General features: G+C 38.1%; 3 protein-coding genes and 2 long non-coding RNA genes across 15 annotated transcripts; 1 reads left to right on the plus strand and 4 right to left on the minus strand.

Annotated features, from left to right (window-relative positions):
• Positions 1-20,197: 20,197 nt before the first annotated feature.
• Positions 20,198-87,559, minus strand: ABCA9 (ATP binding cassette subfamily A member 9). Of its 5 annotated transcripts, none has more exons than XM_032321798.1 (39): positions 87,084-87,552; positions 81,805-81,906; positions 79,858-80,040; positions 77,670-77,834; positions 76,752-76,855; positions 75,931-76,157; positions 67,053-67,194; positions 66,615-66,800; positions 65,223-65,370; positions 64,650-64,818; positions 62,994-63,055; positions 61,894-62,004; positions 61,296-61,471; positions 60,944-61,063; positions 60,185-60,323; positions 59,448-59,538; positions 57,083-57,222; positions 54,001-54,120; positions 52,701-52,899; positions 50,694-50,860; positions 49,916-50,049; positions 47,305-47,442; positions 43,889-43,996; positions 40,920-41,093; positions 40,414-40,527; positions 37,432-37,551; positions 34,888-34,956; positions 34,345-34,436; positions 32,953-33,068; positions 32,258-32,377; positions 31,474-31,565; positions 29,035-29,195; positions 28,557-28,632; positions 28,390-28,484; positions 27,413-27,532; positions 27,069-27,209; positions 26,030-26,109; positions 23,039-23,094; positions 20,198-22,907 (listed from the first exon to the last, which is right to left on the minus strand). In XM_032321798.1, exons 1-39 carry the CDS (start codon positions 87,136-87,138, stop codon positions 22,809-22,811), a joined length of 4,911 nt encoding a protein of 1,636 aa, XP_032177689.1. In that variant the 5' UTR covers positions 87,139-87,552; the 3' UTR covers positions 20,198-22,808. The 5 variants fall into 5 exon arrangements, 4 of the variants coding, with proteins under 4 accessions (XP_032177689.1, XP_032177690.1, XP_032177691.1 ...); XM_032321799.1 differs by having other exon boundaries at positions 79,858-80,065; XM_032321800.1 differs by lacking the exon at positions 43,889-43,996 and having other exon boundaries at positions 87,084-87,553.
• A 13,607-nt stretch (positions 87,560-101,166) lies between these two features.
• Positions 101,167-176,325, minus strand: ABCA6 (ATP binding cassette subfamily A member 6). 6 transcript variants are annotated; one of them, XM_032321809.1, is made up of 40 exons: positions 176,248-176,325; positions 175,463-175,543; positions 159,969-160,069; positions 158,240-158,438; positions 157,026-157,187; positions 155,450-155,556; positions 154,653-154,879; positions 150,945-151,086; positions 149,779-149,964; positions 145,556-145,703; positions 143,257-143,419; positions 141,152-141,210; positions 137,347-137,457; positions 136,785-136,960; positions 136,462-136,581; positions 136,083-136,221; positions 135,215-135,305; positions 133,969-134,108; positions 130,612-130,728; positions 129,190-129,370; positions 128,657-128,823; positions 126,013-126,146; positions 123,974-124,111; positions 120,296-120,403; positions 119,259-119,432; positions 118,704-118,817; positions 115,997-116,113; positions 114,013-114,090; positions 112,414-112,505; positions 111,372-111,492; positions 109,693-109,810; positions 108,595-108,686; positions 107,948-108,126; positions 107,409-107,484; positions 107,241-107,335; positions 106,091-106,210; positions 105,756-105,896; positions 104,296-104,375; positions 102,308-102,363; positions 101,167-102,176 (listed from the first exon to the last, which is right to left on the minus strand). In XM_032321809.1, exons 3-40 carry the CDS (start codon positions 160,062-160,064, stop codon positions 102,075-102,077), a joined length of 4,866 nt encoding a protein of 1,621 aa, XP_032177700.1. In that variant the 5' UTR covers positions 160,065-160,069; positions 175,463-175,543; positions 176,248-176,325; the 3' UTR covers positions 101,167-102,074. The 6 variants fall into 6 exon arrangements, 5 of the variants coding, with proteins under 5 accessions (XP_032177700.1, XP_032177701.1, XP_032177703.1 ...); XM_032321810.1 differs by lacking the exons at positions 175,463-175,543; positions 176,248-176,325 and adding an exon at positions 161,149-161,379; XM_032321812.1 differs by lacking the exons at positions 120,296-120,403; positions 176,248-176,325 and having other exon boundaries at positions 175,463-175,582.
• A 2,940-nt stretch (positions 176,326-179,265) lies between these two features.
• On the minus strand, positions 179,266-195,272 carry LOC116577996 (ATP-binding cassette sub-family A member 10-like). The gene is made up of 4 exons (XM_032321815.1): positions 195,202-195,272; positions 181,771-181,891; positions 179,917-180,034; positions 179,266-179,535 (listed from the first exon to the last, which is right to left on the minus strand). The coding sequence occupies exons 1-4, from the start codon at positions 195,243-195,245 to the stop codon at positions 179,486-179,488; spliced, it is 333 nt and encodes a 110-aa protein (XP_032177706.1). The 5' UTR covers positions 195,246-195,272; the 3' UTR covers positions 179,266-179,485.
• Positions 195,273-197,328: 2,056 nt separating this feature from the next.
• LOC116577998 lies at positions 197,329-212,903 on the plus strand. The gene is made up of 3 exons (XR_004280692.1): positions 197,329-197,382; positions 211,629-211,638; positions 212,893-212,903. It is a non-coding gene; the product is annotated as an uncharacterized LOC116577998 (long non-coding RNA).
• Positions 201,096-235,202, minus strand: LOC116577997. Of its 2 annotated transcripts, none has more exons than XR_004280690.1 (7): positions 234,794-235,202; positions 230,638-230,793; positions 217,557-217,705; positions 205,061-205,171; positions 203,597-203,771; positions 202,696-202,831; positions 201,096-201,151 (listed from the first exon to the last, which is right to left on the minus strand). It is a non-coding gene; the product is annotated as an uncharacterized LOC116577997 (long non-coding RNA). The 2 variants fall into 2 exon arrangements; XR_004280691.1 differs by lacking the exon at positions 201,096-201,151 and adding an exon at positions 202,363-202,398.
• Positions 235,203-248,552: the final 13,350 nt, after the last annotated feature.

Genomic DNA, 248,552 nt, shown 5'->3' on the forward strand with positions numbered 1-248,552 from the left:
GTGTCTGATAGCCATTTGTATGTCTTCATTGGAGAAGGCAGAGGCTTTAACCCACTGAGCCACCCAGGTGCCCCGCCTTTTTTTTCTTTTTTTTTTTGGCAGAGTGAGAGAGCACAAGCAGGGCAGACAGTGGGAAGAGAGAGTGAGAAACAGAGTCCCTGATGAGCAAGGAGCCCGATGCAGGGCTCGATCCCTGGACCCTGGGATCATGACCTGAGCCGAAGGCAGACGCCTAACCATCTGAGCCACCCAGGCACCCCTGTTTGTTTAAATCCAATCTGATTACACATGTCTTTTTCACTGGTGTGTGTAGACCAGTTACATTTAACCTAACTACTGATATTTCAGGATTCAGGTCTGCCACATTGTTATGTGTTTTCTCTGCTTTTCATTCTTCTGTTTCTCATTTCTGCCTTCTTTTGTCTTATCTGAAAGTTTTAAGTATTCCAATTTACCCGCTGTGATGTTAGACCGTATATATTTGTGTAGTAATTTTAGCGATTGCTCTAGGGATTACAAGAGACACACTTAATGTTACACAGTCTACTTAGAAGCATGTTGGGTCCTGAGCTTGTTGGGTAAGAAGTCTCACATAATGGGGAAGGGAAAGTGGACACTTCAGTTCAATTCCCTCAACCCACCCCAAGCCAAGACACTAAATCAAGAACAATACTGCATCTTAAGGAGGGGAAAATTAGAGATAATTAATGACATACAGAACACAAGGAGGTGTGTGTTATCTACCACATCTTCATTTGATTTACCAGTCTTATCCTTCCAGAAACCAGATGGATCCTGAAGAGCAACCAGATCACTGGAAGCTTCAAAAGGCAGCGACAGCTGCTTTGTCAGACATGGAATCTGTGCCTGGAACAGGTCTGTGATATTCCGCTAGTGATTCGTTTCTATTCTGATTAGAAAAGAGTTTATATTCTGGTAAGTTACACAGTAATAGTCCTTGGTAGTTTTGCCTCAGGGTTATGTTAATTGCCTCTGTTAGAGTCTAAGAGATCTAGAGTATCTCCCAGAACATCATATTGATACATTGATAACATCATGCTGATCTATCAGGACGAGGAGAGATGACTAGGGCACCACTGGTGATATGGGGAAGACAAAAATGCTCCAGAGAGTAGAGGACAAATCCTCTGAGGATGAGGACCCCATGACATCACTGAAGGCATTCTGGGTCCAGCGGTCAGGGGTGCTCAGCATATCTCCTCCAAAGTAAAAGACGAATTACCACTCTTTCATCCTCTACCAATAGAATACCAGTACCAATATGGCTTTGTGGACTCCAGAGGCACCACATTCATCATCTAGCAATATTGTGGAACACTTCCACAGGGAAGGCTGACATCTTTGAGTGCGGCCTGCAGTAGGAACGGACTTCACTTCAGAGTGTTCTGCAAACACTTGCCCCTTCTGTCCTGTGATATATAGGCCCTAAGGTAAAGGAGAGGTCAACGGTGGGAAAATTCTGTTAAAATGAGAATGTTTTGTTCTGTGGACTTCTTGTCCTTAGAGAACAGATCAGAGACTCACTAGTCTGTGACCTCTCTACCAGTGAAGATTTTAGGAATTAATGGAAATCACTTTGTGTCTCAAGGTCATACACTGTTTGAATGTGCATTCTGCTTCCATAGAAAACTTGCATAAAGGGTTTTGAGGTTTACAAAACTTCCACCTGAGGTTTCTCAAGTGAGTAAATAAGACTAAGGACACTAGACTCAGTAAGATTACTGGCTTTAGGGCTTTATTCTCAACCACGTAGCTAGAAAGAAGCCAGTGTCATCTCAGATGACACAGGATTCAAAATTCCAAATTTTGAATCTTTAATCTACATTAGCAAATAGATTGTTTAGGGCTATATTCAAATCAATCACCATTTGTGGTTTTTTGGGAGGTTTTGGTTTTGTTTTGTTTTTACTTTTATCATAAACCTAAAAGGTGCTTCAGGAGATAACTGGAATTAGTATTTAGCTTTTATATTTAGCACATAGGATAACCACCAAGTTAAGATCCAACATTGACCTAAATGAGACCTGCACGTTTTTAAAGTTGAGCCCTGTGCATTTGTCAGTTTGATCTATCATCAAAGATAACTATCTATTATCTAACTATCCTGCCTCTCTTTCTGCCCCCACCCACCCATCTCTCTCTCTCCATCTACCTGTCCATCTTTGTTATGACAGGGCGATCTTCTCAATGTCATCAATGACTTGATCCCAGCCCTTGCCCTTCTTTGAGCATGAAGACTCATCTCAGCATCTCTTTGTAAAACCATAACATGAGGGGGCACCTGGGTGGCTCCGTGGGTTAAAGCCTCTGCCTTCGGCTCAGGTCATGATCTCAGGGTCCTGGAATCAAGCCCCGCGTCAGGCTCTCTGCTCAGCAGGGAGCCTGCTTCTCCCGCTCTCTCTCTGCCTGCCTCTCTGCCTACTTGTGATCTCTCTCTGTCAAATAAATAAATAAAATCTTTGAAAAAAAATTTTTAAAAACCATAACATGAGTTCCAAAACAGTTGATACCAAATAATTGGTATAATCATTCAACATTAAGGCATCATATTAAAGCTACAAAAATATCCTCCTACAAAACCACAGAGGGGTAACAAGAACTGTAAGGTATTTGGGCTTTACGGGTCTTCCTGCGGGAGCTTCTACTTCATCAAGGAATCCATTTTCTCATCAAAATCAGTCAAATCCTACTCCCTGCAGAGCTCTGGGACTACTGTCCTCTTCCAGATGGAATTTCTAACTCCAAAACGATGGAACTGTTGTGAAGAGTGCATACATTTTTCACCCTAAAGTAATGTAACATTATGTGTCAACTCAATTTCAATTAAAAAAAAAGTTCATACATTTTTGTATCCAGATGATCTGAAAAAGCAACAAAGTATCAGTGTTAAGGAACAAGATAAAGTAACAAAATTTCATGGACCCAGTCTGTCACAAAATTAAAATACATAATACATTTGCTTCTGTTTGAGAAAAAAAAATGCTTAGATAAGGCATCTGGACTTAAAGGTTCCTTCTTGCACGTGAGCCAGTGTTTTAACATTCAGCACAGTAGCAGGAAATGGTGGGTGGAAGGAACGTTTGAGAAAGGAAGCATCAGAAGATTATAGAGCTGGTTATCTATGGTTTTTTAGAGCAGATATCCTTCCGTGTCTCTTTCCAGAAACCTCTGCAGCTGGCCCTTAATTGGGTTGAATGCCCTTGCTGTTGACCAAAGGGAAGGGAAGTGAGAACCCAAAGAAGAGCCCAGAAGATTGAAAATACACCACCAACAGTGGTGGGTCCATCCTGGCCACAGTGCCAATTGGAGGACAGTGACCAATAACCATGTCTCTGAGACAGTCGAGGTGCTTAGCTTAATCAAAGAATGGATAGAAGATGTGTCCCTGTGACCACAGTTGCTCTGAAAAGCAGTCAGAAGTCTTCCAGAACCAGATAAAACTACATGACTGCCTTGGACAAGGTGATAAGCAAAAAAGGATATCACTGAGCAATAACAAGGAAAATAGTACAACCAGGAAATTCTGACTAGCGAAGCCCATGAGCTAGCGTAGCAAGAAAAACAAAAAACTACAAGACTGATCTGGAGGGAATGCTCAAGGTTGCTCAGTTGTAAAGTGCAACCAACCAAAGGAGAATGTGTTATTGGCATCTAGATGAGTGGCCTGTTTCTTAATCCATGGTGTAAACCAATAAAAGAATATCAATTACAAAGGGATGTATCCTATATTTTGTGCTCCATGTGTGTGTCTCTACGCTCCACAAAAGTCTGCTTTGGTGAATATACATAACTGGGAATGCAATTAATTAGGTTTTATCTTATCTTGTACCAACATACATGCAAAATGGTAAAACAAACAGAGCAAGAGATGAAACCATCCCCACAACAATACACACGACTATAAACAGAATACCACAGTGTCTTGGTTGCATGTTCTCGAATTTCATGTTGAGGTTTTTACATTTTTTTAATTAATTTATTTATTTTCAGAAAAACAGTATTATTTTTTCACCACACCCAGTGCTCCATGCAATCTGTGCCCTCTATAATACCCACCACGTGGTACCCCAACCTCCCACCCCCCTGCCACTTCAAACCCCTCAGATTGTTTTTCAGAGTCCATAGTCTCTCATGATTCACCTCCCCTTCCAATTTACCCCAACTCCCTTCTTCTCTCTAATAACCCTTGTCCTCCATGCTATTTGTTATGCTCCACAAATAAGTGAAACCATATGATAATTGACTCTCTCTGCTTGACTTATTTCACTCAGCATAATCTCCCAGTCCCGTCCATGTTGCTAAAAAGTTGGATATTCGTCCTTTCTGATGGAGGCATAATACTCCATAGTGTATATGGACCATGTTTATAGCAGCAATGGCCACAGTCACCAAACTATGGAAAGAACCAAGATGCCCTTCAATGGATGAATGGATGAGGTTTTTACAATTTCCATATGATGGTCAAATTCAATGGATCACATACATGGATTATTTTAATGTTTGAAATTATCTGCTCCCCGGAGTCTCATTTCAATCTTCTATCTCTGGGCTAAATGTAACCTATTCTCCCCAGGAAATGGATAGACCACTGAGGAAGAACCCCTGGGAGACTAGGGGGAGGCTGGCCTCTGGGTTGCCAGGCTACCACCTATAACAAGTGTAAATCTGTGGAAAACTTCTTTCTAGTCTTTATATGGTAAATATGAATGACTCCGCTTGCTATGGTCACAAAGTCTAGAGTGAATTCATGGTAAAGAAAACGTTCTGGATCACTAGAAGGATTTAGGGGGCAAAAGGTAAATCCAGTCAGTTTAGCATCTCAGGGTCCTGGGAAGGAAGCAGGTAGCACCAAACCAACTTCCTTTTTGACATCTCTTACCTTAATTTTTAAGCTGCATACTGGCAACCTGGACATCACTACTCCAACCAACAGCTCAATGTCCTGAGGACACCTACAGTTTCCTAAAAGTTCCAAGTATATGGAAATCTAGGTCTATTCTCTCTACCCTCCATATTTGCCAGATCAAGCCATATTCCTAAGCATGGGGGCAACATGAATGATTTTCTGATTAGATGACTGAAAATGTTTAAGAATTCAGCATGAAATTCTGTTCAGAAATGTTCAATATTCCTAGTCTGTTACTTAGATTAATAGACCACGTTTGAAAATCAGAAAGCATTATATTTCCTTTCATAAGATTCGATTCCATGTTTCTGTGGGGCAAGAAACCTCACTGACAATGCTTCTCTATGGCAGCTTCATGATATTCTCGTATTAAAGAGCTGTGCCCTAATTGAGTTATAATGTTGCTTTCCTATTACTGTGGTAGATGTGAAGCTCTTTCATCAAATCCTCCATTCAAGGAAGAAATCGCTACCTAGCTCTGGGGTGCAGGATTGGTAGACTGCTGCCAGCTGTCATTTCCTTCTGGATCCATCTTCTCTGCAGAAGTCCATCTGCCACAAGGTCACATTCTTCCCGGGGCCACTTGTACCCAGTGACTGAATGAAGCTGGGATACAAAATCCAGCTGTTCCAACCTGATTTGGACAACTTTGCAGGCAGAATTCATCTGGAGCCCTCTGCCAGGTTGCCCGAGGCTTTCTTGCTCTGATATCACAATTCCATGTCCCTTTTCTCCCTTTCTCTTTCTTTTAAAAGACACGAATCCCAAGGTGCCTGGGTGGCTCAGTGGGTTAAAGCCTCTGCCTTCAGCTCAGGTCATGATCTCAGGGTCCTGGGATGGGGCTCTCTGCTCAGCAGAGAGACTGCCTCCCTCTCTCTCTGCCTGCCTCTCTGCCTACTTGTGATCTCTCTCTCTGCCAAATAAATAAATAAAATCTTTAAAAAAAAAAAAGACATGAATCCCTAATTGATTATCTTGCACTCAAAATGCCAATTTAGTGTCGTGCACTAGAGAATCAAACATTTAAAATCTGAAATGGTCTAAGAAAGTGGGCAAGGAGATGAGATTTTGACACTGGATGGCTCACTTCCTTGCTGGAAATGGACCCCCACCCCCATATTTGGGTAGTCTGGTGGTAGGAGAATGAAGACCCATGCTCAGGAAGTGGTGGACCAAGGGTTCGATATTTCATGATTGGAGAATAAGGAAATGCACTGGTGGAAAGGGATGCACTAGCACATACAAACCTCTAAGGCATTTGAGACCATGGTCTCAACAAGAGTGAAGATATTTGATGGCTACTGCTAAACACCATTAGCTCACTGTAGCTGAGGCCCAATAACAGATAACTGGAAACCACATGTGCAAACCGCAAGGATGCTTCAATTGCACACAAAAGCCCATCCTGGTAATAAAGTTCCCTCTGCTCTCACATACAGAGAAGTTTCCTCCATTTCCTTTCTTTTCTTTTTTTTTTTTAGAAGTTTCCTTATTTGTAAAGCACACAAATGACAGTATGATCTCCATGGACAATTTCAGGTCTGTACTCTATGATTATACTCTACAGGCTAAAATGCACTCTTAACCCTCAGGTGAAGAGTAGTATTTAGTCAGGCTACCAAAATAAGGTGTGTTATCTCACCACAAACACATGGTAACATGTTAGTGATTTTTCTGGCTGTGATATTGAAAGGGGAACCCTCTGCATCTGTTCTGGGGAGTACCTCCCGCTGGCCAGATGACTCCTCTATCACTTCTACATTCTTTGCTCCAGTTAAAATTTCAGAGCTCTCATTGATTAGTATATGCCACAATTCACGGGCTTTGATTCTTTCTTTTCTCGTGCATAAATGATTTACAGATTATTGAACCACTTAGTTCTGAGCCTTATGCCCTTTTGCAAATATTCACAGACCCATGAACTTCCAGCAGAAGCTTGCTGATGCTTCTGATGTTAGACAAGAGATAGTAGGTTGGGTCAATTCACTGTTTCTACTTCAACTCTACAAAAAGCCAGGTTCATTTCTTAGCAGAAACCATGCAAGTCAATAGCCAATGGAGCCACATTTTTGGAGTGGAGCAAAAAAATTAATTTGGTTAGATTTCTAATGAAGTAAGAATATCTACCAAAAAGGAAGATGAAATAATTACTTTTCAGAAAAACAAAACAAAACAAGATAGCTGATAGAACTGGGCACATGGCAACAACAACAACAACAAAAGCAAAAAGATAAAAGAAAAAAGAAAAAAAGATACATAATGTCAGCCCTAGAGAAGCCACTGGAAGTAAATAAGAAAGAAAGGAAGCTAATAGGACAATAGTATACATAAAGTAGAATATTAAAAGTGTCAAATCAGTTTTTTAAAAAAATGGAATAGTGACAAAAAGAAAGAATAAGCAGATGGGAAATAAAATATATCATGGTAGCTTTAATTCAACTAATTTCAACAATGACACTAAATATGAATGATCAAATCACTCAATTAGAAGAGACATTTCTGGACTTAATATTAAAAATGTGGCATAAATATATACTACCAACAAAAAATGAAAGCCCACTTTAAATTTAAAAACTCAAAGATGAGAACTGAAACTAAATGGGGACTAAAACTAAAAAACAAAACAAAACAAAACAAAACCCTGAAACTAAAAAACTAAAATGGGAAAGCTACCCTATGGACTTATTACAGGAAAATGAGTGGTTCCATTAACGTGATACATACTGGATTTCAGGACATGAATTATTGCAGCCACAGAAGACTATTTCCCAATAATAGGGGGTTAATTCATTAAAATACATGAAAAACCTAAATGTACAGAGTCCTAAGAGCAGAGCTTGAAAACTCATGAATGAAAAAATAGAACTCCTACCAGCCTTATTTTTTTAATAAAAAATGAGTGTAAAAAAAAAAAAGAAAAAGAAAAAGAAAAAACAGAACTGAAAAGACCAATTAAAAGTCCACAGTTATTGGTGGAGATTTCAATATCTATATCTGAGTAGCTGATAAATTAGATTAAAAAGTCAGTAAGTATACAGGAAATTTGAACAACACAATCAACTTGAACTAATTAGGCTCTACTAAACATTCTAGGCAAAAAAACAAAACAAAATAAAACAGATTTTTAAAAAAATGTGGAGTGGCTCAGTAGGCTAAGAATCTGCCTTCAGTGCAGATCATGATCTCCTGGTCCTAGGATCGAGCCCCACATCTAGCTCCCTACTTAGTGGAGAGTCAGCTTCTCCCTCTCCCTCTGCTGTTCCTACCCCTCAGCCCCTGCCCCACCCATACTCACTCTCTCTCTCAAAGAAATAAATAAAATCTTAGAAAAATTTTTTTAAAATGCACATGGAATATTCATCATGATAGACCTATATTAGCCACAAAACAAATCTCAATAGATTTAAAAAACTGAAAATATGTTAAAAGTGTGCTTGACCAAAAGGGAATTAATTTGAAATTAATCATAGCAATATATCTGGAGACTTCCCAGACAGTTGGAAATTAAACAACATATTTAAAATATTTCAAAGAATATATTAAAAGCAGGAACAAAATATTTTGAATAAAATGCCACATATCAAAATTCCTGAAAAGCAGCTAACACAGCACTTTGAGGACAATTTTGGTTATATGTGCTGGTATAAGAAAAAAGAAAAGTCTAGAATTAACCTGGAGGCTAGAATAAATAGTGAAGGAAAATAATAGAGAAATTCAATGAAACTAGAAGCAGGGTCTTTGGAAGGAACTGATAATATTGATAACTGCTAGCTAACCTAATCATAAAACAAACCCATAAATTGTCAGCTGCAGGAATAAAAGAAGATTGGTAAAAAATACACTGGGTAATTGGTAAGAAATCCTAAGTAGCAAGACTGATATTAAGCTAAATATAACTCAAAGAAAAAAAAAATTATACATGACCTTCAATTTATAATAACTATGATATCTATTCACCAAAAGCCCAGCAACCAATTGTATAAAACAATTAAGATTGTATAAAATTGTATAAAAATTATATATTGTAAGACAAACCATAAGTGACTCTTAATCTCACAAAACAAACTGAGGGTTGCTGGGGGGAGGGGGTTTGGGAGAAGGGGGTGGGATTATGGACATTGGGGAGGGTATGTGCTTTGGTGAGTGCTGTGAAGTGTGTAAACCTGGTGATTCACAGACCTGTACCCCTGGGGATAAAAACATATGTTTATAAAAAATAAAAAATTTAAAAAAATTATATATTGTATAAATTATATAAAAATTATTATATATTGTATATAGATATATAATATATTGTATATATGTATATACAATATTGTATATACATATGTATATGTATATGTATATTGTATATACATATATTGTATATACAATATACAATATATACAATATATTATATATTGTATATATATAAATTATATAAAAATTATACAGAGTAACCGGACAAAACACAGTGAGAATCCAGAAGATCTGAACAACATACGCAACAAAGGTACTACATAAAGATATAGATACACATAAAACTACATTTATTTCTAAGTATCGTTCTAGCTACCTATTTTAAACTTCACAGCAATGAGGTACTATGTGTATAGCTGGGTCTCTGTGTGTGCCTGTGTATTCTGCATGTGTACAAGTATTCTTGCAACTTTTTTTTTTTAAAGATTTGTTTATTTATTTGAGAGAGAGAGAGAGAGTGAGAAGAGAGAGAAAGCACAAGCCAGAGGAGAAAGGCAGAGGGAGAAGCAGGCTTCCCAGTGTGGGCTCAATCCCAGGACCCCAGGATCATGACCTGAGCTGACGGCAGACCCTTGACCATCTGGGCCACCCAGACGCCCCCTCTTGCAACTTTTCTGAAGCCTAAATATATCACTGATTCATACATCAATATAAATAGCTTGACACCTTGACCACAGGGAACCCGCCTTCCTCTCCTGTGCACTGGACCGCGTCAGAAATACTGACTGTATATCAGGTCACAAAATCAATCACTAAGTTCTACAGAAAATAGAAATACTATAAACAATATTTTGAGAAAACGATGTAGTAAGGCTAAGAGTTAGTAGTAGAACCTAAAAGGCGGTCTATATGCAATATATTGCATATATTGTATATACAAATATTACATATGTATATATAATATATACATATGTATATATACACATATATGTATATACGTATGTATATGTATATTGTATATACATATACAATATATGTATATACAATATACAATATATGTATATACAATATACAATATATACAATATATTGCATATATTGTATATACAATATATAATAATTTTTATATAATCTATACAATATAATTTTATTATATATTGTATATACGATATATACACAATATATACAATATATACACAATATATACAATATATACTATATATTATATATACATATATTGTATATATACAATATATAATAATTATAATTATACAATATATAATTATACAATATATAATATATAATTATATATAATTATACAATATAATTATACATTATATAATTATATATACATATAATTATATATAATTATACAATATATAATAATTATAATAATTTTTATACAATATATCTACATATATATCTACAATATATCTACATATATAGATATATATATCTACATATATATGTAGATATATTGTATAAAAAATTTTATATCGTATAAATTGTATAAAATTGTATTAAAAAATTACAAAGAGATGCTAGGGAGACACAAAGAGGAGCATCACAACAGGGGACTACTTTAGGGACGCCTGGGTGGCTCAGTCAGTTAAGCATCTGCCTTCAGCTCAGGTGATGATCCCAGGGTTCTGGGATCAAGTCCCACATTGGGCTCCTGGCTCAGCGGGGAGCCTGCTTCTCCCTCTGCCTGCTGCTCCCCGGCTTGTGCTCTTTCTCCGACAAATAAATAAATGAAATCTTAAAAAAAAAACAAAAAACAACCAGTGGCCTACTTTAACACACCAGCTTTAGCATGAGACAGAGTAACCGGACAAAACACAGTGAGAATCCAGAAGATCTGAACAACATACGCAACAAAGGTACTACATAGAGATATAGATACACATAAAACTACATTTATTTCTAAGTATCGTTCTAGCTACCTATTTTAAACTTCACAGCAATGAGGTACTATGTGTATAGCTGGGTCTCTGTGTGTGCCTGTGTATTCTGCATGTGTACAAGTATTCTTGCAACTTTTTTTTTTTTAAAGATTTGTTTATTTATTTGAGAGAGAGAGAGAGAGTGAGAAGAGAGAGAAAGCACAAGCCAGAGGAGAAAGGCAGAGGGAGAAGCAGGCTTCCCAATGTGGGGCTCAATCCCAGGACCCCGGGATCATGACCTGAGCTGACGGCAGACCCTTGACCATCTGGGCCACCCAGACGCCCCCTCTTGCAACTTTTCTGAAGCCTAAATATATCACTGATTCATACATCAATATAAATAGCTTGACACCTTGACCACAGGGAACCCACCTTCCTCTCCTGTGCACTGGACCGCGTCAGAAATACTGACTGTATATCAGGTCACAAAATCAATCACTAAGTTCTACAGAAAATAGAAATACTATAAACAATATTTTGAGAAAACGATGTAGTAAGGAAGGCTAAGAGTTAGTAGTAGAACCTAAAAGGCGGTCTATCTGGAAACTGCACAACTTTCTACTAAACGTCTCTTGAGTGGAAAGAGACACAAAATGGGAAGTTCCTGACTTTATAAAAGGTAGTGTTTATAAGACGCTATAGGTTAGAATCAGTGGCATATATTCAGGTAAGTGATTGACGGAAACTTTCACGGCCTTAAATAGTGTTGGCTCACACCCTCAGGAGGTATCTGGGTGAAATCTGAAACTCGACCCCTCCAATCCCCCCACCCCACCCCGCACCTTCCAGCAAGGCCAGTAAGGCAGAGGGCCAGGAGACAGAAGACATAGGCAGGCCACTCCATAGCAGGTGGCCAGTTTAAAAGCAAGGGGACAGACTTACTTAGGAAACTTGTCTTGCACGCGGCCAGACAAGGAGATCTCCACACCGGCAGCCAGAATCTTCATTGTTTACCCAAAGGCCTTCCCAGGGTTCAGTCGTGTATACCCTTCATCGGGTCTCAACAGAACATTGCTCTCTGAAGGCTGAGACCTTCAAAATGGCTCTGGCGTGGGCGAGGTGGGTGGGTCACACATTCCAGGGACAGGGGAGGAGCAAGCAGTTTGGGATCGCTGGGGCCAGCCCTAGGGGCTTGGAGCAGTCCTGTCCTCCTCGTGACCTTCTCCAACATATACGTCTATTGGAAAAAAGAAAATAAAAGACAGATTCAATTTCCAACACAGAAAGCTAGTAAAAGCACAACAAAATAAACTAGAAAGAAAGCCAAAGCAAAAAGACAGGGGTGGGGGGGGGTAGGGAAGATTAGTAAGTGGTGAACAGAAAACAGTAGATCTAACTAATTAACCAAAAATTTTTAATAAATGAACATTTAAAAATATGTAAACCGCTGGCTAACTTAATTATTTGGGGGACCAAAAGGAAATATAGATTAAAATGAAATATTTTCTAGGGGCTCCTGGGTAGCTCAGTCAGTTAAGCGTCTGCCTTTGGCTCAGGTCATGATCCCAGGGCCTGAAATCCAGCCCCACACCAGCTTCCCACTCAGGAGGCATCTGCTTCTCTCTCTCCCTCTCCTCTCCTTCCCGCTTATGCTCTTGCTCGTGCATGCTCTCTCTCTCAAACAAATAAGTAAAAAATCTTTAAAAAAAATATTTTCAAAAATTGAATAATATTGTGTACAGATATATATATATATACACATACATACATACATGTGTGTTTTCACAGATGTATGGAAATTATGAAAGGCAATTCTAAGTAAGAAATGGGACCCAGAAAAGATGACACAATGATATTTTAAAAAATATATCAAAATGAAAAATTAGAAAATGTTATTTCTTAATGATAATGAAAATACAATGTATTAAACTCAGGATTATATCTAAAGTAATGATTAGAAGTCAATTGATAGCTCTAAAGGTGATTATTAGAAAGGAGTTTGAACATCAATGACCAAAGATTCCATCTTAAGAAGCTAGAAAAAGAATAGCAAATTTAACCCAACAGAGAAGTCTAGTTGCCCCAAAGAGAAAGACCAACACAGCCAGAATTTGATTCTTGAGAAATAACAATAAAAAATGGTTAAACTACTAGGAGGGCTGAGTAAGAAAATAGAGAACAAACTACTTGTATCAGTAATGAAAAAGAAATTTTCTTTCTAAATCCCACTACTATCAAAAAGTAATGAGGGTATTATAAACTACTGTATCTTAATAAATTTGAAAATTCAGATTAAATGAGAAATTCTTAAAAATGCAACCTACAAAAAGTAACACAAAAAGCAATAAAAAAAATCTGTATCTTTGGGGTAAATAAATATATAATTCTCTATCAATTTAAGTCATTGAATTCATCACCACAAACATTTCCCTGGAGGGGAGGAGGGAAATATCCAGGTCTAGATCGAAAATGTTTCTAAATACTTAAGGAAGAACTGGTATACTCTTGCAGAAACTTTTCAAAAAATAAAAGGAATACATATGTCAAGACTTACCTTACAGCTAGACTGGATGGGCTCATGTTATCTCCAGGACGTTGGAAGTTGGCTACTGACTCTTGGACCTCTTGGACAAGAGAAGATTAGAAGGGCCAGCTAGTAATTTGCTTAAAATGTGAATGGCCCTTGCCAGCACCTGGGGCTATCCTGTCTTCATTGTATGGAGATGTTGAGATGATAGTTTACATCTAATCTAACCAATTACACAGCTTGGTTTGGATAAATCACTTTATCCATTTATAGGGGATAAACATGCTCCTATAGACTTCTCCCTGGGCTTTCCTGAAGCCAATATTCCTTACACTTATTTTGGCGGCTGATAATTAAAATACAAAGAGTAACCCGTGTGACTGAGAAAGGATGGTGAAGATTTACTTCTGGAATTCTTTCAGGCCTCAGATATTTTCCCTGCCCTCTGTTTCCCCTCTTGAACCTTACAGAAATACACCCAAAGAGTCTTGTGCATTCTTTCAATTATCTGCCTCTACATTTATGGAATTGTCCATGTGTACAAGATTTTTAACAATATCCTTGGCACCACAATTTTAATAATGGCTGTAGCTTTGTTTGGGAGAGAGACAAATGGGAATAGGTTATTGAAGGAGAAGGTGTTCTAGAACCACTGATGCCACCTGGGTTTCGTGCCCATCTCTGGGGTGAAGTTGCAAAATTATCGCAGTCCTGAATACCAGGAAAAGCTTATCTGGGGTTTTGGGGTTGGTATATCTATGACCAAAGATGAGTGAAAAGTACATTGTCAAAGAAATTCAAGCCAAGGTCAGCCAAGAAAAGGGTTCCTTGGCTGCTTTGGGAGCTTTCACCAAGAATGAAAGTAGCTAAGAAACAGCCTGAGGCCACTGGAACTGCTGACTTATGGCTGCTGATTCAGTCTGTAAGGGAGGGACATATCATCATAAAGGAGTTTGGGGAAAACTGTTTTGATGGGAGTATGGTCCCTGTCCAACCAATGACCACCAAGAAATGATATAGGTAACAATGGGGGAGAATCAAGACTACCTAAACACGGGGAGATGGCAAAGGGTTAGGCTGCTTTGTGAGGAAGCTTATGGAGCTTCCTTCCTCTTGAACATCCATTGAAGTGTGAAGATTTTACACACGAATATCAAAGAACTCTTTTTCTTGCACCAGATACACCCAAGTGGAAGGGAATGCTCAGTCTTACTCAGACCGTGAGAGACACCAGCTTTTGTAGGAATTTGTATCAAGGGACAAATTCCCAATCCCCACTTTGGGGATTGTGGGTAAGTACGGTAAAGGTGGAGGTTGTATAAAGTACAATGAGGCAGGAATTGTGCAACCCCAGATATGAAGTGGGATACGCCTTCTGAGGCTGCCCAAATGTTGGGAATGCAAGCCAACCGGGTAACTAACTGGTGACGTGGTTAACTGGTGAGTCTTCAATTTCTTTTTATTTTGTCTTTACCTCAGTTCATGTGGGATGCTGTCATAAAAGGGATTCCCACCGTTTGGTCCCTCAAAGACCTTTTTGTCTGGGAGAATAAGCTGGGGGGAAGGAAGTAGTTGTAGACCTCCTCACCCAGCTACCACAAATGTGCCTGAATAATGGGGAGGAAATGTCCATCATTTGGAAGAAAGAAAATCAAATAAAAATGTGAGAAAAAAAGACAGACAAAAAAACCTTGGAATAATTAAGTCATGTTGGCTGTGTAGAAGGTTATATAAAAATGGAAGATACAGATAGAGTAATTACTAAAATTGGAATGGAAAGCTGGAGATTAAATGATCCAGATGTTCCACCCACACTTAGAGCTGAGACAGGGCCATGGCAGATGTGCACCATTTATGCTAACCTCAGTGACTTTGAAATATTTGATGATCACACAAAAGAGGACTCTTCAGTCAATTCCAAACCAGTGTCAATTGAAATATTGGGAGACAAAGGCCAGAATTATGGACCTGAATGACAGGAAGGGGAGGGTCTCCTGGCCCAACTCCTAAAGATAGATTGGGGTCATGAACAGTGAGGTATAGACGATCTTGCTAAAAACTTTTCCCCAGACTTCCCTGATGTCGAATTTCTTACACATATCCTGGTAGATCTTAAGTCAAAGAAGCACATTCCATGTGACTAAAAAGAAGCCTAGGGCACTATCCTCAGAGCCCACTGCTTGCTGACATTTTTCTCTGGTCTAGCATATCCTTTACCTTTAAAAACTCACACAAGGAGTCTGAGAGTTCCTTCAGACATTGGATCTTGTGTGATCCACGAAAATTCTCAATGTGTTTTAAGAGGTCAACACTACTTTAATACCAACATCAAGCAAAGGTATTTAAGAAATGAAAATTAAGACCAGTATGTCTAGAAAGCACAGATACAAAATCTTAAGCAAATGTTGTCGAATCAAATCCAGATAGTTGTGGCCTAATTGACCATCAACTGGTTCAAGAATGAAAGTCTGGTCAGTATTCAAAAATCTATTGATTTAATTAATCATATTAACTACAAGTAATTAATGATTATTTTACCAGAATAAAAAAATTATTTTGCAAAAGTCTATACCCGTTCATGATAAAAACTACCAACAGACTAAGAAAAGAGGGGGAATTCTTCAACATGATAAAGGATTTTTTTAAAAAAACACAGCTAATACTACTCTTCATGTGAGTAGGAAAAAGAAGGATGTCCATGATCAATGGGGTGTTTTCAGTATTGTATTGGAGGTCTTAGCAGTGCCAAAATGGGAAAAAATGAAATAAAGGTTGTAATCAGGAAAAATTGAGCCTTATTCAGAGGAATGTTTTCATGACATTGGGAAAAACAAAGTATTTTTAAGGCAGAACTAGCCATAAATGAAATTCTGTTCATTAGAAGGAAGTGTCATGAGAATGAAACTAAAAATCACAAAATAAGAGAACATGTGTACATCCACTGTAGATCTGCACAAGTCAATAAACAAAAGTCATACAACTTGATTTTTTTTTATGGACAAGAGATCTCAATACAAAAAAATTTTCAAATGGCCAATAAATGTGAAAAGATACCTAACATCATTAGTCATCAATGCAATGTAAATTAAAATCGTAGTAAGATACTCGTGTACACCCACCATAATGCCTATTTTAAACAGTAAACAATAATGTGGGAGGCTCAGAATTCTCACATACTATTGATATGATTCATGTGAATTTGTATGATTACTTTTCATGACTGTTTAGTAGTATCTACTGTGGATAAGTAAGTGCCTGTTCTATGATCAGCAAGTGGACACAAGGCATCGATACACAGAAATGAATGCTTATTTCCACCAAAAGACCTATGAAAGGATGTTTGCAGCAGGTTTATTCCTAATAGCTTGAATAGATAAATAAATTATGGTAGATTTATACAATGCAATACCACACAACAATAAATAAAAGTGATTCATGGCCATGTAGATGGGTTTTACACATAATGTTGAGTTAACAAAAAGGTAACTAGACATGACCCACAGAGACACAGAAACCATGACTCAGTGCCTCTGTTCACATGGTGGCTGCAACTGCCCAGCCCTTGCTCCTCCTCTCCATCACAGGAAGAACCATGTTGTGTTTCTCAGGAAATGTTTAACATTACGATTATAATATTACAACTTTGTCATTCTAAAATATTTTTAGTAAGTTATGGCACTATATTTCTTTTGTAGAAACCCAAAAGAGTATTTGGGGTTACCAGGCTCTTCCTGTGGAAGTGTGCACTTCCCTCAGGGATAAAGTTCCTCAGCAAAATCATCCAGTTCTTGCTCCTTGGAGAGGGCCAAGAAAACCTCTCCAGGAAAGGGGGGCAAGGAATAGAGAGAGGGATGTCACCCTGCTTCCTGTAGCTCCAAGTGAGTGGAAAGTCTATTCATGCTTTGTACATTAATAGTCCACGGATGATATAAAATCACTCACACTGACCCATCTGCTCTAGGCTGGGTGGCAAGAGGCTGTACTCCTCTGGTTGAATTTCTATTTAACTGCAGAAGGACGGCCATGTATTAAGAGTTCATCTATTTTCAGTCTGGATGGTTTACAGCATCACCTTAGGGTACAAAGAGAATATACAGGCAAATCTGAAGTGGAGAGGTGGACAGAGCCCTTCTTAGAGCTAATGCACAAATGTGTTTGCTTAGGCTCAGGTGGAAAAGAGAGTGTGTTATGTTTGCATGTTGTCTACCTTATGAGACCTCTATTTAAGGGAGGAGAGGTCCTGAGAAGTTTTCCTTCCCTGCACATGAGCCAGTGCCTTACTAGAGTCAACAAAACAACAGGAAGCTGTGAGAAGAAGAAATATGTGCAAAGGGCAAACTTCATGAAGTTAGAGGGAAAACAGCTCTGGTTGTCTAAGCAACAGATAGCCTCTTGCCCCCCCCCCCCCCCCCCCCGCAAAGCCATTAAAGCTTACCCCTAATAGAGGCGAAAATCCTTCTGGTTCAACAAAATAGTCTGGGAGGCACAGTTAGGGTCCTGATGGGAGCCTAGTGGATTGGAAATGTGCCGCCACATGTCCCGGGGCCAATAGCAGTCACCATGCTGATCTGAAGCACACTGTGAATGACCACACGGGTCAGAAGGTTGGGATACTCAGGTGGAAGAAAAGAAAGAAGCATCACAGTGACCACGGATGCTATCAACAGAGGGGAGAAGAATGTCTCTCTTCTTCCTAGATGAGATGATGTCCAAATCATCAGTTGCCTCATAAAGCCAGTTAGATCTTCAAGTTGACTTTATCCTGGTATTTTCGATTGCATATTATTCATCTCATCTACCTACCTGTCCTGCACTTGGTTGTGTGTCTCCCATTAATATCCTAATGGATTCGCTTCTACTGCTTCTGTTATGTCCTAACAACCCTAAAAGCTCATGTGGAAAAAAAAAATATATATATATATAAATGATAATAGAAAGATTATAAGAAGTCTCAGTATGTGACTGGCTCAGTTGGTTAAGAATCTGACTCTTGATTTTGGTTCAAGTCATGGATTGGGTCATGAGATTGAGCCCCACGTTGAGCTCCACACTCTGTGTGGAATCTCCTTGAGATTCTCTCTGTCCTTCTCCCTCTGCCCCTCCCCCCACTCACATGTTCTTTCTCTCTCTCAAAAAAAAAGTTCATGTCTCTTGTTCCCATAAATACATATTAATACAGCTGCAATCTAACAGATTCTCCATAATGTTTAGTCATGTTAATACACTGATAAGTACCAATCTTCAGAAACTGATTTATCTAACACAATTTAAGTGGTATTTTGTTGATTCTCTAAGGTTATTTTGTTGATACTACATTGATGTGGGGAAATTCTCAGATTCTCTTTTCCTTGTGATGAAAGCATAATCCTCATTTTGTTTGAAAATACTGCAGTGTCCAAAAAGAAAACTTACCAGAATTTTGAGTTGGGAGGCTTCTGTGCCTCTTGACAATCAATGTAAGGATTATGTTTAGAATAACGCAGACCCTTAATGCATGTGAGAATATGTCTAGGGGAGGGACCTAGAAGAGAAATTATAGATTTGCTGGGTATGAATGTGTGTGTGTGTGTGTGTGTGTGTGTGTGTGTGTGTGTCTGTGTCCACATCCTCAAAGTTCTCTCTTTTCCCACCTGAACTATGAGAACTTATTTTCTTATATCCACTGCAATGCTGAATATTTCCATTCTCTCTGCCCATCTGATATGAATATACAGTATTTCATTGTTCTCTGAAGCTCTCTTCCCTTGCTTTCCAAAGAAGTCAAGTATCTTCTCAGTCAGCTTTCTTCTTTTGTGAGTTCTCCTTTTGTATCATCTGCCCACCTTCCTATTTGACTTTTAAAACTAAAATATTTTGGTGGCACCTGGGTGGCTCAGTTGGTTAAGCATCTGTCTTTGGCTCAGGTCATGATCTCAGGGTCCTAGGATCGAGTCCTGCATTGGGCTCCCTGCTGAGCAGGGAGCCTGCTTCTCCCTCTCCCTTTGCCTGCCTCTCTGCCTACTTGTGTCCTCTCTTTCTTGAATGAATAAATACAATCTTTAAAAATAAATAAAGAAAAAAATGAATGTATTTTTAGGAGATCTTTATTCTGGATAATCTGTTTCCTTTTTTGTTTCAGACAACTTCTTTACACATTTTCCAGCTCTTCAACTTTCTTAATCTTAATTTTGTTTATCATCTCTTTTGTTGTACTGAAGTTTTAATTTGGTTGTGATTGAACATTATAATTTTTACTCTATGATTGTGTGTCTCTGTGTGTCCTGTTTTAGGAACAACCTTCCTTTCTGGAAGTCAAAATATATTCTTCTATATTTCCTTCCAACCATTCTGTAGTTTCATTTGTCACATTTTCTCTTGAATCCACTTGCATATTTGTGTGTGTGTGTGTGTGTGTGTGTGTGTGTGTGTGGCACAAGGTGGGGATCTATCTTTTTCTTTTATATTTATCAAGCTGTCACAACACCATTTACTTAAGTTCTTTCCTTCTTCATGGATTTTTTTTTCTGTTTCCCTCTCATTTTCAGGCTTTCTATTCATATTCCTTTGTATATTCCTTCCACACTTCTTTTTTTTTGACTATTTATTTTGTGGGGGAGACCATATGAGTGGGAGGAAGGGCAGAGGGAGAAGGAGAGAGAGAATCTCAAGCAGACTCCACACAGAGTGTGGAACTTGATGTGGGACTCAATCTCATGACCTTGAGACCATGACCTGAACCAAAATCAAGAGTCAGATTCTTAACCAATTGAGCCAGTCACATACTGAGACTTCTAATAATCTTTCTATTATCATTAATATATATTTTTTCCAGGCGCCTGGAAAAAACCTGCCTCATTTAGCTTTCAATGCTCTTTGCCACATTTGCTTTTCAGAGGTTCCACTGCTTTGGGACCCAACAGTTTGCATGGTTCTTCATTTTCCCTCACGGAGATCATTCACAGACCCTCGTGCAACATGTTCCTGAGGCTTGTGCTCCCTTTAAAGAGTTCAAGGAGACATAAACTTCAAACAGAAGTTACTCCAGCACCTGCAAATTTTAAAATGTATTATTGGCCATTTTTATTGCAAGTTTTCAGATTTCTTCAAAATGAACACTTTTTATAGTTTAGTCCAGAGTATTTAACGCAACATGCCAATACCTCCAAAGGAACAAGACCCACTGTCTTTAATTCATTTTTTACTTTGCTCCAAGATCATAAAATTACCAAGCAGTCGATTTAAGGACGTATAATTTGATTTAGACAATATCTGGAGACGTTTTGATTGTCACACTCAGGTGGCGATTGCTACTGGGTACAGATCAGAATTGCCATTGAATATTCTACAATACACAGGATAGCCTCTCCTTTCTCCCTCCCCCAACAAAGAATTATCTGGCACAAAACATTAACAGTGCCGTTGTTGAGAAAAGCACAGCTAGGATGAAAAAAATAAATCCACTCTCATTAAAATTACTTATTCATAATCACTGTGATGTTTTCATTTAATAATCCATTGGAATAACTTATTCTTACTTTCGACTTCAAATACTCCAAACATTCACTCAGTATAACTTTGTATATCTCAGGTCATCCCTTCTTGGATTTTCACAATACAAAGAAGGGTAGACTCACCCAGAGGCATCCCGTCTTGGGTTGGAAGTTACTGTTGTTTGCCTATACTTTGAGGATGGTGTGGCAGAAATGGGTTGAAAGTGAAGGAAGGGTCATGCTTGTAGAGTAGATTCAGGCAAGGACTGGGAACAGGCTGCTTAGAATAGTCTTTGGCAATTCCATCAAGAAATACTCCAGGGTTTTGTCCCCACCCATTTCCTGGCATGATCTGAGTTAGTTAATGTAACATTGACTGTCTGTTGTAACAAACATCCCCACTGTCTCCGTAACCTCAGCAGCTCAAAACCACAGTGTGTTGTAGGGGTTTCATTTTTTTGGTTTTGTGTTGCACTCTGCATAGTTGTGTGTTTCATGACTTGGTCCTGCATGGTCCTGGAGCTCTGCAGACAACTCATCTCCCAATAGTGACTGCCAGGCCAGGTGTCAGAAAACTTGGTTTCTGGTGATGTCTCTCTTCCTGGCTTGTGGGTAGCCAGCTTGCTGTGTTCTCATGGGATCTTTACCCTGTGAGTGCACAGAGATAGGGGATCTCGTTCCCTTTTTATAAAGATACCAGTGCTATTGGATTAAGGCCCCAATCTTCTGCCCTCACTGAACTTCTGACTCATTAAAGGCCCTATCTCCAAATACAACCACACTGGACTTTGGGGCTTTAACCTATGAATTTTGGGAGAACTCAATTCAGTCCATAAGAGCTAACAACAACAACAGTAGCAAGAACAAGAACAAAAAAACTTACCTAAATAAGAATATACAAGTATATTGCATAGATTTTAAGGTGTTTAGAGGGTCACCAGTTAAAGAAGTCATAAGACACATAAACATGAGAAATTAAGATCTGCTATACCCTTACATCATAAGAAGACCAATCAAATCATAAGTATGTTTCAAAATTGTGAGATACATCGTTTTTAAACTTCCATCAACTTGATTATTCAAATTCTTACTGAAATTACTTATTTTAACAGGTTTTCAAATTCCTTGATAGTCACAACAGACAGAACATAGACTGTACAATATAAAATGTGAAAAATGACAGAAAAGGAAAATCCATGTATTATGAATAAGCTGAAAAAAAAAAAGAACGAAACAAACTCTGAATTACAGAAAGCAAATACTTGTGAGGATGAGCGGCGCATGTTGTTGGAAAGCGCTGTGTCACCGTATTGTACAGCTGAAGTTAATACTACACTGTATGTTAACTAACTGGAATTTAAATAAAAACTAAAAACCAAAAAAGCAAATACCATGTTTTTCTGTAATCACTGGCTCTCTCCCCCCTACATCAAGATTAGGTCTTACTTTGTCCTTACTTCATTCAAAAGGATAAGAAAATATTCAATATTTTGATGTTCAAATATCAAATAAAAATAAAGCAAATCTCTGTATCGTCTTGAGAAACCCAAACATTTTGTAACAAATGCATTTTTAATTTACTTCCCTCTGACATGTGGGGTTTAGTTGTTGGCACAGAGGCACAGAGGCCCCCATGGTCAGTTTCAAGACTGTTCTCACTGATTTTTCTCCTTAGTCCTGATAGACGTCATGTTATTGAGAAAAATGGTGACATGAATTCTAAAAGCATTTTGTATCCTATCTGAGATCAGATATATTAATGATATAAAATATTATATTTAAAAAGAGGCCTAAGACTTTTTAAAAAATAGGGTATTTGGGACTTCAAGGGTCTTCCTGTGGGAGGAGCTTCCACTTCACCGAAGAGTCAAGTTCTTCATCAAAGTCATCCAGCTCCTGCTCCTTGGAGAGCTCCAGGAAAACCTGAGATGGACAAGAAATGGAGAGAGAGAGAGGTGACACTGCCTTCTGTCGCTCTGAGTGAGTGCAAGGCGTATGCACACGGTGTCCCTTTATAGTGCCCGGATGAAACAGAGTCACTCACACCGACCCACCTGCTCCAGGGTGGACTGGGAGAGGCTGTATTCCTCCAGGTCGAAGCTCTGTTTAACTGCAGAAAGACGGACAGACCTTAGGAGTTCATCTATTTTTAATTTGGAGAGTTTTACCAAGTTATGCACAAAATCTACATATCAATAGATTTTAAATATGCAAGATAAGGTAATAAATACTCTCGGACTAGATCTGTCTGATATATGTGCTTGCTTAGGCAGCACATATGCTAAATATGGAAAGGCAAATTCACCCTGTGGTCTTGCAACAGGATGGAAATACTCTCTCATTATCTTAGAGTTTGAGCAGGGGCACTCCAGACTGGAAAACAAGGTGTGAGGTCCCAGACCACCTATACAGGCTGAGTGGAGAGATGTTCCCTCTTCCCTCTGCTCTAGAATGCTACCATACCTCGATATCTGCCTTCAACCTCTCTACTCTGCTCTTTGCTCCACTGGCTGACTTAAGAGGGTCTTTCTGGTGGTTTCCACCAGTGGTGGCTCATGAGGAGGGAGAGAAGAGAGAGAGAGGAAAGGTCAAAACCTTTACTCCTTCACTCCCTCCTCAACTTTGACCCTTGACTGAAAGTCACTGCTTCTCACAAGATCACAAATTCTACATGATTCTACTCCTGGGTTCCAGCCACCGCTTCCTTTCTTAGTCCCTTTAGACCTGAGAACGTCGACACTTCTGCTGTGTCTAGCCCAGGGACATCACACAGTGCCTTGTCCCTTGGCAAATGGTCCCTGCCTAAACCAAAAGTTGCCAAATTATCCTAGTTTGACCATCTGTTAACAGTGTGGATTGTGAATAAGATCCCCAAACATGCAGATGCATAAGATGAAAAAAATAATGAACTGAGAGGTGAGACTAGAAAGCAAAGGTTTCTTGTGGGCAGTTGTCACATTGCTGTGGTATTTCCTTTCTCCTCTCAGCGGACAGAGGATGCGGTGGGATTGGCCTGCAACCTGGGAGCATGGGATTGGGTCCTTGCCTCAAGTCTGGGAACATGTCAACAACTGTGCACAGTGATGGCCCTGTACTTTCAGAGTTTGGAGAGGCCAAGCCTCTGCATCCAATGGGAGGTCCTCTAAGATGTCTTTTGGAAAGGGAAGGGAATTCCAAGAAGTGGCCCTGGGGCTGCAAGAGACCAAGAGACCAGGAAGAGAAGGTATCTCCCACCTCAGAGTAGAAGCTTTTGTCAGAGATTCCAGATAGGAGGGGAGAGGGAATCTTCAAGGAACTCTTCTCTGCACAGAAGGCCTCATGCCATAGTCCAGCTCTAATGAGCAAATCAAGCTTTGCTGTAATACTATCTCGTCTTCCCTCCCCTTACACTCTGCACCAAAGAGGCTCAAAATATCAGCAGATGAGCAGAGGAGGGAATAAGATAAGAAGGAGAGAAATCTAACCCACCCATCTCCCTACTTTCAAGTCTCCAAGCATTAGGCAATGTTGACCTGGAATGGGATCATGAGGGTGGAGTTCTGTTGCAGTTTGCAATACCCCAAAGTGATCTGATGCTACGGGAGAATGAGCCAATATAGCAGGACACAGGAATTGTCAGGGGCATGTACTGTGCTCCCACACTATGGGGCCTACCTCATTCAGCTGTGCTTCAGCTGAGAAGATAACTGTGTCTCACCTAACATCTGGAGGGAAAAAAAAAATGCTAACTTACATTTCCACCACACAGTGGGGTAGAAAACTGTGATAAAAAGTTAGGGTTCCCCCCACCATCTCCTAAGCAGAACTTTAGTTTTAGCAAATGAAACCCAGCAGAAGGAATCTGAGGTGGGAGGGAACATGTTTAAAAGCAGAAACGTTAGAAGGCTCTGAAGAAAGGACTCCTGTACTCTAGAGACACAGCCCTTTCTGGAATATCTCCCTCCCTGCTCCTAATTGGTCATAAAACACTTCATGTTGATCTGAATCGGTTGTGGGAATCCTTCTCACGGGAATGATGCAAAATTGGTCATTAGGCCAGGATGGTGAAAATTGTTACAAAATTGGTCACTAGGCCAGAATGACGACCGTGGAAAATGGTTACATGGACCCTAGAGCAAAGGTGACCAGCAGGAGGAGAAAGTAAAAAAGAAAAGCTATCTGGGGCAATCGTAACCTTGTATCAAGGAGAAGCACTTCTCTAAGAACTAGAATGTCTGGGGCTTCTAAAGACTGACAGGTGACAAGTAAGAAAGCACAGATCAAGAAGAGGGGGAGAGGGCACCTGGGTGGCTCAGCTGGTGGAGGGTCGGACTCTTGATTTCAGCCTATGTCTTGATCTCAGAGTGCTAAGTTCAACTCCTATGTTGGGCTCCACTCTGTGTGGAGCCTACTTAAAAAAAAAAAAGAGAGAGAGAGAGAGGGATGGGGGGTTCAGCTTTTTATCAGATTCCATACACTGGTGTGATAGGCAAAATCAGAGCTTTGTATACTGATACACCAATGCAGTATACAAAGATCACAATCCAAGACTCTAGAGATGGGTTAGTCCACCTCAACAGACACGGACCGCCTAATCAACATTCAACACTATCAAAGAGTACATACAGACAAAAACAAATGCCTTTTTTTTTTTTTTAATGAATCTGTGGACACTCCAGCTCCAAATGCCAAAGATCTCTTCCTTCTAAAGTCTCATTCAATTAGATCCCAACTTCTCAACCTTGGCACTAATGACATTCTGGTCTGATCCTTCTTTGCTGCAGGAGGGAGCTGACCTGTGTACACTGTGGGATGTTTAGCATCACCTCCGGCCTTGACCCACAAGATACCATTTGAACTCCCCAACTTCAACCCCACTGTGACAACCAAAGATAGCCACGGACACTACCAAATCACTCGTGGTTGAGAACCATGGATTGAAAGTCTTAATAATTTATTTCTGGTGTAACAGTGTAATTTCATGCCCATGTACCTCTTACACTGGTTTTATGCAAGATTTGAATTTCTCAGTTTCCTGGAGTCCTATCTTCAACTGTCACTCTTACCTATCTCTAATTTGAAGAAAGCTTGCGATAAAGGACACACGTCCTTGACGGGCAACTTATAGACCATCAGGGAGGAGTACCTGTGAAGAAAGGAAAGGGAGACTGAGTCCCACCTTACAAGAAGACAACCCTGGACGGGTGCATGTCTAAAAAGCAGCAACGATTTCACCAACAATTTGTTTCAATGTACGAGTCTACAGACCCATGGACACTGTGGTAGTGGGAATGTTCTTTAATCAACAAGAAGTCACTTGACTCAAGCAGAAGCAAGAGGAAGCTCTCACAGTAAGGCTCCCTTTTACTCTCAGGAGGAATAGGAGACAGAGGAGACGAGCAGTACCCCAAGAAGGGAAGAGGCAGGATTACTTATCATCCTTCTTCCTTTCAGAGAAGAGAATAGCATTTAAGTACAAAGAACTAAAATCGGCCCTTGGCTTCACTGCTAGGATTTGGCATGATTGAAACGACCTCAAGTGCCATTACAAATAATAATAATAATAATGCTAAGAACCACCGCTCACTGAGCTTTTACTGATGCCTGGCACTGGGTCTCGACTTTAGACAAGTGGTCACATTTAATGGGGGATGTTTTTACCCTCTAGAAAGGATCTGGATGACCCAGGTCCATGCCTTAGGTCCTGGCACATGATAGAGTCGCCAGGAATCTGAACTCCCTTACAATAATCAGTTCCCAATCAGTACTATGCTCTCTTATTTCCCTCCTGTGGAAGGAAATTCCCTTAGAATTGGGCCTTTCTTTAATAATTAATCAATAAATAAAATCACAATTAATTAATTAGAGGTAGTCTCTAATTAATGAATTCAGTCACAATTATCGTAAAGTTAACAACAACAGCAACGAAAGAATGATCAAGTAAAGCTTTTTTTTTTTAAATTTTTTATTTTTTATAAACATATATTTTTATCCCCAGGGGTACAGGTCTGTGAATCACCAGGTTTATACATCAAGTAAAGCTTTTATTTCTCTTCGCCATAATAGAAAAACAAAAAGATGAAACAAGCCAACACCTGTCCTTACCTTTCCTGCCGAGCAGCCTGGGGGAAAAGTCTCAGAATTTCACAGTGGAGGGGCTCCACCTGGGCGGGGTTCTTCACCTTCAACTCGAGCAGATAATCTTTCCCAAATTTGCTTTTCAGGTGTTGTATGGAACCAATACACCTGGAGGTAGGACGAGGATGAAGTCAAGGAAGAGAAGGAGAAGACAGAGGGATTGCCGTGGACTCTCAGCCCCAGGAGGCCAGGGCTGTGCCGAGCGGGAGTAACCAGTCACCCCAGCCCCTGCCAGTGATAACCCTGTGCAATGCAACGTCTTTGCTCAGGGCCCTCTGGTGGGCCAAGGGTGGGTTCGAATGGGCACCCACCTCAGCCTTCCAGACACCATGATGGCCACGCGGTCACACACGGCCTCAGCCTCTGCCATGTAGTGGGTGGTGAAGAGGGCGCCCCTCTCTGTGTTCCTAAAGGTGGCCCGGATTGCCTGCCTAAAGGGAGGGCAGGGGCAATGTTAGCTGCTGGCAATGCTCAAGATAAGATGAGAAGACGTTGAAACACCTTTCGCAGGCACAGAGGAAACAACTAGTGAATTTGACTTAGACAAAGAAATGACTTTTGGAGGGAGAACGCCATGTAAATACCCAAACTGTTGGGTAGAGTATCTAATTCAGAACATGCCTGGTGCTGAAGGTAGAAGATGATATTGCGTAAGAGTTCATTTAGAAAAATGCTGAGTTCCAAGAATATGTTTGAGAGAGCAGTAGGGAGAAAGAAAATGAGGAACACTTATTTAAAAGCATGATAAAAAATCACATTAAGCCCTAAAGTACAAAACCGCAGATTTCTGTATAGTCCTAAGAATTTGAGATTTTTTTTCCTCGTAAGAACTGTGTATCAGGTGATGCTGTAGAAATTGAAACTGGGGGCGCCTGGGTGGCTCAGTGGGTTAAGCCTCCGCCTTCGGCTCAGGTCGTGATCTCAGGGTCCTGGGATCGAGCCCTGCATCAGGCTCCCTGCCCACCCCCGCCAACTGTCTCTCTGCCTACTTGTGATCTCTGTCTGTCAAATAAATAAAATCTTTAAAACAAAAAAGAAATTGAAACTGAATAATAGATTGACATGGTTGAGTATAAAAATGGGCCATGCATCTCCCAAAGATTTATCATGAAAACAAGATTTTTAAGAGGATTATGGTGTTAGGATTATCCTTTTCTTCCTAATAAAAATTGACTGTGATAGGGGCATCAGAGTTCTCCCCCCTGAATATTGCATAAACCACAATTTTGAAGATCAGTTGTTATAGGGCTCACAAGTTCCCTTGGGATGACTCATGACGTCCCCTCACCACATTTGCAGCTGCCCCTCGGGGTCCATGCCGGTGGAGGGCTCGTCCAGAAGCACCACCGACGGGTTTCCCAGGATGCTCAGCGCGAAGCAGAGCTGCAACGGGAGAGACAGCGAGTCTGGCTCCGACCTGGGGTGCGCAGAGTGACGCTGAGCCCCCCCTCTTACCTTCCTCTTTATTCCCTCGGATAAAGCCTTCACAGGCTGCTTCAGCTGGTCCTGCAGCTTGAGCGCATCAGCCAACCTGGAGGAGACACAGTGGGTCCATCCACATTAACCCCACACTAAGGGGAATGTGTGTGGGGGATGGGCAAATCAGAACAAACAGTACATTAGAGACGTTTTTAAGAAGAGTATCCTGAATGATCATACAACTGGAACCACCTAGGATGCCTTAGGAGCTTTTTATAGTGGTCAAGTTCATATTTTTCAATGACTAATATGGACTAATATTCCATATTAAGAATAATCAATAAAATTGTTCTCTCTAGTTTTAACATGTGAAAATACAACAGGCTTCTTGATAGCTAAGTCTTCTCCCACAGGTGCGGCGTCATCAGTTAGAATCTCCCTTTCTTAATTCTCTGTGAACGTTATTTCTATCATATTCCCCCAGTGGAGAACGTGTGTGTCTCCTGCCATGTACCGTGTGATGCTGACTGTGGCGTCCACTTTCTCCAACCCTTTGATGGCGGCGAAGACCTCCAGATGTTCCCTCACTGACAGGTTGGGCCAGAGCACGTTCTCCTGAGGACAGTATCCCAGGAACCCGAGGGAATCCCCTTCACTGCTCCCTTTCAAAATCACCTGTACAGAAAGTTCATTTTCGCATTCAGTCCAAAATTGTGTATACATGTGTATGGGCACATGAGTGCAAAATTCAATGATGTCCTCATCTTACACGCATGGCTGCCAAGAGTACAAATGTAAATCAGTGATCACTTAACTGTAGAAGAAAGATGGTAAAAAACAAAACAAAACATAAACCTCAATAAATCAAAAGGAAGCTATTCCACATTGTCTTATACCTCTATAGGGTTTGTTTCCAAGTCCGTTACCCTGGTTGGCTTCAGGGTGGCTTACTGGGTTTTCGATGTTTGACTTCCCTCCCTGATCTCAACGTTCAAAGGAGTAGACACTCATTGAAGGTTCTATCTCCCCAATGTTAAATGAGCTATAATTATAGGGTCTGTTGCACAAGTTTATTGTGAGCATTAAAAATGGCAGCGCTTCTCAATCAGGGGTGATCTTCCTCCCAGAGGACATTTGGTAATGTCTGGAGATGTTTGTGGTTGGTACATCGGTTGCTGCTGGGATCACACGGCGAGAGGCCAGGCATGCCACATGGGACGGTCCTCCACACATGCAAAAAACGGCTACCCCAAAATGTTACCAGCACCAAGCTTGAGAAATCCTGAACTAAGATAATAAATGAAAGGTCCTTGGCACTAGTCTGGCACATAAAACCAATAAATACTAATAAATAGCATTTATTATTTTTATGAGCCAATCACAGTGCTTTACGATAATATAAATAAGTGATGTGTACCGGTGTTTACTATGTGCTAGGATCTAAGCAGTTTGTGTGTTTTGAATTACTTTATCCTTAGAAAAACCCTATATGACTCAAGTATCACTTTTAGAAACTGATTTAGAGTTTAAAAACTTGCAGAAGGTCACCCAACGTAAATCTGGGGGTTAAAGCTGGACTCTGCCTTCAGAATCCAAGCCCTTGACCTCAACGCTATGCTGTCTTTTCCAAATACAGTGGAGAAAAGAACTAGTTAATGTGGGCTCACAGAGCGTTCACTCTAGAGAGAGAAATGGAAAATAAAAGCAACTAGATCCATATGGGGATGACTTATAGCCCTTGCTTAATGCTTTCGAGGCAATAAATGGGATAAAGAATAAAAAAGGAGGATCCAAGGTTGCCATGAGTAGAATCACGGAAAGTCCTTTTGGGGAGGTAAATTTCAAAGTGACAAGAAGGAGGTAACTAAGTGCAAAGCCGAAGGAGAAACACTGTAGCCAATGGAAGGTGCTACAGAAGGACAATGACCAAAGGCCAAAGTCAGCAAGAAGTGAGCAGAGCCCAGATCTCACAGGGCCTTTTTTTGGCCATGCTAAAGGTTTTGGATCAATTCTAACTGAAGGATGATAAGCAGGAGAGTGACATGATCTCAGTGGCATCTTTTATGGGCCGTTCTGTCTGCTATGCGAGGAGAGACAATTTGGAAACCTCTGTTGCAATCCACACTGCTAGAAAATCTCTCTTCATGGCCACTCCCTCTGCCCTCAACCTTCCGTCAAACGTTAGCAGCAGCTCCTCCTCAATGTTGTGGTCCCTGAGGACGTCTGTCCATCATTGTATCCCACTTGGTCTAGACGTACCGCCAAGCGCCATTCACATACCATTCTAGTTTTTTTTTTTTAAATATTTTATTTATTTATTTGACAGAGAGAGATCATAAGTAGATGGAGAGGCAGGCAGAGAAAGAGAGAGAGAGAGAGGGAAGCAGGCTCCCTGCTGAGCAGAGAGCCCGATACGGGACTCGATCCCAGGACCCTGAGATCATGACCTGAGCCGAAGGCAGTGGCTCAACCCACTGAACCACCCAGGCACCCCACCATTCTAGTTTTTGATTGGAAATTTAGACAATCTTTTTATTTTCTCTCCCCCCCCCCCCCAATCTATGAGCTCTCTTTTCTGAATAAATCCCAGATCTTAGCAATTTAATTCAACAAATCCTCAGGATCCATAAGTCAAAAAATAAAAAGTAAAAAACCCCAAAGATCCCTGACCAGAATAAAGCTAGTATTCAGCTTTACCAAAACATTTCCTTTTAATGTCACTACTTTTCATCCAATGGAACATATGGTGTCAGTAACAACGGTGTGCTTTTCGGCACCGACTCGTTTTGGAATTAAGGTGAGAAGTTTTTAACTCATCCTCTCATTCTATGCCTAACTCAATGGATTCATCAGAAAGGATCATTTGTGTATTTTTGAGACTATCATCAACGTTCACAGGTTAGAGCTTGTTCAAGGCAGCATTAAGGACCCTATTTCTGTGTGGTTTACTGACCTGTCCTGCGGTTGGATTTGTATCCCCAGTTATCATCTTAATAGTTGTACTTTTGCCAGCTCCATTGTGTCCTAAGAGTCCTATAACTTCACCTGAAAGAAACAGGTATGCTTAGAATTATAACGTCAAATAATTACAATAAACATAGAGGCAAATACTCCTGGAGGACTCGCGATGTGCCAGGCTCTCTGTCGGGTGCACCGATGTATTAACTCATCTGTTCTTCACACACACACATACGCACCAATAGGGGTTGTTACTGGCTTCATTCTGTAGGCAAAGAAGCTGAGGGGGAGGAGGATACATAATGTACCCATCGTCACACAGCCACTAAGATGCTGGAACGGAAACAAATTTTGATCTCAAGTCTGTCGCATTTAATGGACACTTCCCCAAAATGTGTTCTTTAGAATAGAGACTGCACTGGTGTGCCCCAGTGAGTTCCTCTCGGGTGCATTCCTGTTGTGAAATTAACGGTATTCCTTCGAAAGCTACGGCATCCTTTTTAACAGAAAGACGGACTTCTTCTTTTTTTTTTTTTCAGTTGTTCTTTTTTTGTTTGTTTGCCTGTTTCAACAGAACAGACAGAACTGTCTTCTCAGACCAAGAGAAAACAATGTTATCATAACCAAGGCTTTTAAGCAGGAGGGTTCTGCCCGTGGGTGATAGGCTGCCTTTCATGATTATCAACAGATGGCCCCGATTCAGATACTATTATTCCCTCCCAAAGACCTTGTCTCAGGAGGTCAAGATAGCTTTAAACATTAAATCTAGTGTCTCCAACCTTTTTTAACACAGAAAGAGACATTTCTTATGGCCACTTTTTTCTTCCTCTTAGCGAAGCAGTCTTTCTTCTTGCCTGTATATTCCTTCCGCAGACAGCTAGCAATGATGACGGGTTTCTGTAGAGACGAGGAAATAACGGTGGGGCTTTATTCTTACCTTGGAATGAGTGAGTGCACCACATTCCCTACAACCACATTTTTCCCTGTACAGAATCATGACTCAGACAAGTTCTTTCCCCAGAAACTGCCATGTTCGAGTGAACTCTCCCAATCTAGATTCCTGCAGGGAAATAACATTTGTATCGTATTGTGTGATCTATGCTTGACCTTTCTCAGAAAGCAGGAACAGAGACATCCACCAAAAGGGACGGTTCAGACACACTCACACACGCACACATACATACATCTCAGATGGACTCTCTCATCTTGCAATAAGCTTTACTCAGTCCATGAAACTCACAAAGTCTTACTTCCTTAGGTTTTGTAATGTGTAGCTTTTCTTACCCAAACTACAACCCTGAAAAAGGAATTAACAAGTCTCTGCCTGTGGGTATGGGTGTGTATTCCCTTGTTCCCCTATCTCTGGGGACATTGCATATTCAGCAAAGTCAAGGAATGAACTCTGTAAGGACAGAAGAACCGCAAAGTGTTTTTCAAAATATTCAGATGAATGTTGTTCATCGTTCTACCTCATCAAAGTCTGCAATGGTCCTAGCGTTTGTGGTTCTCCTTCTTTCTATCTGAACATCTTCATCCTCTCCTTCGGGTTCTTCTGGGTTTGGGAAAATGCCACTGCTTCTTGGGGAAATTCTAAAATCAAAACAGTGTGAGAATAACTGGTCTCCAGTTGAAAAACTTGCAGCAAAAATAATGAGCTTGCTGTAGACTGCTCTCAATTATGTGATTACATTCACTCTGAGAACAATATAACTCCCATTTTTCAGCTCTGCGCCATCTGCCTTGCAAAGAGCCTGGTTTCCATCAACAAGTCAAATGCTGCTACCCTTGCTTTTTCCCTAGTTTTACTTTTCTTCGTCTGTTGTGACTTCTTTAAAAAATAAATAAAACAGGACACACTCTCTGGCAAACGATTTTGGGGCACAGTTGTGTGAGAAAGGCATCTAGGAACCGTAATTTTGGTACAGGTATTTTGGAATTCTGAGGACTTTGAGAAAACTGTGGATTGAAACATTTGGAATTCGAGAGGCATCCCAGAAAAATCCAGGACACGTAATCACCAGTAAGTGAGCACTGTCACTTCTTAGAGATATGTTTCAGAATCACTCCTTCTGGACTGCGATCCACCCAGTTCTTTCCTTCCTCATCCTACCACTGATTACTGCTGAAGCTCATCTCCCTCCTTCCTGCCATCGCAAATGGCTGATGTCTGCCGATTTCCTAAAATACGGCTGTCACCTTGTCATGCTCTTGCCCTACTACCTACTTTACACTTGAACTGGATTCATATTTTCTGAGTTAGATGAGGTTTCCAAAACAGAGCCGTCTTGATTTCCCATTATGTAATTTGGTTTTGTAATGTGTAGCTTTTCTTACCCAAACTATAACCCTGAAAAATGAATTCCCATTATGTAATTTGCAAAGTCTTCCCTATGCTTCTGTACTCCAAAACCCTCCAAAATCTAGCTTTAATTTAATTTTTCATTATCTTCCAGTACGAACCTTTAAGTTCTTTCCAGCTGTCTTCTCAAATCTACAGCAAGGTGGCATTTATATCAACTTCTGCTTTTTTCTACTTTCCTGGACTGGCTACTCTTACCAATTGTTTATCTATATTTACCCATCATTTTAAAGATTTTATCTTTCATATATAACTTTCTTTTAGTATGTCAGTGAAATTATGGTATTCCTTAATTTTTCAGTGTCTCATGTGTGTTAATGTGGCTTCCCTCCCTAGATTGTAAGCTCATTAAAGTATCATGAATTAGAATAATTTTGTACACCACACAATTCCTAAAAAAAAAAATCCTGTGCAGTAATTTTTACTTAATTAGCTTAAGCATTTTAAAATATTTTTAAACAATGAATATTAAAATAAAACATGAAATCATATTTGAATTTTCTCTACCTGAACACGGGATCTTTTCTCATTGATTTCTTTCTAAAGTTCACTTCCAGACACCGGAGAACAAAAACGAAAATGCAAAAATGAAGGTAAGGCTAAGGGGAGAAAAAAAGAATCAGTGTTAGAAATCACCATAAAAAACAAAAAGTTCAATACTGGAATTTATTTAAGGGGTTTGACTGTATATAAAGAGTTGATCTGTACAAAGACAGATCTGATAACATTTTGACAAATTTGAAAGACAATCTTTTAATGTCCAGTGAAACTCTCAGAGCTAGCTCTTCAGAGAAGCCACAACAGACAAGACAGTAGTAAGTTGGTACCAGGACTAATCACACCATTGAGAGTTTGGGCTCTAAACTCCATGTCAAATGATTGTTATAAAAATAACGGTCCAAATTTTAAAGTGTGTATGTATGTGTGTGTTGCTTTAGATGCCTAAAATACTGTGTTTTCAAGTGCCAAAATTAAGCTTTTTAACTTAATGCTAAGCAAACAAAAGTGTCCCCCTCATGCAAGAACATCTAAATGGAAATGTATTCTTACTATTAGCAGTGCCAGGAACACGATTTGATGTTCTGAAGCCCCTAAGTAATCCACGGAGTCAGGAGAAATCTATAAAATGAGGAAAGGTAAGTTTAGATAAACCTTTATCTGCTCTCGAATCTCATCTCACATTAGACGCACTAATGTCCTTTAAATGACCTTGCCAGTGTTCTCTCTCATCTGTCAGGTAAAAGTCTACTTCCGACCTCGTTATGTGTCTTCTTGGCTTGCAGGGTCACTCAGTGACCTCTTCCCCTGCACTGGACTAGAGGCTCAGAAGCTCTTAGAGCACTGGGAGTTGGCAGAATTTGCCTTGCTAGGAAAAACCTGGGTGGTGCTGGAAGGATCCATTGAAGCCACAGGCAAGATTTATTTTAAGACAAACCCTTTCCTCTAACTTTTACCTGCCTTTCTTTCTAAATCTGTGCTCCTTCCCTAAGAACCATTACATAGCTCGTCCCTTGCCCCATCCACTCTTAAGAATAACCATGGCAATCACTCATGCTACAAAGCTTTTCACCTACAGCACGGTTTTCATTAGATTTACAACACACATGTGTATTATCAATACACATAATATCCACACACAACATGGAAATGCATGATTCTCATCAGATTCACGATACATTTTGAAACATCCCCCGACTTCTTAGTAAATAAAGACTAAAGAGCCAATTTTGCTTCTTGAACTTCATTTCCCAGGACTTTTTTCTGAGCAATGGCGAGCTGACTTAGTAAATCTCTATCATAGCCATCCGTCTCTATCATAGCCATCTAGAAAAGATGATTGTGTAGTTCTCCTTGAGTGGTTTGCCAGGACCCTGGTATTATTTCAAACGATCTTATTCTCCTTCGTGACTTGGTCACCCGCTTCCGAACACTGTACTACACCCAAAATCAACTTTAAGCCCCCTGATCTTTGCCCTCTCTACCATATTTTATTTTTTCAGCTTTGTCACTCTACTCTCCTTACTTCATAATCTGGAGTTGGTGACCCTCCAATCCACCAACCCCACCACTGTCTCACTGTCCATAAACCCCCTCATTTCCTTAACTTCATCATTCTGCTAAGAATCCATGGTCTGTTGCTACAATCCCTCCTTATATGGAACCACTGCTCCGTTATCCTTTTCTTTGTCAGACTCCCTTGGCAAAACACTAACCCTGATTGAATGTAACTCCACCTGCCCTGAACGGTATCTGGGAAGGAGACTATGATAAGAAAAACTATCAGCTTTGCTGACTGCACTTGGAAATTAGGACTTTTAGCACTGCCTGTCAATTCTTCTGACCTGTTCACCTCACTCTAAGTTAAAAACGTCATCTCTTTCCATAAGAAAGGAGGATCATCAGAAGAGAAATCATGCATCTTATTACCATCCAAGCCACTAAACTATTTGCCTCTGGCTATGGTTTTGATAAAGAGATAGAATGCTTCTGCTATGCTGGAAAGCAACCTCTCTGCTTGGGCACTATACCACATATATATATATTTTTTCCCTCAGCTATTCAAGGAGTCAGACTTCTTAGGTAGTTCATGTCTCTCTTTTCATCAGAAATTTCTCTCTTATAAGCATGTTATCTCCCTTCTTAAACAGAAAAGTATTCTTGTCATTCATCTACTTTCCCATCTCTGTTATTCTTTTCAGCAACACTAGAAATAGGTGTCTCTACCCCTGCATTACCTTCTCATCTCACAGTATCTACTAAGCTCACTCTAGTTAGATTTGGTGTTCACCCTTCCCTTGAATTCTATCTGGTTAATATCCCCAATGACTTCTATGTGGTCTCCATCCAGTGGTCTCTTCCCAGTCATCAACTTTCTAGACCTCTTGTTTGACGGTTGAATCACTCTCTTCTGCCTAAAATATTCTTTATTGCCACCCGGAACATATCTGCCCATACAGACACTTTAAGTGTTTAAGGAGAGTTTCTGAGAAGACATTCTGGTGCACAACCATTCTTCACTTTTTCTCCTACCTCATGGTCTTCTCCTCAACCTGACTTGCTGACTCTTTGGACCAATCTTTAAAGTTTGGAGTCAAGGCCAAATCTTTGGCCCACTTTTTATTCTAACTGTATTTGTTCTGTAGGTTATATTATCTAGTGCCATGGTTTTAGATATCATTTACGTGCTGATGCGTGTCGAGCAACCACAAGCAGGATTTCAGATTCATACATCCTGCTGGCTACTTGGCATTTTCCACTGTATGCCCATTAAGAAACTTAAAACCAGTATGTCCAAAATTAACAGAAAAAGAACAGCTCATTAGCCTCCCAGTAGGGTCATTTGTTCCCAAGAGAGAGGGTTATCATGAGAACTATAAAATTCCACCACTGCAAAGATGCCTTTGACCTTCATGAACCAAGGCAGAGCTTCTTATTAAATAACGTGACTCCTGCTTTTGGTAAAAGAACGATCTTTCCAAAGACAGAGACTTCGAAATTTGTAGATAAGGACTCCACCAGCATTTTTACAGTATTCTAGGCTATCTCCAGTGGCTGCACACTTCATGACCCAAGGATAGGCATAAAATTACTTACCTCAGAGAAAATGAACAGCGAACCAATCAGTGAGAAAGGTGGTATTAATATAGTGCAGAGAAATAACCCTAGAAATCCATATTCATTTATATCTGTAGCAACTATTGTAAAGATGGTGATCTAAAAGAAAAAAAAAAAGTGCAGCTTAATTTCACGAATGTGTAAAAAAATCTGAATTTTAGGATGTTTTCCAAGAGGGTGGGAATTCATCTTGTAATTGTTCTTATTTTCAGCTTTCCCTCACAAGGCAGTATTACCACCATTTTTTTTCTTTGCAGCACAAGATTGTGTCAGAATTCTGTATTTGACTGATTATGATATTTTTAAGACACAACAGGGCTCTCAAATTCAAAGTGCTTGCAAATTATTTGGAGTTCTTGCTGAAATTCATATTCTGACAAGAGGAATCTTTTTCACACATTGCTTAGTCTTTTCCTTTTGTTTCATTTCACAGGAGATCACAGACATCTGTTTGGATTCAAACATATCAGTATTCATTTTCACAGCTGCATAGTATTTCTTTGAAGGGATGTGCAAGAATTCAACAATTTTGCCTTCAGAAAACATGTTGTTCCAATTTCCCTGCTCCTATAAATAATGGTCTACCTAAATCCTTATCTATTGGCACTCTTTATCTTTATTTTTTAAAGATTTATTTATTTTGTTTTAGAGAGAAAGAGTGTGAGCACAAGTGGGAGGGGCAGAGGGAGAGGGAGAGAGAATCCTCAAGCAGACTCACACTGAGCATAGAGCTAGACATGGGGCTCAATCTCACAGCCCTGAGGTCATAACCTGAGCTGAAACCAAGAGTCTGGTGCCTCACTGACTGTGCCCTCCCAGTTGCTCCAACACTCTTAGTCTTTTAGGAAAGATTCTGAGAAGTGTAAATGCAGGTTAAGATTTATGTGGATTCACATTGTCAACAGTTACTAACAGATTATTTTTCAAAAAGATGGTGACAGTCTATGCTCTTACAAACAGGGATGGGTGTGTATGTTAAACCTCCTCACGCACACTGGGTGCTTTAATTAATTACTGTAGGTGTCCTTATTTTATTGCTGATATTAGGTGAATAGCTGCATAAGTTTACTATGTCCTATAATATTTGTCATTGGTTTTTAGTAATTTGTCCTTCCTATGATTATACTTTTTACTGGACATTTTTAAAGGAATGGTATGGTGTTTTCTTAACTGATGGAATTTTCCTCTGTTACTTTGATAGCTCCTAATAGTGGATCATCATTGTAATCTGAAATAAATCATACTGAACTAGTCTTCTTTTAATTTACTTCTGCTTTGTCATCTTTTTATATAGAGAACTGTCTTTGATTTTCCAAATTAATTTATCAATGATTTTTTTTTTACTCTCTCTTTCTTAGGATTTGTACTAAAGTTATGTTCACTTTATAAAAGGAAATATTACACTTTGTGAATTATATATATATCTTAAGTATATATAAATATTTATATATTATATGTAAATATATATTTTTATATATATTTATGATTCCCAAAGTTATTCAACTTTATGCATGTTTAACAGAATTCAGTGTTCCCTACCATTAGTTTTATAGCATTTTAAATTTTCTTAAATTATTTTTATTTATTTATTATTTAATTTAATTTTTTTTTCAGTGTTCCATCATTCATTGTTCATGCACCACACCCAGTGCTCCATGCAATACATGCACTCCTTAATACCCACGACCAGGTTTACCCAACCCCCCACCCCTCTCCCCTCCAAAACCCTCAGTTTGTTTCTCAGAGTCCAAAGTCTCTCATGGTTTGTCTCCCCCTCCAATTAGTTTAATCCTTAAATGGTTCTCCTTCCCCCACCCTGCTTTTTGAGATATAATTGACATATTCCACTGCGTAAGTTTAAAATGTACAATGTGATCATTTGATACACATATACACTGCGAAACAATTACCAAAATAAGGTTAGTTAACACACCCCTATCCTTACATAGTTACCTTTTTTGTTGTTGTAACAATGAGAACACTTAAGATCTACTCTCTTAGCAACTTGCAAGTGTATAATACAGTATTGTTAACTATCATCATCACGCTGTACGTTAGATCCCAACAACTTCTTCGTCTAATAACTTAAAGTTTATACCCATTGACCAACATCTCCCCATTTCCCTCACCCACAGCCCCTGGTAATCAGCATTCCTTTCTGTTTTGATAAGGATGGTGTTTTAGATTCCACACGTACATGAGATCACACAGTATTTGTCTTTTTCTGTCTGATTTATTTCCCTTAGCCTGATCTCCTCAAGGTTAATCCTACAAGGGGCAGCATTTCCTTCTTTTTATGGCTGGATAATACTCCATTGTATGTATATACTACATTTTAATCTATTCATCGGTCAGTGGACAATTAGGTTGTTTCCAATAAACATGGGGAGCACACATCTCTAAGAGATAATGATTTCATTTCCTTCAGATAGATACCCAGAGGTACATACCTGGATCATACAGTAATTCTATTTTTTTTAATTTTTGAGGAACCTCCATATTTTTTGCATAGTAGGTTGCACCACTTTACAATCCCAGTAACAGTGTAAAGTATTCCCTCTTCTCCACATCCTTGAGAGCATTTCTTATCTTTTATGTTTTTCTTAATAGCCTAACAGGTGTGAGGTGATATCTCATTGGGGTTTTGATCTGCATTTTCCTGATGATGAGTCATTGAGCTTGTTTTCACCTACCTGTTACTATTATTATTATTATTATTATGTTATTGAGTTATACAATTTGCTTACATATTTTAGATACTAACCCTTTACCAGATACATGGTTTATAAATATTTTCACCATTTCATAGGCTTCCCTGTCATTTTATTGATTGCTTTGCTCTGCAGAAGCTTTTTAGTTTGACACTGTCCTTCTTTTGGATTGTGCCTTTAAAATACATATTCTTAAAATTATTTAAAAATGATTTAAAAATCAAATAATATGTATTATGTGCATACTTACAATTAAGAAGAAAAATGACCAAATACCACTATTTTTTCTCCTATTGCGAAAAATGAATGAAATCACGTATGTCAAGAAAACCAGAGATGAGACATATCCAATACTACACAAGATCTGAAAATAGAAATATTAAGGTTGGATAAGGTAAAACCAAACCTAGGAAAGCATTCATACCAAAACCTCAACTTTCCAAACTATGCTATAGCAAAGGTAATTTGAAATTCTTTAATTTAAGATTAATAATGTCATTGCAGGAGTGCCTTGGTGGCTCAGTGGGTTAAAGCCTCTGCCTTTGGCTCAGGTCATCATCCCAGGGTTCTGGGATCGAGCCCTGCATCAGGCTCTTGCTCAGCGGGGAGCCTGCTTCCCCCCTCTCTCTTTCTGCCTGCCTCTCTGTCTACTTGTGATCTCTGTCAAATAAATAAATAAAATCTTTAAAAAAAAATAATGTCATTGCATTCATGAAATATAGTCTAATAAAACTATCTATAATTTTTGCCACTTACCTGAACTAACAGGTTTTGAATTATATATATAATCTCATCTGGGCTAAAAACGTAATCCATTATTTGCATCAGAAGGAGGATCAAGAAGTAGAGGGGAATATCCACCAGCGCCTGGCCAAACCAGTAAGCAGAAGGATAGAGGCCTGAAATCCGTAGCTGGGAGTAAGCTTTTCTCTGGGAAAGAAAAGGAAGAATCATCAAAAGTGCTGAGTAGCTGAGGCTTGAGAAACTGCAAATATGTGGTCACATAATCATTCATTTTTGTGTGTGTGTCCCTTTCATGTATTATATTGATACAGTAAATGACACCATTACTGGCCACACTCCTCCTTTTCAGAAGATCAGTGGTGCTCCAAATTGCATGGTGACCTCATTGTCCAAAGGAGAAATGCACCAACAAAACCAGCCCACATTCTGTCACGGAATGACTGGACATTGCCTCATTAAGATGCCTGTTCTTTTCTTTGCAAAGCTACTCTTCCTTTGGACACTAATGGAGACTTGTAAATTGTACAAAGATTCCAGAGATGTAGGTCTACAAATTCTCTGTAAGATTTTTCAAATTTGTGCTGGGTATAAACAGTCCTCTTATAATTGGCATTTTATTTTAGGTCTAAGAAATGATCTTCTAACAAGTCAATTTTATTACTATCTTTTTAGGTTGGCATAAGATGTCTGTTAAAACTAATAAGATAAAAATAAGACACTTATTGTCTTGAAGTAAAGCACATTTTTCATTATTATGTATAAAAACTAGTAAGTAGATTTTGATATTGTGACCCGCTCTAAGTTATATGTTGCAGGGATTGTCTTAACACAAGGCTTAAAATATTACTTGAACTTTAACAGAAGCACAAAAGCAATGAAAATTTTAAATCGTAAACGGAGTCTATATAAAGACATTCTTTAGGAAAAAAGTTAGAATGGAGATAAATATTCTGGAAAAGGAAGTGTACCTGGAAAAAAATCAGGAAAGAGAATGATAGCTAGGATGCGTTAGAGAGCTGGACTTTTTCTCTTCATTAATATGTTCAATATATGTTTACTGAGCACACCATGTGCTTTGTGTTGGTCATGGGGCTCTGGTGGAGGTCAAGTTGCAGTGGCCAAAAGAGAAAAAGGTGATATGGAAATAGGCGTAGTGATAGCTACATAATTAAAATTGTGAAAACTAAAATTTAAGAAGTAAAAGTAGAAGTGTTAAGATAAGGGTCATAGGAGAGGTGAATTGTAATTAGGGGGTCTGTCAGAGAAGGGGGCCTGAGTGAGGGTCTAATGGTGAGTAGGAGTTGCACAGGTGACAGGGAACACAGCAGGCAGAGAGCATAGGAGAGAAGATCCGTAGTGGGTACAGTTGGCCCTCTCAAGAAACTGGAAAGAACCCAATTGGTTGGGCATAGTTATTGAGGTGATAGTGGCATCATATCAAAGTGGAGAGAGACATCTGGGTCTAGGTCATGCACTGTTTTTCAGGCTACAGAAAAGATTTCATTCTTGCTGCTTGGTTTGCCAAGAAACCAATGGAGAGACTTAGATGAGTGATCAACGTGGTCAGATGTGTGTGTTTAAGTACTTGTTCTGTCTCACTGGGGGGAGAATGGGTAAGGAGAAGACTAATGAGGCGCCATAGTAAGCATGTAAGGAGGCTGATGTGCTCACCCAGGAGAAAGATGATAATGGCTCTGACCAGGATGTTGTAGGAGAGATGGGGGAATGTGGGAAGATTTTAGATAGATTTCAGAAACAAATTCCATGACTTCATCATTAGCTGGCCATGGAGGCTAAAGAGAAAAAGGTATTAATATCATGGAGTTGCCAATTACATTTGGAGTTTAGATAAATATCTTTAAAAAAATTTAGTACAAATATGTTCCAATTGAATGAAGCTAAAATGCATCTTGAAAGGGGCTGTCTTTTTCAACAAGAAGCCAAAATTCTGGGATGAATTGGTTAGGACTGTTTCATTGAGGGTTAACTCCACCACCACCCTGAAGCAAAAACCATCACCAAGAGAGGCATTGTGATAATGTCAGAGGGTCATGGCTACCAATCAAAATCTCAGCGATAAACCAGATGAAAGCTGCCATTCCCTGTTAGCTGATGATACCTCTTCTCCTTTCCTTCCCGAGGTCTCACTGCTGTTTAAGAAGAATAGCATTTTCTTCATATTTGCCATCCTTTTATTAAAATGTGGGATGAGGGGTGCCTGGGTGGCTCAGTGGGTTAAAGCCTCAGCCTTCAGCTCAGGTCATGATCCTGGAGAGATCCTTAATCTCTCCATCTTTCCTCTGCAGGGAGCCTGCTTCCTCCCCTCTCTCTGCCTGCCTCTCTGCCTACTTGTGATCTCTGTCTGTCAAATAAATAAATAAAATCTTGAAGATGCCCTTCAGTGGACGAATGGATAAGGAAAATGTGGTCCATATACACTATGGACTATTATGCCTCCATCAGAAAGGATGAATACCCAACTTTTGTAGCAACATGGACGGGACTGGAAGAGATTATGCTGAGTAAAATAAGTCAAACAGAGAGAGTCAATTATCATATGGTTTCACTTATTTGTGGAGCATAACAAATAGCATGGAGGACAAGGGGAGATGGAGAGAAGGGAGTTGGGAGAAATTGGAAGGGGAGGTGAACCATGAGAGACTATGGACTCTGAAAAACAATCTGAGGGTTTTGAAGGGGCAGGGGGTGGGAGGTTGGGGGAACCAGGTGGTGGGTATTGGAGAGGGCACGGATTGCATGGAGCACTGGGTGTGGTGCAAAAACAATGAATACCGTTACACTCAAAAGAAATAAAAAATTTAAATAAATAAATAAATAAAATAATAAAATGCAGGATGATGCATTGTTTCAAGCATGTAAATTTGGAGTGTCCCCCCCTTCCATATACATATACAGTCATAGAGCAGAGAAGGGGTCTCTGAGTAATAAGAACATGCAAGGACTTTGTTAAATCTCCTTACTTTATAGTCACCGACGCTGCTCATTGCAATGTATGGAGTGAAACAGGCTGCCACCGGGATCCAGAAGAAGGAGTTACTCAGGTACCCATGCTCATAAGACATGTGCTCCTGAAATCATGCAGAACATGTGAGCTGCTGGCAATTGCACACACAGTTCTTTTGTGCTTAATCTTAACTAAGTCATTCAAATAGGTGAATTGGTGCTATGAAGAATGTGGGACAGCCCCCACCTCAACCCAAATCTCTGTAGCTTCCCAACAGCATGCAAGAGGCACTCAATAGTTCTCACAGTTCTTTCTGAAGAGGCACAGAGGTTAAGGCAGGGGTGGAAGAAGTTGTTAACTGCCTGCGTGATGGCCACATCAAGCAATGCACAAGGGAAAGGGGAGAGCTTGACAGTGAGTACCTCTCCATAGCAATCAAAGGGAAACTCTGCTCAGCATCATCCAGTTCATCTTCATCTACACAAGGAACTGAGGTCAAAGCTAAACACTACCCAAGACAATCACACTGGTCACCTAGGCTGTGGTGGCCATGTACATAGAAGCTACAGGGAGCAGATACAACTAGAGAAAGCAAGATGTCTCCAGAGCACCATTTCTTCCTTTCTTAATCTCTCCATCTTTCTTCTCTGTTTCCAACCCCAGCAGGGGAGAAAAAAAGGGGTGAGGAGTCCAGAGCAAGGTCACTCTCTTCTTTCCACTCCAAGATGTTAGACTAGAAAAGAGGGGAAAGGGCAAAGCCCACCACTGCCCACCCACCCACTTCACCCCTGCTGTAAGACCACAAACTGAGCCTGCAGTGTTTGAATTGGATAGGAAATTGAAGTTTTGAACAGCACTGGAATAATTCTTAATAACAGTGAGTGACCAGGATGCTGTAGAGGATGCCTACAGTGTCACTTCAAGATGGCGAAGGGAGATTCAAGATGGCGCCATGATGGAGATGCACGCCCTCCCCCCACTGAGAAGATTCTGACTCCGGATATGAGCAGGGCTGGTAAGCTACATTTTAAATAAGGACTGCTTCTAGTTCAATTTCAGCCCGTCTGCTGATCTAGTCAAAGCTGAACCTTCTTTAATGGAAACCCAGTGTACTCCCAAGAAAAATAACACAAATAGCAATGGTGATAATGAGAGCAATTTATTGAGTGCCTGTGGTTTCCTATGCTTATGTGCCGTCCTGCTCATCTTTAACTCAGTCCGCTGCACCTTGTGCTCACATTGCCTTATTTGCATCATAAGAAAACTTTGTGATGACGTTTTCATCTGTATTTTTTTTTTCTTGTGGATTGTTGAACCAAGGGCTATAGAAGGTTAAGTTGTTGAGACAGCCACTTGTCTGGCCTTTCAGACTCTGGCTGTTTCAGTGAGGTCCCATTACCTACTGCCACAGGTGGTGACAGATCTAAGAAGCTGTCAGTTCTTTTTCCCCAACTATTTGTCTTTTCTACTCTTCCACTGACCCCAAGTCATCCAATCCAGGTTATAATGTTACATAATCATCGCTAGATAATGTGTCTATATATATATGTGTGTGTGTGTATCAACCCATAAATGTAAACAACATGTGTGTAAAACATAACACTTATTCAAGAACAAGTTCACAAGTTATTTCTGCATTTCAAGTGTCTTCTTGAAAACTTAAAGTTCAGGATAAGTGAGATAATATCATATTGACTTCAGGTGCGCCTGGGTGATACAGTCAGTTAAGCCATCTGACTCTCTCTCTCTCTCTCTTTTTTTTTTTTTTTTTTTTTTGCGGACAAAACCTTTTATTAGTTTATTTACAGGCCTTATCAGTGCTCCTGGTAGTATCATTAAAAGACCATTTTACCTAACTTAGAAAATGCCCATCTTTTCAACTGTAGTCATTTCCTAGTGCCTATGGCTGCTATAGTATGCATTTCACTCAGCATTGTTTGCCTACCAGGTTGTCCTCTGCTTTTTGCCTTAATTCCAAGTTGCCTGATGAATTTCCCTTTCATTAAGAAAAAAGCCTACTCAGAGAACTAAGTTCAAATGGTCAAGATTCAGTTTTTTTTTATCAAATGCACCAGTGCTGAGATTTGCCAGCTATCTAATGCCAAAAATTAGATGGTTATCACCCAAATACTATTAATTTATCTATTACTCTATGCTATTATAAAATCATCACAGTAATCTTTAAAGATCTTTTTTCATCCTGTTCATTACTTCCAACTATCATTCAATATTCTGTTTTTGAAATGACACTTGGAAAAACCTCCAAAATAACTTCAAACTAAAAAAAAGCTTACCCTACCCTCCAGTCCAAAGCCGTGGACAAGAAGGCAGCTGGAGCTGGCAAGGTCACCAAGTCTGCCCAGAAAGCTCAGAAGGCAAAATGAATATTATCCCCAATACCTGCCACCCCAGTCTTAATCAGTGGTGGAGGAACAGTCTCAGAACTGTTTGTGTCAATTGGCCATTTAAGTTTAATGGTAAAAGACTGGTTAATGATAACTACATTGTAAAACCTTCAGAAGGAAAGGAGAAAGTTTTGTGGACCATTTTGTGTGTGTGTGTGTGTGTGTGTGTGGCAGTTTTAAGTTATTAGTTTTTAAAATCAGTACTTTGTAATGGAAACAACTTGACCAAAAATCTGTCACAGAATTTTGAGACCCATTAAAACAAAAGTTTAATGAGAAATCTGTGTTTTCTTTTGGTCAACACTGTAACCTTGTACTATTAAGTAAAAAGGTAAGTTGCACAGATCCTGTTTCTAATGTTATAATACGCTGAAACTGAAATTTGGGGTAACATTTTTTTCTTGGGTGGGATCTTGGAGTTTTCACTTTGTCTAAGGGAAGGAAATGGTTAAGTACATAGTAAAAAGCTACGGGAAAAAGGTCGTTTAGTGCAACACAATTTACATAAGCAAAGAATGACCACAAGACAGTCTGTACTATAAACAGGTTAAATTCTCTAATACCAAAGTTAATGTGTTGCATATAAACTTTTATCATGAGGGAGTAAACTTGATTCATTGTCACATTTTAATTTCCCACTTACTGGAATGTTTAATGTCCCATTTATAAATATTGTAAAGTAGTTTAAAGTACCTAAAACAGGCATTTGGTGACATTCTTAAAGGTAGAGTTAATTTTTCCTCTAGATTTTAGAAGAAAGTCTAGAAGTTTTCTACGGTCACGTAAGAACTAGAAATCCACTTAAAATAGGAATTTTCATCTTTAGAAGAGCAAGTTTGGGGTGAAGAGGGAACTGGAGATTAAATTAAGCCCAGTTTGAAGAAGCATCTGACGCTTGAATTGGCTCAGGTCGTGATCTCAGTTGTGGGATGGAACCCTGCATGAGCCCAAGCTGGGCGTGGAACCTGCTTAAGATTCTCTCTAACCCTCTCCCTTTGCCCCTCCCCCTCTGAAAAATCATACTTACTTCGAAATATGTGCTTCTATCAGTCTGAATGCGTTCTGAAGAATTAAAAATTCCAAGTAGCCCATTGCTGATGATATCCATGACAACAGGAAAGCAATTCAGCCTTTTGGTATTACATGCTATTGAGAATCTGTAATCCTAAAATATAATAAATGTACATTCTAAGCCCTCAGGAAGCAAATACAAAATTTAATGAAAGAATATGGTAGAAAATCATTCAAATTTTTGACAAATCAGGAAGGCTAAAGCATTGAATGTGATTAATATCACCATCACTCATATTACTTGATTAATTCCCGATATACAGCAAGGAATTCAGTATTTTGCTCTTGACTGACCATAGCAGCGGACAGGTGGCTCTTTCTGCCTAAATGGTCACAAAATGAAATGCCTCAGATGACTTTTAGCAGCAATACCATAAAACTCCACAAAGCATTGTCCCTGTATCATGGCCGTAGGCTTCCTTTCAAAATGCAATACATGCATTTTATAAATTAAGAATGTGTGGATACTTAGAAGCAGAGAGCAGGCAGCTACTGTAATGAAAGCATAGGTTTTCACAAATACTGAGCTTGTAGTAGCAATGCTGCATGTAAAAATCTCCTTTAAGGGGCACCAGGGTGGCTCAGTGGGTTAAGCCTCTGCCTTTAGCTCATGTCATGATCTCAGGATCCTGGGATCAAGCCCCACATTGGGCTCTCTGCTGAGCAGGGAGCCTGCTTCCCCCCTCTTTCTGCCTGCCTCACTGCCAACTTGTGATCTCTCTCTCTGTCAAATAAATAAATAAAAATCTTTTAAAAATAATCTCCTTTAAAATGGCATTTTAAAATCATTTCACAGTATATGTAAGTCAAGTCATTATGCTGTACATCTTAAGCCTATACAGTGATGTATGTCAATTGTATCTTAATAAAGCTGGGGGAAAACATACAGTAAAAAAGTTACCTCTCTCTATGTACACATATACACACATATATCATAAATGATATATAGATACATATATATACCGTGATTACTTCTTGCCCAAATAAAAAGAATAAAAGTTATTATTTTTTCAATCACAAAAAAATCACATGGATTGTAGCTAATCTAATTACTTAAAGCAATGCTTATTGATCTTAAGAATGCTATTTTTTAACAACTATTTTTCTGAGCACACCAGAAACTAACCTGCTTACAATATACCAAGGACGAGTTTGATAAAAAGTAATTTCTAATTTTATTATGGGCACAGAAATTACTTCTGAAAATTAACTCTGATAAGTTGCATATGGTCAAGCTTTGCAACACTTACCTACAGTGGTTTACACATATAACACTTTTTTTTTTAAAGATTTTATTTATTTATTTGACAGAGATCACAAGTAGGCAGAGAGACACGCAGAGAGAGAGGGGGGAACAGGCTTCCTGCTCAGCAGAGAGCCCGAGGTGGGGCTCGATCCCAGGACCCTGGGATCATGACCTGAGCCAAAGGCAGAAGTTTTAACCCACTGAGCCACCCAGACACCCCACTGTCTTGTCATCTTTTTTCATTTGTCTACCACAGGGATCTCTCCCCAGACCCCCACGGGGCCTAGGTAGATCACATACATGGGTGAAGCAGCGTGGCGTTAGAGCAAGTTGGCAAGCCCAGGTCTAAAGCAAGTTTAGTCCAGCTCTAAACTGGGCAATTGTTTCTCAATTCCAGCTACCGACTGCCAGAATCAGCATATGGAAGGAATTTTTAAGAGAAGCAGAAAGTAAATTTTCATTAGAAATACACCAGTCTTAAATATTGCTAAATAAGACATTCCTTCTCAAACTTTGGTGAGCATAGGAATCTGCAGATTTTATTCAAGTGCAGTTACTCAGTAGGTCTGGAGTGGGAGCGGAGAGTCTGCATCTCTTTCTTTCTTTTTCTTTTTTCAACATCTGGCATGTAATTGTAATTAATTGATTAATTGATTTTATTGTTACTATGTTCAATTAGCCAACATATCATACATCATTAGTTTTTGATGTAGTGTTCAACGATTCACTAGTTGAGAATCTGCATATCTAACAAACTCTTACGGGATCCACTGTTGATTCACGAACTGCAAGTTGTAGGAAACAGAAAGTTTTTAATATCAAATAGCTGAATATAAATATTTATCTAAAGATTTGACCCATTTGTGTAGAGTTTAGCAGTCAAGACATGAACCTTTTTCCCCATAAGAAATATACAAAAATCTACTGTAAAAAAATTAAGAACTTTTTTTTTTTTGTAGTGGAGCTGAAGTTCATAATAGATATTAATCAGACTTATTCTTAGATGATTCATCAAAGAGTCATTTGAGTTAAAATCCAGTTGAGAATAAGATTTAAATTCATTATTAGAATGGAACAGAATTGATAATAAGGTTTAAATTCATTGTTAGTAATAGTGCAAATAATTTAATAAGGAATAAAATCAAATGACATTTAATTCTATCTTGTTATAATGGAGGCTATGGGCAAATATTTATACTCACAAATGAGAGATATCCCATCTGTTTGGGTTAAACTGACCTTTTATGTTCGTTGTTAGGTATTACTCAAATGGCCCTTGTATCCCATCATTGGTAAGATGCAAAATCAGAGCCCAACATACCTCGCCATCACCTGACACGGTGATAGCACCGTTGTACGATGGCTCATTTGGGCCACTTCTGGTTCCAAAGGCATCCACTTCCAAAGCTATGTTCTGTTGCCTCAGAGAATGTATAAAGTTATCAATACTTGACCCTACCATGAAGGTAAAAATCAAAAGAAGCAAGGGAAGTAAAACAACAGATAAGTAATAAGAAAAAAAAAATAAAAACCACCTAAACTAAACTAAGTGATGTCACCCAAAGCATACCATAATAAAGATTGTCTAAGGATTTCCTTAGAAAGGCAGCATTGATACTGTGATAGGAAATTCTGATATCAAAGACAGGACAAGATGACTTGCCCTCGAGCCTAGCCACTTGCATATAATTTTTGTTAATGTAAAAATACTATTTTAACATAAACATTATAATCCTTAAAGATATTAATCTTCTATTTTCTTAGAAATTTGGAACAGATTTTTTTTCAGCCCTCAAGAATGCATAGAACTTTTTAAAAATGTTGTGGAAAGACCTCAATGATCACTCAATGATTTATCTTACTAAATCCCCTTTTGTTGCTCGGTGCAATAAACTTCAGGATTTAAGTGATCTTGTAGGATGTGTTTCTAAAATAAACTCCCCAACCTTGAATTTTTCATTTTTTAAATTAATTTCCTATTTAGCCTCATAGGTGTTCTAAAACATGTAGAATTTTTTTCTGCCCCCTCATGGTTTATGTTGTCTGGGGAATCTCTCAAGAAGAACAAAGCTGGAAAATTACATTTGCTTCATGTTTACCTGTTTTATTGATGACCAGTAAGTGGGTCAGAGGAGCTTGAGGCGGTTGTCCCGGTGAGAGGAAGTACATATCAGGAGTCAGTCCCCAAGAATAACTTTTTTGGTATAACTCATAGAATAGATGCTCTAAAAGCTGAGGGCAAAAGCTGATGCCAAGAAGTAATAATCTACATGGAGGAAAATGTAAAAGAAAAAAAAATTCATCTATAGCAATGTTTATAGATTTTTAAGTTTGAGTAGATAGTGGATATTTAAATAGAAATAAATTCTAAACACTAAGCAAATATAGGAATCATGTTTCTCCCCACCCCCACCCGTTTCTTTTTTCCAAAACGAAATGGTTCCTCTGTATCTATGCTTGGTCTTTCTATCTCTCTAATGGCTCTCCCCCACTCCCCTGCCCTGTCCATTTTGGACATGTCACTCAAGCTCATGAGGTTGGCTGGGTAGGACTCAAATCTCTCTCCAATTCCCACTTCTTTCCTCTGTTTACATCTTGCATTTCTTCCTTTTTCTAGACCACTGCACACTGGCATACCACCAACACTCAGACGTACTACATTCATGCGTTTCCCCTCCTGTTTCCAATTTGTATAAATTACAACATTTTCTCATTTATTCAAGTTCCAAGGGCCATTTTCCACTAATCTGTCTCCTTTAAGTCCCTTTTCCGAATAGCTGAAAATTTCCATCATATCATCATTATTAGGTGCCTAAAAACCTTTTCTCTTCCACTTTCTAAGTTAGGACCTTAATTTTCTCCTTCCTGACCTCTTTCAATATTGTCCTCAATGACTGTTTTCTTGGTCTCTAGAGTCTACTATTTCCAAGCCATTTTTGCACTGTTGCCCAATTAAGTGCAATTGGCAATCTGTTTATTTTGTTTGTTTGTTTGTTTGTTTTGGAGAGAGTGTGAGAGTGAGCAAAAGTGAGGGGAAGGACAGAGGAAGAGAGAGAGCAATCCCCAAGCAGACCCCCTTCCGAGGGCAGTGTCTAACACAGGGCTGAATCTCATGACCTTGAGATCATGACCTGAGCTGAAATCTGGAGTCAGATGCCCAGCGGGCTGAGCCACCCAGAGCCTCCCCAGCAATCTGTGCTAATTATGTCAATCATCTTTTCAAATAAAAAATAAATTTTCAATACTTGCTTTCTAGTCACAATGCCCAAACTCTTCAACTGTATGAAATACATTATCATAATTATTTTTTAGGGGCACCTGGGTGCCTCAGAGGGTTAAGCCTCTGCCTTTGGCTCAGGTTATGATCTCAGGGTCCTGGGATCGAGCCCCACATCAGGCTCCCTGGTTAACTGTTACATTTTCCTACACCAGATTCCATTTCTCACACACACACAAAATCACAAGATGATTTTTCTGATGCCCATATTGGAACCTAATCTTTTGCATACTAAATGTTCTGGTCGACAATATTGTCTAATTTTATGTTATGGTTTTTAGTATACTTCGAATCGCCTTCATGAGCCAAATCTCATGTCTGATTTATATTGGTAAGTGTTATACAGATATTTAACATAGAATGTTAGGCAGAAATGCTAGCAAGTATTTTTTAATGAATGAGTCCTGGCTGGAGATCAGGGTTTTTGCAAGGAGGTATTGCTTCATGAAGGACCCGAAGCTATAGGGAAATGTGTGGACCATGAAGCAGGTTCCTGAGGATGGATACAGGCTCAGATACAGCCTGGCACAGAGCTGTGTGGGCAAAAAGGAAGTTCTGGGGATGGGACCCGAGTGCTAACTTCCATGCTTCAGAAAAATGATTTCAACCCTTCGATAAGAGCAGATTCTGTGTGGAATTAAAAGAAAAAGCCCAAGCTTTACCAGGGTTAGTTATATACCCACCCAAGCAATTAGAAATTATTTTCTGTGTTAAAAAAAAATGACCATATGCAATTGCTGTGCTTTATCTTGGAGGTGTGTTTGTTTTTTCCCCTTGCATTTATTTCGAGAGCACTGACCCAACATATCTGAAACACCTGGGTACTCACATGGTCAACAGGGTTTTTTTTTCATTCTTTAACTTGAGGAAGCGAACTTTTGCTACTGCAGAGAGCTGTTGTCTCCAGAGAGCCATGCCCCGGATGGATTTCTTTGTTTCCTTAAAGGAAGACAAAACTTGTTCCAGCTCAACAAGGTTTCCTGTGTCTTTTGTCCTATTACTTTGTAACTCTCCCCAAATTTCATCATCTATAAAACATAAAATAGATAATTTATAAGGTGTCATTTTAGATGCGTATTACTTAGATTTCTCGATGACCGTCTTTCCACCAAGTGGTGTTGGTGAAGAGAATCTTGGGCAAGGAGATGCTAATAAATGAATTCGTGGCATTATGAGAATAACCACTAAAGTAAAGGAAACAAAGCAAAAAAAAAAAAAAAAGCAAAATACAAGAAGAAAAACTAATGACATAATAAAAGAAATCTTGTTGTTTTTTTTTTTTTAAAAGGTTTGGGTCTATAGCCTCAAGGACTTAATTCATTGTAGGAAAGTCAATGAAAAGAAACCCATATTTAGCTTAGAAAAAGATAAACTATCAGTATTTCTGACTAAGGTAGAAAAGCCAGTATATATAGAACCCTCCCTATCCCCTTAAAATTGGCATATTTTAAGGATATAAGGATATAAAATTGGTAGAGACAATATTTTTTTCATGTAGCCATTTCTTGAAGACAAGAAAAAGGTTACTTCTTTTGGAAGACATGCCTAGAGAAACTGATCACCTCTAGACTTTTAGAAAGCTCTAATATATGTATACTAAAAGTTAAGCGTAACCACAAGTACGTAACTTCAACAGTGGGAAAAAGAGAGAAAGAGGTATTTTTAAAAACCCACTCAACCAATAAAAAAAATACTCAAAAAATACTGACAGCAAATCTTCTCATAACAACAATGGAATCCTGAAGACATTGAGACAATATCCTCAAAATGTTACAAGAAAGGTTAATTGTCAACATACAACTCTAATTTCCTTCTCTCTATAGCACTTACATATTTATTGTCTACTCCATGAGGACCTAATCTTGTGCACTGCCATATCCCACGCCCTTAGTAAAATGCATACTACAAAATAAGGAATTTAAGAGGGGGGGACCAGCATTGGGAGAAAAGGGAAGAAAGAGACAGAAATACATCTCTTCTCTGCTCTAAGAATTCCCAAGACCAGAATCAGAATCAGAATCAGAGCACCTCCCAAAACATACAATCTCATCTATATTTTCAAGATAGAATATTCTACAGAAAGGTAAAATTGAAGTTTCTTCTTCTTCGTCTTGTTTTTATTTTTTTACCTGATTCATCAATAGCTGATTTTCCTTCTAATTTCAAGAACACTTCATTCAAAGTTGTCATGGAAACGCCATAATTCTCAATGCCTTGGTTAGAGCATCTATCAAGGTCCCTGTAAAGATCTAAAAGTAGTCACAGAAATGCATTAGAAGAATATAATTTGTAATGATATTAAGTAACTATATTTTTCAATAATAGATAACATGGGTGAGAGCCCAAAAGCATTCATAAGAAAGAAAGCTATGATATAGACTTTCCCTTATTTCTAAAATAACCTATACAGTGTGTTTCCATGTCTTGAGTATAAAATTGTAATCATCTATGTTTCATTCTTGGAAAGCTACATATGCTGAGTTCATTAAGAAATATTATGTTTTATTTATTCTGTTTTAGAAAATTAATTCTGGGGACGTCTAGGTGGCTTAGTTGGTTAAGCCACTGCCTTTGGCTCCGGTCATGATCCCAGGATCCTGGGATTGAGTCCTGCATTGGGCTCCTTGCTCAGCAGAGAACCTGCTTCTCTCGCTGCCTCTGCCTGCCACTATGCCTGCTTGTGTGTACTCTCTCTCTCTCTCTGACAAATAAATAAATAAAATCTTAAAAAAAAAAACTAATCTGTTTGATAATGGAGAATGTAATAAATGAACTGAATTCTGTGGTCTCCCATAAATCCCCATAAATCTGTATGTTGAAACCCTACCTCTGGTGTGATGGTATTAGAAGGTGGGGGCTTTGGGAGATAATTAGGATTAGATGAGGTCCTTAGAGTGGAGGGATTAATACCTTTGAAAGAGTCACAAGAAATCTGGCTTCCTCTCCCTGCTCCCTGCCATATGGGAAGACCAGGAGAAGTCTGCACTCTGCAACTCCAAAGGGGTATCTCATGAGAACCCAAAGGTGCTGGAACCCAGATCTTGGACTTTCCAGCATACAGAATCATCAAAAAAAATCAATGTCTACTGTTTGTAAGACCCCCAGTCTACAGTACGCACTATAGCACCTATGAATGACTAAGGTAGGAAATATTAAATTCTAAAACCCCACTCACTCAGGAATATAAGAATGTAAGAATGCTCTTAGGAATAACTTGTAGGCAATAGACTACAAATGCAAAAGAACTAATGTTTATAGAAATAATTAGGTGATTCACAATCTTCCCTATTTTAGATAAATACATAAGTTAAAGGAAAGAACAAAGTATGTATGTAACTTTGCATTTACTCTCTCTTTTCCAGCTTCTGACCATGGTATGAAGATTACACAAGAGCCTTCAAAGAAGGTAGGACTTGAGAGACAAAACATAAGAGACTCTTAACTATAGGAGACACACTGAGGATCCCTGCGGGGTCGGGGATGGGGTAACTGGGTGATGGGCATTAAGGAGGACAAGTGATGTAATGAACACTGGGTGTTATAGAAGAATGATGAATCACTGAACTCTACTTCTGAAACTAATAATACACTATATGGTAATTAATTGAATTTAAATAAAAAATAAAAGAAACATCATGCTGCAAAAAATTTTTTTAAAAAGAAGATATGTCTTTATAGGGATTAGTAGGCCACTTTGAGGGTTGTTTTTGTTTTTTTGTTTTGTTTTGTTTTCTTAAAGATACTGGGCATACTTTGGGGGCAGTTCAGGAAAATTTGAAGTAGAATAAAGGATGAACTAATTCAAATATTGGGAGAAATTAAAGGTATCTATCTTAAAGGTGTGTTAGATAAATAAAAATACAGAAGTAGTCATGATTTCTAATGAGTTCTAAGTGTTGGTTCTTTTTCAGTCTTTTTTAAAATTGTGCATTCCCCTCTGAAATGCATTTAACAAATAACCATTTAACACTTTGCTTTGTGGGTTTCATAAAGATTTCTGTTTCCATACGTACATGTATATCAAAGACATGGTGCACACATCTAGGACTACAGTTACTTCACTGATTCTAAGATAAATACATTTCATCATCTTTTACCATATTTGAAATGAGCATGTATCCCAAATGTTGGTATGTCATTGTAAAGAAATGGCACCATTTCTTTCTATTTCTTAGATCTTACAGCTGAGGCTATCTTAGACTTGAAGAAATACTATAACTTCTATGTCAGTTATGATTCTAGGTGTTGTGCTTATTTTTAATATTTTAATAATATGTTTAAATATATTAAATCATTTAATCCTCATGAAAATTCTATAAAGTTAGTACTATCATTATCCCTTTGTTACAAATAGAGAAACTAAAGTACAGAAAAGTAATATAATTTGTCCAGGATAATGGAGCTCATAACCGCCTTGCTGGGATTGAAACCTACCCAATCTGTCTCTATTATCCCAGCTTTCAATGATGCTACTGTCTAGTGCTGTATTTCCTTATGAACCCTGATTATGGCAGGTTTATTCATTCAAGCAGACAGCCACGGAGCCATTAGCATCCATTAAAAGCTGGCAAATTCCTTGAACTCAAAGTAAACACATTTTATGGTCATATTTTTTTTTTAATGCCATCTACCCCAAAACTCTTGGCAAATGAAAGCATATTGAGAGATGAGCTAGAAAAGTGGATGGCACTGAGCCTCCAGGCTTCTGTATTTGCAGCCAAATTGTAAGTTTAGAAGTTTGGCAACATATGGTTTGATTGTAATTACCTATTCGGTTACTTGGATTATAATATTATGTCATGGTGTTTATAATAAAACCATGTACCTGTGCTGGTGTACCATTCCCTCAACTCCCATTTAATACTCCATGCTGTTTTCACAGGCCCCTCCTTGCCCAGACCAGGCTCTCTCATTCATTCCTGAAACAAATGTTCCAAATATTCCTAATTTTAGCTTGATGTGGTCCTATACCTCTTAACTGTCTAGGTTGCCACTTGAAGCATATTTGGTATCTTTTGCCTCAGTTTACTCATAAGTGATTTGGGGATAATATCAGGAGCTAATACTAGCAGTAACTCTGGGGAACATCAAAGGATTACACACACTGCCATGCACTTAGCAAGCATAAAGATGTCAGCCATCATTCTTAAGGCAACTGTTATTGTTAGTAACATTGTTACAAATCATTCTGTGGTCTCTATATTCTGTTACCTGGAAATTTGTTTGTCCTCTCCAAAGGCAAAATATATACAAGCTTTTCTTCACTCTGTGCCCTTAATTTGGCATCAGGGACGTGTTGTTTAACAAGTGATGTTATACTGTCTGGATCACACATTTCATTCAGATGCAAACTGACATTTAAAAAGAGCATGTTAAAGCTATTTTTTATCCAACACCATCTCTACAAACAATTGTAGTAGGTTTGTTACTCCATTAATATTTATGAGATTATATATATATATATTTAAAACACACACACACACACACACACATATATATATATATACATATATATATGTATATATATATATATATATATAGTAATGGAAGAAGTAAAACATAGTAAATAGTCCAAATATAGTCCAAACTATATAATCTAGAGGCACCAATGTAAGGGGTAATAATTCAAGTACTATTATTTGGAGGGAAGAGATATTCAGCTAGATGTTGGCTGGAGTGAGGTGGAGGAAATGCCTGATTTTCTCTCCATCTATCCAAAAGCTCAGCTTCAATTTCCCTTTTGCAATAAAGCATGGGTTTTACAAAAACTAAGAATTGAACATGGTGAACACAGACCCAGGATTAACTTTATAGAGTCATTAAGATCATGTTTCTAATGTCCCACTGATCCATGTTCCTGAACTTAGGTTTAGTTAGTCTTCCAGCATCAATTTTCCATCAAAATTCCAATCAACGTTCTAATACTCAGCTCTCAAAGAATTTCAAAAGACAGAATAAAATAAAGTATGCAGGTGATCACACAGAGCCTTGTACCAAGTAAACCCTCCGTATATGTTAGCTAATTTTACCATTTTTGGCCCCAAATTTATTCAACTCAAAGATGAGCTGTGTTCTTAGTGAAAACATGCAAAGTTCTTCATGAAATCATTGGATTTTAGAAGCATCATTATTAGTCAGATCCATTGAAATTTATTGAGGCTATCAAATAATGAAAATATCTCTTTGATCACACAACTTAAAAAAATCAATTTTAGATAAAACTATTCTGTGTTTACAAGGCTCCATGTAATACATGATCCTGGATCCCAAACAGAAAGAATGCAGAACCTTCTGTAGAGGAGCTTGGAACATAGCTATAATATAAAGCAGCATATTTTGGAAAAAGTGAGAGAGAGGGAAGTTTAAGTCAGTTAAGCACTTGGCACCTTGTCAAATATTCATTCATTCAAAATTTTTAGCCTTAACTGCAATGTGGGTACATTACCACTATTATATAAGTTAAATTACTGAGGATCAAAGACAGGTTAATTAATTTGCCTGAAGTAACAATTCAAAATAGTGCTTCCCAGGTTCCAGAAAAGAGGATGCTTATTAAGGAGAAAATATTCAGAAAAGACCTTTAAGGATGGACAAGATTTGAACTTGGTTAAAATGGGTTGGAGGAGGACATGTCAAACAGATGTCCTACCTTGAGCAGAGAGAAGACAACTAAATCATGGAACATACTTAGAAAACAGTGAGTGGTTCATTTTAGTTGGAGCGTATTGATTCGATTAGTTTGTACCAAGTAATCACGATGGAGTGATAGATTTGATCAGATTAAACCCTCCGTACATAATGTAGGGTATACCTTTAACTTCTGAGGATAAAGTGACTTAAGTTATTTTTTAAGAAATACTAATATTTTAGCAGGAATTATAGGGAGAGATTCATATCACACCTGTAATCTTGGCCCAAAGATTCTACCACTTTAAATAATGTGAGATTGGGTCTATTACTAAAACTCCCTGACATGTCAGAGGCCAACAGTATCATCTTCTTACAGTTATTTGAAGGATTAAATAAATTATATGAGTATTCCACATGTAAATATCCTAGCAAGAACCTAGAGCATAGCCAACATGGGATAAGTGATAGACATTACTTAATAACATAACAACAGTAATAATAATAATGATTAATAATGATATTCATTATTATCAGGAAGGGAAAGAGATAGAAAAGAATGAGGGGGACTATGAAATCAGAGAGACTTGACATTGTCGTGATGAACAAAAAGGAGGCATTGGAAAAATGATGAGAGAGGGTGGGAATGTCACTACCTTTCTCGTTGCAAACAATGTGTTGTGAAACTATTTTCCAAAAATGTTGTTTAAACTTAGTTTAAACTAAACTAAAGACATGTAGTCTCCATGTGTACAATCCCACCTGCCCTTCATATTAGCTAAGAAAGAGAGCAGTGTGGTGTCATTCTAACATAGCACTCTTGAAAAGATCTTAATAATTTTGTAGCCTACATACTAATACTGGACATATTAATGATCAATAACATACTAATGCCAAGATCTCCTGTCTGCAACATGTTCTAACATGTCTCCAACAATACAGGTTGTACCTTAAATGGTAGCCAATGCCCCATTTCTTCTTCAGGAATAGAGAAGAGCCTGCACACTTCAGTCTCCCATTGGATATAAACACCTTCCTATCTAAGCAAAAAAGAAAAACAATGCATTGTATGAAGAGGTTATTCTCTCATTGTTTATAAAAGAACAAATCCATTAATAATATATTTTAGGAGCATGATCCACTACAATATTTGCATTCTAATTCTGGTCATATGTAAGCCAATTTCCTCATTATCCAATAACTAAAATGTTATGTTAGTTTATTCTCTAGTATGTTGAGAAAAATTATCATATAGTGGAAGGATCTGTTTCAAGCCAACTGACTTTCCTAATGAATAAAACATATATATATTTGAAGAGTGTGCTATATATTTACAACCAATGAGCTCTTTGCAATAAGATCAGAATACATTTGTGGGACAATGTACGTGGAGATGTGGACATTCAAATGGATGAAAGCAAGAATCTCCTGTACACACACACACACACACACACACACACTCACACACACACAGTAGCTGTGTTGGAACTTAACTACACATATTTCACCCACGTCCTTAATTTCTCCACTAAGATACAAGAGAAAACCAAGAACCACCATGGAAGGACATGGATAGAACTTGAAGGCATTAGGCTAAATGAGATAAATCAGAGAAAGCAAAGACAAATACTGTATAATCTCACTTATATGTGGAATCTAAAAAAAAAGAAAAGAAAAGAAAATCACCAGCCAGGATGTCAGCTTCATCCATGAACTGAGTACTGAAGAGAATGACTCTATTGGATTTCCTCTCTTTTAGGAGGTTCCATACATGGTGCCTTGAAAGAGGATCTGACCCAGCAGTTGGTTCATCCAACAGCAAAACCTGCACAGTAGGGAAACATAAAATCATTTTCCCCTTTCAGGTCAGTTTTTTTTTTTTTTAAAGCAATATGGAACTAGAGGGTATTATGCTAAGCGAAATAAGTCAATCAGAGAAAGACAATTATCATATGATCTCTGATATAAGGAATTTGAGAGGCAGGGCGGGGGGTTTTGGGGGAAAGGGAGGGAAAAATGAAACAAGATGGGACCAGGGAGGCAGACAAACCCTAAGAGACTCCTACTCTCAGGAAACAAACTGAGGGTTACTGGGGATGCTGGGGGTGAGGGGGAGAGAGAGGGGGCTGGGTTATGGACATTGGGGAGGGTATGTGCTATGGTGAGTGCTGTGAAATGTGAGTGCTGATGATTCACAGACCTGTACCCCTGGGGCAAATACCTATATGTTGATCTTAAAAAAAAAAAACTCAATTCTTGGCAAAAAGAAAAATAAAAAATAATATATATATATATGTGTGTAAAAGTGTTTGAGAGAAATATCTTACTATTTAATTTTTCATTTGAACAGTTCTTTTACATTCACCATTTGCAAATTCAGTCTGATGGAATACACTAGTTCCACAGTCCTCAATCTCATTCACCAGTAATTTTGGCTTGACTTACCTGAGGATCTCCTAAAATGGCAATCCCAAAAGTTAGTTTCCTTTTTTGTCCACCGCTTAAATTTTGAGCAAGAATATCTTGAATATTTTCCATCTCCAAGTCCCTTAAAACTTGTTGTATCTAACCAGAAAGAAAGAGAAAGAAAGAAAGAAAGAAAGAAAGAAGAAAAGGATGTTTAGTCCAAAACCCAGCAGGTTTGTTTTTAAAGACACAGTCGTTTTGCTGTTCATTGCCAAGGGCTTTTTTGCCTTTTTGATGATGAACCATGTAGCAATAACACAAATAAATTTAGAATTTTCTAGATAAACAATTTCACGTTCATGGCTGTGTGGCACCTAATAGGTTCTTCTACCTCTTGTTCCACTTCACGTGGCTGAATCCCTTTTATTTTAGCGAAAAGCCTCAGATTTTCTTTCACAGTGAGGAAGCCAAATTGCACGTTGGATTGTGGACAGACTCCAGTGAGCTTGCTGATGCCTTCCAAGTCAGCCATTTCTGAAAGGGTGTGGTTATAGATGGTGACTGAACCTAGAAGCAGACGGTTAACAGTCAGCATTAGGATAACCCGCCATGCTTCATTTACGATATTTTAAAGGGAAAAAACAATGTGTGTCCAATACTAGAGTCTTTTAAACATACTGTACCTTTATGGAGTACACTTTTGACTAAAAATGTAATGCTCACAATTCATCCAAACCAGCTAGAGTGCCCATTCATAAATCTACTGATCTTGAAATACTAAAACCACAAAGACTTTTCTAAATGAGTAGAATATACATCTATTAAAAGAAAACCTTGGAGAAACTTGAAAGACTTGTCTCTGAAATACCTGGTGTGACTAGCAGTTAATGAAAGTACTAACTATTGAAATGAACCAACAAAACTAATTAATGAATAAAACGCACAGTTAATTTACGGGCTCATGTTCTTGCCTATAATTATCATCTCACCTGACGTTGGGAGGGACAGTCCACTGAGCATGTTCATCAGGGTGGTTTTCCCAGCTCCACTGTGACCAAGGAGGGCAGTGATCTGGCCTTCGTATATGTCAAATACCAGACCTGGCGTTATTACCAAAAAAACCCCAAAAAACAAAAACAAGATCCCATTCAGAGCCTACATATTAACTTTACATTTGCCCCCCCAATTTTTTTTAAGATTTTATTTTTTTATTTAGAGTGAGAACACAGAAGGGGGAGGGGCAGAAGGAGAAGAAGAGAGAAAATCTCAAGTAGACCCGTGCAGTGTGTGGTGCCAGATGTGAGGCTCGATCTCACGACCCTGAGCTGAAGACCTGAGCCGAAATCAAGAGTCTGACGCTTCACCAACTGAGCCATGCAGGTGCCCCCACATTCTCCAAAGTTTTTTATAATTTCTTATAGCATGTGTATATTTGGTTAGCAATATTCAAAATAAAATCCATCCCCAAATCCTTCTTTTTAAAATTGCATCTTCCTCATGAGACACACTTTATAGCTATAGCATTCTGATCATATATTATCATGTGATTAGCAATTTTTAGGATGAGGGCAGTTTTGTCATTAAAAATGGGCTGACTATAATAAAGATCATTTATTAGGATTAGGGAGTGTGAACATAAAGAACTTCATGATGTAGGGGCACCTGGGTGGCTCAGTGGGTTAAGCCTCTGCCTTCAGCTCAGGTCATGATCTCAGGGTCCTGGGATCGAGCCCCGCATTGGGCTCTCTGCTCAGCAGGGAGCCTTCTTCCCTCCCTCTCTCTGCCTCTCTGCCTGCTTGTGATCTCTCTTTCTGTGTTAAATAAATAAATGAAATCTTAAAAAAAAAAAAAAAAAAGAACTTCATGATGCAGTCATACAACTTTCAAACCCATAAGTTATCCATGGCACACCCTGACTTTCTAAAATTGTTCTATGGTTTTACGTATACTCAGGAGGAAACACAGTGTGCTCACATGAAGGAGAGTTGTGGTCTGGAATATCTGTTCTTTATCCCCATGAAGACAGTACAACAGCGAGGCATAGTCACCAAATCGAACAACCATATTAAATACGATGTTAGTTCATTACCTTTCAAGGCTTCTACTTTTTCATGTTTTCCTTTTCTATATTCTTTCTTAAGATTTCTTATTCTGAAAAAGGGAGAAAAAGGTGTTAAGGACATTGTGGAAGTAGACAGAGAATTGAGAAATCAAGTCTTTGGAGTTGTGAGAAAATTCCAGGGGCTCTTTCCCTCACGTGACCCGTGGTGACAGGAACTTTCCTCAGGAGACAATGGCAAATTGAATGAGGAACAAATGTTGAGCAAAGACCCAGGGAAGTTAGGGATTTCTAGTAGCTTGGAAATAAAGAAAGCAGCACTGAATAAAACACATCCATATCTCAAATGGAAGATATGCATGGCATGAGGACCCTAACTTATATTTTCTTCCCATCTCTCTGGATGCTGGTCTCCCCTTCTCTGCATCACCTGCCTCTCCCTTCTCCCCTTCTCCATTAGGAAGCAAAGAGGAGAGAGACAGAGGAAATCAGAGAGAAAAGATGAAGAATAACAAGGGATATGATGACAGTGTCTTTCCTAAAGAAAACAGTCACAGAAAGGGAGCACAGCATGAAGAAGAGGCAAAAAACAAAATGAGAGAAATGGAAATAGGAAGATTATTTATTCCTTGATATTTGTTGTTCTGCAATAAGACACTTGTAAACATAAATGCTGACAATGTGGGAAAACAGAGTGCTTTTAACAATAATTGTGGCCTTATGGAAAGAACCTAGATGTCCATCAACAGATGAATGGATCAAGAAGATGTGGTATATATACACAATGGAATACTATGCAGCCATCAAAAGAGATGAAATCTTGCCATTTGCGACAACATGGATGGAACTAGAGCGTATCATGCTTAGCGAAATAAGTCAAGCAGAGAAAGACAACTATCATATGATCTCCCTGATATGAGGAAGTGGTGATGCAACATGGGGGCTTAAGTGGGTAGGAGAAGAATAAAGGAAACAAGATGGGATTGGGAGGGAGACAAACCATAAGTGACTTTTAATCTCACAAAACAAACTGAGGGTTGCTGGGGGGAGGGGGTTTGGGAGAAGGGAGTGGGATTATGGACATTGGGGAGGGTATGTGCTTTGGTGAGTGCTGTGAAGTGTGTAAACCTGGTGATTCACAGACCTGTACCCCTGGGGATAGAGTATTATGCCTCCATCAGAAAGGATGAATACCCAACTTTTGTAGCAACATGGACGGGACTGGAAGAGATTATGCTGAGTGAAATAAGTCAAGCAGAGAGAGTCAATTATCATATGGTTTCACTTATTTGTGGAGCATAACAAATAGCATGGAGGACATGGGGACTTAGAGTGGAGAAGGGAGTTGGGGTAAATTGGAAGGGGAGGTGAACCATGAGAGACTATGGACTCTGAAAAACAATCTGAGGGTTTTGAAGGGACGGGGGGTGGGAGGTTGGGGTACCAGGTGGTGGGTATTATAGAGGGCACGGATTGCATGGAGCACGGGGTGTGGTGCAAAAATAATGAATACTGTTATGCTGGGAAAAAAAAAAATAATTGTGGCCTTTTGTGAGTGGAGTGGCCTGGATATAGGTGGGTACAAAGTGGCACCCAGGAGATCTTTGTCACATCTGTGTTTTGCCAGATAGACCTTGGGTCCCTGGCCTGTTCTCCATTTGCACCTTCATGTAATTTATTTATTACCTGATGGCTTCTTTCCCATGGAATTCTGGAGACACCGGTTCAAAAGAGTCATTGGATGAAGAATTTGAATCTATTTCATTCTCAAGGGCCACATGATCAGCCCTTTGGTGTTGAAACCAAAAAGAGGAATTCAGGAAAAACCAAGGAGAATGTCGATGTCCATATTCAGCTATAGGAACAGGAGGCAATTGAGCATTGGATCAGTCACTTCTTTAAGGATTATTGATCACAGAACAGCTTGTCAAGGCAGCTGCTTTGGGAAGCATTTAGACACCCTTAAGATCCAGTACCAAGCACTAGCTTTCTTCATCTAGCACTAATATAAGCACTAATAGTATAATTATCCTTCATCTCTTGCAAATGTCTCTTTAAAAAGAAACAATTTAAAATATTGTGGTAGAATGAGATTTTAAAAAGCAATTCTATAAAATGAAATGCAGAATACCATTGGGTTTATTTTAGAAATTTTGAAAAAAAGAACTTGATAATTTATATTTGGTATGTTGTAGAGAGTTATTTTAAAGAAATGCACTGAATGAAATTGCACTGAAACACAATTAGGTTACTACTTACTGGGCAAAATTTTGTCAAAATATAATGTCAAAGCCAAATACAGAAGACCATCAAAAACCAACATGAAAAGAGTAGCTATTATTAGGTATGGGTTGTCGGAAGAATCCAAATGGATGTTAGAATTCACATCATAGTCCAAATGTATAAGCTGGAAAAAAGATACATACACTGCATTTTAGAAGGATAAACGGAGTATAAAGAATTATTATTGTCTTATTTCTGCTGAACACTGAGATGGAAAAAAATAAAACACGGTTCCTGTCTTCACAGAGCTCTAATCTATTGGAAGACATGACACTGAATCCATATAACTACAAATCAATTTGGGAAGTTAGTGGAGGTGGGTACTGAAGGCTTAGAGACCCATTAGCAAAAGTGGGCAAATACTCTGGGAAGTGAAAACTCAAAGGAGGGACTGCCTAAGGATTTCATCCAGTGTGGGATGGGGGCAAAGGGGATGTTCTAGAAAGGGGACACTAGTTGAAAGTAAAAACATGAAAGACTGGAAATACTTCAATGGCTGGACAGAAGACACAATACTAATCTCTTATTATAATAAGAAATTGTATGTGGTACATTGTAACGCAAACTATAGTGTGTTACAATGAGATTATATGTAATGCAATCTTTCATGTAGCATTTTACAGCTATGATGTCACACCTAGAATTAAGTTTTCCAAGAAGACTTGGAAAAGTTTCAGGTTCATGTATAATTGGCCAATTAAAAATAAAAATTTATTTCTATTGAATTCCTGGTTTTCAAATACTTGTGATAGTATTAAGGGTCATGTTCCCTGTGCATTAAATAAGTTAATGTTCGTTGGGAAAACCCATTGAAAGTAAAAGCAGAACCATGTCAATAATGGAGTATCAACCTATCTTTTTTTTTTCTAATTTATTTTTTATTTATTTTCAGCATAACAGTATTCATTATTTTTGCACCACACCCAGTGCTCCATGCAATCCATGCCCTCTCTATGACTTAAAGCCAGTTATGCTGGGAGATAAAAATAAACCCCTCCCCAATACCTTAGATGTGTATCTTTACAAAAGTGGATAGGAATTTTGATGCTTAGAATTGAAGTGCCGGGGGATGGGAGGTTGGGGGAACCAGGTGGTGGGTATTAGGGCATGGATTGCATGGAGCACTGGGTGTGGTGCAAAAATAATGAATACTGTTATGCTGAAAATAAATTTTAAAAAATCTCTCCCCAAAAATAAATAAAATAAAATACTGATACAAAAAAAAATGAAGGGTATTTTTTTAAATAAATAAAGCAATCATATGTAAAACAAAACAAAACAAAACAAAAAAAGAACATAGAGGATGAATTCCTCAGAGAGAACTTTTTAATGTTCTATAAAACATGAAATAGTTATATTCACTCTTACCTGGGCCATTCCAGCAGTGAAAGCAAAAGGGCTAAGAAGACATAAGGTCCATTCCAAAAATGCAGGAAGATGTCTGTACAATGCAGTGAATCCCAGACTCCCCCAAAAGACAGTAAGGAGAAAGACAACCAACCCAGTAAGGAAAGGTTTCTTTATCAACACGCTCATCAGGAAAGCTAAAGTTATCTGAGAGGAGAGAAAAACTTCAGGTAGTATATAAATCTCTGAGAATCATCAGTAGCATAATAAAAAAATTTCATAATACAAAAATATAAAACATCCATTCCTCTCCCCCCGCCCCCAGATACTGTCTCATACAAATACTCTTATACAGCAAACAGAAACAGAAGAGGTGTGACTAGAATCAGTGAGAAATGACTGGCAGGCTTTCTCTGAGAGAGAGAGAGAGAGAGAAAGATATTAAATTCACCAACTCACCAAAGACAGGCCATAGAGGAGAAAGAGGGTGAAGACCACCATGAAGCCAGTTAGGACCACAACTTGGGCAGATTTTGTAATAAGAGCCATCAAAGTAGCCACAATAAAGATGAAGCCAGCATACATCAAACCCCAGGAGAGCCTAGCACAGAAACTAAGCATCAGTTCAGAGAGCTGGCACTTTAATCATTTTATTTATGCATTTACTCTGCAAATGACTTGGGAAGCTTACCCTCTATTTAAAAAAAAAAAAAAAAGGAATATAATAGCTAAGAGATTAGAAAACTTCTCTGTCCCCAAAGTTCATATGCTACTGGGGGAGGTAGACAATAAACAAGTAAACAGGTAAAATAGGTAACTAATTGCAAAATAAGAAAGAAATAGGCAGAGTCATGTAATGAGGATAATTGGGAATGGTTTTCTGGGAAGACATCTACAACCTATATATCCATTCTGGACTACGTCTTTCAGTAGCGTATAAATACTATGGAGGAAAAACATGATGAAGCAGGGATCAGCAAACATTTTCTCTGCTGAGCTAGGCAGTGAATCTTTTAGGCTCCCTGGACCATATGGTCTCTTGCAACTACTGAAGTCTGCCTTTGCAGTCACAGGAAACATGTAAATGACTGGACTCCGTTCCAATAAAAAATTTATTTATAGACACTGACATTTGAATTTCATATAAATTTTTGTGTGCCATAAAATATTATTGTTCTTTTGATTTTTTAGGCATTTTCATAAAAGCCATTCCTAGCTTGCCGATTGTCCAAATAGCTTGCCAACCCCTTATAGAGATGATTAGATATAGATTAGGTATAGATCAGATACACAGGTAGGCATTGCAACACAGAGATACAGAAAGATAGATGGGTACAAAGATATGTTTTTCTTGCTATCATTGCCACAAAAACAGCAATAAAGTTTTTTATAAGGGAAAGATAACAAGCTTTCTAATTATACAGATGTAGGTTCAGGCTTTCTGTGCTACATTGTAATGGTATGATTTGAGAGGTAGCTACAGGATCTCTCTAAATTTCCTTAATGTCTACTGAAAAATAAGATAATTAAATGAAATGTTGTATGTTATGTGTTTAATGTGGTAACTGGTTTAAATGAGACCATGATGAACACTTAGCTTTCTTTTCTCCAAAGTATAAAATGCCATCACGTTTTAGGAAATCTTGCCTAATTGTAATGATACCCTTTGCTCAATCACATTCGTTCATCTGAAGTTGTTCATCTCTCTGAGTCCTATAAACTTCTTAATTTCACTCATATGCAGTATCAGCAGAATGTCACAGCCTTTTCTTATGCGGGAAAAGTCCTGATTTTATTTTTTTTAACCTTCCTTCATTGGATTTATTTGGTTTCTCTCTTCTTTTTATCATGTTGTTTACTTTTCTCTGACTCTCTGTAAATTTCTCATTTTACTTATTTTTTTCTTTTTTAAATGATTTTATTTATTTATTTGACAGATCACAAGTAGGCAGAGAGGCAGGCAGAGAGAGAGAAGGAGAAGCAGGCTCCCTGCCAAGCAGAGAGCCCAATGCCGGGCTCGATCCCAGAACCTTGTGATCATGACCTGAACTGAAGGCAGAGGCTCAACCCCCTGAGCCACCCAGGCACCCCTAGATTCCTTTTTAAAAAATGTATAGTGAGCAAATTTTTCTTCAGTATTGAATTCCAGAATTTTAATACAAAAGAGACACCAGAAAAAACTCCCATTCTAGACCAAACCAGCAATCCATTTTCTTCACTTTTGCACTGAGTTAATTGAACATTTCTGAAGGAAAAAAAATTGGTTTAAAAGGGCATTATTAAATATGTGGGGTCTTCCTACTCAACTGAACAGTACCTAATGTTCTTTTTTTAATTAAAAAAATTTTAAATTTAAATTCAATTAAGATATAATGTGTTATTTGAGAGACAGAGGTCAGTTATTCATCAGTCTTATATAACACCCAGTGCTTATTATGTCATGTGCCTTACTTAATGCCCATCACCCACTTACCCCATCCCTCCATCTCCTTCTCTCCAGCAACCCTCAGTTTGTTTCCTATGACCAAGAGTCTTTTATGATTTGTTGCCTTCTCTGTATGATAATTGTCTTTCTCTGTTTGACTTATTTCACTTAGCAAAATACTCTCTAGTTCCATCCACATCATTGCAAGTGGCAAGATTTCAAATTTTTGATGGCTGAGTAGTATTCCATTATATATATACCACATATTCCTTAGCCATTCATCTGTCGATAGACATCTGGGCTCTTTCTATAGTTTGGGTTCTATGGACATTGCTGCTATAAACATTAGGGTGCAGGTGTCCCTTTGGATCACTATGTTTGTATCTTTGGGGTAAATACTCAATAGTGCCCATTGGTGGGTCATAGGGTAGCTCTATTTTCAACTTTTTGAGGAACCTCCATACTGTTTTCCAGAGAGGCTGCACAAGCTTGCATTCCCACCAACAGTGCAGAAGGGTTCCCCTTTCTCCACATCCTCACCAGCATCTGTTATTTCCTGACTTGTTAATATTAGCCATTCTGACTGGTGTAAGGTCGTATCTCATTGTGGTTTTGATTTATATTTCCCTGATGCTGAGTGATATTGAGCATTTATTCATGTGTCTATTGGCCATTTGTATGTCCTCCTGGGAGAAACATCTCCTCATGTCTTATGCCCATTTCTTGATTGGATTATCTGTTCCTTGGATGTTGAGTTTGATAAGTTCTTCATAGATTTTGGATATTCACCTTTTATCTTTTTTTTAAATATTTTTTTATTTTATTTGACAGAGATCACAGGCAGAGAGGCAGGCAGAGAGAGAGGAAGAAGCAGGCTCCCTGCTGAGCAGAGAGTCTGATGCCGGACTCGATCCCAGGACCCTGACATCATGACCTGAGCTGAAGGCAGAGGCTTTAACCCACTGAGCCACCCAGGCACCCTAGCCCTTTATCTAATAAGACATTGCAAATATCTTCTCCCATTCTGTTGTTGACTACTTCCTTTGCTGTGCAAAAGCTTTTTATCTTGATGAAGTCCCAATAGTTCATTTTTGCCTTTGTTTCCTTTGCCTTCAGAGACGTGTCCAGCAAGAAGTTGCTGCAGCTGAGGTCACAGAGGTTGCTGCCTGTGTTCTCCTCTATGATTTTGATGGATTCCTTTCTCACATTTAGGTCTTTCACCCACTTTGAGTCTATTTTTATGAATGATGTAAGAAAATGATCCACTTTCATTCTTCTGCATGTGGCCGTCTAATTTTCCCAACACCATTTGTTGAAGAGATTGTCTTTTTTCCATTAGGTATCCTTTATTTTTTTGTTGAATATCAGTTGACCATAGAGTTGAGGATCCATTTCTGGGTTCTCTGTTCTGTTCCATTGATCTATGTGTCCATTTTTATGCCAGTACCATACTGTCTTAATGATTACAGCTTCGTCATAGAGCTTGAAGTCTGGGGTTGTGATGCTACCAGCCTTGATTTTTCCTTTTCAACATTCCTTTGGCTATTTCGAGTCTTTTCTGATTCTATACAAATTTTAAGATTATTTATTCAAGCTCTGTCAAAAACGTTGATGGTGTTTTGATTGCATTGAATGTATAGATGCTCTAGGTAGCATAGGCATTTTAACAATATTTGTTCTTCCAATTCATGAGCATGGAACATTTTTCCATTTCTTTGTGTCTTCTTCAGTTTCTTTTCTGAATGTTCTATAGGTTTCTGAGTACAGATCCTTTGCCTCTTTGGTTAGGTTTATTCCCAGTTATCTTATGGTTTTGGGTGTGATTGTAAATTGGATTGACTACTTAATTTCTCTTCTGTCTTGTGGTTGGTGTGGAGAAATGCAACTGATTTCTGTGCATTGATTTTATATCCTGCCACTTTGCTGAATTCCTGTGTGAGTTCTAGCAATTTTGGGGTGGAGTCTTTTGGGTTTTCCACATAAAGTATCGTGTCATCTGTGAAGAGTGAAAGTCTGACTTGTTTGCCATTTTGGATGCCTTTTATTTCCTTTTGTTGTCTGATTGCTGAGGCTAGCACTTATAGTACTATGTTGAAAACAGTGGTGATAGTGGACATCCCTGCTATGTTCCTGACCTTGGAGAAAAGCTCTCAGTTTTTCCTCATTAAAAGTAATATTTGCTGTGGGTGTTTCATATATGGCTTTTATGATATGTACCCTTTATGCTTATACTATGAAGGTTTTAAACAAGAAATGATGCTGAATTTCATCAAATGCTTTTTCTGCACCTATTGAGAAGGTCATATGGTTCTTGTCCTCTCTTTTATTAATATAGTGTATCACATTGATTTGTTTGTGGACATTGAACCACCCTTGCAACCCAGGAATAAAACCCATTTGGTTGTGGTGAATAATCCTTTTAATGTATTGTTGGATCCTATTGGCTAATATTTGGTGAGAATTTTTGAATCCATGTTCATCAGAGATATTGGTCTGTTATTCTCCTTTTTGGTGGGGTCTTTGTCAGGTTTTGGGATCAATATAATGCTGGCTTTCGTAGTAAGAGTTTGGAAGTTTTCTTTCCATTTCTATTTCTTAAAACAGCTTCAGAAGAATAAGTATTAATTTTTCTGTAAAAGTTTAGTAGAATTCTGCTGGGAAGCCACCTGGCCCTGGACTCTTTTATTGGGAGATTTTTGATTACTGCTTCAATTTCCTTGCCAGTTATGGATCTGTTCAGGTTTTCTATTTCTTCCTGTTTCAGTTTTGGTAGTTTGTATGTTTCTAAGAATGCACCCATTTCTTCCAGATTGCATAATTTGTTGGCATATACTTGCTTGTGATATGTTCTTATAATTGTTTGTATTTCTTTGATGTTGGTTTTGATCTCTCTTCTTTCATTCATTATTTTATTTGAAACTTTTTTCTTTTTGGTAAGTCTGGCCATGGGCTTATCAGTGTTATTAAAGTCTTATTAATTCTTTCAAAGAATCAGCTCCTAGATTTGTTGATTCGTTCTACTGTTCTTTTGATTTATATTTCATTGATTTCTGCTCTAATCCTCCCCCCCCCCCTTTTTTTGAGAGAGCGAGAGAGAGCATGAGCAGGGGAGATATAGAGGGAGAGAAAAAGGGAGAAACAGACTCTGCTGAGCAGGGAGCCTGATATGGGGTTAGATCCCAGGACCCTGAATCATGACCTGAGGCAAAGGCAGATGCTTAATTGACAGAGCCACTCAGGTGTCCCAATTCTGCCCTAATCTTTATTAATTATCTTCTGCTAGGTTTAGGGTTTATTTGCTGTTCTTTCTTACTCCTTTAGATGTAAGGTTAGGTTGTGTATTTGAGACCTTTCTTGTTTTTTGAGAAAGCCTTGTATTGCTACACACTTTCCTCTTATGACTGACTTTGCTGCATCCCAAAGATTTTGAACTGTTGTGTTTTCATTTTCATTTGTTTCCATGATTTTTTAAAATTCTTCTTTAATTTCCTGGTTGACCTATTCATTCTTTAGAAGGATGCTCTTCAGCTTCCATGAATTTGAGTTCTTTCAAAATTTCCTCTTGTGATTGAGTTCCAGTTTCAAAGCATTGTGGTCCAAAAACAAGCAGGGAATGATCGTAATCTTTTGGTATTAATTGAGAGCTGATTTGTACACCCAGTATGTGATCTATTCTGGAGGATGGTCCATGTGCACTTGAGAAGAATGTGAATTCTGTAGCTTTAGAATGGAATGCTCCTAATATATCTATGAAGTCCATCTGGTCCAGTGTGTCATTCAAAGCTCTTGTTTCCTTATTGATCTTCTGCTTAGATGATCTGTCCATTGCAGTGAGGGAAATGTTAAAGTCCCCTATTACTTTCATATTATTATTGATGTGTTTCTTTAATTTTGTTATTAACTACTTTATATAATTGGCTGTTCCCATGTTAGGGACATAAATATTTATAATTTGTTAGAACTTCTTGTTGGATAGAACCTTCAATTTTGATATAGTATCCTTCCTTATCTCTTATTACAGTCTTTGGTTTAAAATCTAATTTGTCTGATATAAGGTTTGCCACCCCAGCTTTCTTTTGGTGTCCATTAGTATGATAAATGGTTTTCCATCCCCTTACTCTCAATCTGGAGATATCTTCAGGTCTGAAATGAATCTCTTGCAGACACCATATCGTTGGGTTTTGCTTTTTTATCTAATCTGATACCCTGTGTCTTTTGATTGGGATGTTTAGCCCATTTACATTTAGAGCTATTAATGAAAGATATAAATTTAATGTCATTATATTACCTGTAAAGTCACAATTTCTATATACTTTCTCTGTTCCTTTCTGGTCTATGTTACTTTTGGCCCCTCTCTTCTCCTAAAGGATCCCTTTTAACATTTCTTACAGGACTGATTTAGTGTTCAAAATTCTTTTAGTTTGTTTGTCTTAGACGCTTTTTATCTCTTCTATTTTGAATGATATTCTAACTTGATAAACTACTCTTGGCTGCATATTTCTCCCATTTAGCACTCTGATTATATGATGCCATTCCTTTCTGGCTTGCCAGGTCTCTGTGGATAAGTCCGCTCATTGGTTAATATTTCTACCTTTGTAGGTTAAGGACCTCTTTTCCTGAGCTGCTTTCAGGATTTTCTCTCTGTCTCTGCAATTTTCAAGTTTCACTATTATATATTAAGGTGTTGACCTATTTTAACTGATTGTTGAGTGGGTTTTTCTGTGCTTCCTGGACTTGAATGTCTGATTCCTTCCCAGGATTAAGGAAGCTCTCTTCTTTAATTTGCTCCAATATGCCTCCTGTCTCCCTTTTCTGGGATCCCAATTATTCCAATATTATTTTGCTTTATGGTATCACTTATCTCTCAAATTCTCCCCTTGTGATCTAGTAGTAGTTGATCTCTCTTTTTCCTCAGCTTTTTTCTCCATCATATTGTCTTTTATATCACTAATTCTCTCTTCTGCCTCATTTATCCTAGCAGTTAGAGCTTCCATTTTTTTTTAAAGATTTTATTTACTTATTTGTCAGAGAGAGAGAGAGAGAGCACAGGCAGACAGAGTGGCAGGCAGAGGCAAAGGGAGAAGCAGGCTCACTGCTGAGAAAGAGCCTGTTGTGGGACTCGATCCCAGGATGCTGGGATCATGACCTGAGCCAAAGGCAGCCACTTAACCAACTGAGCCACCCAGGCATCCCAGAGCTTCCATTTTTTATTGCATCTCATTAATAGCCTTTTTTATTTTGGTTTGGTTAGATTTTTAGTTCTTTTATTTCTTCAGACAGGGATTCTCTAGTGCCTTCTGTGCTTTTTTTTTTTTTTTTAAGCCCAGCTAGTATCTTTATAATTATTATTCTGAACTCTATTTCTGACATCTTACTTATGTCCGTACTGATTAGGTCTCTGGCAGTCAGTACTGCCTCTTGGTTTTTTGTTTGTTTGTTTGTTTGTTCATTTGTTTGTTTTTTTGGTTTTTTGGGGTTTTTTTGAGGTGAGTTTTTCCATCTTGTCATTCTGTCTTGCAGAAAGTGGTCACTTTTCTATTTGTAGTTTTACAACAATTCTTTCCTTAGATCTCCAGCTGAGTTTGCAAGTGTTCAGAATGGTTTGAAAGCTATTCTAGCTGAATTCTTGATACCACACGAAATTAAGATCTCCTACTCTTCTGCTATCCTGGACTCCCCTAACATCCTTTTAAAAACTACATTTCATATTTCCAGAACTATTCTGTAGATTCTACAGATCTTGTTTATCAGTGAGAATAACATCAGTGTGTAAAGAAACCAAATTCAAACTATGACTTTTTCAGTCCAGAACTCATACTTTTATTATTCTATATCTCAAATACAGCCCTTCACTAAATTCATTAAGTTTTTCTTGTTGCTAGTTAAAGATTCACTCCTTGGTTTCTTTTTGTTGTTGTTCATTCATTTGTTCTTTCTTTCTAGATTTTATTTATTTATTTATTTATTTATTTATTTATTTGACAGAGAGAGAGAGAGAGCACAAGCAGGGGGAGCAGGAGAGAGAGAAGTAGGTTCCTGGCTGAGTAGGGAGACTGATGTGAAGCTCAATCCCAGGACCTTGGGATCATGTCCTGAGCCAAAGGCAGACACTTAACCGACTGAGCCACCCAGGCATTCATCACTCCTTGGTTTCTTAACTTACATCTACTGTCTTCTCAGACTATGACCATTCCCAAATTTCTATCAACTGTCATCTAATATTGAATGCTTAATTTTTTGCTGAGCTCAATGCTAAGCACTTTAAATACATTCCCTTCTTTAATATTCATAGTCAGTGGGAGATAGTTGCCATTACAATGTTTTACAGAAAAGAAAACAGAGTTTTAAGAAATTAAGTAGGTTGTTTGGGGTGGTAATGCTCAGATGGAGAAGACCCATGGCTTCCTATCTCCCAGGCTTGTGTTCTAATCACACTGTTAGTCCTCCACTAAGGAAGTTCTGTGCTGAAAGAGCATAACAGGTTTTTTTTTTTTTTTTTTACTTTCACCATCAGTGTCATCAGAGTGATGATTCCCTCAATTCAAGGGCAGTATTAACCACCTTACCTCATGAAATATCTGAAATGTATACTTCATTTAGCAATAGAAACCTCCTGTTCTTAACATATTTGGGTGTACTCATGTCTAGCAATTAGTGACTGAGAGTCATCATTTTTATTTCTTAATGACTTGGGTATCAGTAGACACCTCTGGGATCAGGCTTCTTTTAATTTAAAGAGGTTTGAAAAGCTTTATTTATGATGCTTAATTGAATCTATTCCATTCATTTACAATGTACTTCTTTAGGAAAGAATCAAGTTTAAGTATCATACTTCATAGGCTTAGGGAGTCCAACCAGCTAGCTTGTTGTGTTCATCTATGTTGCATGATAGATTGTGGCCATGTAACTTACCAGAAGGATGACTCTCGAAGGCCCATCATCATCATCAATGACTTAATGTATTGTCTTTCTTGTGTAACATTGACTGATACATAGTAAATGAATGTGGAAAAAGAAATAATGCAGAAGAATATGAAAAAATCAGTTGCAGCTCCTGCTTGGGCAACAAAAGGTAATATCTTCATGTTTATACCAGTGATTGACATCAGCTCTTCCATCACTGAATGATTTGTTGTGATCTAAAGGAAGGTATCAAGGAACACATTGTTATCCCACCATGTATTATCCCTCATGTATTTTCTCTCAGTTATAACAAATTATGTGCATTCCACACTTAAATATATATGTTCATATAAATCTATATGACCCCTTGTAGTTCCTGAAACACTTCAAGTTCTGGCTGACTCCTTAGACCTTTCTTATTTACCATCTTCCCTGCACAAAATTTTACTCGTGCTTGAAGGTGCAACTGAAATGTCACTTCCGTTAGTCATCTTCCCCAATATTTCTCATTAGAGTATGTTCTGCTTTATTGTTTGCCTTGCACAGCATGTGTAATTCCATGATAGAACCTAAACTTTTAATGTGACTTCATGTCCATATATTTGTCCCCTCAACATCCAGGATCCCTGGAGAAAAGTACCTGTGTTCTACTGACTTCTTGATCCTCAGTGCTTAGCATAATGGCTTACCTATAGCAGTTGTTCTCTGTATTGTGCCAAATAAATTCAGTGACTCAATTAAGTAAATGCTAAGGTAGGGCAATCCATTATAGCATCGTGCATCAAAATGCAATATACAATGCAGTTACTTTTCTTTAACTCAATACTCACTTCTATAATAGCAGCATTAATGGCAGCTTGAAAAGCTATAAAACCTTTCTTCCAGAACATGGAACCTTCACATGTGATTTTTTCATCCATTACTTGACAATGAGCTACAGTGAAAGAAGAACACAACCATTTATGATGGGATGGGATGATCTTGGTTATAGGAAAAATCAAAACTTCAAATGTTCCAAAAAACACTACAAACCCACAATAATACAGTGTATGGTAGGACTTCTCCAGTGAGTTTGGAAGAACATACCCAAGAAGAATACACCAGAATTGCTTTATTAATGTTTTTAAGACCAGTTATCAATAATTTGCATTCAATCTTATCATTCTCTCAGTTAGCCAAGAATGCTTTTTTTTTTTGAGCTTTGCTCTTCTGTTCTTTTTGCCATGAAAGCACTACATTTTTAAATTTTTCTTCATTTTTTAAAAAGATTTTATTTATTTATTTGATAGAGAGAGAGATCACAAGTAGGCAGAGAGGCAGGCAGAGAGAGATGGGGGAAGCAGGCTCCTTGCTGAGCAGAGAGCCCGATGCGGGGCTTGATCCCAGGACCCTGAGATCATTACCTGAGCTAAAGGCAGAGGCTTTAACCACTGAGCCACCCAGGCATCCCAGCACTACATTTTTTTTTAAATGTCTGAGAATCAATGAGCAAGAATCTTTCCTTCAGGTTATATTTAGCGGTAGCATAGGAATAATAGCCAATATTATTTCTTAATAAAACAATATACTTAAGAACACCGGCTTTATTTAAGTAAGAATAAATCGCATTTATATTCAGAAATTAAGAGAACATCCAGCATATGGTTGTGTAGGCTTCAGAGATCGCATGTGTCTTCTAGTGGCTAATGACATAATAGCAAAAAAAACCCAAAACCAAAAACCAAAAATCCTTCTAGTAGGAAAATTACCTGAATGGTCTCTGTGTTCCTTCATCTTGGGGATTCTCCCACTCCAGACAAACTTCAGATGATATGAGAATGTATTATTAAAGATGACTTTTACTGCATCTATAGAGTAGTTTAAATCCAAATCATCCATGCTTTTCTCATCTGGCCACCCCATGATTCTTCTTCCTGGAATGTGAAAGAAAGAAGTAGCTAATAAGGAAGATTTTTATGTGGTCCAATGACAGCAGACCATATTCAATTATGTTACAGTTATTTAATGTTAAACCTCTTTATTCACTAAAGGCAGGTCTGATCCTAAATAAGAGACCCACACTGTGGCACAGTGTCTAAAATTCTGGATAAAATAAGAGATATGGGGCAATCACTTTTATCACAAATATAACATGTCTTTCCAAATAAACTTTAAACCAATGATATAAAGCATTGAATTTGGGATAATATCAATACCACTATTACACCAGGAATGCCCCTAGCAATACACAGCAATACACAGACCTATCCAAAGTTGAAATATATCATATAATTATAAGATGTATTTTCACGTGACCATGGTGTCAATGTGGCCAAACCTCTGAAGACAACATAAAATCATTAAGTTTAGAGAATGCTTTCTCAAGATAGCATCTCAAGATACCTAAAAGATACAACAGAATTAATAACTGTTACTGACCAAACCCAGGCTACTTAGCCCATGTAATAACCTGCAGCCTGGATTCTGATGGATGCGTACTTCCAGTGCAATATGATATGCTTCTAATTCTCTGCATCTCCTGCAATCTGGCAGCTGCATCCAGAGGCTTAATCAGACTCTGGTCAAATCCCTTTGGTGATTAGAGGTGGTGGTATGTTCTTTCATCAGAGTGTCAGGATTTCTGATAATCTGGTATTTAAAGATATTATTAGCATCCATGGATACTCAGTGCATAGGTCCATTAATTCAATGGGAGTTTTAAAATGGTGATATTATATTGCCATCATTTGTTTTTTATGTTTTAGTGGAAACATTTATAAAATAGTACTTTCCAGCATCTGTTTGATTATCCACTAATATAGTTTATATAGGATAAATACTGGGTATCTTCTCTTCATATACAAATTTTCATAAGAAGAACTGATTCTGTACCATATTCTAAAAGCATTGTTGTTGTTTTTTTTAAATACGTTGTGGAAGCCTGGATTTTATGTATACCTTGGATGAGTTTCATATCATCACACCTACTATTCTTCTTGAAGCTCAAAGTATGCCAACTATACCAGTGGGAGTCTCCTCAAATTGAGACCCTTTAACAGAACCTGTTCATTATCACTGGCTTCCTAGCAATCTGGAATGACAATATTTGAGAGAGAGGGTGCATGTGCTCGATTGTGGGGGGAGGGGCAGAGGGAACAAAAGTCTCAAGCAGACTCTGTGGTGAGCACAGAGCCTGATGTGGGCTCAATCTCATGATTTAGATCCTGAGATCATAATCTGAACCCAAACCAAGAGTCTGACACTCAACCCACTGCACCACCCTGGTGCCCTGACAATATTCTTTACCCTGTAAATTTCCTGTCCCACCCTCTGCATCTCCTTTCCTCCAGGACTGAGATTCCTGGGTTTGCAAGACAGAGGGGTGGGAGAAAGAGACTATTTCATAATTACCTATTTTGTATATCCCACTTTCCATATGTAACAGCTTTGGGATAACTGCCTAATACTACCCTACCAGGATAGTGGCTGAAAATTGTTTCAGTTGTTCACAGATTGGCCTACTCTGCTTTGCAAGGGGTACTGGTTTCCTCTCAGGGGGCTCTTTCCAGCTCCATCAGATACCCCACTGCTCCCCTTTGTTCTCCCAACACCCCCGAGAGATGTCATGCAGGCTTAGTGGCTGTTGGTGATTCCTCCCCCCCACTTATATTGTGGGGTTTGGAGAAACACCCTACTATCTAGTTTTGTTGGTAGCTACTGCTGACTTCTTGGTTTTACTGTCTAATTTCCCTCTCAGTTTTTTATGTATTTGAAGAGAATTAAAAACTATGCTCTAGTGCTGTCCAATATTTCCAAAATCTTCTCACTAACATACATTTGAATAATACCAGACTGTCTCATTTTGATACGGATGATAATGAGGATAATACAAAATCCCCAAATAAATGTGTATGTTTTGCAAATCAGGAAAACGTCAAGAATTGCTAGAGAACATACCTTTCATGAATGGGGCTGAAGCCACTTTTTCCATGATCTCCTGGGTTGTTTTGGATTCAGGGGCAAATGCAATCACATAATTAGAGTCATTAAAGTTATCTACACGTCCCAGATTCATTGCAGGCAATTGAGGAAAGTCATTAACTTGATGTAAATTGGAGGAAAGTCGGTATGCAAACAATACTAGAAGAAATGAGAAAAACCATTCCTACACAGCAATGAGAGAAAAATAAAACCAATCAAGAGCTGCTCATCCACAGAGAAATCATCCATAAGAACTTCAAACATGTAGTTTTGTTATGTAGCATGGACCATTTTTTCCTCTCTCCCAGTTTCCAAGTGTTTCTGTTTTCTTTTGACCTTTGATTAGCATATTTTGAAATACATGCATTGTCCATCAAAAGAGAGCTATGGCACGGATTCCAATTATAATTGAGAGTCTAAGTTTATCATCCTTTAATGTGAGCGTTAGAGGCTAGATTGCTTCAGGAATGACTCAGTAGTTTACAGTCCTGCTGACACCTGTGTGTCGATGGATTGAAAAGTGTTGGGTGTCATGAAATTGGTTTCCAGCTCTCAAAAACAGAAGTGAGGTCCTATTTTTATCGGCAGATGCTGTACATGTGAAAGAAGACTGTCCCAAAACACTGCTCATAAAAAGAATTTTTAAAAAAGTCTTTGTCAGGGGCGCCTGGGCGGCTCAGTGGGTTAAAGCCTCTGCTTTTGGCTCAGGTCATGATCTCAGGGTCCTGGGATCGAGTCCCGCATCGGGCTCTCTGCTCAGCAGGGGGCCTACTTCCTCCTCTCCTCTGCCTGCCTCTCTGCCTATTGTGATCTCTCTCTGTCAAATAAATAAATAAAATCTTTAAAAAAAAAAAAAGTCTTTGTCGTTGTGACAACATTCTGAAATTGGAAATGCAACAGAATGCATTTAAATTCTGGTGTTAAGAAAAGACCCTATTACATACTTTTGATTTTAAACACAGGGACTTTAAAATATCTTGTTTACCATCTGATCTTATTTTAGTATGTGTGTTGTTCTCTATCTAGATAGATCAATTGACAGTTGTGATACTTATATTAAAAACAGTTAAAAAGTTGGAAGTAACACATCTATATAACATAGAATTCAACTTTTATATTTATACTTTATAATCTTTACTCCATGCTTGATTTTTGTATGCTTTATTTATTGTTAATCCAAGCATTCAATATATATTTGTTGAAAGAACACACACACACACAATGTTCATAAGATCCAATGTTAATACCCAACTCCTTGAACTATGGGCATTTTATAAGTGATTTTAACTTTTTAAATGTGTTTTTCTCAATTTACTTACTTTTCTACACAAAGTACATCTGATCATTCTTATCAGAAGAAAATAGTACTGTCTTAATAGAAGCAAAAGTTCAAAATGTCATTTTCTTCTTCTGTTTGTTTATATTTCCATTACTTCTTTCAAATTGATACTGTCTGTATCCTTAGTACAAATGTGTAGAAGGGCTACAATTTGTCTTTTGAATTTTTGTTTGTTTGTTTGTTTTAATTTTGGTTTATTTGCTGGATTAATTCTGGATTAAATTTGTGTCTTTCTTTGACTTTGACCCTGAACTTTTGTAACTATACCTTCGTGAATTTCAAAGGAGTTCATATGTTAAGAATTATTATTTCTGCAATACAAAGATACGGATTTATTTTTCAGGGAATTTCTGAATATTGATTGTTTAAAGAATGTCTCTAGTCAGACAAATAATAATAATATACTTAAAGGACTCTCATTTGAAGTAATAGCAAAGTCCAGAATTTGAAAAAAATTTCCAGCCTGTTAGTTAACAATAGAATATATATGAAACATTAAATAATGAAGATAAACTATTTGCAGTGCCCCCTCCAAAAACATTTTTCTTTCCTAAATATGAGACGATGTAGACTCTGAACCATACCAACAAGGTCTCTCTCTTCCTCCTCCATTTCTTCAGAAAATTCTTGCAGAGGAGAGCCCATGTTTGCTGACCCACACTTAAGTGCCTCTTGATCATTCTGACCTGTTTATTTTAAAATAAAAAAGTAAAGGAAGTAAATGTGATGGTCTGAAATAGGAAGCATTGTGCAATCAAACCAAAAAGAAACATCGTAACAGCTGTTTCCAATTCCATGTGTAGGAAAGGGAGCCAGAAGGCTAAAAACATACAAAAGAAAGCACAAGTTAACTAACAAATCAATTAGTTGAATCCTCATAATAAATCTTTGGGATAGATCCTACTATTCTCCCCATTTAAAAGATGAGGGATATGAGGCACACAGAGGCTAAGAGACTTGCCAAACAGCTAATGGTGGCAGAACCAGAGATTTAACTTAGATGACCGAGTTCTAGAGACCTCACTCTTAACCACTGTGCCAATGTTGTTGTTGAAATTTGTCTAAGGATTGTGTGGATCAATCCACCATTTAGGGCAAGATCAGAGACTCTACCAGCATCCAAAGAAGCTCAAGGAGGGATCCACTCAGACTACTTGGTCCATCCAATCATTATCAGGAGCCCCCAAATGCTAGAACATAAGGAAAGATTGATTACTCTCAAGAGGCAGAGAAAATATATGATCTTTCCAAAGAAAACTTTATTACAATAAACAGAAGAAATGTTTTCAAATCTTCCATTTAATCACTACAATAAAATTCAAGAAGAAAGGAAAAATGAAAAGCAAATTACATACTTAAAAATCCCAGTAAAGTCAGTAAAGAACATAAGATCTATGCTACAGAGAAATTTTATAATCCTGCCAGATTTTCAATGAAAGTTAAAACTCATTTAAAAACATGATTAAAAATACATGAAGTAGGGGCGCCTGGGTGGCTCAGTGTGTTAAGCCACTGCCTTCGACTCAGGTCATGATCTCAGGGTCCTGAGATCGAGTCCCACATCGGGCTCTCTGCTCAGCAGGGAGCCTGCTTCCCTTCCTCTCTCTCCGCCTGCCTCTCTGAATACTTGTGATCTCTCTCTGTCAAATAAATAAATAAAATCTTTAAAAAAAAATACATGAAGTAGAAAAAAAAGTAAGATCAAAAGTAAAGTATTTGGTAAAGAGATACCCCAAAAGAAGAAAAAAAACAGGAGAAAAATATATTGAAGAAAGTACCGTGTAAAAACCCAATGGAAATTAATTTTTCAAGGTATTAGGAAGACGCATATTTCCTAAAAAGGCTTGCCAAGTACCAAATACAATGACAAAAAATGAATGGTATTTTTTAAATTAAAGGACAGAGGGAAAAGTTAGAATTAAGTTGCAAGGGTAGAGGTGGGGTTGCTCAGGAAGGAATGAGTAAACAGTTTATAATGGAACAAAAATCTGCCTGATATCTTCAAAGTGGAAGTGAAAAAGTGATTCGCCCAATTTCCTTTGAAAAATCTACCCAAAGGGACAAATACAAAGAATTGTCTGAGAAGGCACAAGAAGAAATATATATTTGCAATAAAACTAGAATATGATTTAAATCCAAACCACAGATACTCCCCCACAAGATATCAGCCAAATTATTAAATGTTGCCTCAAATTAAGAAATGCGCACAAAAAAGTTTTCCGACTCTCCTGTCCAAAATAGGCATATTAATTGAAGATTGAGAAAATTAATTGAATCTAAAATTATGACGAAATCCCTGAAAACCACACAATAGTCTCTCACTTGAAATGACCTGTAGGGCTAAAGGCCATAGCAGAAGGATGGCGTCTAGTTCCACCTTACGGAGTATCAAGGAGGTGATGAGAATCTGCTTGAATACAATATCGTTGTTCTGTTCAAGCCCACAGCTGAGATATAGAAGAATGTGCAACATCTTTACCCCAATGGTAAGAAACAACAATAACCCAACAAAATTAAAACCACATTTCCCACGACACAAATAAAAAGCAGTATATGCGAGGAGACACTGATGAACTGAATTCTCAAGAAACACAAGTCCATGATGGGTGTAAAGAGAACCACCCTTGCAGCTTCCATACCTGGGCAAGCGCCTCATCTAGGTGTGGGCAGAAAGACAAGGTGCATCCACTGGAAAGGGTATTTGCAAAGATGTGGACGGAAAATATCAAACCTTAGGGGATGTGTGGGTGGGATGTAAGAAGGAGAATGGAAAAGAGTCGAATATGCCAAGAATAGAAAGAGCTTAACCAATTTTTTCTTCACCTTACAGCCATGTTGGATTTTCTAAAAAAAAAAAAAAAAAGTGAAAGAGGTAAAATAGAAAGAACTTGTGAAGTTCTGTGCCTTCTCAAGCTGTCCAGATTCTGAGAACTTGCCAGAGTTGGACCCAGTGGTGTGAAGGCGCTCTTCATTGGAAAAATATGGGCAGAAAAATATGGTTATTGTGGTAAGGTCTGTTAGGTAAAGGGGTATGTGTGGTGTCATTACGGACAACTTTGATTCTTGCGAAGTAGCGGGCTGCATTTTATTGCCAGTAGAAAAGAGCACCTAAAATAATGTTCAGATTCATGATGTCTGTTACTCCTGCATGCATATGAGATGATAGAAATAGGGAGAAAGAGTGAGCAAACAATGAACACATGAATCAGATAAATTTGTATTTGGAGTTCCTTGAACAAAACCTCACTCTAATAGTATATCACTGGAGGCAATTGAGGCCTGATGATTTGCAGACCCCCATGGTGTTCTGCTGTTGTCAGTGGAAGAGTCATCCATTGCCTCCTATTTATGGATTCAACCTTGGCCTTGGGGATAATCCATGTAAGGGCTTAAGCTCAAAGGGAGAGAGTGCTACCCTTTAGGCTTACACACAAGTCTACCAATCAGCCAGACTGTCAGTTTCCAATAAGTAGGCCAAGTCATCAGCAGAAGACATTATGTATAGAGAACCTATATAACAACAACAATTCAGGACATAGCTGTCTTATATGTCTTTTAGCCATTAAATGGTCTCTTTCAAACCTAGTGAAGGCAGCCGATTTCAGATATAACCCTCAGTCTGGGAGTGGTAGCATGATGTAATTATTTATATGGTCATCTTAGTGCAGTCCAAGAATTACTAGTGTATCTTCCAGAATGAGCTCCATAATTGAATTGCAAGAAATCTATCTCAATATTTTCCCATCAGGAAGAATAACAAAACTACTCTGAGACTTATAAAACACAAATACCCATGAGTTATCCTAGTTGATAAAGAAAACAGAAGGTGTAATCTTAGTTAACAGAACCCAACCTTGTAGGAGGGGAATTGATCCAGGAAGTGTTCCAAGCATAACGGCTTGAGCTTTAGTGCAAAGCTTGGAGCACAAGTCAATTGGTCAATAAGACTTGGGTTTTGGGGGTCATGGCGTCCTTCTTTGGTGCCATATTGAAGAGAGATGGAAACCATAGAACTGCTATTGTCTCTTCCATCCTATTACTAATAAGGTTGTTTCTGGCTACTACATTCATGGCCTAATGCTGAGCTTATCCATGGGGCCAGAGCAAAGCCATGAATATGCTGGTTCCTACTGGTATTCAGGAGGTGGCTCAAATGGGAAGGTCACCTACTCAAGGCAGAGAATATTGTGCATCTGCCATTTCGATCTGAAAGGTAAGGAATAATTGAAGAGGAATAAGGCAGGCAGAAGAATGGTCCCGTTCTAATCCTGGAACTTGTGACTATATCACATTACATGATGTATTAAGAATTAAGGAAGCAGATGGGAGTAAGGTTGCTCATCAACTAAGTCAGGGAGGTTGTCCTGGGTTATCTAGGGAGACCCAACGTAATCACAAGGGTCCTGAAAAGTGGAAAAGAGAAGTAAAAAAGATAGTTAGTGCAGATGTCGTTAAAAGGACTCAAGCCATTGCTGGCTTTGAAGATGGAGGAAGGTGGGCAGGAGCTGAGGAACGCCAGCAGCCTCTGCAAACCGTAGAAGGCAAGAAAACAGAATTCTCCCTCACATCCTCCAGAAACCAATGCAGCCCTGCCAGCACGTTGGTTTTCATCCAGTGAGACTCACATCACACTTCTCGCGTCCCCAACAGTAAGACGATAAATCTGCTTTGTTTTCAGCCATAAAGTTCAAGGTCCTCTGTTGTAGCCGCAACAGAAAATTAACACAAGGAGCACAAAAGAAAGCGTGAAGACAGACAAGAAGACAAGGATGAGGGCTTTAGGGCGTAGAGTTGCCTTTACAAGGTGCCCCCTTGTAGAACAAAAATTGTCCAGAAATGAACAAAGGTTCATTGCTGAGTTCCTGATGATGGTGTTAACAGAGCAGACTGTGATGGCCTGGAGACCCCAACTCAAACAAAACTGCACCATTACCAATTAAGAAATCAGTGCCCTAGTAAACCATGGTATCTGAGGGGGTTAAATATGTTGCTCTCCTTTCTTCCTGTGGAGAAATGCATGTGCCAGAAAGAATTACTAATGACAACAGAATTAACATGATCAGTCACAATTATGGTTATTTACTTCTGTTTGTTAGGACTGATTTTTTTTTTTTTCCCACTACACATCCTGATGTAAATACGGGGGTGGGGGGCGGGCGGGAATTACTATTCACCAGAGGAGCACAAAACATCTAACTATCTTAAATTGCTCTGAATAGTAAGTCGTGTGATCTAGAAATAATAATGTGGCTATAAAAAGCCAGTCACGCCCCGCCTGATAGATTTCCTCATATTCAGAGAATAAACACATTGCACAACAAGTTAGATCAAAGACGTAGTATGACAAACAAGGTCAATAAAAATATTGTCCTACATTTTCTTGATGAAAATATTCTCAAGCCAATTAAAACAGTTTAAAACTCAGAAAATCATGTGCCCCCCCTCCTACCCTCCTGCTCCCTACCCCCAGTGCTTACAAATCCTCTGGCAGTAAAAGTAAAAACAAACAAAAAAGAATATGTAATTCTAACCACTTGGGAAACAGCCTATCATCATAACTTGCAAAGAGGCAACATAAAGTTATATTCCTTTCAATTCGCCCAATACCCTTTTAGATAATATATACTATGCTTTAGTCATGGGGTGAAAATGGAAAAAAAAAAAAAAACACAACACTTAGTTCAACTAAGGTTTTTTTTTTTTTAGCTGTACAATATAAAATACTTGGATGATTTGGAAAATCAAAACAACTAATAATTTACTGCATTTACTAGTCCCCATCCAAATGTTTGGCATTCCTTATCTGAAGTCATAAGTTATGGTTTTATATGCAAAAGAACCACAATTTTAGAGATTAACTTACTCTCAGGAAAGCTGGAGCAAGAATCTAGAAATAGTTCGTCCACAGGTCTCTGCATGTCCTGGAGAAGAATTCACATTCCTTTTGGATCACTACTACATCATGCTTTTAATTTCATGTTTATTGCGAATAGTTCCGTTTTAGAATGATTTCCGAAAAGGATTATGGTCCTCATTCAGCCGGGCTGCCAGAAAACTCCGGGCTCACATCACATGGTGGTTTCTTCGCTGTTTTTCGTTTCTTTGTATCTCGGCCAGCAACTCAGCAGGGAGTTTGTAGCTGCAGATGGCTGGCTGGACTTACCAAAACATTACGAGCTATCAAACCAAAGAGAATCTAGTCTTTCTCAATTAGCTTTTGCATACACAGTCCTCATGGGAGAGTTGGCCCCTGGACAGTCTTTTTAAAACAACATAAGTAAAGAGACAGTTCAGAGAAAAGCAGGGCAGAGAGAGGTTAAAAAAAAAAAAAAAAGAAAAGAAAAAGAAAAAGAAAAGAAAAGAAAAGATTTTTTTTCAAAAAATGATAGTATAAATACAAAACCAGTTCAAAAATTACTCAAAACCCTCCCCTTGAGTTCTTAAAACCTAGGTATAGAAATATGGCAATAAAGCCATGTAATTTTTTTCAGGGTAAAACCACGAACTCTGTCTGCGTTTATCTGCATTTCAGTTACATCCCATCCAAGCTAACTGTGCATCACTCTTGGAGTGCAAAGCAGGAGTATCTTTTGAGCAACATTGTGTAGAGTCACCAAGATCTACGGGCTTGTTCTTTCTGTAACAAATCCCAGCAAACAAACCACTTTCTCTATAAGCAACTGCTGGCTTTGGGTATGTCCAGTTTTCCATATTTTTCAAGACATATTTGTAACAGGTAAGAGTTGTCACTCTATCTCCTTTGAGCATTTCATGTAAGTCGAAGACAAGGCAATTGTAAAACTTGTAATTCCTGGAGTTTGGTTTGGGCTGAAGAAGACACATGAGAAAGGACCACTCTCTCTCTGCTTGCCCTAGGTAAGTCTGCTCCCTGCTTCTGCGCTGTGATTGCGTTCTGAATATGTAACTGAAGGGGAAACAATGTGTTGTGCGTGTAGTTCTTAAACGGACCAGACTCATCTGTGTCACATCATCTACAATCATCCCATGAAATCTTCCTCACCTACTTCCCACTTCTCAACGTTTATTCAATCCTGTGTGCGCTTTTGCTAATTATGAGTTCAGGAATTGTTCAGCAAGCAAAACAAAGGCAGATCAAACTCATTAACGCCTGAGGCTCAAAAAAACCAAAAACTCCTGAGCGTTTCTGCATATCTGCTGTCTTATGCAGAAGATACAAAATTATCCCATGTAATAACATCACCAGCATTTTGTAAACAGAGAATATAATTGAGGAAAATCTATTCAGTAACTTTTTTCCTAGCAGAATTTTGTATGCCTTCTGATGCTAGTTGGCTTCTAGACTCTATTCTTTTTCTTTTCTCTTTTTCTTTTCTTTTTTCTTTTTTTGAAAGTAGAGTTGAATTGAAGTAGAGTTGACACATTGACTTTCTTAATGTGACACATTGACACATTGACACATGACGTTGCATTAATTTCAGGTGTTCAAACTGCTGATTCAACAAGTTTGTGTGTTAGGCTGTGCTCACTCTAAGTGCAGCTAACATCTGTCCATACAGAGCTATTATAATATCACTGACTGTATTCCCTCTGCTTTCCCTTTCATCCGCATGACTTATTCATTCCATAACTGGAAGCATGTACCTCCCACTGCCCTTTGGACACCATCCTTTTCCTTCAAAATGTGGGCTTCTTCCTTTTCGTGTGCCACATTGTAATCTCCTACCACTGCAACAGAGCAAGGACCCTCTCGTTAATCCTCTTTTCAGCATTTCCTCGATGAAGCCATACATCTTCACTCTTCTAAGTAAGTTTCAGAATCTGTTTGGCAACCTTAAAAAAAAAAAATCATCCTGTTGGGATTTAAAAGACAGTTGAACACTGATTTTATGCAGAAGATAATTCCTAAGCAACGACAAATGACACTTAGGATGTGCAGGATACACTTAAATATCAGCACAATTAATCTACATAATAATCTTATCAGCTCAGTGCTATTAAAATCACCCCCATTTTATGGGATGAGATAAATGAAGCCCAGAGAGTTTAAAAGACTTGCCCAAACTCACACAGCTGGTGACTAGCAGATCCTGGTACTCAGACCAACTTCCGTCTGTAGCTTAAATAACATACTATGGTGTCTCATTTGTGTGTGTCTCTGTTCACTCAATGATTTTCACTTTAGATACATACATTTTACAATTCCCCTTGCTTTTTGCCTCATATGTTTTGCAACAATATTCCCCAGGGCTGATACATTACAGATTTCATGTGCTGTGAAACAGTCCTTTGAATTCTTTCCCTGCTTATTGTACAGGGTACTTAGCTTTGTGGACCTGTGTGCAGCCCTCAACGCTATGTCCAAAAGCAGGGGAAAAAACCCAATTTGCAGAGAAAGAAGAGTAAAGCCCCCCCAGCAGCTTGAGAGAGAGAGAGAGAGTGAAGAAGAGAGAGAGAGAGACTGAGAACATCTGCTCTTTTCCAAGAACTTTGCTGTTCTTGCTTTTTGTCTTCCTCAGATCCAGCTGTGTGACTAAGTTGGGTTTTGGCAAATATTCTCCAAAAATTTCTCTCTCTATTTTTTTTTTTACATATAAGAAACAAATTCTATTCGGTCCGTTTTGTCCTTGCTCTCTTGCTCTTTGTGCTTTCCTGTGGTTTCCCCAACTCTCTACACTGGTCATGTCTTTTTCTCTGTTCCTTTTTTGTTAAGATTCCCCTTGTCTTTTTCTCTTCTCTGGTGGAAAGCCCGTGGGTGAGAACTTCCTAGTCTTTCATTCTACTAGTGATCACTCTCACATGTTGACAAACATATTTGAATCTGTCTTACTCTGACAAGGGAAAAAGATCAGCCTCAGTATCTTTCCCCCGTGACCTGCTATTTCTGTGTCCATATCCCACCCTATATGGAACAAGTCTGCCAGCATCTTTGACCTTGAAGCCTGAGCTCGACTCCTTACTAGCAATGCAATGCTGGGCAAGTGACTCACCCAGGAGCCTTCGTTCCCTCACCTGTAAGATACAAAGGGTAGGATACTACGCAACAGGGTCTTTTAGGATTTGAAAAATTGGGGGGTAAGATTAAAGGAAACAACACATAGGAAGTATTTAGCCCAATACCAAGCACTGAGTGGGCACTCAGTAAATGGTAGTGATTACACTTTCCACAGCCTTGGCATAGCTGAAAATCATAGATTTGTTTTTAATTAAAATGTAATTAGCATACAGTATAATATTAGTTTCAGGTGTACATTCTAACGATTCAATGATTCTATCTATCACTCAGTGCTCATCACAGCAAATACACTTTTAAACCCCTTTGTTTCTTTCACCCATCCCCCATACCCACCTGGAAATTATAGGTATTTTTTAAAAATTGCTAATCTGAAAAAAAAACATACTATCACCTTGATGACTTAACATACATTTCTCAGGTAACCTGTGGTTTCAAGCATATTTTAATATAATTTCTGGTCCTTTGTAAACTGACCAAGAGATTTGCCTTTCTTCTCTACCTATATTTCTGTTTACACAGTCATTCTGGATTTTGTATGTTTTTGTTTCTGACCACGACTGAAAATATCTTCAATTATTTATTTAAAAAATTATGTTACTACCTTCTTACATCTAGTTTTGCTGATAAGCATGCTTATCTGACTCTGATTCTCATTAACTTAAAGTCTTTCATAGTTCTTGCTAGGTTATTTCAGGATCTTCTCCTTAGTCGCAGATGTATGAAATTTCATGAAAATGTGCCGAGGTTTTGGTTTTTGGTTTTTGGTTTTGGGTTCTGCATGGCATTCTGTGGCCTCTGGCAATCAAAGAACTTGTGTTTTTTGTTTTGTTTTGTTTTGGACTTTCGGGAAATTACCAGCTAATGTTTTATTCTAATATTGCTTCCCTTTTAGGCTTTCTATTCTTCTTTCCGGTAAATTTATTAGGTATTTGACATAAGTGCCTCTTATTCTCACAAAACAAACAGGGTTGCTGGGGAGAGGGGGTCGGGAGAGGGGGTGGGGTTATGGACATTGGGGAGGGTATGTGCTATAGTGAGTGTCGTGAAGTGTGTAAACCTGGCGATACACAAACCTGTACCTCTGGGGATAAAAATACATTATATGTTTATAAGAAATAAAAAAATTTAATAAAAAAAATAAATTTATTAGGTATTTGAGATCGATTGCCTTTGTCTTACTTTTTTCCTATCTACTCTCTTAAAACTGGCAAGTAATCCATTTCACACCACATAAATCTCTCCAACATACAATTTTTGTTATGTCACTCCCATTGCTGCCTTCACAGGGTCCTGGCTTCTTTGCAAAAGTGCACAAGACTTTTATCATCTGCTCACGGCTCCTCTGCAGCCTGCCTCTGCCTTACCCTTCCTTCAAATCTGGGCGTACCTAAACATGACTTTTCGAATTATTTTACTTTATTTTTATTTTACTTTGAGAGAGAGAGAGAAAGAGAGAGAGTGCAAGCATGCAAGCAGCAGGGAGGGGCAGAGGGAGAGGGAGAGAGACTCTGAATCAGGCTCCACACCCAGCATGGAGCCCAGGGCAAGCCTCAATCTTACCACCTTGAGATCAGAACTTGAACTGAAACCAAGAGTTGGATGCTTAACCAACTGCACCACCCTAGCACCCTTCTTCTTTTTTTTTTTTTTTTTAAACCAATGCATCATATTCTCAGTTATCTCTGTTTGCTCTCCTGGAATTAACCCGTCCTCTGAACTGGCCTTCCCATAATGACCTTCTAAATGATCATTGGGAGACCTAGTAGGTGTAAGGAGTAATTGGTGACTATCCTTCTAATTCTTACTTGTCCTTCAGGTCTTAGGTCTGACTTGTCCTAGAGGAGCTTTCCCGGCCCTCCTACCCTGTGGGTGGGAGGCTTCTCACAGGTACTCCCATGGCACTGTGTACTGCTACAGTAGTATGTACCTCACCGTACCTTAAATTAATCATACTCACGTCTCTCCCACCGTAGACTATAAACATCTGAGGAGTACCATGGGATCTTCACTACGGTTCCTATCACAGAGCCTTGGGCATGAAGGTTGCTCAGTGCCTATATTTTGGGCTTTAGATTACAGTGCTGATGTGAGATAGGGGCATAAAACAAAAACAAAAAAATTGTGAGGTATTTTTTCTAGAAGCCTGGTTATGAAAGAGAGGCCACTGGTTGGGTGGTTGCCAAAATGAGTTGCTTGGGTCGACGGTAGGTTTTTGTTTTTGTTTTTGTTTTTGTTTTTAAAGATGATGTTGAGAAGGGAAAAGTAAGCAAGGAAATGCCAGAAATCCAGGAGAAATCAAGTAACAAATGGAGCGTTGCTTTTCCTTGGTGGGAAGAGGAAAAGAAGGGACTGGGTCAGAACCGGACGAGGGGAGAGTATTTCACAGGAGAAGGAAGAGTTTCTTTGTCCCAAGGGAAAAAAAAAGGAAGCGAAAGAGAGGGCTGAGTGAATGATTACATACAGCAACACGAAGTAAAGAATTCACTACATGAGAGTTAAGATTTTTTTCTGCCAAGTGGAAAGCAAATTCTAAGAACCCACCAGCAGATGTGCTTGGCAACCGAGGATGCAGTTAGGAGTCTTGAAATGGAAGAATGGAAGCTTTCCTTAGACATGTTAGTAATTGCCGAGTCATGCAGAGGTTGGTAGGAAGGACTCCTGAAAACAGAAGGAAAATCTGTGAAGTTTGCTCTGTATAAGATATTTTCAAAAGTTGTTGATCACTGATGAAAATCATTCGTGGATCAATAAAAGAATCAATGGCTCCTGAAACCGGTAAGTCATGAATTAGTCAAAGCCTGGGAAATGCTTAAAATGAGCAAGAAAGAAAATACATAGTTACCAAACAACATGAGTTACTCAAGCTTAGGACACAGCGTCTGCACTAACAGCTCAGTAGCTCAGTGACAAAAACAGCAATATGCAAAGTGAAGGTACCATTGAATTTTGTGACGTTTGCTATTTCATTCTTTTTACAAAAGGTAACTTGCCTAAAGTATAATTCAATATGACTTAATCTTTTTATTTATATTCACCAATTTTGAGTTTATAAAGTCACTGGGTCTGTACAAGTTTCTCCCTTCTTTTTATTTTACATAAGCCTGTTAAGCCCGGGTCTTTTTGAACGTTATCACCGATTATAAGTTCATCATTACAAGCTATACTTAGGTTTGCAGAGGCTGCACACAGATCACTGGGTTTGAAAGAACTAAGCAATACTGACCCTGAATTTCTCCTTGGCTTTTGTTGACAGTGAGGGACTCTCTCACGGCACTATGTGAAAAGGACGATGTGAGCAACGGTAGACAGATGCCGACCTCGGACAGCGGACTTGAATGGAACCTGGGGAATCTCTTTCATCAATTAGGAAATCCAAGCCTCGGTCCACAACGTTTTTGGCTACTAATCTTTCTGCTATGTATTTTTTACATATTTGATTAAATCCATATATCCCGAATCTTGCAGGAACTCTTTTTCCTTCATAGAAATTATTTACTATTATATAAGAAACTCAGATGCTCAGCCTTTTTGTAAAAGATTGTCTATGAAAACAAAATTAATCTGTCGAACAAAATCGAAGACTGGGGCGCCTGGGTGGCTCAGTGGGTTAAGCCACTGCCTTCGACTCAGGTCATGATCTTGAAAGACCCGCGGATCCCCTTACCCAAGAATTCAACACTGCCACAGGATGCAAACAGCAAGAGGTTCTTTATTGTAGCGCGGGCGCCTGCGGGTGGTCAGCAGCTCCTGCTAGCTGAGCACACCAGGCTGGGGTGGTGCAGGATTTTTATAGACAGGTACAAACAAGTTTTGGATGGGACGGAACTGATAGGCTGACAATTTGAACATTTGAAAAAGGCATACTTGGTGTTAGCGGATTGGCTTTGGAAGACCTACATTCTGGCCAGTCACCGTTCAGATAGTGTACAGTAGAGGGTACGTGTTGATTTGCACGTTTCTAACCTTTATCTATATACGTGCTGAACCGCACGTCTCCAGCTAGCGTACGTGCTGAACCGCATGTCTCTGGCCTTGGTACGGGAGACAACCCTTATCAATTTTACTTAGGAGTAGGGGAAATTCTTAACAAGGGAAGGGTATAACTTTATTTGATTACACAGCGAGCGAGGGTTTAAGCAATTTTTCATTTCTTAGCAGAGCATTAGAAGCATTATTATACAGAAGCCAGAAACAGCTGGGTTAAACACAGATTTTTGCTATTCGTTATCCTGTTATGCTGCTTGCTGACTCCCTTATCTATGGTCAGCTGGCCACAGTTTCTTAGTTAGCATAAGCTGGTTATAAAAAGAATGTTAAAACTTATAGGCTATACTATAGTTCTGACCTGGGGTCCTTCAATCTCAGGGTGCTGGGATGGAGCCCCACGTCGGGCTCAGTGGGGAGCCTGCTTTCCCTTCTCTCTCTCTCTCTGCCTGCCTCTCTGCCTACTTGTGATCTTTCTCTGTCAAATAAATAAATAAAATCTTTTTTTAAAAAAATCAAATAAAAATCTATTCTATTTCTGAAAAATACTGCTTACAATGTTACAATTATTACTCTTCTAAGCCCACCCTTAGAGTACTTTCGCAAGTTTCCTGGTTTGCTTAGTGTAAAACTTAAAAAGCTGGAGGAAATGCTGGGCCAGTTACCTTTTAATGGATCATTTGCACCAAAATAGCACATGGTGTAATTTTAAGAGACAATCACAAGATTTCTACCAATTGCTGGACTATGCTATTGTATTTGTTCCCTCAACAAAGACATAAAATGGATGAATAGAATACAACAAAAATTCAAATCAAATTCAAACAAAACGAATATCCAGATGCCAGAAATCAAATTGGGTGGGGGAAGCTAAAACAAGATTGTGATTTTAAGTCAGTTAAGTTTTAGGTGGTTTGACAAAGGCTGATTGGTAAGACAGCAAAGATATAATTCGTATGTAAGAATAAAGAGTCCCATCTTCAGACAAAATCTGGGATTGCTCTTTTACAGATATCTCTGGAAGAACTGAGAGCTACCCCTTAAGAAGAAAAGCATGAAAGCCAGAAGGAAGTAGTTGGTTGTTGAAAACTAATAAATATATTGATAAACTAAATAAATACTGATGTGCAATATAACGGTGATTGATTTGTGTTTGGGTGGAAGGAAGGTATTAGTCACAATAGGGACTAAAATATCAGGCAGCGATTGTATGGGAGAGGAGGAAGAGGTGATCAGAATTAAGTTCCTTGAAATCTTATTTTTCAGGATGAGGACAGAAATACCACTTAACTTTAAAAACGCAGTATCCAATATGGTAGCCACTAACCCCAGGCAAGTATTCAAATTTAAATGTTAAGATTTAAACCGATAAGATTTAAAATTAAGTTTCCTTACCTCTGACAGTCATCTTTCCTAGACCCATCTGATATTGAGGCTTCAGAGCAAACCACAGACTTGAGATCTGGAATCAGAGGAGTCCAAAGACATTGGGAAGCCTATCACTTTCTTTTTAAAAAAAAAAAAATTTATTTATTTAACAGACAGAGATCACAAGTAGACAGAGAGGCAGGCAGAGGGAGACGGAGAGGCAGGCTCCCTGCTGAGCAGAGAGCCGATACAGGGCTCGATCCCAGGACCTGAGCAGAAGGCACAGGCTTTAACCCACTGAGCCACCCAGGTGCCCCGAGACCTATCACTTTTTATCATTCAGACGTGTCATGCTTTTATTTAGGTCCCCACTCAAATATGGCTTTCTTTCAAGGAACTAGCAATATTCCCAGGAGTATGCATTCCCCCATCCAAATAAAGCAACCAAATGCTGAGCTTCTTATGGTCCTGGGAGTAGGGAAAAACAGTCACTCGAGGAATATCCCAGGGGGCTCCTGCCCAGGCCATTCCTAATGTTATCATTAGGGCAGTTCCTTGGACTTTTCTGGATTCATTAACTAGTCTTGATTGGGTCTATGAGTCACCACAGCACTCAAATCCGTCCCAAGCGTTCTCTTCATTTCCAATATTACCATGTCATCAATGTGGTTACCCTGGAGACCTGTATCAGGTCCAAATTCTTTCTGACCAAATTATGACAGTAAGCTGTGAGTTTAGATGACCTGTGACCACACAGGAACTGTGAACTGAGAACCTTCCATGTGAAAGTGGTTTACGGTTGGGTCTCTTCTGAGATTGAGATACAGAAGAAAGTGTTTGGGGAAAGAAAAAAAATCACTGGGTACCTGTTGTCTTTTGTGGGTGGTTAAAACAGTGTCTGAAACTGCTGATGTATTCAATGATGAGGCATTATTTAAGCCTCAGTGGTCTGCTATTACTCTCCATGAGCTATAAGACTTTTGCACAGACCATACAGGGCTCTCCTACAGAGAAGTCATTGCCACCAGCACTCCAGCTTCTAATGTGTCATTAATTAAAGAGGTAATCTCTCTGCCCACCAGGTATTCTGCATTGTTTTAAGTTAAGTACCTGTGTAGGCTTGAGAAATTCTAGTGGTCCCCATCCATGTCCAATTAAGACTGGCCAGAGGGTGGACTGTCATGTCTTCTATTTACAATATTAGGTAGGGGAAGTAATTGCTAGTCTGACATAATATCCACCCAATTAATACAGTCAGGTCAAAGAAAACCAACCGCCTCACATAAAGTTTGCTCAAAAATCCTAATTTTTATCTAAACTTTCACCTTAATCCTATCAACATTTTGATCTTAATTTCTTCCATGATCTAAATTAAGCCACCATTAAGATATCACCAACAGGTTTCAAATCCCAGTGCATTGACTCCCCCCAAAAGTTTCTCCTCCTCTCCATCCTCTCCCTGGACAATTTATCCACACTTGTGCCTACGGCATCAGGTCCCTACCAGGCTGTGCCAGAAGACCCTGGCCTCTCCCTCAACATTTACTCAACATTTACTTTGATTCATCTGCTTAATCTATATACCTCAGGCAATTCTGGGTGGTGTTTCTCACATAACCTTTGTCGTCTGGCTTTTTAAATTCCTAAAGTGGGGTAAGTGAAGAGAACCTGCTTGGAGCCTTCTGGTGTCGGGGGACCCACGGGAAGTCTCACTGGTCCATACACACTTGCATAATGTTGCATCAGTACCTTTGTTTCAACACCATCCGTGTCTACCACATTCATCCCTTTTTCAATAACCGTCTAAAGATGTCTTCTTTGCTGGGTGGAGTCCTTGACGCCTGTCTATCTCCACCATTTTCTTTTTCTCTCTCTTTTTTTTTAAAGACTTTATTTATTTATTTGACAGACAGAGATCACAAGTAGGCAGAGAAGCAGGCAGAGAGAGAGGGGAAGGAGGCTCCCCACTGAGCAGAGAGCCCACTGCAGGGCTCAGTCCCGGGACTCTGGGATCATGACCTGAGGTGAAGTCAGAGGCTTTAACCCACTGAGCTACCCAGGCGGCCGCCATTTTCTTTTTAATTACTTTGGGGACTTCAGTATCAGGGAGATCCAAATGGGGAAACTAAGACAGCAACTCTGATAAAACTTCCCAGACTGTTCAGTTTTGCAAGAGTGATGTCACACAAGTTACCCATGTAACAGGGACCCCTTTAATCACAGCCTTTACCACAGCCTGGTAACGGGCATATTCAGTGAGGGAATATCCTAGCTCCTGTACAGCCAATCCCCTGCGACTTGCCTGCAAAGTGTATCAGTTCCTTCGTCTGAAGTGCTCCACTTGGCAATTACAGGAGGACATGGGCAGTCCTCCTTCTCAGGTAAGCACACCCTTAAGGTGGCTTTATCCAGCTCAGCAGGAATCCCTCAGGAATAACGTTCTGTGTGTCTGGATCACATAGAACCATCTGTGATCGTTCTTTAGTGGGATGTGGATTCAGCTGCAACCCAGAAAGGCTCTTCCACTCTGAAACATTCAAAACCAAAGACATAGACCCCAGATTAGTTACTCTCGTAGTCCATTTTGGTAGAGATTCCTCAGGAAGCTGATAGTTCGGTCCACAAAATGAGACATCTCCTTCACGCTCTACCCCCTGGTTTTAGCAGTTGGTTGGTTGGTTGGTTTTGGTTTTGACCTTCATCCACCACACTATTTCTTTGGTGATCAAAGGGTGATTAGAGGTAACTTCCTGGCATAATTTTTCCCTTTCTGAGCAGCTTTGAGGCTGGTGGTCAAAGCTCAGACTGACCCAAGTTTGAACTTGTTCCCGCATCAAGGTTCAACTCAGAACTCTCTCTTATTTTAGCCATTCTGGATAACAATGACCAAGAGGTTATACATTTAGCATGCTTATTATTTTGCATTTCCTTACATATCCAAAGAGCCACTCCTCAGGAGCTGGGTCTACTCTCATCTCTAATTCCACTGGCAACTTTTACTCTTAGTAACTGATCAAAGAGCAGCTGCATTTTTATACTATGAGGGACTAGGTAGCCATCCAGGGACCAAGAGCGCCTCATCTCGGCATCCCAACCCTCCATTCTTTCTGTTCCCAAACCATGTGTTTCCATGAGCCAGAACTGTTCTAGCAAATTCCACTTCATTGACACCAAATGTCTAGGAAAAACTGTTTTTGTCCTTTGTGTTTTCCTTTGTTCTCATACTTCTGGCCACCAAATGTGGTGTTTTTTTCCCCCCATACCAAACAATTCTCCAAAACCATCTCGGTGTTCTACAATTGGTTTAGTTCTGACACTATCTGTCTGGAGTTAGCATCAGATCCCACCAGTTACTCGCCCTGTCTCATAACACTGACCCAGCTTCAGGTGCCAATCACGAAGCCCCATGTCATCTCCTTTACTTCTGACCTTCCAGCTATAAGTGGGGCTCCCATGACCTCATCTTTGGGTTTTACAATTTGTTAGAACAGCTTACTTCCTCAAGGGAACAGTTACCACCTCAAGGGAACCCTTACTTATGTTGACTTGTTCCTAATATAAACAATATGATAAAGGATTCAGATGAACAGCTAAATGAAGAGATACATATGATAAGGTCTGGAAGGGTTCCAAGCATAGAGCCCCAGTCACCCTGGAACTGGGATGCACCCACCACCTTCCTAGCACATTGATGTGTTTACCAGCTTTGTCACTCTCTGAACCCAGTACTTTTGGAGGTTTCATCAGAAAGGCATGATTGACTCTCAACTCAATTTACAATGCTTCTCCCACTTCTGGAGAATGAGGATGGGGTGGAAGTACCAAGCTTTCAATCATGGCTTGGTTTTTCTGGTGGCCAGTGCTGATCCTGGAGCCCACCAGCAACACCTCATTAGAACAAAAGTTACTTCTATCACCCAAGAGACCCTTAGTGTCTTAGGAGCTCTGGGTTAAGAACTGGAGTCCAAAACCAAATATTAGAAGGACCTGGAAGCAGACATCATTTTATGCATTTTACGCAAAGGAATAAAAAAATTGCAGCTAAGACCAGCTTACGTGGAGCAGAAACCAGTAGAGCCGTAAACTAGGAACAAACAACTTAAATGATAATTCTGATGATTTGCTGGAGCCTGAGTGAGAAGGACGAGGTAAGAGTAGGACATTCTTGGGGTCCATAGCATTAGAGGGGCCAGAAGCAGATATGTGTAACTGGAGGAGGGCAGAAGTTATACGCCTGGAGGGCTACATCTACTGTCTGAGATCTGGAATTAAAACAAGGACAGGAGGGAAGAGATCCTCTGACCTCTCTCTTCCACCTTTGCATCTATTGTTTCTTTTGGAAGGGGGAAAGTAGGAAAATAATGAACAAAACCAGCACAGGACCTGTCTACAACAGAGTTCGAGATGATACAACTATTTTTTCTTTTGAAAAAATCCTTTCTTTAGTTTTATTCTCATCTCCTTCCCTTTTCATACCTATTTATCTTCTCTTGAATATATTCCTAATAGAAACCCAAGTTTTCAAAAGCACCCATATTATGATGAATTTAGCAAATCATGTCTAACTTAATCTTCTAAAATATTTATACATCTCCTATTGATTATTCAGTACTTTGTAAACATAATTCTACAACAGTTAAGAACATTAGTAACTTATAATGAATATAGGCAAAGATTTCATCATCTTACTATGTGAAATGGTTATATATGTTGTGATCTCATACATTTGAGCAAGACAGGAGAATTTATTGCTTGAATTTTAGAAATAATCTAAACCCAATTCTTATGATGATAGGAATTTGCTTTTACAGGGCACTAAAGTATCCTGAATAAATAGTAAGCTATTGATTATTTATCATGATGTTCTAGATATAATTATGATATGTAATATATGGAGGTAAAATATTTAATTGTATGAGAAATGGGTAAGAGAAAGATTAAAACACAAAAATAAGTGAACAAAAAATACAAATAATTAACACAAAATAAAATACAAACATATAGCACTGGAACTTCACCATAAGTGTGAAAGTAAATTAAAACAATTTCAATGTTACATCAGCAAGTATGCATATATAGTTAAGAAATTATATATACTGTAATGATTTCACTTATGTAAAAGAGTATACTAAAGAAAAAAGAAACTGATTTTTTTTTTTTTTTTGGTATGGAGGAAGTGTGGTGATCTTTTATTCAATTGTATTCAATTTTTGTGTTTTTCTCCATTATACAAAAATCCCTCAATGAGCATAACAATGTGTTTTAAGTTATATAACATATCACCAAAAAAAAAAAAAAAAAGCATCAAAAATACTGCTTGGTCTTCAGAAAATTTTCTCATGATATTTAAAATGAAGTAGCTATAATTTAAGGAAAAAAAATAAAATTACATGTAAAACACACTTTTTTAAAATTTAGTAATAGAAATGATTTATACCTGTGTGTGTATAGATATAAAAACACATGATGTACATACATAAGAAAGAAGTGATTTAAAAATGGCAGTAAATACAGTGAACCCTTGAACCACATGGATTTAACTGTACAGGTTCACTTATATATGGTTTTTTAGTGTACAGTACAATAAATGTATTTTTTCCTTATGATTTTCTTAATAACATCATCTTTTCTCTGGCTGACTTATTATAAGAATACAGCATATAATGCATATAACATGCAAACTGCGCTAATTGATGATTTATGTTTTGGGGAAGGCTTCTGGTCAACAGTAGGTTATTAGTGGTTAAGTTTGGTGGGGGGGACTTGAAAGTTATACTCAGATTTCTGACTACACAGAGGGTTCGGCACCCTTAACCCCTGTGTTGTGCAAAGGTCAACTGTACACAGAAAACTACTGATGAGTTGGTGAGGGAAATCAGCACTCGCCTCCCCCAATCATGAAGTAACATTCAAAATCTTAGAAAACTGAACGAATGTTGCTGTGACGTCCCTCCTTTCCACGAGGGAAAGCTTATCCGATGCACGTGCTCGTTCAGGGGTGAGTCCAATGCACTCCTCGCTCTGAATTTCAAAACAGTTTCTGAAAAGACTTCAGAGGAAGACTCTTAGGTTTTACTTGTGTTTCAAAGCAACCTCATAAACCCAAGCTTCCCAAATGCATGCTGCAATCCTATAGCTTCTGGCTGTTGAACAGATCCCTCATATGGCTCTGCTAGGGAATTTCTTAGTAAGTGTCATTTTTCAAAGTGATACGCCATGTTTGAAGTTATACTTCAAAAAACTCCCAAGTTTGTGGTTTTATTTCCACGATACCTGCTACCTGGTCTTCAGGTAAAATTTATTAATACTTTATATTGCCTTTATCGCAGATTTTCTGTCATTCCTAAATTTAAAAGGAGGAATAATTCTGACATGTATTCATTTGTTAACCAAATGTACAAAATATACCCTGATGTTGATGTTAATGATTTTTAAAATTACACATACTGCCAATTATTACATAGAACATAAGCTTATATGACACAAAGTATTAACAGGCTTGAGCTTTTAAAAGTCATCTGCAGGAGAGAGGAGTTCCAATCTCATGGTTGTATCAATTTCTTCTTCAAAATTTCCCAGCTCTTGCTCCTTAGAAAGCTCTAAGAATACCTAAATAGGAGACAACGCAGAAAGAAAAGGAATGAACAAGTTGGATATTGTCTTAAAATAAATAGAATATATGCATAATTACTTTCATGTGAAATTTATAGGAATGATACAAACCATAAAAGCTGACCCACCTTTTCCAGTGTGCACTGAGAGAGGCTGTACTCTTCCAGGTTAAAGTTATGTTTCACTGGAGGAGAAAAAAAGATTACTAGTAGATGCTTACAAGATGTTTATTACCAAGAATTTTTTCAAAGTTATACAAAATAAAAATACACACAATTAGTCTGAATAGAACATAAAGCTGAATAAATAAATGCTTGGAGAAAGAAGGGAGATGTCAAAAGTCATAGAGTTCATATAAATACAAATTAAATTAACTCTGATGTGAGAATTTTCTCGTATCACATTTTGATACATTTTATTACACAGTATATGTGTCCTGGGAAACAGAAGATCCTTGAGGAATTACATAATTGATTGACACATTCTTACACACAAGGAAGATTTCAATCCCATTCCTTTCCCTATGAAAGGACCCAGTGCTTCTGTGTAACTGGCTTCAGCCAGTTTATCTGCTGTATCCAGCTGGAAGCTCGGCATCCCTGCCAGGAAACCAGATGTACGTATTCACATATTCACAATTCTCCACTCATACACTGAGATCTTCTGTGTGTGTCCACACTTGGTACCAGGGACAGAGTTGCAGTGAAAACAAAACCCTGCCTTTGTATATAAACCCCTGCATTCTAGTGGCAGGAATATGGGCATTAAATAAAGGACTTAAATATAAAATAAAGGAAATGATGATTGCTACTACACAGGAAAAATAAATCAAGCAGAGGAAACAGGAAGTGCCAGGCACTTGTTTTTAACAGGATGGCTGGGGTGGACCATAGTTAGAAGGTAAGAATTGAGCAGAAACTTGAAGTGAGAGAACAAGCTGGATATTCAGAAGTAGTAGAATTTCAAGAAGAAGGATCAGCGAGTGCAAAGTCCTAAGGCAGGAGTATGCATGTCTGGTAGCCTTTAGGAGGAGCTAGAAGTCAGGTGTCTGGACTGGAGGGAGTAAACTGGCGATTCATAGTCTCTCAAACACAATGAACCTGGCACAAGTCTAAACACTCTGTAAATGAATTCATTTAATTTTCCTAATGACCCTGCCCAATTGGGCACTGATATTACCCCCTACTCAGAGACAGATCACCTAGATGTGCAGGGTATCGATAGCTTTACCCAGTGCCTCCCAGCTGGTAGAGAGGCAGACACCAAACTTGCAGCTCTTCACCACTAGGCTGCGTAAGAAATTACTCCAGGACAGTCTGCTGCTGGGACTTCCCCAGCTGGAAGCAGAAAAACGATGATGGAGAGAGAACGTCCACAATTTCGAACGGCAAGAGGAGTCATGCACGATGGAGGGGACGGGCTTAGTGGGAAGGCAGAACGCGCAGCCCAGACGCAGAGAAGTGGATGCATGGGTGGAAGGTTTTCTGTGGCTTTTATTTTATTAGTGAAATACAAAGCAAGGGCATCAACTGAGGGAGGAAAGCAAGGAGATGGGTGTGCGAGGAATAATTTCGGACACTTGGTGTGAATGGGTTGTGCATACACAGACAATGCAGTGCTCACTAAGGGGCTTTGTCAGGTTAACGTTATGAATTCACAGTAAACCCTGCCAAGTTTAGTTGTGTGTTTTCTGTAGCTTCAATCCCTGCCACAGAGATTAACCTCTTTCCAGAGAACTGGATTAACCACAGTTGGAGTTAAATCTCATTGTTACCTAGCATTAGAATTCTTAAAACCAATAAACATTTGCACATTTTTAAAATGGATTACACAATTACCTACCATGAAATTATTACCTGACGCTGAACTGATGCTTCAAAAGTTTTCTTTTACAATGGTAACTCTTTTTTTTTTTAAAGATTTTATTTAATTATTTAACAGATGGAGATTACAAGTAGGCAGAGAGGCAGGCAGAGAGAGAGAGGGAAGCAGGCTCCACGCTGAGCAGAGAGCCCGATGTGGGGCTTGATCCCAGGACCCTGAGATCATGACCTGAGTCAAAGGCAGAGGCTTAACCCACTGAGCCACCCAGGTGTCCCACAATGGTAACTCTTACCTGCCTCTAATTTGCGGAAGGTCTGAGATAAAGGGTAGACATCCGCCAGAGGTAGCTTATAGACCAAGAAGGAGAAGTACCTGGGGATATGAAAATGTCATATCTGACCTTGAGTTTCAAGGGGAGAAAATGGCCATCAAAATAAATGCTGATATTAACATCAATTTCCTTTGACGAAAATAAAAGTAATACAAAGAAATATACAGCTTACATAAAAAGGGAGTAAAACAACCGATGCGAAATTCTTAAAATGTCTTTGGTGGCTGGCTGTTGGAGATAATTGTTCTAGAAATAAACCAGCATAATTGCTTTTATGCTCAGTGTATGCAAACCTTTTGCTGTTGTGGTTGAATGTAGACCATCTGGACTATCCCCTTTGCTTAGCTTAAATTAGTTGGCAATTAATTCGTTCACTTAATATTTCATCCTTGTGACCAGAAAGCTAAGAAAAGGGAGAGGTGGGGTTAAGAGAGAAGGACCTGATGGGCAGCGTTCAAAAGGCTTTAACTATAAACTTCCCCAACCTGTGAGGAAAGGAGGAGCCCGAGGGGGTCTGTGGCCTCTTGCCTCCATGTGCCACTTTCAGCTGATGACCTCATGCCCATTCTCAGCTCATTCCCTCATAGTGTGATACTCCCAGGAGGCCCTAGAGCTGCTCAGACCTCCAGGGTTGGCCCTCTTCAGCCCAGCACCTGCTTTTTCAGGCTTGCCACTCACGGTCTTCCCACTTACTTCGTGACACCAAGAGTGCAGTAGCAGGACTGAGTTGCTTTCCCCTGGCATAGTCTCTGATAATTCCATTATATTTACGCTGTGCTAAAATGGAAATGCCACTTGCTTCTCTGGTGTGCTTACGCCTCCAAGGAATTCTAAATTCTGTTCTAGTTCTACCTCCTTGCCCCCCAGTCCCCCAACACACAGACATACACAAACACACACACATATAGGTACACACACACACACACACACATTTCTATTCTTCATTTTGAGGCATGAAAACTCATTACAGGGAGATTATTTGAGTATCTCAATGGTTGGTTGTTTCCAAGAGGGGAATTCACCTTAAATAGTCACATCTTTTAGATTGTAAATATTTACATGTTTTAAATATTTTCAGGGAGGTCTGTGGAGGGTGCCGTGGGTCCAAATCAGGTCCCATGAAGGGTTCTGGGCATGAGAAGTTCCTAAATTTTTCTACATCCTCCTCTGAGCTGGAGACCAGCCTTGGATGGCTGAGGGGGCCCATGTAAGGTGTCCCCAAGCTTTCCTTGGGACAGGAGGACACAGCTTCCTGGGTGGGTCCCAAGTCTCTTCCAGTCTGGAGGAGTCAGCAAATCAGTTTTTGAGGTCCCTAACTTTTATTATGAAGTCAAATCACCCTGAAGTCCTCACAGAGCAGAAAAGAAACCACTGAGTGGGTCAAGTGGGTAAAACCAACACATTTCTCCATGGTCCTTCACCTTTCCTGCGGTGCAGCCTGTGGGAAAAGCTTCAGAATCTCCGTGTGAACACAGGTGACTTGGGCAGCTTCCTTCACTCTCAGTTCTAGGATGTAATCCTTGCCGAGTTTGTCTTTTAGGTGTTGGATGGAGCCGATGCACCTACGGGCAAGAAGGAAAACGTGTCGGAAAAAATACTGCCCCTTACATTTTTTACCTCCTTCAATTTCAAATGTAGGGGAAAGGGCATCGCTGAGAAACTGATGGGAAGAACTCCAGGTGTTCCCGGCGATCTTTCCTTTTCCATGGGGAATTTCATTTTGCGGGTCAAGCACAGCCTCCAGAAAGACACCCACCTCAGCCTTCCAGACACCATGATAGCGATGCGGTCACATATGGCCTCAGCCTCGGCCAGGTAATGGGTGGCCAGGAGCGCTCCTTTCTCTGTGTTTTTAATGGATGCCTGGATCACCTGCCTGAAAGGAGCCCCAAAATATCATTGTTAAAAAAGAGGATAGACAAAAAAGAAATGGAGGAGAAATTATATAGATAAAACGAATCATATTTCTAATTAAAAAAACAGAAATTTGAATACAGATTAGGTTTTTTGATAACATAAATGATAAAGAGAAGTGTTTAATATTTTTAGGTAGGCTAGTGGTATTCTGATTAAGTTTTTAAAAAAGAGATCTTTATAGCTTTTGAATAAATTAATTAATATATTTATAAATAAAGGAAAGGCTGCCTAATATTTGCTTCAAACTGATAGGAGTGGAGAAAAGGAAGTGGGTAGAAGTATAATGAAAAAAGATAGGCCTTATATGGGTGACTATTGAAATAGGTCATGGGTATATTGGGTTCATACATGATTCTCTTTACATTTGTATAAAATTTCCACAATGAAATTCTTTAAAGAGATAGGGAAACTATTGGACAGTCACAAATATGAAATTAGATTGGATGATTTTATTAATCCAAATGGTACATCCTAGAAAGTAAAAATAATTTAAAAAACTAAGAAAAACTGGATAAGCAAATTTGACAGATTTGGTAAAGGGGGAAAGAAAAGGAAACAGAGAAAGTATGTAAGTTAATAACCTCTAAAAAAAGAAACAGTTACATATACCTCAATAATTTAAAAAATTTAACTCCAAATTACAAGACCTAAAATTCCAACAAAATACTTAAAGGGTTTTTTTTTTAACATTAATACCACATAAATATGATACAAAAGAGAATCTATTTATGACATATTTATTTTCCTAATGATATGGATTATCTCCACTAAATTAGAAATCAGTGGATTTAGATTTTTCCAAGATCAGGGTTTTATTTAGTCTAGAAAAAATTTTTAAAGTAAGCTAAACACCCAACATGGGGCCTGAACTCACAACCTTCAGATCAAGAGTTGCTTGCTCTACCGATTAAGCTGGCTGGGTGCCCCATCTAAGCTCAGTTTAAAAACACAAGTTTGACATGAGGTTTACACTTGTGTATTATGCTTACCACATTTGCTGCTGCCCTGCTGGGTCCATGCCTGTTGAGGGTTCATCTAGGAGCAGGACAGGTGAATTCCCCAGGACGCTCAGCACAAAACACAACTGAAAGGCAGAGAAGCACCTTATTTGCTGCCACCCCATCAACCTTCAGAATACCATCCGGCATCCCACATACCTTTCTGGCGGCTCCTGCCGTTAATTTCTGCACCTGAACATCTAGCTGTCCGTGCAGTTTGAAAGTATCCACCAATCTATTGGAAAACAGGAGAATATCCATTCAAAAGAGGATCTTTGTAATTCCGCAGAAGATTACAACAGCATTGGAAGGAAGCTAGGCACTACTACTCGGAAACTCATGATCCTAGAGAGAAAGAGTTTGTTTTGGAATAGGAAAGATTTTTCATCTCATAAAGAGTTTTAAAGAATAGCTAGAATTTTGATTTTGGAACTGAAGTAGATGATTATTTGTGGCTATTCATTCATTGAACACTATCAATTATTTTATGCGTTTTTTTTTTTTTTTTTTTTTTTTAAGATCCCTCAATCGAGGATGCTGGAAACAGCTCCGGTCCCTCCATCCCTGCTCTACTGCTGATACTCTTGGACAAGGTGCAGACATCATTTCTACCCTCCATTCTTCATCAGTGAGTTCACCATCAGTGGAACAAGCTTTCCTGGCTCTGGACACAAAAGAATCCCGTGACTTCTCTTTACCGTGAAATGGCAATTGTGGCGTCCCCTTTCCTCAGCCCTTTGATGGCGGCAAAGATCTCCAGATGTTCCCTCACTGTCAGGCTGGGCCAGAGCACGTTCTCTTGAGGACAGTATCCCGGGAAGCTGACTGTGTTGTCTCCCTGATGATCCCAAACCAAACCACATCCTTTCAGTTCTACCTAAGAAAGTAAACTGGTTTTAGAAACACATGTAGCCTTTTCTCCAATCTCACACTCAAGAAACTGACATGTAGCTAATAAATACATAAATTTTTTGAGCATCAAAGAAATATATCAGTGAAATCTTATGGTATTTATCTTACTCTGTCCGACTTATTTCACTTAGCATTATACCCTTTATAATCTACATTGTTGCAAGTGACAGAAATATTGAAATCATTATATTGTACACCTAAAAGTAATATAACACTGTATGCTAATTGTACTTCAATAAGAAAATGTTTAATTAGAAAGATAAATAACTACATAAAAATTAAAAAGTTAAAACAATACACATTATAGAAATTCAAACATTTATTATGGAAAACTATTTAAATTATTAAAAGTAGAGTCTTATAAAGATATAGCCTACGTTTATCATGAAATATCTATTTTGGGAATGAAAATCATTGTGTCATTTCTTACTACCTCTCCAGCTGTTGGTTTCGAGATCCCAGAAATCATTCTAATAGATGAGCTTTTACCAGCACCGTTAGGTCCTAGCAATCCCAAAATTTCACCTGAAAGAGAATCACTGATTATCAATCTTGAAAGTGAATTATCATAAACCTGTTTATTCAAACCTTTTGAGATATGTACATGCCCCAGTACTGTTTTGAGATTTTTCTCATGTATGTAATTCAGGTTACCAAACCATGTTCTCTAACTCCTATAATTATAAGAAATATTAGTGAAAAGCGTATGGATTTGATGTCAATAAGTCTTTTGTTTTCCACATTACATTTTCAGTGAAAAAAATGAGCCAGATTCTTTTTGTTAGTAGATGGCTAATGTGCTAAGTACATGTTTAAGTGATTCCTAAACTTGGGAAGTCAGGGACATTTTTTCCATCCCTAATTCCCCCACCTGTGTCTAAGCCACCACCATCTTTCATCTGAACTAATACAAATTTAGCCTCTTGTCTGCCACCCAGATTTACAAACAATAGCCGACGTGTTAATTTTTTTCAAAACTTAAGGGGTACCAAAAAGCTAGCTAAAAACCCTCCAGTGGCATTCCACCGATTTGCTATAAAAATCCAAAGCTTTCACCGTATTTCACAAAGTGCGACCCAATCTGGCCCTGCTCCCCTCTCAGACTTCCTCCCTTGCATCTGTACCTGTGTCCACTGCCTCGTCAGGCCTCGAACATTCCAAAGGCAGCCCCAGCTCTGAGTTCCTGCCCTCACTCTTCTCTCTGCCCGAACCCTAAGTGAACGCAACCCCAAGTCACACAACTGAATGCTCCGCACAGAACTTGCTTCTGTGATAACCGACACTTCTCTTGATACGCTGTTTTTGGTTTTCAATCCTCTCGGGATGTAAAAATCTATGAAAACAGGGACTTTCTTAATTCCTTCATGATTCTATTCCAGAACCCAAAGGTCCCTAGCATGCTCAAGAAATGTATGTTGAATGAATGAACGCTTGCATGCACGCTCTAGCAAGTACAATGGTACCTATACCAGAGATGTTCAGTGGGCATTTCTGAAATAACGGCGAATCAGGTTAAGTGATTCTTCCGAACCTTTTTTCACACAGAAGGAGATATTTCTTGCTGCTATTTTCTTCCTCCTCTTGGAGAAGCAGCTTTTCTTCTGACCTGCGTACTCTTTGTGCAGACAGCTGGCAATTAGGACAGGTTTCTGGAATAGAGGACAGTGTGCTTTTTCCTCTTAACCTTCAGAGACTTTACGTTCCTATGTTCTCTTTATTGCAAATTTTCTTACTCTACGTCATAAAACAAAATCTATTTTATTTTATTTAATTTATTTATTTATTTATTTATTTTTTAAATGTTTAAAAAAAGATATATGCATTGATTTTGAGACAGAAAGAAAGCACAGCCTGGAGGGGCAGAGGGAGAGGGGGAGAGAGAATCTGGAGCAGACTCCCTGCTGAGCATGGAGCCCTACACAGGACTTGATCCCACGACCCTAAGATCACGACCTGAGCCAAATCAAGAGTCAGAGGCTTAAAGGACTGAGCCACCCAGGTGCCCCCAAACGGAGTATATGTTAAACTGACAGTAATCTATATTGCTTGTTTCAAATGTAACCTGCGTTCATTGATGCCAACAATATCTCTAAATCTCTTAAATCTATCTTCTAAAATAAAACAATATATGGGAGCCAGGGTGGCTCAGTTGGTCACGTGTCTGCCTTCGGCTCAGGTCCCGATTGCAGGGTCCTGGGATGGAGCCCTGCGTCAGGCTTCCTGCTCAGTGGGGAGTCTGTTTCGGCCTTCTGCCTCTGGCCCGACACCCTGCTCATGCTTAGTCACTCTCTCTTTCTCTTGCAAATAAATAAGTAAATAAAATATTTTTTAAAAATAAAATAAAACAGTATAGCTTCAGGGAAACTGGCTCATTGCCTTCCCAGGAGAGTCTAGGCTCATGGACACATCACAACATCTAAGTCAGACAAAAGAATAACCCTTCAAATCCTAATCCCTATTCAGCATTTTATAACAAATCTCACACAAATTCTCCAACTCATGAAATTTTTTGGTTTTGAAATTATGGCTCTAGTTATCAAAGCCTATTTTCCTCTAAAGAACAATAAAACCATTACGTTCTGTGTGCTCCTTTGAGCTTCTGGGATACTCTTAAGAAGCACCTACATATTTAAGAACAATGATAATACACCAAGCTCCCAACTTTCAAAATGGAAACCAGCATATGGTTTTCTCTCTACTTGATAGTTCTTGAATGTAGGTCCATTAACATCCAGTCTGTCACTTGTTTTTTTTTTCCTTTCTTTCTTTTTTTTTTTTTTAAGAATTTTTTTATTCATGGGGCACCTGGGTGGCTCAGTGGGTTAAAGCCTTTGCCTTCCGCTCAGGTTATGATCCCAGGGTCCTGGGATTGAGCCCCATATCGGGCTCTCTGCTCAGCGGGGACCCTGCTTCCTCCTCTTTCTCTGCCTGCCTCTCTGCCTACTTGTGATCTCTGTCTGTCAAATAAATAAATAAAATCTTTTAAAAAAGCATTTATTATTCATTTATTAGAGAGAGAGAGACAGAGAGAGAGAGAAAAAACAAGCAGTGGTGGGGGGAGGAGCAGAGGGAAAGGGAGAAGCAGATTCCCTGCTGAGTAGGAAACCCCTTACGGGGCTCAATCCCAGGACCCTGGGACCAAACCCTGCCCCGATGTCCGACACCCAACCAGCTGAGCCCCCCAGGCGCCCCTGTCACTTGCTTTTCTACCTCGCCTGCGTGCGAAGTGGTCAGGGCAGTTGCTGCTCTTTGCCTTTCTGCTTTAACATCTTCATCCTCATCGACAGGTTCTTCGGGATTAGATCGAGCACCTCTACTTTGGGGGGAAATTCTGTAGAGAAATGAAACGTAGGACATAGGGTTTTCTCGTTAGTCAGGACGTCCCTCAAATCAGCTTCTCTGTGGTTTTTGCCCTCCTTTCTCTCAATACGCTGGTGATGGTCATGGCCCTGTGAATACTGCTTCTGCTTTAGCCGAGAATTCCCATCCCCGTTGCCAGAACCCCCTTCTCATTGCTGTCATTCTTCCAGTTAGAATCTTTGACCCTTGCCAGTGTGCTGGCAACGGCTGCTGCTTCTTTAAAAATCAGGTCACCTACATTGTCTCTGTTGACTCTGAGCCCATCTGAGTCACACGGACATTTGCCCTCAGCGTCTTTCCCTGTTCACCTTTCCTGGAGCCCCTGTACAATGTCCATCTTTTTCTCTTTTTTTAAAAGAATTTATTTATTTGACAGAGAGTGAGAGAAGGAGAGAGAGCACAAGCAAGGGAAGGAGAAGAGAGAGAGAGGGAAGCAGGCTCCCCGTTTAGCAGGGAGCCCGATGCTGGACTCGATCCCAGGACCCTGAGACCATGACCTGAGCTGAAGGCAGAGGCTTAACCCACTGAGCCATCCAGGCGCCCCTGTACAATGGCCATCTCATGGAACACTCTGACCTACAGTAGGCTGCTCAGCCACTTCCACCCCATCTCCTCTTTTCAAGGACGCGTGATCATCTCAGATGAAAAAATGGCATATCTGAGTACTCATCAAATTCCTGAGGAACTGAAAACCTCCCTCCGCTGATTAGTGGCAGATCTCTGGCTGAAAGTCCTATTACCAGGCAATCAGCCAGGAATCTATGGACATCGTGAAAACCGGCATCCTGCTTACGTTGCAAATATCAATCCACGTTAACAGGTCAGTAGTGCGGCCCACTATGGGGGAACGTTAAAGTATGATATTAAGCTCGAATTTAAGTTTTATCCCAACCTGAAAACGGGATCCTTTCGCATTATTTTCTTTCCACATTTTGTCTCCATGCATCTTAGGATAAAAACAAATAACAAAGCCTGCAAGTAAGGCTAGGAACAAAGAAAAAACAGTTATATATAGGCACAAGTTCACAAATATTCCTTAAACATCTGAATTAAATTGGTGTCCTTTGTCTTCAGGTAAAATACATATGAGGACCATTTTTACAAATCAGGGGGAAAATCCAGCTTGGTGGCACCTGCCTCTTTTCTTCTCACAATCCACATCCTGTCTGTCAACCAATTCTATCTGCTTTACCTTCAAAATTACCCAGAACCCAACTTCTCGCCCCTGCCTGTGCTGCTCCCGCCCAGGTCCAGGCCATCATAATTTCCCATTACAATAGTGTAACACCTTGTTACCTAGCCTCCTCCCTCTTCTCCCTGTGCCCCCAACATCTGTTCTCAACCCAGTCACTAGAAGTACTCTTTTTATCATATGGTTTCACTTATTTGTGGAGCATAACAAATAGCATGGAGGACATGGGGAGTTAGAGAGGAGAAGGGAGTTGGGGGAAATTGGAAGGGGGGGTGAACCCTGAGAGACTGTGGACTCTGAAAAACAATCTGAGGGTTTTGAAGGGGCAGGGGGTGGGAGGTCGGGTACCAGGCAGTGGGTATTATAGAGGGCACAGATTGCATGGAGCACTGGGTGTGGTGCAAAAATAATGAATACTGTTATGCTGAAAATAAAAAATTAATTAAAAAAAAAGTACTCTTTTAAAAAAGTAAGTCTGATCATATTGCATTGCTTAAAACCCTCCAGTGATTTCTCGGTTACTCAAAGAAAATTTAAAAAGTCTTTATAGGGACCTAGACTGCTCTGTGCAGCCCCTTCTGTCCACCCTGTGCTTCATCCTGTGACTTCCATGACATTCTCTTGTGCTACTCTCCCCTTGGGCATTTGGCCACAATCACCCTGGCCTCCTGGCTGACCCTGGAACAAGCCAGCATCACCTGTGCCTTCCTCCTAGAATGTTCTTTCCTAGGCTATCCCTGTAGGTTGCCTCCTTGTCCCCCTCATATCTTTGCTTCTCAATCGGGCTTTTCCTGACTGACCATCTGACACCATATATATTATCTGTCTCCTTCCACCACGGTATAAATGAGAGCAGGCACTTCTGTCCATATTTGCTCCTCTGCCTAGAAAAGCAGTGACACATTGTCAGTGTCGGCTTAAATACACCAATATAATCATTTTCCCCTTTCATTTTTATTATACAACGTTGCTCTTTTTATCTCTAATTCAAAGGATTTCAGTTACGTTGCACTTGTATTTCTTACAAGGTCTCTCAAATTTGGCGATAAACAAAGGTGAAAAATTAATCTGATATTACATTCTGGACCTACACAGTCCACACAGGCACATAAAAATAACTCATGATTTGGAATCATGTCTGAATGGTCTTATTCTGAGTCTTATTCTGAGACTATATTAAAAACATATTCAAAGTTGGCACACATTAGACAAACCAAATGGTTATGATACCAAATGCTAACTATCCCCTCCAAAAAAATAAAAATAAAAAAAGGTGAAGAGGTAGAAAGTCCATCTTACTATTAGGCATACTAGAAGATCAACTCCACTCGGGTCATATTTGTGGTCTGGGTATTTTGGTTGGTGTTCATAAGCTCTCTGCAAAGACAAAAAGAAAAACACCTAAACGCAAGTTCATCACTTCATGATTTGCATTTCCTGGTACATTTCAATAATATGGAATTTGACATATTGCATTTTTCCTTCATTAAGCATGATTCCCCCCTGTGTGCACTGGTGGCAAGCAGAAAAGAAAGTGGACCCCCACTCAACACTATCTCTGAGTGAACAGGTAACCTATGTCTGTTCCTCTTTTCCGATTTTTTTCTTTAATGTTTAGGTTTAGGGTTTGCCTCAAGTCTACTGAAAGCATAACAGAGAGAGGAACCTGCATTGTGAAAAGTTAACAGGGGATAACCGTGTTTGTCCTAAATGTCCCTCAAGAGCCTTTTCTGGGCCCCTTCCTACCCCGGTGGTGACTTGCCCATGAAAATAATTAGTCCCATAATGTTATTCTTTCTTCATCGATCAATGCCTTCAGAAAGTAACTCATTCCTCCTAAACAATGTACGACAGATCTAGGTTAATGTAGCTCGCTTCGTAGGTCTGCTTACATCTTAGGAAGGAAAGGCTTTAAGCAAAGGAATGAATTTCTAATTGAGAATTCTAAGTGTTGCTCAATTAATGGAAAAGTGCATTTTTATGATTGGAAATTCAGAAGTTTTATTCTCTCTCTCTCTCTTTTTTTTTAAATTATGTTATGAAATTATGTTTAAATTATGTTATGAAAAGTGCTTTTGTAGACAGAAGTCTTTCCCAGGATCCCAAGAACACAAGCGATGAGGGCGGCTTTCTCTACTTGCGCTGAAGTTTCATCCAGAATGGTGCGGGGCTCTAAAGGGTTTGTTCCTGACTGAGCTCTTGGGGTCATCCCATCATACACTTCTTTCCGGTTAAATCAAGGCTTCTTTAATGCTTCCTGGTCTCTCTTCTTGCAATGCCTTTGCTTCTTTCCACAGAACATGCTTACCTTCTGCCCCACTCTCTTGCTAATGAATTCTAACTCATTCTTCAGGATTCTGTTTAAGCATTGCTTCCCCAGGAAGAATTCTCGGACTCTCTAGATTGTGTCAGCTGTGCTATGTATCCTGTGCTTGCCACTTTACCCTTCTTCTTTGATCCTTTAAGCCCTTTGCATTGACTTGTTTGAGGTCTGTCTTCATCTCCACCAAGCTCCCTGAAAGGAGGGACGTGCTGTCTTGTTCATTAGGTGTCCCCAAGGACCAGCACAGCGCCTAATACAGAATACTGTTTAATATATATTTTTGAATAAATAAATGGTATTGTATATGATTTTATCCTTGCAGTGGATAATGAATACCCATTAAACGAGCCAATATTTTTTCAATCTGCCATTCATTTTGAATAGCATTTGACAATGCTTGTGTTTTGCAATAGAGCATATGGCAAAGCTTTTTATTTTTTTTTTATTTTTATTTTTTTTAAGATTTTATTTATTTTTCAGAGACAGAGGGAGAGAGCGCGAGCGAGCACAGGCAGACAGAGAGGCAGGCAGAGGCAGAGGGAGAAGCAGGCTCCCTGCCGAGCAAGGAGCCTGATGTGGGACTCGATCCCAGGACCCTGGGATCATGACCTGAGCCGAAGGCAGCTGCTTAACCAACTGAGCCACCCAGGCGTCCCTGGCAAAGCTTTTTAAACAGCTTTATTGAGGTTAATTTTTTATGCTATCAAATTCATTCATTTTAAGTAGACAATTCCAGGATTTTTAGTAAATTTACAGAGTTGGGAGAGCATCACCACAATTCAACTTAGTAACATTTCCATCACCCCAAAGAGATACCTCACAAGCATTTGTGGCCAATCCCCATTCCCACTCCAACCCCAGGAAACCACTAGCCTGCATTCTGTCTTTATAGATTTGGGGTGAAGCACTTTAAAAGGCTGCATGTTCAAAGTTAATGACACTGTTGGTAATATTTCTTACCTTTGTCAGAAAGGCTAGAAATCCACCCATGGTAGTTGAGGGAATAAATACCATGCTAGAAATCAAGGTAGGCAAGTTGAAATGAAGCAGCACAATGTCAAACATAATGATTGAGGTCTACAAGGCAAGTTAAAATACATTGCAAGTCAGACATATGCAGTCCATTGATAGTAGAGAAAATATTTGAGATGTAAGTGTTCTCATCATATACATCAGAATTTTCCCGCATACAGATTCACCCCTTTCAGAGGGAGAAAGGGAGAGAGGGGTTTTTGTTAATGAGAATAAATGAGATCTTCAGCTACCCAACAGAAAAATTTTCAATAAGAACCCAGAGATTAAGGTGAATGCTAAAGTAACCAGGTAGACTATAAAAACCTGGAGATTAAGGTGAATGCTAAAGTAACCAGGTAGACTATAAAAATCTGGAGATTAAGGTGAATGCTAAAATAACCAGGTAGGCTTTCTGAAAGTGCATTAAGAATCATCTAAGACAATAAGATAAAAGAGAAATTAACTTTTTATTACTAAGGTAACAATATTGTGAATGTATAAAAGCCATATTGGATGGAAAGCTAAACAGGTAGTTGTATTAAAAAGTCCATGCTGCCTCCCACCTAGACTAAAGCTTTCTAAATGTCCTCTCTGGTCCATGTCTTCCCCATTCCAAACAAATAATTTTAACGAGAGTGAGCATTTTGATTGCAATGGACTTGTTTTCTGTTAAAATACTGGTAAATGTGGGATGGGGGATAAAGATACTTTTTCACTCTTCTGTTTTAAGGATCAGTTTATCAGTCAACAAGTGTGTGTTGAGCACTGTATTGAACTTTTGCTGGATATTACTGTATGAATTACAAAAAAAAACATGAAGAATTGTAACTACTAAATTCACTGAATATTAAACAAACACCAGGCATTAAGAATCTAGCATGTTGGGGCGCCTGCGTGGCTCAGTCATTAAGCGTCTGCCTTCAGCTCCTGTCATGATCCCAGGGTCCTGGGATCGAGCCCTGCATCGGACTCCCTGCTCAGCGGGAAGCCTGCTTCTCCATCTCCCACTCCCCCTGCTTGTGTTCCCTCTCTCTCGCTGTGTCTCTCTCTGTCAAATAAATAAATAAAATCTTAAAAAAAAAATAATTTAGCATGCACTACTTGCTTTAATCCTCACAACAACTCCATAATGTGGTCATTCTTACTATACCTTCCTTATATATGGGAAATTCAGGGCTCAGAGAAAGAAATAACATCCTCACACCACACAGTTAGGGAGTGACAAAGCTGAAATTCAAAACCCTATGTGGGTATAATTCCTAAGTCTTTAGGTCAGAAGACTATACTGTTTTGTGGGACTGTTATGTAGGGGAATGTTGTGTGACTACTAAGTGAACTTACAGTTTGGGGGGAATGTAATCTACAAATAAACTTAAAGTTTGGGGGGAATATAATCTACTAATAAAAAGCAATTGTGAATAAAATCCAATAACTTGCAATCAAGTGTTCACTCAGAGCACAATAAACATTTTAGATGGCAAATCCAAATAACCTTTCTCATTTTGCAACCGCCACGATCTCTCTGCAAAGGTGTCACGTGATTATTCAAGTTGACATTATTTTTCTCCTCTTGGTTTTCATGACACCACATGTATCTAGTTTTTTCTCCCACTTCCTTATTTTTGATAACTACAAGTCTATTGGTCGACTTAGCTAACAGCTCTTATTCTACTAAGCTTCCAAGTTTCTTCTTTTGTGAGTTGTTTTTTCCTCTTTTCTCCCTCACTAGAACAAGAGGCGACTGCAAACCACATCAAAGGAAACATAGTATCGCTCACAGTACTAAGATGCACTACTATCCCTTCACCATGGGCTGAAAGGCACTTCCTTACCAGACAGGGGCCTAAGATACCCATGAAGGGCCACATCCTGTGGGCCAGGAGAGTCCAACAAATTAACAGTCCAAACAAATTAACAGCTGAGTGTGGCTTCACTCAGTAATGAGGAGACCTTGCCTATACTTTCCTTCCAAATATATCTAAGATCACAAAAGAACAATTGCACATACCATCATCTGATACATTTTAATATAGGCTCTGTGAGTCCGAAGACTAGCATAGTTTAAATTTATACAAATTGCGTAATGAAAGCTCAATTACCACATTACACATCCTCAACATCTATTTTAAATGAAATTATAAGTTCTTCGTATCAGGCATAAAATTATTGCCCACTGGTTGAGGTCTCCGTGAAGATGTATGATTCAGCCCCCTCAAATCAAGATGCTATCAACATAAACTTTAAAACAGTATTGTTAACCATCCTACTACTTCATATTTTTTGACATCAGGAATGAACACAAGGTCTGAGACTTCAATTTTATTCTTGAGTCATCCATGATTTTTTATGTGGCCTTTAAACATGTACTCAATTTTTTTCCCTCTATAAAATGAGGGGAATTATACCAGGTGATGTTGCATTTTTTTTTCAAATATGACATCAAATATTCCATAAACATGTAGCTTTTCAGTGGTATAAAAGTGCAATAGACAAGGACAGTGAAATAGATTTACATGTAAAAGAAAAAGGGAAAATAATTAGAAATTGTAAATGTGTATTATACTGTAATATTTCTCAAGGCAAAGATGATTATTTTTATGTTCCCCTGAAAGTTACTCTATCTCTCTGTTTATGTGTTTGTATATGTACTTACGATATAGAAGCAAAACGACCAAAGGCCACTATTTTTTTTCCACTTGCGAAAAATAAATGATATCACATATGTCAAGAAGACAAGTGATGTTGCATAACCGAGTCCAAATACAACCTGAAAATAATACAAATAATACCAAAGTCAAACACTGAAGTAGTAACAGAAGGAAACATTAAATTACACGTATTTTTAAATATCTTCCTTCAGGGGTACCTGGCTGGCTCTCTCAGTAAAGTGTCTGACTTTGGCTCAGGTCCTGATCTTGGGACCCTGGGATGGAGCCTTGCATTGGGCTTCCTGAGCAGCAGGGAGCCTGCTTCTCCCTCTCCCTCTGCCCCTTCCCTCTACTCGTGCTCTCTCTCTCTCTCTCTCTCTCTCTCACAAAAATAAATAAAAATCTTTTAAAAAAAATTATGGCGCATGCACTTTGAATTTTTTTGCTTTAGTTTAATGACAAAATAAAAATGAAAATGTCTTATTTACAGAAAATATCAAATGTTATAATTTATCATGGAATTACTTTATAAGAGATTGTCTATATAATGTGTTGCTTACCAGACTGAACACAATTCGACTTGTGATATAAATCTCTGTTATGTTGGCTATGTAAAAAATTAAATACATCAAAAGGAGAAGAAAAACGAAGAAGCTGATATCCACCAGTGCCTGCCCACACCAGTAGGCAGAAGGGTAGAGGCCTGAAATCCATAGCTGGGACTTAGCTCTCTTCTGATGAGAAAACACAAGATATACACAGATTCAGTTGAAATCCAAATTCGAAACAAACACATTGAGAGAGATTTTAAGATAAATAATAAATAAATAAATAAATAAATAAGAATAATAAATAAATAATGAAATAAAATAAAAGTTTAAATCTTCTAACAATTTAATGACGTATATACTATTTGGAATTCGAGGTCTAAAGAGCAATTCCATAAGGATGGTCACTGTGAAAATGAATATTGTTTTATTTTATAAGTTTGATTCCCAGCACCACTTTAACTCATGCATAATGAGTAAAAAAGCAGATCTCATAATAATCAAAGCATAAACTTCCTTCAAAAGAGATATTATTCTGCGACCTGAAGGACAATAAATTATCCATTATCCAAATATGTTATGAGGGTTGCTGGTTCAGAATAATGAAGGATGACCTCTCTAAATCTGACTTAATGGTTTTGCCTTGGATAACAGACATGACCAAATGCAAGTATAACCAAAAAGGTTATTTGCCACAGTAGAAAGGGGATTTAAGTCTTACGTCTTGTCCTCAATTTAAATATCAATGGTTTCTTCCCTTTCACTGGGAAATAATGTCATCAAAAGTTGTGTAATAGTCCCCTTTACAAGTATAGATTAATTTGAGTCCCCGTAAAATTACTGCATGTTTCCTGCAATTTCGAAGTAAAAAATATTTTGTGTTCTTAGAAGTAAAATTTCTGACACGACAGAAATAATGCTTAACTACATTATCTAAATCAGACATATGCTTATATGTTTTTCTTACAGGAAAACATTTTGAACACATAGCATTTAAATCACAATTACTGGAGTCCCTGAAGTTTCTCATTTTTTTCCCCTTCTCTTACTTTGTAGTCACTGACACTGCTCATGGAGATGTAAGGTGAAATGCTGCACACAACCCAAAACAAGAACATAGAACCTTCTGGCAGTCCTGTCCAGTAGATCATAAAGTTCTGCAAATATAAAAGGTATTATAAACTTGTGACTATTTTTAAAAAATGAAACAAATAGTAATGTGCTCTATCACATTGATTGATCGGAGGATGTCAAGCAACCCTTGTAGCCCAGGAATAAATCCCATGGGTTCCCTGGGGAATAATCCCTCTAAGGCTCTCTTAGCTATATTGGTGAGAATTTTTGCATCCATGTTCATCAGGAATATTGACCAGTAATTCTCCTTTTTGGTTGGGTTTTTGTCTGGTTTTTGTGGATCAAGGTAATGCTGGTCTCCTAGAAGGAATCTGGAAGTTTTCCTTCCATTTCTATTTTTTGAAACAGTCTCAGAAGAATAGGTATTAATTCTTCTTATAACAGACATGTGAAAAAATGCTCAACATCACTCGGCATCAGGGAAATACAAATCAAAACCACAGTGAGATATCACCTCATCCCAGTCAGCATGGCTAAAATTAACAACCGAGGCAACGACAGATGTTGGAGAGGATGTGGAGAAAGGGGAACCCTCTTACGCTCTTGGTGGGAATGCAAGCTGGTGCAGCCACTCCGGAAAACAGTGTGGAAGTTCCTCAAATAGTTAAAAATAGAGCTGTCCTGTGACCCAGAAATTGCACTACTAGGTATTTATCCAAAGTATACACATATAGTGATTTGAAAAGGTACACGCACCCCAGTGTTTACAATAGCCATGTCTACAACAGCCAAACTATGGAAAGAGCCCAGATGTCCATCAACAGATGAATGGATAAACAGGATGTGGTAGATATATATGTATGTGTATGTATGTGTGTGTGTGTGTGTGTGTGTTTATTTGTATACATATGTGTATACACACACACACACAGGAATATTACACAGCCATCAAAAAGAATGAAATCTTGCCATGTGCAATGACGTGGATGAAACTAGAGAGTATTACATTAAGTGAAATAAGCTAGTCAGAGAAAGACAAATACCATATGATCTTACTTATATGTGGAATCTAAGAAACAAAATAGATGAGCATAGGAAAGGTGGAGGAAAAATAAATAAGAGAAAAAGAGAGAGGGAGTCAAAGTGTAAGAGACACTTAACTAAAGGAAACAAACTGAAGGTTGCTAGAGGGAAGGTGAGTGGAGAGATGGGTCACTGGGTGACGGGCAGTAAGGAGGGCACTGGATATAATGAGCACCGGGTGTCATATGCAACTGATGAATCATTAAATTCTACCTCTGAAACTAATAAAAATTAAAATTAAAAAAAATTAAACAAATACTAATTATCGTAAAATGTGCTTTTTGAAATACTGAAAAATAAAAATAAAAATGCATGCCTTAATTCAGTAACATCGATGCATGAATGCGGGAGGGGAAATGATTTCTGATCATTTGACATGAGGCTTTAACTCCTAGCCAAAAAAAAAAAAAAAAAAAGGAGCAAAGTGTAACTCAGGACCCACTTCAGGGTGTACACGGAAGAGAACTGAAATCAGAGTTTCAAAGATACCTTCTCACCCATGTTCCTAGCAGCACTATTTATAATAGACAAGAGGTGGAAGCAATCCAAATGTCCACCAACAGATAAAGGGATAAACAAAACATAGTATATACATACAGTGGAATATTATTCAGCTTTTTAAAGGAAGGAAAGCTTGTCAAGTGTTACAGCATGGATGAATTTCAAGGACATTATTCAAAAACCAAATCCAATATGCTTGCCCTTATAGGAGGTATCCAAAGTAGTTAATAGAAACAGAAAGTAGGAGGATGATTGCCAGGGGCTGGGCAAAGGGGACAATGGGATGTTCTTGTGTAACTGGAACAAGGTTTTAGTTTTACAAGATAAGAAAATTTTAGAGATCTGTTTCACAGTAATTGAACATGTCTGACACTACTAATTGCACACTTAAAAAATGGTCAAGATGGCGAATTTTATGTCATGTGTTTCTGCCACCATGCAAAAAGTAATAATTTGGGACGTATGATCATTCAGGCCTGAGTAATAGCAGGTCTTTCTCAGCTGACATAGCGATGGATATGTGAAGCCATCAGCAGCGGGTCGAATGTGCTCGGAAGGAACCCAGAGCTAAAAAGAAAACTTGATGCCCCTCAGCCTGTGGGCAAGGAGACCAACTTTGAATCACCATCCCCAAATCAGCGTCTGCCTGAGGTTGGGCCCCGGCTTTGGTATAGGACGGCTTGTACCTAATCACAGTCCAGCAGTGCCATAGCCTGTCTCAAAATAATTCTACAGCTCTCAAGCTTTACTTAAGACTTTAGAGGCTCCAAGGATCAATTTGAGTGTTTCATCAGGGATGAAAATCCATTACTGTCTTCATAAAAATGGCTGAGAGAAGAAGCATGTGTGCCTCTGGGGATGCCTATGAAAGTAGCCAGGATCAAACTTTATCTGATCCTCAATAAACAGGTAATGATATGAGGACACTAAAAGACCAAGAGGGGATACCATCTATGCCTTTCTACTGCTGGTTGGTTCTACTTTCTGGAGAGTTCCCTTCAGAGCGCTTCCCCTACCCCGACCCTAGCACTGTCCCAGCTCGCACAGTCAGTGGTGGCTTCAACTCATAGGTGCCTGTGTCCATCGCTGGCCGTTCATGTATCACTGTCCATCTGCTCATGCACGTACCCCCAGCACCACGAATGCAGTGAAGCCAAAACTGAATTCAACCCCTTTGTCACAAAATGGGTTTCCTTTTCCGATGGCTCCATTTCTAATCCTATGTATTGTTCTTCCAATCTTCTGGTTTGAAACCGTTTGAGTCACCTTTAAGAGATCCCTCTTGAGTATCAGGGTCTAACCAGAAAACCACTACTACCTTCAAGCCTTCAAATAGAGAGAAAATACTCATGCCAGGTTGTGGAAAGATCGGAGAAGCCAATGAAGATGAAGCAAGGAGACCGTCCCGTCTGGGCTGGGGCGGGGAGTGGGGGCGGCAAAGGGAGGAAGCACGGTGACTGGAGCCCCGGCTGCAGAGTGCTCCTGCTCTCCTGGCTCCCACTACTGCTTCCTGTCATCTAAACCCAGACTGTCGCCGGCTGACAAAACCCCGAAGATGCAGCCCGTGTGCGTCAGGCACCCCCACAACGCACACAACTACAGGCGGGTGAAGGAGGTAATCAGAAGGCATACACAGCTGAGAACTGGCAGATTCTCCTTCCTATCAGTCTACTACCCATTTAGTCAATGAATGGTCCACCAACAAATTAGATTAGATTTACAAGTCTAAAACCGTTTTACAAGTATTCTGGATTTCCAGTTCAGTTTACACGTTCCCTCCACACAACCTCACTCACACGCTGTCCAATCCACATCCACCATCAAGAGTGTATCTTTCCAGAAGCTTCTCTAGAAGACAACGACATCATATTGAAAAGTATTCCCCCCATGAGCACTTGATAATACCAACGGGGGGAAAAATCATATTCTGTTAGATATAATGTTTCAAATGTCAGGACAAAAGATTTTTAGGATTAGCGACCAATGATGAATATTTAAAAACTAAAGAGGGAAAACACAGGGTGCTGGACACATTCTTAATCGTTCAGAGTGAGAAATCCAGTACTTACAAAAGGATACGGGCTTCTCTCAATTCGAATATTTTGTGTGCAATTAAACATTCGAAGTAACCCATTGCTAATAATATTCACAAGAATAGGAAAACAGTGCAGTCTCAAAGTATTGCAGGCAACTGAAAATCTGTAATCCTTTGAATAAAATAAAAACAAATAAAATGACGTTAATTCTGTCATTAAAGAACAACAAAAAAGTTTTTATATTAAAATCCCAGTAGTGCCTCATTCTGTGTGACCATCCTTAAGTTCAGTAACCTTGCTGAGCTTCTGCTTCCTTATCTGTGAAAGGAGATAATTAATTGGTTGGATAGCCAGCAATATGGATTTTTCTTAGTATGACTAATTTTAGATCGTTTTGTCCTCTTGCTGTTGAGGAAATTTCAAATAACGGAATAAAAAGGTAGCCCTGATAAGGAGACACAGTCAGCATACAGTGAGTAAGCAAAGGAACTCTGATTTCCTGGATAGGAGATAAGCAGAGTGTGCATAAAATATTCATGGTTACACTGCCAGTGATCCATTTTTATGCTAAGACAATATTTACACACTTCATGTTTATGAAAATGTTTATGCATGTATCAAGAGGCTCAGGAGTGTTTATATATTCTATGGGTTCATGTAATAAATACGTTAGATAAAAAACAAGGCAATTGTTAAGCAACGCAGTTTCCTACAGTTGGCACAAATGGATTACTTTTTTTTTTAAACAATGCTACGTTAGTTTCTGACCTACAACAGAGTAAGACTGTGGTTTTTATGGTGTCCTTAGTTTAAATGGAACTGAATTCAGTGATGTATCTTTTAAGACTTTTGTTTTGGTTTTTATTTTCCTTATAGCAAGAAATAATGAGGTAGCTTCCTTTAACGTTGGCTTCCTGCTTTTCACTAGCTTTTAAGTAAGACTCAGAGTTTTTTGTTTTTTGTTTTGTTTTGTTTTGTTTTTAAATTCATTTGTTTTTTTTAATTAATTTTTTATTTTTTATAAACATATATTTTTATCCCCAGGGGTACAGGTCTGTGAATCACCAGGTTTACACACTTCACAGCACTCACCAAAGCACATACCCTCCCCAATGTCCATAATCCCACCCCCTTCTCCCAAACCCCCTCCCCCAAGCAACCCTCAGTTTGTTTTGTGAGATTAAGAGTCACTTATGGTTTGTCTCCCTCCCAATCCCTGATATGAGGAAGTGGTGATGCAACATGGGGGCTTAAGTGGGTAGGAGCAGAGTTTTACTTACAATGAAGATGTATTTTTCAACAGCCTTGTACCTGGAATAATCTCTGGCCCTTGGACTCTTTTACTCAAATTGAAACATGTTAACAGGAGACTGAGGACACTTTTTTCTCAGAGATTTCTCGTGACTTTTATAGTACTTAATGTATATTCTCCATACAGTTGACCCTTGACAACACGGTTTGGAGCTACACTGTTCGCTTATATGTGAATCTTTTCTGATAAACACAATACAGTAGTGTAAATGCGTTTTTCTTCCTAATGTTTTTAATAACATTGTTTTTTCTCTAGCTTACCTTATTGCAAGAATACAGTATACAATATGTATAACACACAAAGTATGTGTTAATCAATTGCTTACGTTATTGGTAAGGCTTTCAGTCAACAGTGGGCTCTTAGCAGGTAAGTTTTTAGGGACTTAAAAGTTATATGTGGATTTTCAACTGTGCAGGGGTTCAGCACCCCAACCCCTGTGTTGTTTAAAGGTCAACTGTATACCAAAATGTCTCTTGAGTAGTTAGCCATTGAAGAAAATTCTTTAAATTCATGGTTGGTACTTATCAGGTCTAATATTTTATTGAATCTGAATAATGCAATTACACTTAGCTCCTCTCAAGGGTATAAATCATCTCATCTCAAAGTTGAGATTGAAAATGTTTTGTAAAAGCTTATTTAAACTTCACAGCTTATTCGATAATGACCCCACATATTCTAAATCCAATTGCTATATACTAGCTAGGTTGACTGCCATTTAAAAACAGTTAAAAATGAAAGCAAAACCAAGACGCAAAGATACCTTTTGTTTGCCAGAAACTATGATAGCTCCATTGTACGACAGGTCATCAGTGCCGTTTCTGTTTGCAAAATCATCTACTTCCAGAAGTATGTTTTGATGTTTCACCGACTGTATAAAATCTTCAATATTTGATCCTACCATGAAATCAATAACAGAAGGCCATAAAGAGCAAGAAGATATATGTCAAAATTTTAAAATAAACCACATACACAATTTGAAGTCAATATTTATAGAATATTATGTGAAGGCATGTGTCTTTGGGCATCACAATAATAATATTGGCTCATTCTACCATCTTTTATTTATCAAACCCTAAGCTGTGATAAATTAGTTTTATGATTCTGTTTAGTGCAGTTACCGTGTGACTATTAAAACAAAATAATTCTAGGGGTGCCTGGGTGGCTCAGTCAGTTAAGTATCTGCCTTCGGCTCAGGTCATGATCCCAGGGTCCTGGAATAAAGCTCCACGTCTGGCTTTCTGCTCAGTGGGGAGTCTGCTTCTCCTTTTCGCTCTCCTGCAGTTCCCCCTGCTTGTGCTCTCTCTCTCTCTTTGACCAATAAATAAATAAAATATTTAAAACTAAACAAATAAATATATAAATCTTTAGGAAAAAAATATTTTACTTACATATCTATTACCCAAGTGTATATATATATATTTAGTAAGAAAAGAAATATATGTAGTAAGAAATGAAAAGAAATATATATTTAATAAGCTATATGAATATATGAAATTATTCTTTAGTAAGATCTTACTTAAATCTTTAGTAAGATATATGAATATATTCATATATCAGATACATGAATACATGAAATATATATTTAGTAAGATATATGAATATATGAAGTATAAATACAGTAAGAAATGAAATGAAATATATATATTTAGCAAGAAATGAAATATATATAATAAGAAATGAAAAGAGTGCCACTATTAGACCAAAGTTTTTGATATGCCCCTAAAGGAGAAAGCAGGTGATTGTTTGACAGAGAAATAAGAGCTAAGAAAACCCACAGCCTAGAGCACACAAGAGCTAACAACGACCAAGTTAAAACCAATGTCCAAGAAATGGAAACTCAGAGTGGACAAATTCAGGGGGCAAAGTGGGCTCCAAAGCCACAGCCATGCTCCTTAACTGGTTAACCACGCCTGAAACAAAGTGACCGCTGTTCTTTCCCCGTGGTCCACATGGAACAGGCAACAGGGGCCATGGTCCCCAGCACACAGATCCCCAGATTTACTTTTTAAGAGATACTACTTGCAGAAAAGAGCAGGGCAAGATCTAGAGTAACCTCGACAGTTACAAGGACAGGATGGAATGGGAAAAGAAAAAAAGAAGACTCTCATATTTTGGTCATTTGGACTTTGAAATGGAATTCATACTGGGGACATTCAGAAGGGGTTCTGGGATCATAAGACAGGACCACGGCCCAGATGAATCAGCATTCCTACCAGGTGGGAAAGGAACATATACATAGGAAATAAGCTTTCTGTGCATCCACACTCCATCTCCACAGTCACCTAAGGTAGGAAACCTTCGTGGTTACCCACATTCCCTTAGGCAAACAGGGATTCCCTGATTTAAAGATGAACATCTTACCAAGAATCATCATACTTGGAGAAAAGAGGAACAAGACGGCAGAGAAGCCCCAAACTTAAATCCCAAAATACTTCACAACTGAGTACAGGGAAGAAAAATAAGTAAGTTAATCCAAGCATATTGTTCTTCGAGTAACTGGAAAGGAAAACATATACACGAGATGATGATAGGTTGAAAAATAAAAATGAATGGGCTGACAATGGCAGGCTGAAAATTTCTAGATCTTAGAAATAAAATACATAGTATGCAAAAATTTCCATTTTAAGGTAGCAGAGTGAATAAAACTTACTTTCTAAAACCCAAATAGAAAAGAATGAGAGCAAAAATTAAAAGATCACCTTGTATAAAGAGGATCACCCTGAGTCATAACTGTATATGAATATTTAATGACTATATATATGACTATGTATATATTATATATATATGAATATATACATGTATTTTGTATCTTAAACATAAACAAGTGCTTCTTCAAAGTTAAAGAGTTAGACAAAACCAATTACCCCTAATTTAGGTTAACAAGAGCATGGGCACCAAATTGTCTTAAGGAATCTTCCTAGGTCCTGTTGGAGGGGCATAAGGTATAAAAATTTTTTCTTTATATGTCAATCATATAACATTTGTGTATAATATTATTTATAATATCTATTATTATTATTATTATATCTATTATTTGTGTGTAATACTTATGGAACAGTTTAGGCTGCTGTAACAAGGAGATCTCAAATAGAGTGGTTCAGTCAATCAATATACAAGTTTCTTTCTCTCTCACATAATAGCTTAGGGAGGTGAGGTAGATAGGAAAATCTGCTTTAACCAGGTTATATAGAAACCCACGCTCCTTCTCTCTTGTCCCACCATCTCCGTCCTCTCCAAAATCAGAACTATACACCATACCTCCCCTATTTTCCTTAAATATTTTCTATTAATATTTTCTATGAATGAAGCCTAAATACATTATTTTCTTGTCTTATGATTCGCTTTCTTTCCCCTCTACATAAAAATAACTTATTTCTGGATTATAATTTTGTTTTTCTCTTCACCTGTGTTATTGATGATCAACAGGCTGGTACGGGGATCTTCTGGAGGTTGTCCAGGAGAGAGGAAATACAGTTCAGATTTAAATTCCCAATCACTCTTTTGAATTAATAGGGCATAAATTATCTTTTCCACAATCAAAGGGAACATTGCAATCCCAAATACCAAGAGTCTACCAATAAAGAGAAAATAACCACATTAATCTGTAGCAATTTTATTGATCATCAGACTTTACACAGTCTATGCTGGCCATGATTATAGGTGCTGCAATTTTGAAAGTCAGGCCTTCGCACCTCACACAGTACCCAAGGCAAGGCTATATAAACACCAGGAAATCAAACCATGAAAACTAAGCAGTCCTGTTGAGAAAGCTAATTAAATGCTACCACGCAAGCATTCCTACTGTTAGTAAAATGAAATGTTGTATTTATCCATGTCCTGGCAAGAAAGTTGGGTAGTATGTTCTAGTTTTAAATTCTCTTCTGGTTGAACCCTCCCTTGAAATTCACTAACGAAAGTACAGTCCTCTAATACTCACAGAATCAAAAGGTCTTTCTTCCCACGCTTTAACTTCAAGAAACGGAGCCGTGCTATTGCGCGGATCTGCATTTTCCAGAGGCCCATGTCACTCGTAGCCTTTTGCATTTCAGGGAAAGAAGAGCAAGCTGGCTCTATTTCGTGTAGGTTTTCTGTGCCTCTTACTTCTGCTTGTTCAAAATCTACACACACACATGCACACATGTTATGAATGCCATCCTTGGACATCGCAGTTTTCTCTTTCTCCTAACACTAGAAGTTGTTTGACGATGGTTACAAAGCAAACAATGTAAGAAACAAATTAAATTTATAATCTCCACATTCAATAAACTCAATGATAAAATACAACTAAATTCATACCCAAAGAAGAATTCAGTGAAAGGTGACCTTGTTATGCCTAGCCTTTGAAAAGGCATAAAAGGTCCCATACGTAACAATATTCTGAGGGATTTCAAGAAATATTCTCCATAGAAATAATCAATCATTGATGCCTGAATGTCAGCTATTAAGCTGTTGATAATTTCAAAATGTGGGTGAATGATTACCAGCTCTCTAAAGTCACCAGACCTGTACCTGATTCCCAAATACATGACTTATAAGTGGCATGATTTAGGACCAATCACTTAACCTAAGTGTCTAGTTTCCTCCTGCATAGAATGGTGCCAATGCCTTTTGTTGGAAAGATTATTGGAGAAAGGTAATACACTATATCCACACATTGATCAAAGTTTCTGGGTAGAGGTTCTGTAAATGACTGTCCTTATTATTATTTTTATATTCTTTTTTTTTTAAGATTTATTTATTTATTTATTTATTTGACAGACAGAGATCACAAGTAGGGAGGGAGGCAGGCAGAGAGAGAGGAGGAAGTAGGCTCTCTGCAGAGCAGAGAACCCAATGCAGGGCTTGATCCCAGGACCCTGGGATCATGACCCCAGCCAAAGGCAGAGGCTTTAACCCACTGAGCCACCCAGGTGCCCCGATTGTTCTTATTATTACAACCCATTAAAATACACAGGAGATGATCCTAGCATTTTCTCCATTGTGACCTTAATGAAATTTTCTACATGAACAAGCTAGGAGCAATTTTTATAAGAAATATCTGCTCAGACTTCATGACCTTGATTGAGAGCCTTTCACATCCTCAGAATATCCAAGTAGCAGTGAGTGTCTGGGGATAGGAGAAAAGTGCTGAACTAGGAAGCAAAGAGTCTGCGAGGACAAATTTGCTATATCCCAAAAAGGGATCGGTGTTCAGTCCTAGTAATGATGTTAGGAAACAATACAACCTTTCCCAACATTAGTCAGATTTGGAATTATTCACACTCCTTAGTGTAAATCATGTATAAAGAATTATAAGATACCCAAATTAATTCATGATTATTTGGAAATTGATTTTCTGTTAGTCATACAATGCATTTACCTTGTCCAATAGCTGATTTTCCTTCCAGTTTCATGAAGACGTCATTCAGGGTTGACATGGAAATGTCATAACTCATCACACCCTGGCCAGAACACTTATCAAGCTCACTGAAAAGGTCTAAGGCAACAGACCAGAACAGATATATTTTTAAATATCACACTGATAACAAAACCCAGTAAATTAACATTTATTTAAAAGGTAATCCAGAATATTGTTCAGGAAATACATGTCTTTGGAGTATCACAGTAAGCAAAAGCAAAATTTTAATAGAATGTTCTTCTTCTCTGAATTGAATATGTCAGAACTTTCCTCTCTACCCTCAAACCATCTATACTCTATTTTATATCCCCAACACATGAACTTCCAGAACACTTACTTCTTACTTCTTCTCACCTCCACACAAATCAATGTTAATTTCTACCTGTATTCTGGGTTTTGGTTCTGTATGGGTGGATGACTTAGAGCTGCTCCCACCAAAGTGTACCTCTTTGACTTGCGTTCTGAATCCTGTTCCATTCAGGTACCTCAAGGACCTCCTAAATTAATCTCTCCTGCCCTTCTCTAGCCTGTGTCATCAATTTCTCCTACATGTACCAGGCCATCCCAAACAGCAGGAAAAATGCTCTAGAAGTTAACCCAGTAAACAAACACAAGTAACAAAAAAAGCAAAAACCCAGTCTCCCTTCCCCACTGGGCCCCCCTGCTACACACATGCACCCATGGCCCAAGGATTTGTCTACTTCATCCCCTTCAATTGGTCACATCCTATTCAACTGAACCCCCACGACTCTAAATGCTCTCTCTAGCTCTCTCCACAGAAACTGTTCTTCTCAAGGTTATCAACGATTCCACATCCTAAATTCAACGGACAAGAACTTTCTAAAAATTCTTTTAGCTCTCTCTCTCTCTCTTTTTCTCCCTCTCTCATTCAAGGACTTTCAAAACTGCTGACTCCTTCGTCCTTCTACAAACATTGTCTCTCTTGAGTGAATAAAAACATACATATTCTTTTGTTTTTCTTTCAAGTTCATGGGGGCAGGGGGCTCTTGATGTCCACCATTCTCTGACTCATCCTCTACTTTCTCCTGAGGGCTCAGTCCTGGCTCACCTTCTCTTTCCGTACATTCAAATCCAATCACTTTGCATGAAATCCATCTGTATGCTAAGATTCCCAAATCCAACCCTCATTTTGAGTATTCTCTGATTTCCAATATCCTATGTCCAACTGTATCTTTAACCATTTAACATCTCCACTTTGAAGTCTAAAAGCATCTCAAAGCAAACGTTTCTAAAACAGAACACGAATTCCTCTTTCTCCGTCCTCCACCCAACTGTCTCTCTCATCATTTCATAACAAATGACACCATCTTCCACCTGGTGACTTGAGCCAAAATTCTAGAAGTCCCTCTGGATTTTTCATCCATCTTTCAGTGGGTGCCATGGTCGCACAATGATCTCATCTTTCACCTGTAAGTCTGAAATGGTCCTATGGCTGGTCTCCCAGCATCTACTCTTCTTCTTCTATATCCAGAGTGCGCTTTTATAGCCAGAAAATGAAAATGTGAGTCACATCACATCAATTCCCCATTTAATGACTTTCAGTGGTTTCTCAGTGCATTTAAGTTAAAACTGAACACCATACAGTGGCCTCTAAAGCTGTATGCTCGAACCTCTATCTACTCCTACAACCTTACCCATTCCCACTTGCCAGTCTCCTCCTGCACTCGCTACACTCCAGACTTCTCTTCCCCTCCCTCTGGTTGGAATGTTTTTGATCTTTTTCTTCTTTTGTACTCCTGGCGCTCTATATAAACCCCTAGCCTGACATTGGCTTTCTCTCTAAACCATGTGACCTTGATAAACAAGGATTATACATTCTGTATAAGGTATGCATTATAAAACACATATAATGTATGCATTATACAATCATAATATACCTTGGCTTATTGTGCGTGTCCACTTCTCCCCACCCAACAGAATGTAACCTCAGTGAGGGCAGGGACTCAGATGTCTTATTTAACTCAATATCACTAGTGTCTCAAGCATTGAGTTTTACATAATAGGTTCCCAATAAACATTGATTATTACCCTCTATTTCCGATAGGATGTAAGAATGCCACTGGACATGCAGAGGTCTAGGGTCAGCATAAAGAGACTGCCATAGACCAAAACATTAACACCAGGAATTCTGGTGGGACATGTTCTTATAGTGGTATCAACAAATAGTGCATTATTTTCCTTCCCCAAATGAAAAAAGAAGCCTAGTTGTAGCTCATTGGATAAAATAACACGGTATAGCCTATGGATTTGAGAACACCATCTTGCAGCTCCTGAAGGGCACAGAGAGCTGCCTTATTTGGGGGTCAGACTAAATCTGAATCCCTGAGTAGTTGCTTAATTAGATTGAATCATCCAAATGAGCCTCTTTTAAATCAGGGCTGCAGAGAGTTAAACCTTTAATAAACTCAATGTTTAGATAAAAAAGAACATTTTTATAACAAAAAGACAGATATATTTCCTCATTTGTGAGACAGGGAAGACTATAGCACCTACCTCCTAGAGTGGTTGTAAGACTAAATGAACTGATGTATAGGAAACTATTAGGAACAGTGCCTGACTCATAGCAAACATGGTACAAAGAGTTAGCTGTTATTAGAATTACTTATCAAACAAATCCTAGGTTGGGTCTGCTACTCAGCAAACTGGGAACCTATGGTGAATACTTTTGTAGAATAAATAAACTATGTTTTTTTTTTCTGCAAGATAAATATATACACAATTAAATTAAAATATAAAAGGGAACCTATAGCAGACACCTTGTGCTCCACACCCATCCCTTCCATACTCATACATACACAGTAAATCTGCTTATTAAGCCCTGCCTGAAGGCATTTTGTTCTGGGCTGTGAAGTATGCCAGGCTCGTGTTGAGCACAAGCCATGTGGGTTAGAAAATTAATGCTCCTGAGAGCATCTCTTAACCAATGAAGGGTGGAGAGTGTCCAGTAAATACCCCAGCTTTCTCACCGTTCTTGTGACATAACTCGGAGCCCCTTGCTCACTTACTCACTTATTTACTTCAACGGTATTACATCTCAATTTCGTATTGCAACCATCCGCTCGATAATGCAAACTCCTGTAGCCTCTTTCGCTTCTCACTCTCATGACCCCATTCCCTCCTGGTGTTTCTAGGTATCAGTTACCCCAAAAAGGTGCGCTAAAGTCCTCATTTCAAGTTCTGTTTTTTTAAGGAACCCAACCTAAGACAAAATCCAAATCCATTAAGTAATGAAAGCTGTAATAATGAGGTGAACACTTGCTCCCAAATTTCATGCCATTGTAATTGTATTTCAGTTACCTGGAAATTTATTTGTCCTTTCCATGGGCAAAGTATACACAAGCTTTTCTTTGTTTTCTGTTTTTAATTTAGCATCAGGGATGTAATGATTAATGAAGGATGTTATTTTTTCTGGATCACATACTTCATTTCTGTACAAACTAATATTTAAAAGAAAAGATCATTGATTTATATTTTCTCTACTGCTATTACAAAAGCAGGGCTTGTACTGCATACCTAACCTTTGAGTACTACTTTACCTGCCTTTAGGGAACAAACAAAATGAGTAAATAGCAACAACGACAGAAGTAATAATAATAATACCATCAGTTCCAAAAATCTTATGATCTATACAGAGGAGTTTGCATAAATTCAGAACAGCTACAAATATACAAACACATGCATGCTGGAAGGGAGACTGTCTTTCAAATAGGGAGATAAATAGAGCAAGGCAAGAACATTAGACAGAAGAAATTGCTTAGGGAAAGTAATCACACCAGATTGTATGGATATCAGGAATTAGTGACTAATAGGGAAGTTTGGCCTACATGCACGTTTTGTTTGGCTATAGGGTTTTTGGTTTGGGTTTTTTAAAGTATTTTTCACCTGCACACACTTTCTTATTAGCTACAGTGCTCTTAACTCTCTCCCACTTTTGATACTAGCCTCTGAAATTATTTGATTTTGTGCCCAATGCAAGAATGAAAATATGTTACAGAACTGTACAGATCAGCTGAGAGAGACGGACAGTGGGAAGAAAAGAAAGACTGAGGATGCACAGAGCAGGTACTTGGAAAAGTGGTCCATGAAGTAGCCTTGCTGGGATCTGTGAGCCTAGGCTTAGAACTTGGACATTCTGCTTGTCATTAACATTACAAAGATACAAGGAGGCAGGAAAAACATCTGGGAAACCCTAGCCAAGAGACTGGCAAAGATGAAGCATAAAGTCAACTGTCTCTCATAATTGTCTGACTTTTTGAAATTCCAATATTGAAAACATGGGGTGCCTGGGTGGCTCAGTTGGCTAAGCATCTGCCTTCTGCTCAGGTTGTGATCCTGGGGTCCTGGGATTGAGCCCTACATCCAGCTCCCTGATCAGTGAGAGCATGCTTCTACCTCTTCCCCTGCCTCTTACCAGCACCCACTTATGCAATTTCTCTCCCTCTCTTTCAAATAAACAAATAAAATCTTTAAAAAAAAGAAAGCATATATATGTACACACACACACACACACACACACACACACACACATCCCCAAAGTCTTTACCTTAAGTGATATCCAAGACCCCATCTTCTCTTCAAAAAGACAGAAGACCCTGCACACTTCAGTCTCCCATTGGACATGATCACTTTTCTATCTGATTAAAAAGAAGCAAGAAAGAAAAGTTGATGGTAGTCATTTCTTCACTCTCTAGAAAATACAGGTGAGGAGCCAATGCTCAGATTTCTAAAAGAGAAGTGCTCTATAGAAAATAAATGTATCTAGGAGCGCCTGGATGGTTCAGGGGGTTAAAACCTCTGCCTTCAGCTCAGGTCATGATCTCAGGGTCCTGGGATCGAGCCCCGCATCGGGCTCTCTGCTCAGCAGGGAGCCTGCTTCCCCTCCTCTCTCTGTCTGCCTCTCTGCCTACTTGTGATCTCTTTCTGTCAAATAAATAAATAAAATCTTTAAAAAAAAAAAAGGAAAAAAAAGAAAATAAATGTATCTAACGTACATTAAAAATTTTGAAACACACATCAAAATTGATGCATTTAAAATAAGCTTATGAGTTCCAGTCTATTTCTGTGCCCTCCAAAATTTCTTGAAAAAAACAAAAAACAAAACACAGAAATTACATTGCCACATCTTCCACTCCATATTCTAAAGAATAAGTGATTATTTTTCAACCGTATACTGATTTCAATGCTTAAATGAATTAAAAGCAAAAAAAAAAAAACCCTACAATTTTTTATTAATGGTCATAATCTAGCAAATGTACAGCCAGTGAGGAATTCTAGAGGGGGATTAGACTTGCCATTCCCCAGACTGCTTTGAAATGGAACACACAAAAAAGTCATGGGAGCACAGTGCTTATTTTAGTAATATACATTTCCCAATTTCCTTATTACAAAACTGAGATAAAACCAATAGTTACCAGCCAGGATGTCAGCTTCATCCATGAGATTGGTACTCAAGAGGATTACACGGCCTGCTTTGTGTTCCTTGAGGAAGCTCCACACTCGATGCCTTGAAAAGGGATCCAACCCAGCAGTTGGTTCGTCTAATAGCAAAATCTACAGAGGATGATAATGTATAAAATATAGCTCTCCCACATTGACTCTTCCCACAGGGCAGCATGGATAACAAATGGTAACTATCCAGCCATTTAGGTCCGATATACTTATATCCGTAGTTTTACAGCGGATTCTCTCTTGATGCATTGAAATGAAATCTCTACCACGTTTCAGGTTAAAAGAAGAGTTTGACGTTTTACTAAGCACTCTGTATTCCAAGGCATGCAGAATCTCACTTACTTGAGGATCTCCTAAAATGGCAATCCCAAAAGTCAGCTTTCTTTTCTGTCCTTCACTTAAATGTTTAGCAAGGTTATCCTCAATGTTTTGTATGTTCAATTCTAACAAAATTCTTTGTACCTACGCAAGAAAATACACAAAGCTTAAAATCCAAGGCGATTCATATGATACAATTTTAACTATTTTACACCAGGTAGTTACTCTAGGACCTCACTGACAAAGCTGTATTCATAACAGGGCAGGTAAATCACGAAGGCATATTCTGATTAGGTCATGATTTAACTTGGCAAATTTAGCTTGTTAATCTAAGCATGAGCATTTACCTCTTGTTCCACCTCCTGTGGCTGAATCCCTTTTATTTTAGCAAAGAGCCTGAGGTTTTCCTTCACAGTGAGTATGTCAAATTGAACATTGAATTGAGGACAAACACCAGTTATCTTTCTGATTTCCTCCAAGTCTTGCATTTCAGAGAGATTTTTATTATAGATGGTAACTGATCCTAAAAATAGAAGTTGGAAATAATTTAACATGGGCAAGATAATACATTTTATTAATGCTTAAAGATCTTATTCAGGAAAATATTGACATATATTCACAAAAATGTAAAATAATGACTTCACAATTTATTAACAACTATGAATAAATCTTAACATATCTATGTTCAGGGTAGCATATATTTTCTCTGGAATATCACATAGCAATGGGATAAGGCTAATGATTTTTATAAAAATTTGTGAAATATAAAGTACAGTCAAAATCCTATAGTCTGGTAAACGATGTTAGATAAGGAAACATTATTTTCTCTTAAGCACTTTCACCTTAAAATAAGAAAGGCAACACATGACCTCTAGACATCTTGCCTTTGAGAAATTTCTTTTTGCTCACCTTCTGTTGGAACAGACAACCCATTAAGGATGTTTAGCAATGAAGATTTGCCAGCTCCACTATGACCCAGAATTGCTGTGATTTGACCTTCATATATGTCAAAGAACAAGTCTGTTTTTAAAATAAAATATTAACATCATAAATAAGAAGGCATTAGAAAGAGCTGTTTCCAAAAGCAGAACAAAAAATTTATTTAGCTGTGTATTCTCAAACTTAAAACATAAAATATCCAATATTTTGCCGGCTGCTAAAATAATAGTTATTGTAGAATATTTCTGAAATAAATATAACCACTTATGAAGATAAACTTAACTATAATTCCAAGTATTAACATTGTAACACACTTACTTCCACTGCATATAGGTGTGCATATATGAACATGTAAATAAACATTTTTATCATACTCTATTTTTTCCTAGCTTACATTTTCTTTTTTTTTTTAAAGATTTATTTATTTATTTATTTGACAGACAGAGATCACCAGTAGGCAGAGAGGCAGGCAGAGAGAGAGGGGCAGCAGGCTTTCTGCAGAGCAGACAGCCGGATACAGGGCTTGATCCCAGGACCCTGAGATCATGACCTGAGCTGAAGGCAGAAGGTTTAACCCACTGAGCCACCCAGGCGTCCCTCCTAGCTTACATTTTCAAATGTTAAATGATGAACATTTTTCATGGCATTAACTACCTTTTAAAATATATTCACCAAAAATGTATATTTTCACCTGTTATAAATGTTCTATTCTTCTATTACAAACATTTTGCCTTTACAGGTCAGTAGAAAAAAATTGTTTGTCTAAGGATCCCTTATTATTTTTTGTTTTGTTTACCATCAAGTGAAAACCAAACTCTGTTATGAAAAGTTGTTGGATGAAATTCTTAAGAATTTTATAATACATTATATCTGAGATATCAGGTTCCTTCAGTTAAATTATGTGACCTATTTTCAAACATTATTGAAATTAATTAACTGGGATGAATTCCAGTTCATCCATTTTCTAACTGGATGATCTTGGAAAAACTAAACACTGCAAAGTTCACTTTACTCAGTTATTAAAGTGCTGGTAATAATAATCACATTTAAAGAGAAAATTTTTCCTATTGTAATCTAATCCATTAAAAGTCTCACTTATACTTTGACTAAAAGATTCTTCAAAAATTTAGAAAAATAAGCTCAAATAATTATGAAAAGTTAAAGAATAGCAAGATATTACTCTTGACTACATGGTATTAAAATATGTCAGAGAAGGGAGAGCCTGGATGACTCAATTGGTTGGACATCTGCCTTCGGCTGAGGTCATGATCCTATGGACCTGGGATCAAGCCTGGAGTTGGGCTCCCTGCTCAGTGGGGAGTCTGCTTCTCCCTTTCCCTCTGACCCCCTTCTCACTTACTTACTCTCTCTCTCTCGAATACATAAAATCTTTAAAAAAATTTTGGAGAATTATTATAATTAAAATAACATGTTAGTAATACAGTAACCAGTGGAATAAATATCATAATTAAAATAATGTTACTACTCCAGAATACACTGAGTGATGGAAGGCAAAAGAAGCCCAAGACAGAGCAAAGTAGACATAAAAAATAAGGATAAATGAAATAGTCTTTTAAACTCATCAAAAAGATGAATTAATTAACAAATTATATTGGGATAACTAAATAAACACATCAATAAATTTTATATTTAATGTTTTTAAATGGAAAAAAAATGGTGTTTTCCAGGATGAGAGAAAACTGATGATATTTATCTTGGAACTGATCTATATTAATCAGAAAAAAATAAATATAACCCTCAGTTTCTTCATCTGCAAAATGGGAGAGATACTATGTATCTCATAGGATTAAATGAAAAAAAAATCACTTATCATAGTTGCCAGAACACACTAAGTACTCAATAAACTTAAAGTGTTTGTTGGTATTATTATTGTCATTATTTTTAATTATTGCTATTCTCACAAGTATATAAATTTTTGTAAGCTTGAAGGAAAATGATTTGAAATATGAATAAGGAGGTTAAAAATACAGTCCTTTTGAGTAATCTGCTCTTAGAGATTTATATTCAGAAATTATGGTATTTCCAAAGATTGAACAAGAAGACTCATTATAGAATTTTTTATGATAATGAATAGCTGGAAACAAGCCAAATTGTGTACATGACTATAAGTCAATCAAGGTAGTCATACAACAGAATCCGGTCAGCGGCTGAAAGATAGGCTGTAGGTAAGGACTTCGAAGTGTGTTCCCAAAGGTGTTCCAAAGCTGCTACAGGAACTAGCTGCATGGGGAGAAGGTGGGGAGAGTATAGCTCCCCCCTTACTTCCCAAAGAGCAAATGTAACTGGTGATTTCATATGGTTTTCCATGCACTGATATTCATTGGTTTTCTTTCTTTTTTTTTTTTTTAAGATTTTATTTATTGATTTGACAGAGATCACAAGCAGGCAGAGAGGCAGGCAGAGAGAGGGGGAAGCAGGCTCCCGCCGAGCAGGGAGACTGATGCAGGGCTTGATCCCAGGACACTGAGATCATGACCTGAGCTGAAGGCAGAGGCTTAACCCACTGAGCCACCCAGGTGCCCCCATTGGTTTTCACTTTAAAAAATTTTTGGGGGCGCCTGGGTGGCTCAGTGGGTTGAGCCGCTGCCTTCGGCTCAGGTCATGATCTCAGGGTCCTGGGATCGAGTCCCACATCGGGCTCTCTGCTCAGCAGGGAGCCTGCTTCTCTCTCTCTCTCTGCCTGCCTCTCTGTCTACTTGTGATCTCTCTCTGTCAAATAAATAAATAAAATCTTTAAAAAATAAAAAATAAAAAATAAAAAATAAAAGGAGCTTTGGAGGCAAAGCTCTTATTAAAAAATTTTTGGAAGATGTCTAGACGTAAAAAGTAGTTCATGGTTATTGATGAGTACAGAAGTAGTGCATCATGTGCTCTGGAAATTGAAATGACAAATTTAAAGAATATTTCAATATATCCTTGGCTAAAATTAAAGAAAGAAACCACAGATCTAGATGGCATTGGAGGGGACAAACCTGAGATGAGAATCAATTTGCTGACAAGGGTACAGGAAACTCTCAAAGTGAGAAATGATCTCAGAGGACTATATAAGGTCTGAGTTAAGGGGCACTCTCTTCCAGAAAGTAAATGTGTGGTACATGCATCAGATGGAGAACTCTCAACCTTAGGGGAGTTCCATAGCTCTTCTTTTGTAACTTTTAAGGCTTCCATCTCTTGTAAAATTCAATTACATTCTCCCTAAAAACTATTATTAATAAAAGCAAGCTGTCCTCTATGAAATGTAGCCACTAACTTGGAGGCTTACTTAAATGTTTACTATAGAAAACTGTATTTGTTAGAATTTACTATCAGATACATTGGCTGATCCAAAATTATAACTTTGTTTCCCCTGGGGATAGTGACTTAAGAAATATAATTCACGGTCTATGGTATTACTCATCTCTTCTAGTTAATCTCACCAGTACATAAACTATGTAGATTCCCTGGGTGGTATAAAAAATTATCAATTTTAAGGCTAAACATTCTTTCCTCATAGTGCAAATAAAACACAATATGGTTTTTAGCAAACTCATCTTCAAAAACCAAGTGAAGTCACACTTTTCATTGTGTCACCCCATTCTTGGAAATTGATAGATGCATGAAACATCTAGAAGGATTTATAGCCAGATCTCAATCATTAATCTCCAAGGGGCAGAGTTAGATTGTTTGGATTGTTTTCTTTTTCTGTTTTCACATGGAACTTCCTCCATTTTTTGTAATAAAGAAGTCAATGAAACAATGAAATGTCTGTCTTTACCTTTCAATGCTTCCATTTTCCCAGACTTGCTGGTATATTCTTTTTTAACATTTCTGATTCTGAAACGAGAGAAGTGGTGTTTACTCAGCTAACACAGAAATAAGTAGGGATCAGGAACAAACCCAGTTAAAGTGACAGATACATCAACGTCTTTATGTGAAATAAGGGAGGGCATATCTAGTCTACTCAGAGAGACAAAGATTATTTTTGATTAATCGTTTCCCCTCAGAGAGAAAATAAAAGAGTCTCTTTGAAATGTTTGATTAAATGATTAGTGTTTTGCTTAGAGAAGGAGAACATTTTGGAATTATTCTTACTTTCTTCCTCTAGCCTTAGAATATTTTATGTGTTTTAGTCTGTGCAAGATCAGTTCATTTGTCAGTACTCTTTAACCATCCCCTCCCACGCTCTCCCATTCCCTCCAAACTTGCTCATTAATCAGACCCTCTGTCACCTGCATTTTCTATAGTTCCCTCTCTGATAGCTTCTCTTTGGCTTAGAACTCTGCTTTGGATACAATCAGATTTCACTCCTCCCCTTATTGTAAAACATTTTACAAAATAAGACAAAATAAATTTGCCATATCTACCTTCTCACTTCTCACTTTTTCCTCAGTCACTGGCTTCTGAGTCCATTACTGTAGTGAGGCAACATTGCAACAAAGACTTTTTTTTCTACCCTTACTTACGGAATAATGAGTTGCTATTGGTGACACTGTCCTTGTTAAAAGTGTCTACATTCAAGTTACCTGCATTCAAGTTCACATTGAACTTACTGGTTTCCTTCCTACCTTCTATCTTTCTAAATGTCTCTTCTTCTTCTTCTTCTTGTTATTTTCAACTAGCCAGCTTATAGTACAGCATAAGTTTTTGTCAGAGTGTTCAATGATTCATTAGTTGCATAAAACACCCAGTGCTCATCCCAGTGCTCATCTCTGTTTCCTTGGAAGATCCTCTTCATTTGCCAAATACATCATCTTGGTCTTCCACAGGGTTCTCCATGTACATTCTGGTCTTCTCAACTCTAGATCCTCTTGAGGAGTTATCTTACTGATTCTTGTGGTTTTAACACCAACCTAAAGTTGACCCTATTCTTTTCCCTGAGCATTAGGCTCCCACATCTAAAGGTTTCATCTGAACATCACACGAGTGTGTTCTCTAAATGAGTGATTACCAAACTTGAATGCATATTAGAATCCCAAAGGAAACTAATGCAGGACAAGGGAGGAACCAGGTTTGACAGATGAGAAATGTCATCACTACATAAGATCAGTGCATCTTCAAATTCAGGGGGAAACAGAATTGAGTCACCCTTTTCTCTGAGCATGAATCAAAATGAAGATAAGGAAATTTATTCAACCAGGATGCTGGCAGTGGTGGGGGATGGGTAACCAAAGAGTCAGGAAATACGAAAGAGAAAGACTTGACAGGGTGTTTTATCTCTGCCTTCCTTTGAACAGGGAGACACCCATTAAATGGGGGTTTTAGGCTTTATTTTAATAAAGAAACTTCCATTAGAACCACCAGTTGTTTTTGGATTTCAGAGATGAAGATAGCCGATAGCCATTTGTTTGGGGCAGACATCCTGCCTATGTTCTGGGAATATTGCATGAATGAGCTAAAGTTACAGGAATGGATAGTTGTGCAAACAAATGTCCAGAGAAGGAAAAATTGGAAGGGGGCTAATAGGTGAGAGGGAGCCAGTTGTGAATAAAAGATAGATATTTTTACATAGGCAAAATAATGATTGTGGGTAGAATTCTTCATGAGTTCCTCTATACTGCCAGATGTGTCTAGCTAACAGCTGGCTAGGCAAAGAGGAAGTTCTCATTGTTATAAAGGGGGGAGCACCTGTGGAAAGGAGAATCAACACAGAAATAAGGAGGAAGACAAAACGGAGGGTGATGTCATAACATTATACGGAGCGAAGCAAAAATAATTTTTCTTTTAGGAGCAATCAGGAGACATTGGTGGTCACATGGAAGAGTTCAAAGTAACATGCACAAAGGCAAGTTTGTTCTTCAATATTTTGCCCAGGCTCAGCCAGTTGCTCTTGGTCAATAATTCATTTGCCTTACACCCATATGTGGCTGTAAGTGTGATTACCTGATAGCTTCTTTTCCTTGGAATTCTGGAGCTACCGGTTCAAAACAGTCCTGAGACGGAGGCTCAGGCTCTATTTCTTTCTCAATGACAGTATTAGTCCTCTGGTGTTGGAAGCAAGATGAGTTCAGGAAAAATAATGGAGAATAATGGCGCTCATCCCCATCTAATCAGTCAAAAGGCAATAAAACATTGGATCAGTCACATTAGAACAATGAGTAAAGAAGACTTATTCAGAACCGTACAGAGTATCTGACTTTTAAGCATCATAGAGAAAGTCTTTTCTTCCTTACTTCCTATTATTGAAAAGAAAACTTGTCGTGAAGTGAACAACGAAAATTCAAAGGAAATAACCTATTACCACAAAAGTTAAACAGTATAATAGAACTTTCAAGAAAGTATATAGAAGCCAAAGTTCTGAAAAAATGTAATAAAAAGGTATTTAGAATGAGTGAAGCCAAATATTTGGGGGGAGAGTCCTTACACAGCACATAAAAACAACTAAAACATGTTTGTGAACTTAAATCACTTTGACCACAGAGGTGCATGGTTGGGTCTTGATTTGGGCTCCGCTCATGATCTCAGGGTGGTGACATCCAGTCCCTCATCAGCCTCTGCCCTGAGCATGAAGCCTGCTTAAGATTTTATCTTGACCGTTGCCTCACTCATGGTGTTTTCTCTCAAAGAAAAAAAAAAAAAAGGAAAAGAAAAGAAAAGAAAAAAAGAAATCACAAAGCATTAGAGACTGTGGATTCTGAGAAGCAAACTGAGGGTTTTGGAGGGGAGAAGAGTTGGGGGCTTGGGTGTGCCTGGTGGTGGGTATTAAGGAGGGCACGCATTGCGTGGAGCACTGGGCGTGGTGCATAAACAATGAATCTTGGAACAATGAAAAAAATCAAATTAAATTTTAAAAATTAAAAAAAAATCACTTGATCACAACAATAGGGTTGAATATCATACTGAAATTCCCATGGTATGTGAGTGCAAAGTACAGGGAGAAATTGTATCTGTTCAGGATAAATATATTTGCATTTTCCAAATTTGAAACAATGAAGTGGGGTTCGTCACTAAGGACTTTACCAGAAGTCACAGAAAGATAAGGATATATAAAATAATTGCATAGAAACATATAAGACAGCTTTAACTACAAAGTGGAAAGAACATAAAAAATAAGATAAATAAATAAAATTTGCAAGGAAAAACGGCATTCTGATTCTAGCATGTGTAAAGAAATTCTGGACTTGGGAAATTTTTGTTTGTGAGATAGAGAAAATTTAACTGAGTAATGTAGTTTTGTAAATATGAACAACATATTTAAAAAAGTTTCAGAATAATGCTGAAAATGTTCTAATTTTTATGTTGTTATTTCCTTAAAGGATGGACATCTCCCCTTCTGAAATGGTCCTCCCAAGGGGAATCATTAAGAACCTGATTATTTCACATCTGAGGCCCTTCCTAGCTATTTAGTTTACAATCGGCCCCACGTTCTTGTCAGAACTATTTTTTTTTTTTAGATTTATTAATTTATCAGAGAGATAGAGCACAGGAGGGGGCAAGAACAGAGGAAAAGAATCTTCAGCAGACTCCCCACTGAGCAGGGAGCCTGACACCAGGCTGGATCCCACAACTCTGAGATCAAGACCTGAACTGAAACCAAGAGTCAGACACACAACTGACTGAGCCACCCAAGTGCCCCAAGAACTATTTAGTAAGAAACACTTTCACGGCACAATGGCTCTACATTAGCCAAAGCCATGTTAAGAACTAATTTATTTCAGCCTGTTCTAAAAAAAAGCCTTAAATATCTTTCTTTAAAAACATGTTCTGGGATTCTTGAAAAAAAATTAATATTATTTAATTACTGTGTATTTGTAATGTATATTATTAAAACCAGAAGAATAATTGTTTTTTTTTGTTTTTTTTAAAGATTTTTATTTATTTAAAAATAGATAGACAGAGAGAGAGATCACAAGTAGGCAGAGAGGCAGGCAGAGAGAGAGAGGGGGAAGCAGGCTCCCCGCTGAGCAGAGAGCCTGATGTGAGGCTTGATCCCAGACCCTGAGATCATGACCTGAGCTGAAGGCAGAGGCTTAAACCACTGAGCCACCCAGGCGCCCCAGAATAATTGTTTTTACATTTAAATTCAAACCATTAAAACTCTGAAGGAGAAATTAAGAACTCATTCAGCTTGTGATGGGAAAAATTTGTTATTATTTCTTAATATACATTTATATAACCTTCAGTAAAAATATACAGTGTGATCAGTATGTGCAGAGGTCAGAGAAAAGACACCTTTACTTACAGGGTAAGATTTTGTCAAAGTATAATGCCAGTGCCAAGTAGAAAAGTGCATCAAAAGCCAAAACGGAAAAAGTTGCGATCATTACATATGAGTCTCCTGAAGGGTCAGGAAAAATTATACCATTCATAGTATTATCCAAGTAGATAATCTAAAATTTGGACAAAAATAGTAATAATAAGTATTTAAGATAAATATATAATATAATATAATAATTTGGCATAGCAGCAAGAATTATCATTTTATTAAGTAGCTTTTTTGAGAAGCCCTTATAATGAAGTTATTGGTGTAACTATTTCTATATGACAGCAATCCAAGGATTATTAGAATGAAGTGCCAACTTAATACCAACTTAAAAAATGCAATATTCTAAGAATAGGAATATTTTTTAAAGATTTTATTTATTTATTACAGAGAGAGAGCACAAGCAAGAGGAAGGGAACACAGAGGGAGAAGTAGACTCCCCACTGAGGAGGGAGCCCAACACGAGGCTTGATCCCAGGACCCTGGGAATCATGACCTGAGCTGAAGACAGATACTTAAGGGACTGAGCAACCCAGGTGCCACTAAGAATAGGAATTTAAATTAAATTAAATGATAATCATAAAGTCATTGCAATATTGCAAAATATCTATGCAGCAAAAAATAGTCATTTTAGAAAGAATATGAAGAGTTATTTGAAGCAACTTAGTAGGATAATGATAAGAAAATTTCTTTTTCTAGCTATTACTGCAAATAAAGGTATGTTTATTATTCTGTCATGTAACCATAGGCGTTGCACTCTAGGTATTATTCTAAGGCTTTTTGTAATACTTCATTTAATCCTCATCATAACCCCCTGGGGGAAATCTTATTATTTTTATGTGCATTTTACATATGGTGGAAGTGAAGCAAATAGAAATTGAGTAGCTTAAACAACGAAAGTCAAAATTACATAGTAAGGAGCAGCAAAGGTGAACTCAGAACAAAGGAAGTCCAGCTCTCAAGCTTGGTTCCTTGCACTAGACAATATACAACCCTATTTATGTTAAAATCTTAACATTCAATGACAAATTTGAGTTTATTCTGGGAACACAAGTCTGGGTTGGAATTTTAAGATCAATCTATGGAATTCAACATAAAACAGATTGAAGGAGACACTAATGTGGCTAATCATTGAACATGCACAAAAATCATTTGACACAATTTAGTATCCACTTATAATGAAGAAAGTCTCTTCACAAACTAAGAAAATAAGCAATCTTCTTTAACCTGGTAAAACAGATGTACAAAGACCAACATCAAAAATCATGCTTATTATGAAACGTTAAAAGCATTTCCTTTGCTTTCATTTCTATTCAACATTGCACTAAAGGTCCCAGTCTCCACAATAAGACCAAGAAAAAAAAAAAAAAAGTAATTGGCATAAGAACTGCAAAAAGGAAAAAACCATCATTATTTGTTGACATCATGACTATATGTAAGAAAATCCCCAAATAAAGCTCAGAAAAATACTAGTTTTAATAAAAGAATATAGCAAGAATGCTGGATACAGTGATTTCTGGTTGCATCTCTACATTAACAACAAACATTTAAAAATAATAATTTAAACACATACTATTTATAGTGGCATCAAAAGTATCAGAAGCTTTGGAATATATAAAAAATGTATAAGGCTCAATACTTAAAATGAAAACAATTACTAAGTGAAGATGAATGTGAAGCTATCTTATGTCCGTGATCAAAAAGAAGTGTCAGGGTGCCAGGGTGACCCAGTCAGTTAAATGCCCAGCTCTTGATTTCAGCTCAGGTCATGATCTCAGTCATGGGATCCACTCCTGAGATCCATTCCATGCTCAGTGGGGAGTCTGCATGAGATTCTCTCTCTCCCGGTGCCCCTTCCTGCTGCAAATGCTCTCTTCCTTTCTCTCTCACGTTCTCTCTTTCTCTTAAATAGAAAACTAAATTTCTTTAAAAAGTGTCAATTTCCCTCAAATTGATTGAAAAATTCAACTGTACCAAAAAGTCAACAGCTTTGTGCACCCATACATAGGTGCGTGTATAACTTGGTAAGTTAATTCTAAAATTTACATCATTCAAAGAGCCTAGAATAGAAAAGACTCTCTTGGAAAAGAAAATCAAGTAGAAAAATTATTACCACCAGATATCCAGACAAATCAGTAAAAGCAATTAAGACAAGGTGGGAACAGAGCAAGGACAGACAGGTCGATACATGATCGGTTGAGCTGTGACAAAGGAAATACTGCAATCCATTCAGGGAAAGGATGTCTTTTCAATAAATGAAACAGAAGAAATTGGATATGCATGTAGAAAAATTAATATTCTTTCTACCTATAGATACACAAAAGTTATTTTGAAATAGATTTTGTATCTGAATATAAAGGCCGAATCAACTGAGTTTTCATATAAAAATGGGGGAATATCTTTATAATCTTGGGGAATGCAATGATTTCTTAAAGGTACAAAAGCACTCTACAGGGGCGCCTGGGTGGCTCAGTGGGTTAAGCTGCTGCCTTCGGCTCGGGTCATGATCTCAGGGTCCTGGGATCGAGTCCCGCATAGGGCTCTCTGCTCAGTGGGGAGGCTGCTTCCCTCTCTCTCTCTCTCTGCCTACCTCTCCGTCTACTTGTGATCTCTGTCAAGTAAACAAATAAAATCTTTAAAAAAAAAAAAAAAAGCACTCTACAGAGAAGAAAACTTGACAAACCAGACTTTATCAAAATTAAGAAACTTGTTCATTAAAACACCATTAAAAGAGTAAAAATGTCAGCAATGAGTAACCGAAAAATGTTTCATATGTAGTATATATAAGAAATTCTTACGAAGTAATGAAGAAAAGATTAAAAAAAAGTTAGGTAAAAAAATGAGGGGAAAAGGGAACCTGGATGCCTTAGCTGCTGAAGTATCTGCTTTTGGTTCAGGTTTCCATCCCTGCGTCCTGGGGTTGAGTTCAGCAGGGAGTCTGCTTCTCCCTCTGCCCCTCCCCCCACCCATGTTCTTACTCTTGCTCTTTCTTTCAAGTGAATAAATACAAAATCTTTTTTTTTAAATGGGGGCAAGACCTGGATAGGCACTTTATAAAAGAGAAAACCCCCCCAAAGACCTCTACACATATGAAAGAGAATTAAATTTCATAAAAAAATCAGGAAAATGCAAATTAATACCACACAGTTTATTTCCGCAGATCTACCAGAAAGGCTAAAATTTGGACAACTGACAATACCAAATGCCAGTAAACATGTGTAACTCTGAACTCTTGGTGCAAAAGTAAATTGATGCAATCACTTTGGAAAACTATTTGGCAGTAGCTATGATGATTAAGATACACATATCCTAAGTCCTGCTATTCAACTCCTACATAGATACCAAAGAGAACGGAATGCCCATATTCACTAGGAAACATGTGTAGGAATTTTTTTTTTGCAGAACTAATATTAGTCAAAAACTGGAAAATATTTTTGTTCATCAATAAGAAAATTGATAGCACAGTCACACAGCTGAATACTACATGACACTCTATTACAGCAACACTCCAACTGTGGGTAAGATCAGAAAACACAATGTTGAATGGGAAAAAAGCCAGATCTAAAAAAAAAAAAAGAAAAGAAAAAAAAAAACAACACAAAACACTTCATAGAGTAGCACTTATATAAAGTTGAAAACAGGCAACACTAAAAAATTATACTCAAAACACATATTAGGCGATAAATGGAAAGGCAAGAAGTGATGATCACAACACTTTTATCTTTAAGAGGAAGGAGTGTTTGGAGACTTGACATTGTGGCATCCTCTACTTCTTGATCTGGTTCATGATTATTTTGATATACTTAATAATTATTTGTTAAGCTCTTGATAGTCCTGAAAACTTTTCAGATTTTAGGTTTCAAACAGAGGTTTACACAACAATTTTTAATAAACTAGAGAATGCCTTTGTTATGTAAAGTACAAGGAAAGGGAAACAGTTGCATATGAAATATAAGAGGAGAATACTTCAAAATGAAAATACACCCAAGACGTGAAAATCTGTCTTAGTCAAGATGTTTTAATCAAGTTTCCTTGTATGATGATGATTTTTTCAATAATGCAATGATAACATTTTCAAATCTAGCTTTAGGGGGAAAAACTGTTTAGAATAAATGCTCTTATTTTGAAAATGTTTGACTGTGAAGAGTCATGAAATAGCAAATTCTTTTGAAATTTCAGTAATAAACAAATTATGTTCTTACCTTGCTCATTCCAGCAGTAAAGGCAAAAGGGCTACAAAAACTCAAAATCCACTCCAGAGAGGAAGGAAGTTGTCTATAATACACAGTGAATCCCACACCCCCACAAAAGATATTGAGGAGAAACATAACCAAATTGGTGAGGAGAGTTTTCTTTAACAACACGCTCATCAGGAACGTTAGAGCAATCTGAAAGAGAGAGAAGATAATCTGGTTGTTCAACAGATTTAGTTCACCGAGAATTGGCAGCGCAAAAAAACCTAGATTTTTACATCATAAGTATTTATCAGTGAGACAGTGATGAAAATATTTATGTATAACAATGATCAGCTCTTGCCCCAACACTTTTGTAAAGAGAATCCTTTTTTGCACCTCCTCAGCTACTGGGCTTTTGTTGTTAAAGAAAGGGCAGGGGAAAAGCTGTCTGAGAGTTGGGGAAAGAATAGAAATGCAGACCTGGAAATATTGAGAGAACTTACATTAATGCATTAACAAAGAGCATCTAGGTACCGTCTGCAGAATTTAGAGGCTCCTGTTGTAGAAGGAAGAGGCATGACATGGGGAGTGAGGACAAGGGGGAGTGTCAGAGGGAGATACTGTGAAAGCTACCACATTACAGAGAACTTTGGGGAAAGGAGATGGGTCCACCGCTCAAGGGCATCCTCACTAAAATATTCTAGAAAAGCCTTAGAGTTGGGACGCCTGGATGGCTTAGTTGGTTAAGCTGCTGCTTAGTTGGTTAAGCAGCTCCGATCATGATCCCAGGGTTCTGGGGTCGAGTCCTGCATTGGGCTCCTTGCTCAGCGGGGAGTCTGCTTCTCTCTCTGCCTCTGCCTGCCTGCTTGTGCTCTTGCTCTCTCTCTCTCTCTGATAAATAATAAATAAATAAATAAATATTTAAAAAAAAAAAGAAAGAAAAGCCTTAGAGTCAAAATATTTTCAGAATCAGAATCTTTTTTTTGATGCATCATACATTAATTCAGACCTTTATGCAAAAGAGAGGCCCAATCTTATTTACAACATTTTCTCACACTCATAGACTTTCTGAAGCAAACACACACACACTAGACATGAAGGGAATAACTGTAGTAACCTCCAGAGAAATCAATTTTTGCTACAGATAACTAAAATCTAAAGCAGAGAATGTGGTAATACATGTATGAACTTACCAAAGATAAGCCATATAAGAAAAAGAGTGTAAATATCACCATGAAGCCCGTCATGACTATAATTTGGGTAGATGTTATAATAACTGTAATCATTATGGAAATGATGAAGATGAAGGTAGCATAGATTAAGCCACAGGAGAGCCTAAAAAAAAAGACAAAAAGTTATTTCAATGATTTCAACTTCATTATGAAATATTTGAAACATACGAAAAATATCTAAAGAACAGCACAATATTTACCCTTCTACTTGCCACCTAGATTAGTAACTACAGTATTACTAATCAACCACATTGGCATGGCTGTACTGCTACCTCCTGGCTAGGCATCAGCTCTGTGCTCACATATTGTATAAATAGGATGAATGCTACATAAATTGTATCATTTTGTATGTGTCCTTCTGCTGCTTGCCTTTAATAATGTTATACATTGCTGTATAATATTTCATTGTCTGAATATATCCCAAAGTTTTCCTCATCATAGACATTCAGGTTGTTTCCAATTTTTATTTCTGGTACATGGTGGCTAAGAACACGCTTGCACTTGGGAAAGAAGAACAAAATAAGGTGAAAATTGAGAGGGAGGCACACCAGAAGAGGCGCTGAACTCTAGGAAACAAACTGAGGGTTTGTTAAGGAGGGCACTGGGTGGACCGAGTCCTGGATGTTATATGCAACTGATGAAGCACTAAATTCTGCCTCTGACATTAATTTAAAAAAAAAGAGAAAAGAAAAGAAAAAAGAACATCTTTGTATGTGTCTTTTTTGGAAAAAGCACAAAAATTTCTCTAAGGCGTAATGGCTGAATTGAAGAGAGTAAGCTTTTGTGTGTTTGGTGCTATCACATTTTACTGAGATATTCTAATTGTAGACATGGAAGGAAATATAACAGCTACTGATCAATCCAGGAACCATAGAAGCATTGGGGGCAGATGATAATTTGAGCATTTTTGAGCATTTTTGAGGATCTCAGCTAGCGGGACCTCCACTCTCCCTAATAGTAGAAAATTGAAATTTTGTAACTCCATAAAGCCCATCCTATTATTGCTCTTCTTATTTATGATTTCTTTCTTAAACTGATATAAATAATGGTATGCCCTTCAGTGTTCACACTGCTTTGGTTTAGATGTGCTGGTGTTCACATGTTTATGAGGTAGTTATTAACAGTCTTGGATCGAACAAGCCTGCAGGGTGTTTGAGTCCAAGCCTCTCATTTTCCAGATAAGTAAACTGTAGTTCCTATTGTACTTAATGGGCCTTTTCAAGGTCAACAAAGTATATCAATAACAAAATTAAGATTTGTTGCAGCCCTTCCTAGTTCACAGCTCCTTCCTCTACATAAAATTGCCTAACTAAATGAGAATTCAACAGCTGAAAAAAATAGCGAGACTATTTTTATGTTGCATCAACATGTCCCAGTACAACAGGTTTAATTACTGCTTATTCAACTTCTTTTTAAAGGTCATGTCATTACAATGATTCAGCCTTTGTTAGAAACATCAGCATTTTTGGAAAGCATATGGTATTCTGCAGAATCCACTTCCTGAGTACAGAAGGGAACTACTATAGGTAGGAATTGAAAATCTATGGAGTAGGAGTATTAACACATGAAGGAACTTAAAACATTACCTAGAAAAGGGAACTCATTGTAGAGAGTGGGGTGGGGAGAGATGTTAATAAAGCAATAAAAACCTTCATGATAAAAACACAGCAATTCAGACATCACATAAAGTAATTTAACAAAGTAACTCAGAAATTCTCATGCATTTCACATTTATTACTTTAAAAAAGGCTGCCATGAAATTTATTTCCAATAGATACCCTATACTTAATAAAAAAACATTTCAGATTTTTTCCCTCTTGGTTTTAAGGACATATAAATCCATTTTGCTAAATTTAGATTACATGCATAGGAGGAAGTATTTATCCTGAGAATGAACCCACATCTAAATATCCAACACCTTTGTGATTTTAATCTAGAGTTGACTTGTGCCTACCTATTCTCAGGAGACTGCAAGGATGCTGCCCCATAAGATATTCACTGGACTGAAAAATAGTCCTCTTTACACAGATTCCCACCCCCCCCCCCAGGTTTTTCCTCCTAACAGACTCCATTCATTCCTTTGCATTTGCCAAAGTCCCACTGCAAACCAATTTTCTCCTTCCTTTTTCGTTTCAGAAAATGTTTCCTCTTTTTTCTACTTCATGATTTTGGTATAATAGAATCAAAGTTCCCTCCTTTAACCAAATACACTTTATAGAAAATTTAAAATTTCCTAGACCGTAATTTTATTTCAGAGAACATGTGGCTTGCAAATAGTTCCTTATCCATTCCAGATAGTCGACTCCACATTCGTAAGCACTAATTTTCTTTCTTTCTTTTCTTTTAAAGATTTTATTTATTTATTTGACAGAGATAACAAGTAGGCAGAGAGGCAGGCAGAGAGAAAGGAAGGGAAGCAGGCTCCCTGCTGAGCAGAGAGCCCAGTGTGGGACTTGATCCCAGGACTCTGGGATCATGACCTGAGCCAAAAGCAGAGGCTTTAACCCACTGAGCCACCCAGGTGCCCCACAAACACTAATTTTCTTGATATGGGTACTATACAAAGAAATACCGTCTAGGATTCAATGTTGAAAATCTTAAGCTTCCTTTGGGGTAAAATGAACAGATTATTTTTCATTTTTTTTTTCCCTTTTCCCAGACAACGTGGATTTTGTAACTGATTGCATTTCAGAATTCTCTGCTTTGGCCTCTTGGAAGCTTAGAGCACACATGATCTGCATTTTTACCTGCTAGTCTTACCTACTTATCTTGTTAGGTCCTTGTTTCTACTCCTCAATTATTTGTTTTTATTATAATACAAATACATGTAGACAGATAGATATATACATAAATATACATATGTTTAAATATATTTAAAAATCATTGAAATCGTGTGTGAATGAAACAAGATACAAATATAGCAATAGGAAGCAAATGTTCTTATTCAGCAGTTCTTATATGCCATCCTAAGTGCTGTATGTGCTGGCCACATTTTCAACATATGGCATTTAAGTGCTGCAAAAAATACATCCCTCATGGGGCACCTGGGTGTCTCAGTGGGTTAAACCCTCTGCCTTCGGCTTGGGGGCTTGGGTCATAATCCCAGGGTCCTGGGATTGAGCCCTGCATGGGGCTTTCTGCTCAGGAGGGAGCCTGCTTCCCCCCACCCCCTTCTCTCTGCCTGCCTCCCTGCCTACTTGTGATCTGTCTGTCAAATAAATAAATAAAATCTTAAAAAATATATATATCCCTCATAACCAAACCTCTGAACATAAGCTAGCCATTACAGGATCATACTTTTTCAACGTGAGGAGGTGTGGAGAAATCAAATGATAACTGTGGGCTGACCAAGCAGGAGAGTCGCAATCCAGGCAGCTGGGTTGGAGTCCCAGCTCTGGAACACATCTTCCATTTGATATCGGGCAACTCTTTTACCCCTCTTTGATCTTCCTGGAACCTCGATCATAGCATCAGCGTAACAGACTTATGGCGTGGAAAAGTGCTCAGCAAATCATAATCGCTATTTTGCATAACAAAATTTTAAAAGGAGTAAATCAAAAAATCAGAACCAAAGAAAAAATAGCCAGTGTGTCGAGCTTAACAGTAATGTTGTGAAATAATAACACATTTTTACTGCTTCCAAATTTCTGATTATTCATTTGCACTCACCAGAAGGCTGATTCTTGCAGACCCATTATTTTCATAAAATCCTTGCACTTTTTTCTCTCTTTTGTAACATTGAGTGATACAAAATATATAAACGGGGAGAAGTAAAGCAGGCAGTAGAAAATAAACAGCTCCTTTTGAAGAACGTCTTTATACATAAAAGGTAAAGTCTTCATATTTACAGCAGTAATTGACATCAACTCTTCTACCACAGAGTGATTTGTTGTGATCTACAGCAGGGTTTAAACATGCAAAATCGTTATTTAAAAAATAGAAACTGGTGAAATCCAATGAAGCTAAGGAGATTATAGCAATATCAATTTCCCGACTTTAATATTATTCTGTGGTTATGCAAGATATAACAGGAGACACTGTGTGAAGGGTACAGGGACCTCCCTGCACATTGTCTCTGCGATTTCTTGTCATTTGGGAACTACTTGAAAATTTAAAGTTAAAAACAAAAACAATGTGTTCCTTTGCCTAAATCCAATTTCAGCATTTGTTTTTTGTTTTGTTTTGTTTAAAGATTTTATTTATTTATTTGAGAGAGAGAGTGAGAGCGTGAGAGGGGAGAAGGTCGGAGGAGAGGCAGACTCCCCACAGAGCTGGGAACCCGATGCGGGACTCGATCCCGGGACTCCAGGATCATGACCTGAGTGGAAGGCAACCGCTTAACCAACTGAGCCACCCAGGTGCCTCAATTTCATTATATAAACATGAAAACCTGAGTACATGTCATCTTTCATCACAACCTGGATGCCTATGGAATTAGCTTACATTAACTTTAGAACTTTCGTTACCTGTATAATAGCAGCATTAATTGCGGCTTGTAAAGCCACAAATCCACTACTCCAGTATTTGGACAGGGAACAGGAATGATCTTCATCATCCAGATTCCAGCAATGAGCTACGAGCCCAAAGAAGAGCACAACCAACATTATCAGGTGAAAGCAATTCGAGAATAAAAAACAAGAGTCCAAGAGAAATCAGTCTAGAGGAGGCTCCACCAGTCAGAACTTACAGCCACATAGAAAAAAAAAAGAGGAGCAAATGAAAATTCTTACGGAGGCAACTTTATTCACGGAGACCGTAGCTTCCATAGAAAGTCTTAGAAAATAAAAAGACGATGAAAGCAAACACTCTGCTCCAACCATGCTAGATTCCTTGCTCTGTCTCAAAATGCGAAATGCTCCCTAATGCTACAACCTGTTTTGCTCATAGGTTCTCCCTACAGATGGATCCATGGCTCACTCTTTCCCTCTACCCTTATCTCTTCTCAGAAGCAAATTCAGCACAGAGGTCTTTCCTGGCTACCGTAAGTAACAACATCTAAAAGAGCGTTCAGGCTCTGTCTTCTAAGCCTGCTCTATTTTACTTGGTGGTTGTATCAGCCTTGCAGAGGGCATTGTTGTTGCCCCACCCCCTGTCCCTCGCTGGAACGATTCATGCAAGCAGGCTCTATGTTTCAGTCACTTCCATCCTCAGGGCCAGAACAGTGCAGGACACATAGTAGACACCCAGTGAATGAATGGAAAACAACCAACTCTATTAGCCATATCAATTCTGCTTCCTAAAAGGTCCTCACAGCCATTCCCTCTCCTCAGCTGCCTCCACTCTGGTCCAAGCCACCATTGGCTCCCTGGTATGTTTCCTTGCCTTCTCCCTGACTCCTCTGCAATCCATTCTCTGGGCTATACCCAGAGAGCTCCCTTAAGCCTGGGAGTCTTATCACTTCTCTGCCTTGATTAAAGAACATCCACAGCCCTCCATCATCCTTGCTTAGCAGGACATCACAGCATTGAGGCCTGGGGTATCTTCAGCCCCATTCCTGTTCGTGTTCTCTGTTCAGCTAAACAGCTCTTCTTCCAAATATTCTAACAGATGCCTGTTTTCACCCCAACCCTTTACACCAGCACTTCCTCTCTCTGAAATACACTGCCTTTAGCACACTTCCCCCATGTGCTATTCCTTCTCATTAGTTGAAACCTCACTTTGCCAGGCAGGACTTCTCTAATCCCACAGCCTGTGAGGAACATCTGGTCTAAGTCTCCTGCCCTCAGCACCTTTTTCTTGCACTTGTCATTACTGTTCAGTGCCTGCCTTTCCTGCGAACCTGAACTTCAGCTGAGGCTAGGACCTCTCAGTCTTCATCACTCTCTGTAACTTCCACCTACGCATTCACTTTACATTAGATGATTCAATAATGTTTTAAGAGTCATCTTCTAGTGGGAAGATAGGACTGACCTTGGAATAAGTTTAGCAATAAAATGTGCTTTCTCTATTTTCTCATGTTCTCTCAAAAACATCTCTGTTGCCCATCCTGACCGATCCCTTATGTTAAAAACATGAAAAGTGCCATTTTATATGGAAGGTCACCTGAGAAAAGATCTTCCTTCAAAAATGGAATGTAATATCCCTGAAAAAATTTTAACTTATACGAGAAAGTGTCATTGAAGATAATTCCCGCGATGCCTGTGATATTGTCTAGAAGTATTTTATCCATGGATTTTTGGTTCGGTACTCCAATGATCCTTCTTTCTGTGAATGACAAGGTGAAAATAGACATGAAGGGTTATACAGAGTTTCACCACAATGGGATGTGATATCCAACTGTGTCATCAAATATTTTTCACTGGAATTAAACTAAAATCATTTTCCATTTAAACTGATCCCAAAAGATAAGCGGGGTTTGTTTTTGTTTTTTTTTGTTTTGGTTTTTTTTTTTTTTTTAAGTGTTTTAGATTCTAGAATCAGGAGACATGCATGAGAATTTAGTGTTTTCTTTTAACTTGCCATTGCAAGTATTACGGCAAGTTTCAGGTCTATAAAAATATGACACTAGGGTAAGTATGTGTTGGAGAATTGGGACACAAAAATAGAGGTAACTGGAGAAGTTATTATACAGTCAAGGGATTTCAGATGTCAGATTTCCTGAAGCATAGACACCTCATCTGAGCTCTGCCTTATGAGGAAACTAAGACCACATGCACAGTGACCCTAACAGCCAGCAATGTTACCTGTTAGGAATCAAGGATTAGAGAGTAGACAACCAAACTGCACTCACTTGCCCATGAGTGAAATACACATTTACCATAGTTATCTCAGTTACATAGTGACTTCATTTAGAGTGAAAGTCTTTAAAGATGTTTACAAAGTATACCAAATGCGAACAGGATATCTTGAGATTATCCATCTTACTGTTCTGAAATTACTGTTTAATAACCATGACTTCATTTCTTTTACTTAGATGTTTTTTCCTGAGTTATCAATCTTAATCACTGATTTTCCATGTTAAGAACATCTGCACCCACAAATGATGTGTTCTCCTAGACACTATGCTACAAATCTGAAATTATAAATTTATTGTTTTAGGTAAATTCCAGTAGAAATGTAGAACTCCCTAAACTGGAGTCCCATTAAGCTGAAAGGGTTTACAAGGCTACTTGTTATGAGAGAAAGAAAAAGCTAATCATGATACCTAAATAATTTGCATAATAGATCATTGTAAGTTCAAATTAATCACAGTTACATTATATTAAAAAAGATGTAAAATAATGTCAGTAATTCTTTATTGCCATTAGTACACCTACCTTTCAAAAGTGCAAATGCTGTTTTATTCATTATCTCCTGGGTTAGATCAGAGACAGGTGTGTATACAATAGCTACAGAGTTATTAACATGATCTGCACTTCCCAGATCTTGAGGAGGCAATTCAGGAAAATACATATTTTCTCTGAAATGTGAAAATAGTCCCATGTACAGCCCTAGAAGTATTGGGAGTGCCCATTCCTATAACAGGGGAAAAAAGAATGAATTCAGATATTTCCTTAAAAATTCAGTTAATACCAAAGAACTATTGAAGACAAATTCCAATTTGCCACTTTGTTCTCTGCTTTTCAGAGCAAAGGGAACCCAACAGAAGATGAATATTGAGATCATTGCCATGTATATTATTGTCCAACACTAGAACTAAAATTTGCATTAAATCATGAACTACCGCAGATGCCATCACAGAAACTAACAGAGTGACTAAAAGGATGGCAATTCTTAGGCATGGGCATCTGACTTTATAGTCTATAAGACACAGACTATCCCAGACAGAATTCATGGTGGCAAATAACAACATCTTTGTCAGTTGTCACATTCTTGTATTGGAAATCAAAGAACATGAAAAGAAACTGAGTGAGAGAGACTGCCTAGTAGCTCACCAATATCGGTAATCTCTTCCTGCCTAGCACAATGCTAGACAGCATTCCCAGCCTCTGGAAATTAAGCAGGACCAAGTGATTGAGTTCTAGCCAATGGAATGTGGGCAGAAATGCTATGCACCCCTTCAAGGCCTGGCTCAAGGAACCATGCACAACCTTCTATATTCTATCTCAGTCCCTGCACTTCCTGATCTTTTTTTTTTTTTTAAGATTTATGTATTTATTTTAGAGAGAAAGTGTAGGGGTGGGGAGGGACTGACTAATGGAGAGTAGGGGAGAAGGAGAGTAAGAAAGAGAAAGGGAGAGACCCTTAAGCAGGATCTCCACCGAGAGCAGAGCCCACTAGGGGCTCAATCCTATGACCCTGAGATCATGACACGAACTGAAATCAAGAGCTGGACATTCAAACGACTGAGCCACCCAGATCCCCCCATACTTCCTGGCCACCTGACTGGATGCAGAGTGTCCAGGGGAGGTCTCTAAGGTCTGGGGAGATGGCAGTGTCCCTGGGTGAAGGAGGCTGGGTCCCTGAATGGTTGTGTGGAGGAGACTCCTGCACCTACCAGACCTACTTCAGTTTCACTGCCAACCTTATTTAGACTATGAGCAGAGGGAAAAATAAATTTTTGCTGAGCTCAGCCCCTGAGATCTGGGGTTATTACCTGTAGAAAGCCTACCTACCTAATGCGAACTGACCATCAATGGTGTTACTTGGTCATAATTCTTGGAAATAATCTCTGTTTATAAAATCCATGGCTTTGAAAATAAGTCCCCCAAATGAAAATTTGTCGGACTGTCAGCCATCCTTTTTATTATTTCCTTACTCTAACTTTATTACATATGGTAGCAGCTTTAATAGTTGCTATAATTTACCATACAATTAAATTTTCACTTATTTTTTTTTAAAAAGTGAGTAATATTTTTAGTTTTTGCAATTCTTCATTATGTTTCATGGACTGCTATGAGTCTCTTGGTTCAACACGTACAATAGGAGGCAACCTTAAAAACAATAAATCCAGTCTGCTACTTAAAATATAAAATAAGAGCATCATTTGACAGTAAAATACAAGAATGATGTGAGCTGCAGAAAGAGGCAGACTTTCAAACATACCAATAAACTCTCTCTTTTCATTCTCCATTTCTGAAGAAAATTCTTGTACAGAAGTGCTTGAGTTTGCTGATACACACTTTTCTGTTTCATATGCATTTAGCCTATCATTTAAAAACAAGGAAAAGGTAAACAAGGTTGAACATAAACTAGACAAATAAATATAATAAGAAAAACCTTGGAGAGTGGGGAAGAAAAGAAAAATCTTGATCATATTTTGGGGGAAAACATTCCCTACCTTTAAGAACAACAAAAAAATGTATTAAAAATATTATTTTAATACCACATGATTGCAAAATTTTACTCATAGTAAGCTATTTGGGAGAGTGGGTAATGGTGGGGAGATAGTGGCCAGTCTCACAATTTTTACAGAAATACAGAGTGCAACAATGGAAAATATATCATTAGATTTTAAAACCTGTAAGATTCTTCACATTTTCTTACCTTTTATAACAGAAATTCAACTACATGAATAGAGTAATTGAATCATATCTCATCTGATTAATAATAAATTTTTGTTCTTTGTATTTAAATAGAAATGCCAGAGCCAACCAAATTAATCAACATTCTGATTAATTAAATTCATTTGAACAATTAATTATGTCCATTAGATGTAACCTCAATGAACTGTTCTCCTATAGTACTACTTTCCAGATTAAACTGAACAGCTTTAGTCTCAATTAGCTGAATCCAGACTCAAACTAGCTGAAACTTGATTGTGAGACACCAAAAATCCCAACTCATATCAATTTTCTGAATTCAGAAGGACCTAAATAACTGAGGAAAAATGGCCAAGTAAGAAGAAAGCAAGAAAGAAAGAAAGAAGAAAGACAGGCATCACATGGAAAGTAATTTTGCCCAAATGTTTGCAAATAAGCCAACGGAGATTATTTTTTCAGTTTTTCTAATCTCAGAATTAAATTATTTTAGATTTGCATAACAAAATATTCAGACAATTCTTCCCCAGATAGTACAGAAGCAAATTTTACTATTTTCCTATATTCTGCTGTTGTATCTAGACAATTAAAGTCGGTGGGGAATAAAGAGAAAAACTTTATCATTAGGTCTTACATTGAAGAATATAATACTTATGAGTGTTTGGAAACCTCTGAAAAATAGACTGATTTCTAGCAGTGTCCCCCCACATATTTGGCATAGCACAACAAAATGGAGCTTTACTTACTGTCAGAAAAATTAGGAAAGTACTCTGGAAACACTGTCAACGCACAGTTCTCTTTTTGTGTACAGGAACAATTAAAATTTCCTTATTGCTACTTCTTCATTTATTCCTTAGATGGGAGTCTTACCCAGGCTGCTTTCTGAAAGGGGGTGTAGTCAGACCAAGCTGCACATGATGAACTTGTTTTGTTTTCTGCCTTTTCTTCCCTAAGCCAATTATCTGCAGGGAAATGATGGTTCAGTGGTTGGTTGGGAATAAAAAAAAAAAAAAAAGCCCTGTGTTTGTGCACTTGGCCTTTCAACTTCAGGGATAAGGGGTAAAATGGTAAACAAGGAACATGGAACTAGCCTGTTGGACATGATGAGACCAAGATGGGAAAAGAGTAATAAACAAGTAAAAACAATCACTAACAAAACAAAGTAGTTAAATGTGTATGAGAAATCTTTAGCTTTTTTTTTTTTCTGCTAATGCCTAAACACAACTGCCAATGATGTATTTGATTAATTGGTACTGAATGGGCAGAATGTGCTGAAGCTGATTTTTTTCCCCCTCATAAAGCTAAGCAACCCATAGTCCACTTTGGAGAAACACTTAATTTGGACAAATGAATAATTATGAACAAATCCCTTTCTCTCTTCTGCTCATAGTGGATGCAGGATTTCAGAAGGCATATGAACAAAATAAAAGACTGCCAAGGACTAAAAAATATATAAAAAGATTAAGGTCAATTTTTTATGCATGAAGACTTGGGGAAAAAATAAAATTTGTTCAACTGCCATCGTATAGTCTATCTCTCTCTGTAAAGAATTGCAAACTTTTCTTGACCTGCCAAAGTAAATGGCAAAACAGGAAGCCAAAGTCCATGAATTGGGAAATCTCAAATATTTGACATGGCTCCCAAACCACAGATGTTAATAATCATAAAGCTGACAGTTGTTCTGGAAAAAAAAAGAAGATAATTTTTTTAAAATTAAGCCATGGCATTATATATGTATATTTCTCTCCTCAGTAATTAGTTCTATTTTTAAAAAGTGTCAACAGTGAACAGTTACATGTCTTTTACATGAAAAATTGGCAAAAACAAAGGTAATAAAGATGTCCTAAAGGTAATAAAGATGTCCTAAAAGTCCTGAGGTCAAAAACACTGTTAAAATTTTGTATCAATAATAGGTCAATGACCTAAACAAAAATTTTGTTCCTTTTAAATCACCTGGAATATAGTTTATATTTTTATTAATTTTGTTGTTGTTTTACATCCTATTTACCTTATTTGAGAAATCTATTTTAGGAATTTTCATTTGGTTTACAATTGCATTAAAATGCACAAATGCAATATCAATAATTATTTAGATATTTTATTAGTTTTACTTCTTATCATTGTTTCTTATATATGCCTTTTGTTCCTCTTTCTTGACTTATTTACTCTGACTTGCTTTTACTTGGAAGGTCATTTTTCTTTATTTAAGCCTGAAGATTTCCCCATAAACAGTAACGTAATAAAATGAAGTTTCCAAACTCTGGCTAGAAGTACATTGAAATGGTGAGTAAAATATATCAAAAAAAAAAAAAAAAAGAGAGAGAGAAAAGGAAAAAAAAGGAGTTTAAATATTTAACCAAATACTTTCTTTAAATTTTTATATTTTCATTTATTTAACACAGAGAGAGAAATCACAGAGAGAGAGAGTAGGCAGAGAGGTAGACAGAGGGAGAGAGGGAAGCAGACTCCCTCCTGAGCAGAAAGCATGACATGGGGCTCAATCCCAAGACCCTTTAGATCATGACCTGAGCCGAAGGCAGAGGCCCAACCCACGGAGCCACCCATGCACCCCTATTTAACCAGATCTTAAAAAGAAATAAGAAAAGGGTAAAGAAAAGAAACCAAGAAACAATGGAAGAAATAAAGAGAAAGGAAGGAATATCCTCAGGTATTAAAAATGAAAAGAGGAATTAAAGCCAGAACTATGAATGGTTATGTCAGCAATCCAGCTGTTCAAAGAAGTGTTTCAATAACTCTATGACCTAGACTTGATGGATTATGAAGCTGGATTTCATATCTCTACATGAATCCAGAAAATTGATATGACTGCTCTGTGCTAGGAATAGAAACTAGTAAAACTACTGACTTCCCCAAGGAAGAGGAAGGATGTATATTTTTTACCCAACCTCTGCGTTAAAAAATATATATCCTCCATAGTAATGAAAAGCATCAGGATATGTAGAACATGCCAGATATAGGACATAAGAAAAGGATCTTAATTTCTTCTCCCTGCATAGTAACATGTCTAGAAACACAGCAAATATCATAGCAGTTAGTTGCAATCTGGAGCCAAACAGGTTTGAATTCTAGCTCTGCCATGTACCAGCTGTGAGACTTTGCACAATCGATTTAAAACCCCCCACCTTAAAATGGAGATTATAACTGTGTATGTATGTATGTATGGCTACCGTGGAGAGTAAATCCATTAATATAAATAAAGTTCATAAAACAATGCCTGGAAAATCATCAAAACTCAAAAAATGTAACTTGCTGCTGATAATCCTACTCCTCCTATTTTTCCTCCTCCTTCCCCTTTTCCTCCTCCTTCCCCTTTTCCTCCTCCTTCTCTTACTATTACTATTAATCTGGAGCCCCTCTTATTATTACTATTAATCTGGAGGCCCACAGAGAAGATGAAAACAATTCTACAGAGATATGTCCAGGATTCAAGGCACAAGGCAACAGTGTTAAATAAATATTCCTTCCAGCAGCTAAACTCATAAAGAAAAGTGCACCACAGAATGGGACACCTGGCTGACTCAGTTAAGCATCTGCCTTCAGCTCAGGTCCTGATCCCAGGGTCCTGGGATTGAGGCCCCTGTTGGTCTCCCTGCTCAGGGAGTCAGCTTCTCCATCTCCCCCTCCCCCTACATGTGCTGTCTTGTGCTCTCACTCTCTCAAATAAATAAAATCTTAAAAAAAAAAAAAAGTCCATCATGAAAGAAAATCAACAGGTGAACAAAATGAGACTATTAGTACTAAAGAAGCAATATAAATTACATAGGAATAATAAATAATAAAACAGGAAGAAATGACAAGGAAGACTAATAAGGAAATAACTTTTTAGAACTTACAGATTTTTAAAGGGACTAAAAATAGTTAAGATTAAGAATTCAATGGATAAGTTTTGTAGCAGGTTAGGCACAGCTGAGGAGAAAATCAATAAACCAGAAACGTAACTGAAGAAATTAAATAAGATTTAGTGTAAAGACAGGACAGGATAGAAAAATATTAAAGACAAATTAAAAGACATGAAAGACAGAATGATGTTTCCAGCACATATCTACTAGGCATTTTATAATAAGGAAAGTAAAGGGAATAAATAAGAGGAATTTTCAAAAACAAGGTGGATGAAAAATTTCCAGAGTTGAAGATATGAGCCCTCAGATTAAAAAAAAAAAAAGAAGAAAAGAAAAAAATTTCAACAACTAACTTTTTTGTGGTGAGTTTTCAAAACATGATCAAGAAGGAGAGTGGAGAGAGGGAAATATTAGAAAAACAATAAAACAGAAAATATGAGTTATAAACTAAGGTTTAACAGTTAGCCAAATGTTGTCATAAAGAATCAAATAATGCCAAAGTGCTGAAACAAAATAGTCAACTTCAAATTCTATACTCAGTTAAATATGCATGAAATACAGATCTCCTCTGAGAGAATTTACCTCCTACGCAACATGACTAAAAGAAAACTAAAAGATATACTTCAATTAAAAATAATTTTTAGGGACACCTGCGTGACTCAGTTGGTTAGGCATCTGCCTTTGACTCAGGTCATGATCCCAGAGTCCTGGGATTGAGTCACACCCTGGGCTCCTTGCTAGGGGAGGAGTCCATGTCTCCCTCTCATTCTCCCTCTGTGCTCTCTCTATCTCTCTAAAATGAATAAATAAAATCTTTAAAAAATTTTTTGTTTTAAAAATACCAAGAGTTTTGTCTCAGAAGTGTTTGACAAATAAGTTCCCAGTACTAATTATTTATTTGACTGTAAACAATATTTTGTGGGAGAGGATGCATAACTTCCCACCAGCCTGTACAGTTCTTCAGTCTCTGCTAATGAAATCTCAGAGGTATCTATGATTTTTTAAAGATTTATTTATTTATTTGAGAGAGAGAGAGAGAGAGAGAGAGAGCATGCGCATGAGTGGGGGTGGGTGAGGGACAAAGGGAGAGGGAGAGAATCCAATTAGACTCTGCACCGAGCATGGCACCCATCCCAGGGCTTGATCTCTCACAACTCTGAGATCATGACCTGAGCCACAACCAAGATTCAGATGATTAACCAACTGAGCCACCCAGACACCCCAAGGTGTCTATGATTTTGCAGAGTTTTAATTGCAAGTGAAGAACAGAGACAAAAAAAAGAAAAGAAAAGAGAAAAGAGAACAGAGACAGAGTTGGCATGGGATCAGAGAATGCTAGGGATTTTTGCACGCGTGCTACGCCATTGTTTTCCTCAGAGTATGCTGTGGGGGGGTCCAAAGTTATTGGAGTTACTGTCCTTCTCAACTCTCAGTCACTAGAAATCCTCCCATTTCACTTAAAAAGCTGTCCTTATGAGCTATAATTTTAAAGATAATGCAGACGGGGACAGGTATTTGACAGTGTATGTTCATGAACAGGGGAACAGGATGACAAGAGGATGACGTACACAGGTGTGAATACTGGCCGTATATAGGAATGCTGTTCATTCACACTAATAGGAAGAATGTTACAGTATATGGGTATACTGAAACCTGGCTGGTTGCTCAGACTCTGAAAGCTTGTGAAAACACTCTTCTAATTGCTTCCGTTTTCACAGTCAAGTGGGAAGCAAGGTCTTTGGCTGAGAGTGAAAGAGGAGAGAGAGATGTTAGAGTCTGAGAAGCAGAAAGATGTGGTTAAGCAATTTAATCATCCAATCCGGTGACAGAGCGAGTGGACAAGGGGAATGCAGTGCAGTTGCCCGGCAGAACCAAGGCTCCACTTGAAGACAGACAGTGGCCCTTCATTTAAAGTGAGACTAGTTATTTTGTTCATGTGTGTTTTCTACCAATGTTCATCTCCTAAAACAGGTTTAACCAAGATTGAGGTTTTGTCAGAAAATTATGATGAAGGGTGAGAGGGTCAGGCATTGATGGTGTATATATGGGAGAGGCTATTGGCAAAGGTCAGCTTTTCTCTTGAAAGGTTGTGGACTCCTAAGTGGAAATAGTAGATGCCTCTTCTTTCTTGCCAACTTTATTTGGGCCATTGGCTCCCAGATTTTACTTTCAAGTACATGGCAGAGAGCTGATTCACTGTGTCCAGAAAGGTTGTGGATTTGGGGAGGTTTGGCTATCTAGGACTATATCAAAGTTTTATTGAGGGAAAACAAAGTATGTGTTCATAAATCATTTTCTAGATAAAATTTTCAAGTAAACTAAAACTTAGGAATTTTGGCAGCATACTAGAACTACAAGTTCCCTGGAATTTTAGCTGCAGCAGTACATCTAGCTTTCTATTTCTTCTCCTTTTGCATGTTTTCCTCTTTTAAGTTTCTGTAGGTTGCTTATCTGCTTCACAAAGAACATGTACAAATACCCATTTTGTGGTCAGAGTGACTAGGATCCACTCTCGGGATTAGATCAACATTACTCTAGAACAAAACCTCAGTACCAAGAGATTGTGAGCCTCTGTATAGAGGTATGCCAGCTGCCAGCCACTCTGTTCTTGCTCAGACCTCTGGGACGGATCTCAAATGATTCCTGCCTGGGTCTTTGTCATAATTGCTAGTCTGGAGTCCCATGATGCAGGTGCAGCTGCTAGCGGCCCACTCCGTGAGCTGCCAAAGAGATAAAGCTGTCCTTAGGAAGCCATCCTAAATGTGACTAAAATAAAATTCTAAATAGCATTTTAAGGTCTTCCCTGTTTCTGAAATTAGCTGTGTTTCTTTTTTTAGAAAACTTTGCTGACTATCCTACTAAGTAAGGTTCAGTCGTTCTGTAGACCAATTCTTCTCATCTGGCTAACGATCTTTTTCATTAAGGGCACATGACATGGGGGTCTAGAATGTGCAGCACAGAAGCTGGTTGTTGGTGGACTCTCTGGGCAACTGATTTGGTCAACGTTACCTTATTTTGTAGTGTCCCTAATGTACTAGATTATCATCACAGTGACAGTGTTAACCAGGTCACAAGGCCTACTCAGACACCTTTTTTTTCCCCTCTGTTATAGGGATAAAACTGCCCCCAAAATGGTGCATACCATTTTTTTTCAATACCAGGGTCCCCACGTGCAGAGAAGAAACATAACTAAATTTTTATAATCCAAGCACTCATTTTCTATGCCCACTACCACTAGCAACCTGCTCACGCATGTTATTTTTTCCATCTCAAGATGCTTTTAGTACAAACTGGTTTATACTGAAAGCATTGCACATAAGTCCTACGCTAATGTCAGATGGGAAAGTAGAATAATCCGATGAGTAAACTGTCTCCAATTCCAGCTTCTAGGAAGTCTGCCTCTAGACTGAAATGCCATTGATGGAATTTAGACACTAATGACCTTTAATTTCAAAAGGTCTCAGTACCCGTGACCTTATTTTCTTCACCTTTCAATACTACATCTGTGGATACCATAGGGGGTCTGCAGCATGGTCTACTAGCCACAAAAACTAGATATGAACATTTTTTAGTTGTATTATGTCCCTAGCACAGAGAACTATATGGTAGGTGGCTAAATATTTGCTAAAATAAAGTAAAATTTTAAATATATACATTTTTATCACAAAATGTTTCATTTTTAGAAGAAACAAGGAAAAGAAAATTAATAGCTAAAGAGATTATTTATGTAAAGAAATTGTAGGAATAGCCTCTCAACCTAAACCCTACTGTTGGCCCATTCAAAAACTCACAAGGGCCGTAGGTTATAACATAACAGGTCAAACCTCCCCCTCAGATCTTTGATAGCCTCTGGAAATGTTGTAGAATATTCAGTATCACAGAGAACCTCAAGTCAACTTTCAAAGCTGTGGACTCGTTTATGTCAGTTTCCACTATATAATAATAGCCTTTGGTATTTTTTGTTTCTTCATCAGTGAATCTGTGCTAGAACTCTGGCCACAGAACTCATGGATCTTTGGCTGATATAGAATGTTATGTTTACTAATAATTGCCTTGTTGATTTCTTTCATGACATCGTTAATTTAACAATAGGTTGAGGGAGAGTTCATACACACAGGGGTACTGCTGAACTCATCAGGAGTTATAAATGGCATTTCTTTAACATTCCTTTTGATGAGGGAGCAGAAGTCTGTCTGAGGACAAAGTACAAGCTGACACCCTGCAACCACCCCCAAGTCTTGGGTAGGATATGTGTGACCTTTTCCAGGGAGCTCCCGACTGTCTTAATATTAGCCTTATTGTTAATACATTGGCAGAGGTCAAAACAATCTTAACTGGACAATGACAAGGCTTCCTCTGTCTTACAGGTCCTCTTTAACAAATGAAAATCCTTTTGAAAAACATTCCTTTTCCTTACCTCTCCCAATTCCCAAGTATATAATCAGCCACTCCTCACAACCCCTCCTGTGCAGCAGCTCTTTCTGCCCACGGGTCGTCCCTGTGCTTTAATAAAACCACCATTTTGCAACAAAGGTGTCTCAAGAATTCCTCCTTGGGGGCGCCTGGACGGCTCATTGGGTTAAAGCCTCTACCTTCAGCTCAGGTCATGATCTCAGGGTCCTGAGATCAAGCCCCGCATTGGGCTCTCTGCTCAGCAGGGAGCCTGCTTCCCCTTCTCTCTCTGATGCTTCTCTGCCTACTTGTGATCTCTCTCTGTCAAATAAATAAATAAAATCTTTAAAAAAAAAAAAAAAAGAATTCTTCCTTGGTCATTGGCTCTGGACCTCACCCCAAGGAACCTAACCTATATTCTAAAATCACATTATTTTAAAAAAAAAAATTCTATTTTTTTTCTTTCTCCCACACTCCCCCTATTTTTTTTCTTTTTTTGGATGTGTGTGTGGTGGGGGTTCCCCTCCCTTTCTTTCTATAAAATGAGTAAATGGAAGATCGCTCAGAAACAAAGGCCCTCTTCACTTAAGTTCCTGCTATGGCCTGGGGATAGATTTAGCTGAGTATCTGAAGGTTTCCTAGTTTGTTTGTTTGTTTGTTTCCACTCTACGGGATCCTCAGGCTGGCTCTGTGTGGGGGAAGGAAAAGGCTTTCCTTTAGCTTGATCATGCCTTCAGGACTTCCCCAGCCGAGAAGGAGAATGAAATAGGAGCTTTCAGAGTCTGCTTCACTTGTGGCTGGTTCCACATTGCTCACAGAGGGGAGAGAGGTATGCTGGCTGCTGGCATCTTTCTTTAATTTAGAAAATAGGTGTTTGAGTTGCCAACAAAGTTATTTGGGGGTTACAATAAGAGTCTGGGTCTTTCCTAATTCTACATCTACCATCTTGTTTTTGCTTTGTTTTTATTTTCATTTCAGCAGATAAGAGTGAGGGGATTATGGAAATGGTATTCACTTTGTCATTATTGCTGTCTCTAATTCTTTCCTTTCTTAGGAAATTTCTGCTTCTGAGGAGGCACCAGGGAAAAAATCGAGGAAATGGCTGGAATGTACAGATGGAACGCCTCAGTGAGACTTCTGTTGGAAGCTTAGGCACATAGAGAACCTTGGGCCTGTGTGTTCTAGGAATGTATTCCAGTAATTAGGAAGATAATTGCCAAAGATCTACATGCCACATTTTTAGTGGGAGCATTTTTTACAACAGGGAAATTTAGAAATAATCTATGTATCTTTCTATTGATTTTTCAGCCATAATCTTTTTTTATATATTCAAACATTAAAATGATACATAGGTTATAAAAATGATGTAGATCTATAATAAACTGGGAAAGTATGATGCTCATAGTATGTTATTAAATAAGACAAACACAAAACAGTAGATATAATATTACCTGTGTTGTGTATATGCCTGTATGATAGAAAAAATATGTTAATGAAGCAAAAAAATCTTTTATATTCTAGAACTGTAAAAATTGTATGATTTTCTTACAGATAACATGTACTATGTCAAATTATTTTAAATTATACTTTTAAAAATTAAATGCACTGAGTTTGTCTTTTTTAAAGCATTTTTAAATGTACAATTCAGTAACATTAATTGCACTCACAATACTGTACATTCTCACTCCAAAACTTTTCCATTACCTTATGTAGGAATTTTGGTTTTTTTTTAAAGATTTTATTTGCCAGAGAAAGAGAGAGAGAGCACAAGCAGGGAGAGAAGCAGGAAGACGGAGAAGCAGGCTCTCCGCTAAGCAAGGAGCCCAATACAGGACTTTATCCCAGGACTCTGGGATTATGACCTGAGCCAAAGGCAGATGCTTAACTGACTGAGCTACCCAGGCGCCCCCTACACAGGAATTCTTCACCATGCAATAATCCTCATTCTCCCATCCCTTAGCTCCTGGTACCCTCTAATCTACTTTTTGTCTCCATGAATTTGCCTACTCTAGATATTTCATATGAGCATTCATATTCATGCCCTATTTATATCTAGATTATTTCAAGCAAATTTTATATTATACATATATTTTATTTAAAATACATTTAAAAGATCAAATGAACTGAGACATTGAAAATTTCTGGGCACTTAAAACCACTTACAACCACTGGTATTTTTAACCTAACCCAGAGTCATCCTGCTAGATCTTGCAAGGCATTTTCAATAGGAGAAAGATCTGTGTTAAAAGGACTGAATTCTATATCTGGGTTAAACTCTATATACCGTTTTTGTTTGTTTGTTTGTTTGTTTTTAATGTGACAAGCATGGTGCTTACCAACTTCTTGCTGCTTCTTAGAAACTGCCCTCCTGAGGGATGAGGGCCCGGGTTGTTCTTAATGTAAATTGACCATAATTTGTATCACTGGTGCAAGACCATAGCACATTCAGCTTCTGCGCTGTTGGTCAAAAAAAGTTCAGCTCACATAGAGACAAAAGCCAGTCACAACCTTCTCCAGAAACTGAACCAAGCAGTAGAGATGAAGCTAAAAAGATGCACAGAGAAAGGCAATGAGGCAGGGGAGACAAGGGAGGCCATGGGATAAGTTAAAGATTTAAAGTTTAAACTTTAAGTTAAAGATTTAAAGTTTAAACTTTAATAAGTTTAAAGAAGTAAACAAAAACTTTAAGTAAGCAGAAGTGGGTTGAGAAAAGATGTGTCAACAGTGAGTGCTGTAGCCAGTTAACTGGCTGAAGAAGACTGTATTTCATGATAGCCACAGCAGAGCAAGAAGCTGAGTCTATATCATGGGTCGAAATAACAGCTGAAATTTCACAATCTCCACTTATGAAAGATACTTATGGCTGTCTTGAATCCACAATAACCTTCAAACTGTCTCTTTCAGAACTGTCCTAATTCTTGGATATGTCTGGAGTTACCACAAGCCCTACATTACTTGGATTAATGTACATGACAACCCAAGGAACACAGGAATCACTACCAGGAACTGGGATTTGTGAGACATGAAATCACCAAGAATGTGGACCTTTTGTAATTAATTAAGACAAGGTTAGGGGCACCTGAGTGGCTCAGTGGGTTAAGCCTCTGCCTTCGGCTCAGGTCATGATCTCAGAGTCCTGGGATCAAGCCCTACATCTGGCTCTCTGCTCAGCGGGGAGCCTGCTTCCCTCTCTCTCTCTGACTGCTTCTCTGCCTACTTGTGATCTCTGTCTGTCTCTCTCTCTGCCAAATAAATACAAAAACTTAAAAAAAAAAAATTAAGACACGGTTGGAAAACATTGAGAGTGTTCTACTTATTCCCAAACTGTTTTCTTGGTAGTCATACCATGTAGCCAAGGAAGATAAGATTATGAGCAACAGCTACAAAGCAACAATTTTAAGAGCATAGAAATGTAATTGAGCACAGTTAGATGATTTTAATTTATAGAAGCAGGAAATCCACCAAATTAAAGTCCAGAATGCCTACTCAAAGCAGCTGAAGGAAGCTGTTAGAGGAAGAACTTTTATGAGGTAACTGGCAGGACCCACTGCCAAACAGTTGTATCAGAAGACATCACAGAACCTTGCTGTGTCTTTTTTTGGTCAAAGTAAATCACTCTTCAACAGGAGTAAGGACATTGGTAGAAAATGAATGGTGTTAATATTTTTTTTTAACCAAGCTTCTTTTTTTGACCAGTTGTGATCATCCATCATAAATATGAAGAAAGGCCTTGTTGAGACATTATTTTTTCTAGTTGGGCTACTAGGACCTGGAAGAAAAGACTCATACAAAAAGGAGTTCCTGGAAGATCACAGACTACATAGGGATATGAGATAGTCTCAAATGCTGGATGGTGAGTCATCAAAGCATAGAGGATGAGCTCACCTGGTTAACCAAAAATCAGAGTGTCTCAATATGGGCACTACTTTCATTTTGAGATGAATTATCATTTTTTTGTGGAGGACTGTCCTGTGGGTTTTAGGATGTTTAACAGTGTCTTTAGCCTCTGCCTCCTGGGTGGCAGTAGCAATCTTCTATTGAGATAACCCAAAACAACTCCAAATAATGTTATCTGTCTGCTGTGTGGGGGACAGAAGTGAATGAGAACCACTGGAATAAGTATGGTAATCTAAGGATAGAAAATGAGTCATCTACCAAAACCACAAATACATTTCTTTGTTGGTTTTAATTATGTAATTGAGTGAATGGAATTTCCTTTTTAAGAAAATTTGAACATTACAAATAAAACAAAAACTTTTATCATAAAATTTTCAAGAAATACCAAATTCCTGTAAGTTAGGAGGATGTACTTTTTTTTCTTTTTAACCAATTATCTGTGGAATGTCTGTTTGCAGAAATCAAGCTAAGGGGACAAATTCAACCTTAAGTCAATGCCAAGGTGACCATAAAGGAACTGACACAAACCACGACCACATAATAAGAGTTCAAGTAGAGGAGGAAAGTCAGAATCAAGGATGAGTATGACATTAAAAAGTCCTGTGGACATTTCAGAAGCTTAGTATGGGTGCTGAATTTTTCTACTGGTCAGAGAACAAAGTTACCTAGATCTTGTACAGCAGAGAGCCATCCGTTGATGCCAGAACTATTTACCCTAAGACTATAACAAAAGAAGACTGAAGAGAAGTTCATCACAGCTTTATTCATAAGAGATAAGCATATAGTTTAAAATGTCAGATAATAGTAAAAAGGTTAAGTAAAAACCATGATAACACATCAAAGGAATCCAATGCAGGTATCCCATAACCCAAAGATGTTACGATGATATGCAAGGTACTCATGAACCATGAAGTGGAAAAATATAGCAAATTACCATGCCCACTCATGTCGACTTAGAGAAAGTACCCATAAAAAGACCATTGATTATAGGTAGGCCAAATGGAGTAATATGGTGTTTTACTATAGATTACTATTATCTTCATCCACATAATTTCTATATATCCTTAAATGAGCATATACTTATAATCAGAAAATATAACTGTATTTAAAGGTTATACTGTATAATTTCATCCATCCATTTCTTAGATCATCTTATGGTCAATGTTATCTTAAATTGGTATTTAAGTAAATAATATTTTAAAAATAGCCAATATATTTAAAGTTCAGGTTAAAAAAACCCTACAATATTTTGGTCATTTCTTTTTGGGGAGAGAAAGAGAGTGGCAGTGGGGAGAGGGAGAGAGAATCTTAAGCAGACTCCCCACTTAGCATGGAGCCCAACACAGAGTTTGGTCTGTGGATCTGAGAACCCTGAAATTGCAACTTGACTCAAAACCAAGAGTTGGATGCTTAACCAACTGAGCCATCCAGGCCCCCTGTTCAATGTTCTGTTTGTAAAATATGCTCAGCATTCAGCTATATTGAAAATAATTTTAAAAACTGGACTAACATTATGTGATATTTTAATTAATACTGAACACAAAATAGGCCTGATTAGCAATTAGTATAATGCCTGATTATGGTAATGTTCACGACTTTTCCCTATCTTTGCCTCTCCTCTCCATTCTAAAGTCTAAAAAACCATCTAAAATCTTAATCATTATTGAATGTTGGAACTATTGAGTGCGTCTGTTATCTGTGGTAATGTGGAAGACTGTTCTAGAATTCTGGAGACTAATAATGTAGTAGGAGCTAAAGCCTGATGTTAGGAGATTCAGGGTTTTAAGGCTCTTCCTGTGGGAGGAGTTTCCATCTAATTGCTGTATCAACTTCATCATCAATATTTCCTGTTATTTAGAGAGTTCTAAGAACACCTAAATAGGGAGAAAATAAGTAAGTAAACAAAGATGTCAGGGTGTTTCTGAAAGATGGATGTGCACAGAGATTTACACAAAGCCTCCTCGGATGATACCCACTGGTTTAAAGGAAAGAAAACTCACCTGTTCCAAGGTAGCCTGAGAGAGGCTGTATTCTTCCATGTCAAAGTTCTGTTTCACTGCCTTGAGAGGGACTAACATCAATGACTTACATGTTTTCCACTAAAAGTGCTTTCAAAGTGTGCAATATATGCAGCAACTTCAAATCCATGAGATTTTTTAGGATATAGGCCAAGTCATTACATTTTTTTGGAAAGATAAAGAAAGATGTAGATACGGCCAAACAAAAAGAGAACAGTGAAGGAATGTATACATCACCAGTACACTCAAGAGCTTCTTGTGGCCTATTTCAGTACACCCCCTTTTGATTACTTACATATGTATTGTTAGGACTCAAATCAGCCATTGAATATTGTTGAGTTTCTATATTTATAAATTTATGAACAAGTAAGTACCCTGTATGTGGGTCCCATTTCTATGTGTCAAGGCCTCATAAATATCCAGGGTGACCTCTAGTCAGTGTCTCTAGAATGAATTCAACTCTACGCTCATCCATCCCCAATCCTAACTTGTCACATATCAGCCCTGTGTACCTTCCTTCTCTGGCCTTCTATCTAGGCCTCCAGTCATTGTCTCCATATTCTAGCTCCTCATGCCTCTGACTATGATAAATATGGAGATGCAAGAAGCTCAACTCAGTATTCTCTGGGACAACATGTCGATAATTATCCTCCAATACCATTCAATGGAACCAGGACAGAATATTCTTGTCTCCTTTTTAACAGAGGAAAAATAAGGTGGAGTAAACCTCAGTGTAGAGCCAGTACTACAATCCCTATAGAATTTATAAGATGAATCCAGTGGAGATTTTCTAAGTTTTGACTGATTATATAATTTTTCTACTTGAATTCATATAGTATACATTCCATGTGAAAATATCACAATAGATAAAGTCTAAGTGTGTCTAAACTTACCCGCCTCTAATTTTAAAAAAGGCCTGAGACAGAGGGTGAACGTCTTTCAATGGTAATTTATATGCCATCATGGAGGAATATCTGGGAGAAGGAAAAAATCAGATGTGTAACAATGTTAAAACACTGGGGAGAAATTAGTAGCCAAAAAAAAATGTGTTTTTTTTTTTTTAAGATTTTATTCATTTATTTGACAGAAAGAGAGCACAGGCAGGGGTGGGGTGTGGCAGGCAGAGGGAGAGGATGAAGCAGATCCCCTGCCATTGAGCAGGTAGCCCAAGGTGGGGCTCAATCCCAGCATCCCAGGGTCATGATCTGAACCCAAAGCAGATGCTTAACCAACTGAGCCACCCTACATGGGTAAAGTTCATCTTGACTCAAGTTCTTTACATATTCTGTGTTCTCAAGAGTGCCTCTTATCCCCACTCTTCAGTGGCCAAACTTTGTTCATTTTAAAGTCCTACTTTAATGTCATTTCCTCATTTCTTTGTATCTTCATTTGCTTAATAGCCTTGTCCCCAGAGGCTGTAAGCACCAAAACAATCTTCTCTACATACACAGGCACATGTGCACATGCACACACCACTCATTTTTTTGGAGCTATGAAGCATTCACTGAACATAACCTTTCAATGGCTTTGTCTATGCATCCAAGTGACCTCCAAACAACTTGTTTTATAATAAAGAAGTCAGTTCAGCCTTCCTCTTCCTGCCCAGATTCACCCAAGTCTAAACTGAGTGTACTAGAAAACCTGTACACTTGTTACCCATGCCAAAAACGTCCTTTACCTTTCCTGCTGAGCAGCCTGTGGAAAAAGCTTCAGAGTCTCTGTGCGGAGAGGCTCCATCTGAGCGGGGTCTTTCATTTTTCTTTCTAGAAAATAATCTTTAACAAATTTGGTTTTCAGATGTTGAATGGAACCAATACACCTAATCCAAGGAAGAGAAAAAAGAGTTGAAAGAAAAGAACACTGGTCCTTTAATTTCTTCCTCAATTGCAAAGACAGAAGAAGGTGTTTGATCTTCGATCAAGAAGCTTAACATAGTGAACTGTAATTCTCTCTGCAAGAACTTGGCGCCCAAGTGTGGGCATGGACGGGCACCCACCTGAGCCTTCTGGACACTATAATAGGCACACAGTCACAGACGGCCTCAGCCTCTGCCATGGAGTGGGTGGTCAGGAAGGCGCCCCTCTCTGCGTTTTTAACAATGGTCTGAATTGCCTGTCTCAAGGTAAAGTAAGAGAGTGTTTTCATTTAGAAAATATTTGGGGAAATAGGTGAACGGAAAGAAGTATGAAGAATAATAGAAAATTTTGTATTCAGTTTTAAGAAAAAAAATCTGTTCTAGAGAGAAAGAAAAAAATTGCACTGCATTATGTAATTCTATTACCACACTAATTGGCTTTGTAGCATGAAAAGCTAAAGACTGGGAAATAGTGAGTAAAGTCATGTTTGCTTAAAAAGTTGGAGTGCAGAGAAGCACCAGATTGTAGGATCATCAGTAACTGAAGAAGAAAAGAAGAATGAGGCAGGGAAGAGGAGTAAGAAAAAGAAAATCCAAACAAATACAGGCAAGATTCTATTAGATTCTTAGAATGTCTATTTTTTTCCCTTCCTTGGGGAATTTTGAGCACTGTACTGAGTTTCATTGAATTCAATAATAGAGGATGTGAACCTTGAAGATAAATGGAGTGAATGTAAAAAAAAAAAAATTATATATATATATATATATATATATATATATATATATATATACTCAAACTCCAGACTCATACTACTAACCCTACACTTAATATGACACTCCTCGCCACACTTGCTGCTGCCCCTCAGGGTCCACCCCCGTGGACGGCTCATCCAGAATCACCACTGACGAGTCTCCCAGGATGCTCAGTGTGAAGCACAGCTGGAACAAGAACAACACATCTGGCACTAATGGGCGGGGCGCACAGGGTAACCCTGAGCCCCCTTCCTACCTTCCTCTTGACACCCTCGGATAAGGCCTTCACAGGAACTTTAAGTTGTTCCTGGAGCTTGAGAGCTTCCACCAATCTGAGGGGAAAACCCAACTGTGATGTTTCACAGTGCACATGTTCTTACCAAAACTAACAATATAGGGGCGCCTGAGTGGCTCAGTGGGTTAAACCTCTGTCTCTGGCTCAGGTCATGATCTCAGGGTCCTGGGATCGAGCCCCACTTCAGGCTCTCTGCTCAGCGGGGAGCCTGCTTCCCTCTCTCTCTCTCTCTGCCTGCCTCTCTGACTACTTGTGATCTCTCTCTGTCAAATAAATAAATAAACTCTTTAAAAAAAAAAAAAACCTAGCAATATAGAAAACCTTAGCACCATCAACCTGAAATCAGTATTCTGAAGGACCATTAATATCATCACAAACACTAAATCTTATGATTTGGTTCTTCTTCAGGTTTCCCATCTTCTTATTTGCATTTAAATGTAAAGACCTTGTTTATGATCTCCTTTCCATATTTAATGAGGAAATCACATGCTCCCCCCTTCCTCCTGCTACAAAGTATGAATGAGCCTTCCTTCCCTACCGTGAAGTACTAAGAGCAGTGTCCTCTTTGCCTAGTCCTTTCACTGGGGTGTACAACTCCAAGTGCTCCTTTACATTAAGACTGGGCCACAGTGAGTTTTCCTGAGGACAGCACCCCAAACACGTCAGGGTGTCATCTTCCATTGCCTCAGTGATGTTCTGCAGCCTTGTAAAACCACCTGCATTGAACAGGGAAAGTCAGATCCACGTTCAGCTTTTGCTCCAATCTTCCTTCTCCTAAAAAGTGGCCATTAAGCCTCGTGCGTGGTTGGTGGGACTACAGGCTGGTGCAGCCACTGTGGAAAACAGTATGGAAGCTCCTCAAAAAATTAAAAATAGAACTACCCTATAATCCAGTAATTCCACTACTGGGTATTTAACCAAAGAAACAAAAATTCTAATTCAAAAAGATAAATGTCCCATTATGTTTACCGGAGCATTATTTACAGTAGCCAAGATACGGAAGCAATCCAAGTGTCCACTGATAGAAGAATGGATAAAGAAGCCAGCTGGGGCACCTGGGTGGCTCAGTGGATTAAAGTCTCTGCCTTCAACTCAGGTCATGATCCCAGGGTCCTGGAATCGAGCCCCGCATCGGGCTCTCTGCTCAGTGGGGAGCCTGCTTCCCTTCCTCTCTCTCTGCCTGCCTCTCTGCCTACTTGTGATCTCTGCCTGTCAAATAAATAAATAAAATCTTAAAAAAAAGATGTGGTATACATCTACAATGGAATATTACTCAGCTATAGAAAACAACGAGATGCTGCCACCTGTACCAATGTGGATAGACCTAGAGAATATAATGCTCAGTGAAATAAGTCCCTCAGAGAAAGACAAATACCATATGATTTTACTCATATGTGGAATTTAAGAAGCAAAACAAATGAACAAAGAAGAACTGAGACCAATAAAAAACTCTCTTAAATACAGAGAATAAATGTGATTGACAGATTGGTGGAGGGATGGGAGAAATATAGGTGAAGTGGATAAGAGTACTGGGTAATGGACACTGGGTGATACACGGCATTGTTGAATCATTAAATTATACACCTGGGGCTAACATAACATTGTGTGTTAATTTTACTTGCATTAAAAAAAAAAAGTGGCCATAGGGGCACCTGGGGGGCTCACTCCAACTCTTAATTTCAGCTCAGGTCAGGATCTTAGAGTTGTGAGATAGAGCCCTGCATGGGGCTCTGTGCTGGGTATGGAGCATACTTAAGATTCTTTCTCTCCTTCTTCCCACTTGCATAAAAAAAAAAAAAAAGCCATTATGCATCACTATTTTTTGAGCATGCAGAGATATTTCATAATACTTTTCATTTATTTATTTGTTTTCTTAAAAAATCATTTGATTTACTGGTAGAAAAATATAAGGATGGTATTGATATTTAAAGTGAAATTTCCCCTGGCAATGAGCTTGGTTTCTTCACGTACCACTCCTGCAGCTGGCTTTGTGTCTCCTGTTACCATTTCAATTTAAGTACTTTTACCAGCTCCATTGTGTCCCAGAAATCCCAAAACTTCACCTGGAGGAAAGGGTCACCATTGATGTCTGTACTTCAAAGTTGGACTAACCTAAAACCACTTAGTTTAGTAACATTTTGAAACAAAATAACATTTTCAAACAATCCCTTTGCAATCTTCTATATTCCAGTGTAAATGGAAAGATTTTGGATTTACAGTAGATTAAGTTGATCTTCCTGATCGAAGACTGAGTTTCTTATCATTTGAACTGGGACATGGTATTGAAATAGAAAACGTTTCTCTGCCAACATGTCAAGTATTTTTATAATGACATGTTAACCAAGATAGAGGAACAGTCTCAAAGAATGGAAAATTTTCTCCTTTTCACAGTCTCAAACCTAAATAAATAAGAAACATCCTGATAAAGGGAACATTGTCCAAACCTTTTTTAATACAGAAGTAGACATTTCTTATGGCTATTTTCTTCTTTATTATTGAAAAGCAACTTTCTTTATTCCGTGTATGTTCTTTGTGTAAACAGCTTGCCATTATGAATGGTTTCTGGAAAACAAAGCATGATTTTCCTGTTAAATCTCAGATATTTTATACACTCATTTTTTAAAAATTTAATTTTTTCAGTGTTCCAAAATTCATTGTTTATCCACCACACCCAGTGCTCCATGCAATATGTGTCCTCCATAATACCCACCACCAGGTTCAGCTGACCCCTCACCCCCACCTCCAAAACCCTCGGTTTGTCTCTCAGAGTCCACAGTCTCTCATGCTTTGTCCTCCCCTCCGATTTCCTCCAATTCACTTTTCCTTTCCTTCTCTTAATGTCCTCCATGTTATTCCTTATGCTCCACAAGTAAGTGAAACCATATGATAATTGACTCTCATTATTTCACTCAGCATAATCTCTTCTAGTCCTGTCCCTGTTGATACAAAAGTTGGGTATTCATCCTTTTTTTTTTAGATTTTTTCATCCTTTTTTAAAGATTTTTTTTTATTTACTTGACAGAGAGAGAGATCACAAGTAGGTAGAGAGGCAGGCAGAGAGAGAAGAGGAAGCAGGATCACTTCTGAGCAGAGAATCTGATGTGGGGCTTGATCCCAGGACCCTGAGATCATGACCTGAGCTGAAGGCAGAGGCTTAACCCACTGAGCCATCCAGGTGCCCTAGTATTCATCCTTTCTGGTGGAGGCATAATACTCCATTGTATATATGGACCATATCTTCTTTATCCATTCATCAGTTGAAGGGCATCTTGGTTCTTTCCACAGTTTGGCGACTGTGGCCATTGCTGCTATGAACATTAGGGTAGAGGTGGCCCTTCTTCTCACTTCATCTGTATCTTTGGGGTAAATACCCAGTAGTGCAATTGCAGGGTCATAGGGTAGCTCTACTTTTAATTTCTTAAGGAATCTCCACACTGTTTTCCAAAGTGGCTGCACCAACTTGCATTCCTACCAACAGTGTAAGAGGGTTCCCCTTTCTTCACATCCTCTCCAACACTTGTTGTTTACTGTCTTGTTAATTTTGGCCATTCTAACTGGTGTAAGGTAGTATCTCAATGTGGTTTTGATTTGAGTCTCCCTGATGGCTAATGATGATGAACATTTTTTCATGTGTCTGTTAGCCATTTATATGTCTTCTTTAGAGAAGTGCCTGTTCATGTCTTCTGCCCATTTTTTGACATGATTATCTGTTTTGTTGTATACTCATGTTTTATCTTTCATGTTCTAGGTTACGAATATAACCAGATTTTGTTCAGTCTCTCTCTTTTTTTAAATGAAGTACCCAAATGTATGTTTATGAATGGAGAATACTTTACTAGTTAGAAAACTAATTCCTAATCAAATGCATTGTGTTTGCCTTATGCCCTTGGCACTAATTCCATTTCTGGTGTTTTTCTTATTGATTTTCATACAGTGTAAATTTACTTGCTAGTTACAGTTACTAATGTCACAGCTTCTATATAATGCTAAATGAAACTGCAACTCTTGCAAAAGATGTGAGATCTTATTAAGGTTGATAAAAATATCAGAGAATGTTTTGAATTACACTGATGAATAAAGACCTCAAAAGGTTAAGATCCACAAAAAACTGAAGAAGAGAAAATTCAGAGTCATGACAAGACAGATACTTCAAGAATGGTATTTAAATATGACCTACACAGGCTGGTGTTACAGAAACAAAAGAAAGTTTTGAAAATAAAAACCAGGAGTTCATCAACTCTACAGAACGAGCTACCTGGCCCAGTATTTTGTAAAGGGTTCAAGTTATTTGTTTTCACCTCATTCAGGTTCAGAGTAGTGAATGCATTTGTTGTGTTCACTCTTTCAACTTCAACATCTTCATTATCTTCTTCTGGCTCTTCTGGATTTGGATGATTTTCTCTACTTCTTGGGGAGATCCTACAAAGAAAACAAAATAACACAACAATGTGATTCTAGCTGTATAACTATCAAGAGAATGTAAGCCTCTACACTTAAATTATTATCCCCTGCTTAAAAGAAGGAAAAATGATGAATTTGTTACCTACATGATTCCCCTGTAGGTAGCTATATCCCTTGAAATATTTTCTTTAACTACTATATTTTTTTAAAAAATTTATTTATTTATTTATTTGTGGGGGGGGCATGGTGGGGGTAGCAGGCAGAGGGAGAGGGAGAAGCAGGCTCCCTGCTTGGGAGCTGGATGCAGGGCTCGATCCCAGAACCCTGGGATCATGACATGAGCTGAAGGTAGATGCCTTTTTTTTTTTTAGATGTTATTTATTTATTTGATAGAGATCACAAGTAGGCAGAGAGGCAGGCCGGGGGTGGGGTGGAGGGAAGCACTCCCCACTGAGCAGAGAGCACGATACAGGGCTTGATCTCAGGACCCTGGGATCATGCCCTGAGCTGAAGGCAGAGGCTTTAACCCACTGAACCACCCAGGTACCCGTGAAGCAGAAGCTTAACTGACTGAGCCACCCAGGTGCCCCAATCTTTGACTATTATCTTTAAAACCTTTTATTCCATCTATCAACTAGCTCTCGAAATTCCCTCAGATAGTGTTTTCAGTCTGCCACCATCCAGATAGTCCCCACATTACATCTTAAATGATCACCAGAATTGGCTTTTCTTTCCTTTTAAAAACAATTCACACACATACTGAACACACCAGCTCATTATCATGTTCTCTCTTTGGGGACTAAACTTGCTATAAGCTGGAGAAAAAACAAGCTGTGGTGCTTAACCACTAAGAGAGATGCAGAGAACAAAAACTCAACTTGCCTAAAATCGGTGAAGACCCATGACTTCAAAACTATGTATCCCTGCATTCAGTCCAATGCTATTTTGGGCTTTTTCCCCAGAAAAACAATGCTTAATGTGCCTGGCTAAAAATTAGATAGCAAATCAAACTTAATAAATTAATGTCAAATGTACTATTACAAAAAATTATATCCAGATGTTAATAAATATTCTTCTGACCTGAAAACTGGATATTTCCTCATTGTTTCTTTTCCACACTTCATTTCCAGATACCTTATAACAAAAAGGAAAATGACACTCAGAAGGTATGGTTAAAGGCAAAGAAAGAATTAGAATTAGCATCATCATGGAATTCAAATTCAGTGGGCAATATTTGCCTTTTCTCATGGAAGATACAACATTTATATTTTACTTCAGTGTCTTTCTCCAGTTTAAAATTCCACTAAAGGAGTACATGGGTGACTCAGTCAACTAAGCACCTCACTCTTGATTTCAGCTCAGGTTATGATCTCAGGGCTATGAGATTAAGCCCCCAAACAGGCTCCACGCTCAGTGGGGAGTCTGCTAGACATTCTTTCCCTCTTCCTCTACTGCGCCCCCACTCACTTGTGCTCTCTCTCTTTCATTCTGAAATAAATAAAATCTTAAAAATATTTTATAAAATTCCACTTAATTTTTCACATTTCTTTTTCATTACTCAAATTAGTGTATTTTTTAAATACACAGTTAAATGAATTTTAGTCATACAGCATTGTGGTATTTCTATATAAATCACCTCAAATTGTCTTTGGACACTTAACATATCAATAACATATATTAAAATAATAGCAATCAAGTCTTTAGTTTTTCTGGTATACATTATACTGTCATTGACTCTATATAGAAAAATCCCCTTGGGGCCCCTGGGTGGCTCAGTTGGTTAAGTAACAGACTCTTGATTTCAGCTCAGGTCACAAACTTAAGAGTCGTAGGATTGAGCCTCACTCAGGCTCTGTGCTCAGTGGGGAGTCTGCTTGGGATTCTCTCTCTCCCTCTGCGTCCCCTCTCCCATGCTCTCTCTCTAAAATAAATAAATAACTCTTTTTAAAAAAAGAAAAAAATACCTTCAGGTTTTGCTGCCATTATATTGGAATGTAGAATATAGTAAGAGTATTTTTAGGATATTTAAATTTGCCATTATTTGAAGAAGAACAAGTATATTACACAGTTATGAATCCTATGCAATAGACATTCAGGTAGAAAATTTCTCTTATGATTAAGACTGTTAAGAGAATGATCTCACGGCCTTCACTGATTTCATTATCCAAAACTTCCTAGTGTCTCATATACACATGGGCTAGCTGTCGAAGGAAAACAAAGGCTAAATGAAAGTCTCTCTGCTTGATGCACATAAAATCTATACACTACATTCATATATATTGTACCTGATGTTCCATGGGGCGCCTGAGTATAGTCCATGAATTGGGATAAGACTTGTTCTCTGATACTAAAGTCTGTTGATGAGCTGACATTCTTCCTTGGTTGTAATCTCCAATACTTTCCGTCTTCCAATTTTATGTAGTAGGGATTTGCAGATTTCTTTTTTCCCCCCATCTAGCCTGTTATTATTTTTAACATATAAATAACATATATTTTGTTTGGATGTATCCTAATATCTATGAAAATTCTCAGTACTTAGAGGCCTTGCAGTATTCTTTCTAGTTATTGTTTTGTTTTCATCATTCTCATCTCCTTCCAGAAGCCAACTGAAGCTGATCAGAGTGTTAAAACCCAAATAACAGGAGACACCTAATTTTTTTTTACAATTGTAAAATAACTAGAAAATAAATGTGCTAAATATAAGAATAAGATAATTATTGAAGTTAGACACTAAATCCAGTTTTGCATCTTTATCAGTTCTATAAAACAGGTAAACAAGGGAGACTATATAACTCTCATTATTCAGTTTATTAAAAAATAAATGTTTTCTTAGAAGAGTCAAATATTTTTTTCTGCCAGTAAACCTTAAAATGGATTTTAAAAATTACTACCATTTAGTGGGATTCGCATGGTACAGATACCACATTTTAAGAATAAACATCATTTCAGTCTTTTTAATAGGCTAATGAAATTCATCCTTTAAATGAATTCATCCTTTAATGAATTAATGAATTAATGAGTTAATGAATGAACTGATTCATCCTTTAAATGAATATATTTTTTATTTGCCTACTAGTAAGAAAATAGTATACAGCATTAACTTTTATTTTACTTAAGTTCTTATTTTAATTCTAGTTAGTTAACATACAGTGTTTTATTAGTTTCAGGAGTACAGTATAGTAATTCAACCATTCCATACATTACCCTGTGCTCGTTTAGGAGGGCACTTGCAAGTTTCTTGTTAGTGGAAGTTATAAAGTACAAAACTGTGAGGTAGATGAGATTTATCAGTAGTTGCCCCAGATACTCAGTAGTGCTTTGTTTCTCCCAGAAGTGCTCTGTAACAACACGTACATACCCTTACCAATCACATCTCCATAGCAATTTATTGACACTAAGTGGCAAGAATCAAAGAACGCAGTATGTCACAACTTCCATGAAGTCTTATATTTTAGGAAAAGAGACTTAAACATGGACATCAACCTTATTCAGATTAATTTGAACCTTATTCAAATTAAGATTTGCAATCTTAATTTCAGAATTTAACAGCATCGAATAACTTTTAAATTGTACACCTGCTCCAACATTGGGCAAAGATTTTATTAATGGGCTACAGGGTTAAGGCCAGTCACACAGTAGGTAATATTGCTTACCTTTACTAAAAACATGAAAAATCCAATTTAAGTGTTGAAAGACATCGAAATCATGCATAAAATTAAACTGAGTTTTTCAAATTCAACGGATGATATGATGTTGATTAAAAGTAATGAGATCTAGCAGAAAAATAGCCAGAGGTATTATAATTTTCTGTCCTACATAATATTTTAAGCTGTTTTCTATGAATGATCTGTTTTCCTAGGGGATATTCTCATTTTCAATTTTCACCTGATATTTAGCAATATTATTAAGATTTCCTCTTTAGAAAGCATGAAACTATCATTACAACTGAAACATAGGATTATAATATAGTCTGACATACACATCTAGAAGATTTTGCATTATCTGATATGGATGGAGAGCAACAATAAAAGAAGGAGATGTAACATTATTTACTTTGTCACCTCATATCCTCAAATGCTTTCACCATCAGGATATAACTAAGAATTAACTGATGGGAACTTCAAAGATAAAAGGACAAAATAAATATTGAGGTGGGTATTTATTGCCATAGTTAAGCAATTTTCCATGTTGATACTAATGTAGGAATTTTGAAAGGTTTAAAACATCCTCAGAGGAATGAGTAAGTCGTGCGGATAAAACTGAGTTGATAGAAAACAGAGTCCATGACATTGTAATTGCGTTGTCTGGTGACAGATGGTAGCTACACTTGGGATGAGCATAGCCTAATGTATCTAATTGTGGAATCACTATATCGTACACCTGGAAATAATGTAACATTGTGTGTCAACTGTACTAAAAAAAAACAATCCAGGCACCTGGGTGGTTTAGTGGGTTAAACCTCTGCCTTCAGCTCAGGTCATGATCTCAGGGTCCTGTGATCGAACCCCACTTCGGGCTCTCTGCTTGGCAAGGAGCCTGCTTCCCGCTCTCTCTCTGCCTGCCTCTCTGCCTACTTGTGATCTCTCTCTCTCTGTCAAACAAATAAGTAAAATCTTTTTAAAAAAATCCTCAGAGAAACATAACAGCACTGTACGTAGCCGCCCATATTCCCACTCAGACTACTTCGGTAGTTTCCTAAACGGACACCCTGTCTCCAGTTCTCCTTCCGCTACAAATCCAGGGGACATTCTGAAGAATGGTTTGATCGTGTTTGAATAAGAATCGCTTTCTTTTACATATTCCATTGAATGTAAGGGCTCTGATTGCAAAGACTGTTTTGTTCAAGCAAAGCATCTGGCACATAACAGAGAAATGCACTATCAATGCATGAATATGGGGAAGGCAAAGAGTAAGGAGGATTTCTCCTTATTATGTTTTTCATTCATCAAACCATCAAAAAAGATACATGTTAAGGGGCGCCTGGGTGGCTCAGTGGGTTAAGCCGCTGCCTTCGGCTCAGGTCATGATCTCAGGGTCCTGGGATCGAGTCCCGCATCGGGCTCTCTGCTCGGCAGGGAGCCTGCTTTCCTCTCTCTCTCTCTCTGCCTGCCTCTCCATCTACTTGTGATTTCTCTCTGTCAAATAAATAAATAAAATCTTTAAAAAAAAAAAAAAGATACATGTTAAGGGTCCAATTTATGCAAAACACTTTGTTAAATGGGACCATAGTTACTGTAGTTTTAAGAAAAGAGGAAAGAGAGAAGAGTATAGAAGTTCCTATTGGGCATCTACGCAGAATTTAGCACTTACCAAGTTCTTGGATGAACTAGTTACGAGCACTGTGATAGTTAATGTGCTTTGAAAAACTCAATCCTGACCCTTTAGAGTACTGCTGCTATTACTCATATTTTCTGAGGTTTAGATAACTGAAGCAACTTGCACAATAACTTCTAACTCTTCTGTGCTAGATCAAGGGTTCTATCCGACTCTAGAACCCAAACTCTTAACCACCATTTTTTGTTGTTGTAGGAGTCACCTGTCCATACATCAAGTCAATGTACAATATGTTGGGTATCAAGATACACATGAAACTGATAACAGAACAAAAAAAGCATATAATGTTTCCTCCACAAGCACAAGAAACATTTTCTGAAGGAAAAAAGCATAAACTGAAAAAATCCTATGGTTCATTAGTTTATTTTATAGTTTTGTATCAGAATCTCCTGGAAGATTTATTGCCCATACCATTTATAAAGATTAAAGGTTTTGCTTTAACAAAATATAGAGCAATATATCTTAAGTTTTAGGAAACTGAAGTTAAACTTTCTAGTTCTATAAATGCAATGACACAACCTGTCTTTGACCACCCTGCCTCCTTCCTCCTACTCCCTTTCTTTCCATTATCTCACTGTACCAATTACCTCCTCTATCTTGTCCCAAACATCAAGAAATTAAAAAAGAATCCTCCCATTAATCTTCCCTCTGGCAAACAACAGCAACAACAGTACATTTTAAGGAGTTGTAAAACACTTCCTGTTTCTACTTCCTCCTTCTATATTTACTCCTCCATCTGCCATAAACTAGATTCTACATTCAGGGCTTTACAAAACTGCATTTTTACAAGTTAGTGGTAGACTTCTTGTAGAAAGACTTCATGTGGAAACATGGAGGAATAGATATCCTAAAAAGACCTTACCCACACCACTTAAAACAAATGTCCTTCAAACACACTGCTAGTCTCAGAAAAACAGTGAGGGAATTCTCTAAGGGCAGAAACAAAGTCTGAAAACTCACTTGGACCATTAAGTAAACACTAAATCTGAATGATTTGGGAACAAATGCCTATTCCAGCTTGGGGATGGAGAGGCAAAGACCTTGGCTGTCCTTAAGGTCCTTCCCTCTAAGTACCTTCAGTAGAATGAAAAGTAACCCTCTTTGTGAGTATTCCTTGCAAATCCCATATTAAGTCATAATACTCTAAGATGGCTTATGCAATTCTATGTGGGTTCTACTTCCTGGGAAAGTAACTGAAAATTATTTTAGGATGATGACATCTCCAATTTGACATCTTGAGAGTTCCATACTTAAAGGTCAACTAAATATGTGCTCCCAGTTTATAAAATATACATGGGCATTTTTCAGCAAATACAGTACTGAAAATGTATCTTCCCTTCTTTATGATTTTCTTCTTTATCTTATGTTTTTCTTAATAACATTTTTTTCTCTTTGTTATGTGAATACAGTATATAATATACATAACATACAAAATATATGTTAATCGATCGCTTCTCGGCCTTTTGGCTAAGATCAAGTGTAAAATATATGTTAATCGACTGTTTATGTTATCAATAAGGCTTCCAGTCAATGGTATAAATTTTGGGGGAGTCCAAAGTGATATATATATATTTGGGACCATGTAGAGGGCTGGGGGCCCCTGACCCCAAGGTTATTGAAGGGTCAATTGTAGTCTCAAAATACATAAAGCAAAAATTGATTAAATGAAAGGATGAAACTGACAAATCTACCTTTTATTGGAAAACATAAAGGAAAAAATCTAAATAGATCAAGGACTAATTCCAATAGTTAAGGAGGTATTACCTTGTTAGAATATTTGACTATTGTAGCACAACTGCTTACAAAATTGACCCAAGGAATTTTATGATTAGGTATTGCAGGGAGGACACTTACAGACTAAAAAGCAATTCAGTAGCCTTTAGGATTTCTGCGGGCATACTGAATTCTCCAACTGGTTGTACTTGTGACATTCTTGTCCACACTAAATCCAACCTTTGGATATTATCCACAAAGATGGGTCACTGTGACTGTAACGGCCCCAAAGAAGTAAGATATTATATCTCTTTACCCTTAAAACCTCCATCCTGTCCCCATGATATACAGGAGAAAGGGAAATCCAGAAGAAAAAGGAAGAATGAAAACATAGACCTTGCTCCCTTTCTCACTGCTGGTCCCCAAACTAAGGACATACCTGAAATGGGGTTGGGGAGAGAGCTATACACTGCTTACGAGATTAAAGTTATGATTTGGACGTGGCTGGCTTTTTAGTTCGTAAGGTGGATCTTAATTAACTGTTTTAATATCTGAAATGGTCAGAAAGCTATGGCATCTTCTTAAGATGTCAACTAGGGATATTATTAACTAAACTTTTTCATGTTTATGTTACTAGTCAATATGGCCACCTGTCACACTACTACTACTACAACTCCTTCTTCTTCTTCTCCTCCTCCTCCTCCTCCTCCTCCTCCTCCCCCTCCCCCTCCTCCTCCTCCTTCTTCTTCTTCTTCTTCTTCTTCTTCTTCTTCTTCTTTTCTTCTTCTTCTTTTTTAATAAGTAGTATTATTCAAGAGGAAAACTACATTGAGTGGAGAGGCTTGGGTTCCATTGGGAATCATACCCGATGCCATTCTATAAAATGGGGGAACTGTCCTAAGTGATCTAGTTCTTTGATGACAGATGAGCCACACAGGATTTCTAGATATTTACTTCCCTCCCAAGAAACACAGATAGAAAAGAAAGACCTCAAAGAACAGATGGAAAATAGGGAAAAGAAAATGAACAACACTGAAACCAGGAACATGATCCAACAATAATAGAAGTACTAAAGATGTAATTCCATTCTCTTCTAAGTAACGTATTTACACTTAACTTCCCATTTTTAAAAATAAGCTTTAAGGAAGAAAGTTAATATAAATGTGCAAGTTGCATAGACAGATACTTGTAATAAGAAAGCCAAGAGACCACAAGCCATTACTCTTTCTCCTGTTGCAAAAGATGAATGAAATCACGTATAGGAAGAATATACGAGAAGCTGGACCACCAACTATGCAAACCACCTGCGAACAATGAGGTCAATAACAAGCTGAGAGCTGGCTGGTCACAGTGGGGACAGGGAATGGAGAGATAATTAGACCATAAGGCTGTGTAAGGAAATTTTCTTACATATGCCTTTTGTTAATGATACAGTGTTAATGAAAGCAGATTTTTGTTTTGATTCTATTATATTTGGCCTGGTGAAAAAAAATGATCACTTAGAAGAGCAAACATGAGTTCCAAAATCATGAAGTAGTTAATTAAATATATTGAAAGAAGAATCAAGCAGTATAATGGAATGTCCACCAGAGACTGTCCAATCCAGTATGCTGAAGGACACAGGCCTGAAATCCATAAACTGAGACTGAATTTTTTGCTGATAAAGAAACAGAAGGTATACAGAAGTGTTTGAAATATTAGGTAGAAAAGGTATTTCATTTATGCAAATGTATTAATTTTTTTTAAAGATTTTATTTATTTTTTTGACATAGAGAGGGATCGAGATCACAAGTAAGCCTAGGGGCAAGCAGAGAGAGGTGGGGAAGCAGGCTATCTGCTGAGCCTGATGCGGGGCTCGATCCCAGGACCCTGAGATTATGACCTGAGCCAAAGGCAGAAGCCTAACCCACTGAGCCACTCAGGTGCCCCTAACTTTTGATAAACTTTAGAAATAGCATGTTGTAGTAGAAGGTGGGTGTTTTGTTTGTTTGTATTTTTTGGTCTATATTATTTTACATGGTGAATCTGAGCATCAGTAACTTTCTAGCCCAAGTTTAGGTAAGCAGGCCTCAGGATATTAATAGTATCTCAGATATTAATACTATCTCAAAGAAAACAGTGTCTCCGTGACTGGAAAATAACATTCTCCTAAGTATCTGACACCCGTTGTGGGAATGTACAGCCAATGGCTCAACAGGAAAGGTCTGACTTACCTGTGAAGTTGATCTAACCTTTGATGTAGATAAATAAAAATGACTATCACATAAATTTTTAAAAGGTCAATTTACAAAAGCATAGCTAAGCTTTGCTTTGGTATATCTTATTTGTAAAAATGCAAATTCCCCCCTCCTACACTGTTGGTGGGAATGCAAGCTGGTGCAGCCACTCTGGAAAACAGCATGGAGCTTCCTCAAAAAGTTGAAAATAGAGCAACCCTATAACCCAGCAATCATACTACTGGGTATTTACCCTAAAGATACAAATGTATCTGAAGGGGCATGTGCACCTGAATGTTTATAGCAGCAATGTCCACAATAGCCAAACTATGGAAAGAACCTAGATGTCCATTCACAGATGAATGGATAAAGAAGATGTGGTGTATATATATACAATGGAATACTATTCAGCCATAAAAAGAAATGAAATCTTGTCATTTTGATGATGTGGATGGAACTAAAAGGTATTAATGCTAAGTGAAATACGTCCATCAGAGAAAGGCAATTATCATATGATCTCCCTGATATGATGAAGTTGAGAAGCAAAGTGGGGGGTTTTGGGGGGTAGGGAAGGAAAAAATGAAACAAGATGGGATCGGGAGGGAGACAAACCATAAGAGACTCTTAATCTCACAAAACAAACTGAGGGTTGCCGGGGGTAGGGGGGTAGGGAGAGGGTGGTTGGGTTATGGGTTGGTTATTAGGGAAGGTATGTGCTATGGTGAGTGCTGTGAAGTGTATAAGCCTGACTATTCACAGACCTGTACCCCTGGGGCTAATAATACACGATATGTTAATAAAAAATAAAAAATAAAAAAAATACAAATTCCCTTTGGAATTGTGGAATATCAACATGACGTCAAAAAATAGCACATTTTCACCTCTGTAGTTGATTTAGTATGATTCCCTTTAAAGATGAGGCAAGTTCACTGTGTTGAATAGTGAACATTCGGACCCTTTTGACATCATGATTAACTATTTAATAGAATCTATAATGAGATTAGAGCAACAACGTAATTTATGTGTAAACATATTTTTCTTGAAGAGCTGTCCTGAGTGCATGAAACAATGAAATTCTAACTACTATAAAATCATCTTTCTCCTCTTCCTTCCCCCTCCCCCTCTGCCCTCCCTTTTCCCCCTCCCCTTCTCCTCTTACTTTGCAATCCCTGATGCTGTTCACGCCAAGGTAAGGAGAAATACAGTTTGCAAGGACCAACAGAAATACGGGTCCATTCAAAGAACCAGTGTCCACCATTAAGACATTCTGGAAGTTCAAAGCACATCTGTAAGCTGTTCAAAATTGTTACATGTCATACAGTCAAACATTACATATATGTTTTTGAGAAATAGTGAAAAGTTCAGAATGGAAGCATATAGCAAACAAAGAGAGAAGGAACTCCATTTTGTTACTCCTAATAGCAGGTCCCATTCCCAGGAACTACGTGATATCAATAGAAACTTTTTAAAAATATCTGAATTTTATAGGCGTGTATTTAGAGCATGTGCAGGTTCTTTCATATTTGCATCAAGTAGTTGTTAAATGAAGACACATGCTTTTTGGAGCTCCACTGATGGTCTCAGAAGCTGTCATTTGTTTCAGTTCCCTGTTTCCCAGTAGATGAATTATAGATAACAGCCTCTAAAACTCTAATAGTAATTGCCTTGAAGCTGTTCCTATGTTCTTGTCCCTAGCTATGAGATATAATTAGAGGAGAGCAAGTCTTTCCTGTATAAATAATTTCTCGACTTATAGAAATGTTTAGTCTTTAAGGCATGGAGAGGTCTTACTAGAAATCTAAGTTGTTTCCCAGACAGGGTAATTTATTACTGTTATAACAATAGGCTAAAAAAAAAAGAGCACAGAAATTGTCTTATTTCACGTGCAAAAAAATAGAGATGCCATTATATTAATTTCTTACTGTAAAAATATCATACTGCAAATTCCATTCTCTCTCTCCACTATGCATATATAAATTTCCACAATTTGTCCTTTTTTTTAATCTACCATAATTAAACACACCTGTTAGGAATTATCTGAAGGCTGAGAATGGTTATTAAGATTAGATATGATCAAAAATTGCACTCTATTCCACAAGTGATAGAACATAAAAGAGCCAACACCCAGAAGGACACTTGAGAACTTAAAAAGAGAGAAAATACTACAGAACTGTTACATAATCATAATATTAGAGTTGGGGCCATACATTCTCATAAATTTCACACACACTCTCCACACTGGCTTTAGTCGATGTATACCACATACTCTACAAATTCCCTAGGAAGATGTGATATACAACTAAGGATTTGCATTTGCAGTTTTGCTAGTGTTCTAGATTGCCAAGCAAATCCATTCGTTCACTGATTTCAGCAAATATATATTGGGTAGCTAGGTTATGTGGGAAGAACTAGTTAAGATAGTGAGCCAAACAAAGCCCAAATTGTGGTTCTTTAATAGGTCTATTATTTTCCTCTATCATTTAAAAATTTTCAGTGTCCTTTTGGATCTTGGCCCTTCCTTTTTTTTTTTTTTTTTTAAGATTTTATTTATTTATTTGACAGAGATCACAAGTAGGCAGAGAGGCAGGCAGAGAGAGAGAGGAAGGGAAGCAGGCTCCCTGCTGAGCAGAGAGCCTGATGCGGGGCTCCATGCGAGGCTCTATCCCAGGACCCTGAGACCATGACCTGAGCCAAAGGCAGAGGCTTAACCCACTGAGCCACCCAGGCGCCCCGGATCTTGGCCTTTCCAATGTTCTATGTCTTGGGGAGCTGTGTATCATTTCTAAAGACAAGAATTTAGACTAGAAGGATGAGGTCAGTGATTAAAACAAGTCTATAGTGTGGTATCAGGTGGTAATAAATGGAAAAATAGATCAGCAGGAAGGATAGAAAGTGATAAGTTATATTTAATTTACTAAGGCAAGACATTTTATTATGTGTTTGTTTTTTTCCATTAAAAATTTGAGATTAGACATAAAACCCCTTGAAAAGTGTCTTGATCTTTCAGTAATAGCAAATATAGACTAAATGCTAACCAACTCTCTTACAAGAATGTAAGCTTCACAGAGTGGAACCTTTGTCTGTTCTGTTCATACTTTATCCCCAGCCCCGAAAAGTTCCAGGTAGACAAGAAATATTTGTAGAATGAATGAAAAATGTGTATGTCAAACTCTGTTCTAGGTACTTAGGAAACTGATTTAATCCTCACAACAACCATATAATGTAGGTACAATTCTATTCCCCATTTTACAGATGCAGACAGTGAAGCAAGGAATGGCTAAGAGACTTGCTAATAAATAGTAGAAATGGGATTCAAACTCAGGTGGTAGGCTATAGAGTTCTTGCCCTTTACCCCTTGCTAAATTGTCTCTTACATAAGCCAGTACTATACTTACAAAAGGCAATGTGCTTTGCTCTGTTTTAATAAGCTCTGTAAAATTAAAAATTCCAAGAAGGGCGTTGCTAATAATTCCCATAAGAACACGAAAACAATTCATTCTCTCGGTATTACATGCAACTGAAAATCTGTAATCCTTTAAAAACACACACACACACACACACACACACACACAAATGCAAGTTCCAAATTCTTAAAGTAAATAACTTATTGTGTAATTTATAAATTACCAGGGTGGAATTTAGGGTGAGAAGGACTCTATTAATTTTTCTTTTGACAGTTCAGCCTTTTTGAATTGTCAAATTATTCTAAGAATGTATTATTTTGGTAATCCAAATGACTTATTCTATAAATGACATAGATGAACGTTCACTAACATGGGAAGATGTCAAAGATTTAGATCTTATGCAACAGAGAATTATAGGACCCTCTAATACAATTCCAACTCACAAAAGATATTTTCAAATATAAGATGGCTCTATAAATAGTGAGTTTGTGATTTTATAAAGGAAAAGGGTGTAGGAAACATTTACCAAATGATTAACAGTTAGAAATATAATATGGAAAAAATAAGAAATAAAATTAGAGGGGTGCCTGGCTCAGTCTGTTAAGTGTCTGCCTTCCTCTCAGGTCATGATTTCAGGGTCCTGGGATCACCACCCCCTTACCCCACTGTTGGGTTTCCTGCTCCATGGACAGTCTGCTTCTCCATCTCTCTCTGCCCCTCGCCCTGCTTGTGCTCTCTCTCTCTCTCAAATAAATAAGTAAAAAAAAGTAGAAATACATGAGATTAGAGAATTTTATCTTCTATATTACATATTCTAGTAATGTTTGAATTTCTCTATTACACATGTATTTTTTTCTGCTTTACTGAAGTATAACTGACAAACAAAACTATAATATACTTAAAATGAACATCATAATGATTTGACATACACATACATTGTGAAAAGGATTCTCACATCTAGTTAACATACCCATCCCCTCACATGTATATGTATATGTGTGTGTGCATATTTGTGTATATATGAAAACATTTATGTTCTCCTCAGAAAATTTCAATTATACTATACAGTGTTATCAGCTATAGTCTCTGCATTAGGTCTTTATATTCATCTTATAGCTGAAAGCGCACACCCTTTTACCAGCCTAACCCTATTTCCCCTACCCCCTAGTCCCTGGCAACCACTTTTCTACTCTCTATTTCTAGGCGTTTGACTTTTTTTTTTTTTTCCTACTTATAAGTGATACCATGCAGTCTTTGCCTTTCTCTGTCTGGTTTATTTAACTTAGCATCATGCCCTCAATCCATGTTGTTGCAAAACGTGCATTGCTTTTGCAATAGATAAAATCACTAATAAAAGATGATATTTTTAAGAGAAAACATGCCCTTCAAAGGATTAAAATTTCATACCTTACTAAAAAGACGCAAATTATGCTGATATAGAACAGTTGAGGTGCTTTCCTATAGACCTAAACTATCAGAAGGTAGCAAAAGACCATTCATGAGAAAAGAGTACATGGAAGCAAACATACCTTCCAGTCACCAGAAACTATGTTGGCTCCACTGTAGGAAGGGTCATCTGAGCCGTTCCTATTTCTGAAGTCGTCCACTTCTAAATGTATATCCTGACACCTCAGCACCTGAACGAAGTCTTCAATATTTGATCCTCATGTAGTCAATGAAGGAAGGAGCATAACAGCAAGAAAATCAACAACAAAGCTTGAAAATAAGAATTATTTCTTTTCATGTTAAGGAATACCCAGAAGAACATGGTAAAGACCTTCACTCTCTGAGAATAGGCTGAAATTACTTCTGATGCTGGGACAGGAAATCTGGTCTACCATCTTCAATGGAACAGACTCCTTTCAGAAATATGTTAATATATTTTATAATTCTTATCAAGTTAAAGGGTTAGAAGGTTTATTGCAATTCTTACAGAAATAAAACTTCTTAGTGATTTTTATGAACTCTGCCAGAATTCTGTTTGTAACTACAATGTTTGTAACTACAAATACTGTATACAAAATACATACCTCATAACCTGGGCTTGTCCTGCTGATACAAATCAGTCCTACTCATTATCTAAACTGCTAAGTCTGGTTAACCTCCCAATGATATTTACTGTCCCAGTAACCCATTCAAAAACCCATTCAAAAAAACCCATTCAACCCCTGGGGATAAAAACATATGTTTATAAAAAAATAAAAAATTAAAAAAAAAAAACCCATTCAAGAATTTTATAAAACTAAGTTAATTTGATATTTTCCATGATGATCATTGTTTTTTCTTTTTTTTTTTTAATTTATTTGACACACACAGAGAGAGATCACAAGTAGGCAGAGAGGAGGCAGAGAGAGAGGAAGGGAAGCAGGCTCTCTGCTGAGCAGAGAGCCCAATGCAGGGCTCGATCCCAGGACCCTGAGATCATGACCCAAGCCGAAGGCAGAGGCTTAACCCACTGAGCCACCGCGGCACCTCTACATTATTTTTCTTGATTTGAAAATGTGCCCATCAATTTCCTTAATTTGAAAATGAAGCAAGCTGTGGAATACATACCACTTTCTCCTCCTAGCATCTCAAACCATTTTTAATGTAGGGTTTTGCTGCTCAGGTTTTGTTTCAAAAGGTCTTTGATGATAAAAATCAAAGAGTAAATTGAGCCCCTATTTCTCACCTGTATTATTGATGACTAACAGACTGGTAAAAGGAGCCTGTGAGGATTGTTTCAGAGGAAGGAAATACACACTTGATGAAAACTTCAAACAATGAGTGTAATTAGACACCAGATGCACTATCTTCTTGAAAATGGTGGGGGCAAAAGGAATACCATATACCAGCAACCTAAGTAAAAGAAAATAAATATGCAGGTCTACAACATTTTCCCTCTAAGTCACAAACATGTTATATAAATGCCAACCTATGGAAATTTAACACGCAAATATGGCCTTTAGGTACATAAAGTGAAAAATGTGATTAATCTGAAAATGGGCTTGAAATTTTCCATAAATCATTCTCACATTGCAAGATGTCCCAGGATAACAGAGGATCAAAAAGAGAAAGTGAGATCCAAGTGGGTTCTTCTGTGGGTGTGACGGTTGATAGGACAATGGTTTAATGATTTGATGGGAAACCAGGAGCCTCCAACAGCCTGTCTACGTGGTTTTAAAGGGAAAGAAGCCTGATTTCACACTGCCCTCAGATTTGTGATGTGCAGAATTTCAAGTAAAATTTTAATTTTCATTGGCCGTTGTTTTTTTTTTAAATATTTTATTCATTTATTTGACAGAGAGATCACAAGTAGGCAGAGAGGCAGGCAGAGAGAGAGAGAGAGAGAGAGAGGGAAGCAGACTCCCTGCCAAGTAGAGAGCCCAGTGCGGGGCTCGATCCCAGGAGCCCAGGATCATGACCTGAGCCAAAGGCAGAGGCTTTAACCCACTGAGCCACCCAGGCGCCCCATCGGCCGTTGTTTTATACATACTTTAAATTTCACGAAACTAGAGGACATATTTATGTACTATTTCAGATCTTAGAATTCATTTTTCCAGCTCAGACATGAGTAAAAGTCTTTCAAGTCATCTTTTTGTTTCTCTAATAAGGTTGTGAGTCTTGTCTTTTTGATGACTATTTTCTCATCAGACATCAGGCTCTATCTCCCTCTTCCTCACTCTCAGTCTATTTCACAGGGAAAAAATGAAGTCCATCAGACAGAAACTCCCTCTGTTCTTATCATCCCTGACAAAAACCCCAGAAAACATATCTATCCTATCAGTGTTTCTTTCTGTTGTAACAGATGCTGTCTCTGCTCCCTATCAAAGTCAGTTCTCTATATTGCTCTGGATCCAGACCCTTGTCACCCTCCCCATGACCTTGCTCAGTTAGCTCATCTTCAGTTATTTCGAGCATATCCCATCATCACTGAAGCATGTTCTAATGTCTCTCTTTCATTAAAAAAAAAAAAAAAAAAAGAAAAAGAAAAAGAACCGTCCTCCTAATTTCAATCTCCCTTTGGCTACTACTGTTCTTTCTACTTCTTTCTGTGGTCAAGCAAAAAGAGTTGTCTATTTTCAGAACTTTTCTTCTTAAAACCTTTCAGGACTTCCCTTTTGCCAAATACAGTTGATGCTTTCTGCTCTACCCTGGTGTTCTCCCCCTCTTATTTCCTTGGCTCAAATGTGACCATTTCAATGAGGCCAACATTATAATGAACACTTAACTCCCACCAGACTTTCCCATCCCCTTACTCTATTGTGTGTAACTTACTATAAAACTTATTTAGTTTTTATATTTGTTATTTGTTACATTCTCCTCCCAACAGAAGGTAAACACCACAGCACCTAAACAATGCCTAACACATAACAAGCTTCAATAAAGATTTGTGATATAATGAACAATTAACATCTTTAACAATTTAACAATTAACATCTTTATTGGGTAATTATTTCACTGGTATTTTTCTTCCCCAGAAGATGTAAGTTGAAAGGCCTTGTCAACTCTGCTTACTACTGTAGGATAACACTAACAGGCACTACAAAAACTTTGTTAAATGGGTGAAGAAATTAATAGACATATTTCCTTCACATTTAAACTTTTTTGCATGTATTTGATGAGAGGGATTTAAAGTAGTCCGATATTTACAAGGACAAAAGAATTTTCCTTTCATGCCTCAACTGTAAGAAGTGAAGCCTTGCCATGGCCCATACCTGTTTTTTCCAGAGACTCCCAGTACTGATGGCCTTTCTCAATCCAGACAGAGAACAAGGAGCCTGATGCATTTCGGATCAGTTTCTGTATCTCTTGTTTCACTGACTTTCTCCTGTTTCTGAATGCCACTATCTGCAATCATGTAATAAACCATTATAATAGGCTATGTTATTTGCACTTTCTCTCAACAAACTTTGAAAAAAAAAACAGACTATTTTTTCTAACAAGTTAAGCTACTAATATCCATAACTCATATTCAAGTCCTTCAGATAACTCTAAATGCAATGAGTGAGTAAATTCATTTTTGAGGATGGTTTAGGCTTCTTGGGAAGCATTTACTCTTTCATACCAATAGCATCTCTTCACTAAGGGACTTTTGCAGGGCAAGGTTTATACAAAAAATAATAATAGGTTTATACAAAATATATTAAAAAATTTATTTTATTTATTTTAGAGAGAAAGCACACACATGAACATGGGGAGGGACAGAGGGAGAGAATCTCAAGCAGAGTCCATGCTGACTGCAGAGCCTGACGCAGGGCTCAACTCCGAGACCCAGAGATCACAACCTGAGCCGAAATCAAGAGTTGGATGCTTATCCCCCTGAGCCACCCAGGTGCCCCTATAGCTGAGTTTCTACAAGGTCTCCACTTCCTCCACAACTCCTCCACAGGATTAGTTCATCTCTGATGACTGACATTCCAGTGACTATTTCAAGACACTAGTTTTAAACAATAAAAAGTCCAGGAAGGACCTCCTATTTGAATCCCATATATGCCTCACAGCAGCTGATATGGTTCTGACTAATCATTCAATTTTTCCAAATCTCAGTTTTCTCTCTGCTTAATAAAGTTATTATGGGAATTAAGAATCGCATAACCCAACAGCTGAGCACAATGACTGGCACCTAGTTAGCTCCTACATTCTTCTAATTATTAGTTTTACCAACTAAACTAAGGGAAGATATCACCTTATTGATCTTTTCTTTATTACATCAATTAGAATTAACTTATTGCCTAAGTAAGAGTACATTTTTATAGGAAATGGCAAGTAACAGAGGAAGCCAGAAGTCATGGCATTAGCAGAGAGCTATTGATAATATGGGGGAAGGGGGCACCGTAATAGAGTCATTACCTAGCACCAAGTCTGATTATGTTAGATATAAAACAATTATGACATTTTTAAAAGTGGGCAACCTAACCTTATTTTATATCTAATAAACATTCTAGGCAGAATTCCACACAAGAACATACAAAATATGAATTAATACATCATCATTTTCTATTTTCTTTTTCTAATTTTCTGCTAGACACACATCAGTATATCTGGCCCATCAACTGTTGATTTGCCTTCTAGGTTCACAAAGACTTCATTGAGAGTTGTCATGGAAACACCATAATTTATTATGCCCTGCTCAGTACACTTCTTAAGGTCAGTGTAAAGATCTAAAAAGCAGACAGTAATAAGATGATGAGCCTGCTTCCTGCTCTCTCTCTGCCTGCCTCTCTGCCTACTTGTGATCTCTCTCTCTCTGTCAAACAAATAAATAAAATCTTTTTTAAAAAATCCTCAGAGAAACATAACAGCACTGTACGTAGCCGCCCATATTCCCACTCAGACTACTTCAGTAGTTTCCTAAACGGACACCCTGTCTCCAGTTCTCCTTCCACTACAAATCCAGGGGACATTCTGAAGAATGGTTTGATCTTGTTTGAATAAGGGGGTGGGATTATGGACATTGGGGAGGGTATGTGCTTTGGTGAGTGCTGTGAAGTGTGTAAACCTGGTGATTCACAGACCTGTACCCCTGGGGATAAAAATATATGTTTATAAAAAATAAAAAATTAAAAAAAAAAAAGAAACAAAGATGACCCTGCCCTTTCAGCTTCCTATAGACAGAAATGCTTTCCTATCTGAGCAGAAAGGAAGAAAGAATAAATTATGTGAATTCTTTATATGGGTATATTCTCTGCTCTGGAGATCAAATCACTAAATGAGCTTTTCAGTGTGAATGTAGTCTTGATATAATTGAGTTCCTGGGTGCAGCGCCACCTCCTTTGAAGCAGGACTCAGAAATTCATTGCATCCCTCACAGCTTATCCAATGGCATAAAACATCTCAAGCCCAATTCTTCCCACTCTCCCTTTACCCACATACTTTGCTATGTAACTGCAGTGTTCTCTCACCAGGGGCAAGGAGACCTGCTTCACCCTTTGATATGTGCCTCTACCACATCAGGTCAATGCTTTGGTCAATGGCATGTTAGACAACTTTAGCAAGTAGAGGCTTGAAATGGGCTTATGCACTGGCGCTCAGTCTCTAGACCCTCAGTCATTACCATGAGAATGTCTGGGCGGTCTGCTGGAAGATTAAATAGACCTAGGCTGCCACCTAACTGGACTTCCCGATGGTCACTCAACTACCAGACATGTAAGCAAATCCAGTCAAAGACATGAAATCTTTCTAAGTGAATCCACCCTAAATTCCAACCCTCCAACTCATGCACTCAATATATAGTTATTGACTTAAGACAATAAGTTTGGAGATGGCGTTTCATAGCTTTTGCAAGGCAGGAGGAAACAGACTCAGAAGGGGAAGTGTATTTTACGTCAGATTTCATGGAGGAACTTAGAATAAGGTTATGCAGCACATTAGACAGCAAAAATTTCTCTTCACTGAGTCCATTTCTGACTTCATTTTTTTAAGATTCTGCCTTGCATCCATTCCTGACTTACTGAAACTCGTCTTCCCCACCTGCCACTATGTCCTAGGCAGAAACATTTGTTTCATCTCTAATTCTCCAATCTTTCTTGTTCACATTCAACACGTTGCTTAATGAAAAAAGGATCCCTCCTAAGAGGACAACAAAGGATTTTAAATTTAAAAACAATTTTTCCCAGCTTAAAAGTTTTTTCTATCTAACAATAAAAAAAAACTATATATGAAATATTGGAGGGGGAACATGGGTGGCTCAGTCGTTAAGCGTCTGCCTTCGGCTCAGGTTATGATCCCAGGGTCCTGGTATCAAGCCCCACATAGGGCCCTGCATTGGGTCCCGCACTGGGCTCCCTGCTCAGCGGGAAGCGTGCTTCTCTCTCTCCTACTCCCTCTGCTTGTTTTCCCTCTCTCACTGTGTCTCTCTCTGTCAAATAAGTAAAATCTAAAAAAAAAAAAAAAAGAAAGAAAAGAAAAGAAATATTGGATTTTCAAAAATTTTAAATTTACTTGTGATTAATGTAGACAGTGAAGAAAGTTACAGACAAGAAGATACATAAAGCATGGGCCTAAGAACTCACTGGGGAATCAGAATTCCTCCAAAGCAAATTTCCTCTTTACAAGGCAGTCACTCAAATGGATTACAAACAAGATTCTCTATTTTTAAAAACAGATTATAGAGAATATCTCGAATATTCGATCCTTAAAAAACTATTAGAAGAAAGACACCAAGAATCATCACCCACGATGTCAGCCTCATCCATGATCTGAGTACTAAGAAGGATTGTGCAGTTTGTTTTATGCTCTTTCAGGAAGGTTTGAACTTGATGCCTTGAAAAAGGATCCAATCCAGCAGTCAGTTCATCCAGTAGCAAAACCTACAGAGCAGGAAGAGTGTGAAAGCATCTTCCACTTCCAAGTAAGGATCTTTAGAAAGTTGCATGGAAGCCCATATGATTTCTAGATTCAAATACAGCCCTCCAGTGGATCCTCAGAGGCTTTCATGGTCCTGTGTTACAAATATTCCCTTATAATTTAGTAATTAGAGTTTGGACTTTAATAATAGCTTGATAGCTTTCAATACAAATTAATCTTAGGGCACCTCAGTAGCTCATCCAGTTAAGCATCTGCCTTTAGATCAGGTCATGATCTCAAGGTCCTGGGATCAAGCCCTGCGTTGTCTGCCTGCTCAACAGGTAGTCTGCTTATCCCTCTCCCATTACCTCCCTACCTGACCCTCCCTACTCATGCTCTCACACTCACTCCCTTTCAAGTAAGTAAAATTTTTTTAAATCTTTTTTTAAAAAGTTAATCTCAAAAAATATTTTTTTTTCTCTTACCCAAGGATCTCCTAAAATGGCATTTCCAAATGTTAGTTTTCTCTTCTGTCCACCACTTCATTTTTTAGCAATAATATCTTAAATGTTTTGTATGTCCAATTCCATTATAACTTTTTATCTATTGAAAAAAACTCAACATAATACAAAATATTTTGCTTTGATTAGCTCTTCTAATAATCAGATTCTAAGAACTTCATCTATTAAGCTTTGTTTATGAAAAAATGAAGTAATAGTTCAACAGAAACATGGTCAAGAGCAAAGTATATTATTTTCAAAGGCATGAGTTCTAATATCTTCACCTACCTCTTGTTCTACTTCCTCTGACTGAATCCCTTTTATTCTAGCAAATAGCCGGAGGTTTTCTCTCACAGTAAGAAAGTCAAATTGAATATTGAATTATGGACAAAATCCCAAGTTCTTTCTCATTTCTTCCACATTAGTATTTCAGAGAGTTGAGTATTACAAATAATGGTTGATCCTGTAAATAGAAATTTTAAAGTATTCAACACCAGGATAGTAACTCTAGAAAGAGTGGTAAGATAGGGTATTAACTGAAGAAACGTCACATTTCATAATTGCATAATTAATACATTGAGAAATTCAGATTATTCTTAACATAAATATCCGGTTCCACAGCAATGCCAAGTGGACATGGAATGACAATAGCAGAGTGGAGATACAAGCATTCTCATGAATTTATATAAATATGAAATAAATAGTTCCTATTCTAAATTTGCTTTAGAGAAGTGTTTTTGTTTTACACAATCTGACTGAGGAAACTGCTTTATCAACCAACTCACTTCTTTTCTTCTTTTTTTTTTTTTTAATGTTACATTAGTCACCATAAAATGCAGCATTAGTTTTTGATGTAGTTTCCATGATTCATTGTTTGTGTGTAACACCCAGTGCTTCATGCAGTGCGTGCCTTCCTTAATACCCATCACTGGGCTCACCCATCCTCCCACTCTACTCCCCTTTAAAACCCTCAGTTTGATTCCCAGAGTCCATAGTCTCTCGTGGTTCATCTCCTCCTCTGATTCCCACCCCCCTTTATCTTTCCCTTCCTTCTCCTAATGTTCTCCATGCTACTCCTTATGTTCCACATATAAATGAAACCATATGGTAATTGCCTTTCTCTGTTTGACTTATTTCACTTAGTATAATTCCCTCAGTTCCAACCATGTTGATGCAAATGGTGGATATTCACCCTTTCTGAAGGCTAAGTAATATTCCATTGTATATATGGACCACATCTTCTTTATCCATTCATCTGTTGAAGGGCATCTCAGCTCCTTTCACAGTTTTGCTATTGTGGACATTGCTGCTCTAAACATTGGGGTGCATATGGCCCTTCTTTTCACTACATCTGTATCCTTGGAATAAATACCCAGTAGTGCAATTGCTGGGTCATAGGGTAGCTCTATTGTTAACTTTTTGAAGAACCTTCACACTTTTTTCCAAAGTGGCGGCACCACCTTGCATTCCCACCAACTGTGTAAGAGGGTTCCCCTTTCTCCACAACCTCTCCAACATTTGCTGTTCCTTGTCAATTTTTGCCATTCTAACTGGGGTATAGTAGTATCTCAATGTGATTTTGATTTGAATTTCCCTGATGGTGAATGATGTTGAACATTTTTGAACTGGGGTATAGTAGTATCTAAATGTGATTTTGATTTGAATTTCCCTGATGGTGAATGATGTTGAACATTTTTTCATATGTCTGTTAGCCATTTGTATGTCTTCTTGCTTCTAAAATTATTTTCTTACCTTCTGTAGAACCAGACAACCCACTCAGAATGTTTAGCAGTGTCGATTTACCAGCTCTGCTGTGTCCCAGTATTACAGTGATCTGTCCTTCATATATGTCAAGATATAAGCCTGTTTAAGAATAAAATGTGAAAATTAGACTTTAGATTATGAATATAATCTAAATGGTGGGATGGACCTTACAAAAGTTTGTAAGAGTCAAAGGTATCCCAGTGCTTCATTTATTGGTATTCTTATATGTTCCCTCTAAAATTATATTTTTGTGTCTACTTATGAAGATGACATTTTAATTTCTCTGGGGAAATTGGATCAAGACTGAGACTATAAATTTTTCACCTTCCTCCCTACACAAATCCTTCGAATGTCAAAGAATATATTAATTCGATGTTAAAGAACAGAGCAAAGACTACAAGGAATAAAGCAGAGTGAGCAGAGTATTTGCTTTCTGAGTGAAGAAAAGCATTGTGCCTGAACAAACAGTCTCCCAGAAGCTCCCAGAACTGAGACAGAAGGGCCAGGGATGGAGGCAGAGGGGTTTGTATCCTATATTTGGAGGGAGAGAGCACGGGTTAAGGAGAGGCTGGTAATATTTCCCCTGGCACTGGTCATTGCTCTGTTTTGTATCACAAAAGTGTGAGCATGGTCTGCAGAGGGTTCTGGGGGACCCAGAACAGGTCACAGGCATTTTTTCTATATGCGTGCTCAGGACTTGATCATTTATTTTTCTTGAATATTTGAAACATTATCTAACTCCATGGAGAAACAATAGAGTTCCATTAACAACCTAGAAATTTTAAGAGATTCTCTGAAGATAGACAACATGTGGAATTATATTGTTGGAGAATCAAAAACAAGACCACAGCCCAAAACAGGTGATGAGAAGTCCTGAGAAAGTAGAACAATTCCCGTAATATCACAAACTCAGTCTGACAAATCTACGTCAAAGATTATGAACCAGCATGAGCACTACCACCTTCTTTTTAAAAATGTTCATAATTATATTATTGATGACTCTCCCTCAGAGTAGAAATGTGGGTTTTTTAATTTTTTTCTTTTTATCTAGACTCATTCTCTAATTTGCCACTCTGTCTGTAACATCAGAAAACAACCACAACAAAAATTTTTTTAAATTAAAAACAGCATCAAAGCAATGAAGTCTTCTCTTTACCTTGCAATACTTACACTTTTTCAGGATTTCCATCATACTTTTTTGTAACATTTCTGATTCTGAAAAACGATTAAGCAACTTTGAAGTAAGTACATTTTCTAGTAACACAGATTATGTTAACCATCAATATGACACCAATACGACAGTTGTGATTAATGTTGAACCACACCAGGTAGGGTGTCACCCTCATAATGGGATCCAAGGAGGGCAGAGGTAAAATCTCACACCACTCCCAAAGAGACTTGCACAGACCAGCGCCATACCCTTATCAAACCCGGCGTTTCGTACATGCCAGCAATTCTTCTCAGTTGGCAAATGAAGAGAGAGCTACCATTGAAAGAAAGGAAGGAAAGAACAGGAAGGAGAGTGAAGGAGAGAGAGAGGCTTTCCCTCAGGTCTGCGCCCCCTCTCTAGCTCTTATTTAATTGTTCTTCTCCTCCACGGGCAACTTTATCAAAATATAGTCTCTCTACTCTCTGTTCCCAATTTTTAAAAGATTTTATTTATTTGTTTGAGAGAGAGTACATGAGAAGGGGGAGGGGCAGAGGGAGAAGCAGACTCCCTACTGAGCAGAGAAGAAGCCCAAAGACACGGGGATCAATCCCAGGACCCTGGGATCATGACCTGAGCCAAGGCAGCCACTCAACCAAATGAGCCATCCAGGTAGCTTTATGTTTCCATTTCTTTATCTCACATTTATTTCCAACCTAAGGCAACATAGCTTCTGACCCTATAACTCCACTGAAGCTATCCTCAGTGAAGACACCAAAGACACTCTACAGAATCCATCGGACACTGACCCTTGCCAGTCATTGTTTAATAGACACTGTATTAAACAATTGCTAGCTCCTTCCTTCTTGTGAGGCTATATTTCCTTAGCTTCTACCCTCTTGGTTTCCATATCTTTTTCTTATTATTATGCTCAGCATACTTTATGGATTCCTTAAACTGGATTCCAAATTTAACCAACTATTTTTCTTATTCTCAAATCTTTTTTATTTTTTTTGGTAGCAAATCTTTATTGTAAGAGTGCCATCACATAAATGAATTGCAATATAACTTGCACAGAACATTTCCTAGGGTTTATTCTGGGGCGGTATTTTACATATGGAAGCAGGAGGTCTCTGCCTGGGTTGGAAGCCGCTTGCCACAGAGCATCAGGAAAGAAAACCAATTCTTTGTATTTTGCACAAATGTATTAAAATTTATATTTGCTCTGAAATAAAAAGAGATATATTCACCCCATTTTTTAAGAGAAAAAAATTTATTTAATAGCAACACTTATGGTAAAAAAACACATTTTTTTTTCAGTGTTCCAAGATGCATTGTTGATGCACCACACCACTGCTCCATGCAATACACGCCCTCCTTAATACCCACCACCAGGCTCACCCCACCCCCTATCCTCCTCCCCTTCAAAACCCTCAGTTTGTTTCTCAGTCTTCACAGTCAAATCTTTGCCATATGATATTGCCCACTCTCATTGCTTCAACTCTAACTTAGATTCTAATGACTCCCAAATGTGTGTCTTTAGGTCTTTCTTCAAAGTCTCAAATGTACATATTCAGCTTTTTTGCTCTGCATCTGTGAGTAGATACCACACAGGTCATATTATTTTCCCCTGTAAACCAGTCCTACTTCTGTTCTCTATCTCAGTTGGTATTTTCAACATCTGCCCAAGAATGCCAACTAAATGCCTAAGAAACATTTTTGATCCTTTTCTCTCTCTCTCACCTCAACCTGTGGTCCACAAAATTACTATAATTTAACCTTATGGATTTATGAATTTAACTTTATGAAATCTCTTTGAATTTATCCCTTTATCACTTGTCTATGATCTTCTAGTCCAGATTCTTATCATTTCTCACCTCAGCCTCTGAATCGGATGGTGTTTTCCCTTTCCATCAACCTAGTCCCTTGTCTCCTGCAATGCAGAGGACATACCAGGAATAAACTTCCCAGAAATCGTTCTCTTTATTGATCTTGGAGAGAACTTGGGCAAGATTTGGAAAGCAGAAGTGGAAAAAAGGTTATTTTTTCTCTGAAGGTCATGGGGGCAAACACATGCGCAAACTGTAGGTTTGTAGCAGTTTTTCAGATTTCTTGACAAGCCCTGCTTTGCTGCTGGAGATTAAGAAACCTGATGGGAACTTTTCCAGGGGATCCCAGCACACTTAGTGAGACCTTCCTACTTCTGTGCGTCTGGATAGATTTTTCTGGCTACAACTTTCTTGACCTTCCCTCTTGTATTCTTAGTACTTTTATAAATTACTAATTTCCATACCAAATCCCTTTACTTGTACAATATTTCCAGCAACTCACTTGTCCTGACCAAACCCCGACTGACACAACCTTTGGAATGTTGCCATTTCTCCAGTTGTATCTCCTTCAAATCCCTTCCAGAAAGCTATCCAAATGATCTGCCAAAGGACTCGCTGTCTACTTGGCCTCCCTAAAATCACTTGGTGATTCCCCCCACACTATACAGGACAGCCTGTCCTTCTTGGCAAACAAAACCCACATGATCTGATTTGGCCCATATCTCTTAATATTTACCTCTCCCCCCCTTCTAAGCCTTGTGCTTTGAGCTCAGAAATGTCAGCTTCTTTTCATTCTTCAGACATACACAGATTGTTTCTTGCTGTGCTATGCTGGCCACACTGCATAGTCTGTTTGGAGGAACCTTCACATGCCCATCACAATTTACGTGATTTTTTCCTTCCATAAGACTCACCTCAAGAGTCACCTGCTTCTGACCTTTCCTACCACTCTTAGGCTGGGCTGAATGATCCTTCCCTAGGTTTGGTTATTCTCTGCATCATCTCTACCACTCTTTTCACTAATAATCTATTAAAGTGCCTGTTGCCCCCCCCTACCTCCGCTCTGCCTGTCCTGAGGTTAAAGACTGTCATTCATCTTTGAATCCTGGTTCTGGCAGAGAGAGCCTAATGAATGATGAATAAATGAAGTAACCAATTTGCCAGCAGAAGCAGTCTGGTCCAGAATGGTCCAAGGATCTGGTTTGAGACATATTGGGGTAGCAAGCATAAAGAGGGGCTGTCAAGGTAGAGGATAGAGTATGCAGGTTTAGATAGGCTAGAGCTGTTCTGTGTCCCTGGGGATACACTCATTTCATGTTAAAGCATCAACAGCAAGTTGGGTCTAAGACACTCAATAGGACGGCTGGTGGCATTCACTTAGGAAAACTGAATGACCACACCACCATACTCGTCTTCATCGCCCAGTGGCATGAACGTGAGTGGAGGGTTAATGTACAGGCACTTATGGAACCATGTTGCTGAAGGGTGAAGTTCTGGACTGACTAATGTGATTTAGTCCTGATTTTGTTAATTTAACTAAATTTTCTGGTATCAACATAGTTACTGTACGTTAATGGTAAGGAACATGGTAAACTGAAATAACTAAGTTGGTTTTATTTTTTTTTTTTTAGATCTTATTTATTTGACAGAGAGATCAGAAGTAGGCAGAGCAGCAGGCGGGGTGAGGGGGAGCAGGCTCCCTGCTGAGCAGCAAGCCCAATGGGGGGCCTGATCCCAGGTTCCTGAGATCATGACCTGAGCCAAAGGCAGAGGCTTAACCCGCTGAGCCACCCAGGTGTTCCCCTAAGTTTTCACATAGGAGTTAGGGTTTGAAAAACTACCAGAAATGGTAGAATTTGAGAAGTTCCAACTCCAGGGAATAGAGGGTTTCCGCTTATCTTTCTGTGTCAGGTTTATAGTTTTTTTTTCCTTCCTCTTTTGTCTCTCTGCTCATTTCCCCTTCTCCCAGATACATTTGCCCATCACATTTGACCTGTTTCAAAATAAGTGAACCGATTTAAGAATATCTGATGGAACTTACCTGGGATATTCCTCATAGCAGAGAGTTGCTGAATGCCTATTATGGGCTAGGCACTATTCTAAAAGCTTTACTCAAGGTAGCTGATTTTCTCATCTTAACAAATGTATTTCCAGTATCATGCTCATTTTTAAGACACCAGAAACTGAGACATAGGCAAGTAACTTAGCTGAGATTATACAGTCAACAAGCAGTAAAGCCAGGATTCAAACCAGGTGGTTTAAATCCACAGAGGACATTGTAATCACTACGTTCCATTTTGTTCTCAGAATATACTTCAACATAAATGGAATGTCATTTAGGAGTACTTCTCATAATCTCCTTCAATAAAATAAGCAAACAAGAAGCATGCCCTAAATTATGATGACATTAAGAATTAGGCAGTCATTTTCTATACATCTTCCTGCTTTCCCATAAAACCTTTATCAATGCTTTTCAGGTTATAGTTTTTTTTCTTATTCTTATTTCTTATTTCTTACTTATAGCCTTTCAATCAACCACACCCCTACAGATAAAGATTTTTAAAAAAGAAAAAAAAAAAAAAAGATAACTAACATTTATCCAGTTTCCTGTTACCTAACAGGCATATTTAATTATCTCACTGATTCTTTAAATTCCTCAAGAAGAAGTCACTGTACTGTTGAATTATATTACACATTTCTTAGAAATGAAGAAAATGATGTTTAGAGATCTCACCATGGTTCAGCAAAATGTTACCAAGCTACTAAATAATAGAGAAATCTTTTGACTTCAAAACTTCAATCCATATACTCCCTAAAGGCAGATAATCAAAGAAACGTGTGTCTGTTTTGTATACTACATGTGCTTATACCTACATATCATAAAATGTGTGTTTGTATGTATTAGAAGAGAATGCAGAGAGATTATACATGGTCAGGATAGAAAGTAAAAGATGAAGGACAAGAAAATGAATAGGGCTACTAAATTTTTGCTGCTGACAATATCAAAAACACTTACTTTTTAAAATGATGAACAAAGGGCACCTGGGTGGCTCAGTGAGTTAAGCCTTTGCCTTCAGTTTGGGTCATGATCTCGGGGTCCTGGATGGAGTCCCACATCGGGCTCTCTGCTCAGCAGGAAGGCCTGCTTCCTCCTCTCTCTCTGTCTGCCTCTCTGCCTACTTGTGATCTCTGTCAAATAAATGAATAAAATCTTAAAAAAAAAAAAAAAAAGACGAATGAAAGTTTAGAATGGTGGCAGAAACACCTGAAAGAAAGGAGCTTTCAAAAAACACATCATCTATAACATTTGACCTGTGGCTGGCTCTTTTGTCCCTTAGTTTATTGAACTTTTTACCTGTAAGTATGGACCATTTGTTAGTTGCCTTATAGCTTCTTTTCCATGGAACTCTGGAGGCCCTGGTTCAAAAGAGTCATCAGGATTTATTTCTTCCTCAGAGACTTCATAATGAATGTTTTTGACATTGGGACCACAATGAAGACTTGAGGAAAAACAAGGGCCATCTCATCTGATCAACCAAGACACAGTTAGCTATTGAATCAATCATCTACATTGGTAAAGAATGATATCTGTCCTAGTGTAGCTTGATACCAATTTTTTCTACACATTAATGATTTATTTTTTCCAGTTTTATTCATAAATAATTGAGAAACTATAACTGTATACATTGAAGACATGATGGTTTGATTTACATATATTGTAAAATGGTTACTATGATTGGTTCAGCTAACATCCATCATCTCAATAGAAACAATAAAACGAAAAAGAATAGAAAGAAAAAAATGTCTCCTTGTGATAAAAACTCCTGGGATTTATGTTCTCAACCACTTTCCCATGTATCACACAGTGGTTACTGACTATAGACCTCATGGTGAGCATGATATCCTTAGTACTTTTTTTACATTATAACTGGAAATCCTTCTTCCAATTCCCCCTTCCTCCAGCTGTAAGTCTGATCTCTTTTTCTATAAGCTTGTTGCTGTCTTTTTTCTGATTTTTTTTTTTTTTTTAAGATTCTACATATAAGTGAGGTCATACGGTATTTGTCTTCCTTGGTTGGTATCAATTTTGAATTTAAGTTATTAAGTTGGGGAATTACATTTATCACATTAAAAGTCAAGTATATAAGGATTTTAAAGTTAAGACTGTTTTGGTCTTTGGTGAATTTTCAGCTCTGGTTCATTAAAAAAAAAAAGCTTATCAAAGAAGATAAAGTAGTAGCTGTTGGAAATCATACCAAACATTTCTCAGGATTTCCAGGTACTTGGGTGGTTACAAAAGAGAAGCTATACAAGCTGATTTCTGCCACAGTATATGAAGAAATATTATTTTGATAATATAGGAAAATGAACATTGAAAATAATGAGTGTATCAGTCACTATAAATCCAAAGTCAAATTTTTCAAAATCTTAAGGATAAAAGAAAAGCAGACAAAAGAGTTATTAAGAACAGAAAGGTAGGCAAAAGACTGGATATGTGCTGGCATATAGAAAAAGGGGAGAAAAGAAGAAATTAAGGGCTCAGAAGTGAAAGGATGGGACATATTAAAAACTCATTAGGAAAATGAAATAAATACAAATCAAATTGTTTCTGCCATGTCTTCATTTGTTTTTATTTTATATAGTTTTTTCAAACCAGATGGATTATCTTTAAAGTTTGGAATGGCCTCATGAAAATTATACAGGGATTTTCATCAAGGTAGTTGGTATCACTCCAAGGCCAAATGGGCTGATTAAATATATTAAATATTAAATATATTAAATATAACTGATTAAAAATTATCTAACATTTAAATGGACTTTATAGTTTAATGGTAAGAAAGGAGAATACAGCAATAATTAATAGGAAGTTCAGCTGTGGAATCTAAAGAACCAAAGTAAATAAAATGAGATGGCATTTTAATAATGTCTCCACAAAAATGTGAATTTATTAGTGATCAGAGGAGGAACTTAATAGATTTTTCAGAGAGTATAGGTAATTTAAAAACACTTCAGAATCTTCATATGTGATGTCACATGACAAGCCATTACTGTAGGCTAATAAAAGGGGATAAACTTGGTCTAAGTACCACAGCAAAAGGAGAGCTGAAGAGGAAGAAATACAACAGGTCACTTCTAGAAGTATGAAAACAGAAAGTGTTGGTGCCATAAAGAAAACAGATGGAAAAGGTTGTAGCTAGAAAATGAGGTCTTTGAAAGAGAAATGAAAAGGACCATGTATTATGGTCCTAAAGATATAATGTGGGAAAGCAGAAATGCTCAGAGTGAAAATATGTAGAAACATCAACAGCTGAATTAGCCAGAAAAGGGAATCATACCGTAAAAAAGCAAAGGAAATTTCTTAAGAGAAAGGGTGAATTAACACTGAGAAATAAATTCATTTTATTCATAGAATTCATAGGATTTTTTAAATATGTCAAAAATTGAATGAATTTTTGGACATTCCTGTTTGCTGCTACTGACCTAGTTAAGTGACATTTTCTCTACCCCCGGTCACCAAGATCAGAAACAAAAACCATCCTCATCCCCTCTCCTTCTCTCTACCTCCATCTAATATTATAACTAACCACCAGGTCACCTTGTTTCTAGCTCCTAAGTACCTCCCGAGTCTGTCCTCCCCTCTGTAGTACACTGGTCCTCACTCTGGTCTCCTCCCCTCTCTAACACAGATTATAATGTCAACCTGCGTGGAGCCCATCCTCCAACAGCTCTCAGAGTGATCTTCCTAAAATAAATCTCACCAATGAAAAGTCCTGTATAGATTACATCAATCTGTCTCTCTTTCCTGCGCCCATGGTTCTAAGGTTCTTCAATTTCTTGGGATGAATAATACTTTTTTTAAATAAATATACTGTGTTCTTTAAGGACAATTAAAAAAAAAAACTCCCATCTTGCTATGATCACTACTGTGAAAGAGAGAAAATATTTCCCAACGAACGTATAGATATGTAAAGGCTATAATCTCACAATATGAAGACAATTTCCAATGAAAGAATTAAGGTATTTAAGTTTCACATTGTTTTCTCATTTCAACAAAAACCAGAGAAACCCTTGTCAGGGATCACCACCAATACTGGAACTGACTAGGGGAGGAGAATCCCAAATTCTTCACGTGAGTCGATCAGTGGACTCAGCGAGTGCAGGCACCTGCAGAGGGACTTAACTGGAGGTGAACCTCAGCCCCCTGGGATCTTTACATGCTATATTTCCCTGTACATAGCTGTGCATGATGTGCATTTGGAAAAAAAATTTCCCCTTTTAATTTGTTAGCTGCTTATTAATTCCTACATTAGAACCACAATCTGACACCCAAACTAGGCACTAGCTCTACCTCATAACTTCATTTCCCCTACACTACAGCTGTTTCCCATTACTCGGCACACATGCTATTCCTTTTGACCATAAAATTTTTCGTGCATTCTTGTCCACCAGGTAAACTATTTTATCTTTTAAATGCAGCTGAAATTCTTTTCCTTCCACCAACCCAAGGACTTACACTATCATAGAACCTTATGGTATCTTCTCCTATCATACTTCTTACACTACATTTAATTACTGATTTCTGAAGTGTCTCCAATGCTAACCCTGAAAGCCTTGAAGACACAGACCATTGACCACATAAATTTAATCAGCAAAGTAATGTATTAGATACATAGATGAAATCTGATATCTAATGGTATCAATTTTATGGGAAATTTTGATCCAGAAAAAGAATGATAAATGTAAACACATTTAAATAAACCTACTCTTGGGGCACCTGGGTGGCTCAATGGGTTTAAAGCCTCTGCCTTCGCTCAGGTCATAATCCAGGGTCCTGGGATTGGGCCCTGCATGAAGCTCTCTGCTCAGCAGGGGCCTGCTTCCCTCCTCTCTCTCTGCCTACTTGTGATCTCTGTCAAATAAATAAAATCTTTCTAAAAAATAAATAAATATAAGCTACTCTAAAAATGTGGATGTGAAAGATGTTTATAAAATTTGGGTTAAAGAGTACATATTGTACCCAAGTAAGGGGAAGTGAGGACTTAATCAAACTTGTGGGAAAAGAAAAAAAAAAAAAAAAAAAAAACAAGGAGGAAGAGAAGGAGGAGGGACAGGAAAAAGAGAAGGGGGAGGAGAAGAAGAAGGAAAAGAAGAAATAGATTTTTTTTGTTTGAAGCTGAGGGAAAAGAAGAGGACATTTCTTGTATTCCCTTCATCAAATATTTGAGAGCTTCTTTGCGCCAGGTGGTCTCTAGACTGAAAACACATTATATACCCGGAAGAAAGTTTCAAATAAGAAAACAAATATATGCAGTTATGTAATTCATCAGGAATTTGTTGAGCACCTACTATGTGACAAAGATTGCTCTGGATGCTTGGAGATATCAGTGTAATAAACACAAGCATCTCTTCCTCAGGGGGACTTACATTCTAGAGACAAAAGACAAGACATAAATAATAAATATAATGAATATCGAATTCAGTGGGGGAAAAAAAAACCCAAAAGGGGAGTACTAAGTCAGTTTCAAAGTTTTCACCCAAATTCTGCTAACTTTGTTCTTGGCTAGTCATATAACCTCTCAGACCACTGCTTTGGCATCTCTAAAATGTGGAGGATTGTACAAAATGGCTGAACTAAATGCTCATTGGTAAAATTTTCTGATCATATGGACTACAGAGAAACAGAAAAAAAAATTGAATTCCACTTTCCCAGAAATAAATATTATTTACTGTGCCTTCCTGTAGTCGAGGGTGGGAGTTAGGGTAGTATTTGAAAAGTAAGCTAATTATGAATGAGTAGAGAACTTAGAAGAAAAGTGGCTATTTAACCTATTAAAGTACAAATTAAATTTTAGATGGAAATATTGAGAAAAATGTTATGCAAAAAAAAAAAAACACTTTAGAAGAGAGCAAATAGGCAATATGGCAACAGAGTTATGACAGGGGAAGATTAACTTTGGAACATTAACTATGGCCTTTCTCTACTCCCAAGAAGGAATTTCAGTTTATCTACTAGATTCTGGGGCCTGATGGGCTAAAAACAAACTGACTTGATTTAATTACCAAGGGTTATAAACAATGGGCAAAAGAGAAAATAAGACAATTTCAAAAGGAAAAAGATGATGAAAAAGTAGAGAAGACCCTAGCCCCAGTTTAGCTGGGGACACTTTAAAGGGTTCAGCAAAAGGGAAACTTTTTAAGATCTTTGCTATGTATGTGAAACAAGAGAGTGAGCACATACATCAGGAGATCAGATCTGGGATTCTTACTTTGCATTTTTGCAGGTTTGCAGCTGAAGCAAAATTTTCTAATCAGTGGACACTAGAGTGCTGATTCTTGTCTAGACCCGCTGCCAAGGCACACACGTTAAACTTGGGATTCAGAGGTTACATGTATTATATGCTACTTTTTGTTGAAAGAAAAAATTTCATTTAATTTTAAGAAGTTGTTTATTCATGAGAATAATTTTGCCAAAGTAATGTTGAAGGCAATTTGCTAAGTGCATAAGAAATGCAATATTTCAAAATGATAGACTATGAAGTTTTAAAATGAAATCATATTAAGGAACGAGTAAGAGGCATAGGGGATAAAATTCTAAAAATAACAGTGTAATGGAGATAAAGAACATGAAACAAAGATCTTAAAAAAACTATACATGCTTTAAAAATAGAATACTTAAATTAGAAAAACGTTTAAGGAAAGACACCAAAATAATAGGGTTTGAAAAAGACAGACCTATTCAGATTCTGATGCATGGGGAAAGAATTATGTATGAGTACAATTTGTGGATTTTATGTGAGCAGAAAGGAATATAAGTGTATTAGTTCCTGGGAACAATATATTCATTCTATATAGGGAATTTAACAATAAAACCACTCTTTAACTAATTTTATGTAATTAATGAGTTTATTTTACTAATTTTTATGACACTCTATAAAACACTCTTGTTAGGCTGATCATCCCATAAAAAGAAAGAGAAGAAGTCATCCATTAACTTTATACTGGTCCCTTCTTCATATCTTGAGATGCAGAAGACAAGTTTCCTAGAGCATTTAAATAAAACCTACTCTGCAAAAGAGAGAAAAATATTTTCACAACAAGCTGTTTTAATGAGCTATTTTGATGTTCATAAGTTCAATTCAAGTACTAAAAAGCATCATCGTGTTCAATAGTTGTTAGAGTTGTTTCCGTCTCTCTCCCCCACCTGCAACCAACACACACACACACACACACACACACACACACACACACCACACACCATACCTTTATAAAAGATAAAAACCAAAAGAACTACAAGTTATTTTTGTCTAAATTGTTTTTTACCAAATAATTCTGGTTAGGACCATTAAATAATGAGATGAAAATGCAGAGGTTTTATTAATCTTGAAAACTTTTCCTTTCCTCTGCCACCAGAAATGCTTCTTAAAGGACAAGCAAACAAATAGCAAGCTATTACCTCATAAGAAGCAGAATGTCTTTGAATTCAACTGCAACCACACTATGACCTTACCAGGCAAAACTCGCTCAAAATATATCGTTAATATCAAATAGAGAAGAGGATCAACTGCCAGAATGAAGAAAGTAATCATCGTTATGTATGACTCTCCAGATGGATCGGGGAAAAATAACGCCAATCAAGGAATAATCCATGGGTAAAATCTGAGATAAAAAGAATAAAATAACAGAAGATGAACCTATAAGGCTAAAGGGTTTTTTTATTAAATGGTACTGCTAGACAAATATAGCTCATATTTTAATAGCTTCTTCTTCAAACATTCACAGGGAAGTTGTTAGTAGTAGTGCTGCTTTTCACAAATAAAAATATTGCTGCCACAAAAATGGGAAATGCTATCTGAGAAAGTAAAATAATTGAAGAACATAAATTTAACGGACTAATTGATTACCACATACGTTTTAAAGAAGGGGATTTAGAGAAGTGGTCAAGGAGCCAAAAATAACATTGTAGGAAGAGAAACTCAGAGCGGGCAGTGAAACTTGGAGGACGTGTAAAGGAAATATAAAAATGTTAAGGGTAAGATATTGCAGAAACACTCAACTATTAAATAAGTATTGAAGACTTGAAGAGATTCATTTTAAAGCTAAGAAAGACAAGAGTTCACATTCCTATAGCATGTGTCAGAACTGCCCTGGCATTATGGTTACAGAATAACACAGTCAGCCCTCCACTGACTCCCACTGAGGAGATTCCTACTGACATCGCCTTTCTGCAGAAGAAGAAAGGAAGGCTACAGAAACAAGTGACTTGTCCAAGGCTACCCGGCTGGTACGTGGGCAGAGCAGAGACGGATTTCATGCATTGTAATTTATTCACTATTACTCCTACCTCCACATTTTACTGCTTCTTTAAATGGGGACATAAATCAGACAAACTGAGGGGTTAGATAATGACAATTATTTTTCTTCTTTTAAATTGTCTAGGCTTTTTACAAATGATTTATCTTCTTTGCTTATTACTTTGATGAGAATGGCAACCGAACTTCTTAAAATACAAGGTGACTGATCACTAAGTTCATGAAGTTACAAAACTCTTCAATAACTTTGAAAATCTACTAATAAAATCATAAAATCACTGTGTGGGATGCCTGGGTGACTCAGTGGGTTAAGCCTCTGCCTTTGGCTCAGGTCATGATCTCGGGGTCCTGGGATGGAGCCCCCACATCGGGCTCTCTACTCAGTAGGGAGTCTGCTTCTCTCTCTCTCTGCCTGCCTCTCTGCCTATCTGTGACCTCTGTCTGTTCAAATAAATAATAAAATAAAATCTTTTAAAAATGAGAGACTATGGACTCTGAAAAACAATCTGAGGGGTTTGAAGTGGCAGGGGGTGGGAGGTTGGGGTACCAGGTGGTGGGTATTATAGTGGGCACGGATTGCATAGAGCACTGGGTGAGCGTGAAAAATAATGAATACTGTTATGCTGAAAATAAGTAAAAAATAAATTAAACAAATAAAATAAAATCACTGTGCTCTTTACCTGGGTCACTCCAGCAATGAAGACAAAGGGGGCCTAAAGACCTAATGTCCATCCCAAGATGAAGGAAATTGTCTGTACAATACAGTGACTCCCAGACGTCCCCAAAATATAGTGAAGAGAAACCCAACCAAACTGGTAAGGATAGGTTTCTTTATCAGCACACTCAGGAGGAAAGCCAATGTCTATCTGAAGGAAGAAAAAAGAGTTCCAATTGGTATTATTTGTTCCTTTGAGAAGCATTTTAGCAATATTAATCAATTCCTCACACTGTCAAAAACTTTCTCAAAACTATAAAAAACTAGATACCAAATTAATGCTATGCCATTGCAATATCCTGAAGAAACATCATCTACTCATAGATCTGAGATGTAAACAAATCAAGAGATATCTTGTCTAACGCCACCAAAGACAGGCCATATGGTACAAAGAGTGTGAATATCATCAAGAAAGCCAACAATTACTACAATTTGGATAGATGTTATGATCAGAACCATAACAATGGACAGGATAAATACAAAACCAGCTTGGCATTAATCCCCAGGAGAGCCAATGGTAGAAACAAGGTGTTACTTCAGAACGTCACACACAGGTTAAATTCTGGAAGAGGCCATATGCCAAAACCGTTAGGAGTACAAGTTCTGAAACAAACAGACCAGCGTCAAATTTACTATAAGACTGTGGGCTTTGCACTTTCTAGCCATGCGGTCATGGTAGGACTTTTCCATTCTCACCCTCGTCTGTAAATTGGAATTAAGTGACGGTTGTTTTGTTTTAAGATACTGTGTAGAACTCTTTAGCTGAGCTGCTCTTAGAATTACTTTACAATTGTTGAATGAATTTAAAATTCATATAACTACACATGATCTGATTCTTTCAGTCAAGTGACTAACTAAATATGAAATGGAAATATAATAACCTCACCTTTAAACTCCCTATACTAAATTGAACAATCTCTGATTAAAACCCTAATTCAAAAACATGTATGTGCCTCCCATGCTTATTGCAGCATTATTTACAATAACCAAGACATGGAAGCAACTTACGTCTCTATCAGTGTGAAAGGAAAACAAAAGTGGTATAGATATACACACAATGAAATATCACTCAGCCACAGAAAAAAAGAAGGAAATCTTGTTATTTGCAATAAAAAGGATTGAGGCCATTATGGGAAGTTAAAACTGACAAAGATTAACACCATATAATCTCACTTATATATAGAATCTAAAACAAACAAACAAACTCATAGATACGGAGAACAGATTGGTGGTAGCCACAGGTGGGGGTAGGGAGCAGGCAAAATGGGAGAAGGTGATTAAAAAGCACACAAACAAGTTATAAAATAAATCATGAGAATGAAATACTCGGCACAGTGAATGTAGTTAATAATACTGTATCATCTTTTTGAAAGTTGCTAAGAGAGTAGATCTTAAAAGTTCTCATCACAAGAAAAAAGTGGTAAACCTGTGTGGATTTATGGTGGTGATCATGTCACAATATATACACATATTGAATCATTATGTTTTTCACCTGAAACTGATATAATATTATATATCCATTATATTCCAATTTAAAAAGATTGTAGTTTTCCTCACGCTCTCATTATTCAATTTGAAATTCAAAAAATCTTCTACAAAAACTAAATACCTAACAATCTTATTCAGTTAAGTTTTTAAAGATCGGGTAAGTCCTTCATATATAAAAAACATCTGCTCCTAATAATAATGATTTTTCAGAAGAGCTGGTCACAGATTGGACTAAAGAGAGCATGAAATATGAAGATCGGTTAAAGGAGAAGAAAAGAAGAAAAATGGACAATGCTATTCATTGAATTACACAATACTGTGTCCAATGAATTAATAAGAATATTAGACAAATATAAATTCCAATATATGTATGAAAGCATAAACCAAGTCAAATACAATTATTTTCTATGCTTTTGCCACTTATACGTTGGGAATATAAAATGGTATGTCTACTCTGGAAAACAGTTAAGCAGTTTCTTATTAAACTAAACTGCCGTACAACCCAGAAATTATACCATTGGGTATTTTACCTCAGAGAATTGAAAAATTATGCTCATAAAAATACCTGGACATCAATGTTTCACAGCAGCTTTATTTGTATTTATATTATTTGTATATTTGCAATATTTATATATTTGTATTTATATTGTATTTATTTGTAATTCTCCCAAACTGGGAACAATCCCTACCCCTTTGAAAGACTGAACAACTAACCAAACAGAGATATTGCTACCATGGATAGTTTCAGCAATAAAAAGGAGCAAACTATTGATAAAATACAACTTGTAAGAAGGGCCAGGAAATTATAATTAGTGGGAAAAAAAACCCCAAAGGTTATGAACTACGTGATTGCATTCATAGAGCATTCTTGAAGTGTCAAAATTATAGAAATGGTGAAGATCTTGGTGTTTGGCAGGGGTTAGGGATAGGGGATAAGGAAGAGAGTTGACTGTGGCTATAATGACGGAACAATGGAACTGTTCTGTATCTTAACTGTATCAATGTCCACATTGAGATTGTGATACCATGACCGTTTACATGACGTTATTATTGGGGGAAACCAGGTAAAGGGTACATGCAATCTATTTCTTAAAACTGAGTATTGTATTCTACCTCAAATAAAAATGTTTGATTTAAAAAAATTATAGTTACTTGTGGGACTAAAACTAAATGATGTTTTTAAAAAGGAGAAAGGAATGGTTTGTACCACATCAGTATAGATTTCACTAAACTATAAACAGTAGAGGGGATTGGGAGAGCATGTGGGAAAAAAGCACTTTAACTGCTTTCAGTTACACTGAAGTAATACTATTAGTATTGTAAGACATATTATATGTATAATTGTACTATATTTGAATTGTCAGTATCAGTGTGAATTCATAAGGCATTTATCTTTAATATGTATATGTTATTCTATGTACAAAATGTAGAAAATACATCATGATTTTATCTCTGCCATTGAAAAAGCCTAGAAACAAGGGCGCCTGGATGGCTCAGTGGGTTGGGCCTCTACCTTCGGTTCAGGTCATGATCCCAGGGTCCTGGGTTCCAGCCCCACATGGGCTCTCGGCTCAGCAGAGAACCTGTTTCCTCCTCTCTCTCTGCCTGCCTCTCTGTCTGTCAAATAAATAAAGAAAATCTTTAAAAAAAAAAAAAAAAAAAACCTAGAAACAATGACCAATCCAATAGCAAAAGATATTTCTAGTATGCAGTGCTCCTGAAATACTTTTTCTAACTAAAAGAAATTTTGCCACACAAAATAGCAAGGTACCTATTTCTTTCTTTCTTTCTTTCTTTCTTTCTTCCTTCCTTCCTTTCTTTCTTTCTTTCTTTCTTTCTTTCTTTCTTTCTTTCTTTCTTTCTTTTTTTCCAAAAACCCACTTAGAATCTTGTCAAAAAGAATCAGAAACCAACCTTCAGTTCCCTTTGACCAAAGATGGGACAATTTGAATTTCAATGGGAATAATTATTACAATGGCTTGAAACCTATTAGACATGTTTAGATCCATGAGTTTATAATGGCATTTTTAAAATCAGTCATCTTTGAAGAATGTCAGGCAAACAGCCAATTATCTAATAAGAAAAAAGTTAATCAAAAACATTCTGTTTTCAATCATTTGTTTTACCTTTGTTTTCCTGTTGCACCCTTAAAAAATTTTGCCTCAATATGAGCTAACTATCATTCATGGATATTTAAATCAAATTCTCTTAACTGTTAATATAATTATGGCTCATAGAACTGAAATTGCTAGACTTTCATAGAACAGAAATGTACAGTTAGAAAGGGATTACTGTAAATAATTCTCATGATCTAGTCATGAGGTTTTGTGTAAGAAATTACTCTTGAGATACTTTGAAAATTCATTCTTTTTTTGTTGTTGAAAACTGAAAAATTCTTTCTTGTTGAGCCTTATTTGGGTTAAGTAGATTGTAGCAAAATTGTGAGCAATCAGGAAGAAAGTGGAAGAGTGTAAAATACACAATAACTGTGGGGACTTTTTGAGAAATATATCAGTTTTACCCCAATAACTGAGATGCTTTTTTTTTCTTTTAAGATTTTATTTGTTTATTTTGAGAAAGAGAGAGAGAGCATGAGATGGCAGAGGGTAAGAGGGAGAAGCAGACTCCCTGCTCAGAAGGAAGCCCAAGATGAGACTCCACCCCAAGACTCCAGGATCATGACCTGAGCCAAAGGCTGTCACTTAACCAACTGAGCCACCCAGGAACCCCCCAGTAACGGGAATGCTTGACTGCATCTGGTAATGGTATTTTCTTCAAAGTTAAATGGTCAAATCCATACTTTTTTATACATGTTATTTCACTTTAAAAATCTCTTTTCCAGGGCACCTGAGTGGCTCAGTCATTAAGGGTCTATCTTTGGCTCAGGTCATGATCTCCAGATCCTGGGATTGAGGTCAAGTTGGGCTCCGAGCTCATCAGGGAGCCCACATTCCCCTCTCCCTCCTGCCTCTCCCCTGCTTATGCTCTCTCTCTCTCAAATGAATAAAATCTTTAAAATAAATAGGGGCACCTGGGGGGCTCAGTTGTTAAGCATCTGCCTTCAGCTCAGGTCATGATCCCAGGGTCCTGGGATCGAGCCCCACATTGGGATCCCTGCTCCTCGGGGAGGCTGCTTCTCCCTCTCCCACTCCCCCTGCTTGTGTTTCCTCTCTTGCTCTGTCTCTCTGTCATATAAACAAATAAAATCTTTATTAAAAAAAATTAAAAATCTCTTCCTTGTGTTTGAAGACAACAGCATATTTACACAAACACTCTCTCCAGTAGCATGTAATATTAACTAATTTTTAAAAATCTCTAGCCAATGTAAACCATGCCAACTTGGACAGCTCTCTATCAGGAAAACTTTTGAGCTGCGTTTCTCTTCAATTTGAGGCACTTAGCAAATTGGATCCAAATGTACTGAAGACAATATGGAATGCATTTCTGTTGGCATATTTCACAAACCGCTTTCTCTACCAAGGGGAAAAATATCACCTTGTCACTAATTTCATTTTATTCATCTTTTTGAGTTATGTAGCACAGTGGTTAAAAAAAGGGGGTTTCTTGGGGTGGCTGGGTGGCTCAGTCATCAAGCAGCTGCCTTGGTCTGGGGTCATGATCCTAGCTAGGGTCCTGGGATCGGGCTCCCTGCTTGGTGGGGAGCCTACTTCTCCCTCTCCCACTTCCCCTGCTTGTGTTCCCTCTCTCACTGTGTCTCTCTCTGTCAAATAAATAAAATTAAACAAAAAAAAAAAAGAAGAAGAAGGAAAGAAGGGAAGAAGGAAGGAAGGTTTCTTAGTCAAAAATCCTGACTTTTCCGTGCCTTGGTTTTCTTGTGAATAGCACTAAAAACTGTGAGCGGTCCTTGGAATACAGTAGGTTCAAAGTTCAATGTTTGCTACTCTTACTTCATTATTGTATACTATCCCAAAGTCTATGGGGAAAGGGACAATAGACAAATGAAGAGAGACAGAGAGAGAGAGACTCATTTGACTCTGTGCCTTCTGCCTTACAGGAGCAGCACTGTGCTAAGTGGTTTAGAGATACTGTCTCATCTAAACCTTAGTCTGACCCGAAGAACATCTTTATTGACCAACTGCATGAACTAGCTTTGATAACCTCATGGTAAATCAGTTTAATGTTCAAACTTTTCAACCCCTTCTTCCCTGCTTCACTTCCATGAAGGGATAGTTACCCGTATCACTGATCCTGGGCTTGGGTCTTTGACTTGCTTTGGCTTTATGGCGGGCAGAACATAGTTTTTCGCCCCTTGACTTTGGATTTGTCCACATGACTTGCTGTAGCCAGTGGGATTTTATCAAATAGGACTTGAGGAGGAGCTTGAAATATGCGGGGCACTGAGACTTGCTCTCTTGCATTTCTGTGACTGAAGGAGAAGAGTATGTCCAGCTGTGCTGCTGAACCACGGAGGAGGAGAGCCACATGGGGCAGACTCGATGCCACCTGTAACTTGGATCCAAGCCCAGCCAAGCCCAGACTGGATCTGCCAGACTCCGGTCATGCCACAGACAAATGAGAAGAAATAAATCAGTGTTGTTTGACATTAACGGGTTTTAGGGTGGTGTTTTATGCAGCATCTTTTTAGCAATAGCTAAGAGATACAAGCACCATATTTCTATTCTTCAACTCAGGGAAGCATAAGCATAATTCTTATTTCAGTCTTGATGACTTCTGGTATTAGTAATGTTGACATTATTTATAAGAGTCATTTTATTTTTTTTAAATTTCATTTATTTATTTGACAGAGAGATCAAAGTAGGCAGAGAGGCAGGCAAAGAGAGAGAGGAAAGCAGGCTCCCCACTGAGCATAGAGCCCAATGCGAGGCTTGATCCCCAGACCCTGAGATCATGACCTGAGCTGAAGGCAGAGGCTCAACCCACTGAGCCACCCAGGGGCCCCAAGAGTCATTTTAAAAACTATTAGAGTTCTATCATGCCCAGTATACTGGGATGGGTGGTGGAAAGAGAGAGCCAATCCGTAGGAACATTCCTCACTCTTCCTGGAGCTTTACATTTCATGGTGGGGCAGAGAAGGAAGGCGAGGCATCAAACAGCCCATTGCACAATCAATAGTTTGATTATAATTGAGCAACAACACTAAAGAGGAAGTAGTGGGTGTTCTGAGAGCAAAAACAGGGAAGGCTTCCCTGAATAAATGACATTTATTTATACAGTGATCTTACCTACACAAAGCTTGGACAGGGAGGGAAGTCGAGGATAGAGAAGAAAAATTTGAGCAGAGGAAACAGCATTTGCAAAAGAAGGAAGGGGTACAGTGCATTGGAGACACAGGGAAGAGGTCCTTAAAGCAAAACTAACGGTGGGGGAGGGAGGGAGAAAGATGAGGCCAGAGAAATAAACTACTCCCACAGTTCAGGCAAAAGGTGGTAATGGCTTGGACTAGTGCTGGTGGCAGAGTTGAGAAGCACATGGATTTCAGTTTAGAATTAGCAGGCGCCTGGGTGGCTCAGTGGGTTAAGCCGCTGCCTTCGGCTCGGGTCATGATCTCAGAGTCCTGGGATCGAGTCCCGCATCGGGCTCTCTGAGCAGAGAGCCTGCTTCCCTCTCTCTCTCTGCCTGCCTCTCCATCTACTTGTGATTTCTCTCTGTCAAATAAATAAATAAAATCTTTAAAAAAAAAAAAAAAAAAGAATTAGCAGGGCTGATAAAAGATCAGAGGTAATGGGTAAGGCAGAGGAAATTTTCTCTGATAATTCCCTAGTTTCCAATGGGTCACCTAGGTGGGTAGTCTTGCATTCACTAAGATGGGAAAATTTTTAAAAGATTCAGCCACGTGAAGAGAAAAATACCCACTTTTGGTTTTGAACATATTCGTTTAAATCGTTTAGGAAGCATCAAAGTAGAGATATTCGGCGAACAGTCAGATACATGGAACTAGAGCACAAGTTAGGTAACTACGGTCCATGGACCAACTCTGGTCTACCACCTGCTTTGTAAATAAAGTTTTTATTGGAATGGAGCCATACTCATTTCTTTATGTACTGTTTATGATTTCTTTCACGTTACAACAGTTGAGCTGAATAGGTATTATAGAAAAACTTTGGCCCCCGGAGCCTACAAAATTTATTACTGGTCCACTTACAGAACAAGTTTGCTGGTCTACACGTTGAAGTAGGGTTCTCAGAGTTATCAGCATGTAAATTACAATTAAAGTTATGGAAGTAAATAACCTTGTTTGGAGAACGTTGATAGGATGGGGAAAGATGTCTAGGTTAGAACCTTGATGAACTATAGATTTAAAAAAGCACGAGTCTGGGGCGCCTGGGTGGCTCAGTGGGTTAAATCCCTTGCCTTCGGCTCAGGTCATGATCTCAGGGTCCTGGGATAGAGCCCTGCATTGGGCTTTCTGCTCAGCGGGGAGCCTGCTTCCCCCCTCTCTTTCTGCCTGCCTCTCTGCCTACTTGTGATCTCTGTCAACTAAATAAGTAAAATCTTCAAAAAAAAAAAAAAGGCATAAGTCTGAAGCTGGATAAGGTGGCAAGAAGGCTGAGAAGGAAAGGCATGAAAAGTGCATGAAAATCAGGGGAAGGCTATGTTCCTCAGTTAAAAGATCAAGTGAAATAGGGAATGAAAAATGTCCATTTTTAATTAACAGTTGTTACTGACCTCAGAAAAACCCATCCGGGTGGTGTGATTGGGGACAGAAATCGTTCTGAGTTGAGGGGAGCCTCGGTGAAGGCAACGCATTCAAAAAATTTAGCTGTTAAAAGGAGGGAGCTAACGTACTTGCCTGAGGAAAAAATAAGGAAAGGTCCTGATAATATGTGAAGAAATCAATACTTTCCAATCCCAAAGAGAAGAATCTAGTTGAGAGGGGGAAGTTGAAGAAGGAGGAGACAGAAGGGAAGATCCATGGTGCAGCCTTCCTGATGATGATGATGGAAGGAACAGGATCCAGCCTGGGAACTGATGAAGGACCTCAGAGATGAGGCAGAAGGAAAAGGATGGGTGTAGGGAGTCGCAGGTCTGTAGTTCAGCCGGGTGTGTGTTCCCGTCAGTTTCTTTTTCCTCTGAGAATAAGAGGCAGAGCACAATCTCCTAAGAGTTGTAGAGCAAAGTAGAAGAGGAGGTGCAGATAGAAGACAAGGAGAAAATACAGAAAATACAAAATATTTTTATATTTTATGTATTTTATATTTTACAGAAGTAAGTTAGGCACTTACTTCTGTAATTGCAGCGATAATTGCCATCTGAAAAGCCACTAACCCATTTTGACAGTCTCTTGTTGGGTGACAAATAACTTCATCATCAGAATCCTAGCAGTGTTCTTTAAGGAAGGAGATAAACATGCCCGTCATTATGCAGTGAAAGCAATCATTGGAATTAAAACCTTAACTTTGGCTCTGAAGTGGAAATATCTACTTACCTGTTCAGAGCCCATGATTATACAATTTAGAGCATTTTTTTTAAAAGGTTTTATTTATTTATTTGACAGGCAGAGGTCACAAGGAGGCAGAGAGGCGGACAGAGAGAAGCAGAGAGATCCCAGGACCGTGAGATCTTGACCTGAGCCAAAGGCAGACACTTAATGACTGAGACACCCAGATGCCCCAACTGGGGGCTTTTTAAATCACACACCTCTCTCATCCTTGAAATCTATGCTCTTGTGAGTCATTACTATTATATGATATGTAATCCAAAAAGTAAGGTTGGAATAGGAGAAAAAAAAAAGTTTGGACTCTACTCTAAATGATTTTCTGTTTTCTGTTTTGTGATTCTTCATTGCAGCTTCTGGATCTCTGACTTCTGCCTGTCTCCCTTACCCTCATTGGCCATGTGCTCTGACTGACCAGCGTTCAATCTACCCTGAGTTGGTTTCCCATGCCTCTCCCATTTGATCATTTACCACATGTCTTTTCAACTCAGGAAGCATTGACAAAAGCCACAGGGACTGATCTCCCTGCCTACACAGTGCATACTCTCTGCTGCTTTCTGTCCTTGGGGTCCCATGGCTCATGGGAGTCTATCCTTGAATGTGGCACCTGCCATGCCAGCCTTTCCCAACCCAAATACTCGTGTTTTTCCCTTGACAATATTTGTATACTGCCAGAGAAAATCAGTGAAATTAGCATTGTCCTCATAAAAATGTCACAGCCTTATTCCATGTTTGGAAGGATGAATAATTTTGAAAGATGTGGCTACACTATGAAAACAAATACCTTTTCCTTTTTCATGTAGACCTTGTCCTGAGTGAGATGTAAATAGTGTGTTAAAATCAGTAAAAATATTAGAACATAATACATGAAATTATTTTTTAAAAAAAGTCTTTAAAAAAGGAGGTCTATATTGGACTTCAGAGGTTTCCAAGGTTTTCATTTGTAATGGATCAATTAACCACTTATTGGGTGGATTCCTTCTGAAGATTATGAGCTCATCCATGATGAATGTTTTGAACTCAATTCTAAGGAGTGTTCTTGACTCCAAAGTAGGTGGACGGTAATTTTACTTGCGACTTTTATACTCTGATTATTTGCATTAATTTATTTCTACCAGTGTAGTACTTTCATGGGATAGAAATTAGTCCTCTTGGCGGGAAAAGAAAAACCCTACCCAATTCTCAAGTATTTCCATTGATTATTTTAAATATTTTTTCTTTTAAATTTCGAATTACTTTAATCACCAAGGTAATACACCACCCTAAATAAAGCTAAAGCAATAAACACTGAAGAAAAAAGAAAATCCTAACCACAACTTCCCTCCCTTTCATACCTCCCATTTAAATCTGTGGGTCTCTTTTTAGGATAATATGTACACACACACACACCTGGTCACATATATAGATGAATATTCATGTATGTATATAGGGACACAGATTCAGTTTCTTTACTAAAATGGGATCACATTTTAAAAATGCTACAAATTTTTTAAAAGAATTACTTATTTTTTTATTTTAGAGCAGGGGAGGGGCAGAGGGAGAGACAGAACCTCAAGCAGACTCCCCACGAGAACACAGGGCCCAAGACAGGGCTTGATCTCACGACCCTGAGATCATGCACCTGAGCTGAAACCAAGGGTCGGATGCTCAACTAACTGAGCCACCCAGGGGCCCCTGCAAATGGTTTTTAAAAGACATGTCATTTATATCTTTATGCATATTTACGTTGAGCCTAAAACAATAGAAACGACTTACAGTACCTAAATTAGAGACACCAGTAAACCTAAATAATTACAACTTGGTTTTGTGTTCTCTAGGGATGAGTTGATATGATTATTGGTTTTTTTTTTTTTTTCCATACATGGCAGGAAGGATAATCATGAGGATTGCTGTTACAGAAATGATGGCTATGGCACTTTCAGAAAACTATCATGAAATGGTGGGAATTGTGTTTCATGATACTTTTTCATATCAGCTGAAGTTTAGTTGGGGATATGAAGTCCCAAAGATGGAAGAAAACTCGGATTACGCAGGTAACTATATAAGAACTGATTGAATCTTTTTTGCTGCTTCATCAAATCCCCAGCTGGGAAGGACTGACAGAAATGTTAATAAAATCAAGAATAGAAGTAATATACTTTTTATTCCTGAACTTAGCGATCAGTCTTTACTACAGAATTATTCTGTCTACCATTCAATAATACGCTTCTTTATTCCTGTTTTGCAGAATGCTTTAAAAATGCTCTAAATTGGGGCACCTGGGTGGCTCAGTGGGTTAAAGCCTCTCCCTTCAGCTCAGGTCATGATATCAGTCAGGGTCCTGGGGTCAAGCCCTGCATCGGGCTCTCTGCTCAGCCAGAAGCCTGCTTCTCCTTCTCCTACTCCCCCTGCTTGTGTTCCCTCTCTCGCTGTGTCTTTCTCTGTCAAATAAATAAATAAAATCTTAAAATAAAATAAGTCTATATTACTTTTCACCCACCTACCATCACCTGTAGCCCCACACCAACCCCTAGGTGGCCTGTGGAGTAAGGGTCCTTGTCCCAGTTGAGAACAACCAAACATAGCCTCAGCAAATAAACTCAATTTGCAAAATGAACTTCAAGCTAAACATGTGCAGGTTGTATAATAATAATGAAACATTGATGACTGGGAAACACACCTTTCATAAAGGAAGCCAAAGCCATCTTCTCCATTAACCTCTGTACCGTGTTAGTGAACTGGGGTATGCACCACAGCAGATCAGAGTCGTTAAATTCATCCATACATCCCAGGACATGAGGAGGCTGTTTGGGAAGATGGGTTGCTCTGAAGCGTTCTGAAAAGAAACACAAATATAGCCCTAGAAGCAATATTACTGTCCATTCCCTCAACACACAGAAGAAAAATGGACCAAGTTATAAAGTGGTTCAGATATCAAGAAACATTCAAACACATTTTGAGAAAGAAAGTATTGTCATTGAACATTGAACTTCATTTTGCCCTGATTTTTTGCCTTCCTCAAATACTGCCTATCCTTTAAAGAAAACACCATTTCAAAAACACACAACTTTAAATGCACCCATTGATTTTAACTCACTAATACAGCAACCCGAATAGTGAACCATTATTGAATGCGTGCCTTCATATGTAATGTAATACAGAACCTAGCATCAAATATGAGATATTCCTGCCAAAAATGTTCAACCTGAAGTTAATGCTGCTTTTCAACCTATTTTTTCCATTTAAAGAAACGTAAGAAGGCAAAAGAATGAGTTAAATGACAGCATGAAGAAGGAATCAAACAAATACAGAATATGAATATTCAACAAGATATGAGATGGTCTCATTGGTTGTGGGCTTATCAAAACCAACTTTAAAAAAAATTTTTCAGGTTGGGACGCCTGGGTGGCTCAGTTGGTTAAGCAGCTGCCTTCGGCTCAGGTCATGATCCCAGCGTCCTGGGATTGAGTCCCACATGGGGCTCCTTGCTCGGCAGGGAGCCTGTTTCTCCCTCTGCCTCTGCCTGCCATTCTGTCTGCCTGTGCTCGCTCTCTCTCCCTCTCTCTCTCTGATAAATAAAATCTTTAAAAAAAAAAAATTTTCAGGGACACCTGGGTGGTGCAGCTGGTTAAGCATCTTACGCTTGGTTTTGGCTCAGGTTGTGATCTTAGTGTTGTGAGTTCAAACCCATGTGGGGCTCTGCGTTCAGAACAGGCTGGTGGAGATTCTCTCTCCCTCTCCCATTGTCCCTCCAACTCATGCTCACTCTCATTCTCTCTCTCTCAAATAAGTAAGTAAATCTTTAAAAAAAATTTCTTAATTTCTTAAAATTTCTTAAAAGAAATTTTCAGGAAATTTAAGTAATTGAACTTGAAATGAGATGATGATACGCAATTTTTGCTAATTTTTTGAAATGTATTAGTGGTTATAGAGAATTGGTGTTTAAATTTTGTAGATTCTAGCTGAAGTATGACAGTAAAGTGTCATATATCTTGAAAGAGGAGAGACACAGAGATGAAGCAGAGATGTCAAGAAGTTAACACCTGTCAAATCTGGGTTGTAGGTGAAGAGAAAAGGATGTGGGTTTATTGGACCAGTATTTCTACATTGAGATTTAAAACATTTTTGCTAAGTTCTTTTAAAATTGTAGTGAGTGATTAGGGGCACCTGGGTGGCTCAGTGGGTTAAAGCCTCTGCCTTTGGCTCAGGTCATGATCTCAGGGTCCTGGGATCAAGCCCCACATCAGGCTCTCTGCTCCGCAGGGAGCCTGCTTCCCCCCCCCCCCCCGCCTGCCTCTCTGTCTACTTGTGATCTCTATCAAATAAAATCTTTTAAAAAAAAGTTCTAGTGGGTGATTATTATAAATGTACCCCCCATCAACATAGCAGCTTAAATAGTCTAACTGAATGTTTTAAGAGTTATTGCACAGAATTGAAAGAACATGTGAACTCTGCTAGCTCCCAGGTAAATGTTACTATTTTTAAACAGAATACAGTCTCAATGTAGCCAAGGCAGCCCCAGATACATCTCAAGAAAACAAAGCAAATCTCTTTGACCTAATGTCCATGTCCTTGTGCTAGGAACTCAACAGAATGCAAAGATATTGACAATCAGAAATCTGGCTCCCTAAACCACTCTATGTTTACAAAAAAGCATAGCCTTGAAAAGAGATCCCAAAAAATGCCCCCTAATTTTTCCTCATAGAATGTTTTCCCCTAGCCCTCCCACTAGTAGAATCTTAATCAAAATGTCCCTAGTACAGTGCTACCATTTACTCACTTAAAATCTATTTCATTGTTTTCCCCTTAACTCTAAAGTTGCCTCCAAATAAATCAAAATGACTCCACAAGATCCAAAGGGAGTAATTATTTGGAGAATGGTTCCTTCTAAGTCAATAAAATGTTACTTTGCTTTTCAGGAGCTATCCTAGGAGTTCTTTAGTTGCTCTCATCAATTTGCCATAAATATTATCCTTTTCTGCAATGTATCTCATTCCACAATATTTGCAAAATATTGTATCTAGAATTCCCAATCAACTAACCTGTGGAATTTGTGACTATAAAAAAGCAATAAAAATAGCACAATACTAAAGGATGGATTTTCATATGGAAAAATAGATATTGTGAACCATACCAATACGCTCTTTTTTCATTCTCCACTGTTTAAGAAAATTCTTGCATAAAAGGGCCTGAGTTTGTTGATACGTGCTTCTCTCTCTTTTAATCATTTTCTCCTGTTCATGGAGAGGGTAAAGTAAATATTGTACAGCAATAACTAGAAGAAAGAAAAGACCCAAAAAAGTCCAGTTACAAAAAAGCTTTCAAACACTTTGAAAATGTTGCTTCAAATGCACTGACTTGATACCTTATTCGACACTGCAGATACACATTCAGGAGGGGTTTTTGTGAGAGGAAAGGTATTAATGAATGTAAACTATCTTGTCAGTCAGTATTTCTTCACAGGCTCTTGTGGCTATGGGTAATGAGGGTGGTGCTGTAGGAGGTCTTTCCTCTCTTGTCTCAAAAGTGACTTTCTTCCTCTCCCAAATCTTCACATTACTACAGTCTAAAGTAAATAAAGGAGTAAAATGTTAGCAATGCTTGGAATTCAAAAAACACTTTGCCCTTCACTTGGTTTAAGAAAAGAAGTATAGAGGCACGGATTGCATGGAGCACCGGGTGTGGTGCAAAAATAAAGAATACTGTTATGCTGAAAATAAAGAATAAATTAAAAAAAAAAAGAAAAGAAAAGAAGTATAACAGGGGCACCCACGTAGCTCAGTCTGTTAAGCACCTGCCTTTGGCTCTGGTTGTGATCTTGGGGTCCAGGGATTGAGCCCTGCATTGGGCTCCTGCTCAGTGGGGGTCTGCTTGTCCCTCTCCCTCTGCCCACCCACCCACCCCCTGCTTCTTTCTCTTTCAAATAAATAGAATCTTTTTTAAAAAAGCATAACAGAAATAAAACATATCCAGTTATTTTGTCAGAGACTTGCCCACGAGCAGTCTATACTTTGAATGGGACACTTCTGCATGCTTATTTAATATCTAGGTAACCACTGAGTAAGACAAAGTCAAATAATATCAAAGTCATTCTTAGAATCCCAAAGAGCTAATTTCTTGTATTAAATCCATGGGTCCTCCTTTTGAACTAAGGTTATAAGACAGACGCAGATGAAAACCAAAAACATGGTAGTGGGTATGACTGAGGTCATTGATTTGTAGGTCATCATGATGTTTACAGGGACCTTTCTGTTTTCACTTTGAAATTCCAGAGATGATTTGGTATCACAACTCTGGTTACTTAAATTCATTTAAATAAATGTTGATGTCATACACAAATTCAATTTCGGAGAATTTGCTTTTTTTTCCTTTTTTGATAAAAGAAAAGGTAAAGCAACCAAATATCAAAATAATCTCTAAATTTAATTTGAGAAAACGTCTACGTCAAAACATTCATCTTCACCTTATGTCTATACAGGTCTGTCTGAAGCTCAGGAAGCTATCCACAAAGACATTTTAAAAGAAAAAAAAAAAAGCCACAGAGAAAAGTAACTTGTCCTAATGCCTATACTTGTCTTACAGATTCTCAAAAGATTACCCAGGAAGTATAAATCTGACCAAAAGAAATTAGTTATACTTGTACATACTTCTGAGTATCTCCTACACTTTACTACTACACTAAAATACTATATAACTGAGTTTAAAAAATTAAATCACTCATTAGGTCTACAATATAAAACATACATTAATTTAAAAATATCAGAACGATAGAATAACTTTAACACTATCAATCAATATGTTTGGCATTGGCTATATGTCCTTTATGCCTTACTCACCTTGTGCAAAGTGGAAGGTAAAAACAAGGTTGACTCTCAGGAATATGAGTGAGGAACTGAGAAGTATCTCTGATTCATTGTTTTCTTTTTTTCTAGGAGAACACCTAAGATTCCTTCAAGGGCTCTTCTGCAAATGTTTGCCTCACTTAAAACTGTTTTTATTCAGTTTGACATCTGAAAACAGGACATAGTCTGTGTGTAAAAAGTCTGTCAAATGTTCTTTACTTGATAAGCTGGTTTGAGTTTGTTTGTTTGTTTTCACATGTCTTTCTTGTGCAATTACTCTGCAGGGACCATGTAGTTGTGGATGGTTGGCTAAGCATGACATATGGTAATTATTGTTCCGTCTTTCCGGCATTTATAAAAAGCAATCAGATTCCAAAAGGAAGGAAAAAAACCCCATGGTGTTGGGTAAGTCTTTATTAGCCTTTCATGATTAAAAATTAGACAGCCAAGTCAGAAAAAGAGATTAAAAAGAAAGGGAGTTGAGCAGAGAGAGGGAAAATGAGGCTCAATCTTCTCAGAAATCAGAAAAATACATGCAAGTAGCCTTCACCTAAGACTTAACTGCAATTCCATTACGTGGTTCCTCGTGCTGATGGAATCCTGTGTGCTAGAAAGTACACGGAAGGGTTTATAATGAATTTCCTTGTTTACTAATGAAAGCAAACCTAAAATTGGTGCTATAGTCACAACTGTGTTATAGATTCAAAAAGTGAGGCTTATAGGTGAAAGTTATCTGCAGATGTTCAAATAACAGCAGAGCCCACATGCGAGTCCACAACCGCATTTGGACTCCAAGCCCCTCACTCTCAACGACCACTATGAAAATTATACTAATCAAAACAGTATCTAATACCCATTTTCATAGTTTAATAGTTTAGGCAAGATGGTGGAACTTTCATGATTGTGTTGCTTTTATTTTTCAGCAAATATATGAGACATTCTCAGAACTGTAAGTAATCCCTGCTTATCAATCCTGAAAATTTCATTCCATGATTTTTTACTGTAATTAGTACATGTCCTAGATGTATACATGAGTTGATAACCATTCATGAAAGAGGACAGAAACACCAGTAAGACAATTTCAGGGACTACCATTTTTATCAAGAAAATGGATATAAACATGGTCTTTGACTCTAATTGTATCCTTCCTTTGTTAGTGCTCACATTTCTCTTCTTGTTTTGCCATTCATTACTCAAAGTAAATGTCCATGAACTAAAACAACACCAAATATTTAACCTGGTTCCAATCCCAGACATTAATGATGAGATTTATTTTATATGGGTGGGGGAAAAAACAATAAAAATCATATTGTAGGGATGCCTGGGTGGCTCAGTCATTAAGTGTCTGCCTTTGGCTCAGGTCATGATCCCAGGGTCCTGGGATTGAACCCTGCATCCGGCTCCCTGCTCTGCAGGAAGCCTGCTTCTCCCTCTCCTACTCCCTCTGATTGTGTTCCCTCTCTCAATGTCTGTCAAAGAAATAAAACCTTTTTTTTTTTTTTAACCGTATTGTAATACATACACACACCTTTCTTAGTGACTAAATTTAAAACCAAGTTTATTTTTGTAGTTTTGGGGATTTTACTATCCTGGAGGATGCAGAGAAGTGCTTACAAGATACAAGGTTAGAAATCTGAGACCTACATTCCAAACCTCTCACTCATGGGCAGAATTCCCAGACCTCTGTTCCGCATGGATTAGGGGGTGCTGGACCTTTTCTGTTCTGAGCCTCTGCACACTGACACCTGGGCATTACTCCTTCTGGGTCCCAATGCTGAGCTCCTCCAAACTTGGATTTGTGGGGGCTCATGTTGCATCAAGCCAGGCCTCCTCAGCACACTTCACAGAACTTCTAATCTACTCCTTTGTCTTCCTACTCTCCCTGGGTCCTCAGCCCTACTTCTGCTGAACTTCTGCTTCAGTGCATGAATGTACTGCTTTACTGAAATCTCAGAGACCACTGGGTGGAGGGTTCCCTCCTACCATCTCTACTCTGTGTGAACTTCCCAGAAGAAACTGGGCCGGTCTTCACTAAACTCAATCCCACTGTTCAATCTCTCAACCCAGTCTTACAACCTACTCTAAAATCCAGCTTCCTCTTTATGACTTCTAATATAGTATCTTCTCTCCTCCCCACTTTTCTCAGACATGCCTAATCATTAAACGTGGGGAAATACTTTCCACTGGCTGCTGTCCCCTTTCTTAAGCTACTTAATCCTCTAAACTTCATATACTCGCTCATCTCACATTTGCTGCACAAACCCCCATGGTATTAGATTTTCAGCAGCGCTATAATAAGGTGCTACAAGCGGGGTGTACTAAAACAAACAAATTTATTCTTTCACAGTTTCAGAGGCTGGAAGTCTGAAATCAAGGTGTCAACCTCGGGGCCATGCTCTCTCCTGGCTCCCAGAGCTTGCCAATCATCCTTCATATGCCTTGTCCTTGCTCTGCCCCCATCATCATGTGGTGGTCCCCTCTGCTACTCCTTTGTCCCCTCTTCCTACACAAGGAGACTAGTCATATTGGATTAAGGGCCCATCCTACTCCAGTATGAGATTATGTCCACTGAAGACCCTATTTTCCAAGTAAAATCATTTACAGGTATGGGGTTGGGGCTTCTACAGATCTTTTTGAGGCATACAATTTAACCCATAACCAACACAGAAGGCAATACATAGTCATCACCTCAATTTTTACATCTGATGGTCATTCGACAGTGACCCTTACCCTTGTACCCATGACAATGAAACTAAGCTCTCAAAGCCTGCCAACAGCTTCCGACATCTTCTGTAGCATTCTCTTTTTTTTTTTTTTTTTTTTTGGCCTTTCTGCAGCAACTGACCCACTGCTAAGAACTCTGTGTTACAATCTACTCTTTTCTTTCCTGACTTTTCTTTTTCTAAAATCCTCAGTTTATTTATGTCCTTTGGCACTTTTTATTTCAAGTTCTGACCTTTCCTTTAATAATATATCCACCCTTTCAGCTTTATCCTAGATGTATGTTTCTAGTCATGACCTCCCTATACTGGATTTATCTACCCAATTTCAACATGTCAAAACCTAAGTTGATGAGTTATCTTCCTAATACACTCGGCACACTCTTTCTTTTCATTTCTCTTACTAGACACTCAGTTTAGAATTTTAGTGCTTGTTGAATTGGATAAAGCGGTGCTGTAAATAGGCAATGGAATATTACTCAGCCATCAAAAAGAATGAAATTTTGCCATTTGCAATGACATGGATGGAACTAGAAGATGTTAGGCTGAGCAATGTAAGTCAGTCAGAGAAAGACAAATACTGTATGACTTCACTCATAGGTGGATTCAAGAAACAAAACAGATGGACATTGGGGAAGGGAAGGAAAAAATAAAATAAGATGAAAACAGAGATGGGGGTAAACCATAAGAGACTCTTAACTCTAGGAAACAAACTGAGGGTTGCTGGAGGGGATGGGGTGGGGAAGAAGTGGTAACTGGGTGATGGACATTATGGAGGGCACATGATGGAATGAGCACTGGATGTTATATTGCCTATAACACTACATTCTATCCCTGAATCCAATAATATACTATATTTTAACTACATTGAATTTATTTTTTTAAGATTTTATTTATTTATTTGAGAGAGAGAGAGGTAACAAGAATAGGAACATAACAGGGTGAGTGGGAGAGGGAGAAGCAGGCTTCCCCGATGAGCAGGGAGCCTGACGTGGGGCTTGATCACAAGACTCTGGGATCATGACCTGAGCAGAAGGCAGACACTTAACGATGGAGCCACCCAAGTGCCATAACTATATTGAATTTAAATTAACACTTTTAAAACAAAATAATTCTAAATTTGTTATCTCTCAAAATATTTTTGCATTAATAGTTCAAGAGAATTCACTTTTTCATAATGTTGATTTTCCCTCCCCCACAACGTGACGAAACTCTGCTTATTTGGGTCACTTCTACATCCTTTAATAAACTCTGTATGTTTTACTTTAATAGTCTTCCATGTCTTTTGCAAGGTTTTTTTGCCATAGCAAAGAATTTCCATTACAACTTAATAGGATCTATTTTTAAATATATTTTTGACTTAATTTTTGCTGTATATAGAAGCACTATTAACTTTGTATGTTAATTTAAACTTTGCTGAGCTCTTATTTATTCTAATTGTAAACTTTTAAAATATTCCAAACAATAAATGCATCTGCATAAAATGAGTTTAAAATATGTTTTCTAGCAATTCTCACAAATTCTCTGAAGTTTAATTCCCAGCATAAAACCCACTTATTCCTAATGTAGTCTCATCCTCTGACTTTTCTTTTTTATAGCACCCTGCTTCTTTTTATGGTGCTGCATTAAATCTCTCATAGCTCGTATTTCCTTATATAGCCTATCTCCAAACTGCCTTTTGTACTCTTTATTTGGTCATTAATTTTAAAAGCACACAACTAAGCTATACTCAGGTTCCTGACCTCCAGACACTGTGAGTTGATGAATGTTATATTTTAAGATGCTAAGTTTTGGGGTGATTTGTTACACAGCAATAGATAACTAACACACACATCTATTTCTTTGTATCTCCTAATATACCAGAAGCCCTTTGAAGTCAGGACTCTATTGCTTACCTTGTATCTGCAGCTCCTAACCTAGTGTTTGGGCCACTGCAAGAATTTAAAAACAGAAGACGTTGAATTGAATCACTGAATACTACAAGTCAGTCCAGTCTGGGGGTGGCTTGCTAAGCCCCAGGCCCCCTTTCCCAACACACACACACACACACACACACACACACACACACATCTTAGAATACAAAACTCCTGTGCCATAAAAAGTCAGTCTGCCAATTATGATCTCTTCAGAGATTTATCTTTTCTAATCTAAATGACTTAATAACTTTAGAGTGAAAATCAGGTAGGGTTAATTTTCAGAAGACCCTCAGGGAAAGATGCTAAACCCTCCAGTCTTCTCCTGAACTGTCTCCTTCTTTAGACTATCCACAACTTTTGTCCAGACCCATCAGGTTTCACTGTATTCAGGATTTCTCAAAGCAGGCGATTCAGATGCCTACTGAAGTTTGAAAACTACTGTTCAGCTAATGCAAATTCTCATTTCTCAAGGCTTTTCACAACTGACCACTTTTGACTGATTATCCTCAAGTGATATTGCAGGAAGACAAGACAAATAAAATTACGGTCACTACCAGCCACCTTGGGCAACACACACTCTCATATGTGTGTGGAGGTGTGTGCACACCCAGAGGGACCTAACCCATCACACACATTGCTTTAAATGAGTGAATTCAATTATGTTGTAAGAGCCATAGGACTGAAGCCAATCCCATGAAAGGCTTAGTGGCACTCCCTCTAAAAGGAAGACCTCCAGAATATAAGTTCTGAAGTCAACACCAGCTGAGCTACTTAGGGACTCAGTGTCACTAGGCAAATCATTTAACTTCTCTGACCTCAGATTTTCCAGCTATCAAATGGAGGGTGACAATAAAGATCCTTATTTCTTAGGGTTGTTGTAAGGACTAAATACAACACCGGTGAATACATGCTCCAACGTTAGCAAGAATCAGGATCACCTGGAGAGTTTACTGTAATTACACAGGTGGCTGGACCCCACTCCTGGAGTTTCTGATTCAGTAGCTCTGGGGTGGCCTGATTCGGTGGCTCTGATTTACACCGTAACAATCCCCAGCAGATTCTGATGTGGCTGGTCAGAGAACCACTGATCTATAAAAAATGCACAGAGCGATCCCCTGCACAGAGTAAGCCCTCAATTAATGTTAGCAACTACTATTTCTAAAGCTTAGTTCTCAACATATCAAATCTCTTTTGGGGGGAATTGACTTACCTTTAAGATACTCCAGTAAAATGACAGTTGTTTTTTTTTTTTTTAAACTCATCTTGATACTTTTGCCCACCTGAGAACCATCATGAAAATTCTTAAGTAAATGCTTACATGGGGGAAAAAAAACAAACAACAAACAACAAACAAACCAAAAAAACCCTGAATTTTCTCAACTGTGTATCACTGGTTTTACTATTTAAAACAAAGTAAGAACTAAAAATCAGATTAGAGACTGTAGTTATCTTTATTAACCTTGCTACCCTAAAACATCTTTTCCAGCAGTTTCTTTTTACCCTCTCTGCCCATCTCCCTCCCAAGGGAGGATTCCCTGTCCATCTTTTAGAGAGTACCTGAAAAGTTTTGGATTTTGTGCCTCCTTAAAATGAACAGAAGGAGGGATTTAAAAATCCACCCTGAATCTCTGTCTACCACACACTTCCTGTCCTTTCTAACCTCTGGCTGTTCTATCCTTAGTAGGATAATCACAACTGTCTTCTGGCTCATCCTTCATTTCTTGTTTTGTCCAGACATCGTGAACCCTGCTGTCTCCTCACTACTTCCCAAATGAACTAGCACAAGGATGACCATTTGACTCCGTAGAGTTCAGCCTCAGGCTTCCCAGGCTGCCTTGCTGGGTCCAACTTAAGCTCTTCTCTAGCTCTTGCTCAGAGGGTCCTACTCCACCCCTTTCTGGTCCTGGGAAAATGCCCTTTAAACGTAGCCCTCTGCTGCCATCTGGTGGTTAAAGGGGTTCACATTTTACTGCGTCTCTCCTAGGCATCTGCTTGTCACCTAGCAGGATTGTCATTGTCTCTGAAGTGAAGCAGGGAGGGAGGAGGGGGCTGGGAGACCGAACCTTAACGTAAAATCTGAGATAAAATGTTTTGGAATAAAAAACCTGCAATGTGAGATTCATTCTCTCCCAGCATAGAACTCTGCATTTAAATTGTAAATTGTTAGTTACTCTAAATTTTCTTGACTTTCAGTTAGACTAAAATGACCAAGAAACTGCCAGTGGCTTTTTTATGCAACTCAGTTCTCATCTTTTTTTCCTCAGTGATCGGTTGGATAGGCTTTGTATCTCCAACTGCATGGGAACACCCATGAGGGCCAAGACAAGAATCTGGGTTTACATCCTGTAATAACAATGTTTATGAGAGTAAGAGCCATACATCAGATAGCATCTGTAGAATTTCTTTAAAGGTTCTTACCTTGAACTTCAAAATGTAAGCAAACCTATACCAGCATGTGGACCTGCCATACTGTTTTCATATTTATGTTCATCTCAGAAACTCATTTCTAATATTCATCATGCAGGCTTGAAAATATGTTTGCCTCCTCCTCCAAAAGAAACAGTCCTAAACTGGGAACCTCATTAAGAAATGGGTTAAGAAGAGCAGAAAAAACAACATGTAATAAGAAAAATCACAAAATAATCAAAATCTAAGAGTAACTCAAAATAGCAGTGAAAACTTCATTATGCACACAAAGATCTTCAGAGTAAGTTGGTAGTCTATCAAACCGTGAATGTTTATTTTAAAAACTAGACTTTAACACCTGAAAATAATATCACATTGCATGTCAACTAGAAGAAGAAAAAAAAATTAGAATTGAAAAGATGTGTCTATTAACTCGATCCGAGTGAACCAGAACCAGGAACCCACCACTCTTGAGCATAAAGTATGAAACACTGTATGCTTCATTTCATGAACATACATTTCCTGTGTATGGAAAAAAACACAGGATAGTGTTAAAGACAACCTTCCCAATGAAAATTTGGGGTAAATGACTTGAATCTACTTTCAACCCAACTCTATGCATTAAATCAATGTTCTCAAAGAGGAAGGTCTTGCCTTTAAGGTGACATTTGACAAAATAGAAGCTTTTTTTTTTTTTTTTATTGTCTACTGGCATCTAATAGGAAGAGGTCAGGGATGCTGCTCAACATCCTACAAAGCACAGGGCAGCCTCCCACCCTTCCCCCAAGGCACACAACAGAGAAGGATCCAGCCCAAATCAATATGCCCAAGGTTGAGATACTTGGCATTAAACAATCATAAATCATCTTTGTGCAAAACTGGTAACAAAAAAATCCAATGTACTTTGGACAGTAAAGGGAAAATGAGAAAATGTTATTCTCCAGTAGAGCATTATTTGTGTTGCATTTTGCTGTATCACCTCTGAAGCACAACATCTCACTGGGGCCTCCAATAATACTAACCACTTCTTGCTCATCTAGTCTGATGTCAAGAGTAGACAGTGCCACGTTCTTTGGGATATCCAGTTCATCCAAATCTCTTGGAAATATGAGGGTGGGAGAACTCTCGCCTAGCCTTAGGGCAAGACTGAAATGTACACTTTCGAAAACCCCGTATTAATGCAAAATCTTCCTGATTCTCTTTCTGACTGGAATAGAAAAAGCGTTCATCTAATAAATCAGTGATTGAATCCCATACGACAGAAGCTGTTCTTAATCTTGGAAAACAGTATTATTTGGATAGGGTGCAAAACAAGAGCCACTGTTTGGTTGAGTTTGCAGTAGATTGTCATCCAGAATCTGTTTTTTGCAGGCACAAGATTAGTATATTAAAACAGAGATGTAATAAAGTCCACTTCTACCTGCGTCTCTAGTTTCTTCCGTTCTCTCTCCATTCCCTACTTCCAGAATTAAATAGTTTTTATTTCCTATGCTGGCTGAGAAGAAGACACTTTTAGAGGCTTCCATTTGGTCTTCCCCACTGTACTAGGTTGAATAATATCCCCTTCCCCTGAAAATTCCTCTTTCCTGACATGTATTGCTCAATAGGGTCTTTGCAGATGCAGCCAGTTAAGGTGAGGTCATATTGGAGCAGGTTGAGCATTCAATCTGAAAAGACTGGTGCCCTTAGAAGGGAACACACACCACGACATATTCATAACGAAGATGGCCATGTGACAAGACTGGAGTTTTGCAACTGTTAGCTAGGGAACTCCAAGGACTTTGGGCAACTACCATAAGCTAGAAAAGAGGCATGGAACTGACTCTCCCCCTGAGACCCCAAGAAGGATCCAACCCTGCCAACACCTTGAATGTGGACTTCTGGCCTCCAGAACTCTGAAAATAAAATTTGTTATCTTAAGCCACTCAATTTGTGGCATCTTGTTATGGCAGCCTTAGGAAACAAATCACCTATCTTTTTTTTTTTTTTTAAAGATTTTATTTATTTATTTGACAGAGAGAAATCACAAGTAGATGGAGAGGCAGGCAGAGAGAGAGAGAGGGAAGCAGGCTCCCTGCTGAGCAGAGAGCCCGATGCAGGACTCGATCCCAGGACCCTGAGATCATGACCTGAGCCGAAGGCAGCGGCTTAACCCACTGAGCCACCCAGGCGCCCCCAAATCACCTATCTTAACAGTACTTATCCAAGCCAAGGAAACACATGCAAGTTATGCCAACTCTTATGTCTATTCCAAGTATATATTCAGAGACTAGACATGAACACCAAATGGATCTACAGACTAGTAGACAATGAACTGGATCTAGGCCAAGATCTTATTTCTTACCTGGCCCTCAAATGCCCCAGCTGTGACACAGGGGCAATGATGATGCCTTAGGTCTCTGTATCAACTTCTATCCTGTGTCCAACAGACCTTAAAATGTTTGGGCATTCCCCTTTTCCCACTGTGTAATTACCTGGGTTAATGGCCAGAGATCCCTCTGGAGGAGGTCAGTGGGGATAGATACCATGTACACCTGCGATGATATTGCTATTTGTGTGCCTGCTAACGTAATGACTGCAAACCATCAGCTCAAAGGACATGTTGGTGATGTTAGTGTGCCCCTCACTAGCATATTCCTTGTTGCTTTTAACTTAACCTTTATCGTGTTCTCCAGTCTCATAGTAAACCTCATGCATGCCTAATTTTCTGAATCTTTTCACTCCTTTTACATCATGTACCAGGGCTTTTTTGACCTTTGTGACAATGTAGGGGCCGCTACTTTTGCATGCTTCTAGCAGCTATCTTAGCAGCATGTTCACATCTCTTGGGGTTCTTACCAGGGTATTAAAAATCCTGTATTCCCAGAGAGTGCTATTGAATATTCTTTCTTACCTAATTTCATGTTTGGCCCCACTTCACCAAGTACCCTCGGAATCCAATCCTGTGTATACTGTCCTAGCTCCTGTGGGTAGATGTGCTGATGTCCTGCAGCTCCTGCGAAGGACAGCCCCTTTCTTCCCTCAGCAAACCCCACATAACTTTGGCCAAGTTGTTTTATGACTTAACCCTTGTTGGATGAGTTAACAAAAAACATATATCAACTATGTAATAATTACACAATAAGAATAATGTGGTGAAAAAAACTACCAGCCAAAACATAAATGAGAAAATCAGCTTTCTAAGGATCTTCTCCTACAACCATGTGACAGACTTTATATTAATAGGTAACAATTAGATAAACTGGTCCAAAGCAATGATGTCATTCTGTTAGTAAAATGCCATCGAATTCTAGTTAGTGCACATATAAGAACTACAAAACAGAAAGGAAAACAAAATTGCAACCCAAGTGAGGGATTCATTTAGCTAGTCTTCAATGGAGAAAGGTATGCTATAGTTACAATGTTGAACTTGAAAACCATATTATCAAAGATTTCAATGAAAACTAACACAAAACTTAAGTGCTATCTTGTCTTAGAGAAAAACATTGGGTTGCAAAAACCTGGAAATTAGTTAAGGCACAGCTGAGAGCTCAGAGTCAAAGCTTAAACATAAAAGAAGGGCCACTTGGACAGCTGCCAGTTAACTCATAATCCAGGTTTTATGTTCATATTAGCATTTAGTTTACTTCATAGATAGTCCCTGATTCATTTCAATCATTAATTGAGCAAACTAACTATCATCCAGGTCTCAATTTCCAGTTATCAAGAGGTAAACTTTGGTGACCTGAGATAGCCCTTTTATTAGTAAATGTGTAACCCTGGGCAGATATATGTGTAGAGATGGTGAAAAAAAAATTACTTCAAATTATTATATTTGACACTTTTTTTGAATCCTGCATTTATGCATGTGTGGAACAAACCTTTAAATCATGTAGTTTTGTGCATGTTTGAAATTAAGTTTATTTGCTTAATTTAAAAAGGTGATTAGATTTGCAAACGTGTCTTAGGTTCGTGGGAAGAATTTGTCCATTAAATTTAAAAATCTTGTCCAAGTATTTAGGACAATCAAAGTTATTCAAAAATTCTAAGGAAACTGATAAATATATAAGTAGTGTTAAACATTTGGGAATAATTTAATCTCTTAAATGTAATAAAATGTACATAGAAGTGATTGTTTTATATTTTCACAAAACAGAATTGAGATAAAAAGAGCTACAAGAATACCCTGTTTGGAGCATCTGGGTGGCTCAGTTGGGCGTCTGCGTTTGGATCAGGTCATGATCCCAGGGTCCTGGGATCGAGTCCTACGATCAGGCGCCTTGCTCGGCAGGGAGCCTGCTCTTCCCTCTCCCTCTGCCTGCTGCTTCCCCTGCTGGTGCTCTTTTTCTCGCTCACAAATAAATAAAATCTTAAAAAAAAAAAAAAAGAATACCATGTTTAAGCTTAAATTATAAATATGAATTAAAACACAAGTACTATCAATATTCCCTCTGTACTTGGAAATTCCCAACAGATACTAAAAAAAAAAAAAAAAAATTACTAACAATTTTAGTGCCAGGTTTTTTTCTTCATTTTTAATGAGTCACTCATTATTCATTTATCAACACTAAATAACAAACAAATCCATTTTAGTATATAAAATGAAAGGCTATCTTAAACGTTTAGTTCTTAAACTTACTACCAATAATATTTTTCTTAAAGAGTAGCATTGAGAATTACTTATGTATAACACATTATGATTAAAAAATAAGTAAACTTTTACCTTAGAAGAATAGCTGATATAAAAACTATTCACCTGAGAAATAATTCTTTCATTGTATGTAATATGTTCTTTCAGGAGAGAAAATGAAAAATGGGTGTTAGCAATATTAAAAATACATTAAGGATAAGCATTCCTATTTTTCAAGAAAATAATGCCTATTTATGTGTTATATGAAAATACAGAATGGTATTTCATCAAACTCATAGTACAATCAGAATGAAATTTATGACCAAGAGAACAACGATGAAAACAAGGACACATCTACCCTAAGTAGAATTAATTGTGCTCCAGTAAAAGTGTTAGCGCCACCAGCAAAGCATTTATACCATTATAGTTACGTAAGTATTGATCTTTCTCCTACTAGATTGTAAGATCTTACAGGGCCAAAATGGATAGTCCTCTGTCTACCCAAAGAACCCACTACTTAAAAGATTGTCACTAAAACAGTCTGTCGAATTAAATTACTCTAAAAATATTTTAATGATTAAAATCAAAATATTGATTTAAAGTAGTTTCTGTCAATTTAAAAGAAAAATGTTTTTAAAGAAAACCTACAGCCTTTTGTTGTTCTTTACTGAAAATGAACTTGAAAAAAAAAATTAAGAGCCCACAAAGTGAAGTGTAAAGTACCCTCACAGAGCATTTTCATTGCTACCATCTGCTTGGTTCCTAACTGCTACAGAAAGAGGTTTGCCTTATCAGTCAGTGACCAGAGTCACTCAGTAGCAATCCAAGCTTTACTTTTAGAAAAATTTGATCATACACAGAAAGTATAAATGAGGTGGTGCTACTTTTTCCAACTTTTGCCTAATATGTGTGTTTATATTTATTATCAGTATAGAAAATTTAAGATCAGTAATTTAAGACATTTTGAAATAAAATGTGTCAAAAAACATGAACCGTCCACTGTAAATAAAGATAAACTTCCTATTTGACTCTGTTTCCTTTTCTTCACTTCAATTTACCCTTGCTTTCCTAAGTATTAGTTAAATTATACTTCTGGAATTTAAATAAGAACTCTAATAACTTAAACTTTGGAAAAGGAAAGATTTTGCTACTGTGAAAAAGGGACTATTCATACATATAATTTAACTCATGATCAAAATATAGTCACTCTATGTAAAAACAAAAAAAAATTCAAGTGTCTTTTTTTTTAATTGCTTACAAGAGCACAATAATCGAGTAAGTGAAGAGACATAATGGATAAGAACATGATTACAACTACTCAGCACAACCTCAACTTTCACTTCCCTTTACATTGGTCACACTTTCAGAGATGTACAGTGAGTCAATGTGCGGAAGCAGGTAATGTTCTCAATTAGTCATGCTCTATTTAAATTAACACATTTTCCTCAATGTGGTCAGGTCCTAAGAAACTACATTTTCAGTGACTGTCCTAGCATAACTAGAGATTGCTTTGTTTCTTACAAAGTTTAAGTGCTCCAGGCAATATATGGCTATGAAAACATACCCTAAAAAAGAAGCCCCTGGGTATTTATATGAATACTAGATACTGAAAGGTATCTCCTTAAATTTACGGCACCATTTAGCTGTGACTTGCTTTAGAAAATGCAATGTGCTATTTAATTATCTACAAAGGTAAAGATTTTCTTTCAAATGCATCAAGTTGTACTCATTACGCAGTACTAAAGTTCAGTAAAAGTTACAACTTTTACTAAAGATGTAAAAGTGAGATTCTCAGGTGAAAAGTCCAAAAACTTGATATTATGAGGCAAGTGGCTGTTAGTTGTTGACAGAACATTAAAAACTGTGCCAAGTAAATCTTACACGGAGAAATAACTTATTAGCTGTGGGTTGTAAAATCAAAGCAGACCATAAAACAGCTCATTTAGATGAGTGACAGATTAGATCAGATTGTCTCTGACTGACAATCTATCAGAGGTAGCTGGAAAAGTAGGTATCTTTAGGAATATGTACAGCAGTTGCCAAAACAATGGGAGACATATCAGTCATGGGCTGTGGACTCAGAAAGGAATGCTATTTTATAT

The sequence above is a fragment of the Mustela erminea genome, chromosome 18 (genome assembly GCF_009829155.1).
Source record: "Mustela erminea isolate mMusErm1 chromosome 18, mMusErm1.Pri, whole genome shotgun sequence".
Taxonomy (NCBI): domain Eukaryota; kingdom Metazoa; phylum Chordata; class Mammalia; order Carnivora; family Mustelidae; genus Mustela; species Mustela erminea.

Coding starts and splice junctions, on each gene's coding strand:
- ABCA9 (XM_032321798.1), bottom strand. CDS start 87,138: ATGCAGAGACCTGTGGACGAACTATTTCTAGATTCTTGCTCCAGCTTT. Junction 65,371..66,614: donor TCACTGCTGGAATGGCCCAG/GTAAGAGTGAAT, acceptor TCTTTTTTCCAG/CTTATACATTTGGACTATGA. Junction 59,539..60,184: donor TGAAGCTGACATCCTGGCTG/GTGATTTTCTTT, acceptor TTTTTTGCTTAG/ATAGGAAGGTGTTTATATCC.
- ABCA6 (XM_032321809.1), bottom strand. CDS start 160,064: ATGCATATGAAACAGAAAAGTGTGTATCAGCAAACTCAAGCACTTCTG. Junction 155,557..157,025: donor GAAGGAAGATCTTTTCTCAG/GTGACCTTCCAT, acceptor TTGGGCTCGTAG/CTCATTGCTGGAATCTGGAT. Junction 112,506..114,012: donor ATCTTCTAGTATGCCTAATA/GTAAGATGGACT, acceptor CTTTGTTCCTAG/CCTTACTTGCAGGCTTTGTT.
- LOC116577996 (XM_032321815.1), bottom strand. CDS start 195,245: ATGGAGAAGCAGACTGTCCATGGAGCAGGAAACCCAACAGTGGG. Junction 180,035..181,770: donor CTACTCTGAACCTGAATGAG/GTGAAAACAAAT, acceptor TTTGTTTTCCAG/AAACCATTCATAATGGCAAG. Junction 179,536..179,916: donor CTACTTCTGTATTAAAAAAG/GTTTGGACAATG, acceptor CCTTTCCTCCAG/GTGAAGTTTTGGGATTTCTG.